This window comes from Anthonomus grandis, chromosome 9 (genome assembly GCF_022605725.1).
Source record: "Anthonomus grandis grandis chromosome 9, icAntGran1.3, whole genome shotgun sequence".
Lineage (NCBI taxonomy): Eukaryota > Metazoa > Arthropoda > Insecta > Coleoptera > Curculionidae > Anthonomus > Anthonomus grandis.
The window spans coordinates 9,732,157-9,958,498 of record NC_065554.1 but is presented as its reverse complement, the minus strand read 5'-3'; the positions used below and the strand labels follow the sequence as shown (position 1 = coordinate 9,958,498).

The window sequence follows — 226,342 nt, the reverse complement described above, 5'->3', positions numbered from 1 at the left end:
ATTTCTGCTAAACTCAGTTTTAGGGTTTGAGCTACCTACTACGAGGATAAATATTAGGATAAAAGGCAATTTCTACAACTACTCACTTCTATCGATTTATGCACAGAAGATAAAGATGAGGGTTTAAAAGATCTGTTTTACGACTTCTGGAAAGAAAACTTACCCACCTTCCGAAACAAGACAGGACACTTATCTTGTAAGAGATTTCAATACTAAAATTAAACAAGAAGAGGCACAAGACCTCATGTTGGCATGCATATTGCATAACCTACAAAATGCTTCCAATGACAACGGTCTAAGAGTGGCAGATTTTGCAGCATCGAATAATATATAACACTATATTTGAAGATACAGATATACACAAAATGACATGGGTATCTAATGATGGTGTAACCAGAAACCAAATAGATCATGATATAATTGATGCAAGGCATAGACGAAATGTACTAGACGTGAGAAGCTGCAGAGGGGCAAATGCCGATTCAGATCATTTTCTGGTCAAAGCCAAAATCGGAGTCAGAATACAGAGTGAAGAACAAGCGCACCAATCGTCTTTTTCTTGGGTGGGATATAAAAGAGCTTCAGAAGATCGAGATAAGAGCACAATAACAGGAAGAAGTAGAGTGACATATCAGAGAATTTACTAACACCACAGACAATACTGATATGGATGAGCATTAAATGTTTATATCTGGAACAATTACAGAGGCAACTATAAAGCTGGTAAGGGAGAACCAACAAGTATAATGAAGATTGCGAAGGTGCTATGAAGAGAAGAAAAGAAATACTCCTAGACTCTCGAAATGTTAAAAAGTCCTACATACGGAACAAGGAAAGATTCAGGAGACTAAGAACCCTTGAAAAGAAGCTATGTAAAAAAAGGGAAAGAATAATACAAGAATATTCTATCAAAAAATAGCCAAAAAGCAGGATTCAGAGCCAGGACCGACAATATTCTTTAAAAAGGAAAATAGCGTGGAAATATTGCAAACATGGAAAAACTTCTACCAACGATGGAAGAACTGGTGAAGAAAAGAAAGCACTGAATTTCTTGGCTACGGAACAACCCACTAAGACCCATTCTAAAGAAAAAATTTCAAGAGCAATAAAAAAAGGAAAAAAACAATAAGGCCTCTGGAGGAGACCTAATCACGACCAAACTTCTTAAATATGGTGGCGATACTATCATAACATAGCTGCAAAATCGCATTAAAACCATATAGGAAAACGGAGATATTTCTGATGACTGGAAGAAAATATTATGATACCGTTCCACAAAAAAAGGCGACAGTCACAAAACAGTCTGTAAAAACTACAGGGAGATAGCACTAGTGATGGTAGCCTATAAAGTCTTTCCGAACGTAAATCTTCTAAGACTAACCTCCTTCACCGAAAAAATACTGAAAACAGTGCTGTTTCAGATCAAACAGATCAGGGTAGATAAAAGATAAACGGGGGAGTTGGATACAAAATAATTAGCCCCTTCTTTTTTCTAATATTTGAATCATATTATACAATATAAAAAATATGGTCTTAAGATCCTATTTTTAATCATTTCCATCCATACGTTGACCTTTTGAGGAGACTGAGTTTTTTTTTTAAATCCAGTATGAGTTTCCTGCGATCAGTGATGATAATTTTGTTTGTTAACTTCTCCGATTAATGAAAATATAGCTTTATCTGTAAATATTATATTGTCTAGAAAATTTGAAATTTGGTCACATAACCTCATGATATTTTCACAGAATCCTGGGCGATTTTCTGGATCATTTTTAAGAAGTTCTTGTACAGGGTGCCCCATTTTGGGTACTTTTGCGGGATATCTCCGTTATTTTTAGAGATAGAGAGTTGCGGTTTTCGCGACACTTTGCTACTTTTTCGTAAAACTAAAGATGCTGTTAACAAAATTTTCATACCCCTTTTATTTTTTAAGATACAGGACATTTTTGAAATTTTTGCATTTTGGGACCCCCGTCGTATCTCCGTTATCTTTAATATTTTTTGTAAAAGTAAAAATTCATTCGTATAGATTTTTTTCCGTAGAATCTAGTGGTGTAGATATATTTTTTTTGTGATCAGTAGTTTCGTTATAACCCAAACTTATGTTTTTTTTTAATGGAACACCCTGTATATTTATAGTTCATAATATTGGCCTTTTTTTACCTTTTTAAAAATATATAACAGTATGGACTTATTTTCAATAATACGCAAAAAAATTACAATTTTCTAAATTTAAATGATCCAACTCATAATTTAATGGGAGGCCATGGCTATTTATAAGAAGAAACAAAAAAATTACAAATAAATTGTTTTTTATTAAATTAACATGTTTCTTTAAATTTAACTTTTACTTAATAAAGCTTAAGTTGAATTAATATTATAAATATTAATGAATTAATATTATATATTATAGTATCTTTTGTATTATTTTATTTTTGTAAAATTGGTGGATACCGTTAATCAATAAATAAATAATTTTATGGGGGTATATACAAGATCAAGTGTATAAAAGGCAATGCAATAATCTCATAGAATTTCAAGACGCAATTTATTTAGCATTTCAAAATCTGAGAAGGAGGCAAATTATTATTTTGAACATCTCTTGTAAAAATGTTGTTTTGTTACATTGTTGTTTTGTTATATAGTGGTTTTCTTATAGTGTTTATTAAATTTATATATTTGTTTTTTATGTTCCTTTATTACAAAAAAAAAATAAGAATGGTGCAATTCTCCATTCGTCGTTTGTAATTTTTTATTTGTCTATTATTGTTATTCATGGCCTACTATTAAATTATGCATTTAATTTAGAAAATTCTTAGTTATTTGCTAATTTTTGAAAATAAGTCCATACTGTTATATATTTTTGAAAAGGTAAAAAAAGGACCAATTTTATGAACTATAAATATATAGAGTGTTCCATTAAAAAAAACATTTTGTTTGGGTTATAACTCAAAAACTATTAATAAAAAAAAAATATATATCTATACCACTAGATTCTATGGAAAAAAATCTATAAAAATGAGTTTTTACTTTTACAAAAACTGTAAAAATAACGGAGATACCACGGGGGTCCCAAAATGCGAAAATTTCAAAAATGCCCTGTATCTTAAAAAATAAAAGGGCTATAAAAATTTTGTTAAGAGCATCTTTAGTTTTACGAAAAAGTAGCCAGAGTTGCGAAAACCGCAACTCTTTATCTCTAAAAATAATGGAGATATCCCGCAAAAGTACCCAAAATGGGACACCCTGTACATAGTAAACTTTAAAGGGATAATAACGCTCTATTTTAAATATGTAAACATCGAATTTTTATTAAAATTTTGATCTCTGATTAAATTATGTAAAGATGTTCTTAGAGTGCTAATCTTAAATCTTCTTCAGAAAGACTGTTCTTTCGATCAGCTTTCAGTAAATTTTTTACATAGGCATGTTCTTGATATTTTTGTAAATTTTGCTGACTGTTGAATGCGTTATGTTCATATGTGGATATTTTTTGTTAAAAAAAGTCTGTAAACATCTCGCTGACTCCTTTTTATATCACCATAACCAGCCATTATAAGGATAACAGTTCGTTGCTGCTCATTAAATACATTATTTTTTATTACGAAGTCACAGGTTAAGTCATAATGGTTTTTTTGTGGCAATAGTCGTTGACAGAGTACCTTTTTAAAGTATTCTTCAAGTACTGACATAATAGAATGGACCGGCCGTCGCACGACAACATCGGTCCCATCGCAGTGTGAAAGAGAGAGCATGTGAAGGATGGAGCTAATTTGGGCAAATTTTTATTCCTCATTATTGCTCCCCATAGACATTTAGAAAATAGAAGAAATTTAGAAAGCGATATTAGAAGATGACCAATAATGATGAAAATGTAATAAAAAATTATTTGTTGAGAAGATAAAGATGTGTTAGATTTAATTTATTCGTAATCATTATTTTAACCAATATTTTATGACGAATTAAAAACTGAAATTCTTCAATTCTTGTCGTTTAATTCTATACTAAATAATTTGAAAAATATTGCCATTAAAAATTCTTTTAAAAAAGTCGACATCATATCTCCCAAATGAAAATTTACACAGCTTCTTTTTTACCCCCATTGTATCAACAGAGCTTCAAACTACTATTGAAATAATAATAATTATTAAATTATTATTAAATAATTTATTTTTTAAATGAAATAAAAAAACAAATCATCAATTGGTACAGATGGGCTTATTCTGAAAATGTTTTCCAATCTGCCAAATTGCACCTTAATCCATCTAACAAACTTAATTATCAAGTCATTCCAAAATGCAGTCTTTTCTACCTGCCATAAGACTGCAATAATTATTCCTTTGCGTAAGGGAGGAGATAAACAACAAGCTTCAAACTATCGCCCAATCGCACTCCTTCCCACTTTATCAAAGATCATTGAACGATTGGTTAAAAAAAGGCTCTTATCGTTTCTGTTTAAATATTCTTACTCCTCACCAATTTGGATTCTTGAGTAACAAGTGCACAAATGATGCTATGTTTTCTCTCTTTAATAGTGTTTACACCAGTATAAATAATAATCATTCAACAGCAACAATTTTTTGTGATTTCTCCAAGGCTTTTGATTGTGTAAACCATAACATCTTAATTGACAAATTGAATCGCTATGTGTTCAGAGGAACGCCCCTTGAGTGGTTTAAATCGTATCTTAGTTACAGAAATCAGCTTGTAAAGGTTGATACGACGAAGTCTTCTTGCAAACCAATAGAATGTGGGGTGCGTAAAGGTTCAGTGTTGGGCCCTATTTTGTTTTTGATCTTTATAAATGACATGGCCAATCTTAACATCAGTGGCAAAATCTGTCTTTTTGCTGACGATACTAGCTTTACATGGAGCAATCCGGATGCTAGGGCACTACATGCTACTATTTCTAATGACTTACCATTAAATCGTGGTGCGATTCTAAACTTCTGTGCCTAAATGTCTCAAAAACTAAAGTCTTATCAAATAAAACTTCTATTCAACCCTTTGTACTTAACAACACCAGTTTGGAGGTCGTTGAATCTGTGAAGTTCTTGGCACTTAATGTTGACTACTCCCTAAAATGGGACTTGCATATTGATGCCTTATATAAAAAATTAAGTTTAGCATGTTTTGCCTTAAGATCAGTTTCCAGGGAATTAAGTTTTCAAACATCAAGAACAGTTTATTATGCCCTTTTTGAGTCACATCTACGTTACGCCCTTCCATTCTGGGGCACATGCGGTGTTACTCAATTTGAGCGCATCTTTAAACTCCAAAAGAGAGCAGTTCGGTATCTGCTTGGACTTAATAGCAGAGCTCACTGTCACGAAATCTTTAAAAAATATAAGATATTTACTCTTCCTATTCATATTGGAATCTATTTGCTTAGTACGCAAACATAAGTCAGAAATGCCAAGTAGGCCGTCTCACAATTATTCACTTCGCAACGTAGTGCATAATCTTTATCTACAAACCCCTCGGTCCGAATTAGTAAAAAGCTCTAAATTCTATACAGAGCCAAAAAGATGCATAATCATTTGCCTTTGGAAATTAAATCAATTACTTCTTTTCCTCGATTTCATAATGCTTTGAAGGCGTACTTTCTGGAAAAAGCCTTGTACGCAGTGGAGGATTTTTTTCTAGGATAACTTTTTGGGTATCACACACACACTGGCTCTTTTTATATCTTAAAATAGAGAATATATTAGTTTTTCTTTAGTAAATGAATTGCACTTTCATTCTGTATTTAATTAATTTACTGTTATTGACTATTGTGTTTATTTTTATTGACATTTTATACACCATGATGTATATTGACCAGGTACATTTTTTGTACAGTTTTGCATGTATTTATTTTGTTTGTATATTTATTTTAATTTTTTTATTTTGTGTGTTTTGTTTTGTTTTGTTTTTATATGTTTTTTTTATTAGCTTTGTCTACAAAATTTTGTAATTTTTTGACAATAAAGCATATGATTGATTGATTGATTGAGAGGTATATCTAATAACTACGGTTCTTTAAAAAAGCATTTTTTTTATTTTTAGTGTTTTTTAGTTGTCCGTCACTATAATTTCTTGCATAAAATCCTAAATAAGAATAATCTTGTATTAATTAATAAAATGGAGTTTTGATTTTTTCATACTTTTTATTATTTTTTTGGCTTTATTGAATGGTTATAATTCTAGATAAAGTCTAATGATCGTATGCGAGATGTTTCACTCACAAATATTATTACTTATATTTAAAGGTAGATAAATAAAGTATCTTAAGATAAAACACATTATTTAAGTAATGAGAGGTTTTTATTACAAACTTTTTTATATAGTGTGTTGGTACGGTTTTTTATTATTAGGATGACCAAAACTTAAGCGCTAAAAGTTTCATGAGCGTAGGTATTTTAGTACGTTTAAAAATATGTATTTAAAATAGCTTTCTACATACAATACTAACTGAAAATGTTTATTCATAAAGAAAAGCTCATCATGAGTAATCCAGTAAGTTTTATCCATGAGTAACCCAGCAACGAGCTGCCTTCCTTTTGCCCTTTCAGCCTCAACTTTTACTACCTGTAGAGCTTGTGCAGTATATCCTGCCTTACCATCAACTGAACTATACCAGTTGGTAACTTTTTTCCAAAAAAACGCAATTGATGTTTTTGATATTCATGCGCCTTTAAAACCTCCAATTTCACTAAAAGTAAAGCTCCATGGATTACTGACAATATACGATTTATGATGAAACTTAGACAAAAAGCCCTCACGAAGTATAAAAAACTAAAAACTGATGCTGCGCTTAATGAATACAAACAAATTAGGAATTTTGTAACGGGTGCAGTACGTAGCGAAAAGAGAGCCTACTTGAATGAACAATTTAAATGAAACCCTACTTGTTTTTAGAAAACATTGAATTCTCTTAACATAACATCTAAAGTTTCTCCTTCCACAATTATTAGCGATTCTCGAAACGCACCTGATGGACTTAATTCTTTTTTATTAATAGTATTCCCAAAGTAAATACGGTATGCACTAATAATGGCATTAAAACTAAGTATACCAATAAAGTACACCCTAATGTTAAGAAACTATTTCAATTAAAAAAAAATTCTGAAAAGCAAGTTGAAAAAATAATTTGTAGTATAAAATCTACTGCAACTGGTTCTGATGGCATGGGCATTAAAATGATTTCACTTTTAGTTCCTTATTAAACACCCTATATAACTTTTATAATTAATAAAACACTTGTATTATCAAAATTTCCATCTGAATGGAAGACTGCTGATTTAGTGCCCATCCCAAAAAATAATACCCCTACGGAATTTTCGACCTACAAGTATATTGCCAACCCTTTTTAAAATATTAGAAAAGGCCATGTATATGCAACTAAATGATTTTTTTAGACTTAATTCCATAATTGCTATTGCTCAGTCAGGGTTTCGATCGCAGCATGGTACCACGACAGCACTATTGCATGTATGTCATGATATTTTTAGTGCTTTGGATAATAAAGTGGTTACTGCATTAGTACTGCTGGACAAGCAAAGCGTTTGATACTCTGGATCACTCTCTTCTTCTTACCAAACTAAAATACTTTGGATTAGACGAGTCGGCGCTGGGTCTACTTTGTGATTACTTAAGTAATAGAAAGCAAAGATAACCGCTTAAATTCTACCTTTTCAGAATATTTAAATATTAATCAGGGAGTTCCTCAAGGCAGCATTTTGGGGCAACTACTATTTTCGCCTATTAATGCCGATTTAAATCAAATTGTACAGGTGTCTAATTTTCATGGGCTGGCTCTCAACGGTACTAAATCTAAACTATTACTTTTTGGAATGCCTAAATCTTATCATTTGGATTTAAATGTTATTATCGATGGAAATATTATACAACCATCTAACTGCGAAAGAAACCTAGGCATTCTTCTTGATAATCAGCTTAATTTTGTAAAACATATTTCCAGTATTTTACAAAAAGCCTATTATAAATTGAAAATTCTATACATGCATAAAGATATTTTATCTTCTGATGTTAAACTCAAATTAAGGGATTCGTTGGTTCTCTTTAATTAGCTATGGTAGTGTACTCTTCTGGCCAACTAACTCTTGCTCAAAAGGACAAATTAAGCCTACAAAAGCTACAAAATGCTTGCCTAAAGTTTTGCTACGATAGAAGAAAATTTGATCACGTCACCCCGTTATTTCTTGCCTCTGGCTGGTTGAATTTGGATGAACGTTATAAAATCAATATGGCTGTTCTTGTTTATAAGGTACTCCATAAAAAACTTTCCCAATATCCGTATGACAAATTATCCAGTCATAACAGCATACATGGCCGTGAAATGCGCCACTGTGCAAACCTTTTGATACCAAATCATAGAACTTCCAAATTCCAAGGGTCTTTTAGTTATAGTGCGGTTAAGGTATATAATTCTTGCCAAATAACCTTAAAGCTAAAACCTCGGCTGTCTTATTTCGAAAAGCTGTCAAATCTTACTTTTCTAACACTGCGAACTAATAATTAAAATATAAAAGATATATTTCATTTAATTTTAAGTTATATCACTAATTACTTACTTATTACTTTTTTCTTTTTTTTTTTATAAACTAGATATAATTATAATTATTTTAATAATTAATTACGTCATGTGATGTAAGCAAAATTCTATTTTAGGCTTCTTATAATTTTAGGCTTCTCTTCTTATTTTTTTTTCTGTATGTTCTTCATAATGTTTAAAACTTATTCAATTTATTTATTATTTACATTGTTATGCTTTCGTATGTTAAGTTAGCAGTGCGGTTAGATAGAGTAGCCCCAGGCTAGATCTCGCTTTTGCAACGTTTTTAGAGTCACCGATTTTTGGACGGATGGACGCCATAACGACAGAAAAATTAATTACTTTTTTAAAAATAAGCTAATAGATCAAGCAGCTACTCTAAAAATACAACATTTTTAATCTATCTTTTGAACAGTCCTTATTAATATTTGTTTTGTATGTAGTTTAATATAGTGATTATACGGGTAAAATACCCGTTTTGAAAGATATACAAGCACTTAATTTATAAACGGAACATAGTTTACTGTGAAAAGATGTTATTTTAGCCCTAAATAACACGCGCGCCCAGAATTTATACCGGATTTCGAAAAAAAAATAAGTAATTTTTTTTGTTGGTTTCTTATGTAAAGAAACCAGCTGTCGTTGTCCCTGGTTGGCCTCAAGCAAGAGGAAGAACGGATGGATCTAACCTTAAATTTTAATATTTCAATTATTGTTTGCAGTTTGTTGCGCGTATGCAGCACGTTTTACAAACTGTAATAAACAAAAACTTTAACTTCTACAAAAAAAATCATAAGCTCTTCGAAAAATATAAACTCCGAAAGAATGAAAGGACATTTTAAAGTAGTCCACATGTAAAATTTAATACAAACCTTTCCTACATAATCCATATCAACTTCAGGTAAGCTAGTTGTAGGCATTTTTGCATCCATTGCAAGTCTTTTTTTGCGTCTGTAGTAAGTTGCAGAATATTTAAAGTCTTTATATCTCTTAATTTTTTTTTCAAAACAGAACGAAAATAATAAATCCCAATTATTCCAAGCAAAAAATGAATTATAAAAATATAGATTAAGTAGGTTATGTTGAATTCAATATTTTTTCTTCCTCTTATTCTCTCTACCTTTGTTTTTCATCTTCTTCCTTAATCTCTTCAAAACATGTCAAAAAGCTCCCTCTACAGCGAAAAATCCTCAACACAGACGATCAGGCAATGTAATACCCATTCGCTAACGATAAAGAAACGTTGTTCTTACTGGGTTTTTGATTCGAAAAATTGTACACGTGTGCACGTCGTTGTTTTAAGTGTAAATTACTATTGCTACCATCTATAGTAAAAAAATACGTTGCAAAAACAGCAGAGTCTTACAACAGTTGCGGTACAGGTGCAGTACGTCGAAGTTTGGTCGAAAATAAACGTCGTTGCAAAACCAACTAAATTTTACACTGAAAACAACGTTGCAACCAGTAAAAATAATAGTAATCTGAACTTAGGTAACGGTAAATTGTTTCTTTTGTACCCTTCCTGAGTTGTCTAAATAACATCTGTTTTGTATTTTGGGAACACCCTCCTAAAAAAGCACACAGCAGGATATATAGCAACTACAAGTATAATTTATAGCTACAACTACAATTTCTGTAATCCACTTACAATAAAAGATAATTAATTTCATTATTTTTTACAATTATCATTTTTGTATTGTAAAAAACAATGAAAATAATTACAATGTAATTACAATGTAATTATTTTCATATTATATAGGTATTAAAAAAAAATCTTCTAGGACATTAAAATACCTTTTTAGACCTGGATTTTTCACTGCAGTTGGTAGAGCAAATCATGGATTTCTTGAACATTTGTAGCTAATGCAGGTAGCTCTTCAACCTGCTCCTCAATTAGTTCCACCTCCATTGGTTCAACAACATTATCATTTAAAAAAATAATAGCTACAGTAGTTTCAGGTGGCTGGTTTTCTAATTATAGAAAAGGTTCAAGAAATAATTTCACATACTATACAAGTAATTTATATGGCAATAATAAGTATACAAATATAATTTAATAATATACAGGTTGCCCCGTAATTAATTGGACATAGGTTAATGTAGGATACCTGACAAGAAAATAAACCGTTTGAGCTCAATATCATATACCATACATTCTCTATACTTCCTTGATCTCCAAAAAGTAGACCGTTTCTAATAGACACTTAATCTAAAATTTAATTAACAACGATAAAATTAGAAAAGGCTGTTGATTATAATCATTGTTCAAAATATTCACCATCCACTATGACACAATGTCTAATTCTTTTATTTAAATTTTGCCTGACTCCAAACAATGATTCTTCTTGGGCCCTGATGGTATTGACTGCTTCTACAATCTTTTGCCACAATTCCTGACGGTTATTTAGTTTATTTTTATACACAAGTGATTTCAAGTAGCCCCAGAAATAAAAATCTAGGGGATTAAGATCGGGACTACGCGCAGGCCACGGATATTCACTACCTCTACCAATCCATTTATGAGGATAAATTTCGTCCAAGTAATTTCTGACTGGCAGTGAATATTGTGCCGGTACACCATCGTGCATATACCAACTGTCACGTCTTAAATTTAGGGGCACATCTTTTAGAAGAATGGGTAGATCATTCCTCAAGAAATTTAGATAACCTTCTCCATTAAGCTTAGCTGGCAATTCAAACGGTCCCACAATACAATCCCCAAAGATACCACACCAAATATTTATTGAAAACTCATGTTGAAAATGATGTTCTTGGAAAGCATGAGGATTTTCCATCGAATAGATTTGATTGTTACGCCAATTAAAAACACCTCTCCTTGTGAACGTGGCTTGATCCGTAAATAAAATGTTATTACAAAAAAATGGATCATTCAATTGGCGCTCTCTTAAAAATTGACTGAATTGGAGTCTTGCAGGAAAGTTTTGAGGATTAAGATTTTGAACTGGAGTGAAATGATACGGATACAGTTTTTTTTGGCGTATAATTTTGGACACCGAAGATTTCCTTACACCAGTGGCTGCCTCAATGCGTCTTGTGCTGGTTTCAGGATTTTCGATAACACGAACCAAAATTTCATCTTCCATATCTGCTCCAATTATCCTTGGTCTTCCCGCATTTACGTTTTTTGAGCGAAATGAGCCCGTTTCGTCTAATCTATCGCTTTAAATGTTTGATGATTTGACTGCCTTCTATCCGGATACAGATCTAAATAACGCTGCGCTGCTCTTCGACTACGAAAACTTTCTTGAGCATATACACATACCATATCCCGCATCTGAGCATTAGAGAAATCATTGTGACGCAGCATTTGTAAGCGAAAATAACACAACAAGAACACGAGCTTTAGCCAAATTAAAGACTTACTTATTAATACTTCACCTTGACAGGTCGTAGTTATGATGTGTTCATCCTAGGCAAAGCCTACTTTGTAAAACTCCGATAATAATTTGTTCATACGCAACCTAATACAAAAATGCGTTTATTTCGAAAACGGTCTACTTTTTGGAGATCAAAGAAGTATACCTTTTTTGACTAAAATTAAATGGTGTTATTATTTTCACTCGCAAATGTGCGTACAGGTAGGTCAAAAAAGTTATGACCATTTTAATCACTCAATGTTGTTGTATGTGGCGCCATCTAGTGGTAATGGGAAAATAGATATCATATTCGTGTTCCTCATCCCAAATAATAAGAGTACGCCAAATTTTAGGTTAATCTGTCCAGTGGATTCTAAAATATTTCAATAAATGTTTGGTAAAAAATTAGTTTTAACAAAGTTTTAACCTGTAGAACGAAAACCAATAACATTTTGCTAAGCGATATTGAGCTCAAACGGTTTATTTTCATGTCAGGTATCCTACATTAACTTATGTCCAATTAATTACGGGACACCCTGTATAGCTCATACATGTAGATTCAAGTGTATATTTTATATATTATGCCTTTCTGCAAATATTTTGGGAAATTAAAGACACAAGGAACAACACCTTTTTTTGAGAATTCTGCGTCGATGGACATTAAGCTCATAATCCAAACACATCTAACTAATTAAACAACCTAGGAAACACCGTTTAAAATAACGACCTTCAACCTGCTTTTGCCCAAATTAGCTCCTACTCTTTCTCGGAAGGGTCCATTCTATTAGGTCAGCTTCTTTGATTCTTCTTTGCAGTCCAATTCTTTATCTTAATAAATCTTTAATTTTATAGTATGTAAATTGTGAATATCGGTGACCTTTCAACAGTCAATACGACAAAAACTGTTAGATTTAGGTATAGGACATTATACATAAAATATGTCTAGAATTTTATGAAGAATCGAAATTTTAAAGAATGAGATAAAAAAAAAATTTTAAGAATGAAAATAAACTGTACACAATTTTTTTACAGAAAAATATGCACAAGAAAAAATAAAAATCGATGGATCCGAGCGGTTTTGAGAAATATACAGGGTTGTCGAGAAAATTGCAATATTCCATTCTTTCAAGATATCGTGTATATTAAAAGCAATAACTCGCTCAACCACTTTGATACATTTTCTGGTTTCATTGTATCAAAATATGCGACTCATTATTGGACTTTTTACCACTTGACGAGTTTATACTACTGTCAGATTTGCTTTCATATGCCCATAGGATTTCTTGCTACAAGTAAGACAAAAAAAGGGCGACATAATATTTCAGTAAAAAATACAAAGCCATTGTTTACAGTGATATGGTTATTGACACCAGATTTGTCAGAAAACCACATATTAGGCAAAATTTAAATTTACATATTATTATATTTTAACTAATTTTGGAATCACGAAATCTTTCAAAAAGAAACATACAGTGAATTTACAATGGCGGTAAATAATGCCAGAACTATGTAGTTACAGGACTTAAAGATAAGTAATTTTATATATTATGTACAAAAAAAAGGCAAGTTAGCGTTACTTTGCAATAAAATAATGCAATACCTTCCCATAAAAATCGATATATTTTCAATAAAATAACATATCTTAAATCTGATCATGCATCAAGTCTAGGTCAAACCTACCAAAGCATGACTTTTTGTGCATAACGCGTTAATTTATTTGTATTTGTTAGTATGCATGTTGATCTACGTAACATATTACTAAAAAAATCATTAAAACTCATGAACTGAATATTCAAATTAAACAATGTTCGATTGAAATTCGCTTGGCTATTTTTAATAGTACTTAGAAAACTTTAAAAAAATCGAAAGTAAAACGTTTTCGAAAGCAAATACAGTTTCCCGACGGTTTGCCAAAAATAAATAAAATATAATTTTAGCTTAGATACCGTGAATCATGTTCAAGAATTGTGCCAAAAGTCCTATTTTGTTTTTTGTTTTTAATCGAGTTTTGTCAGAAGATATATTTAGATTAATGATATTCTCGGCAAGCATGTCCCGCATTACATATTTTCTAAACTGTTATTATTGCAACAAGCAAAGGCTTTAAGGAGTATGTATGAAATATTTTTAAAAAGAATCTCCAAAGCATAGCATACTTTATTATAAACATTTAAATTAATTTTTCTATAAGCACACTCAAGCACATCTCTTGGTCCAGAATGTTTTTTTATAAATGTGCTTTTTGATTTTCAGCAAATTTCTAAACACCCTTATAGATTCTTCATCTTAATTTGAAGGCATCGTGATTTAGCATCACTTGTTTTATGCTAATGTATCTCTTGTTCTTTTTCAGTGGTTTGATATACTAGTACCCCTGCGCACCACCTTGTAATGAGATTTTTCACCAGATTTTTTCATAGATCTTGCGACACGTTGCTTGACTAATAATGCACGGCTGGAATAATGAATATGAAATTAATTGTATAATTTCTTCCTTTGTAAATAACAACTCATCAACACAAAGGAAGTAATAAGGAGTGTGATAGTTTATGTTGTGATGAGTGTGACATTTTATGTTCATAACGAGAAACGAAGTCGATTTAATCTACACCAACTTCCGAAAAACTTTTGACTAGAATGATCATTATATTCTACTAAAAAAAGATCTAAATTATTCGGGTTTTCCTATAATTTGCATTTAATATACCAATGTCTTATTAGGGGTCCATAGGAGCCTTTAGGAATATTTTTATAAACGATCTCCTTTCTCTAGTGAAGTGCAACTAACTGATGGTCTTAGTACTTAGCAGGCCATCTAGCTTATAAGGTCTGATGCTTTATTAGCGAAACATGTAACCTTCGTGACATATAAAAAGATGTTTTGAGACTGAGACTTAAAGTTCTTTATTTTTTCTCTAGTTACGTGGAACTCTTTGAGGTAATGGACTAGTTCTTTCAATTTGAAAATGCTAGTTAGCCTAGCCTGGCCTGAAAGTGCATAAATTATGTATCTTTCTGAGCTAAAACCTAGCATTTTCAAATTGAAAGAACTCGTCCATTATCTCAAAGAATTCCACGTAACTAGAGAAAAAATAAAGAACTCCAAGTCTCAGTCTCAAAACATCCTTTTATATGTCAAGCCAAACTCGTCCGACTATACAGATCCCACCTAATTGCAAGAAAGAACATTTTACTGAAAATTTGGTTCCTCCAACGTTGCCTTAAATTCAGTTTAACGCCGAAGTTCATAAACATGGGAAGACGGATATGGGATTAAGGAGGAAATAAAACAACATGACAAAACACTTAAAAGAGTTAACTGATGGTCTGTTCTGGGAAATTAAAGATCTTCTACAGACTTAATACAGTTGCTGACTGTGAAAGGCTTTATAGTAACGTAAATGTCATTAGTCAGTGGTATATACTGCTAAGTTTTACTCTTAGGTAAAAAAAAGCTAATATTATTTAATAGATCTATTAATAGAACTTGGACTTTGGACTTGGAAGTCGTATTGGGAGGCTACTATAAAAGTTATTCTTATACGTCAGAAAGAAGAACAGGATTACAAATTTGGTGTCCAACATAGGGCCATGACTCAAAAAAATATTAATATGACGGCTAAAAACACAATTAGTTAAAGTACGTTCACCAGAACAAATCTATTAAGAAAAGAGTAATAGATCAAATTCATCAAACAAGATTTTACTACAGAACTTACAAATTTGGTGTTTATAGTTGGTCCGTCAATAATATGAGCATAAACGTAAGCCGCACTACCGAAAGAATAATAAACACGTTGAAATATCTGCCTCGAAACGAGACAACAAAAGCCTCCTATTTCTCATCAAATACACCTATGATTGAGAAAGTAACTATTAGTTGAAAAGTCATATTGACAATGGTGAAATTAGATCATTTTATTTGTCCCCATCGACTGTCTAACTGTTATAATAATTTGATTGGATTTAGGTGGACTATATTCGCAGTGAATGAGTGGGATTGATTATCTTTTGAAGAATTGACATTTCCTTTTGCTTCTTTCATTGGCAGCTAAGTGAAATATTAATTGAATTTTAATATATAGGCTTGAGTTTACTTCACACTTTTTTTTCTTGTTCTTTAATTGGAGTTGAGGACTTTTTGCTCACTCTAGTATTGTCTTATTATTTACCTTTACTTTGCTAGAAGTTATCAATATAAAACACAAATAAATATCACTTGGGATTACTTTGGGATATAAATCTCACACTGGATTAAGTCTTTAAACGAATATCCTCTTTTTAACCAAATTGTCTTTCTTTTCTTCTAAATTCAAATCAAAAAGTAAATTAGTGTGTTTCCTCTGGTGTATTTAAAGAAAAAATGATTTCTTTAGATTAAACTTGTAAGGCACCCTACCGAGCGAAAAAAGGAAAAATATGTTGTTCTTCCCAGTCTTTGCACTTTTTTTTTCTTAGGAAAAGTATTTTTGATAATAGCAAAATGATGAATGATTTTGACCATATACAGTCTATAGACCTTTATAATGCTATAGTTTATTTTGCGACAAGGATCTCTTAAGGTACTATTTAAATTAATATTAGGGTGAAATATTTTTAGGATCTGATGTAAAACCCTGAATGCACAAACCCGATCATTCTCAACAAACTGCTCAATTCTGACACACCATTAATTTCTAAATTTTGACTTTGATGAATAAATTTGTTATTAAAATGAGAATGTTTTTTAGTGAAAGGATTAAATAACTATAGAACCCTTAACATAAAAAATATTTAATTCTGATTCACCATAACTTATTTAATTAAAAGCTGCAAGATAAAAAAAACTACGAACGTACAATTAGAAGAGTACTATTTCTGGTGCTGAAATTTAAACATTAGAAAAAGATAGGAAGGATCACCAACTAACTAATTATTGTAACTAAGCAAATACTTAATATCTATATTTTTTATTTACCCTTAAAGGTAAAATTTATTTATCATAAGTAAGAAAAACAAATATTATATATATATATATATATATATATATATATATATATATATATATATATATATATATTATATATAAAATAATATATTCAAGAAAAATATTACTTTAGAAACTTTAAAAAAACTGATCAAAAAAGTGAATTTCTAAAAGAAAAATATCAAAAAATGCAAGGTTTGAGTGATGCGATTGTTAATTTACTTTTAAATTTGTTTTTCAAAAATGTAAAACTTAAATGCGACTTAAACCTGCGACTTGGGTACAGATCATAAACTTGTTGTAATTAGCGATATCTGCAGGGTGTGCATATTTTTGCAAGAACATTCTTCGTCGAAATATTTCTCTTCGTTGGTTAAATCTTCGACTGTCAAGTTTTTAGAGCCTGACAGTTGAAAAATATTATCATGCCGTCATTGAGGTTGCCTTTGGTACGACCTTTTAGATGGTTCTGCCGTAAAAATCGACATTGAAGTGTGGGTATCTTTATCTTTGGGGTCTTTGTTTTAACCTATTTAATTTTAACTCCTAATTCTTAAATTTTATTTGACAAAGTTTTAATTTTTTTTCAAAACTTCAAAAAACATTCATCCGTGCTGTGACTCTGTTAGCTCAAGTAGCAATTCTTGCATTTATTTTTGGAAGAACCAAATAAATTATAATTTCGGTAGCTTGTAGATGCTTTGAAAGTATTGTTGCTGTGCCTAATATTAATTCTATAATGATTATAGAAATTTAAAACTCTTCGTTCAATATACTCTTAAGCAATCCTGAAGTGTCAGCTGAAACTTTTGCATTAGCAGCACTATTTGAAATTTGTTACGAAAACATCAAGTACCAGAAGATGCACATGGCAATGAAAATATAGGGCCATTGAAATTGCCACTTATATTAAAAGCCCCATTATAAAATTAAAATCTTAGTTTGTTAATAGAAATACCAATTTTTTAAATCTAGTTATAATGGCTTCAAATGAAAAACTACCCGATGTATTTGAACATTCCATTTAATAACATTCATTAAAAATCCGAAAAATTTCTCTTTTATAAGGACTTTCTTTTCTCAAATGTTGCAGAAGCGAAAACCTATTGTTACTTACTCTACATATGAAAAATCAGGAGTCTTCTTCACAATTAAGATAAACTATTACTATTAATGTCTTGTACTATATCTTGAATGATCGATTTGCCAATTAAATTAATTAATTCATTTTGTGAATCTCTGCTTGCATAACTACAAATTTTTTATTGTAATAATAATCTGAAATCCAAACATTTGTCTGCAAATCTAATTTTAACAATTCTAAAAAAATTACCTTAATTTTCAGAGTCTGCGCCTTTTTTGTTACCCCTAAAAGAGATACCTTCCTTTCCCAAAAATAATATCATTTTAAAAGTAAATAATTTTTTTAATCGATTCTCTATGCAAACTATCTATTTGACATAATAGGTATGCTATTTCCTGTTAACTTCTTTAAAAAAAAAACTGTGTTGGGCTTTTGTGATCTCTTCATGTTTCTTTTCCAAAGCTTTGTTTCAGTTTTTCACTCCCGTTTTAACGAAAATCTCATCTGCGCATCCTGGTTAATTAAAATAATAAAAACGACGCGAACAAAAACGAAACGCCGCATCTAGTTTCGTGTTATAATCACCGTAAAACGGTCATACCTTTGACATTGAAAACTCAGGGTTGTAAAGGTCCTGCCTCAGTATCGTTGTCGCGATTGTTGCTATTATCAGCGTTAAAAACTTTTTTTTGTAAATTAGAAGACATCGTGTCATCCAGCATTTAAAGTCTTTGGCTGTAATTACACTATCATCTTTGTGCCTTGGCAGAAATTTTTTGCTAAAAAAACTGTCAAGCAACGTTTGTTTTTGGCCTATATTTGAAGAGAAAAACTATAGTCGTAAATAAGTTACGACTATAGATATATAAAAAAATAATAATAAATAAACCGTTACAATCAAATAGCTACTTCGGTTCCTGATTCACCTGAAAATTACTTAATTCACTAAGCAAATAAAAGATGTTTAATCGACTACACAATACATGTTTTTACAAATCAAAGTTAATAATAAAATCTATTTTTATGTAAAAATAAAAATATACTCTGCTCTAAGAACTCCGTACCAAGTGTCGAGCTGCGTAAATCAATGACGATGCAATCGTTTGCTTCATATCAAGCTGACTTTTCTTTTTAAAACACGTACTTTTTTGTAAAGTGTTGGGCCCAAAAAACAACAAAACGTCAAAAAAAAATTTTTTTTTTGTTTTTGCTGTAAAAAGTATCATCATCATATTCGATACCTTGGGTTTAAATAAATACAAAAAAAGTTAAAAAAAAAACTTTATTGGTGAAAAAGAGCAAAACAGTTTCGCTCAACGGAGCAGCAAAGATATACGTCACATGAGGCACACTTTGCAAATTTCAATTTACCACATTTCGGATATCGACATTTTGATCTGGATTTCTGGTCGTGTTTGGTAAATACTGGTAGATGAGTTTCCCTACTTCCTCTCTCTTCTTTCTGGAAAAGGCTAAATTTTCCTTTGTTTTCGGGGCATTACCTGCTCTTTATCAGAATCACTTTGCTCGCAATCTGCATGAGGAATAATCCCACTGGATTTGGCTTACCCCTAATAAATTGTCGCATTTTTACTTAGCCATGAAAAGGAATCATTTGTTCATCTATTGACACTGTTTTCGTTCGTTCATTTAAACGGCATCCTCTTTGCACCATGTTTAATAAAGGCCTTATTTTCCAGAATCTATCGTATTATTTTTTCTTCATTGGTAACCCTCTGATCTTCTACAAGTTTTACCCGTGATCGCAATATAAAGTACCGATTTCTTGAAATTGTGTCTGAAACAATGGGTACTCTTGTACTTCGCGCTCAGTACATCCTTATTCTCGGTAGACCATAAATTCCAATCAACATGGAAGCTCCAAAAAATTTTCGCAATTCATATTCAGAAGTTTCAAGGGAACGGCCTGTCTCAATAACCTCACGCATATTTGTGAAAAGTGCCATTTGTTCAAAGAAAGTATCAGAAATGTATTTTCTTAGGTACATACTTGGTTGATTTAATTGAGTGGAAATGTTCTCGTTTTTAAAGTTAAACTGGAATGGTTCAAATTCCCCCCAAGTTTTTTCATAGCCTGGTAAATAATAAGCAAGAGGCTCGTCATCCGAAGAATCACTCATATTTTCTGCCATCTCCATATCCTCTATACTTTCTAATCCATTCTGATGATCAAGGTTAATATTAACCAAATCCAAGTCCACATCTACTTCATCCCCACTCTCCGACGATAAATCGCCGATATCTGATTGGTCTAGGTCCAGATTAAGATCTAATTCTTCTAGCTCGAAGCTGGTTAAGGCCCCTAAAAATTATTTCATAGACGAGTGACGAAATAATGATCCAAAATATGATTTTATATTTAACACACAAATTCCTAGCAATTCATTTATTTTTGTAGTCTTAGAGACCCAAAATATCACTGGTGCTACCTTTGCTAAATCTACCATTTGCGGCACCATTAGATTACTAAGAGAGAATTTTTTTATTACACATGTTCTATGTGCTACCTGCCGTCAATACATAACAATAAAAAAGCAAGAACAATATTACTTACTCTTATTTTGGTCAAAAGGCATAATGATGCAACGTGCACTTGCAAATGTAAACAATACACTAACTTAACCTCACCACTACAGCGTGCGTCGGCGAAATAAAAATGTGTGCGCATATTTGGCTATGTATCATTTATGATACCATCGGAAACAGGCGGCTAATTGCTTCAGCGGGCCGAAAAAAAAATTAAATCCTCAGGTATCATATATGATACCTGGGGTCTGAGGAGGTTATGGACATTAGACAACGCGTCGCTCCTGATTGGTAGCTGAAGTCACTATAATTACTACTGTTACTACTAAAAGGTGCTATATTTGCAGTTTAGATTTTTGCGTAATTTACGTAACGTACGTATAAAATAATTAAAGTGAAAAAATTAATTCGATGCGATGTCAAAAATTTCAAAAAATAACATTTTCTGCAAATTCTAATTACACTTAGTAATTTTTTTTGCATTATTTTTTAATTTATGACTAAAGGACATGCAATCGGACTTTTTCCTTTGTAACTTCTTTTCGTTATTTCATTTGCTTAAGAAATCAAGCAAATGAGGATCTGCTTGAGTCCTTTGGACTTTTCAAATACATGTATTGTTTGAATTGGCAATATCCGTTTTGGTATTCTGTTATTTTTAGTATTTAGTTTTGTTGCCTTTTTGTATAGATTGTATACATTTTAGTTCCATAGTTTCCGCTATTTAGTTTCGCTATTGTCTTGCATAATGCCGCAATTTTTTACTCCAAATTAATATGTCCATATGTTTCTTATTTACGGAGAGTATAAAAAAATTTAAAAAGTTGTCGTGAAGCAGAAATGGTTTATCGAGAATATTTTGCTAGTCGTCCTACATCCTCATATAAGTCGTTTTCAAGTTTTTGGAGGAAAAAATGCGCACGGGATAATTTAAAACATTTCCATCATCAAATAGCAGGAAGAAATGAGGAAAATATTATATCTGTGTTGACTTATGTTGCAGTAAATCCACATGTTTCCACTTTCGCTCTTTAGAATCATCGCTCTTTAGAATCCCTGTAGTACAAGAACTTCGCCCTACTGATTACCAACGAAGGTTAGAGATTATTGCATCCCTTCGGGTTTTAATTCATGACAAGCCCGAAGTTTTGTCATAAATATATTCGACTGATGAAAGTAGATTCCATAATAATGGGAGAGTTAATAGACATAGTGCACATTATTGATTTGAACACAATCCCCGATGAATAATGAATGGAAACTCGTTTTCAAACTATAATTGGCATAAACGTGTGGGCCGGTACATTTATTGGACATTTTATTGGACCCTACTTTTATGACGGTACATTATCTTTAGAGCAGTGTTAAATTTTCTTCAAAATTCACTGTGTGAATTATTAGAATACGTGCCTATTTTAAAGCGCAATTTTAATGATTTGGCAACAAGATGGCACTCCACCCCATAACGCCTAAATTATTACAGAATATTTAGATAATAGATTTCCTCATAGGTGGATTGGAAATAGGAGTCCTATTAGGTGGCCAGCCCGCTCTCCAGATATGACTCCAATAGATATTTTTGTCTGGGGTTATTTAAAGGATAATGTTAATCAACGACTACCCAATAATTTTGAAAAGTTTACCGAACCGAATTCGTGAAGCATGTTGAATAATTACTACTCCCATGATTACTGCAGCTTGCACAAGAAAAATCTTTCGGCGATATGAAGCTTGCGCGGAAGCTGATAGAGCTCGTTTTTTTGAGCATTTAAATTTGAAGAATAGATTTAAATTTTGTAAATCAGATTTAAATGAGATTAAAATACTGTATAATAAATAAATTGAATTTAAAAAGAAACTTGTTATTTTAATTTCTGCAACAGAAACATTTTAATTAAAAAAATTTTAAATGAATATACACATGATTTATTTATGAAATTAGATTAATAATTATACAAGCATTCCAAACATTAGAAGAAATAATGGTGGTGCCATTAAAAAAAAATTAGGGTCATTTATAGGGGTTACATTTATCGAGGGTAATTTTTTACGTAATTATGGGTGGTGATCTTATAACTATTAAAAATATATTTTCTTAAAAAATTTTATATTTAAAAATAAATAAAGTTACAGCCTGTAACGTTGACTGTGGGACACTCTGTATGTAGCAAAAAGACTGCAAAACTTTCTTAATAATCAACCCGAACTGACATATGACATATTCCTTACATTCTTTTCTGAACAAAAAATAATAATTATAAAAAGCGTAAAGACGAAAAAAGCTCATGGATTTGATGGCATATGTACCAAAAATTTTAAGAATGATAGTCAAAGAAATTGTACAACCCTGAAGTCTTTTAATAAATAAGAGTATAAAAATAGGATATTTTCCAAAATGTTTAAAAATAGGTATTATTTCACCAATGCTAAAATCTGCAGACAGATACTATAAACTGCAGGCTAGTCTCTCTGTTATCGAACGTCGCAAAAATCTTTGAAAGGGCCCTTAAAATTGGAATCATGAAGTTTCCAAAAAACACAAACTAAAACCTGAAAAAGCAATATGGATTTCTGGAAAGCAGATTGACGGAAGACGCTATTGCTGAACTTCACATCACAAATATATTTAGTATATTCAGATCACAAATATACAAAAATTTTGATAAAAGTTTTGATGATTTAAAGTTTCACATTCTCTGCTTGAAGAAGATATCAAAAGGTATGGTCTTAGAGAAAAAATATTATATATTGTAAAAAGTTGTTTAAATGACAGAATATAATATACAAGAACTGGTGGAATGTTAAGTGAAGCTGGATCGGTAAATTGTGTTCCACATGAGACAATACTGCGGCGAATTCTCTTTATTTTATATATTGACAGCTTGCTAAAAATAGAACTCTCTCGACAAACTTTGTCATTTGCAGATGATACTGATATTTTGTTTAAGAAGAAGAAGACCTGGGAGGAGATAGAGAAAGGAGAGGCATGAGCAGAAAGAGACTTTGAAAATATTAAAGAATGGCTTGACTTATTGTAAATATACAGTGACCGCCTAAAGTTCCGCATAAATTCTATAAAAATTAGAGACATGATTTTTTGAGAAAACGCTGGGACCCGTCGATTTTTATTTTAAGTTGCGCATTATTTCACATAAATTTTCTTATACAGGGTGGAACAAAATAAAAGATATGACGTAATCGGTCATTTTTTTAAATGGAATGCTATATTTTTTATTGCATTTGTGAAATATAGGCGACATTTACATTTAAATAACAAGAAAACAAATAAGTACGTCTATTGACAAATTAACGTAAAATCGAGGATAAAATTAATGTTATAAACACTGCCAATTGTTTCTATTTCCAAGGTTGCACTTGTAAAGAATCTATATTTTCGAATGTCACTGTCAATTCGAAAATTAATAGTTTTTATCAGAATAAATTATGGCTAATTTAACGGAAACCCAATGAATTGAAATTTTGAAGATGCTAGGGTACGGGGATCGAGTGCGCCCGCAAAAAGAAGTAAGTGAACTGTTTAATGCCAGTCAACAGTTAGTAGAATAGAGCACAAATTCATAACTTCAGGTCATGTTAGGGATTTGCCAAGATCAAGTCGTCCAAAAATTTCTGAAGAAACAAAATTAAACGTTCTGCTCTCCGTTGAAGAAAATCCAAACAATGCAACTTCACAAATTTCAGTTGATAATAATATAGCCGGAACGTGCGTAAGAGCATCTTAAAAGCAAATGAATACCACCCTTATAAAATTAGACTAATACACGAATTAAATGAGGACGATCCTAATCAAAGAAACCAATTTTGCGAGCAAATGATTGATGAGCAAATGAACATTTGCAATAATAACCGTCAGATTGTGTTACGAGTTTTGTTTTCGGATGAAGCAACTTTTTGCTTAAACGGTGTCGTAAATCGGAAAAATTGTCGGTACTGGTCAGTGTCAAATCCACACTGAGCAACTGAGGCTCATACACAGTACCTTAAATCTATTAATGTTTGGGCTGGTATCGTGGAAAATAAAGTAATAGGGCCATACTTTTTCGAGACGAACAAGACCCTCCTGTCCCTTTTGTGGTTTCAGCAAGACGGCGCACCGCCACATTTCTTTCGAGATGTCCGTAATTACTTGGATACAGTATTCCCAGGAAGATGGATAGGACGAAGAGGGCCAATAGAGTGGCCGGCCAGGTCACCAGACCTAAATCCCTGCGACTATTTTCTATGGGGGTACCTGAAAAGTAAAATTTATATTGAGACAAACAACGTAGAAGATTTGAAAAATAGAATTAGATATGGAATTAGACGTATATTACCCGAAATAATTGATAGTGTTTTACATGAGTTTGTAAACCGTCTTGCTTTCTGCCAAGAAGTAAATGGGGATCAGTTTGAACACTTGATACATTAATAAGAATTTTCACAGTTTATAACATTTTATCCTCCATTTTATCTTAATTTGTAAATAGACGTACTTACTTGCTTTCTTGTTGGTTAAATGTAAATATTTCTGAAACAGTTGAGTTTTGAGATAAGGTGTGTTATATGAAACTTGCTTGGAATTTCGCCTATATTTCATAAATACAATAAAAAATATAGCATTCCATTTAAAAAAATGACCGATGACGTCATATCTTTTTTTTTTGTTCCACCTTGTATACAAAAATTTATGTGAATTAATGCGCAACTTAAAATAAAAATCGACGGGTCCGAGCGTTTTCTCAAAAAATCATGTCTGTAATTTTTATCGAATTTATGCGGAACTTTAGGCGGGCACTGTATAATGTAAATGTTGATAAAACTAAATGCATATCATTTTCTCCAACTTATAAAATAATGAAGCGTTTAGGTATAATAGTAAATGATAAAACAGTTTTACCACTTACCAAAACACTTTATTTTATTCTCGACACGTGCTTCGCTAACGTTGTTAGCATCTTCGTAAGAAGAATTAAACTCAACTTCAATTATTCCCGAAGGTACTAAAATCGTTAGCGAAACACGTATCCAGAATAAAATCAAGAATTTTGGTTAGTGGTAAAACTTGTTTTGTGAATTGAGTGTCATATCAAAGGTTCTAGCGGTAGGACTATATGATCGACTAATGCCTGCAACAAGAATGATTAAGAATTTTTGTATAATAATAGATTATTAATCTTCAATAAGACAGTCACGTTAAATATATTGTTCAAAAATTAAGACGTATTTTACCAAAATTTAAAAGATTTTCTGACCACGGGTCATTGTATTTCAAAAATTCTCAAACATTGTATTTTTCATTAGTGCAGACGCATTTGACCTATGGAATAGTCGGATGTGCTGGAGTTCTTAACACGCACTTTAAATGTTTGGAAATAATACAAAAATAAGTACTTAACACTATGTTCAATAAAAATAGAATTTTTGCTTAGTTACTTGATATAACATAAGTGGTATGGATATAAGGCAGCTTTTCTGTTACAAATGATCAAAATTACAATTAAAGATCCTTTAAAAAGCCTATTTACTAGTGAAACAAATTATAAATTGTAGAAGATCTGAAAACAGAGTTGTGTAAAAAAAATGCGCGCAGAGAAGCTATCTGTACCTCATCTCGATGCTGTATAATATCATTCCAAATGATAATAAACGCTGTAAGAGTTTATTGTAAATCGAATGTATATTTAGCGATACGAACATTGAAATGAAGTAAAAAGGTCAGCAAGAAAAGACAAGATAGCAATCTGACACACAAAAAAGCAAAATGTACTTTTGCTTTTTTTCGGCAGTTTTTTGTACATTTGTTAGTTTATTTCGTAAATTTTTATTGTAAACTTTTTTTTGTAATTGATATGTTTAACACACGTCTATTATTTTCATTATTATACAGGGTGTCATTAAAATAGTGTAAAAAAATCGGGGGGTGATGGTACTCCTAAAAATAGTAAAAAAAGTTCCTATGGGGCACTGAAAGCGTAAATTTTTATTTTGTTTCGTGAATACCTTTTTTATATTAATTGTAAAAAACTACATACTCTCGGCTACAAAAAAGGTGCTCTGGTTGTACATCGCCCAAAGCGATGGTTTTCAGGAAAATTGAAGCTAAAGAGTTTGCTCTGATGGGTTGCTAACTGGTTAATCAACATAAACTTATGAAAGTTATGACGTTTCAAAAGTAATCAAGTAGTTATTAATAATTATTTAAAAAATAAAAATTTTATGATTTTTTAAAACTCAATTTAATCTTATAGCTTTAAAAAATTAAATAAGTCAAATACTAAAATTCCTTATTAAATACATACTTATTTGTTTCCTGGAAAGTAACATGTCATACCACATTATTTATTTTGCATGTCAAAAAAATGTTCTGGTTCAAAAGTATTTTTGTCAGTTTATTGTTGTTAACGATTGAAGTGTGCGTAAACGTAAAATTTAACAAATTATGGAATTCAATGTGCGTCGCAGTTCGCTTTATTTAGGGAATAGCGAATGGTAACGATCTTTTAGCTAAATGCTTGTTTGTCCAAAAATATCCAAATTATACACCAAAAATACACCTTCTCACAGGATATTTGCGCGAATTCATCAGCGCCTAAGAGACAGGTTCATTTGAACCCAGAAATTAAGACCGTGGCCGTAATTTGACGGTACGTACCCGATGTTTAGAAGTGCATTTTAGCACATATAGAGGAAGATCCGTGGATATTTACAAGGGGAATTACAGCACTAGTAACCTTGAGTCGCTGTTCTGTGTGGATGACTCTTCAAACTCAGCTCCTGTATCTATATCACATCTGTCACTCCTACCAGTCTTGCCTTCTTGCCTTGCTGGTTATTAAGAAAACTGGTTCAAAAACCCTTGTTTTAACAAATATTTTATGCACGTATGAAGCTGGGTTTACAAGAAATGGAATTTTCAATTACAATAATACATAACACTGAAACAGCTTGAGGCTGTTGTAGAAAGTCGCCAATTCTTCGCGATAGACTTATTAGATCATTTATTCTATCCCTGAGATTAATTTTACATCTTTCGAAAAGTCATTTATTTCTTCTAATAATAAACATTTTATGCTAAATGGTCAAAGTTACCTTAATTTTCTAATACATGATCTTCCAGTACTTTTGGAGGACGTTCCCGTAGCACAGAGTCAGATCATGTATTTTATCACACCAGCTTATTTTCCGCTAGCGGTGAGCAATTATTTGAATAGGACGTAGTGGTCCACAAGCTTGGCCAGCAAGATCACCAGATCTTCATCCACTAGACTTCCACTTGAAAACTTTAGTTTACTTAGTGCCGATTAATACTGAAGAGCAACTACTGCAACGCATTATTGCCTGTTCCAATTTAAATTCGTACAACACCAGGGATATTCCACAGGGTACGTAGATCGTGGAAAAGAAGAGCAGATGTCTGCATTGAAATGAATGGTGGTCACTCTGAACAAAATAAGGAATGCATTATTTTAATAAGGAATTGGTTTATTTCGTTTTTTCGTTTCATAGTGATGAAATTTTGATTTTTCAATAAATCATTCAACTTAGTTACTTTTGAAAAGCCATAACTTTCATAAGTTTATGTTGATTGACCAGTTAGCAACCCATCAGAGCAAACTCTTTGCCTTTAATTTTCTCGAAAACCATCGCTCTGGGCGCATGTGCATCAAAAGTACCTTTTTTGTAGGAAAAAACATGCGGTTTTCAAAAAATTAGCCCATGTTATAAAAAAAATAAGCTCAAAAAAGTTATTCACCAAATAACCCCTATGGTTGCAAAAACTACCCTTTTCGATTTTCCAAATAATTTTTCAGTATCATCATTAATTAAATAAGGGTCAAAATTTGTGATAGAGGAAAGTTTTTTTTTTAAATCTTATATCGTTTTTTAAGCCTACAATTAAAAAAAAACGTTTGTTTGATTCACCCTTCTAGCGCCCTTAACTCCTTTGATATGCATTTTCAGTCCTTTACTTGTAAGAACTTTTTTTACTATTTTTAAAAATACTCACCCAGTACCAGTTAAACTATACAGGGTGTCAATTTGAGAAGGTACCACCTCTATATTTCCAAATTTAATTTTGAGGGGGACATTTTTTAGGTTAGTTTACATCATTTACATCGTTTATATTAAATGCCAGCAGCCCTCTGGCGGGGGCGGACATAACCTCTAAGATCTTAAATGGAAAGGGGGGTCGAGTGATACCTCATTTTAAAGGTCTTTTAGTTTTTAACTTTTGAAAGACACCAAATACTTTATCTTTTTGTTAATACTATTATAAGAAACAAATTAAAACCGTAAATATATTTATTTTTTTAAGTAATAACTATGGTAATGAAATAGAACATAAAAAAGTAATAAAAGGTCATTTAGTTTATAAAATATTCAAAATGTTGTCCATTCTTTTCCAAACAATAATTAAGTTTTCTCTCAAGTCCTTTCTAACATTTTGAATAACTTCTACCTGAATTTCTCTTCACGCAGCTGTGATTTTTCTTCTTAAATCTTCCAAATTACTAGGTTGTGATTTAAAAACAATTGATTTTAAATGCCCCCATAAAAAAATCTAAAGGTGATAAGTCGGGTGATCGTGGTGGCCATTCAATTGCTCATGTCGACCAATCCATCTGCCAGGAAATCTATCATTTAACCACTCTCTAACCGGTAGAAAATAGTGTGGTTGTAGCTCTATCTTGTTGGAAGTCTATTAAATTTTCTGCAAAATCATATTACCCTCTGCATCAGGTTGATTTTATAAGTTAGATGTTATTCAGGGGTCTATTGTGTCTTCCAGCAGATTATGATAGAGTTCACCGGCTAGATTTTCTTTAATAAATAATGGTCTTATAATAGAATTTCCAAGAATACCAGCCCAAACATTTACTTCTCTGGATACTGCGCGTGACCTTATCTAAAAATTCGCGGATCTTCATTACTCCAGTAGCGACAATTTTGTTTGTTGACATTTCCATGTAAAAAAATTAACACTAATCACTAAAGCAAATATTTTGGTTTTCGATTATAATTTAACAAAACTCAATTTTTTATGAAAATCATCATCAAATAGTTGTTGAAGAATTTGCATGTTAGACGGGTGAAATGGATGTAACTTTAATGCTTTTATTACTGTTTCGTGAGACATTCCTACCTGGCGTGACATACTGCGAAGTGATGTAGAGGGCTTTGCAGTAAAGGTGCCTTAAACTTCCAGTTGTCAAGATTCATCCAAAACACGACGATTACTACTTCTTTTGTTTGTTACCGCACCAGTTTCCATAAACTTAGCAGTTAATTTGAAAACATCTTTATGATTTAATTGACTATTAGGATATATTTCGTTAAACAAACCTGCCATTTTTCTTGCCCATCTTTGACTTTCCCCGTAAATAAGAATAATTTCCGTCCTTTGCTCAAGATTAAACACCATTTTTTGAAAAATACTTAAGACCGCACAACGCTTGCCTTTTTTGAGTTTTTAACTAATTTGTCAATCGTTACTAAAGTGATTACCACGCAAGTACTAGTTAGGAAATCTATCATGTTTGCTTGATCTTTCGCAAACTTCTCAATCAAAAGGTCGATTATGTGATATTTTTGAAAGGGTAATTAAAAAACCTTTAAAATGAGGTCCATTTTAAAAGTTTTCCAAGATTTTAGAGGTTATGTCCGCCCTCACCAAGGGGCTGCTGCAATTCGATTGAAAACTAACCTAAAAAATGCCTCCCCTAAAAATAAATTTGACGTTTTTTTGGAAATTTTTAAACCTTATACTGGGACAGAAATATAGAGGGTGGTACCTTTTCAAAATATATGTAGAATATATGAATAGAGAATATAAAAGTATCTACGAATTAACAGAAAAAAAGGAAATATCGGTATTTTTCGTAGGTTGGATTACAAATAATTACTCATGCATGATGAGTTTCATTCTATTCTCGCAAAATCTCAAAATAAAATATTTAATACTCAATGTGCGAGTCGAAAAAAAAATCCTGTAAATCCAAAAATAACTCGGCAAGCTCCCTACCTTAAGTCCCAGCGGCGCGATGCGGGAGACGCCCGGGACGCCTCATTCTTCGCTCGCAACTCGTATACGACCGACGTCAATTGATTTCGGGGATGATGACTTAAATCCAGCTTTCTAGAGCCGTACGCAGGCACTAGGTACCGACGAACTAGACTTTAGTCTTAATAGATATTTTTTTCGCTCTTTCGCGTGGTGATAACCCATTTTTAGTTTGTGCTTTCTTTTTTCTCTCACTTAGTGATTTATTTATTATTATTTTTAATCGACTTTTTTATAATCGATCTGTGTGAAATATTTGTGGTGACGAAATGAATCGACAACAACAGCAGCAACAGATGCAGAAATCTCAGCAACAGATGTCTCAGACATCTATGCAACAACAACAACAAAGGGTGACAAGAACTGAACAACATGTCACCCGACAGGTCACTGGGCAAATGACAGGTTAGAACATATTCATCAAAAATGCTTATTTAACATATACCTTTGTTTAATTTAAAATTAACCAAGAGCCCAGAATAAAACGAATGCAGAATTTTTGTCAAACTAAAATGTAACGCTTATATAACGCAAAATTCAATTACGTCACTTATCTTCGAATAACAGTAATAAAGTTTTAAAAATTAATTAAATGGTTAATTTTTGTACAAATTAATAAACTACGGTTTGTCACTAATAATTTTCTTAAGTTCGTAAAATCAAAATTTCGGTGCATTTTTAATATTATATTATGTTATAAGTCACTAAAAATAGCTCTACTTTTTTTTAGAATGTATTTTCTACAATTTATTAAAGTATTTTTATTAACTCACTAACCATTTTTGCCTTACTTTGCTCGTTTAGACAAAAATGTCTACGTTTTTTTTAAGATTATATGCCTGGACACTAAAAATAGCTTTGCGTATTTTATACGATAACGCGCATGTCTGATTTGATAAAAATAACTTTATGAAACCACTCTGACGGTTAGCAAATTTTGGGAATATTTTTGACTGGATCGGGTTTCTTCGTTAGTGAGATATGGGATCAAGTTTAAAATATGTTTGGAGCTGCACGATTAGATCCAATAAAAACTACATTGAATACATCCCAAAAAATCTTAAAAATTGATACAGTTGCCCAAAATAAAAAGGAGAACACTTATAACTTCTTATTCTATTTTTTGCACGTTATGTGAATTATTGATATTACACATGAAATTATTATCTTTTTTTTTTAAATCCCAAAAAAAAGCAAATAAATACGTAAAAAAACATCATTTACGTAACAGACAGACTTACCATATTTCATTTAATTTCACTTCATTTATTCCTCAATACCGTTAGATTTAAAGACCGTTAGAATGTAATACATATATTATATATATAGGGTGTGTCATAGTACAATAAAACCTAATTCTAAAACTTTATATTTACAAGTAAAGTTAAAATTATAAAGTTAGTTTTAAAGTTAATCAATAAATCAGGCATTAGATATAAGTAGTTATTGCCAAAAAATTCGTTGAACAAAAGTAAGAACTGATACAATTAAACAAAAAGTATGATAAAGTATGACAAAACACACCGAACCACATAAGACTAAACTAGAAAAAAGAAAGAATGGCAAAGCTCAGGGTAACGAGACAATTGTGCCGCTTAAAAATTTTCAGGCACCTAAAAAAAGGTCAGGAAATAGTAATTTTGTAATTAGAGCAAATTTCTGGTTAAAAGTGAGCTTAATGTTCTCTTGTATAAAATAAAATTATATACTATAATATTTGAAAACTTTCCACCACGGATTTATCGAAAACCACTGTTTAAAAAAAAAAAAACGTCAAAATACGTCAAAAGGTTTGTCAAGGGCGACAACATTCTAACCTAAAATTACTTCACCTCCTTTCACCCTCTGCCCCCCAGGATCATCCACTTAAAAATTTTAAATGGCAAGGGGTATCGAGTAATAGCTTGTTTAAAAGGTCTTTCAAAGTCTTTTATTTTGACGTTTGATTTTTTTAAATCGGTCGATTCGTTTTCGAGAAAATTAGAAAAATCTTTGTTTATCTTATTCTTGACGGACATTTTCAAAAACATGTTGTGGGATATCATGGCAGCTGTCGATGATGCGTTGACGAAGTTCATCCAAACTTTCAGGTTGGGGAGTAAACACAATAGATTTCAAAGGACCCTATAGAAAAAAGTCTAACGGCGTTATATCAGGAGATCTAGCAGGCCATTCTATAGGTCTTGCTGAAAATATATTTCAGCCACATCAAGTATAGGGTTTCCATCATCATCGATTTGGTTTTCAATGGATTCAGTTATAAGCGGATTGATGGTATTTTCCAACATATCCAAATAAATATCTCCATTTAAATTTCCGTTAATAAATAATGGCCCAATCACTTTATTTCCTAAAATGCCTGCCCATACATTAATTTTTTTAGTGTGCGCTCCTCCTCACTATGTTCTTCCCGTTCGGCAATGGCTAGACAACGAGTTTCCAGATAAATGGATAGGGCGAAGGGGGTCTATAGAATAGCCTGCTAGATCTCCTGATATAACGCCGTTAGACTTTTTTCTATGGGGTCATTCAACAAATTAAGATAAACAAAGATTTTTCTAATTTTCTCGAAAACGAATCGGCCGATTTAAAAAAAATCAAACGTCAAAATAAAAGACTTTGAAAGAAATTTATTAGCTATTACTCGATACCCCTTGCCATTTAAAATTTTTAAAGTGATAACCCTGGGGGCAGAGGGTGAAGTAATTTTAGGTTAGAAAGTTGTCCCCCTTGACAAACCTTTTGACGTATTTCGGCGTTTTTTTTTAAACAGTGCTTTTCGATAAATCCGTGGTGGTTTTCGAATGAACACCCTGTTTGTTTTTACATTGGAGGAAAGTGCTTTGTACACTTTAATTGTCCAGAACATTAGTGAACTCTCAAACATGGTACTGGTATATGATGAAATGCTGAGGTCCGATTTAGAACGAGTCTGAATTCTTTTGTTAAAACAAGCATTATTCTTACAATAATTTTTATGTTTTCTAATGAGTATCAGTAATTTGTAGTATAACGATTGATCTAACAAATAAGGGAGCGTCATGAGTTTCCACTTAGCACCAACAATAATATGTAATATACGTTTTTGCAATAGGAAAAGTCTATTAATCCGTAAGAGAGTCAACTACCTCTTTTTTTAATTTAGATACCGGAAAACATGAGGAGGCTAATTATACGTTTTTGAAACAGGAATATTCTGTTAATCTCGGAGATGATCCCCACACTATAATACCGTAAGAAAGTCGACTACCTCTTTTTACAATTTAGATACCGCAAAACACGAGGAGGTTTATTTATTGGGCAAATAATCGATATGACTAGACCAGGTCAGCTTGAAATCAATATTGATAAATAAAAATTTTGAAGATTGTACATTTATTTAATTTTTTTTGCTTAAAAAGCAAACAAGTTATAGAATGTTCTCTTAATCCTGGGTCACCCATGTTATGATAAAAAATAACGCAGGTACACATTTTTATTTAAAAAGTTCATAATCATAATTTTATTGTTTTTTTTTGTGATTGTGAATGAAGCATTTTCTAAATTTGAATAAATGTGTGGCAAACACGAAAAACAACGCGTGACCCACTGACACTGATACTAACAAATGTTAGAACAATAAAACATACCCAACAATCGGTACCTACAACATTTGTGAACAGAAGCGGTAAACTATTTAAGATATTTTTATTACGCTATAATTTAAAAACAAATGAAAATCGGATTAAAATTATTTTCACATGTCCAATACTAACCTGGAGTTTGGTGGGTTCCTCATGACTTACCCTGTAAATATTATATAAATATATATCAAAGGTCTAAAAACTTTATGTCGTTAATTTTTGTTATAATAATAATATTTAAGAAATTAATATCATATCACTGGTGAAATAACTTAACTAAACACATTGGAAAGTGAGAGGGTTTTTTGATATTTAAAATTTGTGAAATTCTCTAACATCATCCTTTTACTAGGTATAATTTATTCAGGATAATTAAAATAATAAAACTAATACTAAATGATGCACGGTGAATCCCAAAAGTATTTAAAAAAAAAGAAAACATACAGAATTTATTATTTTTGAAAAGATATGTTCTTTATTAAAAACGTATATATAGTGGCTCACTAGAAGAAAGCATGGTAATATCACAGATAAGAATTTTAATTTCTTTTTTCTTTAAAAAGTTTTTTTTGATCGGCTTTGGAATAAGGTCATTAAAAAATTAAAACGATTTTTCCAACTTTCAGTTTAGGTTTTTGTATATACCGGGTGTCCCGTTGAACTTTTAACTGGGGTTAGGTCTTCCTATAGAAATATGTCAATATGACCTTAGTGAAATGTTTACGGTTTTCGAGTTATAAACGAATTTTTTAATTTTTCAAAGATTCTGACCAAAATTTGTCAAAAAATCTAAACTACGCCAATGACAATATCTGTCTAACTTAAATAACCTAAATAACTAATATTGCCTAATCATAAAATGCCTTAGGACAGTGATCACTTCTTCAAAATTCTTCTTTATTGTGAAAATAATACAGGGAATTCCCAGGATTATTGCTTTTTCACTTAAATACTATGTGTATTAAGTAATAAGAGCATCTTTTGACATATTCTGTTGTTTTCTATCACTTTCGGTTTAACAGGACTAACTTTTTTCATTTTAAATGGGACAATTGGTATATTATTATGTATTTTGATAGAAAATAATATTCTGAGAATAACGATAATGTATTTGCTACTTTTTCCTTACTCAGAGAAAAAACATGTTTTTTTTTTTATTTTAAAATAACGATAAATTTTAAATTTGCGTGGGCTGTAGATCTGAGGGGGGGGGGGGCATTTTAGGACAACTGTTTATAGGAAAAAAGTCTTATTTTGACTCAAACAATACGCTCTTAAAATATTTATACCGAATTTTGTAACACCGTGTATATTCGAATATGGATTAAAATGCAGATATACCTGTACAGGCACTTTGTAATAATCGGATGAAAATTGTAATAAATTTTTACCAAAACTGATTTATTGGTAGATATAATTATTATATTTTACTCTAATTTGAAAAAATCAATGTTAGTGCTATGCTGCTAGTGATTTTATTACCAAAAAAACTGAATAGTTCTACCAATCATTTCGTATCCAGCTCTAGTATAGCAACCGAAGATCAACAATAATGCGGGAGAAAATTAACGCCAAGAGATACTCTTTCTGCATTTGTTCTTCGCAATATTCAAATGTGCGAGAAACAATAATAGGAAAGCCTACAATAACCAGAAGATTTTAATAATATCTGATTGCCAGTTTACCTACTGGAATTAAAAAAGTTGGGAAACGGTAATAATGTGTGGGTACCAGGATACAGCTGAATGAAATGATTTAAAGGAGGAGAACGGACGGACAGATCATTTAGATATTCTTAAATCAGAAGCAATTAAGAGAGCAAAAAAACAGCCAAGCTGTAAGACAACATTCCGATATAAATCTAAAAGGCATTAAGCGATAGGAACTTGACTAGCCTTACAGAATACCTAAATAGTACATATAAAACGGGGGATATTCCAAGACACTGACTTAAATCAGTATTTATTCCGCTACCTAAAAAAAAATCCTAAATCATGCGATGAATATAGGATGATCAAGCCCGATGAGTCACACTTTAACAATCCTCTTAAAAATTATCCAACAGAGAATATACCACAAATGTGAAGAACAACTGGATAGGATGCAGTTTGGTTTTAAAGAGGCATTAGGAACTAGATAGGTGCTGTTCGTAATGCTACAGAAGTCTAGAAAGTACAATATAAATGTTTTCATCTCTTTCATCGACTTCCACGCCTTTGATAACGTCCGACATGACAAACTTATCGAGAACTTAAAAAAATTAATCTACATTAAAGCGACATACGTATAATAAAGAAGTTATACTTCTGTATTAAGAAGTTATACTTCTTTATTAACTAAACAGCAGTAATGCGGGTTGAAGATATGGAGACGGAGGCATCCGACATTCTGAACCACCGCGTTTGAGACACATTAATCTTAGATTCGCTGACGATACTTCAATGATGACGAATAGTGCAGAAGAGCTGCACACCGTACTAGAGAGAGTTAACATGCGAAGGGGGACTTACTATTAACATAAAAAAAATCGAAATTTATAGTAATATGTAAAAACCCTAATATTCACCCTGTTATTATACTAAATGGAAAACAAGTAGAGAAGGTCCAAAAATATAAATATTTAGGAACAATCATTAATGACCTACTAAATTCAGACGAAGGAATCAAGATCAGGGACCGTATTTTCGAAACCATGCGAGAATCTTCGAATGCGAACAAAGTTGAGCGCCAAAATTCGTACACGAATTAAAATAAAAAGTGCATTTTTGAACAGCATTCGAAATTTCATTCGCATACGAACATGAAATGTAGTGGCAAAGTAGCAAAGTCGAGTGTAGTGGCAAGGTAGTCAAAGTCTATTGAAAGCCATGTCAAACGGGATGAAGACGATAAACATTTTTTGACCTAACCTGAAATTTAAGTTTTAAAACATCAGGGAATTTTAAGTTTTTTTCATGGCGTTTCTTGGGTTTGTCGAATTGACTTTTTTTTAAGATGGATTCAAAAAATAAAAAATATTGCGGTTTTGTGCCGAGTGAGCAAAAGAAAGAACTAATTTAATTTATGGAAGAGCACCCGGAATTGAAGTCGGGCAAATTCACCAAAGATTTTTAAGCTAAAACTGCACAAGCCTTGTGGATAAAAGCAGCGGACAGATTACACAGTCTCTGGAGCACATAAAGAACACATCAATTCCATCTTAATAGACTTGCTTAATCTATATAATTTATTAAATTGAGCATCTGAATACATTTCAAATGGGTCAACAAATGAAGAGTACATCCTGTTCCTTCTATCTGCCAGAGTTTCAGTCTCTTCCAGTGTATCGACGACGTTTCTTTGCACAAGATTGTTTAATCTTGCCATTTGATTATTATTATTTTTTTTGTTTCACTTTCAATAAACAACAAAAAAACACTACGAAAATACTTAACCAACTCACAAATTTAAAAGAAAAACAAAGCTAGTTTAAAATCAAAACAAGACAAGTTGCAGAATCGCACACGAACTTTGAAATTCGAATGGTATATACCCATTCAAGACACCGCATGCGAAAAAGTTCGCATTCGAAGCGGTCGAAAATATGAATATCAATTTTTCGTGCGAAATCCTTTAATTTCGTATGCGAATCAAAGTCGAATGGTTTCAAAAATACGGCCCCAGGATAGAAATGGCTTGCTTATCCTTTAATGTTCACAAATAGAACTTTATTAAGACTAATTACACTAAGGTTCGTGGAGCGTTATTTGTGATCGGTGTTACTGTATGAAGTGGAAACCTGACCTTAAAGGCAAAGGCCCGAACAGTCAAAAAGCTTAAATTGTTCGAGATGTGGATATATAGGCACATGCTGAGGATTCCCCGGACGCAGAATGAAGAAGTTTTAAGGCACATTGGACGTGAAAGGAAACTAATAAAGATTATTAGAATCAGTACATTTTGTGCAACAATAAGCATATACCGCTACAAGACATAATGCAGAGAAGAATAGAGGGGAAGAAGGGAATAGGAAGAAAGAAAACATCCTGTCCTAGTAACATAACAGAGGGAACAGGAATAAATATTGAAGAACTGTTTCATGTGGCAGGAGACAGGAATGCAGTCAGAAATATGGTCGCCAATCTTCAATGGGAAGACACCATTAGAAGAAGAAAACCAGGATATAGCGGTATGCCAGGAAATGAGAAAGCAGATGAATTTATTAAAAAGAGGATCTGCTCCTTTATTAGTCCAGATCGGGGTTCCAAAGAATACCACACGCAGAGGAATACGAACTTGGGTTAAGAGACAACACCAAATTAATAACGTCTTTATGAAGTTATCCATAAATGAAAAAATCGTCAAAAAGTTTCTAATGTTTCGAAGGGACAAATGGAGAATAATTATAGATACTTGTGATGCACTGTCTCTCAGAAAATAAAAAATATTTGGAAAAGATACTACTAGACCCAGAAGAACTTAATACCACAGCAGAAAAAACATGTACAGGGTAGTGCAGGACAGCGAGGTGTTATTTTAAATTCTAGTTTAAAGGCATGATGTGTTTTAAGTTCTTTAATAAAAAAATTAAACAAAAATATCATCTAAATCAAAAGGAATGGTGTCAAATATGTGGTCCATGATTAATAAACCATTTTTTGTGCCAGGAAGAAAAGTAGAATTTTTAATTTGCAAATAGTAGTTAACATACCATTTTTTCGCTTTATTGGAAGATAAGAGGTTTTTTTTTCCAAAGTAAAATACAGATCACATTATTGTCAAAACTTGAAAATGGTTCACCTAGAAGGATTAAGCAGTGAGTATAATCTAAGTACTTTAATTACATCTTTAATCCGGTAATACTTTAATTTCGGAATATTTTTTTTTAAATCTTCAAAATTTTAGTTTTTTACTCGTTATTATTTCGGTTTCGATTAATTTTTTGTGCAAAAAATATTAAGACAGAACTAGCATTTACTGATCACTGTTGTTGCATTTGAATGTTAATTACGTTTATTTTGTAATAATTTCTCGAGAATCTTGAAGAAGAAACTTTCTTCCTTTGACTATCTCGAACCCTACACTTTTATTGACACAAATCAATTAAAAGTAGAATATTATATCCGAGATTTTTTTGGATTTATAGTTGTATACAGGATGCAGCCTTTAATTAAAATAACTCCCTTAGTGCTCTAGTAATCAAATTTTTATAAAAATAAAAAGGTTATAAAAACGTTTTATTATCTTCATTTTTTTTGATGAATTGTTTTTTCTATCGATTTATAGTTAATTATTTAGTTGTTGTAAATAGCTTCTCTAACACTATAAAATGAAAAATCTAAATAAATAAATTGAAGAGAATGCTTTTGAATGTTTCAAAAATCTTATTTCTACAGCTGTAATACAGCGCTATTCTCTACCCTGCAAGATACAAACTCAAGGGTTTTTCTGATTTAACTGAGGGACAAGTTTTTAATGTAGTTTCAAAATTTCAGCATTTGAATGTAGTATGACAGTGCTCTAAAAATAAGTTAATTAGTAATAAAGCAGCTTTTCAACACTTAATTCGCCTATAATATCTTAATAATATATAATATACGTATCTTGTCTAGAGTTTTATTTTTGGACCTAATTTCTAATTATTGACAATTAGGTTAGACAGTTAAGTTCTCGTAATAAGACTATTTTAAATATTTTCAATTAACATAGAATAATTTTATATATATGTTCAATTTTATTGTCAATTTCAAAGCAAATAATTTAATTTAAATCTGAACCGGTACTATAGTAAATATATTCTTAAATTGACTTATAAGATTTATATGTATATGTGAATAGGTGCGGTTTACCTTGTGAATTATTAAATTTTTCTTGCTAAAAAATAATTAACCAAAAGAGTTTTGACTTATTGAACCATTCGAACGTACTAATAAGTGGCAGTTATGTCAATATATAGGATATTTAACCAGTAAGTAAATAATAATTCATTAATTTATAATACACATTTATCCCAATATGAAAATACATCACCCTAAATATTTGTAGACCGTTTGAAATAATAAACTTTAGATTATTTAAATATAATGCTTAATTTAATTGTAAATCGATTATGTTTTTAAAAGAAAACTCTCTCTAGTCAATATGCTTTTAAAAATCCTTAAAGAAAAACAGATCAGGTGACTTCTATAGTGGAACTGAACTTCTTAATCCATCCTGCAGAAAAACTCTTTGTTCAAGAACTAAAAACGTGGCAACCCGCATTAGATTAGGCTTAATCTTCTTAAAATAAGACCAAATATTTAATACTTTTCTTATGCATTTTCATACAGTTTTTTCCAAGCAAACATCCTAAAAAAAATTTTAAGTGTGGGAAGATTAAAATTTATCTTGGCAATTATCCAACGTATTTTTTTCCAGAGAAAAGTTCAGTACTGGCTGTTATGACAATTTCAGAATTTTAGTGATGAAAGCTGAATATACTTTCTAAGCGCGTGGAATAATTACGTGGGTATTTTTAGATTCCAATAGGAGATTTATCTGGTGTTTTTCAAAAATATGATGCTTATTTTTAAAAAAGAACCTCAATCTTTAAAAAATCATTTGTTTGCATATTTTAACGTAGTTGTTAAAGGCTTAATTTTGAAAAAAATCTTTGTAATTCCAAAGGCATTTGTTCGTACAAATGCTTTTCCAGCAAAAACTGTCAATTAATTTTTAAGACAAGTTTTGTTAATTTATCCTGTTAAAGCTTTTAATTAAATGATCATATATAAAAGGTGTTTTTTTTTAGAGGCGGAGAACTTTAAATTGAAATTAAACACAAATATTTTATTGATATGAACGAATTTGCTTTTATATTAAAGAATTTTTTTTGGCATTAATATTTAAAAATGATTTCGGGCATGTGACCCCCACGGCTGGCGCGTACGTGGCGTAATCTAGAAGTCCAATTTTCACACACTCTTTCCAGTACTGCAGGCTGTATTTCGGCAATCACGCGTCGTATTTTGGCTTCCAAGTGGTTTGGTTCCACATTTTTTTCTTAAATATATATGGCACGGTATTGTATAGCTGCAACTTCTGACCGAAATATTGTGGTATATAGTAGATACCGGCACTTCTTTCGGTCTTTCCTGTCGGTTGTTACAAAATTTTTGTCTAAATCTGATGAGATCATTTGACTTCTTGATCATTCTCTATTTTCTAAGGTCTGTTTCTTGTATTTCTATAAGACTGTGGCTTTGTTTGGCGTATTATGGACTGCCTTTAGTTCTGCTTATATGAACATAAAAATTGGGCGTAGATCCACGAGAACCTTAAGTGCTAGTGTCGAATTTGTCCGAGAACTAGTAGAGTCTAAAACTAGCCTTTAAGCTCCTTGTAAATGCCTGATTTTAGGAACTTCTGTTGAATTTAAATTCTATATTAAGTTTCAAATTTCTTTTTAGTAATCTATTATCAAATTATTAAATAAATTATTCTGTATAAAAATTCCTTATTTAAAGTAGTGTGCACATACTTTTTCTGTTGCTTAGTCTAGTTCTGTTGTTCTTCTTGCGGTCGTATTTATTTATTTATTAGCTATCAACAGCTCAAGGGACAACTACAGCGTGTTTTATAATATGTGGGACAATTTATTTTTTTTAGAGGGGTTATAGAGGGTCTCAAAATAAGCAAGTTTGCGCCAAAAACCCCTATGAGAAAATAATTAGATTTTGAGATACAGGGTAATAAAATTTTAAGAAAAAATCTTATTTTTCACGATAAATTTGGCATTCCTCTAAATATTTTAGATAGTATCTATGTATCAAGTATTATTTTCTAATACATAATTTAATTTTTATTTTACCAGTGGCATCCATGCGGTTTAGAATCTAGATAATTCTTAAAAAAATGGTACGCTACTGTTTTTTTCAAATAAAAAATATTTTTTAAATCCTCATTACATTTAGAATTAGAATTTCGTTTATTGGCATTTTTTTCTCCGACGTACCGTTTTTGCATAAAAAAATGAAAACCATTGTTCGAAATTTATTTCTCTCTAAAATTTAAATTTTTTGTTTCATCCGTTTGATAATATTTACGGTAGGCATTCATTATTAGAAAAAATGATTGCAATAAAATTCTTCGATTTTAAGATCTTATAAATATCTACTTCCTAATACCAAATTCTTCAAAAAAAAACATTAATTTTTTTGATAGCTTTTATTTGACTATTTTTTATCCAAATACCATTCAGAAAGCAAAAAGAAAAAAAGTGAATATTACAAATTTAATGATGTCATACATAATAAGTCCGCCAAAATGTATATCCGAAAATGTATAGAGTTGAGTCTGAGAAACAAAATTTATTGTCAATAATTTTTGTAAATTTACATAAATCTAAAACGTCTAAATCCAAATCACATGCATAAATATTGAAATATTTGCAAATTTTGTAGATGGGTGAGTTTTTATAAGTATTAGTTCTATTGAGGCTTAAATCTTTGAATAAATAACGACTTAAATAACGACAACAGTTTAAATAACGGCAGCAGTGAGAGAATTTCAGGGAATCAATATTGCTTGGTAAAGTTTTAAAGAGATATATATGACAAGTTCTGATGCGAAAATCTGCCAAAGTTAATCTATTAAATTTTTGTAAAAGGCAATGGTGATTATAACCTAATCGCCAAACTTTTTAAAAAACAAATATTTCAGAAAATTTCTTTGCACGCGCTCAATGATTCTAATCCAAATTTCATATTGATGGGAACAAATTATATTAGCATATTCCAACTTTGGTAATGGCGAACTGTCAAACAACATCAGACGACACTCGTTAAAATGCGTAGTAGATCTGACAATGAAACCCATTATTTTGTGTGCCTTATTTACCATGTTGACAATTTGATCTGTAAAAGCCAGATTGCAGTCAACACCCAAATCCCTTTCATTTGTGAATTTTTGAAGAGAAGTACCATTGATATTAAGGGTTCTTGACATTGTGGACCATTTTTTATTATTGAAGAAGAGTACATTTGTACTACACCAGTTCATAACATTATTCTGCAGACATAAGCAGTTCCTCATAGACCCAATTCCCATGTTTAACTTAAAATCGTCAGCAAAAAGTAAAGCTTCAGAGTTACCCCTTGCAGTGCACAGATTATTAATGGCAATCAATAATAATAAAGGTTCCAAATTAAAGCCCTGGAGTGCCCCCATATGAACTACTGTACATTCTTGGCACATTTGACTTCAAGAAACTGTTACCTATTTGACAAACTATTAAATTAAGTTTATAGTGACGTTGTTTTCTTAATATAGACTTTTTAAAATCGATGTTGGTACTAAGGTAAGTTGAATTTGACCTCATTATCCAGTCAGCTATTGAATATTGCTAATTCAAAAACTTTAGAGATTGTATAGAGAATGGTAACTGGACGATAATTTCTTGAATCATTCCTGAGATCTTTTTTAAATAATAAAATCACGTTGTTTAAACGCCAAACTTCTGGATATACCAAAGATTGGAGACTAAGATAAAAAAATATGAGAAAGAGGTTTTATCAATATATCAGTGCTGCCCTTAATACCATCGCCAGGCAATCCATCGGGTCCTGTAGATTTGTTTCCCTTAAGTTTTTAAGGGCATCTGAGATTTCTTTTTCATCAAATAATTTATCGCAGAAGTAATTTTTAAGTGAAGACTTTACTTGATTATTGGATAAATCAGAAACAAATACAGAAATTAAATACTTCGGAAATGTTTGCAATCTTTTTAGTTCCAGTATAATAAGATTACAGAAATATTAATAAAAGAAATTTGAAAATTTGAAATTATTCTTCTAGTTACGAATATAAGACCAGAAACATGTAGGCTCTGTATTTACGCTAAGGTCAACATTACGTAGATAGGCACATATGGTCATTTTATTTTAATTTTTTGTCTAGGATTTTTATATTTATTCAACCAAAAAGTTATGTTTGGTCTTTTAATTTTACTAAACATGTTTCTGTTTTCTTGAGCAACCTAATAATTTCACTATAATACCAAACTGGAAATCCCTTTCCAATTTGGGTGGACATAGGAACACACTGTACAAAAAAATTATTAGTTCAAAATCCGCTTTTTTAAAATTAGAGATAATAGAATTCATAAGTTTTTACTTGTAATAATACAATTGAAATGTTTTTAGTTCGTTTTTTACTAAATGCAACAAGAGAGTTTTTCTACAGTTTTTTTGGAATTTCTGGCGAGGAAAGGGATAAAATTTTACTACCTGTTCTTTAGGTATTAATAGTAATTGGTCCTAATTTAAGTCGAATATGTACTGTGAAGATGGGTCCGCAAATGCTTCTTCACCAAGATATGATTTTTTTTAAATTCAGTAGTGTTATTGTGAAAACTAAAACAATGTCTTAAACGTATTTTTATTAAATTATTTTAATAAAAATAAGTTTCTTTTATTTTCTTAATTTAATTATTTTAATAAAATTAAGAAAATAACTATTTACAATAATTATTCAAAGTGTCCACCTTCACATTGTAATTTCAGTCTAGAGCTTTCAATGATGTGGCTGATAACTTTCCCAATAACACGGTGGGTATTCCTTAGGTCGTTAGAGATAATATTAATTTTACGAAGCAGTTCAGCCCTGGTATGTGATTTCTCTGCATACACTAAACTCTTATCTTCACAAGCATACACTAAACTCTTATCACACATATCTTCACAAGTAATAGTCCAAAGGATTTAAATCCGGTAAGCGAGAGGGCCAGGAAACTACGTCCGTCAAATCCAACGTCCAGAAAAAGTTTTACTTAAATATTCAGTCAATTTTCTATTATTTTGGCGCGTAGCATTTGTTGGCACATTTGTTGTCTTCTTTGAATCAGAATATCTCGTAAGAAATGAAAATAAATTGCAGATATCAATCGACCGTCAAACATTTAAGGGTCGACTGATCTCCTAACAAAGCACACCAAACATTAACCGAAAAATGATGTTTGAAATCCCGTTACATTCTTGCATGGTGATTTTCAAGCTGCCAAGAATAATTCCTTAAATCATTGATACCGTCTCGGGTCAATGTGGCCTCATTGGTAAACAAAATGTTATTAACCAAATTAAGACGTACAATGGACCAATTGCCAAACACTAGTTGTTCAACACTATCTAGTATTGCATCTTGGGTAGTGCTGCTGATAATGTATGAAAAAAGCAGTTGGAAATTATCCAGTTGATTAAAAACTCTCCCAAATACTCGTCTATCAGGTATTCTTCGATTTGGTATTCGATACCGGCGGCGGTATTCAACCACTGATGCTCTACCACTTCCGTTGCCATATCCGTATACTAGCACCATGTACGCGTATTCTTCATTTGTAAAAATAAATATGACAGAAATTTGCACAAATTACTGTCATATTTATTTTATCAACTGACGCAACTACTGTATCAGAATAACAAACAAAAGAAGTATCCATGGCACCTGGCCTACTTGATGTTGCGTTGGTAGAACGTTGTATTATAGATAATTATTTATATTATAGCGTTGTCATTTTCGGCACAATAACACTAGTAAATTAAAATGAACAAAACAATGATTTATTATTAAAACACCAAATTTTCCTTACCTCGCGGGACACCTTTTATATGTATAATAGTTATATGGGGAAGTATACATTTTACTTTAATAATTTTTTTAACCTCTCTCTAACGTTATCGAATTATAAAACAAAAACTGATCTATAAAATGCCTAAACAAATTAACATCTTGTATATTATACAAGGTGTCTCGTAATTAATCATAACATCCAACTAGTATTTATACAGGGTGTCTCACGACGAATAGACGCGTTCGATATCTTGGAAACTAATTTTTTAAAAATTTTGAAAATTTGGTACCATGGCACAGTCGATGGGGGCTATACAACTAAAATATTTTGACAGTTGTGACGTTTCCGGTTATACCGGAAGTAGGTGTCAACTTCGTTATTTTAAATGGAACACCCTGTATATTTTTACATTTTTGGCTTTTACGTGAAATTCTAAGTATATTTTGTGTATAATGTTCTATACCTAAGTGTAACCGTTTTTGACATATTCTTAATTTCATGTGAAAAACTATGTTTATAATCCCTAACATAATTACCGATTACTCTCTTTTAGTAGCCTTTATTTAATGGTTAGTCTTGGTTTTATTTTAGAGAAAGGACCACTTTAAAAGACTATTTTAATATTTAGCTAAAAAAAAGATACAGGGGGGTCAAAAACTAGCATTAAAAATTAAAATGAAAAAATCATTAAAAGTCAATTTTTTTAAATGGAAACCCCCTATTTTTATAATTTTTTCATAAAGATAATTAAAAATAAGGTTAAGTTTGTATAAGGTTATCTAGTCCAAAAATTGATAGTTTCCGAAATATTGGCAGTTTAAATTTGGCCTAATATTAAAACCCGTATAGTAACACGGCTCAAGGATTGTTGATAACTTGGGCATGACGATTGTCATAGAAACCGCTAGAAGCGGCAGTAAGATAATGAATTATAACAGAAATGTACACTTTTTAATTAAATTACACTTTTACGAAGAAAACTTAAATAGCAAGTAACTTATAAATTTAATGCATATAATCCATTGTCTTACTGCCGCTTCTAGCGGTTACCATGACAACCGTCATGCCCAACTAATCAACAATACTTAAGCCGTGTTACTATACGGGTTTTAATATTAGGCCAAATTTAAACTGCCAATATTTCGGAAACTATCAATTTTTGGACTAGATAACCTTATACAAACTTAACCTTATTTTTAATTATCTTTATGAAAAAATTATAAAAATAGGGGGTTTCCATTTAAAAAAATTGACTTTTAATGATTTTTTCATTTTAATTTTTAATGCTAGTTTTTGACCCCCCTGTATCTTTTTTTTAGCTAAATATTAAAATAGTCTTTTAAAGTGGTCCTTTCTCTAAAATAAAACCAAGACTAACCATTAAATAAAGGCTACTAAAAGGGAGAAATCGGTAATTATGTTAGGGCTTATAAACATAGTTTTTCACATGAAATTAAGAATATGTCAAAAACGGTTACACTTAGGTATAGAACATTATACACAAAATATACTTAGAATTTCACGTAAAAGCCAACAATGTAAAAATATACAGGGTGTTCCATTTAAAATAACGAAGTTGACACCTACTTCCGGTATAACCGGAAACGTCACAACTGTCAAAATATTTTAGTTGTGTAGCCCCCATCGACTGTGCCATGTTACCAAATTTTCAAAATTTTTGAAAAATTAGTTTCCGAGATATCGAACGCGTCTATTCGTCATGAGACACCCTGTATAAACAGTGCTGGCTTTAGAGCTTTAAAATTATTTTTATTTAAAATAGTGTTTGCTACTACGAGATTTTTGAAAACCATAAGTAAGTAACGTAAAGTTTGCCAATTTTAAAATTGTTGGCATATGCCTTATTAGCAGATACCACAACAGTGCCAAAACAATAAATTTTATTCAAACATATTTAGGTTTTTTTGCTGATTCTATATGTATATTCAAAAGGATGTAATTTTAAAATTACTTTACGAAATAAGCTAAAATTTAGTTTATTTTTGTTTTTGATTTGTAGAATACAAATAAAAATTTTTTTTAATAATTTTTTGTCTGTAATTTAATTTCAGTTATGTGCTTTTTCACAAAACTTTTAAAAGATTTTTTTTTGAGCAACTGAAGTGAGTATACAAGGTGAGATAGTTTATTGATGCATGTATTGTAATCGTCAAAACTATCAGAGTTGAACAGAATGGGTTAATAAGGTTTTTAAGATATTTCCAAAAAACTAAACCACTTCGAAAAAACTTTTTTAAGGCCTGCTAAAGCCAAAGTATTTTTTATGTATTATAGCATAACATTTATTGATTGCAGACATTTCGATCAGCCATAATATAGATGCCAATACATCCATTATCAGAATGCCCCCTTTGTATACATAATTAATCCAATTGGACTATAATTACTTTGGTGTATTCAGACCCACTAATAAATAAATTTTACTGATTATCCTTTTGACTTTTAAGGAAAAGACCAATACCAACTAATTTAATTGATTATTACGGTAAAATAATCGTAAATAAAAAATATGTAAATCTTAAGTAAAGTAAAATCGCAGCAACTCGCCGGCATAATCGTCGTGACGGGCGTCGACAATTTTAGACCATTGGATCGCCTTTCAGGCGTCCATTTTAGGAGCAACTATTTTTACCGTCCGAATTGGATACAGTCACTTAGCCGACTTATTTTTCTGTCATGCCAGAATCAGTGGCGGTACATTCCAAGAATTCTTTACATATTTATAAGTCAATTAAATTGAAAAATAATATTACAGTTTACAGTCAAAGAAGTTTGTATGCAAGTGACAACCTGGCACTAGATTCTAGAATAAATAAATTTGGTTTGTCTGCAGAAAAGATCCACTGATTTTCTTTCTATAACTACCATTCTTTTAGAATAATTCCTTCCCAGGATTTTTAAGAATTAATTTGCATTTTTATTATAATGGATCAGAACGGGTTCTGCTCGGAATGTGTTGAATATAATTTAAGAAAAACTTGATTTTTTTTTTTCCTTAATTTTAATTCTGAATTGATTTCTTTATATAAAGGTGATATCCAAAATGCCAAATAAGGCCTTTCTTTATTCCGAACTTTTAGGAAGAAAATCAAATTTATATAAATATATCTTACATTTAATCTGATATTTGAAGTAGTAATAGATTAAGTAATTCAGTCTGTAGTTCCACAAAAAATACATATGTATGTACATCTAAAAAGAATTACTGTCTAACTAATTTTCTTGTTTTAACAATTTTTGTTTAGTTTAAAAACAATTAAATGAGATACACAGGGGATGTAAGTAAGATAAATTTTTATAAGGCTATAATAGTGACCGCGAATATAATATGAAATACTCGTAATTTTAATGATAAGCTTATTGCCGACAAATTGATAAAATATTTATATTAGTGATAGTGCCAAATCATCAAACAGAATGGTTACTAAATATAATGGCTTTATTAATAAGAAATAGAAAAAAAAAGATTTATGATTTTGATTAGCAGCGAATTATTTAAATAATGATCATACTATTTTCCCGATTTTTTTTTATGCCAATAAGAACTATCAAGTTCAATGATTCTGAATCCATTGTGGAATATTTTTGAAGCGACTTCATATATTTAAGTAATATTTGTACAATATGTATCACAGGTTAGTTATAAGTTATAAGGGATGCATATATGACGTTTTGAGATCATCTAAGAACTAGATGTAATATAAATTCATGCAGCCAGTCCAAAGAATATAAGACAGGTCCGTAGTAAACTACATATCCAAAAACCTAGCATTGGACGAACTCTACAAAATATCATCCTCTATCATGCATTTTAAATTCAAAGAATCCAAGTTACGAATCCAAAGAATTATTAATTGTAATTAACATTTATATAATGGATAAAGTGATTAAATTATTATAATAAGTATATTAAAGTCAACGGAATACATATCAACAATATCTGTAACAATATCTGAAATGATACTGTAATAATCGCAGATAATGCAAACAATCTTCAGGAATTATTGAATGACGTAAATGAAATAAACACAAGATTAGGCCCGAAAATTAATATAAAGAAAACGAAGTTTATGGTCGTGAAGTAAGACTGGTATTCCACAAATCAGAATTTAGGTAAATGAGAATAATATTGAGCAAGTGACGCCATTTAAGGATCTGGGGTGAATACTGAACCAAAATTCGGACCCAGAATTAGAAGAGATTAGATGTAGAACAATGAAGAGCAACTTTCCTTTAACTCAAAAAGTACTTTACCAATAAAAACCTAATCTTCAAACTAAAGTACAGAACTGTAAAATATTATGTTTGATCAGTTCTTTTGTACAGTGTAGAGGCCTGGACATTAAAAGCAAGCTCTATGAGTAAATTGGGAGCGGTGTGGTGTCTAAAAAGAATACTGATAACTAGTTTTTAAGAACTGAAAAATGTTACAAATGACAGAATCATGTGGCAGATGCTGACGCAAGAATGTGTATGGCACTCGAAAAAGAATATTTTGTTTTAAGTTGATTTCTAATCTAATGCATTATTTTATCGTACAAGATGTGATAAAGCTGTGCTTATAGATAGGAAAATATGCTTTCTTCCCTTCAACTATATTCTTTGCTTTGTTTTTTGTTTGAATAGTGCTCAAATAAGATAACCAGCATTTCCATTCAAATCTTGGAAGAGACTCTCTTATAAAAAACCTTGACTGATGATATCAAAAATACTTGATTAGGTCAAGTTTTCACTCATATTTGAGAAATAATTTTTTATGACTTTTACGATACATTCCGATATAGTTTTAATGAAGGAATAGTTTCATTCTAGAGCCAAAAGTGTATACTATTCAAACAAAAATCGATGTAGAAAATGATTAATCTGCTGAAAATATTTTCAACTAATTGTTTTAAATTATTTTAATTTAAAGAAAATAGTAAATTAGAAGATGAAAAATGCAATATATATATCCTTTAAAACATTTTATAATAAAAAATAACATTTTAGAAACCTTATTAACTTTACCAAATGGAAATAGGAAGTAAGAAGATGAGAAATACGGATACAGAAATAAGTTTTTAGTACACTTTTTCGACTTTCGTTTTAATATTATTAGTTATATATTAATTAACTTTAAACTAATTCTAAATCGTTTTAAATAATTTTACAATAGCATACTAATATAATACCTTTTTTAGTGCAAGGTGGCCAATTAACCCAAGAACAGATTCAACAAATTCCGGGTTTCGGGCCAAATGCTTCACCGCCAGTGTTCGAAAAGGTGTTTAGCAATGCCCGATTCGCTCAAGGAGGTGTGGCGGCCTTTGAAGGTCGCATCACCGGAAAACCACAGCCCACCGTCTCCTGGACGCGTAAAGGCGCACCACTATTCAGTTCCCAGAAGCATCGACTTTCATATAACGAATCGACTGGAGATGTTACACTCCAGGTAAGAAAAGTTTTAAACTAGTAAAAATACGAGGTTTCAAGAAAATGTTGGTGGTTGGTAAAGATTCCTGTAGTACTTCAATGTAAACGATATCAGCTTGTGATAAAGAATCTTCGTCACTTACAAATCATGCTCTATTTAGATAGAAGATATGATTGAAAGAGAGTTAGGCTTAAGCGATCAATACCATATTATTCATATTTCCTTCAAAGAATGTTATGAGGTTGGCAATCAACTGCCTTGCTGAGGTTGCAAAATGTCGCTTTAACAAAGTTGCGGCCCCTAAATGGAGGACAGCTATTTCTCGATTGATGATGTAGAAATAGCAAAAAACACTTTATAATATTATTATTAAAATTAAATAGGTTAATTATTCTCCTAGTTGTTGTACTATTTCATTCGTATTCTGTAGTTAAAAGTTGATTCGTATGGTTTATTTAGGGTTCTACTTATGTATGGATTAATATTTGCATTCTGGTTTCTAAGTAGTTCATCTTGTCTGCGGGCCTCATTTTGGCCCCAATTTTGGTTATTTATGTTATGCTTGCTTGCTTTCACTGTCAGTATTTTCCTAAAATTATTGGTCACTTTCGACAAAAACAATGAAGAAAATTCTAAATATTTTAAAATTTCAATTAAACGGCAGTCTACGCGAGTTAGGTTAGAGTTTTTGACGTTGTTAATAAAAGTGTGTTCCTGAATTTCGTTACAATATCATAAAAATGTGTCAATTATTTTGACAAGCACAAAACAATCCTACTGTTCCACTTTAATAAAATATGAATAATTTTTTCAATAAAATATATAAGATACTTTATAAAGAAGTCAATGTTAAATGTTAAATGAATGTAGATAACGTATATTAGAGAAAAGGCCAACAACATAGCAAGGCCGCTTGATCGCATGGTTGATGTTACCGACCGCGACACAAGGAATCTTTACCAGTGGAGTCGTCAAAAAAGATTTACATGATAAATATTTATTAATAATAGATTATGTTTAAATACAAACGAAATTACCATTTATGAACTCTTTAGGCGTTTTTTAACGTACTTCATTAGAGTAAAGGTACCTATATATTAAAAAGCATTATTATGCAAATTAAATATTTTATAATTATTATATATTTCTTAATAGTTCAGGTTTGAAGATACAAATTTTTAATATACCATTTTTCTGCCAAGACAACAAAAAAACCCGTCCTTTTAATAAACCATGGACAAAATTCGAGTTTCTTATTCTTTATAGCCTATTAATAGACAAGTGTTTTAAAAAAATATTTGAATTTTAATTATAATTTTTTTTTTATTTCACACACTTCACATTTAAGTTTTTATTTAGATTTAATTCTATTCTACGATCCCCTATTCTACGGTTATGATGACGGTTCTCCCTTGTCCTTGATATGATGTTATGACAGCATCGTATTTACTTGTAAGAAGATCGACTTGAATCGCGTAAACAGCAGAAGTTTTGACCATCGTAATAATTCACAAAAACACTTCAACGAGACCTTTTTGCTTTGATCTAATAATTGCCATCTTGATGTCCTCTTCTACAATGCAGATTTTTGGTCATATCCTTCATGTAAGATATGAATAAAGTTCAATTTTACATGATCTTACTTATGTTTGAGATTGTTTACAAGTACGGCCGTTTCTCTAATAATATGTACGTTTTCGTCTGTCGCTATTATAATCAACGAGAAAACTTAAGCTGCCTAATACCCATAGAAATAGAGAAATGGTAGAATGGGCCAAGACCTGCGCCGATTGTCTAATGACCATGGCCGCCATTTGTATGGTCTAGTGCTTGGACATCGCAATCAAACATTGATGTTGACCATCGAGGGTGACATCGATGCCTTAAAAATATCGGTGTTTTCCTACATTGATGTTAGGAAAAAAGAAAAAACGAAGACCGAAAAAACTAAATTAACAAAAGAAAAGACCAAATAAGGACTTCACTTATAAATTGGAACTTAGTTTAAGTTTGGATAGTGCATAGAAATAAAATATCGTTGGTAAAAACATCGATCAAGAAGATCGATGTTTCAAAAACATCGCATCGCCCAGCACTAGTATGGTCTTCTTTCGCGAGAATATAGCTGCATTGCAGGGGTTTTTGCTGTCACATATAATTTTAAAAAAATATAAAAAAAACTACTTCACCCAATATAAAACAATATATTGAAATTTCGATTTGTAAACAGAAAGAACAAAATAAATAACCTCAACTGCTCTAATTCAAAATTAATTGCCAAAAACAGCTAATCAGCTGTAACAGAAGGAGAAAACCATACAAATGGCGGCCTCCTATGTATCCGCCTAAAATTGGATGCGCAATGATCTATGCACATTCTACCTTTATCATATTTCTATGCTAATACCATATTAATAATACTCAATAAAGATAATTTCAACTAAAAACCTGCAAATTAATAATTCGAGTGAATTTTGTTTAATTAACCACTGATATTTTTATATTTAATGGTGATGTTCTTTAGTATACTAAGAACTTATACCTTGTACCTTGGACCACTTTACACAATTTAAAACAAAAATTAAATACAATTTTGCGTCTTTAAATATGTCCAGCTGTTGTTTATACCTTTTAGTACAAAATGGCATTTGAGCAATTAAAAAAATACAATACAAAACTATTGCATGATACAATATTCTCGTGTGCCTTGGCCCAAGCATAAAACAATAGGTAGAAGCAATAATAAAATGTTCGTTTCATTTTTCTTAATTACACACAAAGTAATATTAATATTGGTGTAGAATTTTTTTTTTTAATAGTATTAATATAAAAAATCATTTGCTTAATCTAATTTTACAAAAATTACATAAGTAGTCATTACACTCTTTTCCTCCAACCCCTGCGTACATGAAAATGCTTCCTTAAAGAAGAAGTGAACTTACACCACTTTTGTCACTAAACTTTGAGGAAAAGCAGTATGGGCATAATTTTTCATCACCACTGTCTTCACTATGAGACGATACAAAAGATATCACCTTAGAGTTAGATGAAGAACTTGATAAATTTTTTTTGACTTTTGTTTTCGGTAATTCTTTTTTACCTTTTTGTCTTCTATTTTATACAAACTTTAAGTCCTAAATTGATTAGATACTTTAAAATTTGTTCTTTGATTTCACTTTCTTTTGGCGTATCAGTAGCAATACCAGTTCTTCCTTGCTGTCTTCCTCCTTTCCTCTTATTCTTCTTGCGATCTTCGGCTTTAGGGTAAGGCTGAACGTTTTCTGAAGTAAAGAATGTCTTTGTCTTATTTGTATTTAATTTGGGCATCTCAGAAAGTGTCTCAGTGGAGCTGAGAAACAGCAAGGTTAAAGTTGAGTGGCCAAGAGCTGAAGATGCATCAGTAACTGGATATAAAGCTGAACACGTAGATGGCACAAGTAAGAATAAGGAAGAAAATAACGAACCTACAGCTGAAGGCAGATCAGGACTAGCAGAAGAGCTGGATCCAACTTTGTTAGTGGTACAAGTCCCTTTAGTGTTTGCAAGCGTATCGGTCACGTAGGAACAAAGGAAATCATCGTCAGTAAAAATGTCTTTATTGAACAGGAATATTCCTAATTTTCGAAAGCCGGACAAGATATTATCCAGACTAAAAGCACGAAGATATGGTATTCCCAAAGCCCCTGCAGCGTTGGATACATCAAAGGTTTTTCCTTTGTTGTTGAGAAGCCAGGCTTTAATAGCTTGGTTGTAATAGTTCCTTAAAGGTCCGTACACAGAGAGGTCTAACGGCTGCAGTCTGTGCGGGGTATGTGGGGAAAAAGTAACAATACCTATATCAGATGCCTTATCAAGAATTGTTGTACCAAGGTGGGTTTCATGGTTGTCTAGAATCAACAGGACGCGATCATTCTTAGAGTTTTTTGCAGATTTCATGAAATGATCCAAAAATGTCATAAATGATTAATCGTTTGACCAACTTAATGGGTTTGCTCTACTAATACATCCTATTAGTCCTACAAAAAGCATTCTTTCTTTAAAATCGACTCGTGGAAAGATCAACATAAAAGGCAACGAATTACCGATTCCATTGATCGTCAATAACAATTACGAGGGTCCCTCTTTCAGCAGAGGTAGCACTGCCTACCTGCTTTACACCTTTCGGAGCAACTATTCTAGATTGTTCTTGAACTAAGCTCAGCCCTGTTTCGATCAGGTTTCATTTTATCTAAGGAAATTGGACCTATTTTCTATGCACCTTTTTAATATTGTTGGAAAAAAGTCCAACATTAGTTTTGTTAAAACTTGTCATTCGGCTTGAACTAGTAGCCTCTGGTTTTCGGATTGAAAGCCGTTTTTCATGTCGTTTTAGAATTCCTCTCATCCATTCCTTGCCGGCGATTTCATCATCTTTCCAAGTATCTGGTATGTTTTTATTATTAGCTTTTGCAAATTTAAAAGTGAACGTTCCGACACCCTTCTTAGTTAAAAACTGCATTTTCGTTAAAGTTTAAATGTAAGTAACGAAGCTTAATTCCTCTTCGTCTGTAAATACTTTTTTCACAGCATAATTGGCTAAATAGTAGTATTCAGTGTTGCCTAGTAAGCGTTGACCTGCTTATATTAAACACCTTTGCCGCTTCTTTGTAGGTCTTTTTTTTTCGGGATCATCCGAACTCGCAGCCTCCAACTCCTAGGTTTGTTTTAAACACAACGTCAGTACCTAGATCAGAATAATAGTATATTAAACAAGTGGTACGAAAAATGCATGATGACCGCACAGCACACTAATCGGGTTTATCAAATGTTGCAACATCTATAGTACCAAGATCCATTGGTCCAAGGTACATGATGACGGTTATACTCTAGGTACATTATAGTCCCATTTTATTTAAAATGGCTGCCCATATAAAACAGTCTATACAAATTTACAAGCAACAGCAAGCATTTTAGTCACCAAAAAGTCAGCTATCCAGGTGTTTAATCTGAAATATTTCTAGCTTCCGCCTTAAGACAGTATTCTCGTTCAGAGGTTTCAGAAAAACTTTACTTTTACCACATAAAATTACTTTCCTTCACCAAAACTGTTATAACAGACCATTAGCACCACTATAACTCAACTGAGCAGTTGTTTAGATCAAGATTGTGGACTGGGTTCGTCATCGGTCCGCTAGGAAGCAGCACTATCCGGCTACGCGAAATGTTACACTATGGTCTAGGTACAACAGTTTCCCCTAGATACAAAGCCAAGGCCACTTGGTTTATCATTTCTCACAAGAAAAAACTATTTAATTTAATTTTGATATAGTTTGTGATATTTCAATTTATTTATCTTCCGGCCAAAATAATTTTGATACTCCTTTCATAAGTTAATAAATAAACCTATTATCACTAGTTTTTCGTTTTTTTTAACAGGAGTTGTCTTTAAAAAATGCTTTATATTAAATAATAAATTATATAATAATTTATTATAAGTTTCTAGATATTTTTTTTTATGGTAAACACAAGCACAAGAGGAAAGTCGCATCTAGTAGAAAAAGGGATATAAGCTTCCATTCCTGCCAAGATCGTCTCCGTAATTTGGTTTGCACATTCTGAGATGTTATTGGTTTTAAAGCAGACATCTTTCCAAGGGAATGAGCGATAAAATTCCCGAAGATGGTTCCACTCTGCTGATTTATAGTGCCATACCTTCCGCGGCATCGGAGGATCCTGCGTTTTAACCTCCAACTGGCAAGAGACTGTTATCAATTTGTGGTTTGATGTTCCTAGGGGGGCATGTACTGATACTGTGTACGAGTCAGGGTCTGAAGCCAAGACCAGATCTAGGAGACTCGCGAACTCGCCGTCTCGATCGGGGATTCTGGTAGGTTCCTCCACAAGCTGCGTAAGCCCGCATATGATGGCAAATAGCTCAGCTTCTCGTCCTTCATCGTCATTCTTGTTGCAGAAGCGCAGACAGTTGATATTGTGAACGTTAAAATCACCCATGACGATGATTTCTGCGCTTGGGTAGTTAATTTGCAGATGGTTAATGCAATCAACCAGGTTCAAAAAGAGCCGTCTATATTGGGTGTCGCTTGGTGGTCTGTAGATACAGCAGATAAATTTCGTGGCACCACTGGCTATTATTTTGAACCACATGACGTCGAAGTCCGCAGGTTCAAGCGTTTCCTCCCGCTGGCAACTCAAATCGTTCTTGACCAATACTGCCAATCCAAAGTTTAGTCGAAATCGGGTATGTAGATCGTATCCAGGATAAATGAGGTGAACATTTGTTGTTGAAGGTTTCACCTTTGTTTCTGCCAATACCAGAATGTGAGGCTTATTTGATTGCAGGTGTTGGTGTACTGCATTAATATTGGTGTTTAGACCTCTGATGTTGCAGAAATTGATTTTTAGGCTTTTTGATCCGCCTGATGGATCCCCCCGACCAGCCTCCGCCCGGAGATCCGAATGGGAGGCGAGTTTACCTCCGGAAAGTTTTGGTCGTGGATCATTTTCCCTTTGGAAACCAGACACATAGACATGGCGGCGAAACGTGAGTTCCATGGAACCACTTCACGCCGCCTAAGTCCTATGTGGTGGTATTGAACCGGGCGATGCAAGTGGACAGCATCTACCACCAAAAATGAATTAAATTTTATAAAAATATAATTAAAATTTATCTCCATATGAGCAATTTGAAATAAATAATATTATTTCTGTGTTCGCTTTAATGGCCTACAAGAAAAACTTATGAAACAAAGACTTTTGGCTTTATGAAGGGATGGTTTAAGCTACTAAATAATAATTTAGAAGATTGTTCTTGTTCTATTTAGTTGTTTTTATCATAAAAATTCAAAAAAATTTCAACGTCAGATTGAAATCTATAAATAAAAAATCAATGTATAATAATTTTTAATATACAATGTAGTAATAACTTTTAGAAGCAGTTAAAACATATTCAGTTTTATTTAACTATCCCAGAGAGTTACCTTGGTGATAATATTATTAAACCTGATAATTTTTACTGTAAAATCACGATTCTGTTTTCCAAGTTTAGTACTTTTAATAAATTGAACAGTTAAAAAAGCTTTTTATGTATCTTATCTTCATTGAAAAATTATTAAAAATGTATATATTTTAACAGAAACTTCTTCGTTCTTACAAATATCTTATAAATATGAAAGTACTTTAGTAGATTGTATGATGTAAAGATTATGTATAATTACAAATTAATTAATTTACAAATAATTTACTATTCGAAGAAAGCATTTTTTAAATTTAATTTTCATTGGAGAAGCAGGTTTTGTCAGCCAGATAATATTATTATTTTATTACTTATTTTAAAAATTTGTCTATTGCTAGCTCCCTAACCTGCAAAAATCAGTTTTTATTTATTCATTGCAAAATCAAGTATACGGGGTGTCTGCAAAAGGTTGGGAAATCTTAAAACTTGAGATACTACAGACCAAAATATGTGCATTGACCAAAATTGATAGTTTGCGAAATACAGAGTGTCAAATTTACAATTTTATTCTCTATTTTTCCTTATTGCATTTTAGATCTTGGCATAAAACTCGGTGTAGGAAGGTTTTCTAGTTTGAGAAACAAGAGTCCGTTATTTTTTTCGTCCATTCTAGAGGGCGCCTCTTACAGAACTATCATCACTTTTTTGTGCTACCCAATATACAATAACTGACCGAAAAATCTTATTTTCTCGTATTTCCACAACAATAAAGATCCACTTATTAGAAGTGTTATATCTGAGTAATGTTACTATGGTTTCTAACAAAAACAAACGAGGATAGTGACAGAATTAATACAAGAAAATACTTGCTACAAAAATTGCTAGAACACCTTGCCTGCTACACTCTTAATCTCGATGAACTAATCCTTGCTGCTTTCTCCAAGAAATTTCGATGTTTGTTTTCGTTTCCTGGCGATAATGGAAAATTCGTTGTCGAAGATCACCTTCATTTTCCACTGGCGTATCGTAAACGCTTCGTTTTAAATCACCCCAGAAGCAGAAATCCATGGGATTTAAATCTGGTTATCTAGCCAGCCACGATCACTGGTCTGGATAAACTCTATTTAGATGTTCTCTAACTAATAAATTAAAATGAGGTGGAAGTTCGCCATTCATAAACCACATATTCCATGCCTATTGGTAATTAATAACCTTCCAGCAGAATTTTGGCCATTTAATCTAGGTGGTAACTCAATCGGTCCTATTAAATATTATTCAATTATTCCTGCCCATAAATTAATTTGAAATTGTACTTGGTGGCGGGTTTGTCTTATTGCACGTCTGCATAAATGTAACGATTATGCGAGCCAATCGACCCATGCCTTTGAAATACTGTTTTCGAAAATAATAATAACAAAGTAAATCCATTTTCGGGGATAAACGTCCTTAAGACCCATATACAAAATTCTACCCTTGCGTAGTAATCATTCGCGCTAAAACCATGTACTTTGTGCAGGTGGTATGGATGGAGCAATTGCTCTTGAAAAATTATTGTACATTTGGAAACTTGACATCCTCGAGCTGCATTCCTAGCCCCAACGGTAGGATTTTCAACGACAGAAACGCTTTTCAATGCTGATCGATACGTTGGAAAGTCTTTGAATTTGGCAGGTGCCTGTTAGGGAATCTGTCAGCAATCTTCGTGCTTTAAAGCATTACATCTTTCCAATCTGTACACTAAATGCATATCAGAAAATTTAACAAACGTAGAATCCATGATGTTAATATTAATATACATGATATTAGTATTCTACATTATGACAAACGTTAGAAACCACAGCAACACTACTCAGATATTGTCCAAAGCAAGTTGATTATTTTGTTATTAAAATGTTTTATCATCATGGCACACATAACTATGATACAAATGATAAAACTTAAGACACTTCTAATAAGTGGACCTTTTTTGTTGCGGAAATACACCAAAATAAGATTTTTTGGTCCGTTGTTGTATACAGGATAGCACAAAAAAGTTATGACAAGTTATTTACCGAAATATTATAGGCAGAACACCAATTTAGGGAGAAAGTCACCACATGTACCTGTTGAGGTTATGTCAAGCGGCAACACTAATCGTACCCAAAAGACGGCCTACTTCGTCATAAGTGTTCACTCTTGAGACTCACTGGAAGTCGGGTAAATTAAAGGCACTCATTTTGCTTAAAACAATTACTGATGGAAATACGGTTTTTAGAACCGAGAATTAAAATATCGTGTTCATCCAACGAGAGAACAAAACGGAAAGAAAGAGAAAAAAACCAGAGCGCGAGAGTACAATCTGCCACTACTGTCCACTAAACTTAACAGATTCTAACATCACGTGAGCAGAGAGAGGAATACATAATTAAACAAGGATAGCGATGTTTTACAGAGCGGATGCCTACAATAGTACTGTAAGTGGCGCCCTCTAAAAGTTTGGTCATAAACAGTAACGGTCGTCTTATGGTTGGAACCTTTGGTGTGACACACAAATTACGAGACACGTTTTTCGCTAACGACGTTAGCATTTTCGGGAGAAGATTAAACTAAACTAAAAGAATTTACATGTGGCCTTATATACTAAAGATGTAACTAATAGAGCGGAAAATGCATTGAAGCGAACAAATCCTGAACACTAACTAAACTATACAATAAGGGATTGGATCTGTATCCCTGTTAAGAATGTTTATTTGATTTTTGAATATTGTTAAACTTTCGTATGCATCCAATTTTCTATTGTTATTAACTGGTTTTAGACATTTTAAGTTGTCCTATATAGTAAACAGTATTTAAAACATGTTCAGCCAAACTTGACTTTTTACCTCTTCCATTTTTCTTTATTTGTCATATGTACCTTTTAGCACAAATGTTGCAATTAATCTCATAGATCCCGGACTTTTTCATTGGTTTTTATTTTGTCCTTTATCCAGTTTTAATCTTCTCTTAAAGATGCTAACATCGTTAGTGAAACATGTGTCGAGAGTAAAATAAAGAGTTTTGGTTAGACTATTCGCAATTTAATTTAATATTAACAATAATGGACTCTTGTTTCTCATACTACAAAACCTTCCTATACCGAGTTTTATGCCAAAATCTAAAATGCTTCTCAAGCAATAAGGAAAAATAGAAAATAAAATTGTAACTTTGGCACCCTGTATCTCGCAAAGTATCAACTTTTGGACTAAGGTAAGTTTGGGTGAATTTAAATATTTTGGTCTGTAGTATCTCCACTTTCGAGATTTCCCAACCTTTCGCAGACACCGTGGAAAAGAATATAAATGTGACTACAATACCGTTAATATTAAATTTTGTAATTTTATTGTTACATGATGGTAAATTTTAAAAAATAACTCTGTTTTTTTTTAAGAAATCATATCTATATTTACTAGTTGCTTCTTTTCTCAAGCCTGATATAGATAACGATTGGTCATTATTTTTTAATCCGACCTATTTGAATTAGGTAATAACTCTTTTTTTAGTGTAAGATAATTTAAAGATACGTTTTTTTGTTCTAAAGCTATTTGAAGTAAATGTGATTTTACAGTTATTGCATTACGGTAAATTTTTATTTTAAAAATCTTATTTCATATCTATATCTCTCCAGATATATCAAATTGGCCCTGGAGATGAAGGAGAGTACGTTTGCACCGCCAAAAACCAATATGGTGAAGCTGTATGTTCCGTATACATTTCCCCAGAGGGTATGCAATTGCCCGACCGATTCACGCAGAGCCAGCTTGAAAAAACAACGACTTATTCAAACGGCACTGTTATTACTGAAGAATTTAAAATTGACACCTTTGAATATAGGTAAGCGTAATTAAAAAAAAATACATATACATATTCAAACTATTCACGATCAAAATATATCTAATTAAAATTTTAAATTGCCTTGATACGCGATTAGCATAACCCCGATAAAATAGTACCGTACGATACATTATCGGCTTCAAGCTCCAGTGGCGCAATTGGTTAGCGCACGGTACTTATAAGACAGTAGTCGTGAGCGATGCCGGGGTTGTGAGTTCGAGCCTCACCTGGAGCATACTTTTTTTAATTTTTATAAAAAAAGTTATGTCAATGTACCCGTTTTCCTTTTCCAGATTACTCAGAGAAGTCTCGTTTCGAGAATCGATCACCAAGCGATCCACTTACGAGAAAGATTCTCAAATTTCCACGGTAGTTGAACGATCTCTCGGACCTCCGGCTCCACCACAGATCTCACAAAAACCACGCAACTCTAAGTTGCTTGAAGGCTCAGATGCAGTGTTCACCTCTAAATTATCTGCCAATCCAAAGCCGAGAATCACTTGGTTTAAGGACGGCCAGAGGATTGCCGAAAGTCAAAGATATGAGAGTACTTTTAGTAATAATCAAGCTTCTTTAAGAGTTAAACAGGCATCGTCTGACGATTCTGGTCACTACACAATGTTAGCCGAAAATCCACAAGGGTGCGTTGTATCATCAGCCTACCTTGCTATTGAACCAGTGTCCACACAAGAAGGTATAATTCATGAATCAACTTTTAAATCACAAAAAACCGAAGTTGAAACCTCAGACACTGCTAAAACTCTTGCTCCTAACTTTGTAAGAGTTTGTGGAGATCGTGACGTTACTGAAGGAAAAATGACTAGATTTGACTGTAGGGTTACTGGTCGTCCATACCCAGAAGTTACGTGGTACATTAATGGAAGGCAAGTCGTAGATGACCATAACCATAAAATTTTAGTTAATGAATCAGGAAATCATGCACTGATGATCACCTCCGTTGGCCGAAATGATTCTGGAGTGGTTACCTGCGTTGCCAAGAATAAGACTGGGGAAACTTCATTCCAGTGCAATTTGAACGTTATTGAGAAAGAGCAAGTCGTTGCGCCCAAGTTTGTCGAAAGGTACATATCTTTGTCATAAATATAAATATTTAACTTAATACCACGGGTTTTCTTTTAGATTTACCACCGTTAATGTTCGTGAAGGTGAGCCAGTATCACTAAATGCCAGGGTTGTTGGAACCCCAACGCCAAGAGTTTCTTGGCAAAAAGATGGAATACCTTTACATTCAACAGCTGATACGCGTATAGCTATTGATGGTGGCGCAACAACTTTGGATATTCCAAGGTGATTGTTTATTTATTTTTTAAACATTTTATCTTTTATATTATTTTTTCGTTCATTTACTTTATGTATTACTTTTTTTTTACATTGTAGAGCGAAGGCTACCGATGCTGGCTGGTACCAATGTACGGCCCAAAATGTTGCTGGATCAACTGCAACCAGAGCTCGTCTCTTTGTAGAAACACCACAAGGACCAGCACCTGAACCAAGACGCTTGCACTTGCCTAGACCGACAAAAGTCATCGAACCTGAGTAAGTTAAAAATGCATACATAAAAGAATAATAATAATGTCGAGGGACTTGTTCTTTTCTTAGACCCGAACCTGGCCCAGAAGTGATCTACCTTCGCCATGTGGAACGCTCAAGACCACATGCACCTCCTGGCGAGGAAGACCGTGTTTACCCACCACCACGATTTATAGTCCCACTTCAAGATTCCATTCAGTTCGAAGGAGGAAAAGTACACTTCGAGGCCAGGATAGAACCAGTCGGCGATCCAACCATGGTCATCGAGTGGTTCCTGAATGGAAGACCTCTAGCAGCTAGTAAGTCGATAAAAATCGCTGTTTAATTACTTAATAATTAAAACTATTTCTAATAAGGCTCTAGAGCAACATCAATTTTCCGCTTTGGCTTCATCGGCCTTGATCTGATTTCTTTGATAATGAACGATGCTGGTGAATATGTATGCCGTGCCACAAGTGCTACAGGAACAGCAGAATGTCGTGCCATTCTCCAAATAAGGCAGAGAGAATCTATTGAGAAATCTAGTCAACATCCAGACAGTTTGCAGTATATTCAGCAACTGGAAGACTATTCCAGGTAAATAATATTTAATTTTATCGTGGAGAAAAATAAATTAATTACCTGCTACTTTTAATTAGATACCAAAGGCAAGAAAGTTTAGAAGAAAAAACTAACCAAAAACCACACTTCATACGTCCACTCCAAGATCTTGGTGAACTCCAAGAAGGCAGAAACGCTCACTTTGAGGCTCAGTTAACTCCAGTGAGCGATCCCACAATGAAAGTAAGTATTATAAAAAAAAATTATAACAAAACACTCAAAAATTATTTTTTTTAGGTGGAGTGGTATAAAGATGGCCGACCAATTACAGCCAGTTCTAGGATATCTACCATCTTCAACTTCGGCTACGTGTCTCTCAATATTTTGCACCTACGGGCCGAATATGCCGGATCCTATACTGTGCGTGCTGTTAACCATTTAGGTGAAGCGATTAGTACTGCAACTGTTCAAGTTTTTAGTAAATCCACCGTAACTGGAGATCTAGGAATTCCTGAGCAGCAACGCTATATTGAAAAAGTAAGTAAATATGGAACCACTAAAAAAAACATTAATTTAAAAAATCATTTACCTTTTAGGTACAAGAACTTGAATCCTGGAGGCAACAGGATCACCAAAAATACGTTGTTGAAAGTCCAGAAAGCTTAGCTCCACCCGAGTTTAAGACCCCAATAAAGGACCAATTGGGAATTAGAGAGGGAGGATTTGCCCACTTTGAAGCTCGCTTAGAACCAGTAGGTGATGCCACTATGAAAGTAGAATGGCTTAAAGATGGCCGCCCAGTAAAAGCTAGCTCAAGAATTACCAGCTTTTTCAACTTTGGTTATGTTGCACTTACCATTAAGGAAGTTACTATACATGATGTTGGCAATTACACATGTAGAGCATTTAATGCTTTGGGTGAAGCCACTACTACTGCCCAGCTAAGTGTTGTAAGCAAAAAAGATATTATTTTCGATTCGCAACACCCTGAAGGATTAGAAAAGATTCAGCATTTGGAAGATTCTAGTCGCTATATGCGAAAGGATCAAGAAGAAGTACAAGTTACGCAAAAACCAAGGTTTTTGGGACCACTTAAAGGAACAAATAAAATTGTAGAAGGACAGCGAGCTCACTTTGAAGCTCGTGTAGAGCCTCAAAGTGACATGACTCTTAAAATTGAGTGGTACTTTAATGGAAGACCCATCCAGCCTGCCAACAGAATCCAAACATATCATGATTTCGGATACGTTGCTTTGGATATTCTTAGTGTCAGAGAAGAAGATGCTGGTACTTACACTGTTGTTGCAAGGAATGCATTGGGCGAAGCTCAAGTGTCTGCTAGTATGATAGTTGAGAGTAAGTTTAATTGTTTAAATGTATATTTGACTTGAATCTATTTTGATTTAATTTTTTAGCTCGCGCTAGTATTGATACAAGGAGCATGCATAAAGGAGCCTACGACAAGACTCAACATCTCGAGCAATCAAAATTCGTTGAACCACAATACCACATTGAAGAAATATCCAAGTCTAAGCCCATATTCGTGGTGCCTCTATCTGATCAGCCACCATGTCAAGAAGGTCGTAATATACACCTTGAATGCAGACTAGAACCAATGGGTGATCCAACAATGCGTGTAGAATGGTACTGCAATGGCAAGCCAGTAATCGTTGGTTCAAGATTTAGAACTTACAATGATTTTGGATTTGTCGCCCTAGACATCATTCATGCTACTGCTCAAGACTCTGGAGAATACACTGTTCGCGCGGTTAATCATCTTGGATCTGCACATACCTCATCTTGTGTAAGGGTTATTGGAAGCTCAGATATTATCACTGATACTCAGCATGAGCAATCTTTAGAACAAATACAGATGCTCGAAGACTCATCTCGTTACAAGAAACAAATACAAGAAGATGTTACTGTTCTTCAGGCTCCTCAGTTTACTCGCCCATTACATAATATTGAAACGGTTGAAGGAACCAATGTACATATGGAATGCCGGCTGCAACCGGTTGGAGACTCTACAATGAAAGTAGACTGGTTCTGCAATGGTTTCCCTGTAAAAACTGGACACCGTTTTAGACCCGCTTACGACTTTGACTATGTCGCCTTAGATCTGTTGAGTGTATATCCTGAAGATTCTGGAATTTATACTTGCCAGGCTAGAAACCAACTGGGAGAAGCAGTAACTTCTTGCAGTGTAAAGGTTATTGCCAAAAAAGACTTATTGTTTGACACTCAGCATCCAGCTGGTCTAGAAAAAATTCAACATTTGGAAGATGCTTCTCGCTACAAGCGTACTGAATATGTTGATGAGCAGGTAACTGTTAAGCCTAGGTTTGTAACAAAGCCCAAAAACTTGGAAAATATGGTAGAGGGTCAACACGCTCATTTTGAATGTAAAATTGAGCCAGTTACAGATTCGAATTTAAAGGTAGAATGGTATAAAAATGGAAGGCCAGTAACTGTAGGTCATAGGTTCCGTCCAATTCATGACTTTGGTTATGTGGCACTAGATATTGTAGACTTAATCGCCGAAGATTCTGGTACTTATACTTGTCGTGCAATAAATGTGATTGGATCAGATGAAACTCATTGTGTATTAAAATGTAGACAAACAGGCCAGATTATTACATCAACCGTAAATGAGACTGGTTTACAACAAATCCAACATTTAGAAGATCGTTCGCGCTATCAACGGCGTGAAGAAATCGATGAAACGACTACTCAAGCTCCCACTTTTACAAGTTCTTTAAAGAATATCGATATTAAGGAAGGTCAGCGCGCCCATTTTGAGTGCCGTTTGATTCCCGTATCTGATGCAACAATGAAAGTGGAATGGTTCCATAATGGTCAGCCTCTTAAATCCGGCTCAAGGTTTTCCGAAACTAACAGCTTTGGCTTTGTGGCTTTGGATATCCTGTACGCTTATCCAGAAGATTCTGGCACGTACACTTGCAGAGCCACTAACGCACTCGGTGAAGCAGTTACTTCTGCCATCTGCAACGTCCATTCGAAAAAATCTCTTTACTTGGAATCAGTACATGAAGGAGCACTTCAGCGCTTAACCGAACTCGAAGATTCCTCTAGATATCAACGTAAAGAAGTTCAGGAGGAAGTGATTTCTCAAGCTCCTATGTTTACTTTGCCACTTAAGGACCTTAGAACAGCTGAGCATCAAACAGCCCACTTTGAAGCTAGACTTATTCCAGTAGGAGATTCCAAGCTTAAAGTCGAATGGTTAAGGAATGGTGTGCCAATCCAAGCATGTAAGTTATAACAACACATAAAAACTTTAGATTTTTTATTTCATAAAAACGTTTTTAGCCAACCGAATTACTACTATGCACGACTTTGGCTACGTTGCCTTAAATATGAAATATGTAACTCCAGAAGATTCTGGAACTTACACCTGCCGTGCCGTAAATGATTTAGGAGAAGCAGTTACTTCATCGGTGCTTGATGTAAAATGTAAGTTTTTATATAAATGCGTTATTATTGTTCTTATGATAACTACATAAATTATTACTCTAGGAAAATATTAAACCCCATTTAAAGCATGATTTTCTGTTTAAAATTTTCTACGTAAAAAATACAAAATATTCTTGTAGCTAAAGCTTCCCTTGAACTCGAGTCTCAGCATGAAGGAGCTCTGCAGAAACTTCGCCAACTAGAAGATACTAGCCGTTACCAAAGACGTGAAGAAGAAGAAATCCAAGTAACCCAAGCTCCATTCTTTTCAACCCAACTTAATGGACCAACTGAAATTATTGAAGGTCAAAGCGCTCACTATGAGTGCCGTATTGAACCTTATCCTGATTCCAACTTAAAGGTTGAATGGTTCCATAACGGAAAACCATTGAACACAGGACATAGGTTTAGAACCGCTTATGACTTTGGGTTCGCCAGTCTGGATATCCTTACGGCCTATGCTGAAGATTCAGGCATATACACGTGTAAAGCAACTAATCTTAATGGTCAAGCTCAATCATCCGTTGAAACTTCAGTCAGGTGTAAGTAGATTTAGTCTGTCAAATTAAAGTCTAGCCATAAATTAAGATTTTATTCTTAATTTAATCCTGCTTAATTTTTTTTAGCAAAAGCATCCATTATTCGTGACACCCAGCACGAAGGAGCCTTACAGAAAATTCAATACCTTGAAGATGAGTCTAAATACAAAAAAGTTTCCAGAGAGGAAGCAATAATTCTAGAAAAACCTCAGTTCGGCAGAGGTCTTAAAACTATTGAAAACCTACCAGAAGGACAAAGCGCTCATTTAGAAGCCACTCTAACTCCAGTTAATGACCCAACAATGAGAGTCGAATGGTTCTGTAATGGAAAACCAATTCAGACAGGCCACAGATTTAAAACTACTTATGACTTTGGATACGTTGCTCTTGATATCCTTTATGCTTATGCCGAAGACTCAGGAACTTATATGTGTAGGGCAAGGAATGCTGCTGGTGAAGCTGCAACCACTGCTGGAGTCACAGTGGTTAAAAGTAAGAACCTTTATCTGGAAACCATGGATGAGCAAAGGCTCAAGAAGCTTAAAGAACTTGAAACATATGAAAGGCCAAAACGAGAAGAAGTCGAGCCTTTACCCCAAAAACCAGTATTCCTAATTCCTTTGATTAGCCTGGATAACTTACATGAAGGACAACATGCTCATTTAGAAACTAGAGTGGAACCAATTAATGATTCAAATTTGAAAATTGAATGGTTTGTAAATGGAGTTAAACTAAAAACAGGTCATCGTTTTAGAACAACTCATGACTTTGGTTATGTAGCATTGGATATTTTATACACCTACCCAGAAGATAGTGGTACCTACATGTGCAAGGCCACCAACCTTGTTGGTGAAGCGGTTAATACTTGCACTATTAAGGTTGGAGGTGGAAAGGGTATTTTATTAGATACTCAACATCCAGAAGGTTTGCAAAAGATCAGAGAGTTAGAAGCTCAGGGCCACCCAGCTAGATTAGAAGTAGAAGAACCTGAACCAACACCTCCAAGGTTCATAACAGAACTCCGTGGTACCACCGAAATCTACGAAGGTCAAACGGCCCACTTTGAAGCACAAGTCGTTCCCATCCACGACTCTAATTTAAGAATAGAATTTTATCACAATGGAAAGCCGTTGCCCCATGGTAATAGGTTCCATATCACATTCGACTTTGGGTACATTGCTTTGGATATAAGTCACGCTGTTCCGGAAGATGCTGGAGAATACTCTGTTAAGGCTATTAACAATCTGGGCCAGTGTGTCTCTTCTATTAACCTAAAAGTCATTTCAAGAGATAACATTATAACAGAATCACAGAGACCAGAAGGTCTCGATAAAATCCGTCAGCTTGAAGCGCATGAACCAATGAGGCGGCCGGAAGTTGAAGATCAAGTCACTAGGCAAAGACCTGTATTTACACAACCACTTCAAAACATCGATTTTATTCAAGAAGGACAAAAGGCTCACTTTGAATGTAGACTTATTCCTGTTGGGGATCCAACCCTTAAAGTAGAATGGTTTAGAAACGAGAAACCCTTGGAGGATAGTTCCAGAATTACGAAAATCCATGATTTCGGATTTGTTTCATTAGATATTCAACATGTCAGGGATGAAGATGAGGGTATCTACCTATGCAGAGCATCCAATCCACTAGGAGAAGCTGTTACAACTGCTTCAATGAAAATAAGAAGTAAGTATCACTACAAAAAGAAGAACACCTAGTTAGTTTTAATTAGCTTAATCAATAATAATGTTAAAACCATTTGAAAACGTGAACCGTTACTTACTATGAAGATTTCAGTAGCATATAAAATATATTTTTTGGAAAAAACAGAGTAAACCTTTCTGAAATACATAAGTTTTTACGTTTAAAATTAGTGTGCCAACGTGTACATATTGTATCAACTCAATTTTGGTACTATTTGTCCCACAAAACTCAAAACAACTTATCAAGTTCCGTTTTTAATCCTTATCATACATGCATTCAAAAGATATTTATATACCTTAAGTGCTTTTAACTTTATCCATACAAATTCAGGTATCTGAAATAAATTTACTTAACAATTTTTTTGCAGCTGAGGCCAGCATCCAACTAGACACCAAACATCCAGAGGCTCAGCGTAAAATTGCTCAGCTTGAACAACCACTGGCCCCAAGAACCGAAGAACCAGACCGTATATTTGAAAAACCAATTTTCACCCAAATTCTTACTGGACCTACAGAATTATGGGAAGGTCAGCATGCGCACTTTGAAGCGCGGGTAGTACCTGTTGGAGACCCGAGTCTTAGATTTGAATGGTACGTCAACGGAGTCGAACTGAAACTAGGTTCTAGATTTAAGGTGACCCATGATTTTGGCTTTGTTACTTTGGATATAATGTCTACAGTGCCTAATGATTCAGGAGTTTACATGTGTAAAGCAATAAATAGAGCTGGCGAGGCTGTCTCATCTATTTCTATGAAGGTGAAATCAAGATCAAATATCATTGGTGAACCATTACAACCTGAATCCTGGGAACAAATCCGTCTTAAGGAGGCCGAAATGAACAAAGTGCCCGAAATGTTTGTTGACACTACTCCTCAGCAGCCCCCAGTATTCACTACTCATCTTAAAAGCTATGATAAACTTGTTGAAGGACAACATGTATATCTAGAAGCTCAAGTGGAGCCAAGAACAGATCCCAACCTTCGTATTGAATGGTTCAAGAATGGTGTTTCCCTTTCTACTGGAGCCAGGTTAAGAAGTACTTTTGACTTCGGACTTGTAACTCTCTCCATTAATGGCCTTCGCGAGGACGATTCCGCAATTTACACTTGTAAAGCTACTAACAAACTTGGAGAAGCTATTTCGACTTGCACATTAAAAATTGAAGATAAACATTGGCTTTTGGGTCAAAGTTTACATCCTGACGCTATGCCGAAAATCGAAGAACTTGAAAAACCTCAAGAACCACGTGCAGAAGCCCCAGAGCCTACATATGAGTTGCCAATATTCATAACTCATCTTAATAATGTCGAGTGTGTTGAGGGTGACAATGTGCACTTCGAGTGCCGTGTCGAGCCAGCTAAGGACCCCACAATGAAAATCGAATGGTTTGTTAATAACAAACCTCTGCCTACTGGTGCTAAGTATAAATCTACATATGATTTTGGATATATTGCCTTGGACATCACCCACTCTTACGAGGAAGATTCTGGGGTTTACACCTGCAAGGCAACGAACAGCAAAGGCTCAGCAACAACATCAGGTACCCTACGTTGCACTGGAAAAAGAAGTATTTATTATGATACTCAACATCCTCAAGGAAAAGCTGGTTTAGAAGCCATTGACGAAGTTGATCAAGCATTCGCAGCAAAATCTAAACATCCTGGCTTTGCACCCGAGAAGGAATTCCCCAAACCCGTATGGACTGTCCCACTAAATCCAGAATTTACCATACTTGAAAGCAAACCTTTACATTTAGAAGCATCTGTGGAACCAAAGGAAGACCCCAACCTTAAGGTTGAGTGGTTCTTTAACGGAAAATCGTTAGACCATGCTTCCAGATTTAAGCTTACAAGCGATTTTGGTTTTGTCACATTAGATTTAACTGATGTATATGAAAGAGATCAAGGAGTCTACACTGCAAAGGCATCAAATAAAGCCGGAGAAGCATTTACTTCAACTACAATATACTGCACATCTAAAGCAAGTCTCATTGAACGAACTCAACATCCCAAGGGACAAGAAGGTCTTGAGAAAATTCAAAACCTGGAAGATTCCCTTAACAGACCTGAAATGCCTTTTGCTGAAGGTGAGGAAGGTCACGCACCAGTATTTACTTCCGAATTCACTGATTTAACTAACCTTGGTGAAGGAGAAATAGCTCATGTTGAAGCCGGCCTAACACCAATTGGTGATCAAACAATGGTAGTAGAATGGTTCTACAATGGAAAAACTATTGAGGCTTCTCATAGATTCAGAACAGTACATGCCTTTGGTATGGTAGTTCTTGAGGTTTTAGGAGTAAAGATAGAAGATTCTGGGACTTACACATGTAGGGCAACTAATAGATGGGGTGTCGCTGAACAAAGTGTCACCATAAGATGCGAAGAAAGAGAATCTGGACAAAAACCTAAGTTTACTACGCACATACAAGACATTGTTGGCTTAAAAGATGGCCAATCTGCTCACTTTGAATGTACTCTAGTGCCAGTTAATGACCCGAACCTGAAAGTTGAATGGTACCATAATGGACAGCCAATCTTAAATTCATCAAGGATCAAAATGGTGTCTGATTTTGGTTTCGTGGTTATGGACATCTCTTACATCCAGGACCAAGACTCTGGCGAATATGTTTGTAGAGCTTACAATAAATATGGAGAAGATTTCACCAGAGCGACTATTTCGGCTCACGGTAGAGGAGGTGTATTTTCCGAAAGTCTACAGCCTGAATCCTTAGCTAAAATTAGAGAATTGGAAGGCTTCCATGGACAAAAAGTGCAAACACCTGCAACACCAGTTACTGAACCACCCAAATTTATTACTCAAATCCAGGATGTGACCAAACTTGTTGAAGGACAAAGTGCTCACTTTGAAGCTCGACTTACTCCAGTCACTGACCCAGATTTAGTAGTGGAATGGTACTACAATGACCAGAAATTACCACATGGTCACAGATACCGCACCTTCCATGATTTTGGTATTGTTATTCTCGATATTCTATATTGTTACGAAGAGAATTCTGGAGTTTACGAGTGTAGAGCCCACAATAAATATGGAAAAGATTCTACTAAGGCTACGATGAAGTGTGTTTCAAAGGCGAATTTAATCCTGGACTCGCAACTACCGCGGGTAAGTTTTGATGTTTATTAATACAATCATATAAATTAAATTCAACAAACAATTAAGAAATAACAATAGTCAAAAATTGAGGCCAATATAGTTTATAAGAATTCGTAGTACTGCATAAGTAAATATTTAATAATTCCTTATACGATCGGACAACTATAGTTTTTACGTTTTATTCCGGGGTTAACTATCTATTTTGTGAAAGAATTTATATTAATTTAATACTTTCTGTTTTAGGGCATGGAAGGTGGTCTAGAAAAAATCCAAACTTTGGAAGATTCTATGATTCGCACCAAAGATGAAAAAGAAGAAATCACCAAGGGAAGGGCTCCAGTTTTCACAGTACCGTTAGCCAATATAGACAGTCTCCGGGAAGGGGAAAATGCTCACTTTGAAGCCAGATTAATTCCCACCGACGATCCTAAACTAAAAGTAGAATGGTTCTGGAACGGTAAACCACTTAGAACCGGTTCTCGATTCCGTACATTCTGCGATTTCGGTTTTGTTATTCTTGAAATATCGCCAGTATATCCAGAAGATTCTGGTGAATACTCGTGTAGAGCTACTAATGAGTATGGCGAAGCCGTTACTACTGCGTCAATGAAGGTATCGGGCAAACGTAGTATCATTTTTGAATCCCAACTACCAAGAGGAATGGAGGGTACCATTGATAAAATTGCTGAACTTGAAGGGCTTGGTATGGCACCTTCTCAAGCTACTCCTGAAGATGACACTGGCAAACCACCAGAGTTTATAACAACTCCATCGGATTTAATTCTAGGGGAGAATTCGTTGGCCCACTTTGAATGCAGGTTAACACCAATCAATGACCCAAGTATGCGTGTTGAATGGTTCCACAATGGAAAGGCTTTGTGGTCTGGCTCAAGAATTAAGACCATCAACGACTTTGGTTTTGTTATTCTTGAAATCGCCGGAATTTATCAGCGTGATTCTGGAATGTACACTTGTAAGGCTACGAATAAGCATGGAGAAGCAACTGTTTCATGCACTTTGCAAGTTAAGGGTAGGCAAGGAATTATCCTTGAGCCTCAGCTGCCTTCTAACTTCCGATCTGGTACTGAAAGTATTCAAAAATTGGAAGAAGAGCTTTATAAGAGAGAAGAAATTATGGCTGAGGAGGAAAAGCCAAATCCACCTAAGTTTATAGTCGAAATCAAAGATAACTTAGATATACCTGAAGGCAGTCCAATTCATTTTGACTGTAGAGTTGAACCTAAGAATGACTCATCTATGAGGATTGAATGGTTCCATAACGGAAAACCTTTCGCTACTGGATCGAGAGTTCATCAAATCAACGACTTTGGTTTTATATCTTTGGATATTGATTATTCATATAATAGAGACGCTGGAGAATACATCTGCAAAGCCACCAACAAATGGGGATATGCAATCACTAAAGCATCAGTTACTTCTAGATCTAAACGTAGTGTAGACTTTGAAAGTCAATTGCCGGCTGGCATGAGCGCCGATAAACTTAAAGAGCTCGAAAAGGGTCCAGTATCTGTTGCACCTCAAGAAGACAAAACATATGGACCGCCCAAATTTGTCACTCAAATTCAATCAGTTACCGTAGAGGAATCTGAGTCGGTTCGCTTCGAATGTAGGGTCGAACCAAAAGACGATCCAAAATTAAGGATTGAATGGTACAGAAATGGAAAATTATTACCTGCTGGTCACCGTTACCGCACAGTCTACGATATGGGCTTTGTATCTCTAGATATATTAGGCGTGTATTCCGATGATTCAGGTGAATACGTGTGCAGGGCTGTCAACGATCATGGGGAAGACTTCACCAAGGCCCACATCACCTGCAAAAAGCTTCCCAATATCATATTGCAAAACCAAGTGCCGAAAGGCATGAAGAAATCCGAAACTCTTATGCAAATGGAGGCTGCTATTAAAAAATATACCTCAGAAGTACACCTGACTGAAGATGACCTATACGATGTTGATAAAAAACAACCGCCAAGGTTCGTAACACAAATTCAAGATCAGACTGAACTTGTTGAACGACAGACCTCTAAGTTTGAATGCCAATTGGCGCCTGTGGGTGATCCAAACATGAAAGTTGAATGGTTCTTAAATGGAAAACCTTTATCACATAGTAAGTTACTTAAACATATAAAGAGATCCAGGGTATTTACTCTATTATATTTTCAGAAAATAGATTTACACCTATCTACGATTTTGGTTATGTTGCCATGAACTTTGGCTGGGTTTATCCTGAAGATAGTGGTGAATATCTCTGCAGAGCTACCAATTTATATGGTATGGATGAAACAAGAGCAGTTATCCAAGTTGCTGGTAAGCCTGGCATAATTTATGACTCTCAGCTTCCTAAAGGTATGAAGAGTATTGAAAGGATTAGAGAGTTAGAAGCAGCTTGGCAAGTGTAAGTTGATTTACTTCAATATTCTTAATATATGTATTATATTTTGATACGAACTAAGAACATTTTAGATAACATTTTCTCTTACTCTAGGGTTCCTGAAGATGCCGCTGAAGAAAGCAAACCAAAATCGGCACCGCTGTTTGTAAGCAGACCAGAACCAGCTACTGTAGAAGAAGGAGAATGGGCTAGATTCTGTTGCAGGGTTACAGGACATCCTAGACCTAGAGTAGGTTTTTTTTCTTCATAAATTATTTTTAATTTATATGTAAAATTGAAAGGATTTAGTTTAATATCCCTAGTACCTTCTTTTTCTAATTGATTTTTTATAAATTTTTGATAACAAATATTTTTTTAGGTAATGTGGCTTATTAACGGCCATACTGTAGTTAGCGGCTCCAGATATAAGCTAACCTATGACGGAATGTACCACATGGATATTCCCAAGACTAGACAATATGACACTGGCAAGATTGAAGTAATCGCCAGAAGTTCAGTTGGTGAAGCCCTGGCCGAAACTGAATTAAAAGTAATTCCGAGACACGATGATTACAGAGGAGTACTTAAAAACTCGCCGAGGCGTAAGTTAACTATCATATTAACTACAAAAGTTAAATGATATAAGTTTATTTAAAATTATATCATTTATGTTTCACATAACCGGAGATACTAAACAGATTTTACACTATGCACATTTTGACAAGCAAGCCAAGCACATATACCTAAATCTTGTTCTAACATCAATCCTTTTCCTACATAAAACTTTGATTTATGGTAAGCACTTTATATAATTCTGTACTTTAACACTTCACACTTACTGTAAATTAAAGGTCTTTTGTCATATTCTACCTTACTTCGACCCTTTCCAACATTTCCCTTTCCTCAATCTGCTTCGAGGCACAAATATTGAAGATGTTGTTTTATGCTTACCGCTCCAGGAGTTGTAAAACAGGTATGCTAAATAAATAAATGTATATGTGTACTGCATGCTTTAAAAGCGTACTACATTTCTGTTTTTAAACGTATTAATCGGTTGGAATGTAAGTCATACATAATGATTTTCCGTCCGTTTAGTATTGTGTGTTATCTGTGTTTGCTTCTCTATAGTTGGTTCTTTTCTTTAAAGTAATATATTTTTAATATTCTTAGCATGGTATGACATAGAACTATCTCAGTATCAAAAAGAGCGACAAGAAACCGAGTTAGAGAAAATATTCGATGAACGAAACACGACTCTTAGGGAATCCGGAGTTAATGTTTCCGGAGTACATATTCAACCGAAAGAATTTAAAGAGCCTGAAACAGAATGGCAAAAGACAGTTAAATCCAAAAAAGGCGAAGAATATTATAATAAGCTGCAAAGCCTTGAAAACGAACAAGTGACGAAAGAAATCAAACTTCGCGAAGCATCTCATCAAGTAACCATTCCTGGTGATAAAATCGTAAGCAGTTCTTTGGCTAAAGGAATGGCTCAACAGTATCAAGAAAACTTGTAAGTTAATCCTTTTTTTATGCATTTTACTGCCACTTACATTATTTAATTGGAAAAATATATAATCTTTTTTGCAGGGAACAAGTACCAGAGAGACCTCAACTACAACCCATACCGCGACTACCCAAAGCAGAACAAGCCAAAATTACCCCACACAAAGACCAAGTAAAACTTAGGAAGACCGAAAAAAGTAAAGAAGAAATGCAGACTGAATATGAAGTAGACAGCAAGAAAGGAGCTTATCCCCCAGGGCCTACTGAATCTGGAGTTCACGGACGGGAGGTGCACGTTACCAAACAAAAACAAACCCAAAAAGAAAGGCAAGGTGATTTAGAAATAACCAGAAATATCACGTCAACTGAAACCACCGATGTTGAACACAAAGCAAAAACTCAAGAACGCGTAGTACAAGGCCAAGTCCTTCCATCTAATCCGCCAATTTTCACCAAGAAGATTCAACCTTGCAGAGCATTCGAAAACGATTCTGCAAGATTTGAGGTTGAGTTTGATGGAGACCCACTACCAAAGGTGACCTGGTTTAGAGAAGACTTCCCAATAACCAGCTCGCCCGACTTAAAAATATACACTTTTAGCACTAAATCAATTTTACAACTGAGACAAGTATTTATGGAAGATTCTGGAGTATTCAGTGTGGTAGCAGAAAATCGCGGAGGTACCGCTAAATGTAGTGCTAACTTGGTTGTTCAAGAGAGACGCAGACAAGGACGTGGTGGTACTATTCCTCCAAGCTTCAATACTACTATTCAATCATCTACAACCAACGCCGGCCAACTAGTCAGATTTGATGCTAAGATCAATGGAACTAAGCCCATTGATGTTTACTGGCTAAAGAATGGCAAGAAGATAATCTCAGATATCAGATACAAGACCCTTGAAGAAGACGACTTGTACACTCTTCTTATTATTGAGACAGTTCCTGAAGATACTGCAAAATATGAGTGTGTGGCCATTAACCAAGCAGGCGAAGCTCGTTGTGAAGCTGACCTTACTGTTACCAGCCCATCGGCACCTCAAAAAATAACCAAACCCACCACTCCTGGTAGTGAAAAAGCTCCCACCATAGTCGAACCACTTAAAGACCAAACAATCCGTGAAGGACAGGCGGTTGCATTCAGATGCAAGATAAGCGGCAAACCAACGCCAACTGCCAAATGGTTTAAAGCAGATAAAGTGATTAAACCATCCAGGTACTTCCAAATGACCAAGGAAGGTGACTATTGCACCTTGAGAATATCAGAAGCATTCCCTGAAGATGAAGGTGTCTACAAATGTGTGGCAGAGAATCCAGCTGGCAAAGTTAATGTTCAGGCTAAACTGACTGTGCTTGCACCGGAAACGCAAGAAGTTGCTCCAAGTTTAACTGCAATGAAGGATGTTATTGTTCCTGAGGGTAGTCCGGCACAGTTTAAGACCACCATCTCTGGTAAACCAAAGCCTACCATCCAGTGGTTGAGGGAGGGTTTCCTTATACCGGAATCGCCAGACTTTCAGGTAAGCTTTAGTCGTATGTAATCAAATAGTGTAAATTAAAAGTAGATTTTGAAAAATAAATGTTTACAATATATTATAAAAAAAGGTGATGAATTTGATATTTTGAGACATTTCTTTAGTCTTATATCTCATTACATTACGGTTTAAACATTTTCAGATCTATCATTTATTTAGTACAATGCTTCGCCTAATGCTTAAAATTAGTTACCTCGTGATAAATTATTTTATTCCTTCGTTTTCACTTGGTCTTCATAGTAGTTAGTTATTTAGTTACTTTGGACTGCAAGTTGAGTAATTTCGAAATGCATTTTCCCCCTACCCGTTTATATGATTATCTACGATTCATTTATTTTCATTCTTAATTATGTTAGTATTGGAAGTTTGGACAATGAAAACAGCAGCGTACAAAGTTTCTCTCTTTAGTCTCTCTCTCCTTTGTGTCACCGAGTTTTCTCCATAACGGTAACACATAGATAAAAATTCAAAACTGTGAGATGTTTTTAGATTGGTCACAAATCATTCATCAATCAACAGTTCATTTGTCAAGTCGGAAGTTTCCCAATCCACATCAAAAAAACATAAGATTGATTATGTGAATAGTTTTTAATATGAAGACTATGTAAGAAAGTAGACTCGTCTCAGGTTTAGAATTGACTATATTGATCAGATAGAAAATACATATACATTTTGTTAACAATAATATTAATTGGTCTTGATCTATTAACCTACATCAGTGTTGCGACCTAGATTTGACGTTGGGTTATATTTGTTGATACTAAATAGTTTACATAAAGGTAGCACCACATCTTTCCCCTTTTAAAAGAATGGCTTTTATTTTGGGCAAAGATAAAAGACATTCGTTTTAAATAAAATATTTGCCCGTATTTTGAGAAAGCTGTGTTGCTTTGTGAAATACCGTAATTATTAGTCTATCCTACCCCTTTTTTTTTTTTTTTACTATAAAGACTTACTCTTAAAATATTTACAAATTATTATCACTATTACCATAATTATCCTTACACTTATACGTCACACTACTACGATAAATACTTTTATAAAATAATGTTTGCGAATAAGTTATTTACAATGTGTGAGTATATGTCAACATATAATATTACTATACTAATTCTGTTTAATTTGTCGCGACATTAGATTTATATACATACATAATACGTCAATTTTCACTAGCACAGTATTTGTGTACTCTGTTTTTATGCACAGTAATTACTTTCCCTTTTTCACTTTTCACTGTACAATTTACCCCACTTGTACTTATAACTACAAAAGGGCCGTTAAACCAAGGATCAAACTTCGTCCGATTTTCTTTTTTAATGACTACAAAGTCACCTGGGTGCAGACTAGGGCTTTGAGAAGTTCTATCGTACTCTAACTTGCGCTTATCTTTCGCTCTGATTACAAAATCTCTCGCTCGCTGTAAAGAAATTTGAAGTTTATGACGAACTTCTTGATAAAAGGCATCAATATTGTAAATTGGGTCAATATTGTTTGTCAAGTCAGAAGTAAACTCAGGATTTCTTCCAAAAACTAGCTCAAAAGGCGTATAATCATGCAAAACTCCAGGGGTTGTATTAAAGCAAAATGAAAAATATTTAATATACTTGTCCCAATCTGTCCAAGAATCATTAATGTACGACCTTAAATAGTCATTTAAAATTCTATGATTTTGCTCACAACCTCCGATGCTTTGGTGGTGGTAGGCTGTCGAAAATTTGTGATTTATTTGTAGTAGATTGGTCACTTTTTCTAAAACCTCATTCTTAAATTCAGTCCCTAGGTCAGTACGAATCTCTTTCATCGGTCCATATACCAAAATAAAGTTATCTACTATTGCCTTGGCTACTGTTAATGCTTCTTTATTTTGTATAGGCGCGATGATAAGATATTTCGTTAATTCGCATTGCATGGTTACGGCATAAACATTATTGTTATCGCTTTTTGTAAACGGGCCAATAGTGTCTATGCATACAATATCGAAAGCTCGTTGCGGTGTTGGCGTATTGACCATGGGTTCCTGATGATTAATTTTGCTTTTGTTTACCTGGCATTTTTTACAAGTTTTTACATAGTTTGCAACATCACGTGACATCTTTTTCCAACGAAATTTGGTTCTTAGTTTTTTCAAAAGTCTCTTTTGACCGCAGTGACCGCCGCAAATTGGGTCATCATGATACTTCTGAATAAGTTTTTGTTTTTCATCCTTGTCTATTATAAGTTTTGGGTCGTGGTATAAAAATATTTTTAAATTGTGTAAATAGTCTTGTCCTAGTAATTTAAAATCTTCAAACGTGCACGTACTAAATATTTCATCATTTAATCTTAATTTTAATTTTTGCAAATTGTTTTCACTAGCCATTATTCGAAGCTGAGACAATATTTTCCCTAAAGAAAAATTGCCATTAGTGAAATTCATTTTGCTTTCAGCGCTGATTTTATTTTTACCGTGATTTTCCAAAATTATTCGTAAATAATCTGGCTTAATAATAAATTTTATACTAGGAATTTTAATTAAATCGTAGTTATCATTTGTTTGTATTATTTTTAAGTCTTTACCTGATTCGAGAGAACGCGTTTTTGAATTATTTTGGGACACGAATGTTCCCTGTTGTTTTCTAGACATAGACCTAGTTATTGCCAAAATTTGCTTAGACTCTGACGTCATATTCTTAAGATCTTGCATATTAATTCTAGATAACGCGTCAGCTACGACGTTATCCTTACCTTTTATGTATTCGATTTCAAAATCATATTCCTCTAAATCTAATCTCATGCGCATTAGCTTTGAAGAAGGATTTTTCATTGCAAAGAGATAAACTAGGGGTCTATGATCTGATTTAACTAAAAAATGTGTGCCATATAAATAAGGTCTAAAGTGATTAATGCCCCAATGTATGGCTGCTAATTCCTTTTCTATGACAGATTTATTAGTTTCTCCTTTTGTGAAACTTCTTGACGCATATGCTATAGGCAGATCTTGACCATTTGATTTTTGAGATAGAACTGCACCGCAAGCCTCTTTTGACGCGTCGGTTGTCAAGATAAAAGGCTTTGAAAAATATGGGTGTTGTAATATTTGCGGATCAATAAGCATATGCTTCAGCCTGTTAAACGAATCTTGGCATTCTTTGGTCCATACAAATGGTGCATTTTTTTTTGTTAGCTTAGTTAGTGGTTTAGCAATTTCTGCGAAATTTCGTATAAACCTTCTATAATAATTACAGAAACTAGTTAACCGCCTAACGTCATCGCCGTTTGTTGGAATTGGATATTTACGAATTGCCTCATATTTCGATTCGTCAGGTAAAATACCATCCGCGCGTATTTGATGACCAACGTAACAACAATTGTTTTGGAAAAATGCACATTTGTTTGGGTTTAATTTTAGATTAAATTTACGACAGGTACTAAACACACTTTTTAGATTTTCAAGGTGGTGACCTACTGAGCATCCAATAACAATTAGGTCATCCATATATAAAAATGCCTTTTCGGGGGTTATTCCCGCAAAAGCGATACTCATCATTTGCTGAAAACTATTTGGACTAACTTTCAAACCGAATGGCAGCCTAGTAAATCTATAAGAACCTTGATTTGTGCTAAAAGTTGGTATATCTCTGGAATTTTCTTTCAAGGGTATTTGATGAAATCCCGATTTAAGATCTAATATAGAAAAATTATTGGCTCTTCCCAATTGATCTAAAATTTCAGAAATTGACTTAATCGGAAATTCATCAGCACAAAGTTTTCTATTAATCTGGCGAAAATCGACTACCAGACGCCATTTTTTCTCACCGTCTTTGGATTTTTTAGGAACCAATAATATTGGGCTATTATATTCAGCATACGATGGCTCAATAATATTGTCTTTAAGCATTTTATTTACCTGCGCATTAACTTCGTCTGTCTGTGAGTACGGTGTCCTGTAATTTTTTATGTAAACTGGGGAGTCATCAGTAAGTCTTAGTTTTTGTTCGTAAAAATTATTAGTTGTCAGTAAATCTGATTCTAGTGCAAAAATATCACAGTACTCTTGGCATAAATTAATCACATCATTTTGTAAATATTCCGCTATACCTTGTGTATTTTATTCTCTTAATAATAGATCGTTTCTGTTTTGCTGAGTTGTAATATTTTTGTTTTGAACACAAAGAATGTTGTAGTTGGTTAAATCTGATTGACTTATTTTGGGGTTTTTTAAGGTTACACTATCAAAATTTGTATTTAAAATCCTTATAAATGGGCTCTGACTGGACACTATAGATCCGGCGACAAAAACTCCTGAAGCGATCTCTTTATTTACAATGACTGCGTCGGTTTTAAGATTTTTTAGCGAGTTTAGTTTTCTTACCACTTCGCACCTAGGTGGTATTATTAAAACATCTTCCTCCGGACTATTTAAAATTGGTATGAAAATATCGCCTCTTCTGCTTTTTACCATCATGGTCCAATTACTATAGTCCAGTAGACATTGGTATTTTGTGATAAAATCTCGCCCTAAAATTCCGTCGGCTGGAATTGGAAAATCGTGGCTTACAATATGAAACATGCTGGTAAAAGTACAGTCTTGTATAAAAATATTTGTTTTTGTAGTTCCAATAGAGTTTGTGTAGCCTTTAGTCACGCCTTTTATTTTGCAAATGTTAGACCTATCAACGATTTGTTCAGGGTCTATTTTCGTTCTTTTGAAAATAGAAACGTCCGCTCCAGTATCAACCAGCAAGGTAACTGTTTGATATCCTGTCATTGCTGTTTGGACTGCTACAAAATTTGATAGTGCTAGGTCCATACTATAAATTTTTAGGAGTGCCCCAAAGGACCTTGTTGGGGTTCCTGTGAGTTTTCCTGATGGTCACTCCCCGTATACATCGCTCTAATATACCTATTTGGCCGTCTAAAGTAGCTGGGTCGACTATTGTAGCCGCTATTACCCCTTCGTTGGTTGTAATGTCTCTCATACTGACTGTGTTGGTATGTAATGGGGTCGTTTCGCATAGTATTCGGCCTGTGTGGGGGTCTTTGATCGTAGTGGCCTCTTCTAGGAAAATTATTCCTTGATCTACCCCTAAAGTTTTGTCTGTTTGTGTAAAATACTGATGCGCCGGGGGATGCCGGGTTATCAGCGCTGCAATTCACAAATTTCGCCAGAGCTTCTTGCGTGGTTTGGAAGTTTCCGGCTTCCATGATAATTTTTACTTTTTCCGACGCTGCATTGGTGCTTAGAGCTTTGACCGTTGTATTGGTTGTATAAGTCTCTGCGACTTGCTCCGGAACTCCTTTGCCTATATACGCCCTTTTAAGCTTTTGAGCCAGTCCCTCTATTTCAGAGAGGTATTTCTCATCGTTATGGCGTTGCTTTAACCCTAAAAGTTTTGATGACACGGACTGCGAACTTTCCAGTTTTATAGAATTTTTTATTTTCGCATGAATTAGATCCAATGTGTCGCTGTCCCCTACCAAATCTCTTGCCTTACCAATCAGTTTGGTTTTGACATAAGCCACAGCATTTACCTCATGCGTTTCAACATTTGCTTTAAGCAGTGTTAACGCATCAAGAAATGAGGTTAGCTTATCTCCCAAACCGTCAAATTCGCCAGGCAAGATTTTGCTAGCGAGATTAAAAAACTCCATCGTGTTCATAGGCATTTTAGTGATCAAATTTTGTGTCTTGTTCGTCACTGTATCTGTTTGCTGATTGTTAATGTCAGTAATTTCGTCTGTTAGATCTATTTCAACTAGCTCGTCCTTTATTTGGGGGTCTATTACCTTTACTATCGATATAGGGACCTTGTAATCAACAGCGAGAACTTGGTACGATCTAACAACTCTATCTCGGGAAGTGTTAAAAATAGGTTTAATAGAGTTATATTGATTTTTGTTTAAATTTGGATAAATTCCTGCTACTGTTTGTACAAATTCGTTATATAATGTTAATAAACTATCCCTGACCTGGTTTCTGACCCATTTTGATTTGGGCACCTGTGACTTTAATACTCTTTTTGATTCCTTTATAATATCATCTTTCAAGTTTGATAGCTTGGCATAAACGTCCTCAAAACTTAATTTTACGGTTGACATAGACAAAATTTAATCTTAAATAATTCTGCTCTGTCCTATATTAAAAATTCATTCATTCGAATTAACCCATATGTTTAATTTAAATTAAATAAATAACTATATTGTTTCGTTAACATTAGCCTAAAATATGTTAATTTAATTAGTTACTCTATACGAAAATAAATAGCTACCTATTATTTACCATATCACTAACACTACTCGGTAGTAATAAGATCCTATCCCATAAAATAAATAGTATATTATCTCTTTGATGTTAATTTAAAAAAATGCATATAAAATATGGTCGTTTGACGCCTGTAACGAAATACTACTCTAATCTAATATGTGCCTGTCTAAGAAAAAAAAAACTGACCTCTGCTAAACTAAATAGTATACTTTAAAATGCTTTGCAATGTCATTTAAGTGAATGTCCTCATAGAATCTAACGTTTACACCTTTTTTGAAACTATTAAATTGTCCTTGTGTCAGCGACTTGGTAAAATACTACCGTTTATTATTCCTCGGAAGTAAATGGGAAACTGCGTGGAAACTGCCATAACAGTTTGTGCCCAGAAACCGAGATCCAAAAGGTTGACAAAACAAATATTGGTACATACCAGATATCGCCTGCTTATATATTTTTAAATTCTCGTTCTTACACATCTGGCTGTAAGCTTTAGGCGTCCTCCGTAGACGTCCTTTGTCCCTGTGGTGCCCTCAGATATATGCTTCTGCCTATATCTCGTTTCAGACTCCTTCGGTACATTTTTCGCACATTGAGGACAGTCAGTATTATTACGCACACGGCTATGATGTACAGTACGATGCGGATGTCATTAGGGACCACTACCGTACTTGTAACGTCACTTTCCTTCGAAACGGATTTTCCCATATTTACGAAGTTTAAAAAATAGGGATTCTCACTTTTCTACCGAAATAGCGCGTTACTTTTAGGTAAAGAAAAAAAAATTATTTTTTTTTTCATTTTACGGGACTGGCAGGATCGCCATGTAAGAATGTAGACTCGTCTCAGGTTTAGAATTGACTATATTGATCAGATAGAAAATACATATACATTTCGTTAACAATAATATTAATTGGTCTTGATCTATTAACCTACATCAGTGTTGCGACCTAGATTTGACGTTGGGTTATATTTGTTGATACTAAATAGTTTACATAAAGGTAGCACCACAACTATATGAATTCGATGAATTGTTAAAAAAGTAAAAGTTTTTACTCTTGAAATTCTCAGTAGGTGCATTCTTTAGTTACTTTGGACTACAAATTGAGTAATTTCCTAATGCTTTTGTTCCCCTATCCTTTTTTATGGTTGTATGTGATTCCTCTAATGCAGCTTCAATTAAAATTATCTTTGTACTAGATGTTTTGACAATAAAGAGACCAGCGTTAAGAGTATTTCTCTCTACTGTCACCTGAGTTTCCTCAGAAACTCGGTTATGGTCTTCTAAGTTGCTATGGCTATTCAAACCCTTCTCTACCCTTTTCTGAGGTCTCATGGGACACATATCCTGATAGGTTAAATGGCTTTATTGTTTTGTACAAGAACTGCATATTTTGTTAAATAAATCGCTTTTGTTAAAAACCCTTTAAGTTTCGAATCGTACAAAATGTACGAGCCTTCGATTTACTTTGATTTGACTACGTCTGTGTATTTTATAGTTCATTTTATGGTAAATGAAACATGTAGGTAATGGTAAAAGATCAAAGGTAAAAGTAATATGAGCGAGGATTTTCTTGAAAACTGAGATATTTTTAGATTTGTCGCAAATCTGATAAGACTGATCGTGTGACTTGTTGACGTGTGACTTGATAAAAACTATTTAAATTTCATGGTTTGTTAAAAAAGTGAAAATCTTTTTTCGCTCTTGGCTTTCACAGAAGGTGTATTCTTTAGTTTACTTTAGACTGCAAATTGAGTAATTTCGGAATGCTCTCCTTTTTATGTGGTTGCCTATGATTCCTGTAATGCAGCTTCATTCTTAATTATCTTAGTACTGGATGTTTTGACAATGAAGACACCAGCGTTAAGTGTATCGCTCCAATCTCTATGTCATTTGGGTCCACTGAGTTTCCTCAAGAAGTCGGTTATGGTCTAAGCTGCTAGGACTATTTAAACTATTTTCTGAGCTCTAGTATATGTGTATATTGGGCGAGGGGTTCTTTTTCAATAATTTTTCTCCCACGCTACACTGTGTCGTGGAGTTCTCAAGTTACAATTGAGGGGTCCAGAAGTAAAAGGGTTTAAGTGCATTTTTGATAAAGCTGAGATAAATAACTTTAAAGTTTACTTTAATTTGAAAATTCCAGGAGTAATTTTAAAAACTTATGTTAACACTTAAATTTTATTTAAAGATTAAAAAAAGTTTCAAACAAAAAATATTTATTTAATTGTGCTTTTTTATTTTTTATTTATGCAAAAATATACTTAAATCATTATACATGTTAATAAGTTATGGGGGTACAATGAATAAAATTAAGTCCAAATACTATACTTACCTCTATTTTAGAAAAAAAGGTCTTATTCATAATCAGAATATAATATTTCGACGACTTCATTAGTTTCTTCGTCTGAATCAGCTGGTCCCGGTTGTAATCCAATAAACTAAGTAAGTTTTTGTATTTAGCGAATTACTTTTTTTTTGTCGCGATTTAATTTTTAATGTCTATTGTTATTATTATTGTATTGTTTAGTAAGTTTCATTCAAAGGCTGTTTGTATGAAACTGTTTGTATGTAATTTAGTATTGAAAACTTAAAACACGGACGCCCAACTTGTGAAGTTCCTATCATACAACTGCGAAAGTCTATATCAGTGTATAAGGTATTCTTGTATCGAAATGTTAGTCTTTCACTTTTATAATAAGCAAACCAGCAAATTTCTTTCCATTTTAAGTGGTGACCGTCGCTATTTTTTTTTGGATCGTTCATAATTTCATGGAACGGCAAAAAAGAGTAAAAATCATCTTTGTTCATATTGTACACAATAAAGTTCGACGATGTGTCCCTTATTACAGTCTCCCAATCTGCTGGGATAAAAACTTGAGGAATTTGCCTTTTTTTCTTCTCAATTAAACCAAAACTACGGTCACATTCCATGTAGGTGTGCCCGGGTTCAAGAAACTTGTGGTGAATTTCTGATATATTTGTAGCTTAAACAACAAAACTAAATAGTTTAGAAATATTTTTATTCTTATTCTGTCCTCCACACGAATCACTGTATGCAACAATCTTGGTAACTGTAGATGGAAGACTTTGAATAAATTTTATTAAGCATGAGCCTATCTCCTGTGAGCCCCTGGATGCAATAGTTTCCTTCCATACAAACATATGACTTTTTCCATTCAGTAAGTCAAAGACACAGAAATTGTACGTCCATAACTGATGAAGATAAAAGACTTTAGAAGTGGTTAGCAGTGGCGTCGGCAATGCTTGTTGTTAGTCGAAACAAATTACCGCGGTGTTTTTTGAATTTTTGTTTTCAGAAATATCAGCTATTTTGGCCTCGGTGGCTTTCTGGGCTTTTCTTTGATGTAGCTCGAGGTCTTGTTTAGCTTTTTTAATCACGTCTTCATTTGTAGAGTGTTTTACTAGATTTTGTAAATGATCACAACGACTGCAGGCGTCACTATATGGTTTGTGGAACCGTAAATTAAATTCCGTATTGAAAATAAACCTATAATAGGACTCTTTTACTGGTAATTCTTGTTTGTCACTACAAAACTCCCGATATAATTTATACATCTTACTGACACTCAGTTCTCCTGAGATATACTTTGTGTTTAGATTGTCTTTCCTAGAATAATGGCTACTATACTTTGGAAACATGTTTATGTGAGAAATAACAAGATTCTTGCATGATTCCTTTATTTTATTTGGAGGCTCCTTTTTGCCACGCTTGTCAGATTCAATTATGTTAAGATCTGTAGTTTTTTTGCAAACAATCTGAAATCGTCGCACAGAAATGTCAAAAGTGCGTAAAAAAATTGTTTACAAACTCGTTTCCCTACTAGAAATATAACGGTGCTGTAGTTTTTATTTTTTATAACAGCTGCGGCTGTACGCCTTTTAGGTGGAATTTTTTTAATACAAGAAGATAAAAATGCAGTTTGCAGGTCATAGGAAGAAAGTTCATAAAACTTCTTAAACAGGTATTTCCTTTGGGCCCCACTAATATTTTCGTTGAACGTGAGGATATTCCTTTAGTTCGCTTGCATTCCGTACCTTATTTTTTCTTCCAGTATACTCTTTTTCTTCGGTGCGCAACCTTTTAGCAGTGTTATCTTTCCACCCTTTTTGACGTCGTTTCCTTTGTCTAGTTTTTGCTGGCGTTACATGTACATATTTATTTTCATGTTCATCTTCTACTTCTTCATTTTTCTCAGGAACATAGTCCGAATCTTCATCAGTCTGAAACGGATCAGTTTCTGTAAAAAAAAACAAAAATTAAACAGAGAAAACCTGCAGATGATATCAAAATTAAACGCCAAAACATCGATCGATTTTTTAAAACAGGTATCTAATATTGTAGCTTAAAAACTATAATTTTGCAATAAATTCAAGTAAAAAAAGTTTTAGACTGTGCTGAGACTCCATCCCGTTAATGTAATTACTTTGTATTGTAACCCAAACGCCTTAACTCTACACTGTCTTGACTATAATTTCCATTTTCGCAGTAGATACAACAGTTCCAGTCGAACAATAAAAATGTTTTTAGAGCCGGGAAAGGAATAAGGGAAAATTTCATAATCCAAACATGGTTTATGTAACGCGTTAAAAAACTACCCTTGTTTCTTATGCAGTCGTGAAAGTAAAATATTTTTAAAATAATCTAACCTAACATTTTTTTATTCATAAAGATCTCTTAAGTTTTATTATTTTATACAAAATTAATGTACTTACCATCGCTTTCCCAGTGGGTACTCATTTCGCTTGTTGATATAACACTAACAACACTGCAAAATAAATGTATTTCTAACTCAAACTAAGTAAAACTTCGACAATAACATTCAACCGTCAAACAATAATAGCTGTCAAATCTTTAGAAGTAAAATGGTTCAAGTGCACTTGAATAATTTTACCAGATACCTTACTAGTGGATATTTTGATATGCTTTCAAAGATTCCGAGAGGTGGAGCCAGGGGACGTTGCATGAGCTTGAATCATTTTACCTCCAAGTTAGGATAACCTTTAGGTATGATATTCTCCAGTTAGACGATTTATTTAAAAAAGTGCACATGAACCCTTTTACTTCCGGGCCCCTCAATTCAAAAGATAAGCTGGTTCTTGACCTCCAATGTCAAACTCGCAACGACTTGCAGTAGTATTGCGAACTTTGACATTTCCGGCCAAAAATTGTAAAATTCTCTTTTTCCTTCTCTTAAAAGACAAAATATTCCTCCTGGTTCATAAACTTCTGGTGTATTATTGTTCAGTTCGTGTTTAATAGATTAATATAAAATCAAAGCAAGTGTGAATAAGAAATTAATTTTGTGAAGTCACAAAAAAATGGATTTGAACTAATACAAAGTCGTACTAAAAGTTTCAGCTTGGGTATTTAGTTCTATAAGAATTGTTTTTTTTTTATAATCCAGTCCAAGCAATTTAACTGAACTGAACATTATTTTGAGACAAAAAAGTTTCATCTTAGCTAAAAATCGAACCTCAGGTCACTCGCTTAATGCAGCAACATTGAACCAAATGTTTTTTAGATAGAATGCAACATGCAATATCGATTAACTGTATAAAAATTTGGCAATACGGCAGAATGGAACAGACATTCCGATAGGGACAACCTGATAAAACAAATCTTATGGACTTTTTGTATTTCTACAGCAAGAGAACAATAATTTGTTCGCATGCAAAAGCATTGAAATATTAATCAATTAACTCTTAGACTCGAACATTAAAAATGTATGCAAATGAAACAATTTTTTCAACTGAAAAGCTGAGAAAAAATAACAATAGTATAGCAACCAAAGAAGTCTCATTGTGTCACACAGAACACAAATATACAAAAATGCAAGAAGACATTTTGGCCCTCTACTGAAGGTGCAATAATTCGAACTAATTTGACATTTGTAAGCCATAACTGTATTGGCAACCCGTTGATCCAATCAGATTTGAAAGAAAACGTGGGCAAATCCGGCGCCAAATTTCAATTCAATTAAGCGCGGATATTTGAATTCGGGTAATAATAAAATACGGGTACTCCACTCCGTTAAAACAGATTTTCAGCAATACTTGTTCTTTCTAACACATATCCTTTTTATATTTTTTAAGTTATAAAAAATATAAAAAGAATTTCCAGGAAAAAAAAACAAATTTACATTATACGAATCTATTCTAACCAAGCAAAACACTGGCTGACTATGCAATTTGATGTAGTTTTCTAAATTAAGCAAATATCTATACTAAAGACTTTTAAATTTAACTTTTGGAACCAAAAGACTTAAAAAACCTTTGTTTAACTATTTTTATACTTTTTCTACTTTAAAAAAATTCCTCAGGTAATATTGAGATACGCATGTGATATGCAGGAAAAAAATATTTCTTCAATAATAATGTTTACTTAAATTACGGGTATAAAAATAAAACACAACTGTATGAGGTAAACAAAAATATATTATTTAATCATCTAGAAAAAAAAAGGATTCACATATTCTAATACAATATATAATAACACTGATTGCCCAAAATTGTTTATTGTTTGTTGTTAGTTGTTTGTTTTAAAAAATCTGAGTATACTGTATAATGCAATTAAAAATCTTAATTCAGATTTACAAAATATTTATTTAAAATCTAAGGAGCATGCTATAAAAATCCTATGAAGTCAGCTTTTTTGATCTTTGGTGAGGAGTATCTTCCATATAGTAACCACAGTATATCTGTTGGTGGCAATACGATTCCTTCTAAAACAAGTTGCAAAAGTTTAGGTATTTTATTAGATAAAATGCTGAGATTCAAAGATTACATTTAATTATTATTAAAGAAAGCCTATGGATCATTAAAAATTATTTATGGACAAAGACATTGCTTAAGTAAAAAAATAAAAACCATGCTTTGCGAGTCTCTAGTCTTATCTCATTTTAATTTTTGTAGCCCTATCTTTAGCTCATGTTTAGATTATGCTGATCGAAACAGAGTACAAAAGGTTCACAATAGCTGCCTTAGGTTAATCTTTAAAATTTCTCGTCCAAACCCGATTTCACATAAGCTTACAGAAATTAGTTGGCTAAGCAAGCAGAACTAGTTATCTAGTTACACAGAAGAAGATTGCTCACAAGAATTACATCAGTACTCGTGATCAATCTGATTATGTCACTTTTTTTAATCTCAGGGCGAGGTGCAAAACTTTAACGAATATTTGCTACAGTGATTATATTTCAAATTTAGACCGATTACTGTGTACTGACCTTAAAAGCTTTTGGTATCACCTCAACAGTAGGAAGGCAGTAAATAAAATTCCAAATTCAATGTATTATGGTGATAATTAATTTTCTGGTTGCTAACAGATAGCGGAGGGTTCTGCCCAGTTTTTTTCAACTGTCTATAATACTAATATAAATAAAAATAACAATTATTATATGGGTCAACAGGTGGGAGAAAATATGACAATTCCTAATTCCCAACTGTCTGTTAGTTTGATTTTTGATAAAATTTTAAAATTAAAGGCCAAAGTTAGTTCAGGTCCTGATGGGATACCAAACTATTTTTTACAAAAATGTGTCTGTACTGTTTCTCGCCCTCTATTCTTCCTTTTTCAGAAATCCCTTGGCTCAGCACTCTTTCCGTCATTATGGAAGCATAGTTTTGTGGTACCAATATTTAAATCAGATGATAATGACCAAATAGGCAACTATAGGCGCGTTTGCATCCAGTTGGCCATTCCAAAACTGTTGGACAGTCTTATCTACGACCAAATTTATTTCTATTGCAAGCAACTGTTGCTCAATCAGCAGCATGGGTTTAGTTCGGGCAGATCTACGATCACTAACTTGTTGATCTATCAGCAGGATCTGTTGGATGCCTTGGAGAGGGGATGTCAGATGGATGTGATTTATACAGACTTCTCCAAGGCTTTTGGTAAAGTCGATCACAGAATCTTGCAGGAGAAACTTAGAGTGTTTGGTTTCTTCAATCATATAGTTGCCTGGTTCACAAGCTTCTTGTCAGGCCGGACTTAGCAGGTTAGATTGGGTAGTGCTAGGTCCAGCAATATCAATGTATGTTCTGGTGTACCTCAGGGTGGACACTGCTCATCATTGCTCTTTAACATTTTCATTAATCATATAGCTACATGTTTTGAAAATAGTCCCTTTTTATTGTTTGCAGGTGACCTGAAATTTTATAGAGTAATCCAGACTCCCAAAGACCAAATTTTGTTACAGAATGACCTAAATAGGCTAAATAATTGGTGTGTCAACAATATCTTATTCTTAAACATAAAGAAATGTAATTATATTAGTTTTCACAAAAGAAGTAAAAAAGTTGTAACATCATACAATATAGAGGGAAGCCCTGTGCAGTATTCTGATACAATCAAGGATTTTGGCATTTATTGTGACGATCATTTAAATTTTAATATACACATAAATAATATAGTGGTTAGGTCCTCCAGGGTTCTGGGTTTTGTTCTGCGTAACTGTAGAGAACTATCTCGAGACCTGTAAGAAAGTGTACATGTCTTTGGTGGTTTCTTTATTGGAGTATGGCTCAATGATATAGTCCCCCTATTACATGAACAGCTGTCTGGCCCTTGAAAGGATTCAGAATAAGTTTCTAAGATTTTGTCTATTTAAATTAAATTTAGAATTACCGAACGATCATGTTTATGATGATGCACGATAGAATTAGCTTCAATGTCCCCTCAAGACTCTTGAGACGAAACCGACTATTTGCTTTGCCTTTTCACAGTACCAACTATGCCACTCACTCCCCTGTCGAAAGAACCTTAAATATTATCAACCATGAGAATATTGAAGTTGTGGGCATTGGCTTGTCTAGTTTTAGGAATCAAATTAGAGAGATTGTGTAAACTCTTCTGTTGATTTTATGTTGGTTTGCCTGTAAAAACATATTTGTATTTTAGCTATTTTAAGTTATGGTTAGGTGTAACTATTGAACTTTGTAATATTGTTTTTTTTTTGTAGTAGGGTTGATCCCGTCTATTAAATAAATAAATAAATAAATAAAAACTTATATCTATTGTAAATTGTAAGTGTCGATTTATACTAGCATTTAGCTTATTAGATCTACTTGATATAACACGTGTTTTTTCTATTACAGATGATCCAAGAAGGTAACAATGCAATTTTGTTAATCTCTACAACATACGAGGAGGATTCAGGAGTTTTCACTTGCCGAGCCACTTCCTCCGCCGGTTTAGTAGAACAGTCCGCAAAACTAATCGTCAAAAGTAAGAAATAAAAAAAATTATCAATTGTGTTTTATCAAATTGTTATTAGCTGTGAATTTGCTGTCTTCCGATATCTCTATACTTACCCCTTTATCAATAAATATATATTTTAAACGTGCTACGGACCAACTAAGCGGGAGAGAATCCTTGTTAGCTTATTTTATTTATTTTATATTATTTTGTTGAAGCTTTAAATGTTGTTATCTTTAATATTATATTTCAAAGTCACTGAAGGATATGGAACGAATTTCTTATAAATTTATAATGTATGAATGATGGGATATTATGAACACAACTAGATGGTTAAGGTTCCAAGTGATCGATTTACGTAATTGTATAGGAGTGAAGTAAAGCTTTTGGTACTAAACAAATGCTAAATGGCTTTATTATTTTGTCAAAGAACTGTATATTTAATTATTGCATATTTTGTTTAATAAATCGCTATTGTTAAAAATCCTCTGAGTTTCGAATCGTACATTTTGATAGCCCCCCGATATACTTTGGTTTGACTACGTCTGTATAGTACATTTTATGGTAATTAAAAAATGTGGGTAACGGTAACACATCAAAGGTAAAAAGTAATATGAGTCAAGATCTTTTTAAAAACTGTGAGATATTTTTAGATTTGTCGCAAATCATTTAACAGTTAATTTGTCAAGTCAAGAGTTTCCTAATGCAAATCGATGAAACATAAGATTGATGATATGAATTGTTTACAATATGAAGTTGATGATTTGTTAAAAAAGTGAAAATTGGGGCAATATTGTGAAACTTGCTACTTAAATAAATACTATTTTGAAATTCATAATGGTGTATTGCAGATACATATCGAAAAGAAGCCCTAGTTATATAGTTATATAGCCTATAGTTATATAGTTATATATCATATGGTTATATAGGTAAAAAAAAATCCTTTTTTTATTTAGCCTGGGTTTGGAATAATTGCCTTTTAGTTAGTTAAGTAAATTGGTGAATTTTTGTCAAAAAATATTTGGTTCTTCAGGTTCCTTTTTTTATTTTAAAATCGCGAAAAATCTAAAAAAATTCAATTTTTGTTGCAGCTCTTTGCTTGTTTTTTTTTAATAAAAAATAATAATCTTATTAATTAAAAAAAAACAACCCAGAATCTACCACGAGGAGGTGGCTGCAAAGCGGATTCCACCCCCTCCCTCCCCCTCCCAACCTCCCATTAGTCTAAAAACCTACTAAGTAAGATCTTTTTTTGTCTCCATCTGGGGTATAGCTTTTCTAGAAGCAATTTTTGCTCGAATAAAGCCATCTCTAGATGTATTTCCACATACTGATGTAGACGCTTCAGTCACCATCTTAATAATATGTCGTTCGACTGCCTGAGTGTGGCATGGGAAATTTAGAATTTCTATGGTATCGGGAACATTAGCAACCATTACTCTAAGATTTATTTCTGACATGTCTTTTGTCAATGGAGGCTCCGTAACTACATCTGATTGCCAATCAATAAGCTCTGTATAATCGGCAGCATCAAAGTTCAGTTTTGGCACTTTAAAATCACAAAGCTGGTGATTAGTTTTAGAACTACGACATTTTAAAATTCGGCGCAAGGCCAGCTCTCTAATGTGCTTTCTGTCATCTCCCAGCATTGCAATTAAAATATTTTCTGAATGGGCAAAAAATGCGTTTCTTTGGATAACTTTATTTACAATGTTTTTAAATTTTGTCGGTAAATATCGAGAAGCTTGAATTAAATGGAATAAATGTTTGGATCCATACTTACAAGCAGGTTTGTGCTTTATCATGAACCAGGTTGTAGCATATACCTTAACAATAAACTCGGCTAATATATTTAATTCAGTCGATGGTTGTTCTATTGTAACATACAGTCTTAATATTCTGTTAGCTATTGTCAACCATCGTGCATGGGACAGCTTTCCTGGTTGTTTAGCGCTCAACTGAAAGGAAATATTACCTTCTCCTATTGCTAAAACCATTTCATATAAGTACTTTTGGTCTGACCTAAATCGGTAAAATTTATTGGAGGCAATTTGAAGTCAGATTTAATAATCCGAAATGGCACAAACGGATTTTTTTCACAATTACCTAGCTGCTTTCCTATGGGACTAGTAAATCCTCTAGGATCATTGGTCTTACCATCTATTTCTAGAACTAAGTAACGAAGAGGAAGTTCATTACAGTGCAACAGACATATAAACCAATGAACTGGTTTTCCTAAGCATACTTCTAACTGTTTTATAACACCATTCTTAAACCCTGATGGCACAGTTGTAAATAACTGTGCCATCACATCCTACAACCAAAATGTTGTTAAAATTTTCACCCAAATAATTTTGAAGAAAATTAAAAAGAATTGTCTTGATACTACTGGCACTCCCGGAAGTAGGCGTCACATGACCTAAGTAAATTGAATCTGGCTCTGCAACAAGAACTACATGTTCCTCGGTTATTTGCTTATTGTGAAACGAAGATCCGATTTTCTCAACCACCAGAGTCTTATCCTTTTTACCGTCGAAGTAAATTCCGGAAATTTCTTTTAGCTGGTCCCTCTCCATTTTAGCTAAATTATCCCTACGTCTTTTTCTTTCTCTTCTAATTTTACTTCTATCGATTATTAGGGATGGGTCCTCGTCACTTACTAAATTGAAATCTTGAAGTACAGCATTTACCAGGAGAGACGCATTTCGATCTGAGAGTCCACCTACCTCAGCCACATTAGATAAAACTAATCCTTGTAAGGCATTCTTAAAGACGCTGATGCTTGTGACTCTTGAGACTTAGCACAATCGGCAGATTCTTTGTTATAGATCGGGTTGCAGTAGTCGTCCTCTATTTCTTCACTTTTATTTTGAATCCTAATACAGTCTAAATTCGAGTCTTTACTTTTTTCAATTTTCTTCTCAAATCTTCTTTTTTAAGCTCTTTTCTTTCTAAAGTCTTTAAAACTGCCTTAGTTGTAATATTGCTTTTTATATTTTATGTTATTTTTTTGCTAATTACTAAATATTTTGTACGCCGCACATTATTCAAAGGCAATCCTCCTAATACTTGAAGTAAAATTTGAGAAACCTAGATTACCACAAAATTGGATTTTTCAAATTTTTCTAAATTTTTGCATTCAAAAAGGAACCTGAAGACGTCATCGCACAATGAAATTTTTTTTAAAAAATTAAATTATAACCTTAAAAGGCAACTATTCGACACCCGGGGATAAGATGTTTTAAATTTTTTTTTATTGCTCCGCCCTAATACACACTAAGTAAAAAAATGGTTCTATATACATAGTTAACTTATATTTTTCCATTTTTAAAATAAAATAAAAAAGGAAAATGTCAATCTAAGCAGCGAGCAGACTGATCTGAAATTGTAGAATATGTTACGAAAATTGAATGGAAAAAGATTAGCATAAATAATAGCTTTAAAGTTTTATATATTGACGATTTATAACTATGGGTATTAGAAAAACATTTTTTCTGAATTGGATATTGATAAATTAATAAATACATTTAAAATTGAATCGTGAAAATCCCATTTTAGAGAAATATTTAAAGGTCTAATTAAAAATTAAATCAAGGTTTATCATTTTTATTCTAAAAGAAAAACTACGATGCCGACTTTTAGTCAGGTCTATTTAAAAGAAACGCTTGTAAAAAAACGTTTGGTAAGAGTTTGTAATTTAATTACAATTGCGTCCAGCAATATTCAATTTGGTTGTACCTTTGATCATAAAAGAAACCGTAAATTAATTTATTGATGGAGGGAATTATACTGATGCGTGTGTTGCCTTGCAATGACATCATCAAACCTAAAAGTGACCTTCCTTACCCTGTAGAATAATTAAGATTTGTTTTTTATTTGCCAAATAGTATTGATCGAAATAAAAAAACATACATGATATTCATATATTCTTTTTAATTTAGATTAAAACCAAATAAAATTTTACAACTAATTATACAAGTTATGATGCAGATCCATTTTTATTTCAAACAAATTGTTCTCTCTTTATAAATTTTTTATATAAGGTCAGATATATCGTGTCATTTATTTAACCGTCACCATTGCGGCTTTAGGTCTAAAAAATGCCATGCCAGTATAGGTTAAAACACGTTACTAATAATAGGTTGAATTTAAGATTTTAATCGAAGATTTTTCAACTATTTTTGTTTTAGAATTAAAGTAATTTTCATTTTCATTTTTAATATTATTATTTTTTATCTGGACTTTTAATAAAGAAAAAATCAAAGATATAAATTTCACCTCCGAAACGTCATATAAATTACCATTTTGCATTAATGTATTAATGCTAAATAGTGGTATTATCATGTTCGCTTTTTATAATTTTCTCATATAGAATCAAATAATTTCTTCAAACTCCTTTTATTTTATCGTTTTTAAGGTGCCATCGAATGCTTAGTATTTGACCAATTTTACAATCTTGTTCATGTCCAAAACAAAATTGAAGTATTTGCAATTAAATTATCCCATTTTAACAGAAACTCACATACAAACATACAAACATACAATTTTGCTTACTGACATTTTGTCTGGAAGAAAACTGGTCATAATCTACTTAAAATCTTATAATGAGTAGCAAGATTCCCCTTGATCTACAGCTTCTTCCTAACATAGCGCCCATCTCATTATTCAGTTTTGGTAATTTCAGTTTTGCGCTAAATGTCAGTTATTGCCTAAATCGATGTAAGAAAATCATCTTTCAAAAATTCAGTAACAAAATGTTGTCCCTCTCTTGTCTTTGTCATAGTTTCAATATTTCTATTCTCTTTTTCAAACGATTTATACAGCCAGAAAAGTACTCATTATTAATAAAATGCATTTTATGATGTGAAGTTTGTGCAGAACTAGTCAGAATTTTCAAAAAGTATGAATGGTTTGCCAAGCAGCTATAATCTGATACACATAAAACTGTTGTAAAATAACTAAATTTTGAATGAACCGATTCATTGGACAAAAATGAGCTTTAAAGGCAACGGGTGGTTTACATCTCCTTAATATGTTATCAAATCTACTTTTAAGTTTTTTCAAATTTTTGGCTGGTCCACAAGATTTTTGGACATTCATATAATTTTTGTCAATTCCTTGAAAGTTTAAGGTGATATTAAGAAATTTTTAAGATCATCCATTAAAATAAATGTGAATTCTACCTTACTTTTTTATTGAAAATAATTGAAAACCTAAAGATTCTACGTTGAAGTCGAGTCTTGTATTATCAATTTTTTCTAGAGCCTATTTTACTCAGAATTTGATCTTTCGTAACGAGTTTCAATGGTATTTTCTTTACAAGTTTCATTGCTGATCTCAAAAAGGGAGTGAATATTGATTGATTTTAATAGATTTTTAAAAATGTTTACAAAAATTTTCAAGAATAAACCACTTTTGGTCCAAAGGTTCAACCTACTTAAATACCTTTTTTTTTTAAATTTTCTCTTAATATTCTTGATACTTCTATAAAAGTGCTAATAAAACACGTTTGAAATAAAACTGGCCGAGTTTTTGTGCTACTAACCTCAATTTTGCGCATTTTCCATCCTTAATATTGGAAAATTTTATGCGATATCTCCACATCAGGTCAGAGATAAAAAGAGTTTTATTAGTAATACTTATATAAATAGCGGTTGATGAGCTAAACAAAATATTAATCATTCACCTGGCCGCGCGTCACACCTGAAACAACAAATTTGCTCCCAACTGGCATAAAATCTGGCACACATCCAGTAATAATTATTCCGGAGAATTTTAACGGTCTCTAGTCTCAAACAAAGCTGTAAATAACTTGGAAGGAGCCGTGTGCACCAACTATTTTAAACGTTGTAAAATATTACGTTACTGACTAAATTTGGAGCGGATTATTTGGTATTTAACGTGTGCAAAAATTGTCTTAGAGGCTAAAATAAAACACGCAGCACAGTAAAAGCATTTTTATTCTAATTAATCATTGTTATGACCCCATACGTAGAAACTATGCTAGTAAATAAAATGCTACCCACTCGTATAGTATTGGACTTAACCCAAGAAATACGTGTAAACAAACACTCGTGAAATTAGTCACTCGGAGGATTAAAAAAATATATATAATTTTTCACTTTATGGTCTTCTAGGTCAAGGTGTATAATTGCGGAGGCGATCACTTGGAACCTTTAACATTTTTTTAAACCCATTTTCTAGTCTAATCTGTTCAATTAAAGCCGCAGAAAACTGGTTTTATTATTTGACAAGAAAATAAAAAACAAATTTTCTGCGGCCTAACAATGTCACAATCACAATCACTTCACTATAAAAAACACTTTCACTACACATAAAAAAAACACTACACCTAAATGATCACATACCTACGTTAAGCTTAGTTTGAGAAGTAATGAACATATTTTCGTATAAAATGGTCTCCCCAAGAGGTGGGGCGTGACGTCACGGGAACACGCGTGTGTTCAGTCACCTACAGTGAGTCAACGCGTCCTTAAAATAGAATATTATAGCATAAGTCTAGAAATACAAATATACATGATGTCTCCCATGTACTTCGTATATTAATAATGGGTTTATATGGAAGGTTTTTTTATAGCCAGTTGTTTACTACGTGGGGTTTGCACTATTTTTAGTTTTATGAGTTTGTATCTCTATTAGGTGCTAAGTAAATGTTTGCCATTTGCTTTATAAATGGATGGTTTTATGTGTTTTGTTATTTGAAATAACTTTTTCAAGGGTTTAATTATTATTTAAATTTACTATTCTATTCGGTCAATTTTTTACTTAACTATTTTACTTATTAACCTTACCTTGTCGCCATAAAGAGTAACTCCATAAAGAGTTACTGATTAGGGTTAAAGTATTTTTAAAGAGCTTTAGGAACAATTCTAAGTCAAATTGCTGAAGCGGATAGAAATAAAAAAAATAAAAGATTCCTTATTATATGATAATTTCTTTAGTTTTTTTTTTAATTCTAATTTTATATGAAATTCTTTTAAATACAACGATTTTTTAAAGAAAAGAAATTCAACTTTTAACCAAATAAAAATCATTAAAATTCTATAGTTTAATTTTAAACGCTTTTACATGTCTCTTTAATACTTTCTTATCCCACCTATAAAACAACAGTATTACACCACGTAACTTTAAAAAAAATATATTTCTTTAAGTAATACAACTTCCGTACACCAGTACTGAAAAATAGGATTAAATAATAATGTTCTGAAATAGTTTTTTGGCACCATTGCTTCAGAATCTTAACCAGTAAATAGTTTTTTTTTCATTATTATTGTTTATAATTTTAAATTTATTACTACATAATTATCTTATACAGGGTATCTCATAAATAGTAAGACAACCTTGGAGAGGTTGTAGAGGGCCTCAAAATAAGCAAGTTTGCGCAATAAACCCCTACTCGAAAATCATTAGATTTTGAGATACAGGGTGACAAATTTGAAGAAAAAATCTTATTTTTCGCTATAAATTTGACATTATATGCATCTAGTACTATTTTTTATTATATTTAATATACGACGTCCATGCGGGCTAGGGCCTAATAAACTCTTTTAAAAAAATGGCACGCCACTGTTTTTTCTTCAAATGAAAAATATTTTTCAAATCCTCATTTAAGTTGGGGTAAATCTGCATGTTAATATTTTTAGCAAGAAACAGATAAATTAATAATATACAGGGTGTGTCGGGAGCAAAAGGAAATATTTTGGGACCATGTTCAGATGGTCAAAATAAGATAAATTATGAAAAGTAAAGTAAAATAAGTTGTTTCTGAAATAATCGGTTCTGAGATAAGATTTTTTTATTTTAAAAGCAACACAAATACTAGTAAAAAAACAAAATTCCACTAATTTAAAATGTGTTTGAAAATAACCCCACCAACTTCAAGGCCTCGATGGCGCTCGTGTTGCACGTTTAATTGCTTGGGGATTGTTTTTAATAATATTTGAAGCATTTAAAATTTGATTGTGGAGTCCTTCTACGGTTTTTTGTATGAGTTATTTCTCTTTTTTCTTTGATACTTGTCAAAACTACCAGTCAATTAAAATAGGTATTAACAAACAATGATGAAATACCTACAACGTGTGTTAGATATACAGAGAACGTAATTATTCCAAAAAAACTTTAGAGCCGATTATTTCAGAAACGGTTAAGAATCGAATTACAACATATGGTTTAATTTATCTTATTTTGACCTTCTGAATATGTTCCCAAAATATTTCCCTTTCCTCCCGAAACACCCTGTATAAGTTTTTTAAAATGGAGGTATATTCGAATGTGAAATACGCTGACATGCATCTAAGTTATGAAGAAGCTAGCAGTAATGCTAGAACAGCTGCTGTATGTCGAACGGTTTCCAGCACATCGTCATCCTGAACGTAAAGTTTTTCCAAGGATTCTTAGAAATCTTCGTGAAACTGGTAGCTTCCGACGTCAGACGGGACAAGGGCGACCGTTTGCTATTCGTACAGTTGAGTTTGAAGAAGCGGTTTTGAACCATGTCGAGGCTAATAGTTGCACAAGTGTGCGTGCATATAATGTGGGAGCGGTTCCAAGTACTGTTTGGCGAACTCTCCGAGATCAACAGATGCATGCGTACCACTTGCAAAAAGTTCAAGTCATGGGTCCAGATGATTACATGCCGCGACGTCGGTTTTGTAGGTGGTGGTTGCAGCAGGAACTGATGCAACCAAGTTTTGGCCGCCATGTTTTGTTTACCGACGAAGTTTGTTTTACACGGGACAATTTTTTTCGACAGTCAGAATAGCCATATTTGGAGTGAAGATAATCCTCATGTTATATCTCTTCGTAGAGATCAAAACCAGTTTTCGATAAAGATTTGGGCTGAAATCGTAAACGAACAAGCCATCGGGCTATATTTGCTGCCACCACACTTAAATAGGCATATTTATGCTCAATTTCTCCAGCATGTGCTTCCGGACCTATTGGAGGATATGCCACTAAATATTAGAGCTCGTATCGGGTTTCAATACGATGGCGCTCCAACACATTTTACTTTGCAAACGCGGCAATATTTAGATGCAAGCTTTCCTAATAGGTGGATTGGCCGAGGCGGTCCTGTTCAATGGCCAGCGCGGTCTTCCGACTTAACCCCATTGGATTTTTTTTATAGGGTCATGTTAAAACGTTGGTGTATGAGACCCCTGTTCCCTTGGGCGACACTTTAAGCAATTCTTATAAGCTATGGATGACATCAATAAATTTGTAATTGTATTCACTTTCTTTCTTTTTGTTTTCTGGAGGGTGTTCGAGTAAAAAGTAGTCAAATAAAAGCTATTAAAAAATTTAATGTTTTTTCTTAAAAAATTTGTTATCAGTAGATATCAAATTCTTTAAAAATAACTAATCTAACTAACTAACCTAAAAATCAAACAATTTTAATTAATTTTCTTAACTGTAATTATTATCAAACAGATGCAACTAAAAATTTAAATTTTAGCAAGAAATAAATTTCGAACAATGGTTTTTATTTTTTTATGCGGAAATAGTACGTCGGAAAAAGAAAATCCAAGAGACGAAATTTACTCCAAATTAAATGAAAATTTAAAAAAAAAACAGTGGCGTACCATTTTTTTTTAAGAGTTAACTAGGTTCTAGCCCTCATAGACGCTACTGGTGAAATAAAAAATGAAATTATGTATTAGAAAATAGTACTAGACGCATAAAAACTACCTAGTAATTTTCAGAAAAATATCTACAGGGAAATCAAATTTATCGTGAAAAATATGATTTTTTCTTAAAATGTTATTATCATGTATCTCAAAATCTAATCATTTTCGGATAGGGGTTTATCGCGCAAAACTGGTTTATTTTTAGGCCCTCTACATAAAACATAAAACACCCTGTATACTCCTTCATAAGAATCGTGCAAGTATCTAATTGCTTTTTTTGACCTGTCGTTAAAACTATTCTTAACCAATAACAGTGGTTGAAAAATCCGGAAAACCTTTGGGAGGATTAAATCCAGCTTTCTAGGATATCATAGGATAGGATTTTGAGAATCCTAAAATATGGAAAATTATAAATTCCCAATTACAAATAAAACCGTCGTAAAACTCTACTTTAGGGATCCTAATATGATTAGTCCATCCATATCAGATTTTCTAGGGCAGCAGTCGGTGTCGTTGACATCGCTTCTGCTATACCCAGACACACTGTTCGTTGTGTTTTGTTAAGTAACTAAATAACAATCCTCCTTTCAGCCGCATGCCACCATATTAGTGTTGCATATGTTATGAACAATGTATCATAATATGTAATGATGTAATGATAAGGGGTCTCACCATTGTTGTATACAGCCAGTATATTATTTTTGGTAAGAGTCTCCATTATCTGCCGAACATTCTTTTACAGTATATAAGAGTTTTCCTGGCCTTGTTTCTATAATTCATTACGTGCTTTTTGTAGATTTGAGTTTTTTATCTATCACCCATAGAAATTTGACCTCATCTTCAAGTCGCAGATATCCACCAAAGAGCACTAAGTCTCTTATGGGTCTAGTTTCCTCCTTTTTGTGAAGGCAACTATAACGGTTTTTGCGGAGTTTACCCTTAGTTGTTCTTGTACGCACCAGTGCTCGACAACGTTCAGAGCTCTTTGCATATATTTAAATACATTAGCCTGGTTGCCTCCTCGTGCTAGTAGATGTCGTCTGCGTAGACCACAGCGAAGATATGCTGTCTCTCCAATCGTATCAGCAGGCTGCCCGATACAAGGTTGCATAGCAGCGGTAAGAGTACCTTCCTCTGCGGTGTTCCCCTGCATACCTTGGCTTTCCTCGTGGTACTGTTAAGACTTGCAGTCACCTTCCTATGGTTCCTTCCCTCCAACTCTCTGGTATGTGCGCCGTGGCTAGACTGCCCCGCATTATTATTTTGCTTAACGCGGATAACAGCAGTTATTTGCCCTGTTGTAGATATACCATGTATGTACCATCTATTCCGGGAGACTTAAACGGTTTGAAGGTGTCTATCGCCCATTTAACTTTCTCATAGCTTAAAACCCTTTTTGCCAATTTCCACTTCTCCTGTTTGCGCCTGTTCAGAATAACAGGAATCGGGTATTGGGCCTGTGTTGATTGGAAAATTTCTGATCCCGGGAAATTATGTTTAACATTAAGCCGAGCATTTTCTCCTCGGTTACAGTATATTCTCCATTGGAATTTATGCAAGCACCAAGGGTCTGTTGGAGCCCTTGGCTATTGGCTTGTGGAGTCTTTTGCAGGTATCTTAATTAGACCCCTGCATAATTTGCTCGACCTCTTTTTGCCTTTTTTATAGCATCATTGTATCTGGTTAAGCTCCGTCTATATTAATTCCACTCCTCAGTTCTCTCTGCTCTGTTGAAAAGTTTCCTTACTATCCGACAACATGGTTTGCTTACGGGACATGCATTGATTTTTCGAATGCATTTCTGATAGCCTCTGTAGCTCTGTATTAATTATGTTACCTACTAAATAATTTCTATTGGACACCTTTTTTGTATTTAACAGGGATTTTAGTTTTACTGAATAAAAGAAGAATTCGAAAATAATCGAAAATTATATCTTAAAATTATTTATTTAATAACTAAGTACATATCTATTATTATTATTACTCCTATAATTTTCAAGATATAAGCAGATCTGCTTAGTCTATATGACAAATCAGTGCAATACAAAAATAATATGTAATTATAAAAAAGGTAATTTAAAAGACTTTTTTGAGAGCAAACTTGATACAGCTGAACATGAACATCCAAAAATATTTACGATTTTTTTGTCAAAATGTTACATTTAAAATTTTGTACCTATTACATTTGTAAATAAACACTAACAATGCACACATTTACAGCTTTCTTTATTTTTTTTCTTAAATTTTATTTTCTGCGTTTAACTAATATAATAAAATTGCTTAAAGGGATTTTGAAAAAACGGGTGATATAACTAAAAAGTTCTTAAGAAAATCTTATGTTCAATTTGTCGTTTAATAATGTATTTCTCTCCCATTTAACTTAATTACTGTCACAACAAAAATTGCTTAAAACGAGGCTAGTCTATAAGAAAAAAAATTACTATAATTTTCTCAAATTTCTTTTTTTTAGTTTGGAAACTTTATTTCAACCTTAAAACTAATTAGAAAAGAACTAATGTTTTAATGATGTGAACAAAAAAATAGAAAAATCGTCAAAAATATAATAAATACTAAACAAAAATACAACAAATATCTATGGCTTTAAGAAGTAAAAGAAACATTTTGAATATAAAATAAATAAATAATAATAAGTAACAAAGTATAAATGACTTACCAATCAAATTTGCATGTCTTTGTTTTGTTCTATATATTTGCCATTCATGTAACCTGCAGAGCCTAAAAGTGGCTTTCGTATATGATGTACATCCGGTATGAATATCCGTAGCTGTTATTCATACAAAAAAAATATCTGAACTGTATTTATATTACAGAGCTATTGTTCCTTGTCATATTAGTAATATAGGTATACTTACCCATTTTCATATGTATTTAGGAATTTAAAAATAATCCTGAAAAAAAAGTACACATCAAATATAATTAAAAAAAATAATTATATTGATTAAGTGTGGGGCATAGTAACGATAGAGATGTCAACAGCATTTAAGTAGATTAGTATACTTTGATTATTTCTAAAATCAACATCTATTTATTAGGCATATATTTTAAAATGCGTGCATGCAAAGAAGTAAACAATCGTTAATGAAAAATGGTAATACGATCGGTAAAATTTTAATTTATTCAGATGAAACACATCGGTGTAAGTACCAAGGTGTTTGACATAAAGCAATACTTTCAGGGCGGCCAGGGACGTTTCGTCAATCGTCTAAACTAGGCGTGACGTCCCAAGAGTCAACTATAATTGATACCAAGCAACAGGATAGTTTGGTAAAAGGCGGAGTTGGTAAAAGTAGCGTTTCTTTAGTACCCGGATCACGATCCGGGCAACCGGTAGACGGTGCGTTATTGCCTGTGGGCGATGAAACATTAGATTGGCGAAAACAGCGATCGGTTAAGAAAATCTCACGTCACGAAAAAATTAGTAAAGTCGAAGATTTGGCTCTTTTGAAAATCGACGAAACTGAAAAGCTTCAGTTTCAACAAGACGCGCAACCTAAAAGTTGGAGAAAACCTAGACTCGGGCCGAGTTTGATTAAGCAGACGTCCGTCGAAATTGATATCGAATCTGTTATTTCAAAGCCGCAACATGCGGTTCAAAAAATTAAAAGCCCCCAACCACAACAAGCCAAGATAGTTCCTTGGACCGAAGAAAAAATAGCACTTAAACCTGCACCTAAAGAACACATTGCCAAAAGCAAAGAAATCCCTAAAGAAAAACTGGAGGAAGTTGTTCTTAAGCCAGTCACCTTGGAGGACATTCAAGCATTAAAGCAAGCTAAGCTAGAACAAGCTCGCCAACCTGGCGAACCAGTACCCTGGACAGAAGAAGATATCGATTTAAAACCTACTCCTCAAGAAAAGAAAGAAATACCAAAGGCAGTTTTAGAAGAAGTTCATCTTAAACCAGTTGAACTTGATGAAAATAAAATGGTACCACTTAGAGCTGAAGGCGAACCAATCCCTTGGACAGAAGAAGAAATTGCTCTTAAACGAACTATTACTGAAAAGAAACCAATTCTTAAAGAAGTTCTGGAAGATGTGCAACTTAAACCAGTTCAACTTGATCATACCACCATGACGCCTCTTAAGTCTGAGGGCGCGCCGATTCCTTGGGTAGAAGAAGAAATTATTCTTAAACCGACAGTACCTGAAAAAAAGGCCGTACCTAAAGAAATGTTGGAGGACATTCAACTTAAACCAGCAAAACTTGGTCACACTAAATCGACTCCGCTTCAACAGCCAATTCCTTGGGTACAAGAAGAAATAGCCTCAAAACCGACTGTTCAACAACAGAAACCACTTTCTAAAGACATTACCAGTAAGACTTTGGTACAGGATATTCAAGACCAAACTTTGTTAAAATTCACAGAACAGGCAATAGAACTGAAAGAAGAACAGTTGCAAACCAAATCTTGGCAGAGGGGAAAGAAAACTGAACAAGTCCAGCAGGTCGAAGATAAAAAACTCCTTGATATTCGTCGCTCTTCTATAGAGAAAATAACACAAAAAGTGGAAAGTAAAACATGGAGACGCGGTTCCAAAACAGCATTAGAAGGTATCACACACCATATTGAAGACAATGAAATTCAAAAAACTTCTACTAAACAAGTAACAGAAGATATTCAAACTAAATTATGGAGACATGACAAGAAATCGGATGAAGAGGCTACCTCAATACTATCTACGAAACAAATTGAAGATACACAACATCTTAACATTCAAAGTGCTTCTACAGAAAGTTCAATAAAAGATTTAGAAACAAGACCCTGGAGACGAGGTCTAAAGGCAGAACAACCTACTTTAGAACCTACACAGCGTATTACTGATGATACAGAGATTTTACCGGTTAAACCGTCATCTACAGAAGGAACAACACCAAAGGAACCTGAAGCTAAACCATGGAGGCGTGGTGTAAAACCCTTAGAAGAAATAAGACCAATTAAAGAATTAAAGCCGGTCAAATGTTTTATTGGCGAACTTCCTACTGAAATTACGGAGATTACTGTAATTAAAGATAACATCCCTATAAAAAGTAAAATTAAAAAACGTATCATTAAAAAGCATGATGGCGAAAAGGAAGAAACTACTGAAATTGTTACGATTGAGGAGGAAGGCAAAGCCCCTCAAACATCTGTTACTATTACAGAAAATCCAACACCTTCGCAAAGCCCAATTTACATTGTCAAACAATTGCCTGACCAAATTAGAGAAACATCAGTATTCGAAGGAGGAAAACCAAAAAAGAAAATTGAAAGAAAACGAGTTATAAGAACCCAAATGGGTACGAAGAATCAAATTACTGAAATTCTAACAGCTGAGGTGGAAGGAAAATTACCAAAAATATCTGTCGTTACACACGAGACTGAATCACCTATACCAGAAAATACTGAAGAATATGTTGTCGAGGAATTGCCAATTGAAATATGTGAAACTGTAATTATTGAAAAGGGTGCTACGGTAAAGAAAATAAAGAAAAAGCGGACCCTGAGGAAAAGAAAAGATGGCAAGGAGCAAATTACTGAAATTGTAACAATTGAAGAGGATGGAAAAAAACCGGAAGTATCAGCTATAGTATATGATGAAATTGATAGCACTCAAGAAGTGACATCCGTGTTATTAGAAGAACTACCAGAGGTTGTTCAAGAAAGCTCTATAATAGAAGAGGGCACTAGAAAAAGACAAGTGAAGAGAAAACGTGTCTTTAAAAAGAAACTAGGAGATAAGGTAGAAACAATTCAAATTTTAATGAATGAAATTGAAGGTAAACCAGTGCAATTTACTGTTATTGAAGACACAGGTATTCCTAGTATTCAAAAACCTGAACCTATTCCTTGGATAAAGGAACAGGTTCAATTAAAACCTGCTAAGATTGTTGGTAAACCTCAAACAAGTGAAAAATTAGAAGAGGTGCAACTTAGACCACTAAAGCCTCACGACAATATCAAAATTAAGGAACTACCGACAGAAATACGAGAAGTTACAGTATATGATCAAGGGATTGCCAAAAAGACCATCATAGAAAAAAGGACAATTAAAAAGAAACAGGGACCCCGTGAGGAGACCACCGAAATATTATCAGTAAAAGAGGAAGATAAAGCACCTTATACTACTGTGGTCATTCAAGAAGATACTGTTCCTGAGGAGCAACCGATATATGAAGTTAAAGAGTTACCTCTACAAGTGTCTGAAACAGTCGTTACTGATAAAGGAATTAAAAAGAAGAAAATCGAGCACAAGCGCAGTATTAGAACCCACAAAGGCGACAAGGTGGAAATTGCTGAAATAAAAGTTGCCAAATTAGATGGCAAAAAAGCGGAGACTACCGTCGACATAACTGAAATTGATGCTCCTAAGGAAGAAGTGGGAGTGGAGGAAGGTTATGTAGTGGAAGAATTACCAATTCAAATACAAGAAACAGTAACCATTGACAGAGGATTAAAAAAGAAGGCCATTGTAACAAAACGAACATTTAGAAAGAAGGAAGATGATAAGAGCGTAATTACTGAAATAGTTAAAATGGAGGAGTCCGGCAAAAAACCAGATCTATCAGTAGTTGTTTATGAACAATTACCAGTAGAAGAAGAATGCTCTTCAATTGATATAATGCCAGAAGAAGTTAAAGAATCTGTTGTTACAGAAGAAGGTGTAACTAAGAGGCAAATCACACGAAAACGTGTAATTAAGAAAAAGAGAGGAGACAAAGAAGAAGTAACACAAATTGTAACAGTTGATGTAGAAGGGAAAGAACCGAAAACTGCAGTTATCGTAGAAGAAAAACCAGTTCATGAGAAAAAAGAAGATTTACCTTGGACAGAACAAGTGAAGCTTAAGCCGGTAAGAAAAACTAGCAAGCCACAAGATATTGAAAAACCTGAGGATGTACAGCTAAGGCCTGTAAGAAAAGAAAAACCTCTAGACAAAGATCAGACTGTAAGTATTACTGAGTTACCTATGGAAATTTATGAAACTACCATAATTGAGAAAGGAAAGGCTAAACAAACGAAGGTTGAAAAAAGAATAATCAAAAAGAAACGTGGTCAAATAGAAGAAACAACCAAAATTTATACTGTTACAGAAGAAGGAAAAGTTCCTGAAACTACGGTAGTAGTGAACGAAAAATTTGCGCCTACCGAATATCCTATATTTGTAGTTAAACAGCTACCAGAGCAAGTCTCTGAATCAACCGTGGTTGAAAAAGGTGTTAAGAGAAAGAAGGTTGAGAAGAAACGTATTATTAAAACTCAAAAAGGTAATAAAGTTGAAGTTGCTGAACTTTTAACCACTGAACTTGAGGGTAAAGAACCTGAGACTGTCATGAAAATTCAAGAAATTGAAGGTCCTAAAGAAACTCCAATGGAAGAGGACGAATATATAGTAGAAGAATTACCTATTCAGATTCAAGAAACTGTGATAGTGGACAAAGGAGTGGAAAAGAAGAAATTAGTGAAAAAGCGAGTTTTAAAGAAAAAACATGATGGCAAGGAAGTTACAACAGAAATCGTAACTACTGAGGAGACTGGTAAAAAACCTCAGATATCGGTAGTGGAATTTGAAGAATCATCACCTATGACAGAAGTTCAAAAACCTTTAATAATTGAAGAGTTACCGGAGCAACTAGAGGAAACTACTATTGTGGATCATGGTGTGACTAAAAAACAGGTCACAAAAAAACGCACAATTAAGAAAAAAATTGGAGAAAAAGAAGAAACAACGAAAATAGTTACAGTTGAAATAGAGGGCAAAGAACCTCAGACTCTAGTTACTGTTGAGAAAAAAGAAACTCCGAAAGAAGCTTTACCTTGGACTGAACAAATAAAGTTAAAACCTGCGAAAAAAGTAACTAAACCACACGAGATAGAAAAACTAGAAAACATTCAGCTCAAACCAGTGAAGCGAGTTCCTCTAATTGAAGAAGAAGGCATAGTAACCATTGAAGAACTACCAACGGAAGTTTGCGAGACTACCATAATTGAAAAAGGTATTCCAAGAAAGAAAACAGTGGAGAAGAGAATTATTAAGAAAAAGAAGGGTCACAGAGAAGAAACAACTGAAATTTTAGCCGTCCATGAAGACGGAAAAGCTCCTCAAACAATTGTAACGGTCAAAGAAGAAGCTGCTTTAACTGAACAGCCTATATTTGTTGTAAAAGAACTTCCTGAACAAATCTTTGAATCAACTATTGTTGAAAAAGGTGTCAAGAAAAAGAAGACTGAGAAAAAACGCGTAATTAAAACTCAAAAAGGTGATCAAGTCGAGGTTACCGTAATTTCAACAATTGAAATTGAAGGCAAAAAGCCTGAAAGTGTCGTAACAGTTCAAGAGAGTGAAGCTCCTAGTGACGTCTCTACAGAGGAAGGAATTTTAGTAGAGGAACTTCCGGTTCAGATCCAGGAAACCATTATAGTAGACCGAGGAGTGCAAAAGAGACAAGTATTGAAAAAGCGGACCTTAAAGAAACAACATGATGGCAAGGAAGTAACTACTGAAATTGTTACTCTAGACGTAAGTGGTAGAAAACCACAAACATCGGTAATTGTTTTTGAAAAAGAGTTGCCTGTAGAAGAAGAGGTGATCGAACCTTTAACAATTAAAGAGCTGCCAGAGCAAGTGGAGGAATGCACGATCGTAGATCATGGTGTAACTAAAAAACAAGTTACCAAGAGACGTGTGATTAAGAAGAAGAAAGGAGAGAAAGAAGAAACAACAGAAATCCTTACAGTTGAAGTAGATGGCAAAGAACCGCAAACCGCCGTTACTATTGAGAAAACAGAAGGTCCAAAAGAAGTATTACCCTGGACTGAACAAGTAAAATTACAACCAACTAAAAAAGTAACCAAAGCCCAAGCAGTAGAGAAACTAGAAGACATTCAGCTGAAACCGGTAAAGAGGGTTCAATCTATTAAAGAGGAAAGCAAAGTTACTGTTGAAGAGCTGCCGATGGAAATTTACGATATAACCATAATTGAAAAAGGTGTTCCTAAAAAGAAAAGAGTGGAAAAAAGAATTATCAAGAAAAAGAAGAATGACAAAGAAGAAACAACTGAAATTTTGGCTGTTAAAGAAGAAGGAAAAAGTCCTGAAACGTCTGTAATTGTCAAAGAAGAAACTGTTTCCCCCGAACAACCAATATTTATCGTTAAAGAACTACCTGAACAAGTTTTCGAGTCTACTATTATCGAAAAAGGTATTAGAAAAAGGAAGACCGATAAGAAGCGCATCATTAAAACACAAAAAGATGATAGAGTTGAGGTTGCAGAAATATTAACCACTGAAATTGAAGGTAAAAAACCTGAGACTGTAATGACAGTTAAAGAAATAAAAGCTCCTAAGGAAATCTCAACCGAGGAAGAGAAATTCACGGTAGAAGAACTACCTATTCAGATTCAAGAAACTGTTATAGTAGACGGAAAAGTGCAAAAGAAAAAACTAGTGAAAAAGCGGACATTAAAGAAAATACAGGATGGCAAAGAAGTTACTACTGAAATCGTAACTTTAGAAGAGACCGGCAAAGAACCCCAGACATCAATATTTATATCCGAAGAAATTTTACCAGTGGAAGAAAAACTTAAAGAACCTTTAAGAATTGAAGAGCTACCAGAGCAAGTAGTAGAAACTACTATTGTTGATCATGGCGTTATTAAAAAGCAAGTTACGAAAAAACGAGTAATTAAGAAAAAGAAAGAAGGAAAAGAGGAAATTACTGAAATTCTCACAGTTGAAGTAGAGGGTAAGGAACCTCAGACTGCCGTTAGTGTTGAAGAAAAAGAAGCTCCAAAAGAAGATTTGCCTTGGACTGAACAAGTAAAGTTAAAACCAACTAAAAAAATGACTAAACCTAAAGAACTAGAAAAACTAGAGGATATTCAGCTTAAGCCAATAAAGCACATTAAACCTTTAGTTGAAGAAGGTATTGTTAGAATTGAGGAACTACCAAAAGAAGTCTGCGAAACCACCATAATTGAAGAAGGCATTCCAAGAAAAAGAAAAACGGAAAAAAGAGTTATTAAGAAAAAGAAAGGTGACAGGGAAGAAACAACAGAAATTTTGGATATCACTGAAGAAGGAAAAGCTCCTGAAACTACTGTAGTGGTAAGAGAAGAAACTGCTGCCACCGAGCAACCAATATTTATAGTTAGAGAACTACCGGAACAAGTCTTTGAGTCTACTATTATTGAAAAAGGCACCAGAAAAAAGAAGATCGATAAAAAGCGCATCATTAAAACTCAAAAAGGTGATAGAGTTGAGATTGCTGAAATTTTAACTTCTGAAATTGAAGGCAAAGAGCCGGAGACTATAATGACAGTTCAAGAAATTGAGGTTCCTACAGAAATACCAACAGAAGAAGAGGAGTTTGTGGTAGAAGAGCTACCTATTCAGATTCAAGAAACTGTTACAGTGAGTAAAGGAGTGCAAAAGAACAAAATCGTGAAAAAGCGAACATTAAAGAAAAAACAGGATGGCAAAGAAGTTACTACTGAAATCGTAACTTTAGAGGAGACTGGCAAAAAACCCCAAACGTCAATAGTTATTTCCGAAAAAATTTTACCTGTGGAAGCGAAAGTTAAAGAATCTTCACTTATTGAAGAGCTACCAGAACAAGTAGAAGAATCTACTATTGTTGATCATGGGGTTACTAAAAAGCAAGTCACGAAAAAGCGAGTGATTAAGAAAAAGAAGGGAGATAAAGAAGAAACTACCGAAATTCTGACAGTTGAAATAGAGGGCAGGGAACCTCAAATGGCCGTTATCGTTAAAGAAAAAGAAGCTCCAAAAACAGATTTGCCTTGGACTGAACAAGTTAAGTTAAAACCAATCCAAAAAATAGCTAAACCTCAAGAAGTAGAAAAATTAGAGGAAATTCAGCTCAGGCCAACAAAGCGCGTTGAGTCTTCTGGTGATGAAGGTATCGCTACTATCGAGGAACTACCGAAAGAGGTTTGTGAAACCACCATAATTGAAAAAGGCGTTCCTAAAAAGAAGAAAATGGAGAAAAGAATCATCAAGAAAAAGAAGGATGACAGAGAAGAAACAACAGAGATTTTAGCTATCACTGAAGAAGGAAAAGCTCCTGAAACAACTGTAGTTGTCACAGAAGAAACTGCCCCCTCCGACCAGCCAATATTTGTAGTTAGAGAACTACCCGAAGAAGTCTTCGAGTCTACTATTGTAGAAAGAGGTGTAAGCAAAAAGAAAATCGATAAAAGACGTGTCTTTAAGACTCAAAAAGGCAATAAAGTTGAGGTTACTGAAATTGTAACCACTGAAATTGAAGGCAAAAAGCCCGAGACTGTTATGACAGTTCAAGAGATAGAGGCGCCTAAAGAATTTCCAACAGAACAACAAGAATTTGTGGTAGAAGAACTACCTATCCAGATTCAAGAAACAGTTATAGTCGATAGAGGAGTAGAAAAGAAAAAGGTGATGAAAAAGCGAACCTTAAAGAAAAAACAGGATGGTAAAGAAATTACTACTGAGATCGTTACCCTTGCGGAAACTGGCAAAGAACCCCAAACAACAGTAGTTACTTCTGAAGAACTCATACCAGAGGAAGGAGAAGTTAAAGAACTTTTAACAATTGAAGAACTACCAGAGCAAGTAGAAGAAACTAGTGTTATTGATCATGGTGTTATTAAGAAGCAAATCACGAAAAGACGAACAATTAAGAAAATGAAAGGAGGCAAAGAAGAAACTACACAAGTTCTCTCAGTTGAAGTAGAAGGCCAGGCACCACAGACTGCCGTTTCTGTTAAAGAGAAAGAGCTTCCAAAAGAAGATGTGCCGTGGACTAAACAAGTCTCATTAAAACCGACTAAAAAAGTAACTAAGCCTCAAGAAGTAGACAAAATAGAAACAATTCAATTAAAGCCAATAAAGCGCGTGAAACCTCTTGAAGAAGAAGGTATCGTTACGATTGAAGAACTACCAAAAGAGGTTTACGAAACTACGACAATTAAAAAAGGTGTTCCTAAAAAAACAAAAGTCGAAAAAAGAGTTATTAAGAAAAAGAAAGGCGACAAAGAAGAAACAACAGAAATTTTGGCTGTCACTGAAGAAGGAAAAGCTCCTGAAACTACTGTAGTTGTCAGAGAAGAAACTGCTCCCTCCGACCAGCCAATATTTGTAGTTAGAGAACTACCTGAGGAAGTTTTCGAGTCTACTATTGTCGAAAGAGGTGTAAGTAAGAAGAAAACTGATAAAAGAAGAGTCATTAAGACTCAAAAAGGCAATAAAGTTGAAATAACCGAAATTTTAACCAGTGAAATTGAAGGCAAAAAGCCTGAGACTGTTATGACAGTTCAAGAGGTAGAGGCACCTAAAGAAATTACAGCAGAACAACAAGAATTTGTAGTTGAAGAACTACCTATCCAGATTCAAGAAACAGTTATAGTTGATAGGGGAGTAGAAAGGAAACAGGTACTGAAAAAGCGAACCTTAAAGAAAAAACAGGATGGTAAAGAAATTACTACTGAGATCGTAACCCTTGAGGAAACTGGCAAAGAACCCCAAACAACAGTAGTTACTTCTGAAGAACTCATACCAGAGGAAGGAGAAGTTAAAGAACCTTTAACAATTGAAGAACTACCAGAGCAAGTAGAAGAAAGTAGTGTTATTGATCATGGTGTTATTAAGAAGCAAATCACGAAAAGACGAACAATTAAGAAAATGAAAGGAGGAAAAGAAGAAACTACACAAATTCTCTCAGTTGAAGTAGAAGGCCAGGCACCACAGACTGCCGTTTCTGTTGAAGAGAAAGAGCTTCCAAAAGAAGATGTGCCATGGACTAAACAAGTCTCATTAAAACCGACTAAAAAAGTAACGAAGCCTCAAGAAGTAGAAAAAATAGAAACCATTCAATTGAAGCCAATAAAGCGCGTGAAACCTCTTGAAGAAGAAGGTATCGTTACGATTGAAGAACTACCAAAAGAGGTTTACGAAACTACGATAATTGAAAAAGGTGTTCCTAAAAAAACAAAAGTCGAAAAAAGAGTAATTAAGAAAAAGAAAGGTGACAAAGAAGAAACGACAGAAATTTTGGATGTCACTGAAGAAGGAAAAGCTCCTGAAACTACTGTAGTTGTCAGAGAAGAAACTGCTCCCACCGACCAGCCAATATTTGTAGTTAGAGAACTACCTGAGGAAGTCTTCGAGTCTACTATTGTCGAAAGAGGTGTAAGTAAGAAGAAAACTGATAAAAGACGAGTCATTAAGACACAAAAAGGTAATAAAGTTGAGATCACTGAAATTTTAACCACTGAAATTGAAGGCAAAAAGCCTGAGACTGTTATGACAATTCAAGAGATAGAGGCTCCTAAGGAAATTGCAACAAAAGAAGAAGAATTTTTAGTAGAAGAATTACCTATAGAGATTCAAGAAACTGTTACAGTCGATAGGGGAGTACAAAAGAAAAAGGTTGTGAAAAAGCGAACTTTAAAGAAGAAACAGGACGGTAAAGAAGTTACTACTGAGATCGTAACTCTTGAAGAGACTGGCAAGGAACCACAAACATCGGTAGTCATTTTTGAAGAAGATTTACCCGCAGAACAAGATGTTAAAGATGTTTTGATAATTGAAGAGCTTCCAGAGAAAGTAGAAGAAAGTACTATTGTAGATCATGGTGTTATTAAAAAGCAAGTCATAAAAAGACGTGTGATTAAGAAAAAGAAAGGAGACAAAGAAGAAAATACAGAAATTTGTACAGTTGAAGTAGAAGGGAGGGAACCACAGACAGCCGTTACTGTTGAGGAAAAAGAAGGTCCTAAAGAAATTTCACCCTGGGGTGAGCAAATAAAATTAAAGCCAACTCAAAAAGTAACTAAGGCACAAGTTGAGAAACTAGACGACTTTAAGCTTAAGCCAATAAAGCGAGTTCCATCTGAAGAGGAAGACATTGTGACCATTGAAGAACTACCAATGGAAGTTTGTGAGACTACTATCATAGAAAAAGGGGTTCCCAAGAAGAGAAAAGTGGAAAAGAGGATTATTAAGAAAAAGAAGGGTAGCAAAGAGGAAACGACAGAAATTATCGCTTTTATGGAAGAAGGAAAAGCTCCCCAAACCACTGTAACGGTGAAAGAAGAGACTACTCCTTCCGAACAGCCTATATTTGTTGTTAAAGAATTGCCTGAGCAAGTCTTTGAGTCAACTATTGTCGAGGAAGGTGTAAGGAAAAAGAAAATTGAGAAAAAACGAGTTATTAAGACTCAGAAAGGTGATAAAGTTGAGATTGCTGAAATTTCATGCATAGATGTTGAAGGCAAAAAGCCGGAAACTATCATGATAGTTCGAGAGTTCGAGGTTTCCGTAGAAACTCCAACAGAAGAAGAAGAAAAGTATGTAGTTGAGGAATTACCCGTTCAGATTCAAGAAACTGTTCTGGTAGATAAAGGAGTGGAGAAGAAAAAAACTATTAAAAAGAGAACGTTGAAGAAAAAGCACGACGGAAAAGAATTTACCACTGAAATAATGACTGTTGAGGAGACTGGCAAGGCACCACAAACTTCGATAGTTGTATTTGAAGAACCCTTGCCGCTAGAAAAAGAAATACAAGAAATTCCTATAATTGAAGAATTACCAGAACAAGTCGAAGAAGCAACTATTGTAGACCAAGGTGTCACTAAAAAGCAAGTTACTAAAAAGCGCACCATTAGGAAGAAAAAAGGAGATAAAGAAGAAACAATGGAAATTCTTACTGTAGAAGTTGAAGGAAAGAAACCAGAAACTGCGATTACTATTGAGGAGCAGGAACGGCAAAAGGATATTTTACCTTGGACAGAACAAGTAAAGTTAAAGCGACCTAAAAAAGTAACAAAGACCCAAGTCAGTGAAAAGTTAGAGCATGTACATCTAAAACCAATAAAGCAGGATCAACCTGTAGAAGAAGAACGTACAGTCGTCATAGAAGAATTACCAATGGAAATTTATGAAACCACTATAATAAAAGAAGGTGTACCAAAAACAAAAAAGCAAAAGAAACGAGTAATAAAGAAAAAGGTAGACGATAGGGAAGAAACAACTGAAATTATAACAATTGAAGAGGAAGGTAAGATTCCTCAAACTACGATTGTTACAAATGAAGTACCAGCTATTGCAGAAGAACCCATATTTATTGTACACGAATTACCCGAGCAAATTCTGGAGTCTTCTATAATTGAAAAAGGCCAGAGACATAAGAAAGTAGAAAAAAGGCGAGTAATTAAGACACAGAAAGGAAATAGGCAGGAAGTTACTGAAATTGTTACCACTGAGAAAGATGGCAGTCCTGCTGAAACAACAGTAACAGTTAAAGAAGTAACTGCTCCCATTGAAAAATCTCTTGAACAAGAACAAGTACTTATTGAGGAACTACCAACAGAAATTAATGAAACAGTTATTATTGAGCAAGGCATACCAAAGAAGGTGCTTAAAAAGAAAAGAACTTTGAAAAAGCGTAAGAAAGATAAAGATGAGATCACCGAAATAGTAACAATTGAAGAAGAAGGTAAAAAGCCAGAAAGTTTTGTAACAGTTTTTGAGGAAACAACACCTTTGGAGCCTTCTACTATCACAATAGAAGAACTTCCTGAAGAAATTGAAGAAAAATCGGTTACTGAACATGGTATAACTAAAAAACAACTTGTTAAAAGAAGAGTTATTAAAAAAACCGAAGGGAACAAAGATGAAATTATCAAAATTGTTTCATTGGAAGAAGTTGGAAAATTGCCACAAACTTCCGTTACAATAATTAGTGATATTGATGAAAACCTTCAACCGAAAAAGAAACCAAAACAGAAAAAACCTAAAAAAGAAGAAAAACCAGAAGAAACCATGGTAACTTCGGAAGGTTATCTATTTGTTCCTTTAATAGAAGAAAGCAAAGAGACTGAACCAGAAGAAATTCTAGATTTACTAGAAATAGAGTTAATAAAAATGCGATTGTCCAGAGACCTTCCAGAGCACCAAGTTAATGAAGAAATTGCAAAATATATTGAAATCCTAAAAGCTAAGCGAAAGAAAGAGAAAGAAGAAAGTTTAAAAAAGCAAAAACCTGATGAAGCTGTCGAATTTAAAGTGGAAGAGTTACCAGTTGAAATCAAGGAAACAACAGTAGTGGATGAAACGGGAAAAACCAAAAAGAAAACTGAACAAAAGCGCATTATTAAAAAAAGAAATGGTGATAAAGAACTCAGAACTGAAATAGTAACAATCCAGGAAGATGACAAGTCACCAGAAGTCTTGGTAACTGAGAAAGAACATATTTTAGCAGATAATGATGCTCCAACATATTTTGTAATAGAAGTTCCTGAACACATACAAGAAACAATAGTAATTGATGATGGAAAGCCTAAGAAGAAAGTCACTAAAACAAGAAAAATAGTCAAACAGGATGGTGACAAAAAGGAAGTTACGCACATAGTTACGGAAGAAACTGAGGGTGATCAACCGCAAACAGCTTTGTTTGTAGAGGAAATCGAAAACATTGAAAAGTATCTAGAGCAACCGGAGTATATAGTTCAAGAAATGCCTCTCGAGATAGAAGAAACAATTGTTATGGATGAAGGAATACCAAAAAAGAAAATTGTCAAAAAACGCAAGATTAAAAAACAAAAGGGTGATAGAGAGGAAACTACAGAAATCGTTAGTATAGAGGAAGATAATAAGAAACCGGAAGTTTTTGTAACTGTTTCAGAATCAGTTACGTCAGAACAGGAGAAACCTAAATCACTAGTTGAAGAGCTTCCAGAAGAAATTGAGCATACTACAGTTATGGAGGACGGTAAACCTAAGAGAAAAACAATTAAAAAGAGGAAACTAAAAAAGAAAGAAGGTGATCAAGAAGAAATAACAGAAATAGTTACAGTGGAAGAGGAAGGTAAGAGACCAGAGGTATCTGTATCAGTGATAACGGAAACGGTGACTGAAGTGGAAGACACGATTGTTTACAAAATTGACAAAGATGACCAAAAACCAAAGAAAATGAAATCAGTACATGTAACAGGAAAAATTGAGGAACCAATAACTTTGGATACAATATCTTTAAAACCAGTACAGAGACCAGAGGTGGTGAAGAAGTCAGAAGAACAAAGCTTTGCCCTTCCCGAATTGGTCAAATTGAAACCAGTTAAGGAGATTGAAAAAGAAACAACACCAGAAGGTTTAGAACAAGTTATATTAAAGAATGTTGAAAAACCTGAGTTAATAGAAGCCACGGTTCATGAACCAAAGAAAAAATTAAAGAAAAAGAAAAAAGAAGAAATTGATCTTCCAGAAATACCAGATGCAGAGGAATATATTCCAGAGATTGCAGAAAAATTCGACTTAGAAGATAAACCAAAAACAGAAGAAAAACCTGAGACAGCTCCTTGGAGAAAACAACCGAAGCCTAAGCAAATACAAGATGTAGAGGAAAAACTTGGTCTAAAAATTGGAAAGGGTAAAATGCCTCAGCATGAGGAACTTGTAGAGAAGCCTGTCCTTAAGCCTGTGAAACGAGATAAAGAGCTAATATTAGATTCGAAGATTAAAACTGAGCAAATTCAGCTGCGAGAAGGTGAGACGAAACCAGCAGAACTAGATGAAGGTACATTTGTTAGTAAACCAAAATCATTTAATGAATATCCTACAACAGATGAAGATTATGTTGTAGAACTTACGCCAAAAGTGGTTTTAGAAGAAGTGCATGCCCCTGATGAAACAGCGCCTTGGAGACGTAAGCCAAAAGTTAAGCCTGAGACTGAAGTAGAAGAGAAATCTTGGCCAACGGGTAAAAGAAAGCCTCTGCCTAAAGAAGAACAGGAAGATATTAAACTAAAGCCAATTTCGAAAGAAACACCTTCTGAACCGGAATTTAAAGTTACCTTGGAGGATATCAAGCAAGAAACCGCTTTTATTGTTCCTGATAAAGCTCCAGAAGGAGAGCTTAAACTAAGACCAAAAGAATCTGCCAGTGAAGAAGAGGCAGAGGAAATAATTAAAAAAGATATTAAAAAACAAAGAAAGGGTAAAAAATCTGAACTAGAAATAGAAGAACCTGCTTCAACTGAATTAGAAACTGTGTTACTAAAACCAGTGAAGAAATTAGAAATACCCAGTAAACCAGCAGAAAAATCATTCGATTTGCCAGAGTTAGTAAGACTAAAGCCTGCCAGGGAAATTGAAAATGTGGAAGCACCTGAAGAAGTAGAGCATGTTTTGTTAAAGAAGGTTGAAAAACCTGACCTTATTCAAGCCATAGTTACTGAACCAAAGAAAAAATTAAAGAAAAAGAAAAAAGAGGAAATTAACCTTCCGGAAATTCCCGATGCTGAAGAGTATATTCCAGAAATAGCCGAGAAATTTGAACTAGAGATAAAACCAAAAAGCGAAGAAAAACCCCAAGTTGCTCCTTGGAGGAAACAAGAAAAACCAAAGTCACCGCAGGTAATTGAAGAAATGCCTGGTTTAAAAATCGGAAAAGGAAAAATTCCTCAGCATGAAGAGTTAGAAGAAAAACCAACACTTAAACCTGTTAAACGAGATAAAAAAACAGAAGAAGTATCTGTGGTAAAATCTGAACAAATGTTACTACCGGAAGATGAAGCAAAAATTAAAGAGATAAAAGAGGATTCGTTTATCTCTACACCGCAGCCTATTAAGGAATATAGCAGACCAGATGATGATTCTCTAATAGAACTTAAACCCACTGAAATTCTGGAAGAAGAACGTAGTTTAGAAACAACCCCGTCATGGAGACGCAAACCTAAAGTTAAACCTGAAACCGAACTACAGGAAAAAACTTGGCCACGAGGTAAAAGAAAACCTTTGCCAGAAGAAGAAAGGGAAGACATTAAGCTTAAGCCTATTTCCAAGGAGAAACCAGTTGATGCGATATTTGTTGTTCATACTGAAAATGTTAAACAAGACTCTGCAACTATTATTCCAGATAAAACTCCTGAAGGCGAGCTAGATTTACCAACAAAAGAGCCTAAGTTACAAGAGAAAATAGAAGTAATTACAAAAATAACTAAAAAGCGCAGAAAGCCTAAGCCAGGTGAGAAACCCGAAGAAGAAACTCCAGAACTAGTCTTAACTAAACTAGAAGAGATCGAGAAGAGTCCATCCTTGCCGGAAGTATCTGAAACCCAGATTACCCTTAAAACGAAACCTAAATTGGAGGATGAAGTACTTCCTATTAAAGAACCTCAGCAGGAAGAGAAAGAAGAAATTGAATTCCGTAAAGACATGGATGTGCAAATTATATCAAAGAAGATCAAGCCAAAGAAACCGAAAACAATTCATTTTGAAGATGGACAGCCTTTGCCTGAACTGGAAATAATTACTCAAAAACGAACAACTGAAGTTACGGAAAAAGTTCCAGAAGAAGATCTTAAAGAAAAAACAATAATTCACGAAGAAACATCCGTTCAAACTTCGACTATACAAAAAAATCTTAGACGTGTAAAAACAAAAACAGTCGCTCCAAGATTCACAAAGAGTGTGAAACCGATCGCTGTAGAAGAAGGAAAGCCAACCACTTTAGTATGTGAAGTAGAGGGCACTCCTTTCCCTGAAATAACTTGGTATAAAAACGAGGCCATATTTTATGGTAACGAACGTGTTACTCTTAACGTAACTGAAAACGTAGTCACTTTAGAATTCGCTAAGGCAGAACCACAAGATGCAGCAGTTTATTCATGTAAAGCTACCAACTCCGCCGGTGCAGCTACTTCTACAGCAAACATTGTCATACTAGGTGAGCGAAAAAAAAGCTGCCTTAAAGTGTTAATATTTGCTCTTCCAAAGTGCTTTTAATATTGAGTGGTTGATTTGATGTTGCTTGTTTTCTTCAGTTTGATATGAAGAAACAATTTTGCGCTATAACTCATATATTTTTGTGGCTGGTTTTAAACTGTTTCATAATGTTTTGATTTATTTTGTAATATACCTTTATTTAATTTTTAGAAAAAGAAGAACAGGGCGTCGCTCCTAAATTTATTAAACCTCTAAAACCAACCATAACAGATAACAAATCCAAGGCCGTTTTAAAGGCTGTAGTTACTGGACAACCTATGCCGCTTGTCAAATGGTTTAAAGAGGAAAAAGAACTAGTAAATACCCCGGAAGAAATAATAAAATATTCTCCTGACACTGGTGAAACAACGTTAGAAATAATAAAACCAACCTCTGAAAATGAAAAAATTTATAAAGTTGTAGCAGAAAATAAGTTTGGTACAGCTATTTGCAGAGCAAATCTGGTAATTTGCCAACCTGCTGAGTCCCAACAGCCACTTATTTTGGAAGCCCCGAAAATTATTAAACCAATTACATCGGTTACTGCCAAACCTTCCGAGGAAGTGGTCCTTGAAGCTGTTATTGAAGGAACTAAGCCAGATATTAAATGGTATCGAAATGGTAAAGAAATTACTTCTGACGATAAATACGACATAATTCAAATCGATAAAACTAGCAAACTTGTGATAAAAAAACACGTTCTCAAAAAACAAAAAGCTGGAAAGTACGAGGTGCGTGCCACCAATACTAAAGGTGAAGCTAAATCTGGTAGCACTGTTGTAATTACTGAAGAAGTAACTGAAGCTAGGGCTCCACGATGGATCAAACCTATCAAACCCCAAATTGTGGAAGCTGGAGAAGTCGTGATATTGGAAACAAGTGTCGAAGCATATCCAACAGCAACCTTCCAGTGGTATATTAAAGATGAGCCTGTAGTATCCAGTCCAGAAACCAGAATAGTTACCAAAGACAATAAATCTTCTTTAATAATTAGTGATTGCAAGCCCATGTATCATGGGCCAATAACATGCAGGGCAGAAAATGTTGCTGGATCAGTAACCCATACTACAAGCGTAAATGTAGTAGAAGAGACCACTTGGGAAGAACCGGAAGAGCTGGTTTATCCTAGATTTATTAAACCGCTTTTGCCAACAATTGTTATGGATGGTGAAAAAGTATCATTTGAATGTGTGGTGGTGGGTAAACCAACCCCAAAAATTCAATGGTACCATAATAATAAACCTCTTCGTGAGACCCAAGATATTATCCTTTCTCAAGACAATGAGGGCATTTGTAACCTTGATATAAGCGAAGCGTTTCCTGAAAATGCTGGCGAATATACTTGCAGGTCAGTTTAAAACATTTATTTAATATTTAGATATGAACTGACATTCGCATCTTTTTCAAGGGCTGTTAACAAGATCGGCGAAGCAGTGTGTAAAGCAACCCTTGTTGTCGAGCCTTATGAATACGTTCCAGATTCCGAACTCGGACATTTGACCGGTTCTGAGGAGGATCTTTTAGACGAAAAAACTATTAGTGAAGGTCCTATAACATCTGACGAAGAAGATTTTGCTCCCAGGATCATTAAAAAATTGCCGGAAGTTATCGAGACTAAGGATGGACATGTTTCTAGGTAGGAGATAAATAAGTAAATTTTAAAATTTATTCATATGCTATTATTCTTATAGGTTGGAGGTTAAGGTTAAAGGTAAGCCAAAGCCAGAAGGTAAATGGCTTAAACAAGGAGAAGAAATATTTCCCTCCAACGAATTTATTATTGAGAATTTTGAAGATGGTACTTCTGTATTAACTCTTCCTGAAACATATCCGGATGATGTTGGAGAAATTGTATACGAAGCCAAAAATCCCTTGGGTGTTGCCACCACTTCAACCAATTTACTCGTGGAGAGCATAGAAGGTAATTTCAAAATCATTTTAATAATTTTTGTTTAATTTATTTTTATAAAAATGATTATTTTCAGCAAATTTTAGCAAACCATCAGTTGCCTCAGAAGCGCATTTTCTCTTAATCTGTCTTTTCCTATATATATATGTTACTACTCAAACACAATTACATTTTAAACAATTGTCTTTAATCATAAAAATTTTCTGAAATGCCTTAATATATAAAATTAATATTTGTTTGAATTTTTTAGGTATAGTAGGAACTAAACTATATCGTAAACCCGAATGGGTAACACAGATGGAAGAATTACAATCGGCTTTGAAAGGTAAATATGAAGATAGTGTAACTTCGCATGAGTTTTCGTTTGACATGTCAGCTGACAGCTTAGAAACGCTTACAAGCAAAAGCAAATTAAAACAGTCTCTTGAAGGTAGAGTAGCTTTACCCGCAAGTGAAGAAAGTCAATTTTATTTATTTACTGAAGTCGGATCAAGAAGAAATTCACAACATTCTGTCCAAAGTGAACCGTTATGTGGCAAATCTAAGTTTAAAAATGATTTCATTGCTAGTACGATGACTGATTATCTCAACTCGCATCGTCATTCCATTGGTTCGGTAATGGAACTTTTAAGTAACAAGAACGATGATGCATGTTATCAAAATTATGACTCTGTAAATAAAGATTTTGAGCATCTTGAACAAATAGAAGATGATATGCAACTACTCGAAGATGAGGATATAAAAGGAGATCCATTTTTTATCTTATCACCTATAGAGGAAAAAAGTGAACCGTCCACAAGGTCAAGTAGTTGCAAGGGCAGCAGTGGGTCAGGACACGCAGCAAACAAATATTTCTCTTTTTCCTGCAATGCTTTATCAAAGTCCTATGAAGATGGCGAAACTTCATATCAGAAGAAATATAGCTCTTTTCCTAAAACTAAAAATGAATCTTTTTCGAGTAAAGATATTAACTATGACAGCAATATGTATCCCTTAGAACCACGAGAAATTGATTTAGAATCATTCCATCAGCTACACACGGCCGATTCTCAAGAAGAGTTGCAAGAGTTTTTACTTCTTGAAAGTGAATGCATGAACGAGAGAGGCAGGGGCCTCGCTTCTGCTTTCAGCGAAGAAATGGATGATTATCAATCAATTGAACCAACACAAACTACAGGTATTTGTATGCTAACCTGCTAGTGTGTGACTTTGGCTAATTTTGTTGCGTTTTACGTTTGTCTAGACCTGTAAGTTCCTAACCCCCAGTTCCTATAGCACGGCAAGAAAAATAGATGACATTTTCAAATCAGGTAATAAACTCACATTGTTTTGTATTATTGGGTTCATTAAAAAAAATTGGTTTTGGCATTTGACTTTACAAAAGCATTAGGCAATGTTTTTGTATATGTTTGTTTTCAAATATCTAATGGTTAGTTGAATGTAATGTACTAAATATGTATGTATACCTGAGATTTAGTAATTGATATTTGCCCATTATATTAGATTAGAATTAGTTATTCATTCTAATGGCTAATTAATATTTCAGCCGTCCAAGCAGTTCCAAACTTTGTCAAAGAAATTACAGATATTCGAACAACTGAGGCTGAAACAATAACATTTGAATGCATCTTCACAGGAACACCTAAACCAGGTAAGCAACGAAAATATCTAAATATCCATACATACTTAGTAATTGAGTCTGTTTTAGAAATTACATGGTATTACAATAACAACCCACTAAGAAATTCAAAACATGTAAAGATCCGCATAGAGGAAAATAAAACATCATGCACCATTACTGAAGTATCAAAAGAACATATAGGCCTATATGTGTGTAAGGCTATTAGTGAAATTGGTGAAGCCACAACCAAAGGGCAACTGTTTGTCCAAGAAATACCTGAACAAGCCAAAAAAGAGATATTATTAAAACGAGCCAAAGAAGAGGAAGAGAAGATCAAAAAAGAAAAGGTCACCCTTGAGAAGAAACGCCTGCTAAGAAAGAAACAGCGGGCATCAATTACCACAGAAGAAGAAACAAAGCCACTTGATATTACAGAAGTTCAACCAGTCGAAGGAGTTGAAGGCATCGAGATGCCTACTATTGAAAAGGTTCAAGCCAAGCCTTTGTTAGATATACAGGAATCTGTAAAGACAGAGGCAATAGCTTCTTGCAAGAAAATCGACGAAAAAGAAACAGATGTTCCTGTTGAAAAATTAACAGAAAAGCTTTCCCCAGTCGAACCTTTACGCATTGATGAAGTCCTCGCCGAAGAAGTATTAAAAGATATTGAAAAGCTACGTCCAACTAAAGACAGGGCAATTCCATCTACCCAAGAAGGAGTAAATGAACGTGTTAGCATCACCGAAGTAAAACTCGAACAAATTATTGAACGTTGCGAGACCATTATAAGACAAAGCGAACTTAAGATGGCTAATGAAGTAATGTATATGCTCGAACTTATAAATGCAAAGGAATTTGGACCGGGAGAGTCACCGTTACGAGAAATTGCTGAAATTGTTTATCTTTTGAAAAATGGCATTACCGTGAAAGAAATTACAGTTTTATATGACGACAACAAATTCCCATCGCTTAAATCTCCTGAAGCTCAATCTGCAATGGTAAATGTAGTTGAACGAAAAGGTCACAGTCCATTAATTTCCGAAGTATTAACTGAGGAAACTACTATTGATGAGAGTCAACTAGCAGCTACAGTTGGGTTTAGAGCTTTAATGAAAATGGTAGAAGCCAACTATGTAACTGTGGAAGAAATTCTTACCAACTTTATACCCGAAGATTTTGTACAACGGGCTTGGGAAACAACAGAAGTTCTTGAGGTACAAACGACTACTAACGACCAAATTAATAATATTATATATACATTTAAATTTAATTTTTAGACTACAACAAAGGAAATGATAGAGAAGGTTACTATTGGACAGAAAATTGAAATTCATCAAGGTAGGTTGCTGTAATATAAGTTATCTTTCTATTAAGATGGGCGTTCTTTTATTTCTTTTTAGATGTAACCCAAATTACAAAGAAAAAATCTAAAAAGAAGGAAGATAGAGAAGGTGAGTGACTGTAATTAACTATTGCGTATAATTTTTTTTTTATTTAAAAAAATTATGTGTCGCTTAAAAGCTAGATCTTTGATATTTTCCAATAGTTATTGACAACTGTAACAATCGGTTTTATTTGACCATAGTTAAAGTTGTTTTATGGTTGGAACCTTTGGTGTGACACTCAAATTACGAATCAGTTTTTCCACTAACCAAAACTCTCTATCTTATTCTCGACAAATGTTTCGCTAACGATGTTAGCATCTTCGGAAGAAAATTGAAACTATCCAGACTGCATCAAGAATAAAATAAAAAGTTTTGGTTACTGGTAGAACTGTTTGGTGAATTTTTCATAGTTCAAGTTAATAAATTTCCTAAAAAAACTTGGTACTGAAGTTAACATTTAACAATTATTGGAATTGAAACAAATCTGGCTATAGTTACTGTAACTTTAGCTGCAAACGTGAAAGTCTGCGCTTTCTGTCACCAGCTAGCTTACTGTTTGTCAGCGTACTATGCTAAGTGCGTATATTTTTATAATAGGATCGTGCGAAATTAATGAGATCGTTTATTTTAAACAATATGTATTTAAAAGATATTATTATATGAATATATGAAAAAATGTTAGGTAAATTTTTTTTACAATATTTAACTTTTACGGAGGATACTATCGAACAAGAGTGTTAATCAATTTCCCTTCTTCCTATAGCGGTTCCATGTTTAACCTTGTAGAGTTCGCTTTAAATTCATATTGGTGCATGCAATGCATATTTTTTTACCAACTCATAAATATCATAAAGTATCATTTTTAAAATCGACCTCGTAATTTGTACCTCTGATTAGCAGAATCTACCTAAAACTTCATCTAGTCTTTAGTATAGTTTCCTTATAGTTTGCACATCATTTAAGTCTTCTGCAAGATATTATTTATTCATAAAATAATGTGGCCAACCTATATATACTGCAACTCTGACTTCTTTGTTTGCAGCATCGAATGCCAGTAAGTAAAATAAAAATCAATTTTCAAGAAATTCATGAGCAGCTTCAGATGTTATTAAGAGTATTAACCAGTAGAGCTCTTTGGATGCTAATCCACCTCTGCAACTTTAAATAGAAATTCGCAGATTTTCACTTAAGACATTTTACACCAAACATAGGTACTTCACGGTTGGGTTTTTCTTTCTTCGGACTGTTCTCTAGGGTCTGCACTGGCTGAGCCGAGGATACCTTCAGTATCTTGAGTCTAACAGTTTCCTAGAGTAATATTTTCTCTTATAATGTATTTATTGTCAAATCTGGCTAACTTTCGTACTTGAGATCTTTTTATTACTTTTCTAACATTGCTTCAAGATTTTGTATTAATTCATCTTTAGTAAAATGTCTATTGATTTTTCTTTTCTTTTTAAGTTTAATGCTGTCAAGTTTTTCAGCTATGCATCCATTATGATATACATTTCTATTATGATTTAGTACAATCCGCATGCATTTATTATAACTAGCATCTGTATCAGGTAATTTTCAGGCCAGGTGATCCTCAGTATAATGAAAAACTCAAAAATATTTATATTTTCATTGAATTTTTAGCGACATTTTAAAAATTATTTGGCAGAAAAGTCATAATATCAAAAAAAATCAATACTTACTTGTATCTTAATACAACTTTACCCAAATCTGCTGGATAAAACATCACTTCCTCTTTGTCGCATTTCGACTCCGAGTCATCCTCACAATACTAGAATGGGAAAATAGTGCGTTATGATTTTACATTATATCATTTATAATTATGGCTTTTTTAGGCATATTATAGACACCAAACATAAACAGATGGGTTAATTAAATCAGAAATTATTTTACTTAAAATATCTTAAGCAATTGAACATATTTGTAAGAATATTTAAAAGTTGCATAAAGGAACACATACCAAAATTATAAAAGAGACAGAAAATTAACAGAGCACAATAGTTAGTCACGTTGTAAAATGATGTTTCAATAAGAACGCAAGATTTGAATTGCGCGCCATGTTTGACAGGCATAATGTCACATGACTATGATGATGTGACAGATGGGATGGGAGCTAGTCAACATGGAGCATTACACGCACAAACACTACTGGGTGGTCGCCATTTTGCTACATTGTCCTTTCCATGTTGGTCACTCCAATAAATTTCAGTGGTGCCAATTGTAGAGAAGCAAAACAATTAAAGTTTCTGAGAGGTTATGTTACATTTAGTCAAGAATTAACGCATTAGATCTCTATTAAATCAATATTTGTATTATCCATATTTTATACTAGATATATATTTTTGTGTTAGATCGAAAACTTTTCTTGTACTTGTTTAAGAATTCCGTTAAAATTTACAAAATAAAGTAATCCTCATGTAGTAAATAAGACAAACTCAATTAACTTCCGATAGATGCATGCACTTTAAATTATGTGTTTTATTGTTCTCATAAACTAGAATCTTACGAATCCTAATACCAGGAAAATGACGATCTTCATTCAAATGTTTTAATTGATGATAATTTAGTGTAATTATTGTTTTTATAGCTTCCCTTCTGACATATCGAGTTCGTTAACAAACGCTTGAGCGTCTTTGACGGTGACATGTCGCCTATAGGCGCTTACTCGCTGAAATATGGCTTGAAGTTAGTGACAGATTACAAGTCAAACGTGATATATATTTTATGAAATATATTTTTGTTGGCAACCCTGAAAATGTTCAGAGTGACCAACATTAAAAGGACACCACCACTATAAAAATGGCGGCCACCAGGCAGCGATTATTTTTGGCTATGGTGGCCATTTGCATTAGCAGTACAGGTATATTTATTAAGTTCGTGATTACACGGTAGAACAAAGCGTCCCGATCTTCAAAAATAATTATCAAAATGGTGAAAGTTTAATTGCCACTATTGGTAAAGTGCGTCCAACGTTCGGTCGAAATAATGTTCCTAATTTATCTACTGTGAAAAGAATAATCACAAAATTCAAAAGTACTGGTTTGGTTAGTGATGTGAAACACACGATATCAGCTCGCGAAAATCGTTTAAAACAAAACATCACGGCAGTTCGCGAGAGTGTGACAGAAAGGTCAGAGACTGGACAAGAATTGGACATTTCAACAGGCACTCTTCAGCGAATTCCCACTAAAGATTTACAGTTGCATGCCTACAAAATCCAACTGACTCAACAACTTTTGCCAGCAGACCATGAACATCAAAGAGAAGTTACCAATTGGATCCTTGAGCAATCTGCTGATTTTGCAAACAAAATCATTTTCAGTGACAAGGCCCATTTTCATCTCGATTGCTTCATTAGTAGGCAAAACTGTCGAATTTAGAAAATCCACGAATGATTCATCAGAAAGCAATGCATCTACAACGTGTGACTGTATGGTGTGCATTATGGTCCGGGAGAATAATTGGATCCTTTTTTCGAAAACCAAAGTAACGCAGTAACTGTGAATGGGGAACGTTATCGTGCTATGATAATACAGTTTCTTGTGCCTCATTTGAAAGGTATATTGATCTTGACAACATGTGGTTTCAGCAGGACGGGCCCACATGTCATACCGCCTGTGAAACATTGACGATCTTGTACGAGTTTGCTCCTGGTCGTGTCACTTCTCGATTTGCTAACCACAATTGGCCTCCACGCTCTTGCGATTTAACGCCTTTAGACTTCTGCCTGTGGGGTTATCGTTACAGGCTTATGCCAATAAAGCTCTGGATTCGCTGACCAGATCGGCCCGAAATATTTCGGTGAATATTCGTGTACAAAACGTTCCATATTTCCAAACTCAGTTCGTTCAGAAGTTTCGTCTTTTAAAATTTTACGTGCAGTACATCTTGTATTTAAAAAAAAAAGGATTATTTATTGGTATGATTTTAGAAGAACAGGATGATGATGATGTATTAGTAACAGTAGACAATGAAAATAGAAGAATAATTTTAAAAATGTTCGAGAATGGGAGTAAAGAGGGAGTGTATAAATTGTTAGTGTTAAAGCATCTTTCGGATAACTACACAAAGTTTAAAGAATTTTTCTGTTAAACGCCGCAACTGTTTTACACTGTACTATATCATATAAAGGACGAAATTAGTACGCAACCTACAAATAAAAATCCGACTCTTATTTCTCCAGCGAAAAAGTTCTATCTCAGCATGTAGTGTGAACATGTCAAATTGAGGAAGATCTAGGAAATAATATTTTTCTTATTTATTTATTTTTTATAAAAAGTTTAAAAAAATTATAAAAATATACCTTAATTATAAGGCATGTATATTATTTTACGTATTATTGTATATTATTCCATGGATTTTAAGTGCTAAGTAGCTGTTTAATGTACAATCTGGTGGTATCTCCTGATCAGGAGACTTGTAACTTTTTATTTTTTTTTGCATATAACGAAGGATTTTCTTTTACTTTTTCGATTAATATTTCATCCTCTAACGCAGAAAAGACTAACTTATGGTACTTTTTAAGCATAGACATTTTTCCATTAATATATCAGTATTAAAAAGTAACTTTTTATAGAAATATTGTTGTATTAACACACAGTCGTCTATCTATACAATAACAAACGAATCGGCGAACTGAGCCATTTAAAATCGTTCAAATCAAAAACTGTTTGATTTCGACGAACTGCTGTCCGCACACCTCCCCAAAATTTCGTTCCAATCTTTTATAAAAACCACTACTATCACCGAACAATAACAAGACTTATTAACAAGTCTTGTTATTGTTCGGTACTACTATGTACGCCGCATATCCTGGGTTTCACCGGAACCGCTGACGAACTTTTCGTTCCATATCGCCGAAATATTTCGGACCGATCTGGTCGGAGAAACCAGGCCTTAAACCTGCAACCTTCGAAGCAATGAAAGCCGAAATTAAACGCTGTATCAATGAAATATCACCAAATGTTTAGAATAGCATTATTGATTATCGCGGCGGCCATTTACACGCTATTTTGTTTCATACATAATTTCCAAATGTATAGTTTCTAAATCAATGGATATTTCAACACTTTGCTACAGAAAATCATGTTTTATTGAACATTGTAATCTTGCCATCTTATTGAAACACCCTTTAAAATAAAAATGTACATTTTTAGTTTTGATTTGTTCTGAAATTATTATTTAAGTTTCTTTTATTGTTTTGTTCTAATTTCATTTCGAAAGGGAAAATATATTGTGTGAGTTGTATGGAAATTTTAACAATTTAAAAAGAAATAATTTTAAATATAAGACAAAATTAACAAAGAATTCTTCTTAAATTTTAATTTAAATCTATTTGTAATTTGATTAACTCTTTTATTTTTATACTAATAAAAAACAATTAATATCGAGATATGAAAAACGTTGAAAGAACTTGTATACGTTTATTTAAAAGTGACAATTTAGTTTTATATTCATGTACACATATGGATACAAGCTGAGTCTCTAATTAAAAAGTTAGGCGCCATAGGGCCTCCAGGCCTAATTTGTAATATTGTCTTTTTTGCTGTATTGTTCATGGTATAGCAGCATAATTCCAAAAGTTGCAAAATTTGAATTCTTCAGCCTGCATCCACATATGTATATCATCATATTCGTTGTATCCAGGTCAATGCTACTAAATAATAAGAGCGCATCCTTGGTCATTCACATACTTTTTTTTGTTTTCCTAGGATAGATTTACGAACAAATTAGTCTCAAAAAGTAGCTTTAAGCCAATATGTGATTATTTCTAAAAGCAAAGCATATTAACATTAGCTAAGCTTTAAGATGAGAAGTATAGCTACTCCATGTCACTAATAAGCTTATTGTTTAGTTGCGAATTGCTTGTTTAACCGCGCAATTTTATCCTGTGACTGGGCCATAAAAGTTTTATGATTTTTTTTTAAATTTCTAAAAGCCTTCCCCGTCACTGAATAATGGTGAATTTATGTTAAAAGCTATTTATATTTATGTTGCGTAAAACCAGTGCAGTTTTGTTTTATTTTTCGCTTAAAGGTATGTAATGCTTATTATTTCTCTTTTTATTCAGTCATTTTTCATCTACCTCATCCATTTATCACATATAGAATTAGATTCTTATTTCACTCTATAACAAGAAAAACTAACGCTTACACTTAATAATTCCACATTACAACTTCCGCTTTTTAGCAATACAGTAATCAAGCTAAATAGTTAACGAATCTTCTGAATATACACACAGTCCTCTATCATACATACACTTTCACAGAATCTATCGAGATCGAAGACGTTACCGAGCGTTCTATGGAAGGTGACAAAGATTTACAATCAAAAAAACAATCTACTGACATTACCGAGATCGTTGAAGAAGAACGAAGAAAACGAAAAATTCATAAAAAGAAATCTGCTCAAAAAACTGTTGTCGCACAAAAAAGTACTGAAGAATATATCGTAGAGAATGAGGATGTTGATATTATAAAACCTTTTGAAATAAGCCCACAATCTGAGGTGCCATTTAACACAGTATCATCGTTAGCTGAGGCTACTGATGTTACTGGTCTAGCTTATACCGACCAAAGTCTTAATAAAGTAAAAGCCACCCAAGAAATTTTAGCTTTAAATGCAATTTCTCAAGAGCAGCCCTTAACACAGGAATCTGAGGAACTAGCCAAAGAGTTTTCTGCTTTGAAAGCTAATGCTACCTCAAAGCTTGATGAGTTGGAAGCTTATCAGGTTTTGGACAGCAATCCCCAAATTACTTCTGGTGAATTTGATTCTGTTTTCGAACCCAATTCATTCAAAGCTCAAAAAACTGTAGAGCAATCGCAAAGCCTTTTAATAGAACAAACCCAGTTGGGTGAAATCCCTGATTTACTTAAAATTAAGAAGGTTGATAAAGATATTGCTCAACTTAGTATTATTCCGCAAATGACTCCTACTATGGAAGAGGTTAAACCAGAAGATAAAGAAGACACGTTCAAACCATTAGAGTATGAACAGCAAACCCCGCTTCAAACACAGATACCAAGAGAACTAGCCGAAATTTCTGCATTAAGTCAAGTAGTAGAGACCAACACGTTTATGGACAAGGCTGAAGCTATTATAAGTATTTTACCACATAGCAGCATTTTACAAGAAAATATTATCAGTGAAGAAAAAGAATATAATCGCGAACATGTGTCTGATGTAGTTCTAACTCAAGCTGCCTCAAAGCTTGATGAGAGGGAAGCCTACGAAACCACTGAGCATAACATTCAAAATCAAACCTCAGAATATTCTGGAACTTTTAAGCCTACCCATTCCGAAGCAACTTATAGCATTACTCCTTCTGAAAGTATTGAGGTCAGAGAAGTTAATTTGGGTGATTTCTCAAGTACCTTAGCCGAACACAAGCAAATAGAAGAAAAGGCGGATTTATCTTTTATACCTCAGACAGCTACCAACATATCGCAGGTAAATATATCTGATAAAGAAAGTGATTTAACAGATGTAATGAAAATTCCGAAAGGAGTTGAAGCTAGCAGGTCATTTACATTACAAGAAGGAGTTTTTGTTGAAGAAGTTCAACAAGCACTAGCAGAAGGAAAGGTCGAAATTTCTAAACCCATAGGTGTTAAGCCAAAAATAAATATTGATTCAAATGAAAGCTTGATTATTAAAGAAGTGCTTACAGCAGAAAAACAAGGAAAATACTTGCCACAATCATTTGTTGCTACAGAAATGGCTTCTCAAAATATAATCCCACAAAAATCTATTATAGAAACTCATGTTCATGCCCCTGAACTTGAAGGGCAATATCAAAGCGAAAATCTTCCTCCTAGTTTTACCGCCAGAGAAACCATACCAGCAAGCGAAAGCATTCTTGTCTCTGAAATTTGTAGCAGCGATAAAGAAAATATGTTTAAAACCGAATCGCAACCAGAAAGTGAAAGTGCGCAAGAACAACTATTGACTTTTGAAGGCGTTCTTGTTAGTGTTATAGACAGTCAGATGCCTCATGGTGATTTAAAAGAAGAGGCAGAATTAGAAAAGTATACTGCACAAGTTGATCTATTACCGGTTACGGGAATTCAAACCGAAACTACTACTGCAGCTGAGGCTGAAGATGTTTTAAAACAGTTTCCTATAGATTCAAAAACTGCCCTACCAGTATTTTCATCTATCGAGGTGGGCGAACAGATAATCGTTACTGCTCAAGAAACTGAAAAAGATTTAACAGCTGATCATAAACCGACTACAGTTTTTGCATCTTTAAATGTTTCAACACAAGAGCCTCTAATGATCGAAGAAGTAAAAACAGAAGATACTCCCCAAAATTTTACAGACCAACTGAAATACCAAACCGAAAATGTGACCACTAGTATTGAAATAACGGAAGCTAAAATAATTACAGAATTAAATCTTGGTGAAAGAGAATCCGAATATATAATTAGTCAACAAAATGAATACAGTGCAGAGGTTAATTTAACTAGACCCGAAGAACAAGTTGTTATCAGTCAGTCGCAGCTAATGGAAAGCGAAAGTACACTTATTCCTTTCGAAGCTCCTGAAGGGCAAAAGGGCAAGACAACCTCAGAACATTTATTAACAACTGGCGTAACTGCAATAGTTACAGCTGAGGATAGTTCAGAAAAAATTGAAGATAAAGCGATAGAACAAGGTCGTGCAGACGTTAATCAACAAGCGCTCTCGGAAACTATAGTTTCTGAAATCCTTGCTCTCGATGGCATAAACAAAATTATAAGTGAACAGCCTGACAAGAAAACTGCTACAGCCGAGATATTACCCCAGCAAGCCGTTAATGTTACAGAAGTATTAACAGATGATAAAGAAAATAATTTGGAAGATTCCAAGCCATTCCAAAGTCAAGCAACTATTGAAATTGATAGTTCTCAAGTTGCTACAAACCTACTTATAGAATCACATGTTGTACCAGATAACTTGGATTTATTAAAACCACTGTATGAACAGGCTACTGAAGATCAGAAAGCTATCGAACCCCTTTATATCTCGCAATATGAAACTGCTGAAAAAGAATCTGACTATGAGATTAAAAAGCCAGACGAAAAGTTAGGTGTACTAAATATTACTGAGGGGCTGTCTAGCCATCATATAGCTCAAATTATTTCTCATGAAAAGGAAGAGGAATATATACCAGGTGCTGAGCCAATGCCGGGGATGGCAGAGTATAATGTCACTACTCAAGAAGTTATATTAAAAACTGAACATGAAACTGTTGTACATGCAGATAATATTGTTGAGGAAGAGACTCTTACTGGAAGAGCCAAGAAGTATGCTAAGCCATTTACTGAATTGGTTGTTACTGAAACAAATGTCACAGATATTGAGAAGTTTCTACCGGCAGATATTCATCCTGATTCCAAACAAGCAGGTATAGATATACTTCCTGATGAGGCAATTTTAGTTACCGAAATTGTTGATTCGCAGAAAGAACGAAACATATCTATTTCAGATACTGAGACCGGTATAGCTGAGATATTATTTAATAGACAGGAGGTTGCCATTCAAGAAGAAACTATTGCTCAAAATGCACTGGACTACCTCAAACACCAATTGCCTGAGGAGAAATTAGCAAATACCAAGCAAGATATGTTAAATTATATTACTCAAACTGAAGTATTTCTTGGTGAAATAGAGGGAGATCAAGAAGCAGATAAACAACCCGATAATAAACAGGCAGAAATAATTTTTACGCAAAATGAAAGCAAGAATATTACAGAAATTTTAGCCGATGAAAAAGAGTCAGAACTAGTTAAGGATATAATCCCAGAAGCCTTGCAGGGCCAAACTAATATTTCAGCTCATCAGGTGGCAATTAAAGAAAAAGTGCAGTTTGACGATTCATACGACAAATTTGAGGCTGCTGATAGAAAAACTGAACTAGCTTATTCAGAAATAAATCCTCAAGAACATATTACTACAATGCAACCCATTGTAACCGAACAAGAAGCTTCACTTAAACAAGACGAAATTGCTCCTAAGACTTCTAGTGTAAACTATGAAGAAGCAATTCCTTTAAGTATAACATTGATAACTCTAGCTCAGAAGGAATCTGAATTTAAAGAAGATAAAGTTGGTTCTGACCAAGCCACTGATATATTAATGCTAAAGGAAAATCTTGTCATTAATGAACCGGAGGTGCATGATACTGTAAAAGAAACAGAAGTATTAACACCAACAACATACAAGGCAACAGCTACTCACGTAGGGTACCAACCTCTAGTCAGCACAGAACTCATTTTGGGTGAAAAAGAATCCACAGTTGAAAAATCAGTACTGCCTACGGAACAAAAAGCTGGCATAGAATTCGAGAGTATAACTGTTCCCCAAGTAATACATATATTATCTTCCGAAAAAGAGGATGACTGCTTAGTTCCTGCTATTGATAGCAAGATTGCTGAAGCATCATTAGACGCCCAGCCAGTGGTAGAAGTAAGTGAAGTAGCAAGTCAAGATTTTCTTGCACCTGTCCAACCTGATGTAATATTTAAAGTAAATGCTAGCATCGGGCAGACAGTGCTGGAAAGCATAACTCAAATGGAAGTTATGACGCAAGATAGCGAAACGTCTCTTGATCGAGAAATATTTGATTCAAAGGTTGCTGAAATAGATATTTTCCCACAACACGGGCTTTCGGTGACCGAAACTGGCATATCTGAATCTGAGGTTAAATTTCCAGAAGCAGAAAAACCTACAGAGAAGATTGCTAGTGTTCAATTTGATATTACATACGACGTGCCTACAAAATCTGAGGTTAATATTAATGAAAACGTTGCTACTTTCGACACAACTGCAGCTGTTGCGGCAGTTGCTGATTCTGAATTTACGCAATTAACTTCTCTCACACAAACGGACGTGGTTACATCTGAAAAAGAAGTCGTAGGAACCAATATTGCGGTTTATGATAAAAAGCAAGCCACCGTTCAAGTAGATGAAAACTTAAGTATTTTGGTAGATGAAACACATGTTTCCTATATGGAAAAGGAATTGCTGATTAAGGAACCTGAAAAATCGTCAGCTGCGCAAAAAATATCAGATACAAATACTGTTGCCTTGCAAACAGAAATAGATATTAAAGATAAACTTGGAACTATGGATAATATAATACCGGCGGAATGCATCGGTTCGAGCAGTATTATTCCAGTAAACATTGTTAGTCAGTCAAAGCAAACTGCAATAGAAAAAGAAACTGACTATATACCGGATAGCAAGCCTTTGGCATCTTCTGCAAATATCACCGTTTCCCCCACAGAGGGAATATTTACTGAGGAAACTGTTTTAGGTCAAAAAGAAAAGGATGCTGATTATAAACTGCCGCAAGGCTTATCTGCAACATATAACATAGATATATCAGGAACGGTAGCAGAACGTAAAACTACAGATGTGTGTGACAGTACTGGCATTCTAGAAAAACCTATTGTAGAAACCCAACACGCTGAAAGTCTCAGAGAGGAATCACAAGGTGTAATAATTATTGATAATTCAGCTGAAGAAAAGGAGACACACTTCGAGGATAAAATGACACTAACTACATCGAAAGTAGATGTAAAAATAGAGGAAGGTAGAGGCAATGTCACAATATCGGAATTACTAATAGCTGAAAAAGAAGATCTGCTTTCTAAGCAAGAAACGCCAAATCAACAGATAGCAAGCATTACTTTAAGTACCATATCAGTTCCTCAGGTAACAGATATAATTGCTAACGACAATCTATCCGACTCGTTAGATTTCAAACCTGATAAGTTATTAGCAAAAGTTGCTCAGGCAGAGTCCTATCAGGTTACCCAAGAAAAACCACTTGTTCACGAAAAAGAAGATTCTTTTGAATATAAATTCCCTGTAAATCAAAAACAGGCTTTAATTCAAATTCAAGAAGGAATATCAGTGGAAGTTAAAGAAATAGTAAGTGCTGAACGTGAATCAGAATTAGACAAAACGATAGAAGTTACCACGGGTCTAGCACAACCAACAATCTTAGGTAATGTTTTAGCTCAGGTTTCAACAGTACAAACTTCAGATCAAACTGGTAAAATAGTATCCGATACACCCCAAAAAGTTCAAGCCACGGAGGAACAAAACACTTTAGAGCATATCAGTTTAACTGAAAATCTTGTATTTGATGTTCAGGAAGAACAAAAACCGTTCGAATTTGAAGCAAAGACCGCAGTCTCTGAAATTGATGAAGTTAAGTCTTTAAGTGTTTTACAAGTTACTCTCCAAGATACAGTAAGTAATATAAACCAAGAAAAAATCATACATGAAATAGCTACACAACAAATTGATGAACTAGCAGCAATTACTTCAAAAGAAGTTTTACCAAGTGAGACCATAGGCGACTTCAATGAAACTGCCAATGAGACCCAAATTATAAATATTGTACAAGACACTTTATCAAGCATAATTGGTTCGCAAAATGTCGCTCATGAATTAGAACAAATTCTTGAAGATAAATTAGCACCCGAATTAAAACAAGCTTCTGTTACCCTGGAAGCAATGGTATCTAAAGAAATATCAGAAACGACTATTCAAGAAAAGGAGCAACCGCTTATATCATCTGCTCCTGCACAAATACAAGAAGCATCTGCTGAAACTGTTCTTGAATTTATTCCTTTACAAAACTCAGAGGTACAGACTAATGATAGTTTCACAGAAATTGATGAAAAATCAACAATACCAGTTTCAGCCAATGTCACCCAAGATTCACTTATTCCCCTTACAACATCCATACAAAAGGCACAAGAAAGTGAATGGCCACTGACTGTCCTTGACCAAATACAGTCGGCAGCAACAAAATCAATTGTTCCCAACAAGCATATTAATGTTACTGAAATATTATCCCAAGAGCTTGAAGAATCTTTTAAGGATATTAAACCATCTGAAACTCGGGCTGAAAAAGTTATTTCTGTTCAAGAGGCGGCAAATGTGACAGAAGTTAAAAGCGAACAAAGCATTGATTCTTTAACTATTGAAGAGCCTCAGACTCACAAAGCCTCTAAAGAAAATATTTTATGTACTGCTGTAAATGTAAGTCAAAATGTGGCAGCAGAAAAAGAAGAAACATATGATACTAAGAAACCTACACTTCATAATGAAGCCAGTATTGAATTAGAAAAGGCAGGTAAAACAGCCAGTGTTGCTGAAGTTTTGGTAATTGAAAGTGAAAGCGATAGATGTACCGAACAAATTAAACCAGAAAAAGCTGTATGTGATGTTATCGAACAGAATATCGTGGAAGGCCAATTGACCGAAGCTTATGAAACTATAGGTGATTATGGCAAAAAAAAACCGATTACCTCTACCATCCAACAATGTTTAGAAAAACCGAATGTTGTTGCCAGTGTAATGGAAGTTATTGATATACATGCCGAGGCTGATTTGACACCCGAAGTGCCGAGCACGGCAGAAGCTAAATCAATAGTTAAGGAGTTCGACACACTCCAAAATTTGCAAGTAGATTCTTATGAAAATATAGGCCAATACACTCAGCCACAAAGCCATGAAAAAAGTCATGCAACCCCAGTTTTGCAAGATCTCTCAGCGATTGCCAATATTACAGAAGTTTTGTCATCACAGAAAGAAAGTGACCTAATAGTAACTTTGCCTAAAGAGGAAAAGGTAACGCTTTCTGTCACTGACAAAACTGTGCCCGAAAAAGAAGTCATGAAGGTTTATGACAGCTTAGGTAAAGATTTAAAGGAAGCCGTCCCGGAATTTTCTACTGCCGAAATCACCATTGACAAAGCATTTAAAGCGCCTAATATAACAAAGGTCGAAACTATCGAAACTGAAGTTGATTTGAGTACTAGTGAGCCTCTCGAAGACAAAGCTATCATTTCTGTTATTGATCAATTGGGCAGCCAATGCCAAGATATCCAATCCTATGAAAACATAGGTGATCAAATAAAAGAGCAACAACCACTTACTGAAACTGCTATGACATCATTAAGTGATCTGAATAACCCTATTAGTATAATTGACCTGCAAACTCTTACAACAGAATTAGAAATGGATCAACCTCAACATTTAGAAAGTAGCGCAAATATAACATTTACAGAACACTTTAATATCGAAGAACAACAAGTAAAATCATTAGAAGCTGTTGGAAAAGAGTTTCAAGATAAGTTACCTTTAGAAGAAAAAGCGGAATTAAATATTCAACAACCTGGAAAAGTAGGTACGATTTCTGAAGTACGAACAACGCAAAGTGAGACTGATATTATTGAAGAAGTTCCAAATAAATATAAGGCAAGTGCGGGATTCATTGAGTTTGAGACTTCTGAAAAGCAGGACACAAATGTTTTAGATTCGGAAAATAGACTAGTTTCTGAGGTCCCTGTAATGACTGAAGCCAAAGTGGATCTTGAAGAAGCAAGCAAGATAGCCTCAGTGGTCGAAGTTTTAACCCAACAGCATGAACAAGATTTAATGCAAGAAACACAAAAGATAGATACCGCGTCTGTATCTGTAGAACCATTTAAATATGTAGGAGAACAAGAAATTAAAGTCTATGAAAACACAGAAAAAATTGATAAAAGTGAGCAACCTAAGGAACAAAAAGCAACAACACAAAAAGATTCCTTTGAATATTTAACTGAAACAACTATAACAACCCAAGGTTTAACTGGATCTTTAGATATTCAAAAACCAACAGAGAAATCTGCTAATATGGATATATTGACAAAGGAAAGTCTGATAGTTACAGAAACTATTACTCAAGGCAACTTGGGAACTGTTTTTATAGGTTCTACAGCAAAAGAGACTACCACTACAGGTCAAATTGAACACAAACCTTTGGTTAGTAGTGAAGATATACAACTATTAGACTCTTTGGGCACTATTAGTCCTGAACATATCAAATCCTCTAAAGCACAAAGCGAATATTCCGATACCAAACGAAGCGTTATCGTTACTGAACAAACGATCTCTGGTAATGTAACACCACTTGATCTCGAAACACCCAATAAGAAGACAGTTAAAGTGGCTATGACAGATGTAACTCCCAGTCTGCAAATACTTGAAGTTGACTTACACGAACACGAGGGTAAGTTAAACGTAATATCAAACATACACTCTTATGCTTTTATGAACATAATTATTACAATTTCCTCACTCATAATAGCATAAGGATTTTTTCTTGTACACATCACATAAACAAAAACACTTCTTAAAACACAATTCGCCATCAGATTAATCATACATACAATCATTAAATACCTTTCCTTAGACATCAATAACCAAATTAAATTACAGGCCTGTTGGAAGACAGCACCACACCACAAATAACACACGTTATTCCGTCAGATGTAAAACATGCTCGTAAGCACTCGGACGCTGAAGAAACCCATGAATACGTTACCAAATTTTTATCGACTCCAAACAGTGATGAATCGGCACAAGTTGTCACTAAACGGACTATTATAAAGAAAAAGCACAAAAAAGATGGTGCAGGCGACATGGTTATAGAAGAAATTATATCTGAGACTCATCCTGAGCATCAAGAACCACATGGACCGATAATAGAAGAAATCTCTGATACTGAAACAACCTCTCAAGTCGGAGATTATACAGTAGATGAAATTGAAAGTGAAACAGAATTAGCTCCAAAGCATAGGGAAAGTGGTAAAAGGAAGAGCGATACTGTAACAGTAAAATTGGGTACAACTAGAAAGGGACAATTTGACGACGACACGATATATATTGCTGAAGAATTGTTAGAAGAGCCTCAGAAAGCCAGGGTTATTGTTCTAGAACAAATTATTCCAGAAGAACTTGACTTTATTAGCCGAGAAGAACTCCCAGAAGAAGAGACAACTATCATTCAAGGAGCAACAAAAAAGACCACTATCAAGAAACGTGTAATAAAGAAACAAAAAGAAGATGAACAAGAAAAAACAGAAATCGTTACATTAGAGGAAGAAGGCAAAGAACCTTTACCAACTGTAACAGTTCAAGAAGAAATTTCAGAAGAACCGGTATTAACTGTCCAAGAACTGCCCGAACGAGTTCAAGAAACAACTGTTGTTGAAGATGGAGTGACAAAGAGGAAAACAATTAAGAAACGTGTAATAAAGAAACAAAAAGGTGATAAAAAAGAAACAACAGAAATAGTTACACTGGAAGAAGAAGGTAAAAAACCTTTAACCACTGTTACGATTCAAGAGGAAGAAATGCCGGAAGAACCGGTATTTACTGTCCAAGAACTGCCCGAACAAGTTCAAGAAACAACAGTTGTTGAAGATGGAGTGACAAAGAAGAAAACAATTAAGAAACGTGTAATAAAGAAACAAAAAGGTGATAAAAAAGAAACAACAGAAATAGTTACACTGGAAGAAGAAGGTAAAGAACCTTTAACCACTGTCACGGTTCAAGAGGAAGAAATTCCGGAAGAACCGGTATTTACTGTCCAAGAACTGCCCGAACAAGTTCAAGAAACAACAGTTGTTGAAGATGGAGTGACAAAGACAAAAACAATTAAGAAACGTGTAATAAAGAAACAAAAAGGTGATAAGAAAGAAACAACAGAAATAGTTACACTGGAAGAAGAAGGTAAAGAACCTTTAACCACTGTCACGGTTCAAGAAGAACAAATGCCGGAAGAACCGGTATTTACTGTCCAAGAACTACCCGAACAAGTTCAAGAAACAACAGTTGTTGAAGATGGAGTAACAAAGAAGAAAACAATTAAGAAACGTGTAATAAAGAAACAAAAAGGTGATAAGAAAGAAACAACAGAAATAGTTACACTGGAAGAAGAAGGTAAAGAACCTTTAACCACTGTCACGGTTCAAGAGGAAGAAATGCCGGAAGAACCGGTATTTACTGTCCAAGAACTACCCGAACAAGTTCAAGAAACAACTGTTATTGAAGATGGAGTGACAAAGAAGAAAACAATTAAGAAACGTGTAATAAAGAAACAAAAAGGTGATAAGAAAGAAACAACAGAAATAGTTACACTGGAAGAAGAAGGTAAAGAACCTTTAACCACTGTCACGGTTCAAGAGGAAGAAATGCGGGAAGAACCGGTATTTACTGTCCAAGAACTACCCGAACAAGTTCAAGAAACAACTGTTATTGAAGATGGAGTGACAAAGAAGAAAACAATTAAGAAACGTGTAATAAAGAAACAAAAAGGTGATAAGAAAGAAACAACAGAAATAGTTACTCTGGAAGAAGAAGGTAAAGAACCTTTAACCACTGTCACGGTTCAAGAAGAACAAATGCCAGAAGAACCGGTATTTACTGTCCAAGAACTACCCGAACAAGTTCAAGAAACAACAGTTGTTGAAGATGGAGTAACAAAGAAGAAAACAATTAAGAAACGTGTAATAAAGAAACAAAAAGGTGATAAGAAAGAAACAACAGAAATAGTTACACTGGAAGAAGAAGGTAAAGAACCTTTAACCACTGTCACGGTTCAAGAAGAACAAATGCCGGAAGAACCGGTATTTACTGTCCAAGAACTACCCGAACAAGTTCAAGAAACAACTGTTGTTGAAGATGGAGTGACAAAGAAGAAAACAATTAGGAAACGTGTAATAAAGAAACAAAAAGGTGATAAGAAAGAAACAACAGAAATAGTTACACTGGAAGAAGAAGGTAAAGAACCTTTAACCACTGTCACGGTTCAAGAGGAAGAAATGCCGGAAGAACCGGTATTTACTGTCCAAGAACTGCCCGAACAAGTTCAAGAAACAACAGTTGTTGAAGATGGAGTGACAAAGATGAAAACAATTAAGAAACGTGTAATAAAGAAACAAAAAGGTGATAAGAAAGAAACAACAGAAATAGTTACACTGGAAGAAGAAGGTAAAGAACCTTTAACCACTGTCACGGTTCAAGAGGAAGAAATGCCGGAAGAACCGGTATTTACTGTCCAAGAACTGCCCGAACAAGTTCAAGAAACAACAGTTGTTGAAGATGGAGTAACAAAGAAGAAAACAATTAAGAAACGTGTAATAAAGAAACAAAAAGGTGATAAGAAAGAAACAACAGAAATAGTTACTCTGGAAGAAGAAGGTAAAGAACCTTTAACCACTGTCACGGTTCAAGAAGAACAAATGCCGGAAGAACCGGTATTTACTGTCCAAGAACTACCCGAACAAGTTCAAGAAACAACTGTTATTGAAGATGGAATGACAAAGAAGAAAACAATTAAGAAACGTGTAATAAAGAAACAAAAAGACGATAAGAAAGAAACAACAGAAATAGTTACACTGGAAGAAGAAGGTAAAGAACCCTTAACCACTGTCACGATTCAAGAAGAACAAATGCCGGAAGAACCGGTATTTACTGTCCAAGAACTACCCGAACAAGTTCAAGAAACAACTGTTGTTGAAGATGGAGTGACAAAGAAGAAAACAATTAAGAAACGTGTAATAAAGAAACAAAAAGGTGATAAGAAAGAAACAACAGAAATAGTTACACTGGAAGAAGAAGGTAAAGAACCCTTAACCACTGTCACGATTCAAGAAGAACAAATGCCGGAAGAACCGGTATTTACTGTCCAAGAACTGCCCGAACAAGTTCAAGAAACAACTGTTGTTGAAGATGGAGTGACAAAGACGAAAACAATTAAGAAACGTGTAATAAAGAAACAAAAAGGTGATAAGAAAGAAACAACAGAAATAGTTACTCTGGAAGAAGAAGGTAAAGAACCTTTAACCACTGTCACGGTTCAAGAAGAAGAAATGCCGGAAGAACCGGTATTTACTGTCCAAGAACTGCCCGAACAAGTTCAAGAAACAACAGTTGTTGAAGATGGAGTGACAAAGACGAAAACAATTAAGAAACGTGTAATAAAGAAACAAAAAGGTGATAAGAAAGAAACAACAGAAATAGTTACTCTGGAAGAAGAAGGTAAAGAACCTTTAACCACTGTCACGGTTCAAGAAGAACAAATGCCGGAAGAACCGGTATTTACTGTCCAAGAACTACCCGAACAAGTTCAAGAAACAACTGTTATTGAAGATGGAATGACAAAAAAGAAAACAATTAAGAAACGTGTAATAAAGGAACAAAAAGGCGATAAGAAAGAAACAACAGAAATAGTTACACTGGAAGAAGAAGGTAAAGAACCCTTAACCACTGTCACGATTCAAGAAGAACAAATGCCGGAAGAACCGGTATTTACTGTCCAAGAACTACCCGAACAAGTTCAAGAAACAACTGTTGTTGAAGATGGAGTGACAAAGAAGAAAACAATTAAGAAACGTGTAATAAAGAAACAAAAAGGCGATAAGAAAGAAACAACAGAAATAGTTACACTGGAAGAAGTAGGTAAAGAACCTTTAACCACTGTCACGATTCAAGAAGAACAAATGCCGGAAGAACCGATATTTACTGTCCAAGAACTACCCGAACAAGTTCAAGAAACAACTGTTGTTGAAGATGGAGTGACAAAGAAGAAAACAATTAAGAAACGTGTAATAAAGAAACAAAAAGGTGATAAGAAAGAAACAACAGAAATAGTTACACTGGAAGAAGAAGGTAAAGAACCTTTAACCACTGTCACGGTTCAAGAAGAACAAATGCCGGAAGAACCGGTATTTACTGTCCAAGAACTTCCCGAACAAGTTCAAGAAACAACAGTTGTTGAAGATGGAGTGACAAAGAAGAAAATAATTAAGAAACGGGTAATAAAGAGACAAAAAGGTGATAAGAAAGAAACAACAGAGATAGTTACACTCGAAGAAGAAGGTAAAGAACCTTTAACCACTGTTACGGTTCAAGAAGAACAAATGCCAGAAGAACCGGTATTTACTGTCCAAGAATTGCCCGAACAAGTTCAAGAAACAACTGTTGTTGAAGATGGAGTGACAAAGAAGAAAACAATTAAGAAACGTGTAATAAAGAGACAAAAAGGTGATAAAAAAGAAACAACAGAAATAGTTACACTGGAAGAAGAAGGTAAAGAACCTTTAACCACTGTCACGGTTCAAGAAGAACAAATGCCAGAAGAACCAGTATTTACTGTCCAAGAACTACCCGAACAAGTTCAAGAAACAACAGTTGTTGAAGATGGAGTGACAAAGCAGAAAACAATTAAGAAACGTGTAATAAAGAAACAAAAAGGTGATAAGAAAGAAACAACAGAAATAGTTACACTGGAAGAAGAAGGTAAAGAACCTTTAACCACTGTTACAGTTCAAGAAGAACAAATGCCGGAAGAACCAGTATTTACGGTCCAAGAACTACCCGAACAAGTTCAAGAAACAACTGTTGTTGAAGATGGAGTGACAAAGAAGAAAACAATTAAGAAACGTGTAATAAAGAAACAAAAAGGTGATAAGAAAGAAACAACAGAAATAGTGACACTGGAAGAAGAAGGTAAAGAACCTTTAACCACTGTAACGGTTCAAGAAGAACAAATGCCAGAAGAACCGGTATTTACTGTCCAAGAATTGCCCGAACAAGTCCAAGAAACAACTGTTGTTGAAAATGGAGTAATAAAAAAGAAAACAATCAAGAAACGTGTAATAAAGAAACAGAAAGGTGATAAGAAGGAAACAACAGAAATAGTTACACTGGAAGAAGAAGGTAAAGAACCTTTAACCACTGTCACGGTTCAAGAAGAACAAATGCCGGAAGAACCGGTATTTACTGTCCAAGAACTACCCGAACAAGTTCAAGAAACAACAGTTGTTGAAGATGGAGTGACAAAGAAGAAAACAATTAAGAAACGTGTAATAAAGAAACAAAAAGATGATAAAAAAGAAACAACAGAAATAGTTACACTGGAAGAAGAAGGTAAAGAACCTTTAACCACTGTTACAGTTCAAGAAGAACAAATGCCGGAAGAACCAGTATTTACGGTCCAAGAACTACCCGAACAAGTTCAAGAAACAACTGTTGTTGAAGATGGAGTGACAAAGAAGAAAACAATTAAGAAACGTGTAATAAAGAAACAAAAAGGTGATAAGAAAGAAACAACAGAAATAGTGACACTGGAAGAAGAAGGTAAAGAACCTTTAACCACTGTAACGGTTCAAGAAGAACAAATGCCAGAAGAACCGGTATTTACTGTCCAAGAATTGCCCGAACAAGTCCAAGAAACAACTGTTGTTGAAAATGGAGTAATAAAGAAGAAAACAATCAAGAAACGTGTAATAAAGAAACAGAAAGGTGATAAGAAGGAAACAACAGAAATAGTTACACTGGAAGAAGAAGGTAAAGAACCTTTAACCACTGTCACGGTTCAAGAAGAACAAATGCCGGAAGAACCGGTATTTACGGTCCAAGAACTACCCGAACAAGTTCAAGAAACAACTGTTGTTGAAGATGGAGTGACAAAGAAGAAAACAATTAAGAAACGTGTAATAAAGAAACAAAAAGGTGATAAGAAAGAAACAACAGAAATAGTGACACTGGAAGAAGAAGGTAAAGAACCTTTAACCACTGTAACGGTTCAAGAAGAACAAATGCCAGAAGAACCGGTATTTACTGTCCAAGAATTGCCCGAACAAGTCCAAGAAACAACTGTTGTTGAAAATGGAGTAATAAAGAAGAAAACAATCAAGAAACGTGTAATAAAGAAACAGAAAGGTGATAAGAAGGAAACAACAGAAATAGTTACACTAGAAGAAGAAGGTAAAGAACCTTTAACCACTGTCACGGTTCAAGAAGAACAAATGCCGGAAGAACCGGTATTTACTGTCCAAGAACTACCCGAACAAGTTCAAGAAACAACAGTTGTTGAAGATGGAGTGACAAAGAAGAAAACAATTAAGAAACGTGTAATAAAGAAACAAAAAGGTGATAAAAAAGAAACAACAGAAATAGTTACACTGGAAGAAGAAGGTAAAGAACCTTTAACCACTGTTACAGTTCAAGAAGAACAAATGCCGGAAGAACCAGTATTTACTGTCCAAGAACTACCCGAACAAGTTCAAGAAACAACTGTTGTTGAGGATGGCGTATCTAAAAAGAAAACGATTAAAAAGAGAGTAATTAAAAAGCAGAAGGATGGTAAGCAAGAAACTACTGAAATTGTTACCTTAGAGCAAGAAGGTAAAGAACCAATATTTACAGTGACAACAGAAGAAACTGAAATTTCTGAGGCACCAACATATGTTGTAGAAGAGCTTCCTGAGCAAGTGCATGAGACCACAGTTATTCAAGATGGTGTTCCCAAAAAGAAGACTATTAAAAAGAGGGTAATTAAGAAGCAGAAAGGCGATAAACAGGAAACTACTGAAATAGTTACATTGGAGCAGGAGGGCCAAGAACCCTGTACAACGGTAACAATTGAAGAAACGGATCTTCGAGATACAGAGAGAGAGGATGGAGCTGATGGACAAACTGTTATGAAAATTCCGAAGAAAAAGGTTAAGAAAACTATATCCTTGGAAAAACCAAAAGAAGGTGATACGGGGCAAGAGAAGTATTTATTTGTTCCTTTATTAGAAGAGGAAAAACAAATTCCGTCAACTCCTGAGGTGCTTCAATTAGTCAAAATGGAAACTTTAAAAATATTATTTGCCCATCCAATTCCAGAACTGCCACAACTGATTAATTTACCTAAGGGATATCAGGTAGTTCTTGAGGCGCCCGAAGAATGTACCGAAATTGATACAGGTAAAGGCAAAAAGATAATTAAGCAAAGGATTATTAAAAAGAAAGTTGGAAATAAATATAAGGTTCTTAAAATAGTTACCACCAAACTGGTGGGACATAAACCTAAATTTGAAGTAACTGAATTTGAAGAAGAGGTACTGCCATACGATGATGTAACTACTTTTACAGCACTTATTGAACTTCCAGAAGATACTCATGTTTTTGAAATTATGGGTGATGATAATTTACCGAAGCGCGTTGTAAAGAGCAAGAAGAAAATTATTAAATCAATAGGGCCTAAAATTGAAGAAACCTGCATAATAAAGATAACTGAGGAAGAAAAATCACCCAAAACAACAGTGATAGTCAGAGAATATGACATTGAAAAATATGAAGCTGAACTCTTTCCGGAAAAAGCCCTAAGTCTTACTGTTACAAACTTCCCCGAGGAACTATCCGAACAACCTTTCTTTGTAGAAGAAACTGAGTCTTTAGATATAATTTCACCTACCAAAGTTGACGGCGAACCAATTCCTTTTAGTGAGTTAGAAACCACAGATGTACACACCATTGAACATACTCAGGAACTAGGTGAGCATAACATTACTCCTACAAAAAATATTATATTTTTTACTCAAAATACAAACAAATTTGACATTTTCTACACTAATTATTATTATCGTAATATTTTTAAATGTTTAAATTAATCATAAATGTGTATATTCTAGGTCCTCTAAATCAAGAAGTAGCAAAAGCAGTAGGTAAAGTGACCCAAGATCTAAAAGAATCAGTAACAGTAGAAATGGTGATGTCTCAAAAGCCAGTCGAAGACACTCCTATAATTGAAGAACTTCCAGAGGAAGTCCAAGTTGTAGATTTAGTTGGAGAAGATGGTAAAAAGAAAAAGAAAACTATAAAAAAGAAAACTATCAGAAAACATCTTGGAGATGCCAGAGAAGACACACATATTGTTACCATCGAAGAACAAGATAAGCCATCATTGACCACTGTAACCATTGAAGAGCATGAGGAAGATTTGCCCATTGAAGCGACAGAAGTTTGTCCTATAGAAGAACTGCCAGAAGAAACTATAGAAATCGAAGAAAATACTAAGGAGGGGCCTAAGATCAGAAAGTATAAGAAACGAACATTAAAGAAGCGTCAAAACGACAAAATTCAAGTAACCGAAATATTTACAGTAGAAGAAGAGGGGAAGGATCTTGAGACCTCCGTTGTAATTAAGGATGTAACTGACGAGGAGATTCCTGAAAGTCCTTTGCAACCTGTTTATATAGAAGAGCTTCCAGAAGAGTCAACTGTGGAAGAAGTAAAGACAAGATGGGGTCCTAAGAAAAAGACTACTAAAAAGCGAGTTATAAAGAAGCAAGAGGGCAATAAACAACAAGAAACGCATATTGTCACTATTGAAGAAGAAGGAAAACAGCCCATTACAAGTGTTACTATAAACGAAATAATTTTGCCAGAAGAAGAGATTAAAGTTTTACCAGATAAGGCAACTGAAATTGAGGAAATTCCCGAACAAATGATTACTGTAGATATCGACACTCCTGAGGGACCAAAAAAGAAAATTATTAAAAAGAAGGTATTTAAAAAACAAAAAGGGGATAAAGACGAAGCTATTGAAATCATAACAGTTGAAGAAGAAGGAAAAATGCCACAAAGTTTGGTGACTATTAAAGATATTCCTACAGGAAAGCCTAAAGAAAAAGTAAGAAAAGTTAAGAAAGCCAAAGTAACAGAAGAATCGATGGTCACGCAGGAAGGTTATTTGTTTGTCCCAACATTATCAGAAAAAGATAAACCTGAAGGTGTAGAAGAGCTCATCCAAATGGAGCTCATTAAAAAGGCCCTAGCCAAACAGGTTCCAGAACATATTCCTGCAGAAGATATAGAAGAATTTGACTTTAAGCCCAAAGAGAAGAAAGTTAAAAAGAAAAAGCCAAAGATAGAAGAAGCTAAAAAACGTGAGGATGAACAGCTAAACTTAGCCGAAGAACTTCCAGAAGAAATCCACATTGTAAAAGCAGTGGATAATACTGGTTTCGAAAAAACTACAATTATTAAACAAAAAACTATCAAACGGCGAAAGGGAGACAAAAAAGAAGTGATTACAATAAAAACCGTAGAAGAAGAAAATATTAAACCACAAATCAGTATACTAATTGAAGAAAAAGACTTATCAGATGAAGACGAATTAAAGGAAGTTGATTTACAAAAGGCCGTTATTATTGAAGACATTCCAGAAGAAATTGAAACCGAAGGCCGCGAAAAGAGAATTATTAAAAAGAAAATAATTAAGCGTAGACGTGGTAGTAAGCAAGAAAATACCGAACTTACCATAGTGGAAGAGAATAAAAAGACACCTCTAACATCAATTGTAATTGAAGAAATTGAATATCCAGAACAGCAAGTAATGGTGCTTCCTGAAAGAGACATCGAAGAGGAAATTATAACAAAGGTGGAGCCGGAAATAGTGCAGGTATATGAGGACGCTGATCATAAAAAAGTTGTAAAAAAGAAAGTTGTCAAAAAACGTAAAGGCAGCAAGCAAGAAACTACAAAAATCTTAACTGTTGAAGAAGAAGGAAAAGAACCTATAACATCGGTTGTTATTGAAGAAGTAGATATACCAGATGAAGTATTAAAAGAACTTAAAACACCCTCATTCAAAAGTGCCAAACCAACATTTATTGAAGACCTATTTGACAAAGTAAGCGTCTTAGACGTGGAAGTCAAGCAAGGTCCTAAAGAAAAAATTGTTAAAAAGAAGGTCACTCCAAAACAACCTGAAGAACCGATTGTAGATGAGGATGTAGTAGTTGAAGAACTTCCGGAAGAAATTGAAGTTGTTCATACCAATGATGGTACAGAAAAGCTAGTTAAAAAGCGAACTGTTAGAAAAAGAACGGGTAGCAAGCATGAAATTACACAAATATATACGGTAGAAGAAGAGGGAAAAGAACCTCTATCCTCACTTATAATTGAAGAAATAGAATTTCCAGAAGAGATTGCTGAAACATTGCCTATAAAGACTGATCAAACTGTGGTTATCGAAGACAAACCAGAGAAATTGGAAAAACGTAAGAAAATTATCAAAAAAGTAACCAAACGACCTAAAGACGAAATAAGTGAGGAAATCAGTATAGTATCGAAAGAAGAAATAAAACCACAAACTTCAGAAGTCATTGAGGAAATTGAAGAAGATTCTCCAATTATTATTAAAGAGATGCCAGAAGAAATACAAATTAAAGAAAATGAAGATGGCACTCAAAAAATTACTAAAAAGCGTACAATTAAAAAGCAAAAAGGTAACAAGCAGGAAATAACGCATATTGTGATCGAAGAACAGACAGGAAAATCTCCTATTACTGCAGTATTTATTGAAGAAACTGATATTCTAGAAGAAATCCAACCTGAGTTGCCCGTACAAATTCAGGAGCTACCCGAGGAAATTACAACTGAAGAAGTCAAGACTAGATGGGGTCCTAAAACAAAAACTACCAAAAAGAAAACCTTACGAAAAATTCAAGGAGACAAAGTAGAAGATACATTCATTGTGACAGTCGAGGAAACTGGTAAGAAGCCTCAAACAACGGTGACTTTCGAAGAGCGAACCCTGCCAGTAGAAGATCTGAAATTACCTGATCTACCTAAGCAAGATATAATGGAACTCCCGGAAGAAATTAAAATTGTGGAAAAGATAACACCTGAAGGGCCTAAAAAAGAAAAAGTTAAAAAACGAACTATTGTTAAGAAGGATGGGAAGAAACAGAAAAAGATTGAAATTGTAACTGTTCAAGAAGAAGGAAAGGTACCTAAGGACACTGTTACTGTTGTAGAAGAAGATCTGCCAGAAGAAATCGTTAAAGAAGTTTTTGAACCTCTACCAGAAAAGCCAACTCTGACGTTCATTCATGAATTACCTGAGGAAATAATAGAACAAGAGATAATTGATGAAATGGGACAACCCAAGAAAAAAACAATAAAAAAACGCATCATTAAAAAACCAAAAGGTGACAAAGAGGAAGTCACTGAAATAACGGTAGTTGAAGAGGAATCCAAACCACCTCAGTCAACTGTAACAATTAAGGAAGTTGACAAAGAAGACAAAAAACCTAAAAGGCCCAAGAAAAAGGAAGTTCCAAAACAACTTAGAAGAGAACTTTCCATATTACTACCTTTGGAAATCAAGGAAATCAAATTTGAGAAAGTTAAAGTAGTTGATGCTAAGGATGTACCTATGTTCGGTGAAGTAAAACTGCGCAAACCAAAGAAACCTGTTGAACGAAAAGATACAGCAACTAAAATCCAAATTCCAAGACTAAAAAGTCGCATTCAATTTAATGATTTTCCACCGTTAACAGAAAAAGAGCAAATACCTAGAATAGCTATTCTAGAACCTGTTTACAAAGATAATGGGGTCTTATCTAGAAATTTAGAAGAGTCTAAGAAAGTACCAAAAACTAAAAAACGACGTCTTAGAGATAAGGATATTGATGAGAAATACCTAGAACAATTGGATTTAGAAGCCGAAGAACTTAAGAAACGAGAATTGGAAAGGGTAGATGATGAATATAAATTTGAAAGGAAACCTAAGAAAAAGCCGGAACAAAAGGACATAAAAGAGGGTCTAAAAATAGGAAAGGGCGAAGTTCCTAAACCCGAACAACCAGAGGAGGAAGTTCATCTTAAGAAGACACCAAAGAAGCCCAAAGATGAAGAAGAAATCGAAGAGAAAAAACGTCCCAAAAAAGATACCTCTATAGTTAAAGAGCCAAAAGACAAACCAGATGAGGATGACAAAAAGATCAAATTTAAACCATACGATATCGATAAAGAAAATTTGGAATTAGAGGAATACCAACCAGGGGAACCTAAAGAAGAAAGCAAAATTGAAAAACCGTTAGAACCTATCAAAAAGCCGAAAAAGAAAAAGGTTAAGTTCACTCCTGAAACTGAAGAGGGAGGTTTTGAAATTGGTATTGGGAAACCTAAAACGGAAGAACCTGAAGAAGAAATATCTCTAAAATATAAACAAAAGCCAAAACCTGAACCTGAAGAAGAAGAAATTAAATTAAAACCACATAAAAAAGAATCGGAAGATAAAGAATATAAGGTGCTGGTCGACAGAGTTATGAAGCATGACGCTATTATATCATTTGAAGGCCCAGATATTACTCAGGAAATTTCACCAGATGAAGAAAAAGAAAAAACAAAGGTCAAAAAGATTAGGAAGATTAAAAGGAAAGGATCTACTGCTAAAGAGGAAGAAATTGCTCCCGAAATACCAACCGAGGAAATAAATATTTCTCCAGCGAATGAAGAAACGGTTGATGATTTAGAAAAGCAAGAAATTCAATCGGAAATAATAGAAACACCAAAAGACAAGGGTACTCTGGAAGAACCTGAAAAGAAAGACACTCCGAAAAAAGTAAGGAGAATAATTCCTAAACCAGAGGAAAAGAAGGAAAAGATGCCACGACTTAAAAGCAGAATTACACACATACAATTTCCACCTAAAATTCAAACTCTTTCCATTGAGGAACTTCAAGAAGTTTACAGAGGCAATGGTATTCTGTCACGTAGCTTAGAAGAAGCTGAACAACTTCCCAAAGTTAAGAAAACCAAAATAATTAAAAAGATTAAAAAGGGGGTAAAAATTCCAGTCGAAGAAGAGCAGGAAGAAATTGAAGATGAAGTGATATATAAAGTAGATGATGAAGAGGTACCTACATTAGATTCAATTGTTACAATTGAAGACCAACCTACTCCTGAAGAAATTGCCACGGGCGAAGTTGAGACTATTAAAAAGAAAAAGATATTCAAAAAGATTAAAAAACCCAAAGAAGAAATAATAGATGAAATACAGCTCGAAACTACCGAGCCAGAGGAAACTTTGCCATCTGTTGAAATCTCTGAATCGATAGAAGAATCCAAAGAAAAGCCAAAAGAGAAAGTTAAGAAACCCAAGAAAGTGAAACAAGAAGATATAACAGAAGTTGTTAAATTAAAACCGGTAAAACAAAGTATTGAACGAATCCCTGGTGAAAAACCAAAGCTTTTAATAATAAGCGAAATAAAATCAGAATTTGCGGAAATTAAACTTAAAAAGGCTAAGCCGGTGGAAAGGAAGCTCTCTGAGGTAGTAGTTCCGAAATTTAGATTGAAGAGTAAACTGCAAATAGTGGAATTCCCTCCATTTGGACAAAAAGAACAGAAGGCCTTAGTAACAGAACTGGCACCAGTCTACAGAGACAATGGAATTTTATCGAGAAACGCTGAAGAGGCAAAAGCAGTAAAACCTAAGAAAAAGAAATTAGTGACTCGAATGAAAGAACTTGAAAAGATCGACCAAGAATTTGAAGACTTGAAAAAACCATTAGAGCAAGTCGATGAAGAATATAAAAAGAGAATAGCAAAACCTAAAAAAGAAAAACTTCTACCAATGAAAATAGTGAGGGTTGAACATATGCCTCAAAAAGCTAAAGTAATTGATTTAACCCCAGAAGTTGTTAATTTGGCAGATATTAAACTAAAAAAACCCAAAAAAATGGGGGCAACTGAGCCAATCCAAATGGCTGTAGCGAAATTAAGGCTAAAGAGTAGAATAAATTGGATCGATTTTCCACCACTTAGCGAACTTTTGCAACCTTTAAAGCTAACAAATATCGGTGCAGTGCGAGACAATGGAATTTTGTCTCGTACAATTGAAGAGGCTGAGGAGGAAATCAGGAAAAAACCTAAGAAGATGAAAGATATAAAGAAACATAAAAAAACCCTCGAAAAACTTGATATTGGATACGAAGAACCAGAAAAGGTTAAGCCTGAAGTTATTGAAGAGGAGAAAAAATATGATAGAATACTAAAAGAGCCCGAGGAAAAACCTGAAGAAGAACCCATAGAGATCCGAATTGGCAAAGGTAAATCTCTTCCCAAAGAAGAAGAACCTGAAGAAATAAAACTTAAAAAGCGACCTCAAAAAGTTGTAGAAGAGCAAGCCGAAGAAAAAATCAAACTCAAGAAGCTGGATCAATTAAAACAGACCCCCGAAGAGACATTACCGGAGAAAATAGTTGATCGACCGGAATTCGAACCGTTCGACATACCGCAAAATGAAATAGAGTTGGATAAATACGAGAAACCAGAATTTATCGAAAAAGATAAGGAAAAGCAGAAAAAACCAAAATCAAAATATAAACCAGCTAAAAAGGAAAAACCTGAACCTGAAACTGAAGATGTTACTTTAATACCTGGCATCCCCAAAAAGCCTGAACAAAAAGAAGAAGAAACAGTAATATTAAAAGCTCCTAGAAAACCACTTCCAGAAGAGAAGCAAGAGGATATCAAATTAAAGCCATTTAGAAAAGAAGAGGAAGAGGAGACACTTAAGGTTAATATCGAAACTATTATGAAACATGATTCAATAGTAACTTTTGAGGGGCCGGATATTGAGATGGAAATATCACCTGATGAAGATAAAGAGAAGACCAAGAAGAGAAAAGTCAAAAAGGTTAAGCGCAAAGAAAGCATTTTGGTTGCAGGCCAGGAAGAAGTAGAAGTTGCCCAGGCTGAAGCTGAAACTATAACAGCAGAACTTGAAGAAATATTACAACCTAAAGAGGAACCAACTGAATCCGATATAGCAACAGAAAAAGTAGTGCCAAAAGAAGTTGTACCTGAAGAACTTTTAAAGAAAGCTGATGAAGATATCAAACCACTTCTTGAAGAAGCTTCTGAGATAACGGAAACTATAACTAAGAAAATTAAGAAGAAGGTTCCCAAAAAGGTTCCTGAAATTGAGCCAGGTGAAGAGCATCCTGAGATAAAACAAGAATTAGAAACAGAAATAGAACCCCAAGATGAAAAAGAAGTTTCCACAGATGATATTAAAGCACCAGAAGTTACTGAAACAGATAAACCAAAAGCCGCAAAACCTAAAAGAGCTATCCCACCTAAAGTGGAAAAGCAAGATAAAATTCCAAGGCTTAAAAGTCGAATTACTCACGTCGAATTTCCTCCTAAAAATGAAGCTCAACGAGTACCAGTTATATCAGAACTTCCCCCAGTTGTTCGAGATAATGGTATAATTTCTAGGAATATTGAAGAAGCTGTAAAAATTAAGAAACCAAAACGCAGGAAGCTTAAGGATGTTGAACCCGATCTAACCGAATTGGAAAAGCTCGATCTAGAATATGAAGAGCAAAAGAGAAAGGAGCTAGAGAAAGTCGATGAGGCTTTTAAATATGAAAAGAAAAAGAAAGAAAAGCCCGAGCCGCTTGAGGAGACACCAGCGCTTAAGCTGGGGAAGGGTAAATTGCCCAAAGACGAAGAAGAGCCTGAAAGTGTAACGCTAAAACCACGTCAGAGGGTACAAGAAGAACTTGAAGAATTTATTTTGAAGGTGGAAAATGTCGAATACCAAAAGGTAAAACTATTTGAGATTACGGATTCTGATGTCACTAAGTTACCTTTGGAACCGTTTGATACGATTAAGGACGAGAAAGAAACTCCAGAAGAAACAACTGTAAAAGAAGTGGTAGAAACTAAAATTAAACGTAAAAAGAAAGATAAAAAGCCAGATGACCAAGATGAAATACCAAAGATTTCAGAAAAGGCTAAGCCTGAATTAAAGGGTATAAGGCTTAAGAGCAGAATTATATACATCGAATTTCCACCAATTTCTGAAGGTAAACAAGTTCCTTTGATCACTAAATTAGAACCTGTAGTGAAAGATAGAGCGGAGTTGTCTAGAAATATTGAAGAAGCTAAAGTCATTAAACGTAAGAAAAAACCAAAGGATGTTGAACCTAAACTGGATGACATTGAGCTCCTAGATAAGGAACTTGAAGAATTAAAAAAGAAGCGTGAGAAGGTTGATGATGAATTTAGAGAACATCCTAAGAAGAAGGTACCGAAATCTAAAGCAAAACTAATGCCAATTGTCGTGGTTTCAGTGAAACCTCAAAAGGCAAAAATAATTGATTTAACTCCTGAAGTTGTTAACTTAGCGGACATAAAGCTTAGGAAACCAACTAAAATATTAGATCAAAAAGAACCGGTTGAGCTGAAACTGCCAAAATTAAAACTAAAGAGCCGTATTAACTGGGTCGATTTCCCACCAATCGATGAAATTTTACAACTCTTGAACATAACTGTTATTGGAGCAATTCGACAAAATGGTGAAATTTCCCGAAATGTAGAAGAAGCAGTAAAATTAAAGAAAAAGAAATTAAAGAAATTTAAAGATATTGAGAGAGAATCACCTGAGTTGGAAAGTGTAGACCTAGAATTTGAAAAGCGAGAACCAAAAGAAGAGAAGCCTAGTGAAACACTGAAATATGAAAGACCACCTAAAGACGAATTAACTGAAGAACCTGTCGAAGAAAAAACTCTGAAAATTCCCAAAGGCAAGAAGCTGCCTGTTGAAACTGTAGATTCTGAAGATTTTGTTTTAAAGAAACGACCAAAGCAGCCAGCGGAACAAGTCCCAGAAGAAGTTGTCCAATTAACCACTGTAGAGCGTGAAACACCGACAGAAACCGATAAAGATAAAAAGAAGCTGATTGAGGGACCAAATCTTGAGCCATTTGACCATGATCATAAAGATATCGATTTAGAAGAGTTTATACCGAATGAAGAAAAAGAGGTCAAGAAACATAAAAAATTAAAACCCAAACAAAAAACTAAGCCTGAAGGTCCTCAAGAAACTGCAGAGAAAGAAGATAAAATTATCACAGAAAAGGCAATTCCAAAATTAGCCGAAGTTGAGGAAGAAGAGGAAGTTTCTAAAGCACCTAGAAAGCCCCGACCTGAAGAAACACCTGAGGGTATCAGCCTTAAACCTATCAAGAGGAAAGAAGAACCTGAGGAAACCTTTATAGTGACTGCCGCTAAACCACCAGAATTAGAAACAGCAAAACAAGTTTTTGTAAAGCCGGATGACGAATTTGAAACTGAGCTACCTAAATTCGATGACAAGCCAAAGAAAAAGAAAAAGAGGGTTTCAATCAAGGAACTGGATGAAAAAGAGAAATCTCCGGAAAAAATTGAGAAACCGGACCAAGAAGATTTAGAAGAAGTTAATGAGGTTATTATTAAACCTAAACCAAAATTGACAGAGCAACCAGAGGAAGAAATTGAAGAAGTACGACTACAAAAACCAAAACCAAAAGAAGAAAGTGTTCTTGCTGAAGAAGAAACCATTACTGTTCTGAAAAAGTCAAAGAAACCCAAAGAAGATATTGGGGAAGTAGCTTTAACAATTAAACCGGAGGAAAAAACCGAAGAGATAGTAGAGGAAGAGGTTGTTATTAAGAAGAAAAAGATTAAAAAACCGAAAGTTCCAGAGGAGTCACCAGTTGAACTAAGTATCACTAAACTAGAAGATGTTTTGCCTGTGCAAGAAGAACCTGAAGAGGAAAAGGTGCCTAAGGTCGAACAACCTAGTAAGGAACCTGAAACTGTTGCAACAGAAATCCAGCCGGAGATAAAGGGTACTATGGAAGAACCCGAAGAAAGCTTTACCATAAAGAAAAAACCTAAAAAAGAAGCTCCAGAAACAGAGAAATCGATTACACTGAAGGAAACACCAGACGATATAGTGGAAGAAAAAATTGTTATTAAGAAGAAAAAAGTTAAAAAACCTGTTCCGGAAATTGAATCCGTTGAAGTAAACATTAAAAAAATTGAAGAGGACCTTCCAGAAGAAGTAAGAGTCGAGCCCGATCTATTAACAGAAGAAACTACAGTTACTATTAAGAAAAAACCCAAAATAGTACCTCAAGAAGAAAAAGAAATTGAAGCTGAAATAATACTTAAGAAACCTCAAGAAAAAGAAGAAGACACACCTGTCCAAGCAGAAGCAACAGTTATAAAACCGGAATCTCCTGTAGATACTGGTGAACCTCTTGATACATCTGCAGAATTTGTGGTTATTGCAAAGGATCAAGAAGAAATTAAGCCTAGAACTACAGAAAAACCTAAAACACCAGAAGACAAAGTAAAAACTGTCAAGAAAAAGAAAACACCAGAAAAAGTTCCCACAGATGAGTCAAGCATTAAGGCTGACGAAGTAACCATTCCTAAAAAGGAAACGGAACCTGAAGAAGAAAATGTGGAAGTGGAGCTTAAGATTCCTCAACCGAAAAAGAAGGAACCAGAACATACTGAGGATGAAGAAATAGTTGAAAAAGTAATACTAACTCCGCAAGATAAACTTAAGGAAGAAGACGAAGTTCAGGCCGAAATAAAAATGCCAATAAAGAAAAAGAAAAAGCCCCAACCTGAAGAAACTTCTGAATTTACTCTACAAAAACCTATGGAAATCACTGACGAAACCGAAGCGGATATTAAATTACCCAAAAAGACTCCTAAAATTCCAGATGAAGAAAAGGACACCCTAGTTGTAAAGAAACATGTTCCTACTAATGAAGAAGAAGAGGTTGAACTTAAGGTACCATTAATTAAAAAACAACAACCAGAAGAAGAGGAAGAAGTAACAGTTAAAAAGCTTGTGGTAACTCCTGAAGATGAGCAAGTGGTACAAGCGGCGATTAAGATTCCAAAGAAGAAAAAGGAAATACCAGAAGAAGTCAAAGATGAAGTAACTATTAAAAAAGTAGTTCCTGAAAAAGAAACAGCTATACCTGAGGAAGAAAACGTGGAAGTTGAACTTAAGGCTCCCCGACCTAAAAAGAAGCAATCAGAAGTAGCTGAAGACGAGGAAACTATTACAACGGTATTGCCAACCCCTCAAGAGGAACTTAAAGAAGAAGATGAAGTTCAGACCAAAATTAAAATACCCACCAAAAAAATTAAAAAGCCCCGGACTGAAGAAGCTGCTGAAGTTACTGTGCAAAAACCTGCAGAAGTAAGCGATGAAACCAAAGCTGATATAAAATTACCCAAAAAGGCCCCTAAAAAACCAGATGAAGAAAAGGACGAACTTATCGTAAAGAAACATGTTCCTGTTGACGAAGATGAACAGGCTGAATTTAAAGTTCCTTTGGTAAAAAAGAAGGAGCCGGAAGAAAAAGAGGATGAAATATTACTTAAAAAGTCTGTATTAACTCCTGAAACTGAAGAAGAAGTTCAAGCGGAGATCAAAATTCCAAAGAAGAAAAAGCTAAAGCCAGAAGCTGCCGAAGATGAAGTTGCTATAAAAAAACATGTACCCCTACCTGATACAGATGAAGATACTGAGGGCTTTAAATTAAAACCTGATAGTGAAACGGATATAGATATCAAACTCTCTAAGAAAATTCCTAAGACGCAAGATGAAGAAGACGATGAACTCACTGTTAAGAGACATATTCCTGTAGAAGAAAAGGATGATGAGCTAGAGACGGAGGTAGTTCTTAAAAGAAGAGAAACTCCCAATGAACCTGAGGCCGACCTAAAAATCAAGAAAAAGCCTAAAGAGAAAGCAGTAAAAGATGAGTCAGATGAAATTTCCATTAAAAAGCTTAAACCTGTTCGTAAAACTTCTATTCCTGAAGAAGTAAAAGAGGAAGAAATTCCATCAGTTACATTTAAACCAAGAACCTCCAAAACCAAAGAAGACATTGAGCAGGAATTTAAAATTTCTCTTGATTCTTATGCCGAAGAGGAAATCAGTCTCTCTTCTAAAATTAAATTGAAAAAGCCAAAACGCCAACCAACATTTGGCGAAGAAGCAGCAGAAGAATCTCTTAAGATAATAGAGGAAATTGAAAGTGAAGGACCTGTTATCGAAGAAATTATTGATGAGGGCAGTGATGCAGAGGAATTGCCTTTGGACGATGATGATATGCCTGAAGATTTCCATATAGCATTTAAACGTAAGCCCTCAAGGAAGTACTCAATAGTACATGAAGACGAAGAAGATGTGAGTCTTAGTATTAAAAAGCCCTATAAAAAAGATGATATGGAAGCTGACACGGAGATTGACGTTAAGATTAAACCTAAGAGAAGAGATTCAGTAACTTTATCAGGTAAGTTAAAACGAATAGCGGCCTAAAAAGTGGATTAAAATATGTTTTTATTATTATAGAAGAGGTTTCTCTCAGCATTACTAAAGAGAAGGAAATAGAGAAAATAACTGTTATTCATGAAGAAGAAGTTCACAAAGGTGACGTTTACTATTCGGTCACGTTTTATGATGCAGAAGTTGAACAAGCATGTGATCTTGTTGAAGGTGAAAAAGTATACGTAAAAGAAACTCAAGGTATGTGACTTAACTAAAATTTTGCTAACTAAAAGACTGTATATGATATTTTTCTGTTTTAGGTGAATGGTGGTTCGTAAAAAAACATCTTAGTGAAGATAGTGGATGGGTACCGGCTAACATTCTTATGGATGAAGAGCAATATATTCAGTTTGTACAGAAAAAAATTAACGAAAAGATTGACAAACTACCAGTTCTCGAGAGTAAGTTTCGTTGATAATTGAAGAACATTTGTAATAAAAAAAAATGTCCTATTTCAGAACCAAAATCATCTGAGAAACCCAGGGCTCCTAAGTTTATAGAAAAGCTAACGCCCATAACGACGCACGATGGCTTCTGTGTCACATTTAGATGTAAAGTTGAAGGATTTCCACGTCCTCAAGTGACCTGGTTCCGTCAGACACATATTATCAAGGAATCCACCGACTTCGAAATTTATTATACAGAAGATAATGAAGCATCTTTAGTCATCAAAGAAGTTTTTCCCGAAGACGCTGGTACATTTACATGTGTTGCTAAAAATTCATGTGGTTTTGCTTCTAGTACTGCCGAATTAACTGTAGAAGGTCCATTATCCACTCATGGAACCGACAGAACGCATTCTATTTCTAGAAAGAGTCTTTCAAGGACATCTTCACTGACAGACATGCTAGAGGGTATGCCTCCTGTATTTGCCAAGAAGCCTAAAACCCAAGTTGTTCCGGAAGATTCTGACGTAACAGTTGAAGCGATACTAGCAGGCATTCCGGAACCTGAAATTAAGTGGTACAGAAATGGAAAGAAAATAACTTCCAAAGATAATGTTACTATTACCACTACTGTCAAAGAATATATATACACCACAAAAATAACAGTAACGAAAATACAAAAGAAACAAGAGGGAAGGTTTAAGATTGTTGCCAAGAATTCTGAAGGTCATGCATACGCAGAATTTACTATTAGGGTACGATCAACTGAAAAGTGTCCTCCGGTGGTAGAAGAACCACTTATATCTACAACTGTAACGAAGGGTGAAGAAGTTACTTTACTGACCACGATTACCGGTTATCCGGAACCAGCCATTCAATGGTTCAAAAATAATAAACCACTAGAGGAACCATCTCCTAGGCGTAACGGAGATACTTATACAATAATTATTAGGAAGGCCAGTTCAAGTGATGCTGGAGAATATACTGTAAAAGCAAGAAACTCATTAGGATCGGCAGAAACTACTGCTTTTGTAACTGTTCAAGGTAACTACCTATATTTAAATATGCTTTTTAATGCTTTTTTTAATATTTTAGAAAGTGTTCCTGCTGCATCTCATATGTTATTGCTGATTTTGCATTAAAATGCCAATAAATTGCTTATACGATAGTGTAGCGTTTATTTTTGTACTGTTTATTTCCTAAACAATTTTAAGCAAATAAGCCTATAAGTGTTGAACAAATGCAATTAACATTTAATTTTAGTAGTTCTATCAGTAAGATTATTTCAAATAACTCATCTATAAACCAATGCTTGCTATCAATAATATTCTTTATCCTTTCACAGATTTCACAGGAGACGAACCTCCATTATTTGTCAAACGTTTCGAAGAACAAAACATTCCTGAAAAGACGCCACTTATTCTAAGAGCTAAAGTATTAGGACGCCCCGTACCAGATGTAACCTGGCTTTTTAATAATCAACCACTGGAATCATCAGATAGGGTGCGCATTCTTTATGATGAGGAAAACATTGAGCTCACCATTAAAGAAACTAATTCCGAACTAGATTCTGGTATTTACAAATGTGTAGCAACCAATAAAATGGGCCGGGCATCTCATGGTGCTTCGGTAAACGTTGAGGTTGATACTGTGAAATTCACAAAGAAACTTCAAAAGTCCTACAAAACATTCGAACGGGAAACTATCGAGCTTGAATGCGAGACTTCTCATTCTGTTAGAACTAAATGGTGGTTCAATGAGACGGAAATCAGTGGAATGGACCATCGTGTGGTGAGTCAAGATGGCAGGACCCACAAACTGATTATAAGAAACACTTCTAAAAACGATGAAGGCTCTTACAAATGCACAGTTAAAAACCAAAAAACTGAAACAAGCGTTGAGGTAGAACAAAGAAAACTTGAATTCGTTAAAAAATTGCAAGATCTAGAAATAACTGAAAAAGACACAGCTATTTTAGAAGTGGAAATAACTTCGGATACTGCTGATGTAATTTGGCTCAAAGATGGGCTTCCCATCTTAGAAAAGGATGATAAATTTGAAAGCGAGAAAATCAAAGGTGTTCGCAAATTATTAATTCGATCAACATCAATACATGATGAAGGTGAATATGCCTGTAAACTTCTTGAGGAGGAATGCAAAGCTGATGTCACTGTTATAGAACTTCCTCCTGAAATAATAACACCCTTACAAGATAAAACAGTTATTAAAGGCGAAAAGGCCGTTTTTGAAATCGAACTATCGAAAGGTGATGCTTTGGCCAAATGGTACAAGAACGGCAAAGAAATACAATTCTCCGAACACATCCAGTTATCTATTGATGGAAAAAGGCAAAAACTTAAAATTTATAAATGTGAACAGGATGATGAAGGCGAGTACTTATGTAAAGTTGGAACCCAATCATCAAGTGCAAGACTCACTGTAACTGTACCGTCGTGCGAATGGATTCGGCCACTTCCTGAAATAACTACAGCAACTGAAGAGTCTGATGCTGAATTTGAAGTTGAACTTTCCAAAGAAGATGCTGAGGTTACTTGGTGGTACAAAGAAACTAAAATTGAAGCCAGCTCGAAATACACCATCACGAAGAAGAAAACAATAAGAAAACTAATTGTTCATAAAGTATCTAAAATAGACCAATATGAGTACACTTGCAAAATGGAGAAGTTTGGACTTAAAACTTCCTCCAAGCTTCAGGTTGGACGTCGACCAGATCCGCCAAGAGGACCTCTCGAAGTATCTGGAATGACAGCACAGTCGTTTACCATTCAGTGGCAGTGTCCAGAAAATGACGGTAATTCGCCTATATTAGAATACATCGTTGAAATGAAGGATGTTAAGTTGAAAAAAGCATTTAAGAAAGTTGGAAGCACTAAAGGCAACGTAACTGATTTGGCTATAACCGAATTACAAAAAGATCACGAGTATAAGTTCAAGATATTCGCTAGGAACGCCTTTGGGTTGAGTGAGCCGTACTGTCCTGAAGAAACCATTATTGCAGGTTCACGAATCAGTAAGTTGTCATTTCTATTTCTTTTGCATTTTAACCCCTGCTTAAACTCCTTGTGCTTTGCTTAACCATTGCTTTTCCTCAGGAACAGATTATCACTTCGCTAAAACTGATGACACGATGTATTGCTTGCTAGGCATATTTCCTCCTGCTAAAGCTATTCATAAAAGTAAGTGCTTATACTCGATGTTTTCAAAGTTGAGATTTTAATTGCTTGTAGGACTCGTCAAAAGGAGTTGGTATTCCAAAACTCACCTAAATAAAAGTTGCATAATAAAAGAGATATTAAAACGTATGAAAAAATAAGAATGTGAATAAACAAGATTTTTATATTGTCGGCGAATGTCGTGTAAATTTTTAGTTTTTTGTTTACTACTCTTACCGTTTATCAAAATATGTGTTATTGTATGGTTTTCAGTAGGAGTCTTTGGTTTGATCAATTGTATCAGTCTTTTACCAGTGCGTATTTCATGTATCTGATTATTTTGTGCGGAAAAAATGTCCCATGTTTACAAAAACAATGCTAATGGATATAATACTTGCAGGTTGTATGTGAAAAGGTTTCCTCTTCAAAAAATCATCCTGCTCCACGTATGTTTGTAAATTTAGTTTTTTTTTAATCAGACTTCGTAGACAGGGCATTTCAAAGAAAGAGGAGGCTACGCTGGAAGAGCGGCTCAACCTGAAATGTTGCAAATTGAGAAATACACTTTAGAAATGGTCGAAGACGACCCGACAATGAGTACTAGAGCTATAGCAGCTCAAGTTGAAGTTTCTCATAGTAAAGTGTGGAAGACAATACGACAAGGATAGTAATATCTTCATCATTATCAAAAGGTACAAGCGTTACAACCTGAAGATCATCCTAGAAGAGTTGTATTTTGGCAGTGACTTTAAGCAGAAATGAAAATTTTGCGAAATTCATTTTATGTCCAAACGAGGCCGCATTTACACGAGATGGAGTTCAAAATTTCCAGAACAATCATGTTTGGGCAGTAGAAAATAGTAGGAAGAAGATCTAATTTTCAACATAAATTTTCTCTAATGTTTGTGCTAGCGTGTTAACTGGCATGCTTATTGGACCCTACTTTTTTCCACCTCAACTGACCGGTAAAATTTATTTAGATTTTCTTCGACGCCCACAATCTACCACAATTATTAGAAGATATTCCTCTAAATGTGAGACAGAATATGTGGTTCCTACATAATGGGGTTCCACTACATTTTAGACGAGAAGTTCATAAACATCTAAATAATGAGTTTCCGAATAGATGGATAGGGCACAATATACCCATTTCTTGGCCTCCTCGCTTGGTGTATCATAATGGAGCAGTAAATACTCCGGAAAAACTTCAAAAGCGCATAGAAAATTTTTGTGATTTAATTCGTGGACACTAGGATTTTATTTTCGACTTAAACTTGTAAAGAGTCGTAGATTTACCAACTTTTTACTCCTGACCTCCGCTTTGCCTCATAAGAAACCAGCAGTAATCTCCCATCTGCCTTGATATCCGTTGTTCCATTGTTAGGATGTCATTGTGAAATTTTTCTCGTTGCTCGTCGCTCACCGAACCCAAATTTTCAGGAAAGAAATTTAAATGCGGGTGCAAAAAGTGAATTTTGAGAGACATGCGACAGTTCAAGTACTTGAATGTATTTCCGTTTTCATCTGATGCTTTAAGAAAATTTTTCATCAATTCAAGCTTGATATGTAATGGAGGTATCAAAACTTTTTTTAAAGACCACTCTTTTACTTTACAACACTAAGCCATAATGGCTTAAAAAATTTATAAAAGCCATTATGGCGTATTGTTGCTCTACTGTCCCAAAGACACAGAAAACAGCAATACTTAGTAAATCCACCCTGAAGCCCTAGTAACAATCCTATGACTTTTAGGTCACCTCATATTTGCCACTTTACACTATACTTTCGTGTGTTTCTTTCACGTCAACTGCCTGCGCAAGAGGAATAGACGGCCTTTTGTTGCCATTATGAAGCAAAACTGCTTTTAAACTTATTTTTGACGAATCTATAAACAAGCACCATTCGTCTGGATTATTTGCAAATCCAAACCTTTCCATAACACCATCAGGATTAAGACAAACACACATTTTATTTTGTATGGTAAAAAACATGGATAGCCTCTGATTTCGGGTTCAAAAATTGTAATCTTAGTTTCGTTAGTCAGTAAATTCCATTGTTGTAACCCAATAGCCCAGCATGTTTTTTTGACAAGTGAAGGTCTCTTACTAGGTCATTTAATTATTAAATGCGGTTTTTATTTCGTTACTTTCTGGAAAATAGGTAGCGTCATATTTTTTTGCGTTGTTTAGGTCTTCTTTATTTTCATCATACATTTTCAGATCTTCCCAATATGCTGGGGGAGCTGGCAAGCCTTCGTCGGAGGAACAGATTTTATAGCTGAAGCAATGTCTGGATATTCAATATTATACTTTTTTTTTTTAAACCGGACACTTTCGTCATGCAAATGTAACAGTCGTTAAAATGATTTGTTGGTTCTCGCCAAATCATTGGAACTGCAAAATGCATAAAGAAACTTTTGCCATTTAACCAGTTACTTAGGTTTGTGGTAAAAGTATGACACGTGAGGAGCCCAGTCCCAATCTTGATACCACCAACACATCCAAAATGTTTGTGATAAGCTATTTTTGTCATTTTACTAATTGTTCTTTTTTGTGATTTGGGGATAAACTGGGCATACACATAGCTAAAACTATCCGCGGGATCAAAACAGCCGCGTTTTTGTATCTTACTCTGTACCTTAAACATTTTCAAGAAGTTAACTTAAAAAACTCAACACGTACTCTATTTCGCCAATCGTAATTACAACTGATTCAGCGAAGCAACATGACGGATCAAGGTAAAGACAAGAGGCAACGTCATCCCCTCCACCGCAGAAGAATAATCTTCTGAAAAATCAGTAGCGTAGCCGCTTAATTTCAATGAGAATTTAATTTAAATGAGAAGCAGAATTTTGAAAATAAAAAGAAATAAAAATATGTCTGAGCGTATGCAAATTTGTTTTTTTTTGGACTACTGGATGTGGTTTGTCTCTTAACCCTTTTGACTATAGCACTTTTAGGAAGTAAAGTTTTTCAGTTTTTTGTGTTTTATGTATTTACACCTAGTTATATTTTTTTAATAGGAAGAGAAAATTATTTTACACAGCTGTAATTTAGTTAAAATTGATTTAAATTATTGTTTCCTAAAAAAATCATAATTCAAAAATCTTATGTGTCCAAAATTACCAAGAAACAGCCTCTGACATTACAGTCACAAAATGACTGTACCAAATAGGTGAAATAACTCTTATTATACAACTTTCATATAGGTGATTTTTGGTATATTAACTTCTTTTAACGAGTTCTCCAAGGTGTTAAAAAAAAGACTCGACTTTGAAAACACCCAGTATAATATAGTAATAAATAGATATTTTTAAACAAATAGTTATTGTCTATTAATTCTTTAGCTCCACCATCTCCACCAATTAATCTAACAATAAAGACTCTAACAAGTCGAAGTGCAACTCTAACTTGGGAACCGCCTCTATTCGACGGAGGAAGTGAACTTACCGGATATGTTTTGGAGAAAAAGCTAGAATATATGCCAAAATGGGAGAAAGTTGTTACGTTAGAAGCAAACAGCCTGGAATACACCTTTGAAAACCTTAAGGAAAAAAGCGATTATCTCTTTAGGGTTTATGCTGAGAACGCTATTGGCGTGAGTGCTCCTGCCCAAAGTGATGTTGTTCAAATGAGAACTTTAGCTAGTAAGTAAAAATAAAAAAAATTAATTTTCAAATTTTAAATGTTTTATGATTTTCAGCTGTACCTTCACCACCAACTGCTCCACTAGAAATTCGCACCATCGGTCCAAATGCTATTGTGGTCGAATGGGGTATTCCTGAATCTGATGGTGGCGCTCCTCTATTGGGTTACAATATTGCTATCAAAGTAAGTATTATTTTATGAGTTATCTCAACGTTTTAACAATAAAAAATCTCAGGACACTAAGAAAACCATGTGGATGGAAGTAGGCAAAACCCCAAAAGGTCTGCAAAAGTTTACCATAAGAGACTTGCAAGAAGATCACGAGTATTTGATAAGAATCTTTGCAAGGAATGAAATTGGTCTTAGTGGTCCCTTAGAATCAGATGAACCCTTGAAAGTGCTACCATCTGGAGGTAAGAGTTTTAATATATAAAATAAAAATGCAGAATTCTTATTTGTTAATTTGTTTTTAGATGCAGATCAAGATGACTTTAGAGAAGTAACTTCCGAAAGAGAACCAACATCTAGAAGTTCCGAAACTACTACGTCCTGGCTGCGAGAGAGCAGCATGGATGCTGACATCAAATCTTACCAAAAGGGCAAATTGCTCAGGAAAGATGAATACTTCTTTAGAATCTGGTGCTACGCCACCAAATTGTTCAAGTAAACATTGTGTGTTTACTTTATGTGAGTAATTGTTGGATGTAAATAATGTTTATATAGAGTAAATGGTGTATATTTATTAATTATCCTATTTATAATGTTTATTCCAACCTTTGTATACGTATGTTATAAGAAGTAATTATTATATTATATTATCCCGATTATGTATTACGTTTGCTAAATTGGAACTAAGAACATACTGTGGACTCTAATTTTTGTACATTCTTGAATATGGTTTAATACTAAAATTATGGTTTAAAAAAATTAAATACGAGTTGTGAGCGAACAAAACAATTTTTTAATTAAAAAAACCATGATTTTAATAAAAAACCTAATAAGCGCTGTGATACGAAATTTAGATATTTGACAAAGTCAATTATCGCTTATCACTGAATTTAAATGAGCGTCAAATTCATACGAACCTATAAACGACTTATGTTATACATAATATATTGTATTTTTTGTTTGATTTCATCTATGATATGCCGAAGTTATTTTAATTTTCTATTTATTATTAAGAATTTTAGTTTTTGTTATGTCTTTTTTGTTTTATTCTGCAAAATGTTATATTCTTTGGTAGGATTAATGTTTATGAGAGACAAAATATAGGTGCACAAATGTATAATAAATGTTTGTTAATTATGCCTAAGAATATAGCTATTAAATTATTGAAACTGTTTTATTTGGTTATCAAATATAATTATTATTTTTAAAAATTATTGGATGATTTGTTTGTTTTATATTTTTACCGGTAATTCTGCCGTCCTTAGTAAGAACACTGCAAATGCAAAAGTTATGAAAATAAAAAACAGTTTTTGCTTCGTAATTAGGGGGTTTTAATAATTTATTTACTTTCTTCTCAATTTATGTTTAGTGGGGTTGCACTAATTTATGTCTTCAAAATTGAGTTAAAAAGTACATTATTTAATGTTAAAAAGCAAGTGAGGTTGTGGCGTATTTTTGCAAATATTTACCATTACATAACCACTGCAGCTTATCGTCGAGTAGACACTGGGTAGTAGGTATTAAAATGAAAAGCTCTAATTACAAAAATTGGACGCTACTTAATTTTATTATTCATATAATTTTTTAAGGAAATTTAGTTATGGATTATAATTAGTAAAATCAAACAAACCTAATTATTGCCTTTTTTATCAAGTCTTATTGATAATTTATCCTCTTTTTTGTTATAAAGCGAACACTTCTAATTTATCCCAAAATTAACATTTATTCCTCATAGAGATCTCTATCATTTAAACCCATGCAGAATCTACATAACTATACCTATTCTACAACATAATGATTGGCAAACGAAAGAGTAACAACGGGGCATCGGCGAGGGGAACCAGTTGTAAATAAACCACGCCTGATTTCATTCATAAAATGACCATTGGCGTCCCGGATTTTAAAGATCTCCAAGAATACTTTTTATATATTTGTTAATATTTAATAAAAAATGTTTAGAATTTATTAAACAGTGGCAATAAATACAATCCTCTGAAACGAAAAAACGACAAAATATTAACTAATATTATTTTATAGTAAATATAGTCGTGTTAGGGTTTCTCATTGGAACCATTCTAGAACCGTTCAAAGTAGTAGACTAATAAAAAAAAATTTACAAATATTGACAAATGTTATAATGTTTTGACATACACGCGTGATACATCGTTGCAAAGGTAAGTAAATGAACTATTTAAAATGCAAAAATCCATGTTTCCTTATGGCGCCGATAAGGAAAAACAAAGTTGATGATGACCCCACCATGTTGCACAGAAAAAGTGGCAATGTAAAAGTGCAAATTACTTTAAAATCGGATTAGGAATAAGAAACTTTTTGAAGCAAAATTTGTAGTAATTAGGTATGGCCAAAACGCATGCGCTGTTTAATATTGCGTGTTTAGATATGTAGCTACTAAGTGAATAATTTTAAATAAATGATATGACTGTTAAATGTATTATGAGGATAAATGATAGATAAAAGGTAAACAATAATAAAATTATAAAATGGTTCAACGGTTATATTTTTTGAAATGTTGTTTTTGTCTGGAATTATACCTGTAATGTATCCAACAAATTCTCAGCTTCCTTATCGGAAGCATGATCATTGTCACTGCCCTCTCTCAGTGTCATCATCTTGACTTAGAGTTATTACCACGGATTCAATTTCTTCCATAACCTGATCATTCTCCCAAAATTTGTCTTCAATATCCGTAACATGTTGGCAAAATTTCTGCCAATCATGAGGGGATATTAAAGACATAGCTTCATTGGTCACTTCTTTTAGTGCCGTTAGGTTGAAGTTCCCAGTTGTATTGCTGCATCTTATAATATATTTTAGTTTTGCCCAAGCCAGCTCTATTGGGTTCAATTCACATAGATACGGGGGCGTTCGGACTGGTATATGGCCATGTGATTTAAAAATACGATCCACTACATAATTTTTTTTATGATCAGGAGGCTTGTGGAGTAGAACTAGATCAAACAAATCAAATTTTCTTGCGGTCGCGTCATGATTAATTCCTATAAAATATTTTGTAAGTTTAACATAAATTTGTTTTTACCTCCTGTATTCTATACCTTTTTTCGTTAACCAAGCTACTATGTCTTTTTTCAAAGATGTCTTGGTTGGAATCCTCTTGGACGGAGTGATACGGAGCATTGTCATAAACGATTACTGAATTGGGCGGTATATTAGGAAGCAGTTTTTCTGTAAGCCACCGAGTAAAATTTTCCTTGTTCATCTGGCCATGGTAGTCACCAGTAGCTAACCCCGCTTTAAATATTAAACAAGCGTTGTCAACAAATCCATTTACTGAACCAGCATGCACAATTATCAGTCGACCTAAAATATGTGTAGAAAAATTTTTGTACATATTGTTTGTATTTTTATAATTTATTGTTATTTACACAGACCCTAAGATAGTCAAATATGTATTTTCACGGATTTTTGCATATTTCCACAATTTTGAAATGTGGGTATAAGTTTTTTGAATCCACAAATTAAAAATGTATTCCTGGCAGAAAAATAATTTTATTATAAGTATATAAACTATGATGATTACTTTGTTAACTTATAAGATTATAGCTATATTTCACTTACCTGTCGAGCCTATATTGCTAATTACACCAGAAACGGTGTAGCTCTGCCAGCATTTCTTAAAAGTTAGGTCGTTGTCTACCCAGGTCTCATCCAAATAAACAATATTCCGTTTTTCTTGACGATATTTCCGTATTTCACGAAGGTATTTATATCTCCAGTGTAGTAAGTTGGGTCGCTCCATTAATATTTTTCTTTTATTCTGGCATTTACGCCAAAAAAAACCATTTTGCTTGAGCAGTTTTCTAAGGGTTTCCCTAGAATATGGAAAGTTAGAGTCTTCCCGCAATTTTTGAATTAGCTTCCTTGTTGTGGGGACAACTTTAAATTCCGTATAACATCTGGTGATCAAATGCCTGACTATTTGAAAGTCAAAATCGTCATCATTTTCAACAAGCGACTGACGTGGTCTTTTTTTCCCAGGGCTTGCTAACATTCTATTAGGGTTATTGCGAATTATTTCTTGATCTTCAAGATGAATTCTTCGAACAGTCGATACGCCGACCCCAGTGTAAAGAGACAATCTTACGTTTCAGAGCCAATTTAAGGGAATTCTCAGACGCTTCCTCATCGCAAACTCTAAAAAAGCAAGCAAGCACAAATGTAATATGAGTAAAACATTAATAAAAATTTATGAACAAGTAGATTTATGAAAAAACTTTTTTAATAATAAGTATAATTCAGTTTCATTAAAAATTTTAAGCACCTTATTGGAATATTTCCATTTATTACTTACCTATATACATTTGCTATTACTTCTCTAGCTTGGCTACGAATTGTCTTTCCACATTTAGATATATTACCCATTTTTAATTTTAAAAAATAATAAGAAAACAAATAATATTCAACAACAATAACGACAATAAATAAATAAATAAATAAAAAGAAACCACGAATCAACTAACAAAAAACTTAAAGACAACCTCAAATAAACTTCAAACCAAAAGAACGCGTGGTCAGCAAACAGCACTTGACGGCTCCAGATGCGAAAAACATAAAACATCAAAAAATGCCGCCGCTTTTAAAACGCCACCATTGGAATCCGCTGGAGTTTCAATACCAGTCGATATGATTGATGCGACGGAGAGAAAACGAACAACCACGAGAAGAAGTCCGATATTTTAAAAGGATATTTGCACTCAATTAATAATGTAATTATTTGAATAAAATGTGTTAATACTTTTATATTATTTACCGGTAAAGACGTGTTGTTAAGTAAAAATAGGAAATGAAACAACTACAAAACAACTCAGTTTGTTAATTATTTTATTTTTGTGTGCACCAAATCGATTTGGAAGTGAAAAAAAGTAAAAATCAATTATTTATATTTATTTTGTGGATTAAACTAGGCAATGTCGCATTTTTGTAGCCGCATTCTTTCCGTCGTTACTCTTTAGTTTGCCAGATTTTACACCATCCGTAGTGTTATGTAACACGAAAATGTCTTTTAAATAACTAATTTATAATAAAAATACAATTTTAAATACGCAAATCTGACCGGCTGGTTGCAAAAATTTATAGACCATTTAAGTAGAAAATAAATATATTGTTAACGCAAGGAAATAGGGAAAATGAATTTTCAGGGTTTTTGCGCAATTTGGTAGTACCCTCTTCCTGTTTTATCAATACAAATGATAAATGTAACCAAGCGGTTTTCACAATCTTAATTTCAATTTTAAATAACTTTAAAATATTGAAATAAATAAATAAGATTTCATGTAATTAAACGGGATTTAAATAACTATTGTTTTCAAAACAGGTTTTACAAATCTACCTAATAAGCTTAGAACATTAAAAGGATAGAATTAGTAAACAACAACTTTGTTTGAGTTCAACATGTGCACAGGGGCAAGGGAGGTGTTTACAAACTTATCTTAGAACATTGAAAGCATTGCCGTGGAACTATAGACAGTTTGTCAAATGCTTATGTAGAAATGGCAAAAAACACACTTAATTTGTCATGTTAACCAGTGACGTCCTCAAAAAGTTTGTACATGATAAATATTAATTAATAATACATTATTATACTTTAAATTATAAACAATATTACCGTTTATGAACTCTTTATGCGTTTTTTTAACGTACTGCACTGGAGTAAAGGTACTTATTCAATAAAAAGCATTTTTATGGAAATTAAATATTTTATAATTATTAGAGATTTCTTATATTATTTTATCTTTTATTTATTAGATAAATATAGTACATTTGAATTTAACATTAGAAAAAATTCAGTACAAACACTGTAAGACATTTTTACCTGGGAAGATATTACGCTAGAGAGTAACCTGCAAAAACAGAATAAAAGAATTTTACACATTTTTATAAAAAAAATCGTTGTAATATATAAATATGTAACATCGGCAATTTTTTATATATTTCAGATTTTTTAAAAATAAGCATTTCATATAAAAACTTTTTATTTTAAGCATATCTTGTTCCTATTGGGTTATTATAACCGGTTTAATTATCTTAAAAAAAAAAGTAAAAATCGTTTTTTCCTGACACCTAGAAAAATTAGAAAACCTTTGAGTTTTAGTTACTGTAATAAATACTATATTTATTTTAAAATATTGTTAAAAGTTAGACAAATTCTTAAATTTCCCTGCTTATAAATGCCGAGCGTAAACTCAATAAAAACACGGGAATTTACCATTTTGTATTAAGTTTATGGTTTTTTGTTCCTGCTGCACACTGACTCTTTCGTCTGCGCATCTCATCGGCCACACCACTTTTACACTTGTATTTGGTTGAGTTGTAGTATACTACAAACTAAAACAAAACAGCGCACGCGTCATTCGGTTCGCAATTTTAAATTTTTGGCGGCCAACCTACGTATAAGATTTTAGAGGCTCATTAAAATTAAAAAAGGAACAACAATTTTCCGGATTAAAAAAGTACGATGATAACAGAATAATTGAAGAATAGACCTTACTATATTTCATAGAAACCTTTTCGAGAAATTTTGATTAGCTAACTGCAGATCAGCAATGGGTAGCCTATTTCAAAAAAAATGCCCCAATTTTTTAAAAATATGTTCGTTAGTTTCTCCCTTCCGCATTCAAATGCTATGAGCGAAAGAATTTTTAATTTAATAGATTTGAAATGAAGAAAAGAGAGAAATAGACTGGATATAAAAATATTAGAAGCCGAATTAATGATCAAACTTAAAAAAAAAAGATTGTGCAAATATCACAAAAAAGGTTAAATCATAAAAAAGGTTAAATTAAAGGAAAAATTGGTCAAGATTTGTTAAATAGTTTTAAGATAAATTACCTTGATTTGAAGTTTTATAAAGTTATTTTTTATTACTACATTTTCATGCTTTTTATGTTAAACTGTGGCACAAGTAAGGCGCGTCACCTCAAAAAAGTTGTCCTGCCGCGACTCTATTTATTTTCTCCTCAAACGTACTATAACCACCTCCCGCTTTTCAATTTTTAAAATCTGGCAACCCTACTCCCGCCTAAATCGGGAGGGTTGGCAACCCTATATTTACTTGTGAAAAAATCGGCTTAAATTACCTTTTTTCCATGGTGCGGCACAAACGGCACAAGTTTTTACTATCGTAACAGATCACAAAAACAATGAAATGACTCAAACTAACGAAAAAAACACAGCACTTCACAAATGTCGAATGTAAACACAAAGCCGTTTGTCAAGATGACATCAGCTTTTGCCTGCGGTGTTGCCATTTGAAACTGTTATGATAGTAAAAACATGTGCTGTTTGTGCCGCACCATAGGAAAAAGGCGATTTAAGCCGATCTTTTCACAGGTAAATACCGATATTGTCATAATATCATATCAAGAGACAACCGTCGTCATAAACGTAGAATAATAACTCATTAAGAAATCTATAATAATTATAAAAAAGAGTTCACACAGGGTAATGTTGTTTATAATTTAAAGCATAATCTATTAATAATAAATATTTATCATGTCATGTAAATATTTTTTGACCACATCACTGGTAAAGATAACTTGTGTCGGTGGAATCAACGATGCGATCAAGCGGTTTCAATGCAATGGCAGCAATGTTCGTTACTGGAGTAAAGAAAACGAACACAGATATGTTTTTACAAGGACCCGGTACCCTCAAAAGGTATCTATTTGGACGGGTATTTTTGGTCATAAAATTATTGGACCTTTTTTTTGGAAAAATATTTTGGCGGAGCTGCATTTTTGGAACTTTTACAAAATCAAATTGGACCAGCATTGGAAGAACTTAGGGGAGTGGGGGGGAATAGGAGCCAGCGGGTAATGGGAGCCACCTCGTTATTTACGCCATGATGTGCGTAATGTAATCTTGAAACGCAGCTAACATTTAACCTTGATGCTTTCAAACTACTTTGAACGGTTACATCTAAATTAATTCACTTTCGGCAATCTTCCGACACGTTTGTCGGTATTCGCAAATTATACTCTAAAGACACGCAATACGAAATTTGAAGGTAAGTTTTGAATTATGAGTTATTATGCTTTCTCCTTTGGTTGTATTACTTAGAGATACATTTAGATTCAAGAAACGTGTTTGTTTTGCTGTTAGCATTAACTGTTTTTAAATTAGGAAACTAAAATCAAGATGGCGTTAGTTGGGGTAATTGGAGCCACGATATGGATCTAATTACCCCAATTTTTTTGAAATTAAAAATTTATTATAGGAAATGCCTCGAAATTGGAAAAGGAAAACTGAGAAGGCGGCTTGGACCCTGGAACACCTACAAAAAGCGGCGCAATTGTTCGGCGAAGGATTAATCAGAAAAGCAGCCGTGCGTTGTAGAATTACATAACAAACATTGCAGAAACGATTGAAAAAAGGACAACTACAAAGTTCAGGAAAACTTGGTAGACACCCCATCTTTACCCTTCAGCAAGAAACGGAAATGGTACAACATTTAGTTACCCTTGCAAATATGTTTTATGGGCTAACTAGGTGGCAATTTTGTCGCTTAGCTTACAGATGTGCCGAAAATTTAAGAATTAATCACCCCTTTAATAAACAGAAGCAGTTAGCTGGAAGAGACTGGCTAGATGGATTCTTAAGACGGAATTCCACGATCAGCATTCGTAAACCTGAGGCCACAAGTTTAAACCGTATCAAGGGTTTTAACAAGGACGAGGTAACTCGCTTTTTCGACAAAAGCTAGAAAAGGTCAAAAAAGGGTAGGTTCGACAACTAGTTGGGAGCGTGGCAAAAACATTACTGTAATTTGTTGCATGAGCGCTGCCGGATCGTTTGTGTCCCCATTTTTTATATTCCCCAGAAGACGATTTTCTCCACTACTTGCTAAGGATGGGCCTCCAGATGCGGAATATCAGGTTACTTTTAACGGCTGGACTAATGAGGAAATGTTCGAATTGTGGCTTAGGCATTTTGTAAAATTTGTTAAACCCAATCGTGATGAACCAGTATTACTTATTCTAGATAATCATTCTAGTCATGCAACGCTTGAAAGTTACAATTACTGCAAAGAAAATTTCATTACGATTCTGTCCCTCCCACCACATTCATCACATCGGATGCAGCCGTTAGATGTAACATTTTATGGTCCACTAAAGAAGTCCTACTATAAAGAATGTGACAATTACATGAAGTCAAATAACCTTACACAAATCACTCCATATGATGATGCAAGTCTTTTTAACAAAGCTTATTCCACAGTTGCTCCTTTGGAAAAGGGAATATCCGGGTTCAGATGCACAGGTATTTTTCCATACCAGCCAGATATCTTTACTGATGCTGATTTTGTCTATAATTGTGTGCCACCAGCTTGCGTGCATACTAATGAGAAGACAACGGGATCAGCGGCAAGTAGCTCTAAAATAACAGAAGCAAACATCAAAGACAATGCCCAAAATCAGACACGATCTACTGTGATTCATAAAACACCAACAAAAGATGAAAGTAGTCGATCATGCGATCCCGTACCAGGTTGTTCGACATGGCAAGATCAATCTGATCAGTCCATTAATACGTCGTCCATCTCTGATCTCCTTTCTATAATATCCCCATTGCCTCAAAAAGACAATAATAAAAGCAAGAACTTAAGACAAACACGAAAACAGCATTCCGAAAATTTTACCCAGACACCTATGAAGATATTTTTTGAAGAAAAAAAGCGAAAGAAACAAGAACGTGATGAAAAAAAAGAACATGCAAAGGCATGAAAACAGAGAACATAAACAAAACTAAAAAGAACAGCAAAATAGAAAGTGCTAAACGACAAGTAGGCGCAGACGAATTGTGGTCATCAGAAGATGAAGAACCTTTGAAGAAAACAGTTATTAGCAAATATGTGTCCAAAACGGAGTCAAAACCAGTTAATAAATATATTAAATATGCAAAAGGAAAAGTTGTTTACAAAAAAGGCACGAACAAAAGACAAGTTGTTGAAGAATCGTCATCTTCAGAAGACGAAGAGATAAGTGAAAAAGATAGTTGTGGCGACGACGAGTGCGATGATCTTAGCGACAGCGCCGCTCATGTTAGATGCTTTATTTGTGACGACGTTGGAAAAAATAATGAACTGTGGTACCGTTGTACGAATTGCGGCAGTTGGGCACACTCTGAATGTTCAGGCGTAGAAGATGCAAAGGGCTATATTTGTGATTTTTGTTTACGACGGTAGTTATATTTTAGCATGTAGGTATTTTTGCTTAAGAATTTATGTTACGTTTGTTACATTTTCAAATAAAGTCCATTTTTTATTAAAACTAGCTTAATACTTATTAAAAAGTGGCTCCAATTCCCCCCCGCTCCCCTACACCTGAAAATAAGATTTGGTTTCAAATAGATGGCTGTCCTGCACACAGTTCACAGCAAGTCAAGGAATATCTTCACAACATATTTAATGGACGCGTAATAAGATTTCGCATGGGAAAAGTATAATCGAGAATCAGTTCTAGTTCTAGTGAAAAGGGATGAACTGGTTTGCTGGAGAAGAAAGTTCCTAAAAACGATCAAGCAGTACCGCAGGGAGCAAGAGTTTTTTTTATCTTAATGAAACTTGGCTTGACGAAGGATATATTGTTAAATATATATATAATATCGTAAAATAAAAAGAAAGAAGGCAGTGTTCACCAAGCACACATGGCCTGTCATGGGGATTGAAGTGCTATCGGAAAAAGGTAAACGACTAGTAATTACACATATCGGAAGTGAAGACGATTTCGTAAAAAAAGGTTTGCTCAGTTTTGAGTAGTGCGGGTTAGATTATCAGATTATCATGGGGATATAAATATTGACGTTTTCGAGAATTATTTTGGAGACATGATAATATTTTTCCAGCTGATTCGGTGATGGTCTGGGACAACGCTAGCTACCATTCAAGCTGCATAGAGAAGACTCCCATTACATCCTGGAGAAAACAAGAAATTATGGATTGACTAACTGACAAGAATATTGGGTTTGAACTAAACATATGCCGTGGAAGATGTAGCGGAAAAACATAAAATGTCTGTGCTGCGCTTACTATTATATCATTGCGAATTAAACCATATTGAATTAATTTGGGGGCAAGTGAAAGGATTTATTGCAAGAAGGAATACCAGTTTTAAAGTGAATTACCTTAAAACACTATTTGACCAAGCCATTAAGTGACTCCAAAAAACTGGCGAAAAGCAGTGGAGCGTGTCATTAAAGAGGAGGAGAAAATATAGGATCTGTACATTCTGATAGATTAAGGGGTTGACCCTTTAATTATTATTTCATGGTGTGATGGCAGCTCCTTTATCAGATGATGAAGTTTATATTTTTTATAATTGATTTATGTATTATTGATATTCATTATTTATAATGTTTTTTTAAAATGAATTATGATTTTTCTTTAAATCATGACCAAAACATTTTTTTTTGATTAAAAATATAATATGTATTATTATTTATATTTTTTTTAAAAAGTTATAATACTTGGTTTAATTTATTAATATAGTACCCTGCCTACACGCCTTTCTCGTATCATTTTTAGTATTTATCCGATGGATAAATATTGCATACTTAATAGGGTTTTCTTACTATCTACCTATTTGAAATAGACTATAACCACAGTAATGTGTAATAAAAACAACCTAAGATACGAAAATAATTCAAAGGGCAGAAACTAATTTTTGATGTTTAATAAAAAAAACATTATATGAATGGCGTATATTTTTTATCAATAATGTTGTTTAAGCTGTGAACCAGCACTGTGGTTTACAAACTCAAATCTTTTTTTAAATGAAAACCAGTTTTTTTGAAGATATTCATAGACAATCAGTTTTTCTGAGAACAATAAAAAATATTTTTACACATGTAACTTCATTATAATTGCCATATACATAGTTAGGGAAAAAGGAATTATTACAAAATAAATAAAATCACCTGATTATTATTCCCTACGATTTAAAGCCTCGTTTTTAAAATACAGTAAATGGTCTTTCATTATACTGCTCGTATATTCTAGTCCACGCAGCATAATATGGACTTTTCGGATTTTTCTTTACAACCAAATCATTTCCAATATCCAAATAGTGAAAATTGCCAGGTTTTACTTTTGGCCAGGTAACATTTTGTAAAACCGCTGCCTTTTCCGGTGTAGGGTTTCTAAATTAAAGAGGAAAAAAACAGAGATAAAAACTTAAAAACCTGGAAGAAATAAACCTAAAATAAAAATTTTAAGGATTTGATATAAGGATATTGTCTTTAAAACTTTTAAGATTGTGCCAAAGTGGGCAAAAATCTTATAATTTGCCTATACTCACAAATATTTGGCAAAATTAGTCCACAATGTGAGAACTCTCTCATGTGTCAGCCTATCTGCCTCGGGATACGCAGATAAAACAAAATTACGATGATTCCACATATACTTTATATCTTCACTATGAGCAACAAAATCAGCACCTAAAAATACAAAAATACTAGACCCTTATAATGAACATGTTCTATGTCCGAAATATGTTGGATTGATAATTTTTAAATAAATTTAGTGGAGTATGACCTAAATACTTTCAGTTACCCATTGAACTATTAACTCCACTGCAAGAATAGACTACTTCTTCAACAATCATAAGAATTATAAATTTAAATATTATATTTACAATACCAGGTACTGAGAAGTTCCAGTTACCCATAGGACCATCAAACGAGAAAAGGTAGAAATAGACGTCAGTATAATTTGATGCTAACTCTGCATGTTTGATCATCGGCTTTGAATAATAGTGGTCACTACGATACTACACTATACATTAATTAGCAGGCCAACAAACTTACATTTATTTACCTTAACATAATGTCCTAATATTTCATCTGATGATACGTTGCCAAAATATAACTGATATATCTCTTCACCTACTATATCACTAGTTGCGCCAGCTTTCAAATGAAACCCTTTGGTTGGAGTAAATTTGGCATGTCTTTTAATCTTTGAAAAAGAGTTGTTTACTGCTTCAATACCTAACATAAGTACAAAATAACTAACACCATTACGTTTTTTTTTAAATCTTAGATTCTTACTCGAAAATGCAGTAATATCTTCCTCAGAAGTGGTGCCCGCCATTATAGGTATTCTTATAAAATCTCCTGTCAATATCGCTTCGTAAGATTCTCTAGTAAAAAAAGCTCCTTCGGAATTTTTTTCGATAACTGGTAAGGTGTAGGACGTCTAAGTAATAAGTAATTTAAAAACACGATCACTCATTTTCAATAACTGTACTTACTACTTTAGTTAAAGTGGAAGCCACGTCAATCTGTTTTGCAGTGACATTCCATAGAAAATTGACTAATAAATTGGTATCGTTGGCAAAGTCGAACGAATTATCAATTTGACTAGCCAAATCAAAAGCATAGGCTCTTGGACTAACGTCTCCCATAAAACTAAAGGAACTCAAAGGGCTTCCACTTTGGAGAATTGCTCCACGAAATAAACCTTAAAAAATTGAAAAATGGAGTCTTTTTGAATATGTATGTTAGGTGTTTCCGAGAGTTATATTATTTTTAAGATACTAGGAACTGCACTGGATCATGATTATTATTTTGAGAACTGTAGTAGTTTGTGTTTTAGACCCGATGGTTGGATACGAAGGTTCGGAAGGAAAGAATATGGAAGGTTTGTATATCCTTAGTGAATATAAATTACGGCATTTTTTATAGAATTTACTCACTCGGCATGAACCGAATATTTTCCTTCCAAAAAAAACACTGCACAATAAAAATTGTTTGTTCTACCTCTAACATTCTAAAAACAGTAAGTTTATTCATTTTGTATTGTTTTTTTTTGGTGTGGATGGCGTTGCCGTAGAGCTGCCACTTTTTAATTAATTTTTTTTATGGTAAATGCTTGTATACTATATAAGTATTAAAATATATGCTAATTTTTCCTTCGACCTTTGAAGCGATCCAACAATCAATTTGTCGGTGGTAATATAATAATATAGATAAGTACTTGAAATAAGTATTGTCCAAAGTTGTGCGACAGGCGCAAAGGTTAAAATCAAATATGCAATGTGTTAACTAAACATGCGGCAAAAATTGAAGGGAGTTTTCCTTAGGAATAGAGAAGATCCTTCCTTAGGAAGGATATTTTGTCCTTTTGTGATTTTTGAATGGATGTTTTTTTTCGAAGATACGGGGCGAACAGAATGCATTACATCCAGCAATTATTCGATTTCTCTCCACTGGTGTACTATAAAATAATGACTTTAGGTGTCCCCATAGGAAATAATCCAGGGTGTTTAAGTCCGGGGATCGAGCAAGCTATACGTGAGGTCCACCTCGACCAATCCAGCGATGTCCATATGAGGCACATAGAATAATAATGGTCTAAATCCATTCTTTTCAAAATTCGCGCCATTTACGTAGAAGGTATCAATCTACATAGATCTATCAGTATAAAGCTGGTCTAACTCCTTGTTTCAGTTTTCAGTCAATAGATGGCGCCATCTTACTCTTATTCTGATTTAAATTCAATATAGGTCACTGTAAAAATGGTATAATCATGCATTCAGAATAATACTGGTACATCTGAGGAGTTGGACCATTTTTACTCTCAATCATTCAATATTTACAACATTTTTTGTGTTTACAGTAGAGTTTTATAATGGATGAATTCAGTGATTTTAGTGATTCTGGGTCTGAATAGAGGTACACCTAGTGATAGCGTGGATTCTTCTGGTAAGTCTATATTTATAATTTAAGCAGCATTAATTAGGTATTATGATTTTATTATACCGACATAACCTAACAAAACTGCGAACTATTTTTTTAAATAAATACATTTTTAGATAGTTTAATTTTTATCTTAGATGCAGAAACTTCCAATGAAGAAGTACTTGACGATGTTGTACACCATCTGGATGGCTGTGCATCCACAAGTATGTAATTTTTTATACTAATAATAGTAAAAAAATTACAGGTTTTTAAACATTTTCAGGTGGCCTTATTTATGGCTATATTTATGGCTTAGTAAAAGCTTCACCCGTAAATAGAAAACGCCCTAAAATTGGATCTCGCTTAGGAAAGCATACACATTTTCAATACGTATTGAAAAGTAATAATAAAACGCATATAGTTTGCAAGAAATATTTTTTTGATATATACATTTAAGATAAGTAACGGCCGTCTGCATAGATGCATTTCGAAACGAGATTCCTCTAATTGCAAAGAGCTAAGAGGTACTACAAGCTCTAGAAAGTTGGATGATTCTGATATTGTCAGGCATATAAAAACTTTTCCGGCTTATCAAAGCCATTATTCTAGAACTAAAAATCCCAATAGAAAATACTTGGACAGTAATCTAACTGTAAAAAAGATGTATGATCTGTATGTAGAAGAATGTCGAACCCAGAATACAGAACCAAAAAAATTAAAATATTATTGTCAGGTATTTAATACAAAATTTAATTTGCATTTGAAAATTCCTCATCAAGACACCTGCAAGCTGTGTGATGATCTAGAGTTAAAACTGAAAAGTGCCAACAATGATGACTTAAAAAACAATATTTCAGTTGAAAAGGAGTTGCATTTACGAAAAGCAGACTCAGCAAGAAAGAGTTTAAGGAGTGACTCAAAAAAATTACAGACGCATACATTGTAACATTTGATTTACAAAAGGCTTTGCCTTTCCCTAGGCTGACAACATCTGTGGCGTACTATAAAAGAAATCTGTATCTATATAATCTAGGAATACATTTCTTCAACAACAATACTGGTTATATGTATGTATGGAACGAAACAGAGGGTGGGCGCGGATCGCAAGACATTGCAACTTGTATAGTAAAGTATTTAAGGCACTATGCTATGAATCATAAACATACCATTGCTTATTCAGACTCATGTACAGATCAAAATCGGAATATAAAGATGAGTTTATCTTTGTTGAAACTAGTACAAGACTCAGAGTTTGATATCAACATCATATCTTAAATTGTTGGTGTCTGGGCACTCTTTTCTTCCAAATGATGGCCAATTCGGTACAATCGAAGGTGAAAGCAGACGTCATAGTGTAATCTACCATCCAGATGAGTGGATTAATATTATTAAAAATTCCAAACGAAAAGAACCCAAGTTTGTGGTGACTGAAATGCAACATCAATTTTATATTGTCGATCTTTCAAAAAAGAAAAATGTTGGTAGGCCCATTAGCAGTTTGAACATAATACAAGAACCACTCTATCCAACAAGAAGGACTGTAACAGCTGCAAAGAAGAAAGATATGATGGACTTGCTGCCATATATACCACCAGTACATCATCAATTTTATAAAAACTTGCCCACTCCATTACCCACCCGAGCATCTGGTCAAGAAAACCTCGAAGACAGATCTTCTGACGATGAACTGATATATGATTAGATAAATTTAAACAAAATCATTTAGATTTATAGTGGTCTAAGTCCATATTTTTTTGTTTACCTCATAGTTTTAAGGCATTTTTTTGTAAAAAATCTGAATTTGTCATTAAGCCCACTTATGTTACACTGTATTATTAATGAATAAACATTTAAGTTATGTTGAAATATTTTGCTGAATTTTTTATTCTAATTTTAACAATTGTATCAGTTCTCCGAATTTAACGTATTCGGAGTTAGACCATTATTATTCTATGTGCCTCATATGTTACTGTTAAAAACTGTCGAGTCAAAATGCTGAAATATGCTGGTGCACCATCGTGCATAAACCACATTACATTTCTTGTAGCCAATGGTAAATCCTCCAGAGACTGAGGTAGCGCTTGTTGTAAAAAGTTGTGGTATTTCTCGCCGATAAGTCTTCCTGGCAGAAATACCGGTACTATTAGGAAGTCATTTATAATACCCACCTAAACGTTTAACGAGAACTGATGTTGAAAACGATCTTCAAGCACCTCATGTAGATTTTCTTTTGCTCAAACAACGTTATTGTGAAACTGATCCAATGCGTGCAAAATTCATTGTGAAAAGAAAATCTGCAGGAAAAGGTGCCTGAACCCATTGTATGTGGAATGGGTACAACAAACATTCTATAAGAATCTTCCAAATTGTCCTGTTACTTTCATTTAAAGTATTTTTAATTTCTCGAGTAGAGGTATCTTCTTCTACCATGGTCAGCACATTTTCGTCTAGTTTTACAGTTCTTACTGCCATTGGCCTTGCTTGTCCTCCACTTCGCTTCAATGCTCTTGTTTCACGAAGATGTTGATGTATACTTTAGAAAATTTTTCTATTAGGCACATTACGATTAGGAAATCGTTCACGGTACAATTACACAGTACTCTAATTGACAAACTTAAGTTTTTTCGGCTACGTTAATCAGAATGTTTTTAAAAGGATTTTTTATTACTTGGTAGATTTTTTATTACTTACTCTCTATACTTTTATTTTGGCTACGTTGATAATTTTAAAACCTTCAAAATAGGATGTTTGACATTCTTTTTTGCCCTGTATCTTCGAAATAAAGCGTCCTATAAAAAATTATAACAGGATAAAATATCCTTAGAATAGTCCAAAAAATAATCCATTAAAATTTTGCCGCAAGTTTAGTAAACACCTTGTAAATTATATATTAAATTATTAATTTATATAATGTAAAAAAATAAGGAAGGAAAATTTAGATATTATTAATTATAAAAAGGATATGATCTGCCTTGCGTTCATAAGAGAAAACTTAAAAACGTTGCTGGTCCTCTCAAAATCCAAATTTTCCGTATATGGGAAGTTCGATAAGAAAAATTTTGTACACTAGTTGATAGAAATTATCTTATATTAGGAAAAGTTTTTAAAATTTTTAACTGATGAAATTTCTAAATTTCTAAAAGTTCTTTCATACAACCAATTTATGAAATCGACTGTACTATCTTTAAATGATATGATTCAAATGAAATACGAAGACTAAAATTACTGTAGTATCTGTAATCATTTATAAAATTTGTTTTAGTTTTAGAAGGACAATATCCTAAATAGATGCATTTTTAGTTTACTACAAAACGAAATTCTCTTGGGATTTTTTCTATTTTTAAGTCCTAAAATTAAACTGTAAAAACTATACCTTCATTTTGTTTATAAAGTAACTGATATCCTACTGAAGCTCCACCTGCACTCTGTCCAAATATTGTAACTTTATCAGGATCACCTCCAAATGATGCAATATTTTCATTAACCCATTTTATAGCCATAACTTGATCTTTTAGTCCGGCATTTCCAGATATTACACCATCTTCAGTAGCCAAAAATCCGAAAGGGCCTAAATTAAACTAACATAAGTTAAGCGAACTTTCAGTTGTTACGCAGAAACTCCTTATGACTTACCTACTCTATAGTTGAAAATTGCAATAATGACATTTTTTTCCATAAAGAAATCAGGGCCAAAATGTGTAGATAGTGATGAACCGGTATAGAAGCCCCCGCCATAGAACCATAACATCACTGGAAGTTTTACTGCTGATGACTTTAAAAATAAATATTGAATACTCAAATTTATAAAAATATATAAAGTAACTCACATTAGATAGTATAGGTGTATAAACATTCATAAACAAACAATCTTCGTTTTCTAAATCACTATCTTCATGAACGGAAAAACAAATATTTCCTTCTTTTGTGGTATTTTTAATTCCTTCCCATTGATAGGGTTGTTGAGGTGGCTGGTTTAAAATTATACAAAAACTAATGGTATTACGGGAGAACATGAAAGGTACTAACCTGAAACCTTAAGGTACCAACTGGAGCTGCAGCATAAGGTATGCCCTGGAATGCTCTGTATGTTATATTTCCAGGACTGACTAGTTCTTTACCCTGGATCATTCCATAAGGTAAAGATACAAGCAAATCCGCTGCATCCTATTAAAAACAATATTAAAAAAAAGTTATTAAATTGTCAATATTTAAATGTACTTACCGCTATATAAATATAGCAGAAAAATACAACACTACACATCAGCTTCATATTTGATGAATAATTTTTTCATAACAATAAAGTAATTTATATAGGTAAATTAATATCTGTTTAAAGTGGTACTTTTAAGATATCAGCCAAAAAAAAGCTATTTATACATTTACACTTAAAGTGGAAAATGCCACGGATGATCGTCTCCTTATTCTGTGATATCGAGTCTAATCGATATGTTTAGGATTCTAATGCAGCAATTTTTGTTATGCAATAATATAATGATGCATAATGATTTACCTGGTCGTCGTTTAAGCCAGGGTTGGTAGTGCTGCTATCTCATCATTCACATATCCTTTACCTATATACAGGGTATCCGGAAAGTCAAAGATAATACTGAAAGGTATGATAGAACAACTCATAAGCACCCAGAAAAACATAAAATCGCTGGTTTTTTAGATATTGGCTCTTAAGTGGAGGTCACCAAAATCCTACTCTTGGATAAGATTTTCGATTGTCACGCCTTAAAACTCGATATTTTTTAGAATTTTTTTTAGCTTTGTAACACTGAACAGCCATTTTACTGATCAAACACAAACATTAAACTAGCCAAAACATTTAATTGGACATCTATTCTAAAATGAAGTATAACTTATTTTTATTTTTAATATCTCAACTTTGATCCGTCATACTGGACCAAAAAATTGTCCAGCAACCTTGGCTAATATCTTATAAAGTTGGCTTATTTAATCTACTTTAAAAAATTACCTAATATGTTTTAAAAAACCAATAAATAAGATAAATCTAATCTACTTTATAAAAAAATAAAACAACACATGTATATATTATGTTATGTTCAAAATATATTTTTATTTAACTTAGAAAAATTTTTAAAAATCAAATAATATGTTCGAACTGTCCACAACCAATGCGAATGCAGGCGTGGCATCTTTTAATAAATGACCTTTTGACCCATCTTGCATTCCTTGCAGCGTTAAGATCTTGGACTGCGTCATTTATTCGTTACCGTAATTCAGCAATATTATTTATTTGTGTTGCATAAACCTTTTCTTTTAGGCAATATCAGTAAAAAAAATCGAGGAGGTTTAGGTCTTGAGATCTAGGAGGCCATAAAATTGGACCAAGTCGGCCGATCCATCCGTTGGGGTAAGTTTGGTTCAAATATCGACGAACTTCATGAGCATAATGTGTCGGGCTATCATTTTCGAACCACATTATTCGGCGACTGGCCAAAGGAACATCTAAAAGAATTGGTAGATCGTTTAAAAAAAAAACCTGAGTACGCCGTGCCAGTTCAAATTTTCTGCTAATTCAAATGAGCTAATTAAACTTCCGTTCAAGGTACCGGTCCACAAGTGTACTATAAATCGGCGTGCGACCTTTTCGAATAAAATGGGAATTTTCCAACGCATAAGGGAGCAAATTGTGCATGTTTATAAAGCCATCCTTTTTTAATGTACTCTCATCCGACCACAGTATATTATCTAAAAAATTCGGATCCTCTTGATTTTTTTGCAACATTCTGCGGCAAGGTTGTAAGCGTGGCTCGTAGTCTCGAGGCAGTAGTCTTTGCACCCGTTGAACATGATATGGGTGATATTGAAATCGCCTAGTAATGTTTACTACCGATTTCGGTATTGCTGTTCTTCTTTCGATTACTCGTGCCGAAGTAGTCGGATCATTTTCAATTTCTTCTAAAATTGGGTCACAACACAATAAATACGAGATCTTTCCTCTCGAAGGGGAGCATGAGGCATCCTTCCTTCGGAATATGAGCGGTGAACATTAATAAATGCACGATAATTAGGATACCGGGCCAAATTTGGATATCTTTCTTGATAAATATTCGATGCTGCTATAGAGCATTTCCTGTGCATTCACCATAAATGAGATGCATGTGTGCATACTCTTGGGTGGTATACGGCAAAGGCATAATAAATGATTAACCAATAAAACAAACAGCTCAAAAAACACAGTCCACAGCAAAATGAACTCAAAAACAAATTCAAAGCAAACAATAATAAAAACATTAGGATATAAGCAAAAAAGTAGTAAGTAGTTAGTTCGCAGAATACAGTAAAAAAAACTAAATTTCAGAAATTTTTGTTGTTTATTGTTTATTGGTGCTGAGAATTACCTTCGCTCTTATTTTTTTTAATTTTTAAGTTAAATAAAAGCATTTTAAACATAGCTTAAACATTTGTTTCGGTTTATCTTTCACTCTATCACAATAACAGTAAACCACAGTTACTGTTATATTGTTTTCAAACTGGTTAGTCTCTTGTGTAAAGAAAGGCTATAAAGTACGATATATTTACAACAAGTAAAGTATTTTAAACTTTAAATATGTAAAATTTGACACAAACCTTTTCACTGCTATCTTCCACCACTTCCATTGATTCTACATAATCCATATCAACTTTAGGTAAGCTAGTTGTAGGCATTTTTGCTTCCATTGCAAGTTTTTTTTGCATCTGTAGTAAGTTGCAGAATATTTAGTCTTATATCTTTTCATCTTTTAAAGCAAAAATGAAGTAAAAATGAAAATAAAAATTGAAAAATGAAATAATAAATCCCAATAATTCCAAACAAAAAATTAATTATAAAAATATAGATTAAGTAGGTTATTTCAAGTGAACCTTGTGTAGCAATATGACTTGAAGGAAAAAAGGCCATCTATATTCGAGTAACTTCTTACAAGAATAGGGCCGTTACTCATTTAAACTGTAACGAAGGTCGATTTAAAAGTAGGATATGGGTTTGGGAAATAAAATTGGAGAACTGCATTTTTTATTGTTATTAAAGTCCCACCACCTCTTTCATCTAGCCTGTCAGCCCTCTGACATTGTAATTGGTCAGCAATGTTGGGGCTTCCTAAAAGTTTTTTAATTCAGGAGAACATTGAGCTTGTAACCTTCCAGGAATCTTTGGATTTTAACTTTAGACATTAACAGAAGCAATTTTCAACAACAAAGAATTAAAGACAGGAGCGTTAGACACTAAGCCGTTTGTGTGGCCAATGACAGGCGGTTGGCTGTTATGATTATTCGTCAATTCGGTCTTTTATACACTTGCGATAGAGGATCCTCCATATCCGGTTCTTCAATATCGCCTTCAGCCAGATTACTACAGTTCTCTCCATAAAATTTGCAAGCGACTGCGCATATTAGTCCAGCTTTCCGCCCACAGGCTACACCATAATTATTCGCCTTGCACCCGCAAGTTATAACATAATTTCTTCAGGAGCTAGATCTCTTCTACTCGTCATAAGCTGCAATCCTTGCTTAGCATTTTCCCAACACCATCCAGGTAGTTACGTTGCAAATTGGTTCAACGGCTAATAGTTTGCTGCTTCAAAAAGATGGAGGCAGCGATGATAGATTCTAAATACTAAAAAAACATTTTTGGTATCTTTGGCCTCCTTTATCTTCTGTTGATCGTAGCAATGTGTCTATTTTAGGAATATTATACGTATTATTACGTACACTTATATATCTTATCATTTTACCCAGTTAATAAATGAGCCTTTTCATAGTACTGATAATACACAAACACTAATCGATGTTAAACTTAAAATTAAATGCACACAGTTGTAATGCAATAATATACATGTCGATCATACATGCCATATATAATGTCCATGTTGCAACCCTGTATTCCAAAGCTATTTCCACTATGCATCAGGGGCTTAAAAGCTTGGGCGATTTACCGAACACTAAAAAGCCTCTACTCCTCGAAATTTAGATGGCGCTAAGAATGCAAACGTTCTTAAGCTACCGCTTTTATCGAGGGTGGTCTGTGCATCAAGTTATATCATAAAAAATGCGTCCATTTTTGCATTTTTCTTAGTTTTTTAGCCTGCACAGGTTTTTTTTTTACTGCTGCCAAAAAACTAGCTTTCTTTATTCGAATTTCCTGAAAAATCTTAACAAAATTAATCTATTCTCCCATGCGCACAAAATTTTTCCAAGTATTTAGTTCAATGATTTACGTATCAGCTGTGATTATATTCATTCATGTTATATATTCATTTAAGCCCAATTCAAAAAGAGACTTTAAACTAGATGCCGTTTAGTTAACCTCCCAGGCTTGATACAAGGTAAGTGAAAATGGTCTTCATAACAAGTGACCCTACCAGAGGTGTAAGCTTAAGCTTAATTTAATGATAAACTGCTTGGGTTAAACTAAACTCTTTAATGAATAATTTAGTTTTTTCATAGCAAAAAAAATTATATCATATGAGGATGAAGTTTTAATAATAAGTTGTGCTGCATTTCTAACAATGTATGATTTATTAAAAAAAGTGAAGCCGAAAAGGCAAACAAGGCGATGGTGGATAACACAATTATACAAAAATCGACGTCAATAAACCGGATCTGCCTTATTAAGTGAACTACGGTTAGAAGAGTCTTTTGAGAAGAGACCAGACTTTAAAATTGTAATTAAGTTGATTGAACCTCGAAGTCGAAAAGAAAACGATTTTCACAAGATTCAGAGCATTCATTCCGGTCAAGGAGTGCTTAGCGAAAACTTTGCATTTTTTGGCCACTGGGGACTCTTATGCGAGTTTACAATATTTATTTAAGATTTTCAAATAGTTAATCTTCCGAATAGTTCCTGAGGTTTATCGTGCTCTAGTGTTTTAGGGTTTTTTTTAGAAAAAAAAAATATATATATAGAAATGGAACGTGCAGTCTTTGACAACGGAAAATTTATAAGTTTGGTGGAACCAAATCCCTGTTTATGGGATACAGCGCACCCAGACTATTGCGATAGAAATAAAAAACAGCAATGCTGGGTGAAAATTGCGAAACAAATGTGCGACAATTTTGAGGAGATGACAGCAGCTCAACAAAATGAATATGGTAAGTATTATTTAGCATTAAGCATATTTTTATTTCAAATAAATATTATATTATTTTAAGTAAGTAGTGCAGGCTAAAAAGTTTACATAATATGGGAATATTTTTAATGAAATTTATTTTCCCAAAAATACTTGGTATCTTAAGATTAACTCACTATTATACAAGGTGTCTCGTATCGATATGTTCAAATTTTTGGAGCGTAAAGTACACTTCTGTTAAAGTAAAAAAAAATTGTAATACTATTTTTATTTATAATAATAAATTCTATTATAATAAATTCGTAAAGTAAATAAAAAAATATTTAATAAATCAAAAAGGTCAATTGATAATATTATATTAGGATTAAAAATAAATTTCAAAATTTCAACATCATTAGTTTACACTGCAATGCAGCTATTCTGCCATGGTAATATATCAGTATTCATGAAATAGTCACGAATAATAGTCGCTGATCTTGCAGAACCTGCTCCTGTTTCCGCAACATAATCATCATCATACAATCCTTGGACGGATAAGGTATCTTCATGTTTATATCCATCTCGTACACGAACAAAATTATGGAGCACAGTACAAGCTTTAACTATGTCAACGGCAAAATCTATTGACACGTTGAGTGGTCTGTGAAATATTCTCCACTTGTTAGAAAGTATTCCAAAAGTACACTCAATAAATCTTCGTGCTCGAGTCAATCGGTAATTATGTATTCTCTTTTTTGATGATATATTTTTTCCACCATATGGCCTCATGACATTGAAGGATAAACCAAACGCTTCGTCTCCAACAATAACATATGGGATTTTGTAATCCTTCTTTTGTGGCAAAAAATCTGGATTGGGAAAATCTAGCTTTTTTGACGTTAAGTTCTTATAAAAATGTGAATTCTTAAAAATGCTTGAATCACTGTTTTTGCCATGATCTCCAATATCTACAAATGTAAAGCAATAATTCGAGTCACACATAGCCAGAAGTTGAATTGAAAAAAAATGTTTATAGTTAAAATAAAGTGAACCACTATGTTGTGGTTTTATAACCCGGATATGTTTGCCGTCTATGGCACCCAAACAGTGTGGATAATTTGCATTTTTCAAAAAACCGTCTGCGATTTCTAACCATTTTTCTCGTGTGGGCATTGGTATACATTGTTCTTTCATAAATATCCAAATTAGCTTGCATGTTTGCTGAATTATTTCACTCGCTGTTGAAATTCCAACTCTGTAGTTATAATGTAGCTCAGTAAGTGAGCAACCAGTCGCCAGGTACCTGATAATAATAAAAAACAAACTTTTTTAAATTTTCAGAGAAAGATCTTCAAAAAAAATGGAAGAATTTAAGAAACTCTTTTGCTCGAGAGTTGGCGAAAAGAAAAAAGAAAAAAAGTGATGACGGAGCTTCTTGGAAAACCTATATATTTTTTGAACAGCTATCATTTTTGATGCGATGCTCTTCAAATAGAGAGTATAAAAATTTAATTTGTCAAATTATGAACTACCAAATTAATAGATTTATTCTAGGACCACTTCAAATTTTATAGAGGAAAATGAGAATATCGGAGAAACTTTGGATCATGTACAAAACAAGCATATTACTCCTATAAGGCCTACACATGTACAGAAAAAAAGGAAAGGGGCATCGGAAACCGACCATAACACCGAGATAGTGAAACTATTGAAGGCAAGTCTTGAACAGCGACAAACAAATGAGATTATTCTAGATAATGACGGAGATCGACATTTTCTTCTTTCGCTACTGCCTGACTTTAAAAGAGTGCCAATTGACAAAAAGATGGATGTGAAATTGGCAATGATACAATCCATAAAATCTGGCCTATTACCCCCTCACTATGCATTAAATTACAACCATGTACAACATTTGCCGTTTTATCCTTCCACTCCTAATCCTCCCTTTACACAACATAAGGTATCATCTTCACATCTGCACATTTATGGTCATCCGTCTTCCACTCATTCCGATTTAGCGTCCCAATCTTCAACCTTCAACACTTCATTCATCGAGTTACAATCTTCACCCAATCAAAGACCAGAAACAATTCCCCTCCTCTCACCCCATTCCGTTGAATCAACTGCCACCTCAACAGACGGATCCTTCATCGATCTCCTTGTAAACTACAAAGACTAAGTAATAAGTAATAAAGATAGACTAAGTAATAAGATAATTATTAAATTTCTTTTGGAAAACTTTAAATAAAAATTCGTTTAGAAAAAAAACTATAAGTATTTTTCCTTACCTTAATGTCATGGCTAGTCGTTTTTTTGATGCAATACTTCTACGCATATTTGTGTCCTTTTTAACAAGTCTGATTTTCAAAATATGAAGTTCCTCAAAGGACTGAATAGACATTCGAAAATAATTAAAAAACTTCGATGGATCTTGCAACAAATCTTGATATAATAAATTATACATTCCCTTGCTTTCTCTTAATCCCAACATGGAATGGACCCACAAAATACGCCTCCTTTTTAGTTTCTTCTTCTTATTATTTAATAAATGCCACACCGCAATACACTCTTCTATTTCCATAATTTAAAACTACAACTGCACTACACTGGGTCGCTGTTTTCGAACTAAAACAACAAGACAAGACGGTATGCGATACAGAAGTAAAACGTATCCGGTCGTAATTCTGTATCCCGCATACGGTATCTTGCATACAGTATCCCCGTCTGAAAGAGCTCTTATGCGCTCGAGGTCACACGCGAGTCAAGCTGCATGCCGTGAAAAACGACGAATGGACCGTCTACATTTACATATGCGTGTGTACTCAAACCATGTGCTCTCAAGTGTGTACCCGGCTTTATGATCGGCCAAAAGCTGGGATTCCCCGGTTATAGACCAATACCCAATATTCTGATTTACTTAAAGTAAGTTTATTTCGGATTCTACTTACGTTTAGTTTATTATTTTCTCTTATAGTGCCTAGTTTTTAATAGTTAATCTTGTTTGAGGGTCCCATTTGGTCCCAAATTAGAATATTTTGTTGTAAATCCTGGTAGCTTAAATTTTATACTTGCTTCCTTTGACTTCCTTGAACTGATTGTGGTCTCCATCGTTAAAAACAATATAGTGACTTCTAAGCATTTCCAAATTCTTGGAGTCAATTTAATCAGTTTTGGTGTTTACCTTGAAAACAATTAAATGACAGTAAACTACAGTCAAGTAGAAATTTTGACGTTGTCAAAAGAATATGTTCCTAAAATAAAAAAGTATTACTGGACTAAGTTCCAAAAAAGGATTCCATTTCTAAATGCCGTTACAATATATGTATACACGGTGTCCCGCGAAGTAAGGGACAACATTTCACTATGTGTTCTTTAGGTAAATTATAATAATAATACTAATTAAGGTCTGCTATTAATAAATAAACAAAAAAAAACAAACTAATCAATTGGGCGATGTTCAGGTCATTTGCTTACAGAGAAACAAATAATCTATTCTTCCACTTAAATTCGAGTCAAAAATGTTCTATAAAGAAGGTTCCGCAAATGCTTGCTTACCAACATATGATTTTTTTAAATTTAATAGTTTTATTGTAACAAAAACTACAATGCCGAAAAATAATTTATTTTATTAAAAAAATATTACCGTGAAGTAATATTTTTGTTGTAAGCATAGTCTAGCCTTTTTGATAATGTGGCTGATGAGCTTTCTCATTAACTCGATGGTTATTATTTAGATCGTTAGCGATATTATTAATTTCACGAAGCAGTTCAGCCCTAGTATGTGATTTATCTGCATACACTAACCTTTTCATATGTCCTCACAAGGAATAGTGCAAAGGATTTAAATCCGGTGAGCAGGGGAGCCAGGAAACTATTCCCCTGCATCCAATTCAACGTCCAGGAAAAGTCTTATTTAAATATTCATATTTCTACTACTCTGGGGTGAACTCACACATTAATATGGTGTAACTACGTTTGTCGACTTCTTTAAATCAGAATATCCTCTAATAATATAGGCAGTTCTTCTCGTAAGAGCTGAAGGTAAATTGCATATGTCAAACGACCATCAAACACATAAGGGCCGACTTACCGATCCTCTAACAAACCATACCATACATTAACCGAAAAACGATGTTTGAAATTCCGTTCGATTGCGGCATGGGGATTTTTAAGCTATCAAGAATATGAATTGTACATTCAGCCGAGACGGGTGAATGTATCCAAATCAGTGAAATGAAATGAGAAAAAATGTATTAACCAAATTACGACGCTTAAGGATCCAATTGCAGAACTGCACACGAGGGCCCAAATCAGTGATCTGCAGAGCTTGGACTGAGTGAAAATGAAATGAGTGCCAACCAAAGTTATGTATTATTCTCCATACAGTCATTCGGGTAAAACCAGTGCAAAGTGATATTCTGTGAACACTAGTTGATGGTGACCGTACAACACTATCCAGGATTACATCTGGGGCAGCTGTTGATGGACGTATGAGACAAGCATTTGGAAACGATTCTGTTGCTCTCAATTGAATAAAAACTCTCCAAATACTCGTAGATCAGGTATTTTTTGATTTGGATACCTGCGGCTGTAATCAACCACTGCTGCTCTACCACTTCCGTTACAATATTCGTATACTAGCAGCGTGTCTATGTATCTTTAGCAACTTTAGTATGACATCGATCAAATATTCATTGTTACCAGACATTTCACTATTCGCTGGTACGTTAACGGATTTAATTTTTTTAGCAGCGTTAAATAAACATTTCAATACTACAATAATGGATCACACGATGCGGGTTCCTATTTGATATAATATCAAAGTGAGGTTAGCTGGAGGTAAGGAGGTGATTGACAGAGTTTATTAAGGGTGCACTGTATAATTATAGCCAATAAGCAGAAACAGGTGACAACAATTAACACCTTATTTTTGCTTCCCTACTTGGAAAATTCCATTTAGCCCATCCTTTTATTATTTTTAAAATATGGATATTATTCTCATAATTGAAAATTATAAGCAAAAAAATGTTTAGCGCGTTTGTATTAAATACGAAAACTAGGAATGTTAAATGAAAATCAAATTTTTAGTATAATCGTAGACAAATAACAAGATTCATATTGTTCATTTTTATTACGTACACCAAATTTAAATATTATTTATTCATAAAATAGAAGGAGAAAAAATTAACTGGATAATATAATGCCAATTATTTAAACTACATTTTTTATAGCTGTTTTAAAAAATAGTAAATGGCCTTTCATTGTACTGCTCGTATATTTTAGTCCATCCAGCGTAATATGGACTTTTTGGGTCTTCCCTTATTATCAAATCGTCTCCAATATCCAAGTATTGAAAATTTCCAGGTGTTACTTTTGGCCACGTGATATTTTGCAAAAGCGCTGATTCCTCCGGTGTAGGATTTCTAAATAAAAGAAAAAAAAATTAAAATGTTCATTTTTTTGTTTAATAAATCATGCAATTTGATCTTAAGATAGTTGCTCGTATTTGATTGCCTTTATATCCGTATAAAATATTATCATAACTACTGAAAGTTATACACGCTCGGCAAATTATTATCTTGGCTGCTAACAAAACGTTAAGTTAAAGAAAGAACTGTAATGCTTCACAGATTCTGTAGTTAGTAGAGAAGCCCCATTGTTTTGTTTAACTTATGATTCAAACATGATAATGCAAATTAAAACATCGGTTTCCGCACCCAAGACCTCAGTGAACCGAGTGTGTAACTTATACCTATACCTACAGATATTTTGCAAAATTAGTCCACAGCGTGATAACTCTTTCATGTGTCAGTCTATCTGCCTCCGGGAATATGGATAAATCAACATTAGTGTAAGTGCTTGATTTAACTTGCCATATGTATCTGTCATCTTCGCCATGACCCACTAAATCAGCACCTAAAAATACAATTTTAAACATGTTCAATATAAAAAAAAACTTACACAATACCGGGTACGGAAAAATTCCAGTTACCCATAGGACCATCATGCGAAAATATATAGAAATAGACATCAGTATAGTTGGATGATAAATCTGCATGTTTGATCATTGGTTTTGAATATTTGTTATCACTAGAATACTGAAAGATTGAATTTATTTACAGGTTAAAAAGATACCATAAAAACTTACTTTTACAAAATGACCTAACTTTTCATCTGATGACACGTTGGCAAAATATAACTGGTATATCTCTTCACCTACTTCTTCACTAGTTTGACCAGTTTTAAGATGAAACCCTTTAGAAGGTACAAATTTAGCATGTTTTTTATCATAACTTGTAAAAGAGCTGTTTACTGACTCAATGTCTAAAACAAATATAAAAATTAAATTAAATATTTTATGAGATTTTCAATACATACCGTCAAAACCATAAATATCTTCTTCAGAAGTTGTGCCCACCATTATGGGTATCTTTAGGAAATCGCCTGCCAATAACATTTCATAAGATTCTCTAGTAAGAAAAGCGTCTTCAGAATCGTTCTCGATAACTGGTAAGGGCCTCGACTATGACATAAATACTATATACGTGAAAATAATATTTTTTTTTAGACTTACAGTTACGGTTGTTAAAGTAGATGCTTTATCAATTTGTCTTCCAGTAACATTCAGAAGAAAATCAACTAATAAGTCAGTATCGTTCCCAAAGTTAGTCGAGTTATCAATTTGACTAGCCAAATCAAAGGCGTATGCTCTTGCACTGATGTCTCCCATAAAACTAAAGGAACTCAAGGGGCTGCCACTTTGGAGAATTGCCCCATTAATTAAACCTTGAATAAAAAATAATTAAATCTGACTACAAGTCAAAACAGTCTCAATATAAAATTAAAGGGTGATGTAACTTTTCCTAAAGTTGACATATTTAAATTAGTATTTGACAAGAAGCCTTCCAACTTTTTTAAGATTGTAGCAGAGTGTTTCAAGTAACTTGGTTTTATAATAACAAATTCTTTGCATCAAAATAGGCGTGGTTTTCGATCTAAAGTTTATTAGGGTTTTTTAATATATCCACTATTTAGAGCGAGTTATGCACCTATTTTGTAAAATACTTTGGGCTGATTTAATCCTGAGATTGACTATCGCCCTTAAGTTTTGCTATAAAGACATGGTTTTAATTCATTAGAACATTGTCGTATAGTTGCTGACTTCAAATTTCTTTATTTAAATGTAGCATATTTACATAGAATGTAGTGACTGTTGGAAACAAATCCAACAACCTTTTATTTGTATGTATTTTTGAATTGTGTTAGTATTTGTAAGTAACGTGCACGCCTATGACGCGACGCTACGCCAGTAATTTGATTTTAGTGACAAGTGATTGATGTGACATTGACTTTGGGCGCGTAAGCCGCGTTGTTAGCCAGTGCATTCTAAAAGTACGCAAGAAGCACACTGAAATCTTTTTTTAGTTTTCTATTTTATATTTTAAGGCAGCAAAATGCTGAATCGTATACATAAAACGTGTAAATTGCTGTAAATAGTGTATTATAGGAATTTTCTCATCGGCAGTGTCTTTTTTCCCGACTCTAGCGCTTCTTGAAAATACAGTCCACATTTTTTTTTATATTGAAGCAGTTACATCGCCGAATATGTGTACCAGTAAAAAGGGCATGCACAGTGACAGATTTAAACAAATAGGTTTTAAGAATATAATCGACATCAGGATAAATTCAACATTGCAATCTGCAGGACATAAAGATTCTACAATCTTTAATAGAGGATATGTTATTTGTTTAATTCGTCATAATGTTGCATACAATATAGACATTTGTTTTTAATTACATTTAACGATACACCGGATGGTAAAAAAAAAATTACCATATACTTTTCCTAACCGTCTGATTGGCGGGACTGGTGATATTGAATGGTTTCCTAGATCTTTTGATTTGTCCCCAAATGAGGTTATCTTAACCACTTTTTTTTGAGGTTATCTTAACCAGGCCATTGACAAACACTAATTTAGGAGGCCAACAAATTTAGAGGACTGACAAGAAGATGATTTTTGCCAATTTCATTTTACCAGAAACTCTTTTTGAAGTACGAAATGGCTTTTATGATAGGATAACTTATGATTTAACAAAAGAAGGAGGTCTGTTTAAGCCTTTTATTTAAACAATTAATTTATCTTAAGTTTATTTTTTATAGTGTTAGTTTTGTATAGTCTTTAAAATTTTCTACATTTATTAGAGTTTACATTTTATTTTTATTAGAATAACGCTCTTATTTTCATTATGCAATAAACTGCATGTTTATTTATTTATTTATTTCAATATACGGCAGAGCCAGTTTACAAAAACAAAATAGATAATACAAAATACTAGACAATATAAGAATATAAATACAATACAAGAATTACAAAAAAAAAAATTTATTTTCATTTTCATTAAAGAAACGCAAGGTCCTAGTCAGTCGAGGAAAAACCCATAGTTGGCCGAATGAAAGGGTAAACGAAACATAGAAGAGTTGATCCTTCTTTGACAGGTGTTAAAAGGAATTGCTTCCAAGATGGTAGGACAATGATATAAAGCATTTAAGATCTTATAAAACGTTAAAGCATCAGAATAATGCCGTCTGACTTCAAGATTAGGGATATTAAATTGGACACTGATAGCATTATAGTCGATGTAATAATTACGAAAAATATAAACTTCAGCTCTATAAGCAAGGGATCTTAAGAATCTTCTTTGTACAGCCTCAAGGCGTTCAATATGAGAATCATAATAAGGGGACCAAATTACAGACGCATACTCAAGCACGGAACGTACCAAAGAGTAATAAAGTAATTTGAAACAATAAGGTGAAAGATGTACACTATTTCCAGTGATAAAACCAAGACTACGCATACTCCTGTTAATAATATCCAAAATGTGCGGCAAAAAAGTTAGCTTGGTATCAAAAAGAACACCTAAATCTTTAACTGTATCAACTGACTTGAGTTCGTTATTGTTGATTGTGTATTGATAATTAATAATTTTATTAGAACGACCAAACGAAATACACACTTTTTTACATTCAGTTCCAGACTATTAGTATTACACCACTCAGCAACACTATTTAAATCCAACTGATGTAGCTCAGCATCAAGATATGACTCAATGGCTTTATACAGCTTAAAATCATCAGCAAAAGCAAGATGTTTTGAATGAACAATTACATCACTCAAATCTCTTATGAACAAGTTAAAAAAAGACCGGTCCAATATGCGAACCTTGAGGCACGCCTGAAGATACTTCAATACCATTAGAAATATAATTACTTATCCTGACCAACTGTGTGCGACCAGTCAAAAAACTCTGACAAAATTCGACCAAAGTCCTACCAAGGCCCATAGCCCTAAACTTCTGAACCAGATGTTCATGACCAAACCTATCAAAGGCCTTCGAGAAGTCTGTGTACACACTATCGACCTGTACAGACCTCTCAAAAGCACCAATCAAATTATATTAGTAAGTCAACAGGTTAGTCACCGTAGATCTACCCTGACAAAAACCATGCTGATGATCACTAAGCAATCACCTACACGCCACGAAAATCGCACAGAAAACAACCTGTCAAATAGCTTAGGAACTACAGACTGAATACACACACCTCTATAGTTACAAATATCAGTTCTATCGCCATTTTTATGAGTTGGTGTTAAAAAGCTTACCTTCCAATAATCAGGAAATTTGCCTGATGTCAAGCAAAGATTGAAAAGGTGATGCAGAGGCTTACTCAGAGTGCACACACAGTTTTTAAGAAAAACAGATGGGATACCATCACGGCCAAAAGAATATTTGTTAGGAAGGCGTAAGATTCAGGAGCCTTGCGAACAGGTTGCCTGTATGTAGTTTCAAAATACCTAGCAAATAAGTTTACAATATCTTGACCATTATCAGCAACCTCGGCTTCTATATGCATGCTATTGGGGTATGAATCAGACCTACGTAATCTATTGATGTGTTTCCAAAATGAAGAAGGATCATGAGAAATTTCAGTATTTAATCTTTCAATATATGACCTAAAACATTCATCACGAAGAGTTTTACATTTATTCCTCAAATTTGAAAAATTAACATATTGCTATACTTGCTATTTTTGAATTTTGTGTGAGCAATATTTTTTTGAATAACAAGATTCTGTAATTTTCTACTAAACCAAGTGGGAAAATTAGATGATTTAAAATGTTTAATTGGAACAAACATCTCAATAGCAAAATAGAGAGCATTGTAAAAAATATCAATGCATTTAATAATATCCTTCTGATTAAAAGCAGTATCCCAATTCATGCAAATTATATTATCAAGGTAATTATTAATAGCAACAAAATCACAGTTTACAAAATCATAATAATCATACTGTCTCAACATGCAGTCCGTTCACAGAGTTCCTCTATACCGCATGTGGCAGATTAAAATCACCACACAATAGAATATCACAACTAGTATGAACACTAATAAGATCCATGGATGTAGAGGCAAATTCCTCATAAATTGATAAAGGAGAAGCAGGAGGGATGTAGACAGCACCAAAAATGATATTCTTGTCACTGCATGATACAAGCACAAAGATGTGTTCCAGGGTTGAATCACTGGTCTATAATAACCTGGCTTTAAAACATTTACGAACAGCAATCAAAGTGCCACCACCCCTTTGCCTCCCCGTATTTCAAATTCAAATTCAAATTCAAAAGACTTTTATTACCACTTAAACATTGTACATAGAAAATTACATTTTTTTATTACAAGAATTTACACAATGCTAAGAGTAATGCGGACTGAACTGCGATTATAAAAACAACCGATAACACATACACGAGCTAGCGCGCATGTGCTGCTCAGACCGTTAAAACATACTAACCTAATTACAACTAAAAGAAGAATAAAGACTTTCCCAATTATAATTATTAAGAAAATAAGTCATTAAACCCTAAAAACATATAAAAGATAAAAACAAAAAAAATATAGTGTAATAATTTACTATATCAATTACATTAATATAGGTACCATCTGTGCAATAGACAGAGAGGAGGAAGGGCGGCAAAAAACACGAGCCGAGGCTGGAAAACCAGGGCAACACGACGCAAAAATGAATAGATATTCCAAAATGAACCATTTAAAATTTTATTTTTATGCCTGCAAGATCAACAAGACCAGTGTTGATTTAAAAAGTAAGAATTCAAAAATAATATGGTTGCAATTAAATAAAAATAATTAAATTATATTTTTAATAAAAATTTGATGGCGTGAATTTGTTAAAATGCCTATGTTAGTTGAGAATCAAGAAGAATTTCTTTAACATATGCAATAAATTTCTTTGGTGAACTATTTTTAATGTAATCCGGTAACCTGTTCCACATATGAATGCCTACATACTGGAATGATTTTTTAAAACCTGATGTTCGATGAAATGGAATTCTAATTAAGTTTGGATTTCTTACATTGTGTATATAATCATGGTGAAAAAATAAGTCTCTTAAATATGGCGGCTGACCTGATTTAATTATTTTGTAAATTAAATTATACATATGACACTTCCTTCTATTTCTCATATTTAATATAAAATGTGAATTTAGATAAGGAGTAATGTGGTCTCTATACGATATATTAAAGGAAAAACGCATACAACTATTTTGCAGTTTTTGCACCGTCCTTGACAGAGATACGGTTAGTGAGTCGCCATACACAATGTCCGCATAATCCACCAAAGACAGTACAAGCGAATTGCAAAGCAAATATTTGGTGTTTGATGGTAACTGATTTTTGTATTGATATAAGTTTTTTAAACGACCGTAAGCAATTTTAATTTTGTTCTTAATGTGGGAGGCAAAGCTGAGATTTGAATCGAATATAACCCCTAGATTACGTTTTTCCGCAACGGTTGGTATAGCTGTTCCATTAATATTAATTTTAAAATTTTCCATGCAATCTAGAAGATGACTTTTATTTTGTGAAAAAAACATTGCACATGACTTTGAAGCATTTAATTTGAGGTTATGGTTATGGTGTAACTTCGATCCTGACGGAAAATATTAAAGTCAGTGAACCTTAACTCAGAGTCGAGAAAATCTTCATTAAGCTAAGACTCCACCAAAATTACAACATCATATATGCAACTGTTGACAACATTTCGCAGATCAGCTATTTTAGTTCGCAAACCACCCGCATTATGAAAGTATACATTTAGTTTTTTGGAGTTTGCTTAATAACATTATTCCTCTTTTGTTGGACCACCTTAGGAATGCCATTAAAATATTGTATGCATAAGTTCTGTTCTGTACGTGAGCGCAAAGTAAGTTCTTCATAAGCATTTTTTACTTGCTTACGTTAAATAGGTGTTAGGTCAGCTTTTATTTTTATTTTAATTTGAAAATTATCAAGTGATTTACGATTTTTTAAAACAGAGGATGCCAGCTCACTATTAGGGAAAACCACTCTTAAAGGTCTCAATTTATCTTTGTTCAATTTGCCTAGACGATAGGTTTTAAAACTTGGACAGGTAATATTTAGTCTTAGAAAGCACTCAGTTACATACTTCTTGTCGTGATCTAAACGAACTTTAGATTCTTCGGCATTACTCTCAGGGACATCATAAAAAATAACATTCTTGGATCTGGAAGCTCTTTCCTCGTAAATCTCTGCAGGGGTCTGCTCAGCAGCCATGTTAGTCTTACTTACCCCCTGAGATTTTAATTGATCAAACTCATATCTAAGGTCTTGGACCTCAGATCTAACTCAGATACCACTGAGACAAGGTCGCCTGTCTGAATAGCCTTAATTTCATCCGACACACATGTCAACTGTTAAACATTTTGAGAATATGAGTTTGTGGCTTGTACACTGATGAAAAGCCTACATAAGAAGAATATTTTAGAAATGCCTGAACTGTATTTTTTTGCGAAATGTTATTAAAAGTAATACAGTTATCCCTATCAAAGTCAGATGTACTATATCGTTATAGTTATACTATAAGGATACCTATACTACCTATACCTATCCTTATAGTGTTTTAAACGACGTAGCAGGCGAGTAGCAGAGCGCAGGAAATGCATGCGTGCACGCTCCCGGATTTCGCCTTTAAGCAAAGAACCTCTCTATGCATAATAACCGATTCTCCAACCTATGGGTAGAGATACAGGGAGAGAGGTGTTTATTATACTCGTGAAAATAATTTAATAAAACTCATATGTTCTTCGTAATTAATATGTTTTAGGTTTTTTACCATTTCTTATCTCAAATACTGTAGGTACCGATTGTTTGGTGCATTTATTTTGTTATTCTAACATATGTTAGTGTTAGTATCAGAGAGTGTGATGCATTTTTTTCGAGTTTGTACGATTAAAGTCGTATAAAATGCCACACATCTATTCAAATTTACATCTATTATCACGTTTCTTGTGGGAATACTACAGCTGCTATTCAAGAATACCATCGATGATTTCCACACCGGAGAAATTCGGACAAAAACGTATTTATCAGAGTTTATAACAAACTTTGCGAGACCGAAACTCTACCCAGTACTAACAAAATATCTACAGAAAATATTCTGAATTTAGTAGAAGATAATGCAACAACCAGCTGATAAAGAATTGCGACTCAATTGGTAATTTCACAAAAAAGAGTAATCAACACGCTCGAGCAAGGCCTGTATCCATACCATGTACAGCGTATACAGCACCTATAATCGGAAGATTATATTAGACGTATGCAATTTTGTGGTTAAATCAATAATATTCATTCTGTTGTATCGCGCATAATTTTTACCGACGAAGCAAGATTCACCTGTCATGGCATCAATAATCATCAGTCGAAACTAATTTTTGATAAGGTCAATAGTTATTTAACTGGTCCACAGATTTTAGAAAATTGTCTCACAGGAGAGAACTACTTATTTTTTTTGCAAAATGAGTTAAAAGCATTATTAGAGAAAGTTCTCTCGTGGAAGTTTCTTGCAAAAACAGAGTGGAAGTCGGCTGGATCAAGAGGCACAACCACAGCAAGGAAAATCGGACCGCCGACTTCCTTGCCAAGAAGGCCGCCGCTCTTTAATCAGTAGGGCCTGAGCCCTTCGTGGATCTGACCATAGCGAATATCAAAAAGCAAATAAAATCTCACTTTCACACGCTTTTCAAAAAGCGGTGGAATGATACTTAAGGCTACAATTGGTCCATGGAGCTTCTCAGCTACATGGAAAAACTGGCGGCAATCTGCAAATTGTCTATGACTAAAGGGAAACTACGTCTTATAACAGGCATTCTAACTGGTCACTCTCAATAAAATGACCACCTTTTTAAAATAAAACTAAGCAGGAGTCCACTATGCAAGGCATGTAACCAGGAAGACGAGATAAAGGAGTACATACTTTGCGCCTACCCTACTCCCTGCTCTTTCGGTAATACGTAGCAGCATTTTATACATATCCCATCCAAGAGAAGCTAAGGGTAAAAGCCCCTACTCCTTCAACAGAAGTGCACAATGGGTCTAGAGAGGCCTAAGTGCAGTGGTGCTTGCACCACCCTCTGCAATTACAGTTGCAGATTGAGGAAGTTCTTCTAAACATCAACATCCCGCACATTTCGCTCGTCGCGTCAAGCAATATTTGGAAGAATTTCCAGGACTATGGATTGGTCGCTATGGTTCTATTAATTGACCTCCAAGATCTCCAGGACTCACACCACTTTGGGCTGGCTTAAAAAGGAGATACACCAAATAAAAGTCGACATTCGTAAGACTCTAATTTGACGCATTAGAAATGCGGTAGTGTTTGTCAAAGAGAGATCTGAATCACTTAGAAAAGAAACAAGGGTCCTTCGCAGACGCAGTAGAATGTGTTTAGAGGTTAATGAAGAATTTTTGAACAATTAAATTGGGTTTTTATTATAGCGGTGAAATAAAATTTTCCTTATTTATAATTACCCTATATTTTGAAAACAAATTAAAATCGCATAAGAACATATGTTTTTTTTAAATTATTTCCACGTGTACAATACTCACCTGGAGTTTGGTGCGTTCCTCCTAAATCATCCTGTATATATTGTATACAGTGTGTCCACCCTAAAGTGTCCCCACCTCTATAATTTTTTTATTTTTTAACCGATTTTCAGAAATAAAAATTCGTTTGATAGGGCTCGATAAACACTCTTTAGGCATATGCCAAATTAGTTCCAAGATCGTACTTATGGGTAATTATGGAGCTCCAAAGAGGATAAAATTTTAGAAAAAACATATTAGGGCATATTTTAGAAAAGATACAAAGGAATCTTAATCAGCATTACCAAAAACCCCCCCGTACACATTTTTACCCCTCTAACGTTCAGGGTATCCGAATAAAATGGTATTAATCTTAATAAAAAACATTAATTAGACCCGTTTGTCAGGCCACCCTGTATTAAGTATCATTGATTTGTTTTTTAAAACATCAATTCAGAAATTTATAAACATCTTTATTATAAACGTACAGGAAAGCTTAATAACAGCTCAGTAACAACAAATTAAAAGGTCTTAAGGGCTATTCAATCTAAAGCTTATATAGCGCTATGTCCACGGAATTCTCATTTCTAGTTTCTAATTTAATATCACTGTTTCTACTCGAGGTACCTTGTATAAAATTTTTTATTGCAAAAAATGCGCAAGTAACAATGCTAATGGACGTGTCCAAAAAATAAAAAAAAAAAAACACCTGAATTTTAAATGAATTTGCTTCTTTTATCGTGAATGCACTGCATTATTTTATGTTTACTACCTTGGCACCTGCATTTATGAGATAATGTTATTAATTTTTACAAAACAGTTATAATAGAACATCTTTTTGACCTTTTATTCACTTTTCTGTAAAATAAAATTTTCTGGGTATTTCTAAATCATTTTACTCTATCTATAAAAAACCCTATAGCACTAATGTCATAAAATAAAATTATAAAAGCATTACCTTCATTTTTTTTGTAAAGTAACTGATATCCCACTGAAGCTCCGCCTGCGCTTTGTCCAAATAGTGTGACTCTAGCAGGATCACCTCCAAACAATGCAATATTTTCATTAACCCATTTTATAGCCATGGCTTGATCTTTTAACCCCGCATTGCCAGGGATTACGCCATCTTCCGTAGCCAAAAATCCAAAAGGACCTGAACCAACAAAAAAATTAATAAAAAAGTTTTAGTTTGATTTTGCTTAAGACTTACCTACTCTATAGTTGAAACTGGCAATGACAACATCTTTTTCAATAAGGAAATCGGGTCCAAAACTATTATATTTTGATGAACCGGTTCTAAAGGCTCCACCATATATCCAAAGCATAACTGGAAGTTTTTCTGCTAATGACTTTAATATAAATATTTATTATTAAAATTAAACAAACACAAAAAATTTAAAAATTAAACTCACATTATTAAGGATAGGTGTGAAAACATTCATGAATAAACAGTCTTCATTTTCCTCATCACTATCCTTTTTAATTGAAAAACAGACATGCCCATCTTTTGTGGTGTTTTTAGTCCCTTCCCAACTATAGGGGTCTTGAGGTGCCTGGATAAAAGTTTCGATCAAAAAAGCATTACAGAAGAACCTTATAAACTACTAACCTGAAACCTCAAGGTACCAACAGGAGCTGCAGCATATGGGATTCCCTGAAATGCCCTAAACGTTTTGTTGCCAGGACTAACAAGTTCTTTTCCCCGAATTGTTCCATAAGGTAGAGATACAATTAAATCAGCTGCATCCTATTAAGAACATATCAATTAATAAATAATTTCATGCTTCAGCAAAGATCCGGTTAATATTTAAAGTACCTACCACTATATAAATGGAGCACAAAACTACTAAGCCACCTATCAGCTTCATGTTTCTAAGTCGAATATTTTTTTTCTATAGAAAACTAGGTACTTAAAATCGGTAAGCGTGTAAAGTGGTACTTGCAAGATATCAACCAAAAACAATCTATTATAAAATCAACCTACCACGTGTAAAAAACAACTTATATTATTTTAAAATAATATAAGATGTTCTGTTAAGATATAGATTTTAATTGACCTTTCTCGTTTGGAGACAAATATAATGCATTGGATGTAATAGTAACTGGAAGCATTTAAAGTTCGAAAAGTCATACCACCGTAATATAGCATTTTTCTGAAAATTTAGTATGGTAACAGACAATGCTCTATTGGTTTAAAATATTTTCAGCGCTGCAGCGTTGCCGTTTATATAGAAAAATGGCAACACCACTGATTTTTTAAAAAGAATACCCTATATATTTTTAGATATTTTCATTCAGTGCTGCTTCATTTTGAGTCTTTTTTAATCATACTTTCCTATACCTACCCCTAGCGGTATTCAAGAAAAAAAAATATTTGCGTGTTTTTCGATAAAAACCAAGGGATAGCTAATTGTTTATTTCTCAACCATGTAAGTTCATAGAAAGCTCAAATTTTAAACATCACTTTAAGAAACCATCTTGATTAACTTAAAATAGACTGATTTAATAAGCATTATACAGGGTCGTTGAAAATTAAATTAATATCTTTCATTTACTAAAATGGCAAAAAGTATTTTTTTTTTAATGGAACATTTTATCTTATATTCTAGTGGACAGTTAAAATACCTTCAATTTAATATAACATACCTAAGTAGCCGCGCTTTAGAAAAATACTTATTTTAGTGAAATTTGATAATTTTACTAAACATTTTTATTTTGTAAGTTACTTAGTTAGCTACGAAAATGACACAATGATATAATAAATACCAATTTTTAAATTACTGTTTTTCAAAAAATATACAGGGTTATGAAAAAAATATGGAAATGGTCTATTTTTTTTTAAATTTCACAAAAGGCCCATATCTCAAAACCAGCAGAAATACTATTCTAAAAATATCTGCACATATTCCAAGGATAATTTTAATTAGACACCTATTTCAGCGTTTTCTAAAAAATTAAGAGAGTTTTGAGAAAAAAATTATTTTTGAAGAAATCGATTTTGTTTTTCAAAAATTTGACTAAATACCCATAACTCAAAAAGCAGTAGCAATATAATTCTGAAAATGTTTATAAATATTCCAGGAATAATTTGACTGCACACCTTTTTTAGCGTTTTCCAAAAATTTCACAGAATTTTGAAAAAAAAAATTTGGAGAGGTCGATTTTTTCAAAACGCCTAGAAATAAAATTTTGAAAATTATTATATATATTCTCGGAATATTATGACTAAACATCTATTTTAATGTTTTTCAAAAAGTGTACAGAATTTTGAGAAAAAAATATTTGTTGGAAACGTTGATTTTTTTCCAAAAATTTCACAAAAAACTTCAACTCAAAAACCAGTTGAAATAAAATTTTGAAAATTTTTACACATATTTCTGGTACAATTTGAATAAATACCTATTAAAGCGTTTTCAAAAAATCAACAATGTTTGGAGAGACGAAATTATTTTTGGAAAGGTCGATTTTTTTCCAAAATTTTAACTAAATACCCATATTAGTTAGTTAAAATTTTAACTAAATACCCAGTAAATGACTGGAGGCCTAAGATCTTGCTTTTGAGTGAGACTCACGTAACCCCGGTTATTGAGCCATGTGAGTTGATTATTGATGGGTACAATTTGGAGCAATGCACTAGTAACAACAGTAGAACAGGTGGGGTCTTGGCCCTTATTAGAAACGATATTAGATATAAGGTGGGGTCTGTATTGTCTATTGATGATTATGTCTGGTTGTTGTCTTTTGAGCTATCTTTGGGTGGAGGTAAATATTTGTGCTCTGTTTTGTACCATTCGCCTCAGAAACAAGATGCCAAATTTATAGAGTTTTTTGGGGGTTATTTAGAGCAAGTTAGTGGATTTAATGGCACCAACATTATCCTTGGGGATTTTAATTTTGATTTATTAAAAAACAGTTTTTATAGTAACAAATTATTAAGTATCATTTATACCAATGGGTTTAGTCAAATAATTAAGACTCCAACTAGAATAGTTCAAAGAAGTCAGACTCTGATCGATTATTTAATTTCAAATGACAAATCTCTCTCGCAAAAAGTCCATCAAAGTCATAAAATTAGTGACCATTCTATTATATCAATTTCTATTGATCAATCGAAGGAACAGCCAATGAATCTAGTAAGTTATACTAGGTCTTTTAAGACCTACAAATGCCATAAACTTCAGGAAGAACTGCTTACATGCAATTGGAATAGAAATAGTTCAGATGTTGACTTACTAGCTAATACTTTTGTCAGAGATATTAGAACAATTCTTGACAGTATGTGCCCAAGGATCAAAAAAGTGCAAAAACAGAAATATGCCCATAAAAAATGGATAACTCAAGATATAAGGGAGCAAATACAGGAAAGATATCGATTATATAAAAATAGATTTTTTGCGAATACCATAGATCTAAATAAAAATAATCAAAAAGAACTCTGGAAAAATCTGAAGACGCTTTTGCCAGGAAAAAACCAAAACATGCCTAATGAAATAAAGTTTGAAAATGAAATCATTACACAGGAGGATGATATTGCACATATTTAATAATTATTTCGTGAATAGTATTGATCTTATTCTTGCAGATATTCCACCAGCAGCAAATGGCCAAACATATTTCATTGAACCACCTTCAGTCCAGAAAATCTTGACACAATTTAATAAAGTTTCGATGACTAAAATGAAGGAAATACTTTAAAATCTAAAAAACGTTGGTGGTGGGGAGAGTGGCATCTCTAAGCAGGTTCTTTGCGATGTTGCTTATGTTGTGGGTGATCGTCTTTTGGATATTATCAATACATCCTTAAGTAATGGGATTTTTCCGCAAGCCTGGAAACTTTCTACTGTTGTTCCTGTTCCAAAAGTACAAAACACTAAATTGTGTAATGAATTTCGGCCAATTAACACCGTACCTATTTATGAGAAGCTCCTTGAAGTATGTGTTAGGGAACAGCTACTCGAACATTGTAATGTAAATAAAATAGTTGTGCCTAACCAATCGGGGTTCCGTGAGAATCATTCATGTGAGTCTGTCATTATTAATATAGTTGATAATTTTCTCAGGGCCCTTGACTCTGACAATCTAGTACTTGCTGTATTTTTGGATTTTAAGAGAGCGTTTGAAACCGTGAGTAGAGAAATGTTAATTAGGAAATTAGAACGGTTAGGCCTTAAACATAATGTATTGAAGTGGTTTCAATCTTATCTAAGTGGTAGAGTTCAGCGAGTCATGTACAAAAATAGTTCATCTGAAAGTGTTAATGTAAAGCATGGTGTACCGCAGGGAACGGTCTTGGGCCCCTTGCTATTTTTATTGTATGTCAACGATATGGTGGAGGTAATGCGGGGGTGTAATGTGGTGTTGTTTGCGGACGATACAATGTTATATGTGGTGAGTAAAGACATTCATCAACTGCAACAGGTCATGAACGTTGAACTCAATAACTTATTCATCTGGCTCTGTAGAAATAAACTAAGTTTAAATGCAAGTAAATCCAAGTTTTGTATATTTGGCAAGAAATCTAGATTAAGTTCTATAGACATGGGCAATATACAGATTTCTGTTAATGGGGAAAGTATTTTGTATGCCAAAGAAATTTCATATTTGGGAACAATTTTCGATGCCAATCTGAATTTCCATGCTCATGCAGATTATGTAATGAGAAAATTTTCAAAAAAAGTTGGATTTATCACAAGAATTGGGAAAAATTTGTCAATGTACATCAAATTAAAACTTTACAACGCCATTGCTCTTCCTCATTTACAGTTCTGTTCAACATTATTGTTTAACTTGCCACAGTATAGAATTGACCAAGTAGAAAGAATTCAAAATAGGGCTATGAGATTGATTCTAAATTGTAATCGTTACACGCCTGTTGTCTCTATGTTGGGTGTCCTAGATATGTTGTCTGTACATTAAAGAATTTTGTATAACGTTTATTTGTTTATTTTTAAATTAAAACATCAGATGCTCCCCGATTATATTTGTAATAAATTAAGAGTTTTTGGAGATATACATAACTGTAATACGAGAAATCGTATAGACTTCATACTAGTCGACAGATGTAACACAACCCAAATGCATAATTCAGTTCTATACAAAGGTTTAATCCTATTTAACAACTTGCCTGCTAACATCAAAAATTGTATTACTTTGTATCAATTTAGAGGGCTCTTGAGAAAATTTATTATGAATAAGTAAAATTGTGTTTGTTATTTTATTATTTTATTTTAATTATGTAGTTTATTAAGTTTTACTATAGTATGCATTGTTTCCGCTCCAATCATCATCTTGATTGTTGGTTTATCTGTTGACTGGGTATTTTTGGGCCAACCGGGATACTGGTTACAGCTTCTTGGAACTACCGAAGCATTTCTAAGTGTTACACGGGGGGACCAATGTATCTAGTCAGCAAGGTCAACCAAGTTCCAAATGTGTGTCATCGGCTGATTGCAATCGACTCGATCAACCTGAGTCGACATTATTTTCATTATTATAAGGCAAACAACAATTAACTGTGCTTTTAATAAGTGGGCAAGGAAATAATGTTTAAAATAATGTTTAGGTTAAGTCTAGTTTTAATTTATGGTCTACCTCTGACCGGATATTTCTGGAACCGGGATGCTGTTTCTGGATTACCGAGACCATCCATGGACAAACCGAGTGTCCTGATACAGTTATGACCAACTTATACTTTTACTTTATTTTTTATTTATGTTTTTATTGAATGTAGCTTTTTGCTAAATAAAGATATTATTTAATTTAATTTAATTTAATCTCAAAAACATATTAAAAATCAAATTTTGAAAATTTCTACACATATTGAAAAAGAAAAAATAAACATTGGTTAGAACAGATGCTGGGTATTTAATGATTACAATATTCGTCGTTGCTTTAAATGTTGCCGTTATGGACATATTGCCAATGATTGTGAAGGAAGTAAGCTGCTCTTATTCACAAAATTCCCAAACTACCCTCTAACACTGGCCATTTGACTCGTCGTGTAAATAATGTTCCCCTACCTATTCCTACGTCTTCCCTTACCAAAAATTCATTAATTTACATAAGTAAAAAAATTTACAATCATGTTCCTCTATGTGTTAGACATATATCAGATGTTAAGAAATTTAAAAGAGAATTAAAGACGCTTTTATTGGCCAAGGCATATTATAACCTGGATGACTTTTTTAATGATAGGTTTTAGCCTTGGACATGTTGGAAAGTTTTTTTTCTTTTTTTTTCCCTAGTTTTGTCAACAAGTTTACCTTTATTTAGTAATTGATTGTTTTATTTAGTTATCTTTAATTCAAGTATGTTCAAAAAGTTTTGTCTTCTTGTGTTTAATTTTGTTCATTGTTTTGTCAATTTTTAAAATTGTATTTTTGTTTTGCTTTTTTAGCTTGTAGGATGCTTGTACACAAGATTATTCTTACGTAATATAGCACATTTTCTTTCTAAGGTGTGCGGTAAATGTACTGGCGAACATGATGACAACGAATGTAATGTGGATGTACCTAAATGTGTAAATTGTGCAGCGTCAAATCAAAAGTACGGTCTTAACTTAGATGTTCGTCATACTGTGTGGGAGATCAATAAATGTGATTTGTACAAAAGAATTGAGGGCCTCCAGCGAAATAAGTATACCAAATAGCAATTAGATTCAAATATTGTCTACAACTCAAGCATTGTCTATTTAAACTCTTAAGGCTTTTTGAACAATAAGGATGAAATAATTGTTTTATTAAAGGACTGGCAACCTAAGATCTTGTTTCACAGTGAAACTCATGTATCAGAGGATATTGAACCCTGTGAACTTAATGTTGAGTGGTACAAACTAGAAAAGTGTGCGACAGACAATAATAGAACTGGAGGAGTAATTGCTTTAGTAAGAAATGATCTTCGATACAAGTTAAAAAATGTGCAATGTGTTGAAAATTTTGTTTAGTTGTTGTCCTTGGAACTGTCCTCGTCTGGTGTAAAGTATTTGTGCTCTGTATTATACCATGCTCCACAAAGACAGGATGCTGCCTTTATTAAGTTTTTTGAAAACTACCTAGACGAGGTAAGCGATTTTAATGGCACTATTACTATTTTGGGAGATTTTAATCTGGATTTACTTAAAAACTTATTTTATGCTGACAAAATAAAGGATGTAATATTTTCCAGTAGATTTAAACAAATTGTAAAATCGCCTACAAGAATAGTACCTACGAGCTAGACGCTTATTGATTATGTAATAACTAACGATAAAAATTTACCTCTTGAAGTTCATTTAACACCGAAAATCAGTGACCATTCCACTATCTCGATTAATGTTCATCATCAAAATATAGAGACTCCGAATATAACTACTTTGAAAAGATCTACTAAACATTATAACTCAAGATCAATTGCAACATGATATTATTAGTACACCTTGGAACACCAGCATTTCAGATGTTAATTTACAAGCATCTTCTCTATTACATCAAGCCTCAACGAAATGTGTCCCATGATCCCAGCTGTCCCAGAACAAAAATATCAAGATAAGAAGTGGATTAACTCGGAAATTAAAAATCTAATGCGTGAGAGGGATAGTCTGTATAAAAGAGCCATTTTACATAAAAGTGAAGATATATTGGCAGAGTAAATCGAAATGCTATCGTGAGTAAAATTAGGAATGAGAAAGACAATTATTTTGCTGCATCCATAGATGAAAATCGAAAAAATCCAAGAGAGCTATGGAAAAATCTAAAGACCCTTCTGCCGGGTAAAACTGAAGCAATACAGAGCGAAATTCTTTTTGGAACAAAGATTGAGACTGACGTGGCAGCAATAGCACATCAATTTAATCATTTTTTTATAGATAGTATCAGTGAGATTATTCAAAATATACCGCAACAAAATATAGTTAGCAATGCCCCAAGAAGTCCAACCTCAACTAATATTCTCCAGAATTTTGAACCAATATCAATGGCTAAATTGAGACAAGTCGTTAATAATCTAAAAAATGTAGGCGGGGGTGAAGATGGCATCTCCAAACAGATTCTTTGTGATGTCTTTCATGTTGCTGGAAATAGGCTGTTGGACGTCGTCAACACCTCACTTTCAAATGGCGTCTTCCCAGAGTCCTGGAAGATATCAACTATTATTCCTGTCCCAAAGGTGCCAAATACCAAGTTGTCTAATGAGTTTCATCCTATCAATACTGTTCCTATATATGAAAAGGTCTTAGATGTATGTGTAAAAGAGCAATTACTGCAGTTCTGTGATAACAACCGAATTATCGTTCCTAACCAATCTGGCTTTCGTGAACGTCATTCATGTGAATCTGTACTTCTAAATATCTGTGATAATTTTTTAAAGGCAATTGACTCAGGTAATTATGTGTTGGTTGTGTTTTTGGATTTTAAAAGAGCGTTTGAAACTGTTGATAGAGATATATTGTTGGGTAAGTTAGAGCACATAGAAATTAAGCTGAACATTTTAAAGTGATTAAAGTCTTATTTGTGTAATAGGCTACAACGTGTGAAGTTTAATAATGCTATGTCTGAAACTGTAAATGTCGATGTCGGTGTGCCCCAAGGTACTTTTCTGGGTCTATTATTGTTTTTATTTTACATTAATGATATGGTTAGGATGGCTCAAAAATCAAATATTATTTTATTTGCTGATGATACTATGCTCTATATAGTTGGTCAAAATCTACAGCAAATGGTTTTCGACATGAACATAGAACTTGGCAATTTGTTTGACTGGCTTTGTAACAATAAGTTAAGCTTAAATACCACAAAATCAAAATTTTGTATATTTCGTAGACGGTCGAAGACATCTTCTATTGACATTAAAAGTGTAAGTGTTTGTGTGGATGGACAGAAATTAGTTTACGAGGATCAAATTAAATATCTCGGAGTAATTTTAGACTCGAACTTAACTTTTCAGGCTCATGCGGATTACATCATGAGAAAGTTTGCTAAAAAGGTAGGGTTCCTTAATAGGGTGGGACAAGACTTATCAATGAATACAAAAATAACGTTATTTAATGCTATAGGTCTTCCTCATTTACAATTTTGTATAACTCTTTTATATAATTTACCGCAATATAAAATCTCCCAATCGGAAAAAAAATTCAAAATAGGTCAATGAGAACAATATTGAGATGTAACCGCTATACTCCTATTAAAATAATGTTAAATGTTTTAAATATGTTGACCGTCCATCAACGAATTATGTTTAATGTTAATGTATTTATATTTTAGTTGAAGAAAGGCCTTTTATCTAATTATATATGTGATAAGTTAGTGCTATTTATTATATAAATATATAATATATTTTATATGTAGCAATTTGCTAAATAAAGATTATTATTATTATTATTATTATTATTATTATTATTATTATTATTATTATTATTATTATTATTATTATTATTATTATTATTATTACATATCCTAATATAATTTAATTAAACTCCCATTTTAGTCAATTTCATAATTGATTTCTTCAATAAAATTGAAATCTTTATCATGAAGGTATTTTGCGATATTATGAAGCACAACGCAGGTAATTATATCGATGGTGTTTTTTCTAATTTATTTCTCATTTTGTACTGAAGGATAGGAAATCTTGCTTTTAACTGCCCAAAACATTGTTCAATTAGTACACGTTCTCGACAGGAAACATTATTATAATTTTGCTGCTGTTGGGTTGTCGGATTTCTCCAGGGAGTCATAACCCAAGGCGATATTGAGTAGCCATCGTCTCCTAATAGTACACATTCTTCTGCGCTGTTATTAAGGATGTTATTGTATATGTTAGAATTTTAAAAATTCCTTAAATTTTGGAATCCTTACGTGAGTGCAGTCTATCACTTCGATGGCATTGGAAAAACGGTATTTCTCTGACCACAACCGTTTGGCTTCCACAAGAGCTTCAGTACTTCTAGGAAATCTAATAAAGATATTGGCCTTCTCCAAAACTGCATTCATTACCGAAGTGAATGTCTTACAGATAGTGGTTTGGTGAACACTGAGTTCTTCACCTACAGAATTTTGAAAGCCTGGATCTGCCAATACTCTCAGAAATATTTTTATCTTAGTTTGAGGCGATAATGCAGCTCCTCGTCTTTTACAAGTACTGTTTAAGAAGTAATTTGCTAACCAGTCAACATTTTCACGGTCAAATCGATATAACTTTCTAAAATCATCGTCTCTGCAATTTTTACGTACACTGTATATTTAGTTTTACGCACAGTCATATATTCAGCCATGTTAACCGACAGCGATACACTAAACTTAGGTTTGTAGCCACAAATGAACGAATTTACTGTTATCAAGCGAAATGATGCTGCAGTTGACCTACCTTACATTTTTTTAAGCAATTGCTTCACCACAAAAAGCAATTCCTTAATTTATTCATAATATTTTCAGCAAGTGATAGCAATTGCTTCTAATATTTAAGAAAAAGCTTTGACTAGAATCATTTTCTGACCTTTTCAGCAATTGCTAGAGGCAAAAGCAATTACTTCAGGTTTTATTCATTGATTTTCAAGCAAATACTTAGATTTAATAAGGAAAAGCAATTGCTGCAATTTTATTTATTAGGCTCATTGTCTCTTACCACGGCTAGCAAATTTTCAGAAAAATGCTACATTACGTGTTCCATATACGGCTAACGTACCATTGGTCGTCAATCGCCGTGTATAAAAATAGACAAAAACATAGTTTAACACAGAAAAATAAACACGTTTTTGTAATGAAACAAATTATCTAAAATACTTTCTCAGGACTTATGTCCTAGGCTTTATGGTACTCTAAAGTATGTGTCTGGAAAAAAGTTGTATTTACTAGAAATATACCTAGACTATTTGAAGGCTTTAGATGCTAAGGGACAAAATTGCAAAAAATGAGTTAAATGCATAAAATAAATGTTTATGGTACTAAAAACTTTGCGCCAAAGAGATGGACAACTGGTGGCACCATCTCGTAAAATGAATTTTCACTACCTACGCAATATTTAAAAATAATTTGTGGCTTTTGCCGGTAAGGTATTAGACATTGTTTTGAGTGGCATTTTAGCAAATCGAGCTCTTAAAATAGTTGTTAAAATGAGTTATTGTTAAATGAGAATAGTGAGATAAGAACACAAATTGCAAGTAAGTACCTCTGTATATTTTTTAAATATAATTATAAGAAACGAAAGAATAAGTCTTAGAAACGGTGAATTTTAAATTAAGTTTCTTGTAATAAAATAAAAAAGTTAGGTTAATATTTTATTTTCGCAGTGCTAATATTTCAAGTTTTTATCGAGGTAGAAGATAATCTTGTTATATATTTTACTTTTACTTTTTTAACTTGTATAAAATGCTTTTGTAGGATTATACATGTAAAATTTTGACCGTATAGCATCTTTTGCTCTAGAACAAACTATTGGTAATTATAGCTGAAAATGGAGATACATGCTATTTAATATAAGTTAATATAAAATCAAAATTTTGCCATGGTATAAAAAAACATAGTATACATTTTTTTAAACTAAAACAATATTAGTATAGGCATGGGAATATAGGTATATAATTCAATGTTTAATCAAGAAGAGATGATTCGGATCGCGATAATTTTATGCCAAGCAGATCTGATGAGTATCAAACAACTTTAATCAAATAGTTTTTACGATGGTAGTGACAAGATTTCAGACTATTCAACGATTTCGGAGCAAACCAGAAAACCTAGAAAAAGAAGGAGAAATCCAGAACAATAGAAACTTTTTCAAGCTAAGAAAATCAGAAATAGTGTCTAGAGTATGTAGTTCAAAAAGGGAAAACTCACATTGGTAAGCAAGTGCAAACTTTTATCCCCATTTCGGTCGTTATAAATTCATGTCGAGTTTACCGAAAATGATAGAATTGCTATTTTTACAGAATTTTGAGAATTGCAAAACTGGAATCTTCAGATCTTTTTTTATGTTGATGCATTGGAGTAAGTGTTCCTCGCCGTAAAGTTGAAGAAGCTATAAATTAAAAAATTTAATTGGGAAACGTTTACGCAAACAGTTTTTTTGCGTACTTTGATTGTAAGAAATAAACGATTTACTAACGTTATGAAAAAAAGTCTGACTCTCCTATTAACAAAAGAGGCAAACATACACCTTCTAAGAAGTTTGATAATTCTGTACCTGTACTTGCCTGTGCAAAGTACTGTCCAAGGACCCTGGAACTAAATTGGAGTCGCTGTCACTTCCAGATGGCGGCTTTACTACCAATGAGCGGAAGTCACTGGAGGTCATGCTGCGCACTCACTTCCCAGACTCCAACTCATCTTGCGATACTCCTAGCTGCTCCGATTCGCTTAGAGTACGAGATTGCTAGAAGAATAATTACCTACGAGAGGGTGAAATGGGCAATCAAGACATTCCCCCCCTTCAAATCTCCGAGCATGGATCGATATATCCATGCCTTTTGCAAAACGGGTTAGAAGTACTAACCCTACACATAGTCAGACTATTCAGGACCTCCCTTCCTCAGGGCTACGTTCCAAAGTTATGGCGTCAAGTGAAAGTCGTCTTCATTCCGAAACCCGGAAAAAGCGATTTTACAGATCCCAAATCGTATCGACCTATCAGCCTTACCAGCTTTATGTTGAAGGCGATGAAGAGCTGATTGATCGGTACCTTAAGGAAAGCATCCTGGTCAAAAAACCTCTGCATGTGCACCAATACGCGTGCACCAATCAGACGGGCAAATCCACGGACCTGGCCCAACACCACCTCGTGAGGAAGGTGGAGGGTCCTCTGGGTAGTGGCAAGGACTGCCTGGGTGCGTGTCTAGATATTGAAGGGGCGTTTGACAACACCTTTTTCGCAATAATCTGCCAAGCACTCGAGAGCCGCGGCTCAGAACCCTGTTTGGTTAGCTGGATAGAGGCAATGCTCTCGCAACGTCATGTATCTGCCTAGCTTAACCGCGAGATTGTCAAAACCTTGGTGGCTAGAGGCTGCCCGCAGGGAGGAGTAATGTCCCCTACCTTGTGGTGCCTTGTAGTCGACAGCCTGATAAATCTTTTAAATAATGCTGGCTTATATATACACAGGCCTACGCTGACGATCTGGTAATCCTTTGCCCGGGGAAAGATGCCACCTCAATGCGGGGCCCTATGATGAAAGGCCTGCGTATGGTGAACATATGGTGCCTCTCGGGGAGTCTCAGGATTAACCCCAAAAAAGCAGAGCTTCTACTATTCACGAGGAGACGTAACTTTGGCACGCCCCCTGTTATATCTGTAGGTGGCGTGCAGCTGCATTACTCCAGGACAGTTCGTTTTCTTTGAATCAAGTTAGATTCCAAACTGTCCTGGTACGATCACGCAGACACCAGAGTTAAGAAGGCCACCTGCCCGCTATGGGCATGCAGGCGGGCTTTCGGCAATACCTGGGGCCTGTCTCCTAAGATCCTCTACTGAATCTACTCGCGTATTGTGAGACCCCTTCTCACATACGGGGCTATCGTTTGGTAGCCATGTACGGAGAAAGCGAAGATTCGTGCTCAACTGGACAAAGTCCAACGCCTTGCATGTCTCAGCATTACGGGTTCCATGCAAACGGTGCCAACTAGAGCGCTTGAGACTCTGCTGAGCCTTTCGCCTCTGGACCTCGTTGTGCAATTCGAGGCAATGAGGACTGCGTACTATAGCCTGTGTAATGACCACAAATCACCTTACATATGTGTTAAGAACAAACCCATTCTTATCACATGCACCTATAATATAGCGTAGTCTTTTGCCTCGGTTTTTTAATACCTTCCAAACTCTCATCCCTCCATCCTTTAGTATGGGTATGAGATGAATTAATATAAGTTTTGACAATTTATATTGTGTCGTGCTTTTTTTCTCTTTTTTTCTCTCTGACGCACTTTTCTAAAAAAGTCGATCTAAAAGTGATATGGATTGATGTCCAATTAGCACTTTTCGATTGTTTCGAAATTTTCTCCAATGAAAACCGATTTTGTGAACTTTTTTATGAATAATCTCTTTACATCCTGTATAATCGGTATCTTCAACAATTTTTTTGAAAATTGTTTTTAACGTAGAAACCGTCTTTGCTTTCACATTATGATTAAAACAATACTTTTCTGCATCGTCACGAAGAGTTTTAATGGTTCTGTTTCTGTCTCTTTTTTAAGATTTGGAAATGATGTTGACTGTACTATGGGTGGATTAGTATTTATACTGAAGGAAACATTTATTAGAAAATAACTTCGTATTTTAAAAGTGAGATACAATAACATCGGATTTAGGCGACATCAATTGGCCCTACGGGACTAAGTTTTGTCGCCATGCCGATGTGTCCGGTTTTTAGGGTCTGCATTCTTGTGGTTTCCCATCAACTTTCAGGTTGAGACCGATCAGATCCATCTAGGTTGTCGTGGATGGAGACACCAAGCAGACGTTTAAAATTAACGCTGGGGTCCCTCAAGGATTATCCCCAATCCTCTTCCTATTATAATATATCAACGATCTTCTCGACAAGACGTCTTATCCAATTTACAGCATTGCTGATGACAGTACATTGGTATCTCCTTCCTTTAATTCGCTCATCTAGATGACACCCAGTGCCATAGGCAAAAAGGGTTGCTACTTGCAACTATTAATGCTGACCTTAACATCATTTTAGTATGGGGTAAGTGTAATCTGATTAAGTTTAACGCATTTAAAACTCAGGCTGCTCTATTTACAAAGAAGGCTGTCGCTCCAAACCGTATTATCTCCAGCCGTATTTTGGCGCTGTCTTCGTCAGTTCGCTTGTTAGGTGTGGAAGTTGGACGCAATATGTCATGATCATGCAGTGCGAATAACAAAAACGAATTCTCAAAAATTTGGGACTTAGATTTGTCCCTCTCTTGAGTATTGCTCTCACATATAGACTTGACAATCACACTTTAAGATACTTGAGTCCATCCAGAAGAGGGCCATACGTTTTATAGGTGATCCACAGATAACTAGAAGCTTGGACAGTTTGGCGCATACAAGGAAGTTGGCGAAGCTGATCTGTTTTATTGATATCATCACAGTAAATGCTCTTCCGAAATGCCCCATATCATTCCACCTAAAGACACACACGTAAGCTCTACTCGACAGGCGTATGCGACTCATGAATATTGAGTGCATCTGCAAAAGCCTAGAACGTCGCTATATCGGGACTCCTTTTTATGGAGAAGTGCAAGTCTGTGGAATCAATTTATATGGTTAGTGTAAATATTTCCTAATTTTTAATTATGAATATATTTTGTGTTTAAATACTTGTATAGTCTAATAGCCGAGTGCTGCATAAACTTTTATTTTATTTCATTTCAAAATTACTAACCTTTAACCTGGACCTTTTAGCATACAGTGCTTGTTTCAGTAAAGAATGAATAATATTAAAACTTCAGCCCGTCAAGTTAAATTTTGCTTTACAAAAAACATAG

At 33.8% G+C, this 226,342-nt stretch overlaps 7 protein-coding genes, 2 long non-coding RNA genes and 1 other non-coding gene across 13 annotated transcripts; 3 read left to right on the top strand and 7 right to left on the bottom strand.

Annotated features, from left to right (window-relative positions):
- Window positions 1–19,783: 19,783 nt before the first annotated feature.
- LOC126740644 (uncharacterized) lies at window positions 19,784–20,633 on the bottom strand. The gene is made up of 2 exons (XM_050446760.1): window positions 20,560–20,633; window positions 19,784–20,307 (listed from the first exon to the last, which is right to left on the bottom strand). Exons 1-2 carry the CDS (start codon window positions 20,579–20,581, stop codon window positions 19,814–19,816), a joined length of 516 nt encoding a protein of 171 aa, XP_050302717.1. The 5' UTR covers window positions 20,582–20,633; the 3' UTR covers window positions 19,784–19,813.
- A 9,980-nt stretch (window positions 20,634–30,613) lies between these two features.
- Window positions 30,614–172,387, top strand: LOC126740640 (titin-like). Of its 2 annotated transcripts, XM_050446749.1 has the most exons (48): window positions 30,614–30,999; window positions 51,003–51,253; window positions 61,831–62,036; window positions 62,330–63,118; window positions 63,177–63,344; window positions 63,435–63,593; window positions 63,657–63,886; window positions 63,944–64,163; window positions 64,226–64,370; window positions 64,425–64,664; window positions 64,724–65,483; window positions 65,543–67,399; window positions 67,458–67,601; window positions 67,742–68,143; window positions 68,228–69,826; window positions 70,212–72,970; window positions 73,205–75,092; window positions 75,149–75,380; window positions 75,471–75,606; window positions 75,736–75,958; window positions 76,527–76,869; window positions 76,947–78,381; window positions 93,762–93,891; window positions 106,705–123,234; window positions 123,444–124,620; window positions 124,681–124,908; window positions 124,964–125,193; window positions 125,432–125,506; window positions 126,728–126,832; window positions 126,890–128,016; window positions 128,080–128,140; window positions 128,203–128,253; window positions 134,471–143,263; window positions 143,473–145,143; window positions 145,354–145,773; window positions 146,194–146,658; window positions 146,869–147,288; window positions 147,499–151,365; window positions 151,503–163,766; window positions 163,826–163,999; window positions 164,062–164,202; window positions 164,260–165,231; window positions 165,533–167,218; window positions 167,301–167,384; window positions 170,707–171,006; window positions 171,063–171,190; window positions 171,243–171,420; window positions 171,481–172,387. In XM_050446749.1, the coding sequence occupies exons 1-48, from the start codon at window positions 30,864–30,866 to the stop codon at window positions 171,672–171,674; spliced, it is 65,793 nt and encodes a 21,930-aa protein (XP_050302706.1). In that variant the 5' UTR covers window positions 30,614–30,863; the 3' UTR covers window positions 171,675–172,387. The 2 variants fall into 2 exon arrangements, with proteins under 2 accessions (XP_050302706.1, XP_050302707.1); XM_050446750.1 differs by lacking the exon at window positions 167,301–167,384.
- Trnai-uau (transfer RNA isoleucine (anticodon UAU)) lies at window positions 62,180–62,271 on the top strand. The gene is given in 2 exon segments: window positions 62,180–62,217; window positions 62,236–62,271. It is a non-coding gene; the product is annotated as a tRNA-Ile (tRNA).
- On the bottom strand, window positions 91,080–130,256 carry LOC126740648 (uncharacterized). The gene is made up of 6 exons (XR_007661966.1): window positions 130,163–130,256; window positions 129,885–129,973; window positions 106,382–106,417; window positions 106,183–106,293; window positions 93,292–93,539; window positions 91,080–93,230 (listed from the first exon to the last, which is right to left on the bottom strand). It is a non-coding gene; the product is annotated as an uncharacterized LOC126740648 (long non-coding RNA).
- Window positions 125,513–126,667, top strand: LOC126740643 (uncharacterized). Its single transcript, XM_050446759.1, has 2 exons — window positions 125,513–126,358; window positions 126,425–126,667. Exons 1-2 carry the CDS (start codon window positions 125,551–125,553, stop codon window positions 126,430–126,432), a joined length of 816 nt encoding a protein of 271 aa, XP_050302716.1. The 5' UTR covers window positions 125,513–125,550; the 3' UTR covers window positions 126,433–126,667.
- On the bottom strand, window positions 144,424–149,966 carry LOC126740647 (uncharacterized). Its single transcript, XR_007661965.1, has 11 exons — window positions 149,818–149,966; window positions 149,188–149,397; window positions 148,768–148,977; window positions 147,928–148,137; window positions 147,508–147,717; window positions 146,668–146,877; window positions 146,038–146,247; window positions 145,618–145,827; window positions 145,198–145,407; window positions 144,778–144,987; window positions 144,424–144,567 (listed from the first exon to the last, which is right to left on the bottom strand). It is a non-coding gene; the product is annotated as an uncharacterized LOC126740647 (long non-coding RNA).
- Window positions 172,388–174,020: 1,633 nt separating the features above from the next.
- LOC126740645 (uncharacterized) lies at window positions 174,021–175,020 on the bottom strand. The gene is made up of 3 exons (XM_050446761.1): window positions 174,773–175,020; window positions 174,250–174,514; window positions 174,021–174,192 (listed from the first exon to the last, which is right to left on the bottom strand). The coding sequence occupies exons 1-3, from the start codon at window positions 174,951–174,953 to the stop codon at window positions 174,186–174,188; spliced, it is 453 nt and encodes a 150-aa protein (XP_050302718.1). The 5' UTR covers window positions 174,954–175,020; the 3' UTR covers window positions 174,021–174,185.
- Window positions 175,021–183,047: 8,027 nt separating this feature from the next.
- On the bottom strand, window positions 183,048–190,274 carry LOC126740642 (venom carboxylesterase-6-like). 3 transcript variants are annotated; one of them, XM_050446756.1, is made up of 11 exons: window positions 190,113–190,273; window positions 189,917–190,054; window positions 189,718–189,858; window positions 189,524–189,662; window positions 189,264–189,458; window positions 184,462–184,670; window positions 184,259–184,406; window positions 184,026–184,198; window positions 183,849–183,978; window positions 183,508–183,646; window positions 183,048–183,349 (listed from the first exon to the last, which is right to left on the bottom strand). In XM_050446756.1, exons 1-11 carry the CDS (start codon window positions 190,158–190,160, stop codon window positions 183,163–183,165), a joined length of 1,647 nt encoding a protein of 548 aa, XP_050302713.1. In that variant the 5' UTR covers window positions 190,161–190,273; the 3' UTR covers window positions 183,048–183,162. The 3 variants fall into 3 exon arrangements, with proteins under 3 accessions (XP_050302713.1, XP_050302714.1, XP_050302715.1); XM_050446757.1 differs by lacking the exon at window positions 183,849–183,978 and having other exon boundaries at window positions 184,016–184,198; XM_050446758.1 differs by lacking the exons at window positions 183,849–183,978; window positions 184,026–184,198; window positions 184,259–184,406; window positions 184,462–184,670 and having other exon boundaries at window positions 190,113–190,274.
- A 5,089-nt stretch (window positions 190,275–195,363) lies between these two features.
- On the bottom strand, window positions 195,364–197,550 carry LOC126740695 (uncharacterized). The gene is made up of 2 exons (XM_050446823.1): window positions 197,232–197,550; window positions 195,364–196,246 (listed from the first exon to the last, which is right to left on the bottom strand). The coding sequence occupies exons 1-2, from the start codon at window positions 197,522–197,524 to the stop codon at window positions 195,364–195,366; spliced, it is 1,176 nt and encodes a 391-aa protein (XP_050302780.1). The 5' UTR covers window positions 197,525–197,550.
- A 2,505-nt stretch (window positions 197,551–200,055) lies between these two features.
- Window positions 200,056–211,887, bottom strand: LOC126740535 (juvenile hormone esterase-like). The gene is made up of 11 exons (XM_050446609.1): window positions 211,728–211,887; window positions 211,517–211,654; window positions 211,320–211,460; window positions 211,118–211,256; window positions 210,866–211,060; window positions 201,518–201,729; window positions 201,322–201,466; window positions 201,092–201,267; window positions 200,912–201,041; window positions 200,706–200,859; window positions 200,056–200,366 (listed from the first exon to the last, which is right to left on the bottom strand). The coding sequence occupies exons 1-11, from the start codon at window positions 211,773–211,775 to the stop codon at window positions 200,180–200,182; spliced, it is 1,665 nt and encodes a 554-aa protein (XP_050302566.1). The 5' UTR covers window positions 211,776–211,887; the 3' UTR covers window positions 200,056–200,179.
- Window positions 211,888–226,342: the final 14,455 nt, after the last annotated feature.

Bases quoted from the DNA above. Each gene is read 5' to 3' on its own strand.
- LOC126740643 (XM_050446759.1), top strand. From the start codon at position 125,551: ATGTCAGCTGACAGCTTAGAAACGCTTACAAGCAAAAGCAAATTAAAA.
- LOC126740535 (XM_050446609.1), bottom strand. From the start codon at position 211,775: ATGAAGCTGATAGGTGGCTTAGTAGTTTTGTGCTCCATTTATATAGTG. The intron at 201,268-201,321 runs GTATGTATTGAA...TATTTGTTTTAG, and splicing joins AGATATTTATGGTTTTGACG to ACATTGAGTCAGTAAACAGC. The intron at 200,367-200,705 runs GTAGGTATAGGT...TCTTTTATTTAG, and splicing joins ACTAATTTTGCAAAATATCT to AAATCCTACACCGGAGGAAT.
- LOC126740645 (XM_050446761.1), bottom strand. From the start codon at position 174,953: ATGGAGCGACCCAACTTACTACACTGGAGATATAAATACCTTCGTGAA. The intron at 174,515-174,772 runs GTAAGTGAAATA...CACATATTTTAG, and splicing joins TAGCAATATAGGCTCGACAG to GTCGACTGATAATTGTGCAT.
- LOC126740644 (XM_050446760.1), bottom strand. From the start codon at position 20,581: ATGCCTTTTGACCAAAATAAGA. The intron at 20,308-20,559 runs GTAAGTAATATT...AATAATTTTTAG, and splicing joins GCCTTTTGACCAAAATAAGA to GGGCCTTAACCAGCTTCGAG.
- LOC126740695 (XM_050446823.1), bottom strand. From the start codon at position 197,524: ATGGAAATAGAAGAGTGTATTGCGGTGTGGCATTTATTAAATAATAAG. The intron at 196,247-197,231 runs GTAAGGAAAAAT...TATTATTATCAG, and splicing joins CGACTAGCCATGACATTAAG to GTACCTGGCGACTGGTTGCT.
- LOC126740640 (XM_050446749.1), top strand. From the start codon at position 30,864: ATGAATCGACAACAACAGCAGCAACAGATGCAGAAATCTCAGCAACAG. The intron at 68,144-68,227 runs GTAAGTAGATTT...AATTTTTTTTAG, and splicing joins CGTTGAAACTTCAGTCAGGT to CAAAAGCATCCATTATTCGT. The intron at 75,093-75,148 runs GTAAGTTACTTA...TTATATTTTCAG, and splicing joins TGGAAAACCTTTATCACATA to AAAATAGATTTACACCTATC.
- LOC126740642 (XM_050446756.1), bottom strand. From the start codon at position 190,160: ATGAAGCTGATGTGTAGTGTTGTATTTTTCTGCTATATTTATATAGCG. The intron at 189,859-189,916 runs GTTAGTACCTTT...ATTTTAAACCAG, and splicing joins TTGGTACCTTAAGGTTTCAG to CCACCTCAACAACCCTATCA. The intron at 184,671-189,263 runs GTATAGTTTTTA...CAATTTTTTAAG, and splicing joins ACTTTATAAACAAAATGAAG to GTTTATTTCGTGGAGCAATT.